This window comes from Choloepus didactylus, chromosome 1 (assembly GCF_015220235.1).
Source record: "Choloepus didactylus isolate mChoDid1 chromosome 1, mChoDid1.pri, whole genome shotgun sequence".
In the NCBI taxonomy this organism is placed as follows: domain Eukaryota; kingdom Metazoa; phylum Chordata; class Mammalia; order Pilosa; family Megalonychidae; genus Choloepus; species Choloepus didactylus.
Genome location: NC_051307.1, coordinates 113393246 through 113604640, shown reverse-complemented (window position 1 = coordinate 113604640; position 211395 = coordinate 113393246). Strand labels below are relative to the sequence as shown.

At 38.9% G+C, this 211395-nt stretch overlaps 4 protein-coding genes and 3 pseudogenes across 4 annotated transcripts; 3 read left to right on the top strand and 4 right to left on the bottom strand.

Moving 5' to 3' along the window:
* Positions 1-69657: 69657 nt before the first annotated feature.
* On the bottom strand, positions 69658-73205 carry LOC119537574 (sodium/potassium-transporting ATPase subunit alpha-1-like). The gene has a single exon (XM_037840097.1). It carries the CDS (start codon positions 73053-73055, stop codon positions 69984-69986), a length of 3072 nt encoding a protein of 1023 aa, XP_037696025.1. The 5' UTR covers positions 73056-73205; the 3' UTR covers positions 69658-69983.
* On the bottom strand, positions 73101-79305 carry LOC119521589 (annotated as a pseudogene).
* A 23059-nt stretch (positions 79306-102364) lies between these two features.
* ACTL6A (actin like 6A) lies at positions 102365-142360 on the top strand. The gene is made up of 14 exons (XM_037840062.1): positions 102365-102548; positions 111911-111987; positions 112148-112322; positions 114289-114389; positions 115206-115303; positions 131894-131988; positions 132318-132424; positions 132737-132826; positions 133925-133986; positions 134967-135081; positions 135233-135313; positions 138336-138431; positions 140498-140584; positions 141890-142360. The coding sequence occupies exons 1-14, from the start codon at positions 102524-102526 to the stop codon at positions 141968-141970; spliced, it is 1290 nt and encodes a 429-aa protein (XP_037695990.1). The 5' UTR covers positions 102365-102523; the 3' UTR covers positions 141971-142360.
* Positions 115398-117851, top strand: LOC119509899 (annotated as a pseudogene).
* MRPL47 (mitochondrial ribosomal protein L47) lies at positions 141871-170885 on the bottom strand. Its single transcript, XM_037840075.1, has 7 exons — positions 170751-170885; positions 166565-166716; positions 165977-166037; positions 164127-164223; positions 150800-150930; positions 149122-149217; positions 141871-142945 (listed from the first exon to the last, which is right to left on the bottom strand). The coding sequence occupies exons 1-7, from the start codon at positions 170846-170848 to the stop codon at positions 142822-142824; spliced, it is 759 nt and encodes a 252-aa protein (XP_037696003.1). The 5' UTR covers positions 170849-170885; the 3' UTR covers positions 141871-142821.
* Positions 162787-163885, bottom strand: LOC119537566 (annotated as a pseudogene).
* An 81-nt stretch (positions 170886-170966) lies between the features above and the next one.
* Positions 170967-211151, top strand: NDUFB5 (NADH:ubiquinone oxidoreductase subunit B5). The gene is made up of 6 exons (XM_037821737.1): positions 170967-171169; positions 192661-192749; positions 193990-194056; positions 194842-194903; positions 202688-202794; positions 210965-211151. Exons 1-6 carry the CDS (start codon positions 171046-171048, stop codon positions 211083-211085), a joined length of 570 nt encoding a protein of 189 aa, XP_037677665.1. The 5' UTR covers positions 170967-171045; the 3' UTR covers positions 211086-211151.
* The last annotated feature ends 244 nt before the right edge of the window (positions 211152-211395 follow it).

Here is a 211395-nt window from a genome sequence, read left to right as displayed (position 1 = left end):
AATAGTTGATTCAGACATTTACTGCCTGTTTAACAGTTGTTCTGGTGGAGGGAGTGATTCCTGGAGCTTCCTACTCCATCCTCCCATAATGCCAATTGGTTAGTCTATTTTTAACTTTATAAGGAACTGTCAAACTAATTTCCCAGAGATGCTGGTCCATTTTGCATTCGTACCATCAGTATGGGAGTTCCTGTTGCTCCATGTCCCTTCCAGCATTTGGTATTGTCAGTATTTTTAAAGTTCAGCTATTCAAATAGTTGTGTAATAGTATCTCATCACAGTGGTTTATCTTTGTTTCTTTTCAGCATCACACACGTTGCCTCCTGCCTTTCCCTGCCCTGATCCAATCTCTACATTTCTGTCAAATTACTTTTCCTAAAGCACAACAATGATTATACCACTTTTTGGCTCAAAGAAACTAAAAGGAGTTCCAATTACTTACTGAATTGAATAGACCTGCCTTGACCTGGCATGCAAGGCCCTACATAATCTGGCCCCAACCTATCTTTCCAGTTCCACCCTTTACTAGTTTAGTCTATCTTCCTCCCCACCTAGGCCTTTCACTCTTTGATAGGTCCTTTGCCTTCCCATCTTCATCGGTGTTGTTACCAGACTTTCATCTATCCTCTTTTCTGTATCTCTCAAGAACCAAGAACTTGAGAGGACTGTCCTTGCCCCTCTGTTCCTGGAGTACCACTATGCAATACCATACCTCTATCATAGACTCTCTTCCCCAGGCTCTCTTAGAGCATTCTCCTGAGCAGATCAGCAAGTCCTGGGCCAGGCAAGTATACAGCTGGGGAATGAGTCTCCTTTTCTTGTAAAGATCAACAACTTTCCAAATGATTCTATTGGGCCAATCTTCCTTGGAGAGGTGAGGGGAACAAGAGGAGGGAGCTAGCCTCTCTTCAACACATATGCTTCTAAGGGACTTTCTTCCCAAATCTCATGTTCCCTTAACCAGAGTCTGAACACTAGATAGCAAATACAGAATATGTAATAAAGACATTATCTTATGCCTGCCTTAGAAGTTCTCTGAGAAATATTTTGAAACTTTTTTTTTAAATTGAGTTTAATGATATGGTAATTTTCCAAATGACTTTCCAAAAAATGTGAAGAACTCTGATAGCTGTCAACAATCTGTCACTTCCCTGCAGCAGTGAAAGCTGAGAAAGAATAATATAACAATATTAATAGTTTCCTGATGGAAACAGTTGCTTTGGTCTGATACCAAGTCACTTAGCCCAAACCTTAGACTCTACTTATGAGGTAAGAGAATACAAAAGGGAGATGTGTGGATCAACTATCACTCCAAAATTTCTTACTTGGTAGAAACACCATTTTCAGCATCGGAAACAACAAACAATGAGCCTGTTCTTTGGAACAAAATTCTAAGATTAAGGGAATGATTGTAAATGACTCTGCTTGCCCCAGTGAATATTTAAAGAGAGAAAGGAGTCACAAGTTCAGACTTCCTTAGTCGTCTTCCCTAAATGGACTAGAATATCCAAGTCATGTTTCCAAAAGCCCATATAAGTTCCAAGAAAGTGAAGTGAAATTGCAATGATAGCAAACTCAGTTCAGGTCAAGTATATGATATATTAAAATTATTTTCTACATAGCATCCCCCCTTGTATAATTATATCCGTTGTGTAGTACCTAGAGCATAATATACTATTTTGTATGAGCTAGAGGTTTATAACTGCATGAAGATTTTATGTGTCTTATATTCCTGTCACTATATTCACAGTCCGAGCACAGCACCTGCACATTGTAGGCACTCATCAATGTTTGGTCAGTGAATAAATGAATATGAATGAATACAGCATCCAAAGGAGAGGTGTCTGGGAGCAGAGGCAATCACAGAGAGCTCTGTTTATTCATTCATTCATTCATGAGTTCTCATACAAAAGGTATCTTCATAGTTATTTAGTAATGAAAACAAGCTAACAAAATGCCTAATTTGACACACCCTACTGCTTCTGGGAATGGAATCTTCTCCCGGGAGTGAGGTAGTCAAGCTAGGGGTGGAGGTGAGGGGATGCAAGGGCACACGTTTTACATTTAGAATCACTTTTTTTTTTTCACTTTTCCTTCACACTGAGGTGACATTCGAGCCCTGAGCTACCTTGACAGCTTTGCAGTTTCCTTGTGTTGCCACCTTAGTTCTTAATGCGATATGGGAAGGAGAATGGGGGCTGCTCTCACACTTCGCCATTCAACAGCAGTTAATAAGGGTTTCTGGAACAATTCACTCTCCCCAGGGAGCAGGGACGGGAGAAAGCTAACCGGCAGAAGCCAGATTTTGTTCTCATAACGCGTGCTGAGTGCATTACTGGGAGTGATATCATCACCTGTTTTTAAGTGCTCCATTGGAAAGCCCTGAAATTGAGCCCACAGTATTAGCAGACAAATGTTGGTTTAAGCAAGAACTGCTTTTCTCTGCTTTAAAGTGGCTTTAGGAAATAAAAAAAAATCAACATTTAGGACTAAATATATGAAAATAAATATCTAAAATGCTCCAGAAACTGGGCAAAATAGTTTCCTTAACAGAAGAAAAATCTTTTGAACTGATTTCCTAATTTAGCATATTCCTTTTAATATTTTTTATGTTTAATATGACTATGTCAGTAGGTTTATTGAGCACTTAGGAGCCAGAACTTCACATTATTTACCTTATTTAATATCTACAATAGATTTATAAGGTGATATTATGATTCCTATTGTTCAAAGGAGGAGATTCAGGCTCAGAGTAGAGATTCTTGCTCAACGTCCTGAGGCAATGCCAGGGGTTGAGGGTAGGTGGTTCAGATCTCCATCCCTCTCACTCCTTACCTTCCCCCATTTCCAACAGTTCTCCAATCTACCCGCAATTACTACAGAACTTAAGGAAAGGAGTGGGCTTGGTATGCAAATGCAGCTTTGAAACATGTCCCTCCGCCAGCAACACTGCAGCCCCTGAAGCTCTCCTGTGTAAAGTCAAACATCTAATAAACGGTTGAGTTCACATATGGAGCCAGAACATTCTGATCCAATGCCTGGGTGTGTTCCTGCCTCTGCTCTTAGGGCCTACCTTCTAGCAGCAACGCAAGTGCTTTCACTTGGGTTTCATTTTGAATGTTGTATTTCTCTCTAAGTAAATCAGGGCAGAATCTCTGATGAATCTCTTGAATTTGGACTTCATAGATAAAGATCAGGCAGGCGGAGAATTTAACCACTCCATCCTCACCCAACTTGCCCCAACACTTACCCAAATCCCAGGGACTTCACACATTTTTTCGGCCTGGAACATCAACTTCCCTGCTACTTTTTTTTTTTGCCCTCCCTTATCAGGATTAGCTACTTATTGCTCTTCCTGTTTTGCTTTGGCTGAAATGAACTTGAGCTGTTATCCCTTCTATAAGATAGATTTCCTAGTTTAAAAGCTTTGAATCAGTTTGACATTATTCCTACCTTTTCTGCAATGGGGCCTTATCGCTCACTGTAGATATTTGCACTGCTTCATCTTACTTTCTGAGAATTTCACAGACTTTCTCATGCAAATGAGTCAGTGTTGTGGAATTTGCATCCTCTCAAGTAACAATTAGGTTGCCTCCTTTCCTACAATTTTATTTTTGCAAAGAAAATTCTAGTCTACTTCATCAATTTTTATAGAATTACTTTGTTTACAATCAAAAACAGAATTCAATTAGCTAGCATTTACATTATTAATATGGCAGAAAGGTAAGTATATTTTCTGTAGAGACTGTGGGGCAGCTGCACATGTCTCTGCAAGAAGGTTCCTCTTCTTCGGTGACAATGAATCAGGCTTATATTGACTCAGAAATGAACTTGAGGAGAAAAAAAAACTTGTTATGAGTAACTGTTTCATCTTGGTTTAGTTGATAAAGCAAAAGCTCTAAAAATAAAACTCACTGTAGATTTGTTCTTTTTCACATTTAAAAAGGTACTCTTAACTTTGCCTTATTGCATACGTAAATAATATATAATCCTAAAAAGTGACTTCAGATATCAGTATTCAGAAGGAATTGCTTGTTTGGGGGACGGTGTGCTGATTGTTTGGGTCCAAAAATATGCTGAAAAATAAATTTCAAGGAAGTTCAAATGTCCCGATTTACGTATTTTTCATAAAACCAGGCCTATCTTTCTTGGTTTTTGCATTGACAGCTATTGCCTAATAAATCTCTTTCTAGACCAACTATATACATAATAACTTTCCAGATCTCAATCTTGGCATTCACAGTCTTCCATATGTGGTCTCAACCTATCCTTTTCAGCTTTATCTCTCACCACTATGGTATTTTCCACTGAAACTTGGCTTTTTCTACTTCTGAGAGGAGGTCCTGGGATTTCCCATTGTTCCTGTGTTACTTCCACTAACTAGAGTATCTCATGCAGAGACCCATCCCAAAGCAACTTTGCAGAAGAACAGGTGATCCTCTCAAGTGCGTAAATCTCTTCCTTTTTGATCTTTGCAGCATTTGGTTGTACTGCTCTTGTGAATTTACATCACTCCTGCCCACTTTGGCTTGAGTTATAATAATATGTGTGCTTGTTTTATCTCTCAGATTTGAGAGTAAGCATAGCATGATTGAAAGAACATAAGCAAAGGAGTTGGAAAAATCTAGGTGCATATTCTGCTTGTCACTTATGAGCTAGCTATGTGACTTCGGACAAGTAAACCTACCTTTCTGAGCCTCCATTTTCTTCATTCATTAAAACAACAGCAACAGCAACAACAACAACAAAAAAAAACAGTCCACTTTTCCTGTCTTTGAGTTAATCACAAAATCATTTTAAGAAAAAAGATGTTCCTGTTCAGCCTCACTCCCATTTGTGAATACCAAACAGTGATAAAGATAGAAGGGAACAGACAAAGGCTAATGAATGAAAAGAGGCAGAAAGTTTGTACTAAAAATCTAGGAAGCCTTGGCCAAAAATAATAATGCATGTTAAAGGTGTTTAGCTGAGACAAGAAAGAGCAGAATAACACATTTTTTTTTTTTTTTCAATTTATCAAAAGAGTTTAATCACTGGTATGTACTTTCACAAAGTCAGGGAGCAGTATCTGTGGTCACTCAAAGCAACGAGGCTTCTGGGAGTCAATCAGAAGTCAATTCACTTCTCCCTGAATCTGTCCATCTTCTACTATGTCTTTCAGAAATAAGGAATTAAAAGAAACAGTAATATCCAGCAAATGTTGGGAGACTAGCTATCTTGTCTTCCCAAACAGAGGAATTTTACCGTATTGTTCGGGGACAATGGTCTGAAATGAATCTGCTATGGCTTCTGCAGGAGGGGAAAATAATTGATGTACCTATTAGTAATAATAGTGAAACTAATAACCCTAGACATTTGTCAAGTATTTATTATGAGCCAGGCACTTTGCCAAGTTCTTAGGAACATAATTTCATGTAATCTTCTTAACAATCTGTAAGGTACGCTTTATTTTATTCGTGTTACGCATGAAAAAACTGAAGAGGTCAGTTAAGTTATCTCGCCTAAGAGCACAGAGGCTTGTACCCAAAATGTTGAGTCCTAAAACCCCTGATCTTTCTACTCCACCAAATGACCTCTCAGTCAGTATTACCTTACAAAATAGAGAGGAACTGCAGTTAACTATCAAGGCCAAATATGTGGATTTCCATAACCAAAATTACTGAGCAATCAGGCAGACTTTCCTGGAAATTAGTTAAGTCCAACCTGCTAGTTACTTTCATGGTTGCTTTCAGCCCTTCATGGAGCCTATTAAATAATTGGTACTCAAAACTATTGTCTCTTTTGATACTCGAACCCTGCTTAATAGAACCTTTTACTTGATGCTACTCTTTCCTACCTTTGGGGATTCTTGCACTACTCCAAGAATTGAGGTGAAAACTTAGCAGCAAAGGAGGGGTGGGAAAGCTCTGTTTGTCTTTAGGCTTTCTTTACATTAGCTTTATTTTATGCTTGGGAGGATCTTCTGTGAGAGTTTCTCTAGTTTTTTACCAACCAAGAGTCAGCACCATCCCCAGCTTGGCTTTATCCCAACAGGTACTTTAACTTGGGACTTGAAATGGGAAACAAAGGGAACGAAGGTATCTATTCAGTATAAGCCACAATGGTGATCTCAGCTGTCTTGCTGCAAAAATTGGAAAACGTTATCTAGACCTAGATTCTAGTCCTGACGCAAGCTCCAACTGTATTACCACAACTGAGTGTGTTAACGTTGTTGTGTCTCAGTTTCTTTCCTATGAAATGAAGGAACTGTATTAAATCCGTTTTAATCTTGCTACTCAAAATGTGGCCCATGGCATGTGTAAGAAATGCAGAATCACAGGCTTCAACCCAAACTTACAGAAGTAGAATCTACATTTTAAAAATATTCCTCAGGTGATTCATAAGCAAATTAAAGTTTAAGAAGCACTGATGAATAAGGTCCTTTTCATTAGAATTTTAAAATCTCTAACATTAGGAAATTACTCTTTCCTCTCTCTTCCCACCCCAGTCTTACTCATTTGTGATTCTTTACTATCCAGTATGGTCTGGGCTAATATGGCTTTGAAACACACTAAAAAATACTGTTGGAGATGGAATCATGCTCCCCGCAAAAGGCATGTTCAGGTCCGACCACTGGTCCTCAGGGTGTGGACCCATTGTCAATAGGATCTCTTGATGATGTTACTTCAGTTAAGGTGTGGCCTAACTGAATCAGGTTGGGCCCCAATCACTGGAGTTATTCATAAGCAGAATGAAATTCAGATAGAAAGAGAAGCCACAGGGAGCGGGCAGAAGCTGGAAGTCAAGGGAACACAGAAGAGAAGGAGAGGATGCAATGTGCATTGCCATGTGATGGGAAAGCTATTCTCAGGACAAGGAATGGCTGCCTGTAATTAGAAACTCTTGTCTAGTTACCTGTAGCTGACCTTTGGGGATGAGTAGGTATTAGTCTTATAAAAGACCCGAGGGACAGACAGTTGAAATAGACTTTGAGGAGGCAAAATGGAGAGAAGATTGCTAGCAGAATTTCAAATTCAGATGGATATTTGATTAGAATATCCTTTTGCAGGCCAGTTTGGCAATATATACTAAGACAATTAAAACTATTTGACCCAGAACTTATCCCAAATAAATAATCAAAGCTATACACAAAGAATAAGTAATGAAAATTTTGTTTGTGCCATTATTTATCTTAGTGAAAAATTATAAATAACATATTCAACAAAAATGGAATGATTAACTAGATTATGATATATTCACATAATGGAATAATATGCAGCATTTCAACCTTATTTTCAATTTGGGAAAAGCTCACAATATATTAAATGTAAAGGTAAGTGCACCAAACAAAAATGGAGTATGGTCCAAATTTATATACAAAAAATCTTTACTCATAGGAAAAAAAAACAAAAAGAAATATACCAAAATATCAACAGTAGTTATTGCTCAGTTTTAAAATGTGGGCAACTTTATTTCTTTTTGATTTTCAATATTTACCAGCTTTTGTATAATGAACATTAATTACCTATTATTACGGACAAAATTTAAGTAACACCAAAATTCATAGTTGTTACTCCTTGATTACTGCTTCTGATTTCAAGCCTTGAACTGGAAAGGGACATATTTTTAATGAAGCATTCTAACACTTTTTTGTACTTGCTGGCACTGATTTACAAGAAGGAACCCTCCATGGACATCTATTACACTCTGAAAATGACCAAGTTCTGACTACAGATATCTCTTCCCCAGTTCTGATAAATTCAAGAATATAAACAGTTATTTCTTTCCAAGGTTAAAAGTCCATTTCCCATACTGAAGGAATTTAAAAAAAAGCTTTTTATTTTGGAATAATTATAGATTCACAGGAAGTTGCAAGAATAATACAGAGAGGTCCATGTACTTTTACCCAATATCCCCTTGAAGCAACTTATAAATATGAATTATTTCATGGCTTTAAATTCTTTACAGTATTCTTATAATGCGAGATTAGTGCTGGGAAGCAGTGTCAGTTCTAAAAAGTCCACAGTCCCTTCTGTTTTTCTATTTTGAAAACAGGGAAATACATTTTTTTCTAACTTCCCGTGGTTTACCCCGAGTCACAGATGTTTGAAAAGACATCTCAACCTATTATATTGTATAATTTCTTCTGCCATATTAGCCTGTAAATGTAACCACTTATTTGTAGTTTTGTTTCAATAGTGCATTTGTGCTGAGCTTCTCCCATTTATTGGATTACTGGGTACTGGTAATTACTCTTTTCAGGTTAGATATAAGGAGAGAGGAGAAAAGAGGGTGGAAAAGACAGTCTTGACTGATGACAAGTAAGGCTTCTTCCCTGTTATTTTTTTTTAAACACTTTTATTCACACACCATACAGACCACCCAAAGTGTATAATCAATGGCTCTTGGTATAATCACAGAGTTGGGCATTCATCATCACAATCAATTTGAGAACATTCTCATTGCTCCAAAAAGAAAAATCTCATATCCCTTATACCTGCCTATTATTGACACTTAGCATTGGTATAGTACCTTTGTTACAACTGATGAAAGAGTATTACAATATTACTATTAACTATAATTCATAGTTTACATTAGCTGTATTTTTCCATCATACCACCCCATTATTAACATCTTGTAACAGTGACATATATTTGTTCTAGTTCATGTAAGAACATTCCTACATTTGTACAATTAACCACAGTCATCATCCGCAACAGTGTTCACTATGTTATACAGTCCTGTTTTATCCTCTAGTTTTCCTTCTAGTTACATACACAGCCCTAAACTTCCCCTTTCAACTGTAATTGCGTCCATTATTCAATCTGTTGTAGACAGCATACAGATGGCTCATATATTTTTATCCATTCTGCCAGTCTGTCTTTTGATTGGGGAGTTTAATCCACTAACATTCAATGTTATTACTGTGAAGGCAGTACTGCAACAATTTTGTCCTTTGGCTTTCATATATCATATCTTATTTTTGTCTCTCTTTTTATGCTTTTAGTTACCCTTACTGATAATCTTCATTTCTATACTACTCTCCAAACTCTGTTTCCTATCTTTTCCTTTCAGCCTGCAGAACTCCCTTTAGTTTTTCTTGCAGGGTACATCTCTTGCTAATGAACTCTTTCAGTTTCTGTTTATCTGTGAACAATTTAAATTCGTCCTCATTTTTAAAAGACAGTTTTGCCAGAAAAAAATTCTTGGCTGGTGGTTTTTCTCTTTCAGTATCTTAAATATATGATACCACTACCTTTTAGTCTCCATGGCCTCTGATGAGAAATTGGGACACTTTTTGAGTGTCCCTCTTATGTGATAAATTACTTTTCTCTTGCTGCTTTCAGATTTCTCTCTTTATCTTTGGCATTTGGCATTCTGATTAGCATGTATCTTAGAGTAGGTCAATTTGGATTTATTCTATTTGAAATACATTGTGCTTCTTGGACATGGATATCTATGTCTTTCATAAGAGTTGGGAAATTTTCAGCCATTTATTTCCTCAACTATTCTTTCCGCCCCTTTTCTCTTCTCTTTTCCTCCTAGGCCATCCATGACGCATATGTTTGTGTACTTCATGCTGTCATTAAATTCCCTGAGACCTTGCTCAGGTTTTACCACCCTTTCCTCATCTGTTCTTTCGTCTGTTCCATTTCAGATGCCATGTCTTCTAACTCGCTGATCTTTTCTTCTGCTGTTCAAATCTGCTGTTGTATGCCCTTAATATATTGTTAATCGCATCTATTATGTCTTTCATTGCCATAAGTTCTGTTATTTCTCTTTGAATGCTTTCAAATTCTTCTTTATGCTCATCCAGTGTCTTCTTAATATCTTTTATCTCTTTAGCCATATTTCTGTTCATCTCCTTGAATTGATTTAGGAGATTGCTATGAATATCACTATTAGTTGTTTCAAATCCTGTGTTTCATCTGAAGTTTTAACTTGTTCTTTTAACTGATCCATATTTTCCTGTTTCTTAGTATGGCGTGTAATTTTTTTGCTCGGGTCTAGATATCTAATTATCTTATGAGTTTTCTCTGATGTTCAGTTTCTATCTCTTGCCTAGGGTTTTATGATTGATTGCCTTTGTGTTATGGCTCTTCTTTGACTCTTGGTTCAATTTATTTTAGATCTTTAGAACTGCCCATGTTTAACTGGTTAAAACGGGGCTAGGGACCCATGAATGGGGTGCAGACCAGTTCCAAAGTGCCAGTTTCTGCTGCAGCTTCTCAGTCTCTTAATCCTGCTCTTTCCTCAGTGCTGTATGGTGCTCACCAGCCTCTGAATCCCCAAAACCATTGATTCAGACAGATTCTGCCTGGCCACTAGCTGTTTTCTGTAAGAGAAATGTGCACTGTCTCCTCCTACATGCCTATCTTTGTGCTCTTATTATTCTCTCCCTCATTTTTGATTCAATTTTATTGAGATATATTCACATACCATACAATCATCCACAGTGCACAATCAATTGTTCACAGTACCATTCTATACTTGTGCTTCATTACCAGAAGCAATTTTTGAACATTTCATTATTGCCCAAAAAAATAATAATAAATTAAAAATAAGAATAAAAATGAAAGTAGAAAAAAACACCCAAAACATCCTATTCCTCCATCCCACCCTATTTTTCAATTAATTTTTGTCCCAATTTTTCTACTCATCTGTCCATATACTGGATAAAGGGAATATTCTAGTTTGCTAATGCTGCTGGAATGCAAAACACCAGAGATGGATTGGCTTTTATAAAAGGGGGTTTATTTGGTTACACAATTACAGTCTTAAGGCCATAAAGTGTCCAAGGTAATGCATCAATAATCGGGTACCTTCACTGGAGGATGGCCAATAGTGTCCAGAAAACCTCTGTTAGCTGGGAAGACACGTGGCTGGTGTCTGCTCCGGAGTTCTGGTTTCAAAATGGCTTTCTCCCAGGACATTCCTCTCTAGACTTCAGCTTCTCTCCAAACTGTCACTTTCATTTGCTCTTGGGGCATTTGTCCTCTCTTAGCTTCTCTGGAGCAAAAGTCGGCTTTCAAAGGCCATCTCCAAAATGTCTCTGTAAGCTGAAGCTCCTCTCAGTTCCAGTGCGTTCTTCAAAGTGTCCCTCTTGGCTGTAGCTCCTCTTCAAGATGTCACTCTCAGCTGCAGCTGCACTTCAAAATGTCACTCACAGCTGCACTCAGTTCCTTCTGTTTGTCAGCTCATTTATATGGCTCCACTGATCAAGGCCCACCCTGAATGGGTAGGGGCATGCCTCCATGGAAATATCTCATCACAATATCACAAAAACCTAAATCATTTCAGTAACAATAGTTAAGTACAAGATCCCATTAAATCACAGGTGTGGTCTGTCCAAAAGCAAAATTCCCCTCTGACTGTGGACCTGTAAACTTAGAACAAGTTATGTGCTTCCAATATACAAAGGAGGGGCATTCATAGGATAAACATTCCCATTGTCATAAGGAAAACCTGAAAGGAAAACAGGGTTCACAGGACCAAAACAGTTCCTAAAACCTGCAGGACAAACTCCATTAGATTTCAAAGTCTGAAAGTCATTAACAGAACAACATTGCATCCTTGGGGCTTGAGAGAGTGGGAGACTAACCCTTCCTAAGGGCCTTTTTAGCATCCCTTTTCTCTCCCTTTTGGCAGCTCTTTCCTCTCCAAACACTGGGTTGAGTGCTCCAACATATCCACACACTGGGGAGACCACCTTCTTGGCTCCACCCTCCTCAAACATTGGGGCAGCACCTGGATTCCCTTCCATCTCCAGGGCACACACTCAACCCCTTCAGAACAGTGGAATGGCAGCCAGGCTCTCCCTAATTCCCTGGGAATGTGCTCCACCCTCTTTGGGACCTGGGGTGGCAAAACTCTGCCATAGCATCGAGGCGGAATGCTCACTCTTGACCTCCAGGACAAACTCACCCTTTCCATGCATGTGGGCCACTCTGCTCTCTCAAGCCCCAAGGATGCAATGTTCTTCTGTTAATGACTCTCAGACTTTGAAATCTAATGGAGTTTGTCCTGCAGGTTTTAGGAACTGTTTTCGTCCTGTTAACCCTGTTTTTCTTACTGTTTCTCCTTACGGCAATGGGAATGTTTATCCTATGGATGTCCCTCCTTTGTATATTGGAAGCACATAACTTGTTCTAAGTTCACAGATCCACAGCTAAAGTAGAATTATGCCCTAGGACCGACCACGCCTATAATTGATTTTGATGGGATCTTACTGTTACTGAAATGATTTAAGCTTCTGTGATATTGTTGTGGGATGAATATTTTGTATATGGAAAGATAATGTCATTTTGGGGTCCAGGGGGTAGAATGTGCCAGTTTGAATGTATTATGTCCCCCCAAATGCCATTATCTTTGATGTAATCTTATGTGGGCAGATGTATCAGTGTTAATTAGATTGTAATTCTTTGAGTGTTTCCATGGAGATGTGCCCCACCCAACTGTGGGTGATGACTCTGATTGGATAATTTCCATGGAGTTGTTGGCTGGCCCATTCAGGGTGGGTCTGAATTAAATTACTGGAGCATTATATACGATCAGACAGAAGGAGCAAGCTGCTACAGCCAAGAGGGACACTTTGAAGAACGCACTGGAACTGAGAAAGAAGCTTCAGCTTACAGAGACATTTTGGAGACGGCCTTTGAAAGCAGACTTTTGCTCCAAAGAAGCTAAGAGAGGACAAATGCCCCAAGAGCAACTAAGAGTGACATTTTTGAGAAATGATAGCCTAGAGAGGAACATCCTGGGAGAAAGCCATTTTGAAACCAGAACTTGGAGCAGATGCTGGCCACGTGCCTTCCCAGCTAACAGAGGTTTTCCAGATGCCATTGGTCATCCTCCAGTGAAGGTTCCTGACTGTTGATGCATTACCTTGGACTCCTTATGGACTTAAGACTGCAACTGTGAAACCAAATAAACCCTCTTTTATAAAAGCCAATCCATTTCTGGTGTTTTGCATTCTGGCAGCATTAGCAACCTAGAACAGGGAGTGTGAGCCATAAGGTTTTCACAATCACATGGTCACACCATATAAGCTATATAGTTATACAATCATCTTCAAGAAATAAGGCTACTGGGTTGCAATTTGAGACTTTCAGGTATTTCCTTCTAGCTATTCCAATACACTGAAAACTACCAAGGTATATCTATAAAGCACATAAGGATACCCTCAAGAATGACCTCTCGATTCCATTTGAAATCTCTCAGCCACTGAAACTTTATTTTGTTTCATTTTGCTCCCCTTTTAGTCAAGAAGCCTTTCTCAATCCTATGATGCTGAGTCCAGGCTCATCCCCAGTTGTCATGTCCTGAATTGCCAGGGAGATTTACACTCCCAGGAGTCGTGTCCCATATAGTGGGGAGGGCAGTGAGTTTACCTGCCGAGTTGGCTTATGGAGAGAGAGGCCACATTTGAGCAACAAAAAAGGTTCTCTGAGGGAGATGCTTAAACACTATTAAAAGTAGGCTTAGCCTCACCTTTGCAGTAACAAATTTCATAAGGGCAAACCCCAAGATCAAGGGCTTGGCGTACTAAATTGGAAGTCCTCAATGCTTGTGAGAATATCAGTAATTCTCTAGGTGGGGAAGTTTAGTATTTCTTCATTTTTCCCCAGTTCCTCAGGGGGGCTCTGCAAATACATTTTTATTCCCTGTGCAAATTACTTTGGGATCTATTTTCTCCCTCATTTTTGAAAGACCGTTTTCCCAGATATAGAATTCTTGGTTGGCAGTTTTTTGCTTTCAGCACTTCAAATACATCATCTCACTGCTTTCTTCCTCCAAGGTTTCTGATGAGAAATAGGCACTGTTTCAGTTTGCTAAAGTTGCTAAAATGCAATATAACAGATACGGGTTGACTTTTACAATGGGGATTTATTAACTTACAATTTACAGTTCTTAGGCCATGAAAATGTCCCAATTAGGGTATCAACAGGATGATAACTGGACTTTGAAGAAAGGCTAGTGGTATCCAGGACACCTCTGTCACATGGGAATTTGCATGGTCAGCATCTGCTGGTCCTTCACTCATGGGTTGCATTGCTTTCAGGTTCTGGCTTCAGTGGCTCTTTTAGCTTCTGTGGATTCTCTCTTAGCTCCTCTGGGACTTTTCTCTCTCAGCTCTCTCCAAACTTCTCTAGGTGTTTCTCTCTGTGAGCTCGCTCAGTCCTTTCTGCCTTTTATCCTCTCATAAAGGCCTTAAGTAAAGGATTAAGACCCACATTGAATGGAGTGGGTCACATTGAAATAACCTAACCAAAAGGTACCACCCACAGCAGATCTGCACCCACAGGAATGGGTTAAAAGAACATAGCCTTTTCAGGTACATAACAGCTTCAAAAAAGCACAATCCACCATCTGGACCCCCAAAAGACATGTTCTTTCCATATGCAAAATATATTTCATTCCATCACAATATCACAAAAGACAAATAATTTCAGTGACAATATTAAGTACAAAGTCTCATCAAAATCAGTTACAGGCACTTATGTTATTGGTGCTCACTTGTACATAACTCTTTGTTTTCTCTTGCAGCTCCCAGAACCCTCTCCTTGTCCTTAGCATTTTCCAGTTTGACTACTATGTGTCTGGGAATGGTTCTCTCTGAATTTATTCTGTTTGGAGTTTGTTGGGCTTCTTGAATATGTATATTCACATCTTTTATTAAATTTGGGAATTTTCTGCCATTATTTCTCTGTATAGTCCTTCTGCCTCTTTCTCTCTTTTGTCTCCTTCTGGCATTCCCATAACATGTATAATTGGTACACTTGATGTTGTCACAAATCTCTTAGTCTCTGTTCACTTGTTTTCATTTTCTTTTATTCTTCTCCACCTGAATCATTTCATATATCATGCCTTCAAGTTCACTAATTCTTCTACCAGTTCCAATCTGCAATGAACCCTCTATGTAATTTTTATTTCAGTTACTGTAGTCTCAACTCCAGTATTTCTGTTTAGTTTCTTTAAAAAATATCTCATATTAAGGTTCTCATATTGATCATTTTTCACTTTTCTGATATCATTTAGTTCTTTCTCCATGTTTTACTTTATCTCCCTGAGCATATTGAAGACCTTTTTTCTTTTTTAAGTCTTTGTCTGGTATGTACAAAGTCTGGTCATCATCATTGATGGTTTCTGAATTTTTATCTTGTTCCTTTGGATGTGTCTTCAATTCCTGTTTCTTTGCTTGCCTTGTAATCTTTTGTTGCACACCATACATTGTAACATTTAATATGTTAACTCTGGGGTTTAATCTCTGAGCTCTCTGTTCCTTAATTTTGTACCCATCTAGTGATATGACAGATATTTCCTTGGCAACCAGGAGCTAAAAAAACACAAATGCATAAAACGCCTTTCACAGTTTAGCAATTGGCTTTGCATTGACTGGTTTTCTTCTTCAGAGTTTACCAATCCTATTAAGTAGATCAGCCAAAGGCAAAAGTTAAGTACCAGGTCCTCTCCATTTCCTGGGCTTGTTCTCACTGGTGGCCTTATGAATTCCCCTGTTCCAGTTTGCTAATGCTGCTGGGAGGCAAAATACCAGAAACGGATCTGCTTTTATAAAGGGGGTTTATTTGGTTACAAAGTTACAGTCTAAAGGCCATAAAGTGTCCAAGGCAGCACATCAACAATTGGGTACCTTCACTGGAGGATGGCCAATGATGCCCAGAATACCTCTGTTAGCTTGGAAGGCATGTGGCTGGCATCTGCTTTGGAGTTCTGATTTCAAAATGGCTTTCTCCCAGGACGTTCCTCTCTAGGCTATCATTCCTCAAAAATGTCACTCTTAGTTGCTCTTGAAGCATTTGTCCTCTCTTAGCTTCTCTGGTGCAAAAGTCTGCTTTCAAAGGCCATCTCCAAAATGTCTCCATAAACTGAAGCTCCTCTCTCAGCTCCTGTGCATTCTTCAACTGTCCCTTTTGGCTGTAGCAAGCTTGCTCCTTCTATCTGTGCTTATATAGTGCTCTAGTAAACTAATCAAGGCCCATGCTGAATGTCTGGGGCCATGCCTTCATGGAAATTATCCAATCAGAATTATCACCCACAGTTGGGTGGGTTGCATCTCCATGGAAACAATCAAAGAATTATAATCAACACTAATACAAATGCCCACATAAGATTGCATCAAAGGATAATGGCATTTCGGGGGACATAATACATCCAAACCAGCACATCTCCCATTTACAAGTGTATGACTATCTCCTGTACTCCCTATGAAATAGACTCCTCCCCCTCCCAGGTGCTTTACTGTATATCTTGAAATCAGAAATTGTTTGTTCCAGGCCACTTTGAATTAATTGTTTCTTATACTGCTTCATATGTCAGCAAGCTGCTTCTGCCTGCAGTGCAAGTTCTGGGAGGGGGAACTAGAGACAAGAGTTTTGGTTCAGTCTTTCAGGATGTCACCCAATAGATTGGCATTAACATGCAGGCACCCTACTATGTGCATAGGGGTTACTCTGCTTTCATTAGAACAGAGCCAGGACCCACAAATGGGAGCACAGGCTGACTCTACACCACACCAAGGAGGGGTGGGGGAAAGGCCCACAAGAGTGCCATGAGCTTCTCCTACTGTTTCTAAAGTTTCTACTTCATGATTTAGCACTGGCTCAGTTACTGCAGTCCTTTAACTGTTTTCTAGAGTTTTGAGGAAGATGGCTTCACCAGTTTTTTCCCCCATGAGTTTTTGCCAGTTGTTCAAATATTCTGTGGGGGAATGGCACCCTGGATCATCTTTTTTTTTTTTTCCTTTTCCTGCATTGGCTGCTTTACTTAAGGGCTTTTGACTGTCAGCTGTCCCCAGCCCAGCCCCTGTCCCTTTGACAACAGCAGCTCCACATGCAGCGAGGCCTCCAGTTAACATGGGTGCATCAGCCCATCTGCCATGGCCCAGCCAAGAGGCATGTGGGCCTGCAGCTTCAATTCCTGGGCCACAGACATTGGAAGGCAGGGAAGGAGGGCAGAGAGTCCAGTTAAAATGGGCAAGATGCTGGTAAGGAGAAGCTGGGCCTGCTCTTGCCCAGGGGTGTCACATGGATCATCTTACACCCCATCTTGGCCAACCAGAAGTCTTCAAAATGATCTTAAAAGTGATGATGTGTAAAGCACATGGCACAGCGTTTCATATATATTAGAAGAGAATGCAATTCTGAAGTTGAAAGGGGGATAAATGTATTTCATTTAGCACTAGTCAAAACACTAGCAGAGAATTATATTCATATTTTGGTTTCACAACTTGAGGAGAGAGCAGGAACTTTAGTTGGTTCAAAGAGGTCTGCAAAGCTAATTAAATATTTCCAGGGATAGTATATGAAACTTGAAGACAGGCAAAATAGGTACTAGCTATTGTTTCAGTGCTGTGCTAGGCTCGACTTTTGTTTACAAGGCTGTTTGATAACTCCATGTGGGCAGAGATTAATTCATAGGTATTTTCCAGTAGATATGTAGTTTCAGTCTAGTGGAGTAGAAACCCCAAAGACTATGTTGCACTACAATGTTAGATCTTATTAATTATAGACTTAATGTTTAACTCTATATTTCCTATATAAACCTAGTTTCTCAAAGGCTCATTAAATTGGTTTTGATATCCTACTGGTTGCCTCATGAATTACGTGAATTGACAAATCTTTGGTACATATTCATTTTATATTTGAATGGTAGCTATGATTTTTAAAATTGGAAAATTTTACTATATAAATATCAGACACTAAGAAAATATATCCATAGCTACTAAAAGAGATATAATTAGAAGAGTTCTAAAATCCTTTCTTTCTTCTCTAAATTCTGCAATTTTGAGAGCCTAAACAGTTCTGAGAAGCAATGGGTGCAGGGTAATTTAAAATTATTTTAAGTATATTGATTGCTATAAATTTTGTTACTGTTCTAGTTTGCTAATGGTGCCAGGATGTGAAACACCAGATATGGATTGGCTTTTATAAAGAGGGTTTATTTGGTTACAAAGTTACAGTCTTAAGGCCATAAAGTGTCCAAAGTAACACATCAACAATCAGGTACCTTCACTGGAGGATGGCCAATGGTATCTGGAAAACCTCTGTTAGCTGGGAAGGCACATGGCTGGTGTCTGCTCTGGAGTTCTGGTTTCAAAATGGCTTTCTCCCAAGACATTCCTTTCTAGGCTTCAGCTTCTCTCCAAAATGTCACTCTCAGTTGCTCTTGGGGTGTTTGTCCTCTCTTAGCTTCTCCGGAACAAAAGTCTGCTTTCAAAGGCCATCTCCAAAATGTCTCTAAGCTGGAGCTCCTCTCTCAGGTCCTGCACATTCTTCAAAGTGTCCCTCATGACTGTGGAAAGCTCGCTCCTTCTGTCTGAGCTCATATAGTGCTCCAGTAAACCAATCAAGGCCCATGCTGAATGGGCAGGGCCACACCTCCATGGAAATTATCCAATGAAAGATCTCACCCATGGTTGAGTGATCACATCTCCACAGAAACATCCAATCAAAAGTCTCCAACCCAATCAACAACAATAGTCTCCTGTTCACACATGCCTGAATCAAAGATAAGGGCATTTTGGGAGACATAAAACATCCAAACTAGCACAGTTACATATTAAGACTTTAGTTAACATTTTCTGATCTTAATCTCTTAAAATCAAAATGGAAATAAACCATCTAAATAATCCACAGAAAGTGCCAAAAGATTATTTAAAACACTATCTGGTTTAATTTATTCAGTCTTAATAACAGTGGTTATATTTACTATCATGAAAAAAATTGCCTATTTGTCACATTTTCTCTCACGTGTGATTTCAGGAATTGTTTCAAGTAAATCCACTATATAGTCCACCACTAAATTAATGAAGGAAAATGAAATTATGTTGATTATTTCTTTTAGCTCTAATTGTCAGGCAATTTAGAGGAAAATTTGAGGCTCAATTATAACAACTATATAGTTTTGTGAGACCTGTGTCTTTATAAGCTTTTCCCTTTCCTAATCTTATTTATAATTTTACCATTTATTTATAGAATATTGACTAATCTAAATTTATTATAGTACAGTATATGTATTAGTTGTTATTTTATTACTACTTATGCATAGTTTTCTCAATCCTGATTTAACTCCTATTTCATTTTACCCTTTTATTGTACATGATTTTTGTTGTCAGCCATATAATTTTGGACTTAGAGGGGAAAAAATATTCCACTCCTTTGTGGAATGAGGCAGAGTAATAAACAAATAAACAAATAAAGGAAAAAAATTAATAAAGCAAAAGATTATATGTCCATTGGACAAAAAAGTAATGAGCACCCGTCTCAATCAAAATGGCACAGTGAAAAACTTCAGGGCTCCATCCACCAACAGAAGCTTTGAGCAATCAGAAGCAACTGGAAGGAATGTCATTTTCAAAGTTCCAGAAAACAGTTAAAAAGTTGTAGTAACAGAGCAAGAGCCAAATCAAACACCCCCTTCTCCACCACCCCTCAGATACTTGGAGAAAAGCTGGCCCATCCTTCCAATGCAGATTTTTGTCCCAGTTCCAGAGGGAGCAGCATCCTCATGCACATACTGGGAGTATGTGTGTCTGTCCTAATCTGGTAGTGGCCTGAGGGACTCACTGTACCAGAAGTTGCCCTGTGCACAGGACGGCTGCTTACAGAACTCTGTGACAGAGCAGTCAAGTGGCTGCCTGGGGCAGTGAATTGTTGGCTATAGGATATAAAGTACAGTACCTGGACTGTAAGGAAAAAGGGGACATTCATATCCATGTAAACAGAGGAATTCCAAGGACCAAATGTGTTTACCCAAGACAAGACTGATAAGCAGAAAGGACCAGGGAAACCTTTATGCCCTGACCTCAAGCTATTCTTTAAACTCATTGTATGGATAATCTATGAAGGAGAATTATCTTACAGGTCAATCGGCACTTCTTGGGAAAGGTGTTTTCTATTTTCCCTTCTTTTTATTTTGTTACCTCCTGGCATTCAAGGAAAGCTCTGTCATATAACACCAGCTGGATGCAGACTTAAAGAACAGATGCCACAGAGTCTATATTCCAGTGATAACATAATAAAATATAAAAATATCCAGGATTCAACAAAAGATTGCAAAACATAGAAGGAAATAGGAAGTGATGGCTTAGGCAAAGGAGAATATTAAAGCATGAGAAACCATCAGTGAGGGGGGTCAGACCTGGGACACACCAACAAAGATTTTTTTTAATGGTCCTAAATATGCTCAAAGACCTAAAGGAGAACATGCACACACAAAACACTACAGGAGATCAGGAAAATGATAGATGGACACAGAGAGAATATCAATATAGAGATGGGAAATATGAAAAGGAACCAAAGAGATCTGAAGACCCCAAGTTACATAAATTTAAAATTCCCTAGAGGCAATCAACACCAGATCAGAGACGGCAGAAGAAGGAACCAGTGAACTTGAAGGTAAGACATTTTGGAATTATCCAGTCAGGTGAATAGAAAGAAGAAAGAAGAAAGAAGAAAGAAGAAAGAAAAGTGAATAGAACCTGAGTAACCTGTGGAACACCATCAAGCAAACTGATAATAGGCCTTGTTTGAGTCCCAGAGGAAGAAGAAAGAGAGAAAGAGGCAGTCAGAATATTTAAAGAAATAATGGCTGGAAACTTCTCAAATTTAATGAAATATATAACTATACATATTTAAGATGATGATCAATGAACTCCAAATAGGATAAACTCAAATTGGTCCTTAACATATCATATTATAATCAACTTCTAAAATTCAAAAGATAGAGGATTCTGAAAACCACAAGAGAAAAGGAATACATCACATAGGGAGACTGAATAAGATTATGTGCCAGTTTCTTACTGGAAACCACAGAAGGAAGAGTCAGTGGGAACACAATATTTAAAGGGTTTACAGGAAAAAACTTCCAACCAAGAATTCTATATCTGGCAAAACTGCCAAAAATGAGGGAGGGATTAATATATTCCCAGATAAATAAAAGCTGAGGGAATTCATCACCACTAGACTAGCCTTATAAGAAATACTATAAAGGGAGTTCTGTAGGTTGGAAGGAAAGGGCACTAAACAACTGACTGATCCCACACGAAGAAATAAAGAGCTCCAGTAAAGTTAATGACATGGGTAAATATTAATAGCAGAAATGTTGTATTTTTATTTATAACTCCACTTTTTACTTTCTAATGATACATCAGTGATTTTGGACTCATAATATATAAACATGAAATTTGTGAGAAGAATTACTTAAAGGTAGGGGGACTGAGGAGTATAGAAACATAGTTCACAGATGCTATTAATGTTAAGTTTTATCAAAGCAAATGAGATTTGTACAGAATTTGGACATTTAATTTAAGCCCCATGGTAACTCTGAAGTAAATATCAGAGAGCATGAAAACAGAGAAGACAGAAAGTAGAGGAAAGGTGTGCGAGTTTGAATGTATTGTGTTCCCCAAAATGCCATTATCTTTGATGCAATATGTGTGGGCAGATGTATTAGTGTTGATTAGATTGTGATTCTTCGAATATTTCTGTGGAGATGCGACCCACCCAACTGTAGGTGATAACTCTGATTGGATAATTTCCACGGAGGTGTGGCCCCACCCATTCAGCATGGGCCTTGATTGGTTTACTGGGGCACTATATAAGCTCAGACAGAAGGAGTGAGCTTGCTACAGCCAAGAGGGACACTTTGAAGAATGTACAGGAGCTGAGGGAGGAGCTTCAGCTTACAGAGACATTTTGGAGATGGCCTTTCAAAGCAGACTTTTGCTCCGGAGAAGCTAAGAGAGGACAACACCCCAAGAGCAACTAAGAGTGACATTTTGGAGGGAAGCTGAAGCCTAGAGAGGAACGTCCTGGGAGAAAGCCATTTTGAAACCAGAACTCCAGAGCAGACACCAGCCATGTGCCTTCCCAGCTAACAGAGGTTTTCCAGACGCCATTGGCCATCCTCCAGTGAATGTACCTGATAGTTGATGACTTACGTTGGACACTTTATGGCCTTAAGACTGTAACTTTGTAACCAAATAAACCCCCTTTATAAAAGCAGATCCATTTCTGGTATTTTGCCTCCCGGCAGCATTAGCAAACTGGAACAACAGGTTACCAGGGATGGGGGGCAGGGTCAATGGGGAGTTAATACAAAATGAGTGTAGGGTTTCTTTTTGTTGTAAAGGGAAACTTCTTGCAATGATGGTGGTGAGCGTAATGGGACAAGGTGAATGTGACAAATCCCATTCAATGATATGCTTGGGAAGTATTGGGATGAGGAGTTTTAGGTTTAAATGTTTCTACAATTAAAAAAGAAAGAAAGAGAAACTAAAGAAATAATGGCAATTAAATAAAGTACATGCAACTGGATGGTACTGATGAATGGAAAAGGCTCAGAAGGATATTATTGTGATATAGGAAAAAATTTGAATATAGAATGTAAGCTTTAAATAAACATTAAATCTCTTGAACGTCATAGTTGCTCTTAAGGCAATTACATAAATGCATATCCTTGTTTGTAGGAAATGTACATGGAAATATTATGTGTTCAAGGAGTATGATGTGTACAACCTGCTGTCAAATGTTCAGAAGATAGATAGAAAGTAAGATGTAGCAAATGTGGCAAGATGTTAAAAATGGTGGATCTGGGTAACTGGGGGTACAGGTGGGGGTACATTGGAGTTCCATGTATGGATTAGTATTGTTTTTACAACTGTCCTGTAAGTTTGAAAGTATTTCAAAATAAAAAGTTATAAAAAAAATTGAAAATGAAGGGAATGAGCTATTGTTTTCCTGCAGCCAGAACTAAGTGTTTAATGGCTTCTTATTCCATATATGTTAGCATTGTGGTTTTATTATCATGAGACAGAGGTTGCCTTAATAGATAACTGGCCTAGCTACCTGATTATTGGTAGAAGGGATTCAGGTCAAGGATTTTGTATATCAGACAGGATGAAGAATAAAAATCATAAAAGAGCTCACTGTCTTTCAGGGAGAGGAAAGTAATATACTTTATTTCTCAGGGCTAACTTCACATCATTAGGCCAGAAAAACAATAGAAAAACAATTAAGAGTGCTTGACTTGTCATATATAATGATTCTTATCAACTTTTTTTTTCTTTAAGTAGTTTTATTTTGTCAGTTCCTCATTACCAGTGATTGTGACTCTCTTTGAGAAATTAGGGGGAGGGAGGAAAGATACTTTATTTCTCAGGATTCAATTTACACCCATGGCCCCATGGAATTCTAGCATTTTACACAAAATTTACAACTTTAGTTTGCAGCGAGTTTGCATTGTATTCTCATTATGTTAGCAGATGTTTACTTTATCTGAAAACTGGGTAGAAACTGATCGTCCAAGATGAAGATGCCATGGGCCAAGAAAGACCAGTGTTAAATGTTTGGGAGCTTGTCATCACTTCATTAGTGAATATTTTCATGCAAGAATAAATTTTGTTTATTTATGCAATATCTTATATGACTTAGATAATAAACACACAGCTCTCTGTACTGGATGGCAGTTAACAAGTAGTGGGTGAGGGTGGGATGTTAGGAGATAGCTGTGCAGGAGTTAAATTGTTTCCCAGGCTCCTTCTGGAGGAAGCCTGGACCTTGGAGAATAGTTTCCCAGGCTGCTTAAAGCAAATACCATGAAATGGTTCAGCTTGAACAATGGGAATTCATTAGCTTACAGATTTGAGGTGGGGAAAATGACCAAATCAAGGTATCATCAAAGTGAGGCTTTCTTCCCCAAAACTGGCTGCCAGTGATCCTTGACTTTTCTGGCACATGGCAGCATCTCCTGATTTCTCCTTTCTCTTCCGGATTTTGTTGATTTCAGCTTCTTGCTTCCATGGTTTTATCTCTCTCTCTTTCTATTCATGCTGTTTATAAAGGCCTTCAGTAATAGGATTAAGATCCATCCTGAATGAGGTGGGCCACACCTTAACTGAGGTAGCCTCATCAAAGTCCTACTTAGAATGGGTTTATACCCACAGGAATGGAGTAGATTTAAGAACATGTTCTTCTGCTCTTATTACAGGAGGTCAGACTATCTGGGTTCTGCTACCAGCTGAATGTAAGCAAAACATTTCCGTTGGGGGCACTGATTTTTCCTTTGGAAAATGAAAGGTTGTTCTACATGATCCTTATGATTCCTTATGTTTCTAAAATTATATAATTCTATGACCTGAGAATATGCAATACTTCCAAGAGATACTGAAGCACTTAAAAATATTTAAAAACTGTAATAATCCTAATATTCATTATTTAAGAGAAGTTTGTACCTATTTATTTTGAATACTTTTTCTAATATGTTTTTACACATTTTGCACATAAGTGTTTCTTCTATGTATAATTGAACAAATCATTTAGCTCATAGGGTGCCTTTGTGTGGCTTTGTGTGGCTTTGGAAAAAGCTCCTCCATTAACTTGGCAAAAGGACAATGATTTCTTTGCAATTTAGGCCCTTTATCCATTGGATTGACAAAGCCAAAATCTCCCTGTTCTGGGATCTCAGACTGAAAAGTGGAGAAAGGACTGGTTTCCAGTTACCTCAGCTGGGTATTTTTGTGTAGGATAAAAACCTATGCTCCCATATTTGGTAGCCCAATAATTTGTTTGATATTTTTCCCAAATAACTTTTCAACATCTACATGAAGTGAACATAAAAATGTTTGGCTATCTGAATGGCTGTGGAAGACAAATACAAGTATGCTGAAAAGTAGATTTCAGGGGCAAACAGGAAATTTGGTCAGTTGGGCACCTGGAGATAAGTGTTGGGAGAAGAGCATTAGAACCATTTAAAAACAAGTGGACCCCAGCAATTTTATAGAATCATTTGTTAGAGTGTAAAATTGAGGTGTGCCTTGGTATCTTACAATCAATATTATCGTAGTATATACAACATAAATACTGTGGTTGGGAATCTCAAAGGATGTGAATTAACTATTCATAATTTCTACAGCAATAATGAAAGCTAATACTTCTTGAGTTCTTACTGTGGGCTAGGCAAATGAGAAAATTGAGGAATAGAAAGTTTTCCAGGGACACACAGCTCGTAAGTGGTGGAACCATGGTTTAAATTCGGGCTATTTGGCTCCAGAGCATGATCCCTAACCTTCTCTGTGGGGCTTTTATCCTTAGCAACTTGTCAAGAGAAGCAGTCAGTTTTGTTTTTGTTTTTTTTTTTAAACTCATCAAGGAGATGTCATTTAATAAAGCATTATTTTTTTCAGTCCCCTCAATGTTGCAAGTTTATGAAGCCTCAACAAATAAAAAAATGACAGTGAAAAAGCCTTAGTTTATATCAATCAAGATTATCATAGTGACATAATTCACAATTTCCAAAAGATGGAAACACCCAAGTGTCCATCAACTGATGAATGGATAAACAGAATATAGTCTATATATACACAAGGAATATTATTCAACCAGAAAAAGGCATTAAGTTCTGATACATGCGACAACATTGATGAACTTGAAGACATTATGATAAGCGAAATAAGCCAGACACTAAAGGATAAATATCGTATGATCTCACTGATAGGAAATAGTTTAGAATAAGCAAACTCAGAAAGTAGGAAATTAGAATACAGCTTACCAGGGACCAGGGTGGTGGTAGGGTAAATGGAGTTAATGCTTGGTTGGTACATAGTTTCTGTTTGGGTAATGGAAAAGTTTGGTAATGGATGGTGGTGATAGTAGCAGATATTTTGAATGTGATTAACATGACATATATTTGAATGAGGTTAAAAGGGGAAATGTTATGTTGGGTGTATATATTACTGGAAAAAAAATGTTTTAAAGAGATGGTAGGAGTGTACAACACAAACTGTGAACAGTGTAAACTATGGAATATAGTTAACAATATAATTACAATAATATTGCTTTATCAACTGTAACAAAGATACCACACTAATGTAAATTGTTAATAATAGGGAAAAGTGTGTGTGTGTGTGTAGTGTATACGGGACTCTACTTTAGGCATGATTTTTCTATAAACCTGAAATTTCTCTACTTAAAAAAAAAGTTCACCTAAGAGGGGGAAAAATCGCGTTTAAGCTGTTAACCACTGACTTAAGTTCTTGTCTGTTATTCCTGTTCTTTGGAAAATTTATATTTCTGTTATTCAGTAATGATATCACATTTTGCCCCTATCCCAAATGTAAAATTGTCCCTCAAACGATTACAATCCCTTTCAATTTGTTTTGAGAAATTTAGAGGACCTTCCTTAAGAAGTTTTCTTAAGGATGAGAGCCATTGGCTAATTTAAAATTCCCATGCATTAGTAACGTCAGAAGATGCTTCCTCAAACTCTGTCCCGGTTTGTGCGATCTCGGTTAAATCAGCGACTTCGAGTTTCTTTCTTTCTCTCTCATATTGAAAATGAGGTTGATATCCAGCTAGCTTGTTTACCTCGCGTTATTGTTATAGTGGCCAACCAGAAGCCATAAGGCAAAAAAGGTCTACCTAGTCTCAGGGATCAAGAAATGAAATTTAAGCCAAAACTTGAAGAAAATACGGGAAAGAGAAAGACTGGCTTGTGAGGCGACTTGTCGGGGAGACGGATTGTGACAGGCTGGAGAAACTGCAAACCCAGTGTGCCTGGAAGGCTGAGGGAGCAGAAGGGGTGGTGGGATTAAATTGTGGGGTCCCGTAACCTACCTTGTTTCCTCTAATTGAAAATATTTTGTTAGCTATTCTTCCCTTAAGAGTTTTACAAGAATCATGTGTTTATTTATTTAACCAATTATGTATTGTGTAGACTCTTCTCTGCTTGTTTTTCATTTGTCCCGTCTTAAAATTGTGATACTGATTTGAGCAACTCAAATTAGCTTTTCCAATTCCCAGTACCACTATTAACCTTTGTCTAAAGTTGAAGAGTCTCTGTGTATCTTTCAGCTAAACAATAATTAGAAAGGTAAAGAGAAAACATGACTATCTCTGACATCTGCTGCAAGGAGCCAATGAACCATCATAAGATTTCAACGGAAATTCAAGAGGGGTTCATGGTGAGATAGAACAGGTTTTGGTCCTATTTCATTCAGTGGGACAAAGTATAATAACAATCAACTTTGAAGGAAAACTGGGCAGGCTGACACTGGCTAATACATTTTATAAAGCAAAGTTTTGCCTCAAATTTGGTAAGCTGGGTACACAAGCAAACTGCTGCACTGCAGTGGACTGAATTACTAGGGAAAATCTAAAGCTTCAGAAACAACTCTCATTCAATAATCAGGAAGTTGTCTTACCCTGTAAAAGGTGAGCTTATTCCTGCAAATAAAAAAATAACCTGTTTAAATATCATACAAATATTTTAAAAACATATTGGCATAAATCAAGTTTGCAGAATTTGGGGCTGTGGTTAGAAAACACTCCTATTTAAAATGGCTGTTTCTAAGAGAAATTTGAAAGAAAGAAAAAAGAAGCTTTCATCAGGAGCATGAGAGACTTCATTATTTCAAAATCTAAACCGAATCCATTTTAAATAAGAGTCATTCATGTCACATGTGCTCTCTGTGAATTTCTGTAGACTTGGAAAGTAAAATGTAGAACATTGAATAAGCCAATTCCTGCAGTGTTCAACAATGAATTTCATTTATGAGATATGACTATTCATCCTCTAAAATAACAATCTCTATTTTACTTCAAATTTATTTGTTTTATCAGAAAGGAACTGTAAACAAAAGGAATATAAAACATTTAGTAATACCATATATATTAAAAAGCACACTATACATTAGGTTTTTTTTTAGCTTTTTATTTTGAAATACCTTTAAACTTCCAGGACAGTTAAAAAAAAATGCAAACCCCACACAAAGAACTCCAACATATCCCTATTGTCCTAGTTTGCTAATGCTGCAGAATGCAAAACACCAGAGATGGATAGGCTTTTATAAAACGGGGGTTTATTTCACTACACAATTACAGTCTTAAGGCCACAAAGCATCCAAGGTAACACATCAGCAATTGGGTACCCTCACCGGAGGATGGCCAACGGCCTCCGGAAAACCTCTGTTAGCTAGGAAGGCAGCTGGCATCTGCTCCAAAGCTCCGGCCTCAAAACGGCTGTCTCCCAGGACGTTCCTCTCTAGCAAGCTTGCTCCTCTTCAAAACATCACTCCCAGCTGCACTCTCTTTCTTCTCTTTGAGTCAGCTCATTTATATAGCTCCACCGATCAAGGCCCACCCCGAATGGGTGGGGCCATGCCTCCATGGGAACATCTCATCAAAATTATCTCCCACAGCTGGGTGGGGCACACTCCAAGCAAATCTAACCAGCACCAAAACTTCTGCCCCACACAAGACTACAAAGATAATGGCATTTGGGGGACACAATACACTCAAACCGGCACACCTATCCTCTCAATACCCAGATCCACCAGTTTTAACATTTTGCCACATTTCCCATATCATTCTATTTATCTACCTATCAGCAATCTATCAATCCATATATCTATTATCCACCTATCTATCTATTGATCTATTTTCTAAACACCTGAGCATAAGTTACATACATTAAACTTCTTAGCATTTAATACTGCCATGTACATTTCCTAAGAACAAGCATATTCATTTACATATCCACAATATTATTATCAAGTTCAAGATATTTAACATTTATATAAAGCTTACAGTCTACATTTAAGTTTTTTCATTTGTCTCCATAATGTCCCTTTAAGCCTTCTCTCATTCCTTGTTAGATCCCATCCAGGATCAGGTATTGTGTTTATGTGTCATTATCTCTTTAGTTGCTCTTTCTTTATTTTCTAAATTGTGGGAATATATATACAACATAAACTTTCCCATTTCTACTTTTCCCAAGTCCACCACTCAGTGGGATTAATCACATTCAGAATGCCCCCACCACATTCCATTACTAAACTTTCCCATCTTCCCAAACAGGCACCATTCACGTATTTTGCATGAATTCTCATTCTCCCTGCAACCTGTATTCAAGTTTCTGTCTCTATGAGCTTGCATATTCCCAATATTTTCTTTGTAGTTACCATGGTGCTTAAATTTAACATCCTAAATTCGTAAGTCTTGTTTGCATTCATATCAACTTCACTTCAATAGTATACATCTCTTCATCTTTATGTAGTTCTACTCACTGATTGCTTGTTTATACATTGTAAGTTCAAAACCAGTGACTTATCATTACATTTTATGCTTTTGTTTTTTAGATCCTGTAGGAAGTAAAAAGTGGAGTTACAAACCAAAACTACAACAGTACTGGCATTTGTATTTTCTCAACTCATTACCCTCACTGGAGAAACTCATTTCTTCATGGGACTTTGATCTATTGTCTATGGTCCTTTGCTTTAAACTTGCAGAACTCTCTTTAGCATCTCTTGTAGGGCTAGTCAAGTGGAGACAAATTCCCTTGGCTTTTGTTTTTCTGAGAATGTCTTAATCTCTCCCTCACTTTTAAAAGAGAGTTTTACCAGATATAGAATTCTTGGTTGGCAGTTTTTTGCTTTCAGCACTTTAAATGTGTCATCCCACTGTCTACTTGCCTGCATGGTTTCTGATGAGAAATCAGCACTAAATCTTATTGAGGGTCCCTTGGACATGACACATGGCTTCTATCTTACAGCTTTCAGAATTTTCTATCTTTGGCCTTTGACAATTTGATTACAATCTGCTGAGGTATGGGTCTATTTGGGTTTATCTTGTTTGGAGTTTGTTTAAAATCTTGGATGTGTGCACTCATATCTTTTGTTAAATTGGGAAGTTCTTAAATTCTTTTGACTATTCTGTCTGTCCCTTTCTTTTGTCTTCTGAGACACCCACAATGCCTATATTGACAACCTGGATGGTGTCCCATGGTTTCCTCAAGCTCTGTTCATTTTTCTTCTGCTCCTCAGACTGCATGATTTCAATTCTCTTATATTCAAGTTCACTGATTCTTCTGTCAGCTCCAAACTCCTTTTGAATGCCTCTATGGAATTTTTAATTTCTGTTACTTGTGGTCTTCAGCTATGTTTGGTTCCTTTTCATATTTTCCATCTCACTATTGATATTCTGTGTCTAACTATCATTTTCCTGATTTTCTTTTGTTTTCCTTCATCTCTTTGAGCATATTAGGGACCAGTTTTTAGACTTCTTTGTTATGTCCCAGGTTTGGTCCTCATCATTGATGGTTTCTAATACTTTAATCTTCTCCTTTGCCCAGGACATCACTTCCTGTTTCTTTGTATGTTTGGCAATCTTTTGTTGAAACATGGCCATTTTTATATTTTAATGTGTTATTGCTGGAATTTAGACTTTGAGGCATCTATTCCTTAAGCTTGTATCCAGGCAGTGTTATCACAGAGCTTTCCTTGAATGCTAGGAGCTAAGAAGGAGAAAGAGAAAGAGAAAGAGAAGGAGAAGAAGTTGGAGGAGGAGAAGAAGGAGGAGGGAAAGAAGAAGAAGGAGGAGGAAAGAAAGAAACCACCTTTCCCAGTCTTTGCATATGGACCCATGCAAGCATTTTCCTTCAGAACTTATCCATACCATTATGTCATATTTTTGGGGGACAGTCCAATTGTTATTGGATGGTTCTGGTTTGCTAATGCTTCTGGAATGCAAAATACCAGAAGTGGATTGGCTTTTATGAAGGGGGTTTATTCAGTTACAAAGTTACAGCCTTAAGGCCATAGAGTTTCCAAGGTAAGGCATCAAAAATAGGGTACCTTCACTGGAGAATGGCCAATGGCATCTGGAAAATGTTTGTTAGCTGGGAAGGCATGTGGCTGGTGTCTGCTTGCTCCCAGGTTGTGTTTCAAAATGGCATTCTCTGACTGGGGGCAAAATGGTGGCATAGAGAGGAGTGGAAGTTAGTGAGTCCCCTGGAACGACTAATAAACAACCAAGAACTACTAGTAAATAATCTGGAATAACTGCTGGGGAACAACCATGACTATCCACACATGTACTCCAACCTGTAAGTGAAAGCTGTGGAACCGTGCCTGGAGCCCCCTCCCCCCTTGGCAAGACAGAGAGCAAAACTTCGCTGTGATAGACAGCAGCACTCTCTGAGCAAGCAAATATATCTCAGTCCAGCTCCAACTGGGATTTTAATTAACAAATGTGGACTACTCAATACAAGCTACAAATATCCAACAAGCAGAAAGAGGCTTTTACTGATGACTGACCTTAAAGAACCAGAGACTCTACTGTCCCGGGAGGGGGAGCCCAGAAGACCAGGTGATACCTATGGCTGACGAGTGAAATTGGGAGTCCATGGACTGGCTCTGAAAGGGGGTTTTCAGTCCCTTTTTCTCTCCCTCAACCTGAGTGGCTCAGTGGAGAAAACCTCAGCCATTTTCAGTTTGCAGTGCTCTGACACAGACAAGGGTGGAGATAGCAGATTCAGAGAGACAAAGAACCTATTTAAATGCAGATGATAACTCCCTAGGGGGTGTATCTTCCCTAAAAGGAAGGAGGTGGTGCCCAGCTCTACTACTGGCCTTCCATTCATAACCAGATCCCAGAGCCTGGGGGAAAACAGCCAAAACAGAAGCTAGGGGCCACACCTCCTTACACCAGTCAGGAGTGACAGGCTGACAGGTGCCACCTGCTGGACAGGTTAGGAAAAATACAGCAGCTAGGGGCCTCACAGGGTGTGTCAATCTTCTAAGACACACCCTCAGATACTGAATTTTGCCTCCTTTTGAGATCTGAGCCCATTCTGGTCTGGGAAAACCTGATTGGTCTAACCAAGGAAACCAGATGCCTAGGCAACAGAAAACTACAATCTACACTCAGAAAAATGAAGTTATGGCCCAGTCAAAGGAAAAAACTTACACTTCAATTGAGATACAGGAGTTGAAACAACTAACGCTAAATCAATTAAAAAAGTTTAGGGAAATATGGCAAAAAGAGATGAAAGGTATAATGAAAACACTGGGTGAACATAAGGTAGAAATCAAAAGTTTGAAAAAAACAACAGGCAGAATCTATGGAAATGAAAGGCACAGCACATGAGATGAAAGATATAATGTAGACATACCAGCAGATCTCAAGAGGCAGAAGAAAACACTCAGGAACTGGAAAACAAGACACCTGAAATCCTACACACAAAAGAACAGATAGAGAAAAGAATGGAAAAATATGAGCAACAGCTCAGGGAATTGAATGACAACATGAAGTGCATGAATGTACATGTCATGGATGTCCCAGAAGAAGAAGAGAAGGGAAAAGGGGCAGAAGCAATAATAGAGGAAATAATCAATGAAAATTTCCCATCTCTTATGAAAGACATAAAGTTACAGATCCAAGAAGAACAGCATACCCCAAACAGAAGAGATCTGAATAGACCTATGCCAAGACACTTAATAATCAGATTATCAAACGTCAAAGACAAAGAGAGAATCCTGAGAGCAGCAAGAGAAAAGCAATCCATCACATACAAAGGAAGCTTGACAAGACTATATGCGGATTTCTCAGTAGAAACCATGGAGGCAAGAAGGAAGTGGTTTGATATATTTAAGATACTGAAAGAGAAAAACCGCCAACCAAAAATCCTATATCTGGCAAAACTGTCCTTCAAATATGTGGGAGAGTTTAAAATATTCTCTGACAAACAGACAATGACAGAGTTTGTGAACAGGATACCTGATCTACAGGAAATACTAAATGGGAGCACTACAGACAGATAAGAAAAGACAGGAGTGAGAGGTTTGGAACACAATTTTGGGTGATGGTAGCACAGCAATGTAAGTACACTGAAAAAGATGACTGTGCATATGGTTGAAAGAGGAAGGTTAGGAGCATGTGGGACACCAGAAGGAAAAAGGAAAGATAAAGACTGGAACTGTATAACTCAGTGAAACCTAGAGTCCTCAACAATTGTGATAAAATGTATAAATATGTTTTTAATTCATTTTTATTGAGATATATTCACATACCATGCAGTCATGCAAAGCATACATTCAGTTGTTCACAGTACCATTACATAGTTGTGTATTCATCACCAAAATTAATTTTTGAACATTTTCATTACCACATACACAAAAATAATAAGAATAAAAATTACAGTGAAAAAGAACAATTAAAGTAAAAAAGAACACTGGGTGCTTTTTCCCTCCCCCCATTTTTCTACTCATTCATGCATGCACTGGACAAATGGGAGTGTGGTCCATATGACTTTCCCAATCACATTGTCACCCCTACAAATATGTTTTCACATGAGGGAGAATAAATGAATGTCAACCCTGCAAAATGTTAAAAATAGGGTGCTATTGGGGGAAAATGCAATCAATGCAAACTAGAGACTGTAGTTAACAGAAACATTGTATTATGCTTCCTTTAATGTAACAAATGGGTATGGGACTGTTGGCATTGGTGATGTTGTCTGACTCTATTCTACTTCAGTTTAATGCTATCTTTCCTTTTGTTGCTTCTTAGCTGTCATGGTTTTTTTTTCTCTCTCTCTTTTTTCTTTTTCTTTTGACTCTTCCTCCTTCTTTGTGGAAGAAATGGAGATGTCCTTATATAGATAGTGGTGATGGTGGTGAATACATAAATACGTGACTATACAGGAAACCAATGATTGTTTACTTAGGATGGAATGTATGGTGTGTGAACAAAACCATCTTAAAAAAAATGGGTTGAAGAAATCGTGAGGGCACTATCTTGAGTGAAATAAGTCACACACATAAGGACAAATATTGCATGGTCTCACTGATATGAACTAAATATAATATGTAAACTCATAGACATGAAATATAAGTTACCAGGATATAGAACAAGGCTAAAGAATGGGGAGCAGCTGCCTGTTATGAGAAAAATATTCAACTAGGTTGAATTTAAGGGTTTGGAAATGGACAGAGGTGATGGTAGCACATTGTGAGAATAACTAACACTGCTGAATGGTGTGTGAATGTGGTAGAAAGGGTGAGTTCAGGGTCACATATGTCACCAGATGGAAAGTTGGAGGTTAAAAGATGGGAATGTATAAAACACTGAATCTTGTGGTGAGCAATGTCCATGATTAACTGTACAAATATTAGAAGTCTCTCTGATGAACTAGAGCAAATGTATGACACTATAACTAGAAGTTAATAATAGAGGGGTGTATAGGAAAAAAGTATATATCTATTGCAAACTATATGCTACAGTTAGTATTTTTTTCTTTTTCTTTTTTCATTTTTTTAAATATTCATTTTATTGAGATATATTCACATACCATGCAGTCATACAAAACAAATCATATATTCGATTGTTCACAGTACCCCATCACATAGTTGTGCATTCATCATCAAAATCAATCCCTGACATTCGTTATCACACACACAAAAATAACAGGAATAATAATTAAAGTGAAAAACAGCAATTAAAGTAAAAAGGAACACTGGGTGCCTTTGTTTGTTTGTTTTTTTCCTTCCCCCATTTTCTACTCATCCACCCATAAACTAGACAAAAGGGAGTGTGAGTTAGTAGTATTTTAACATTCTTTCATCAACAGTAACAAATATGCTATACCAATACTCTAAGTCAACAATGGGGGCTGGTGGTTAGAGGTATGGGAGGATGTGAGTTTCCTTTTTTGTGTGTCTTTTTTTCTTTTCTGGAGTAATGAAAATGTTCTAAAAATTGAAAAAAAATGTGGTAATGGATGAACAGCTGTATGATGGTACCATGGGCAATTGATTGTAGACTTTGGATCCATGGATAATTGTATGGTATGTGAACAATCTCAATAAAATTTTTTAAAAAATGGCATTCTCCAAAATATCAGCTTTCAGCAGCCATCTTCAAAATATTTCTCAGTTGAAGCAGCTTGTGGGCCTGTGTGGCTCTTTTTAAAGTACTCCAGTAGCCAATCAAGATCCACGCTGTATGGGCAGAGCCACACCTCCATGGAAATAATCCAAACAAAGGTATTACCCACAGATGGGTGGTCCACATCTCCATGGAAACAATCCAATCCAGAGGTTCCAACCTAATCAACACTAATATGTCTGCCCCCACAAGACTGCATTAAAGAACAAGTTTCTTTCTGGGGGACATAATATATCCAAACTGCCACAATGACTCATTGATATTTCAATTGAACTTCTCTTAAGCATATAAACTAATTTGGGTAGAATTGATACCATTACATTGTGTGCCAGTCTGAATGTATTAGGTCTCCCAAAATACCATTATCTTTGATGTAATCTTGTGTGGGCAGATGTATCAATGTTGATTGGATTGTAATTCTTTGAGTGTTTCCATGGAGATGCATCTCACTCAACTGTGGGTGATGGCTCTGACTGGATAATTTCCATGGAGGTGTTACCCCACCCATTTAGGGTGGGTCTAAATTAAATCACTGGAGCCATATAAATCAGCTGAAAAACAGAAGGAACTCAGTGCAGCTGAGAGTGACATTTTGAAGAGGAGCTATAACCAAGAGCGACACTTTGAATAATGCACAGAAGATGAGAGAGTAGCTGCAGATGAGAGACAGTTTGAAGACAGCTGTTGAAAGCAGACTTTTGCTTCAGAGAAGCTAAGAGAGGATAAACACCCCAAAAGCAACTAAGAGTGATATTTTTGAGGAGCTGAAGACTAGAGAGGAACATCCTGGGAAAAAGCCATTTTGAAACCAGAACTTGGAGCAGACGCCAGCTACGTGCCTTCTCAGCTAACAGAAGTTTTCCGGACACCATTGGCCATCCTCCAGTGAAGGTACCCGGTTGTTGATGCATTACCTTGGACACTTTATGGCCTTAAGACTGTAACTGTGTAGCCAAATAAACCCCCTTTTATAAAAGCCAATCCATTTCTGGTGTTTTGCATTCTGGCAGCATTAGCAAACTAGAACACATTGCTTAATCTCTCCACTCAGGAATATGGTATTTTTTTGTATTGTTAGTCTTCTTTTAACTTTTAATAAAGATATATCATTAATTTATGTCACATGTTTCTCTTTTAAACATATTCTGAAGTATTTTTGTATTTTGGATGTCGTGAATCTCATCGTCATCATCGTATTTTCTAGTTTGCTATTGCTGGTATATGGTATATTTGTTTAATGAATGAATGAATGGAGGAATAATTGAATAGTGGGTAGCTGGTAAACAGTTGTTTCTCCTGCTGGTGGTCTTTGAAATTCAAACTTTTGGGAAAAAATTTATCTACAGCAAAATCTCTCATGAGGTGGCATATGCAAGTCTTCAAAGTAAAAGATAATTATTTTAACCAGAGATTAAAACCCAGTGCTCCAGGTGTATGCATTTGTTAAAACTTGTCAAATGGCACATTTAAGACTTGTGCAATTCACTGTATATAAACTTTATCTTTAAAAAATCCATAAACAAATACTGAACTCTAGTTATGATAAGCATGCTGAAATGTTTAGAGGTGAGGTGTACTGATGTTTGCAACTTACTTTGAAGTGCATTAAAAAAATGGATTGATGGATTGGTAGAAAGATGAATCAATGGATATACATCTATCTAATAAAGCAAATACAGCAAAATGTTAGTCATAGAATCCAAGTGGTAGATACATTGTAGCTATTATACAGTTTTAAAAAAATTTCTATATCTTTGAAAATCTTCATAATAAAAGGTTGGGAAAAAATTCTTATTATCTTATGCACAGTCCCTTCAAGTATCCTGGGATTCAGTAACTGGCCAATATCTTGATGGCTTTATCTCTAAGCAAAAAGATGGTCTGCCATAGTCAGACTTTGCCTGCCATTTGTTCACTAGTAGTGAATTAAAGAACATATTTGATTCTCTGTTCTGTGTTTATTTCTATTTTAAGACCCTCATAATTACCACTGTTGGAAGCATGCTGTGTTAATACCCAGTGTTATCTAAGACCAGTGAGCAGCCCCACACACAGACTCCAGCTTTCATGGTGGGTTAGCTCATTATCCAAATACAAGGATGCAAATCTACCATAGTTGCATTTAAAGGATTAAATTAAAGGGCAGCGGCTTTAAATTGCAGAATGAATCACAAGTTAAACTTCTTCCATCTGTTTTTCATTTGCTCACAGTCAAACGAAATATTACTTCCCAGTGTCTATGCTGCTTTCTTTCACTTGTAAGGTTAACAAGATAATGCTAAATTCAGACCACCAGCAGGAGTGTCTTAGATCTTTCCAAGTGTACTTTTTCCCCAATTGATCACAACAATTTCTAGGGATGGGTGGGACAAGAAAGTTTTCAAGACTGATTTCTTTTGATATTATAATTCCTTTTATTCATTTTAATCAAATTCAACTTTCTAGTTTTGTTTGGTTTTTTGCATGTCTGGGCTTTTTTTTTTTTTAATAAAGGTAAGATTCTTTTATGCAACTATCACAGATATGAGAAAGAGGTAAACAAAATGGAGAAGTCCAACTTGATCAAAGATTTATAGTGGGTGGTAGTTAGGAGAGTTGAAGCACAGAAACAGGGAAGTTTGGAGGCAGAGTTAGTTCAAGGACAGGCTGATGCATTGGTTTAATACATAATGAATTTGAACTGACAGTATCCAAATAGAAAAGACAAATAGGTAGTTATAGAGAGGGATTGGAACTGGAGGGAGTAGTCAGTGGCTCAGCTGAGATTTGAAAGTTGTCCATTGTAAACATTATTGTACGGTGAAAAAGAAGGTTTATAGTGTTCTTTCTTTGGGGTATGAGTCTTGGGGAAGGTCAGCTGGTCTAGTGGGCAGATTATTTTTTTTTAATTTAATGAAAATGTTCCAATATAATAGTAGATAGAGCAATGAGTCTCATAAACCCACCACTCGGCGTCAACAATTATCAAAATCTTTATGTCCTTGCTTTTACTCTTCCTTGTTTTTTTCTTCTCACACTTTTTTTTCCCTGAAGTATTTTAAAGGAATTCTCAGACATCAGGCCAACTCTTTTATGCTTCAGTATGTTTATTTTTAAAATATGGTTATTTTCTTATATAATCACAATGCCATTTTCATACCTAATAAAATTAATTTCCTTATACCATCCAATAGCAATTTGTATTCAAATTTCCCTGATTATCTAAAAAAATGTTTCAGTTGGTTTATTCAAGGATCCAAATAAGGTCCACAGAGAACCCTTGGTTGTTATGTCTTCTAAATTTCTGTTAATCTAGAGTAGGCCTGTGTTCTAGGTTGTTAATGCTGCCAGAATGCAAAACACCAGAAATGGATTGGCTTTTATAAGAGGGGGTTTATTTGGTTACACAGTTACAGTCTTAAGGCCATAAAGTGTCCAAGGTAATGCATCAACAACCGGGTACCTTCACTGGAGGATGGCCAATGGTGTCCGGAAAACCTCTGTTAGCTGGGAAGGCACGTGGCTGGCGTCTGCTCCAAGTTCTGGTTTCAAAATGGCTTTTTCCCAGGATGTTCCTCTCTAGTCTTCAGCTCCTCAAAAATATCACTCTTAGTTGCTTCTGGGATGTTTATCCTCTCTTAGCTTCTCTGAAGCAAAAGTCTGCTTTCAACAGCTGTCTTCAAACTGTCTCTCATCTGCAGCTACTCTCTCATCTTCTGTGCATTATTCAAAGTGTCGCTCTTGGTTATAGCTCCTCTTCAAAATGTCACTCTCAGCTGCACTGAGTTCCTTCTGTTTTTCAGCTGATTTATATGGCTCCAGTGATTTAATTTAGACCCACCCTAAATGGGTGGGGTAACACCTCCATGGAAATTATCCAGTCAGAGCCATCACCTACAGTTGAGTGAGATGCATCTCCAAGGAAACACTCAAAGAATTACAATCCAATCAACACTGATACATCTGCCCACACAAGATTACATCAAAGATAATGGTGTTTTGGAAAATGTTTCAATTGGTTTATTCAAGAATCCAAACAAGGTCCACAGAGAACCCTTGGTTGTTAAGTCTTCTGAATCTGTTAATCCAGAGTAGGCCTGCCTCCCTGTTTCTCTCCATTTTTTTCTCATGCTATTGATTTGTTGAAGAAACTAGGTCAGTATATTTGAGAATGTCCACCTTCTAGGATTTAACAGTTTTATTCCTCCTCTTTGTATTGATGAATTTAATCCTCTATACCCTATTTCCTATAAAAGGGAAGTAGGCTCTAAAAATTTAGCAAGGTATATGTTCAACATTTCGGCAAGAAGACTTCCTAGGTAGAATGTATCCTGCATGCTGCATAACTTCAGGTGGCCCATAATTTTTGTTGTCCCACTTTTAGTGATGCTAAGATTGTTAGTGGGTTCAGATATGGCAGCCTGACCCCTTCTTGATGTTGTTTTCAATCAACATTTAGCCTTATGGTTTTTATCTATTCATGGTTGTTGCATTTCATTAGAGGATGCAAAATGGTTACTTTCTAATTCAGTCATTTCTTCCACATTTATTACAAAATTCTGTAGTAAAGAAACATTTTCCCACATCAAGTTGATCCCTTTGGTTTCTCAGAAATACAGTTCATACAGGACATGCAAGATAAATACTTAATTTTTTTGGTGTAATTAATTTCTGGAATAAGGAGTCAGTGCTTTAGGTAACTCCAGTGGTGACCAAAAAGTTGGGTATTTGGGGATGAGGATAGTCTTTCTCTTTTTCAAGTTTCATAACGAACTCCTGGGTTTTTATACAATGAGTGAGTTTCAATCAATTTCAATTATTCTTTTTGAAATGCAAATTATTGCATTGTAATCAGAGAGAGCCTCTTCATGTTGGCTTCTGTGTCATTTTGACACAATCTTGGTAGGCTATATGGCTTCCTTGCGTTCTGGCACAAGTTGTCTTGAGCTCATCTTGTACTATATTTTTTTGTCCCAGACCTGAAATCACTCATTCCTCCAGGGACCTTTGTTTCTTTGAGTGGGAAATGGTATTTAAAGGCCACAATCTGTGCTGCCATTACTTTGAGGACTTTTCACTGGACAGAGCTAAGAAATAGATATTTCTGGGAAAAAAAAATCACAGGTTCGTGCTGATATTTCAAATTCAAATTTAACATTACAGTGGATTTCTAAATATATAACTACTTTGATAAAATATACTTGCATTTCTTATGTTCTTGGCTCCCAACAACATTAACATAGTTACTTTTGTGCTTTATCCTACAATGTATAAAATAGTTTCAGAGTAATACTAATATTACTGTTAATAAACAACTATTTAATGCATGAAATTTATGATTTCTTTGCAACTCTATTTGTCCTTAGAATATACTACTGAAGATGTATAATCAAAATACTGTACTAATAACTTGAAGTAATTATTTTCTCTGTGCAGTTATATCAGCACCTTGATAAGCAGTTGAAAACATTCATTTCAACTTTTAAAGTTTTTTAACTTTTTAGGTTTAATTTTATATTTTGAATATGTAAAATATTTACAAGATACCAAATCTAAAACTATATAACAAGGAATATACCAGGAAGAATCACTTCCATTTGCATTTTTATTCATTTTGGGGTTATCTTTTCAGTGTTTCTTTTTTTTTTTTTGCAAATATAAGCAGATAAGTTTCTATCCCTTTCTTACATCTTGCTGCACCTTCCTTTTCTCCCTGGGAAGATGATTTTGATAATCTCATCTCATAGAAACTCCATTGATTTAGAAATTTTATTATCAAGTATGTTTTAGGTAAGAGGGTCATGGTGGATAAACTTGGTTTAACCAAAAGAGATTAATTTGTAAAAATCAGAATGGCAATTTATTGTTTAAGATGAAATGAAACTACCAAATAAACTAGATATTCACCTTTGCATTCTCTATTTGTGGACATATCTTGGGAAACCAAATTATAAGCTAAAGTAGGTTGGTGAACACCAAGCCTGAGTGAGGAGCATTAGCTGGGTCATCCTAGTGGTTGTGTAAAAAAAAAAATAAATCAAAATAGAGTCACTATGCAATGGGATTGGGAAAGCCATAAGGACCACACTCCACTTTGTCTAGTTTATGGATGGATGAGTAGAAAAATAGGGGAAGGAAACAAACAAACAAACAGACAAAGGTACCCAGTGTTCTTTTTTACTTCAATTGCTCTTTTTCACTTTAATTATTATTCTTATTATTATTGTGTGTGTGCTAATGAAGGTGTCAGGGATTGATTTAGGTGATGAATGTACAACTATGTAATGGTACTGTGAACAATCAAATGTATGATTTGTTTTGTATGACTGCATGATATGTGAATATATCTCAATAAAATGAAGATAAAAAAAAAAAAATAGAGTCACTATGACTAAGACATTTAAAATGGAGCCAGGACATTATTCTGGAAGTTACTCTTAGCAAATCTCAGCCAGATATTATAAACTGCCGAAGTATGCAAAGCCTTAAGCAACCATGTTCCTCAAAGCCCTAAAGATACCCGGACAACATAAACAAACCACAAGATAAAGAACTCAGTAAACTATTGATATCAGACAAAGGCAGTGGATTCTCTGCCCAATGCACTCAATTCCTAAAACACTGGGGTTTCAAAGAGAGAGTTTATTGCTATGTGCAAAGCAGGAGATCAGATGGCTTATTGGCCTAAAAATCTGTCTCCCCAAACTGCAGTAACTCTGATAGCTTTGTAGTATTAAAGACAGGCAGGTTTTGGGATAATGAACACAGTGCCTCTAGATGATGTAATAAGAGGTGATCTATTTATTGTGCATGTGCAGATTGATTACATCCTTCGTCATAGAATGTATATAAGAAAATGGCAGCCTTAATATGACAATGGATATGACTTTAAGTATTATAATGAGGTATCGGTCACTTATAGGTTAAAGTCTAAGCTACTGTGCATGTCAGGCAGGCCCATTTTGGTTAGATCCAGCTTTGGTTATCAAGATAACTCTGGAATTGGGGTGGGTTAGTTCTGGGCTGACCCAATAGGGGCTGTCTTTAGTGATCGTAAGACTCTAAAGTTGAAAAACTGGATAAAATGTGTACAAATAAGGGTCAGCCACAAGGTTTTTACAATAATAAGGGCACAAGATAAAGGCTATATAGTCATTACCAGAGATCAAGGCAACTGGATAACAGTTCAGAGATTTCAGGTATTTCCCTCTGTCTACTCTAATGTACCAGAAAGTAATAGGGAATATCTATATAATGGTTCAGTAATCATAAGCATCACTTAAATCCTAACTTCTCAGTTATGATTCCTCCCTCTCATTCAATAATTCTCTCAATCTTGATGGATATCTGGGTGATAACACTTCTAACTTCATTCTGAAAAGAGGTGTCAACATTATGGGGCAGAGGGATGAAACTGGTTGCTCTTGGAGAGACCAGTACTTCTGGGTTTCAGGGTTTATCTGGCATAGGAACAACCCAGAGGCTTTAAGTCTCTGAAAAGCAAACTTAATAAGTAAAACTTTTATAGAGCCCAGGGTATCCTTTAGGGTTTCCAGGAACACTGTTGGTTGGGGCTTGTCATACTGTGGCAGTTTGCAATATCTGGCTGAAACTTGCATAAGAGTAACCTCCAGAATGACCTCTTGACTTGATTTGAAATCTCTTAGCCACTGAAACTTTATTTCTTTTCCCCCTTTTGGTCAATCAATCTCATGATGCCAGGGCCCGGCTCCTCCTTGGGAGTCATGTCCCACATTGCCAGGGAGATTTATACCCCTGGAAGTCATGTCCCATGTAGGGGGGAAGGTAGTGAGTTTATTTGCAATGTTTGGTTTAGAGAGAGAAGCCACATCTGAGCAACAAAAGAGGTTCTCTGGGGATAACTCTTAGGTATTAATTATACATAGGCTTAGCTTTGCCATTACAGAACTAAGTTTCATAAGGGCATGCCTCAAGATCGAGGGCTTGGCTTATAAAGTTGGGAGCCCCTATTGCTTAAGAGATTAGCAAGAATTCCCCAGGTAGGGAAGTTTATTCTCTGCCCAAATTACTCTGGGATGAATTGGGGCACCACACTAACCTGTACAATTCAACAAGATCTCACTCACTATTTAAGGTTCCATGTAATTATGGTGTTCAAATAAACTGATCATACAAATTAAATCACTGTGCCACAGAAGATATAAATTTTGCACAAAATAAATTTCTCTTCCTTTTGGTCTCAAACAGAAGTTGAGGTTTTAAAACACCATCAGTATTGTCCTTTACCCTTTATTCTGATTTGCCTTAGTCCTAATCAGATAAGCTTCATTCATATCTTTAATTTAAGTCTGATCTCTTTTTCAGCTCTTTCAACAGTTGCCATATGAGGTAATACCGACATTCATAGCTGCCAATTTCTACCTCTGAGTCTCAAGTGTCACACAAATATCCAAAGTTCCAGAGACTGGCCAGGTTATACAAAAGGAGCTCAGCATCTCAGAATTTAGAGATAACCATTACAACTCAGGAATAGATGTAACTGCTTTAAGAGCTTACAGTCTAGGAATTTTTACCATAAACCTTCCCCTGATAACCTATGCTCTTGAATTCAATTCTCAGAGTTTGCACATTATAGTTAGCCCATATTAGTTAGGTGTTATAATATTAGTCTTTTCATTTCTGGCTTATTTCACTCAATATACTGTCCTCAAAGTCCATTCACCTAGTTGCATGCCTCACTTCATTCCTTCTTGCAGCCAGTCAATATTCCATTTTATACATACACCACAGTTCACCCTTCCATTCATCAGGTGATGTACCCTTAGGCACTGTTCTAGTTTGCTAATGCTGCCAGAATGTAAAATATCAGAAATGGATTGGCTTTTACAAAAGGGGTTTATTTGGTTACACAGTTACAGTCTTAAGGTTATAAAGTGTCCATCAACAAAGGGTACCTTCACTGGAGAAAGACCATTGGCATCTGGAAAACCTCTGTTAGCTGGGAAGGCACGTGGCTGGCATCTGCTGCCTCCTAGGTTGCATTTCAAAATGGTTTTCTCCAAAATGTCTGCATCAGCTTCCAACAGGCATCTTCAAAATGTCTGTCTCAGCTCCAGCTAGCTATGAGCTCCTTCTGTCTGAGCTTATATAGTGCTCCAGTAAACTAAATAAGGTCCACATTGAATGGATGGGGCCACACCTCCATGGAAATTATCCAATCAGAGTTATCACCTACAGTTGGGTGGGTCACATCTCCATGGACACTGAACCAATAGGTTCCAACTGAATCCACACTAATATGTCTGCCCCCACAAGAATGAACTAAAGGATATGGCTTTTTCTGGGGGACATAAATATACAAACTGGTACAGGCCCCCTCCACTTTCACAAACTTTTTTTTTTTTTAATTAAATTCAGTTTTATTGAAATACATTCACACACCATACAATCATCCATGATATACAATCCACTGTCCACAGTATGATAACATAGTTATGCGTTCATCACCACAGTCTATCTCTGAACATTTTCCTTACATCAGAAAGAACCAGAACAAGAATAAAAAATAAAAGTGAAAAAAGAACACCCAAATCATCCCCCCATCCCACCCCATTTGTCCTTTAGTTTTTATCCCCATTCCTCCACTCATCCATACACTAGATAAAGGGGGTGTGATCCACAAGGTCTTCACAATCACACTGTCACCCCTTGTAATCTACATTATTATATAATTGTCTTCAGGAGTCCAGATTGTTGGGTTGGAGTTTGGTAGTTTCAGGTATTTACTTCTAGCTATTCCAATACATTAAAGCCTAAGAGGTGTTATCTATATAGTGCATAAGAATGTCCACCAGAGTGACCTCTCGACTCCATTTGAAATCTCTCAGCCACTGAAACTGTTTCATCTCATTTTGCATCCCCCTTTTGGTCAAGAAGATACTCTCAGTCCCACGATGCCGGGTCCACACTCATCCCCGGGAGTCATACTCTGTGTTGCCAGGGAGATCCACAACCCTGGGAGTCGGGTCCCACGTAGGGGGGAGGGCAGCGAGTCCACCTGTCGAGATGGCTCAGTTAGAGAGAGAGGACCACATCTGAGCAACAAAGAGGCACTCAGGGGGAGACTCTCAGGCACCATTATATACAACTTTAGACTTTCCTTTGTGGTAATGAGCTTCATAAGGGCAAGTCCCATGCTTGAGGGCTCAGCACATCAAACCGCCAGTCCCAATGTCTGCACTTTCACAAACTTTTAACAACAATAAACAAAATTCACTTGAATCAGAAAATATGATCATCTTAGTATGGAACATAAGAAAAATACCATCCCACCTATATTCTTTATTTATTCAGAATACAATTAGAAATAAATACAATTAGAAATAAATTTGATAACAAATTTACAAAGCTCTTTGAAAATGCATACTACCTTCCAATAACAGTATTCATGAAGGGGAGAAGAGAGAGAGATACTATAACATAATGGAAGAAGAAAAAATTTGTGCCTGGGTTTGGAATGCAGCCAGGTATTTATATACTTTACACTCACAACACACAAATGATTACTTCACTATATGCCTAAAATCTCTCCGTCCATTCCAGCACTACCTTCAATGTCAGAAGAGTCCAAGTTTGAAACATAATCAGCTGTTCAATAATTAAGAATTCAAATTTTTCTAATTGTTATTCCCAAGTACTAAATAATAGCAGGAATATGTTAGTTTGCAAAATCATGTTATGGCTTCTAAAAAAAAAAAAAAAAAAACTAGTTCAGAGCTCTACTTATTCAAATGCTTTCTTATTCAAAGGTCCTACAAGTGTCATCTCTTCTATGAGGATGTCCTAGGTCATTATCTATCTGCTTTAAAAAAATTCCTCCAGCTCTTTTATTCCTTTATTAAGATAATTGGCAGGTACTTTAAATGCTACTGTTTTATAGTATGCCCTGGTACAAGTATTGTTCCAACCCAGCTTAGCTGGAGGAGGGGTGGGGCCCTGGCCCTGAGTCCTCACGGTACACCCCCATGCAGCAGACTACACTGACCATAGGGCAGACATTGCAGATCCTGTAACAGAACACTAGGAGTCCCTCCACATAGAATTAACACCCCCACAAAGAGATGCCACTGACAATTGATAAAATCTGTGGTTTTCAGTCTTATTTTCCAATGTGTTGAATTCTGCCCCAGTGTGGTGTCCCACACAGTCCAATTTGCAGGAGTTATAGTCCAAGAAAGGCTGGTAGCACCTAAAGGTGGCAAGTCCATGCAAACCCAACATTGGGTTCAATTGTGGGCATGAGTTACTGCTGAGGCCCACTGAAGGAAGGTGTTTGTTAGGGTGCTGTGAGTGAAAAGAGAATTGTTTATGGGGCACAATAAGGGGTAATTCCTGCTTATCTAACAATAAACATGCTAGAGTCTCATCAGTTGACAACAAGGTGCCAGGCAGAGGAACATTATGGTGAGGTTTTAAATACCAGATATATTTCCCCTGCAAATCTTGAGAGCTCTCTACCATTAGATCAATTGCTAATCTGGACATAAGAAGGGTTCACATAGTCATGCATAAAGTTCCCATGGGAATAGGAGGCTGCAGATTGGTGATAAAGATTTTAACAGGCATTTAGGTCTCCTATTAATGCCTATTCCCCAGGGACTGAGGATTCATAACCCATGTGGCTGCCTAGTCCAGCACCAAGGCCAAAGGACCTCATTTTGTATGGTCTGGGGCACAGGCAACAAGAAGTTATTACCACCCCCCTTTTGGGCTATAAAGCGGCTGGACTTTTAACTTGGATTCTCAATGCTTGCATTTGTCCCACAGTTAGATTTCAACAGGGGCTAGTACAGCAGCCTGTGGCATTGTATTTAAGTGAGTTGAGGCCTGACTGAGCTTTTTAGTCCATTGTTGTAGAGAATTTATAGTCCGTTGCCCAGATTTGGGTCATTTGTCCAGTGAAAGGGGTTCCTTGGTCATTGTCTATTTGTGTAAGTACACCATACAGCGCACACACTCTTGAACAATGAATGGTGGTCCGCTGGTTAGTCTTCCCCACTAGGAAAGCTAACAAAAGTCCTGTAGCCATGTTCATGGCAGTAAAAGCATACCTTGAGAGTGCAAGGGGACCAAGGTAGTCCATGTGTCCCATTTGGTGTGGCACCCTATGTGGTTGATGCAGGGAGCATGACGGGCACTCTCTAGTGATGTCCACTAGCTGCTGGCGACAGTTACCTTTCATCATTGGCAGTTGTCCCAGATGTCTTTCCACACCTCTTGTCCCCAGAAGGGGTGACCTATGATTGTCAATTCTTCCTACTCCCAGGTTGCCATCTAGGTCATAAGGACTTTACAAACAGCCTAGCTGTCAGTACAGATGGTTAGTATGTCTCCTGGTTCATGCACTATCATCCACACTGCTCTTAACTTAGCCCATCAATGGATTTACATAGCACTAGTCTCCCACCATATAGTGTCAGTACTGGGTTGCACTGTCACTGCTATCTATGTGGGAGACTACCCGCTAGTGGACCCATCAGTGTTCTAAGGGCCTGTCAACAGCTACATCAGCTGCAGCAACTTTAGCTGTTGAATCCTCTACATAGGACACTGAGCCAAGAATCTCATGCATTTTTGCACTCAGAGGACTGGTATTGAAAATGCTGCATTGTAGCAGGTATACTTTCCGTTTGGTTAGTGTGCTCAGCTGGGCACTGCCAGAGTGTGGCTTAAAAGCTGTGTCAGTTATCCACCCCTAAATAGGGATAGCCATTTTCAAGGTGACTGGGCATCTTTGCATCAGTCCCTCCACTTGCAATAAGGCATTACATGCAGCACACAATTGCTGTTTTAGGGGGGCTGTATCTCAGTTCTGCCCCTTTCCATAATGGTGACCAAAAGCTAAGGGGCATTCATTTAGAATGTTGCCTCTGCCACAGACCACACCCAAAGCCAATATTAGTGCTGGCTACATCCAATTCGCAGGGCAGTTCTGGATCTGTGCCCCCCAGTGCTTGTGCCTGCACTATTGCTCTTTTTTCCTTTTTAAATGCCACCTGTTGGGAGGTGTCCCATTCCCAGGGATAGCCTTTCCTAAGTAAGACATAAAAGGTTATAACATTTGGGCCAAGTGAGGAACAAAGGGTCTCTAATATTCCAACAACACCAAGAAAACTATTAGTTGCTTTGGCATTTGTGGCACAGAGAAACATTGTACTTTATCAACTACAGCAGAAGGTATAGGTTTTATTTTACCTGATCATGCAACACTTAAGTCTGAGTTACTGGTCAGCATATTATTATACAGTGAAATAGAGTTACACTACTGGGATTTTTCACTTAACTAAATCTTTTTGCCACGAGACCAAGGCAGATGGCTGGACTATGTACATAGCCTTGGGGAAGCACAGTACCCCAGAAGACGAATGCAGTCTGGCTTGATTTTCTTAGGGAGATACTAAAGAAGGCATTAACAAGATGCAATCACTTTATACCAGAGGTGGAATTTCCCTATTGTGGTTTGCAATATGGCATTCTATAGAAGATCAATTCCTAAAATGTATGCTGGTATAGGGGAAAAAACATGGCTTATCCCACAGCTTTTATTTATTTTCTCTGCTGACCATTTTTAATCTCCAGGCTCAGTGAAAAAAAGAAAAGGAATTTCAAACCATACCTCCCCATCTTTCTGCACCCATAGCTGCCTTAGGTGCTTAGGCCTTGGGGGCAGGGATAGGTGAGACAGAAAGAAAGAGGTTTGGCCTGCCTTACTTGGATTTTAAAGTTTTAAATCAGGGTGATGGGATTTAGGGAGTTTCTACACCTTTCTTTTAATTATTCCCAATTGTTAGATTTATTTCACTTAAAGCTGTGACCAGAACCATTGGAAAAGGTCTTTGTTTTTTCCAGAGGCCGTCCTCTGGCAGCTTTTTGCTGCCTTAGGGAAATTCTGGGGGTGATTTCTTTTTAATGTCCAGGTTTGTTTATAATTATTATAAAACTAAGGCTTTGAACCCTGCTGCCTGGGGACGGTTGTTGTTTTTGTTGTTTTTAACATGTGGGTTGCTGTATTTTTCAGGACAGCTAGCTGTACCGCACACAGCAAGAGCTAGCTGACTGCAGTGTAGTCAAGCAAGTGGGTGACAAGTCCCCATGTCAAGGAAGTAGCCACCCCAGGATTACCCCCACAGAATTGTTGATTTCTGTCTTTCTTGAGATAGTCTGCTGTATCTGACCATACTGCACCTAAAGGCCAGCCAACTACAGTGCAGTCAAGCAAGTGGGCAACCCCTCCCCACATGGAGGAAGCAGGGCATCCCAATCCCTTCCCAGGACTCAAGGCCATTACGGCCGGTGGCTCTTTGGTCCTCCAGGTGGCACACCACAAGTTCCAACCCAGCTTAGCCCTAAGGCTGAAGACTACACCAGGCACAGAAGTGGACATGGGTTTAATTGGGACTTAGTGACAGGAGAAGATGGTCTCATGGTTGCAGCTGACCCTGGAAAGTGAATCATGCAAAAAGAGACAGAGGAGTGCCAAGGGGGGAGACTTATATAAAGATTTGTTTACAACAGGATCTCACAAGATTTGGTTACAGCAAGGTCTTGTGATTAGGGGATAGAAGTGTTAATGTTTTCCTCCATGGGGGAGCCTGTTGCCTGGTCATGTAGGCGGCTGCTTGTATCTCATAATGGAGGAGGGGGTGGGGACCCAGGCCCTGGGTCCTCACAAGTGTATTCTAACTAGAATATAAACTCTTTGATGCGGTCGGGGTTACTGCTTCTAGGGGGAGTGGCGGCCGGTAGCCGAGCCCTCAGCTCTAGGGGCTGCTTAAAGGGTACCAGCGGCGGGGGCTCTTTCCCGGAGGCGAGGGCGAGGCGGAGGACGTGGCCAAGGTCCTCGGCGAGAGGCGTGCAAGGCGTGGAGGGCGGCGATAAGGACAAAAAACACTCTTCATCCAGTAGGAGTAGGCGCCAAAGAGATTTATTCAGGGGTGATTACAGGTTATATAGGCTGGTAAGAGGGGCAGGGCTGGAAAGGAGGTGAAGTAGCCTAAAATGGCAATATTGAAGGGAGAGGGGCTAGGATTGGTTCTGAGAGGACGCAGGAGCCGTTGCAGCGGGCGGGGGTTGTTCTGGCCACGGTGCATGCGCACTGGCGGTGGCAGGAGTGGCCTTGGCACAAGGGAGTATGTGGGTAAGATAAGGAAGTGGGGAAAGGGCAGTTGGGAGAAAGGCGGTTTCCTCCGGCAAGCCTCCCCTGCCAGTGGCATTTTGGGTGAGGAAAAGGGAGCTGCCTTGACCTCGCTCCTCAGGCTCGGGGGGGCTGCAGAGGGCACTCACGCCCGTACCTACTACCCTCCCCAGGGGGTGATATCAAGTCCCCTGGCCCAGGCCTGGTAAGCCGAGGCACAAGCTCAGCTACCCGCAATTCCCCTTTCTTTTCTAATTAGAGGAAGAGGCTTTACCGGAGAGGCCCGCTAAGGGTGAGGGAAGGGGGAGGTCAGGGAAGGGAAAAAGGGGTTGACGGTGGCTCAGCGAGGCTGGAGCTCAGTGTTGGTGTGGTGCCCGGGCGCTTGACAATGGCTTCGCTGCAGCGGGCTGGGCGAAGGTGAGGGGTTTAAAGTTCAGGGGTTTAAAGTTCAGGGGTTTAAAGTTCAGGGGTTCAGAGAAGCTGGAACTCGAGGTGAGAGCGATGTTCAGGTGATTGAGAAGGGTCTCGCGGTCGGCGGGTCGACCGGTGGCGTTGAGGTCGCGGAGGGTTGGCTGTCATCTTGGAGTGGGGGGCGTCAGAGGTGGCGAGTCGCTGATACTGGATTTGCACGAACGAGGAAAAAATGGCATCTGTTTGTTTTCTTACAAGCTGGACAATTTTGCGTATGATGCAGGGTCCTAAGATGAGAGCTAGAATAATTATTAATAGGGGGCCAAGAAAAGGAAGGATGTACGGGAGGATGGGAGTGAAAAAACTGGACCAATAACTGGTGGCTTTACGATCTCTTTTACGCTTTTCCAGTCCCTCTCGGACCTTTTTTAGGCTGTCCTCGACGAGACCTGTGGAATTGGCATAAACACAGCACTCTTCTCCTAGGGCGGCGCAGAGGCCTCCTTCTTTGAGGAGGAGAAGGTCAAGACCTCGGCGGTTTTGGAGCACTACCTCAGAGAGGGAATTGACAGAATTTTTTAGATGGTAAATAGCGTTTTGTAGGTGGCGAATGTCCTCGTCAACAGCCGCCCTGAGGTGAGTTAGGGCGGAGCCTTGACTGGCTAGTGCAGCGATTCCGGTGCCAGCGCCGGCAAGACCTAGGAGGGAGGCAATTGTGAGGACGGTGATGGGCTCTCGCTTTTGCAGTGGGGCTGGAGCTGCAGTTTTTTCCAGACGGAGGAAGAAGTCTTCTTCGCTGTGGTATAAGACCCTAGGGATAAGGACAATTAGGAGGCAAGTTTCTTTATATTCGCTGATGATATTTGTGCTGAGACAGGGGGTAAGTCCTGTAGAGGAGCAGAGCCATTGGGAGGAGTTATGAGGAATGAGAAATTTTGCCAAGCTGCTGGGAGATGAGTAGCTGGCACAAGCAGTGAGGTCGGGAGAGTTACTGGAGCGAGGGCGGACGCACTTTCCTGTATAGGAGACTGAATGAAAGGTCAGGGGGACGGCAGAGGTATTCCAATTGCATTCCAAGGGGCTGTTTTCTGTGCTTTCTGAAAAGGAGAGGTTGGAGGCAACGGGCTCGTACAGGGAGGAAGAGGTGGAGAGGCAGAGCCAGCAGGAGGAGGTAAAATTGGGGTTGGAGGAGTTCACTGAGGCAAAGGCGGCTTGGATGAGGCTGAGGAGGGGAGAGGAGTAACGAGAGGGGGGCAGAGGAAGCTGGGGTGGTGGGGTTGACGATGCGTTGTTTGTAGCTGAGGTGTGGCCTCCGGATGCGCTGCTTGTACTTGAAGTGCGGCTGGAGGGCTGTGGAAAAAGGGGGTTAATGACTTGGTTGGGACCTATGCCAGAGGGTGTTCTTAATGCAGTATTTTGGTATGGTTGGTTTACAGCCTCCTTTTTTATAAGAATAAGTGATTCTCGGTCGGCTCCTTTCTCATAGATTCTGAAGCCCCAAGTTTGACCGAGTAACCAGGAGGGATTAGTGGGGAGCTGCACTGTAAGATTAAGATGTGTGCAGGATCCCTTACTTTCTTGGCCGAGCCAGTTAACAGTAGGGAGTTTGCACCCTGTAGGGGTCCATTTTAAGGTAAGGTAATGATTAGAAACAGGAGGCTTCCAATTAGTGGCTAATGTTTCACACCCCCAGTATGCACAGTAGTACTCGTTGGGGGAATTACAGTACGATTTTCCAGGATTTGAGGATGGGCACATGTAATATTGGGCCTGGGGATCACTTACCTTTTGAGTGCAGGTTTCTTCGACTCTGGAGACAAAGGTGGCGAAAGGCTTACTCGGCTCCTGGAAGAGCTTGGTGAATTTATTAGGCCGACAGGCAGAGCAGTTGGCAAACGCGCGTAAGGCGATGCCTCTGAGGATAGTCCAGAAGGTGGCAGGGACATTAATATAAGCAGACGCATTTAGAAATGCTCCAGTGCCCAAATAGGCTTCGGGGGGATGATAGACTCCAATGGCTGCATCTTGCTCACTTTGCTTAGCTGCTTCTGCCTGGAAGTGAGCACGCCAGTCAACAAACTGACCGGGGTTAAAAATTGAACGGGCAAGCGAGGCCCAGTCTTGGGGGATGCAATAGTTCATGGCGAGATCCTGTAGTATTTGGGAAGCATATGGGCTACCTAACCCGTCCTCCTTGACGGCCTTGCGAAGCTGCTTGATAGTATCTAAGTCAATGGGATATCAGTTATGCGGCCTCTGTGGGGTGGGGGCAAGGTTAAGAGGAAAACAGCGAAAAGCACGAGAGAAAGGAGAACACGCTTGCAGAGGGCTTGGCGCGGGAGTGAGGGTAGGGGGAGCGTTGCCCCAAGGATTGCCTTGAGGTGCAGAAGGCAGCCAGGGGTTGTTAGTCGGCAGGGTGGAAGGAGTGGCAGCAGCTGCCGGTAGCGGCTCCGAAGGGGAGCTCGCCGGAGGGGGAGGCGGGAGTGGGAGGCCCCAAGCGTAGCAAGATGGCGGCGCGGTGGGCGTGGCTAAGACACAAGATGGTGGATCAGTCCCGCCCTGTGAAAGGGTGGGGTTCAAGGCATAAGATGGTGGACTAGCTCCGCCCTGTGAAAGGGCGGGGTAAAGCATAGGCGGTTTCCGGCCCAGCTTAGGGCTGATGTCATCACCGGAGCATTTCCTCCCCTCGATGGAAGAAGAAGGAGGAAGTTCGCCATCTTGGCGTGGCGCAGTGTTATCTTGCTTTTTGGGAGTCACCTCGAGCGCGTTGTTAATCTGCTCGACTAAGGACTCCGTGTCCGAGTCATGATTTGAATTAGTATCGCTATCTGAGTCTGTTGGCTGGGTTGATAGGGCCTCTTTGGATTTAACGGGGCCTCTATCAGGGGGGAGGGAGCCTTGAAGGCAGGAGCGGATGGTTATCAAGGTGGGGAGCAAGCCGGGAGGGAAGCGCTTGCTCTCATGTTCCATGGCGTTAGTGACTCGATCAATAAGACGATCATAAGTAACAGGGTCCCAAAGATGGCAAGTGGTGAGCCATGGGTTAAAGGGCAGCAGGAGATCCCAGTATATCTGCAGCTGCCGGACAGACACTTTACAGCGATGCGTGTCTAGGAGACCCGCTAGAGCACGAACTTGAGGTGCCTGACATGTAGATATACGATTACCCATAGCTGAGGGGAGAGGAGGGGGAGTAGTTCCCGAGCCGGGCCGGCCGGCTGGCGGGGAGGAGAAGGAGGAGTAGTTTACTGAGCAGAGAGAATGAGATAAACTGTGGCTGCAAGGCCGAAGGAGACGGCGAGAGCAGAAAGCAGTGCCCTTTGGCAACGAGAGCAGTCAGGGGGGGGCGGTTGCAAAGAGGCACACGGTGCCAAATGAGGAAAGAAAGATACAAAGAACTACAGCAAAGTAATGGAGGGGAAGAGGGAGAGCGTTAGGAGGAACGGGGGTCATAGAAGTGCGCATACAAGAGGACGAAGAGAGCGTGGGGGAAGGGAGGAGTTCCTACTGGATGAAGAGAGCGTGGGGGAAGGGAGGAGCGGCTTCGGAGCAAGGAACCTCCCACGGCTCTGGAAGCGGCGAGGGAGAGGCGGCCCTTACCTTGCAGGCGAGGAAATGGGAAGCTGGAGGGGCGTCCGGGCGAGCGGGTGACCTGCCAAACTGTCGTGTGGAGACGTTCCTCACACGGGGCACCAGTTGCGGTCGGGGTTACTGCTTCTAGGGGGAGTGGCGGCCGGTAGCCGAGCCCTCAGCTCTCGGGGCTGCTTAAAGGGTACCGGCGGCGGGGGCTCTTTCCCGGAGGCGAGGGCGAGGCGGAGGACGTGGCCAAAGTCCTCGGCGAGAGGCGTGCAAGGTGTGGAGGGCGGCGATAAGGACAAAAAACACTCTTCATCCAGTAGGAGTATGCGCCAAAGAGATTTATTCAGGGGTGATTACAGGTTATATAGGCTGGTAAGAGGGGCAGGGCTGGAAAGGAGGTGAAGTAGCCTAAAATGGCAATATTGAAGGGAGAGGGGCTAGGATTGGTTCTGAGAGGACGCAGGAGCCGTTGCAGCGGGCGGGGGTTGTTCTGGCCACGGTGCATGCGCACTGGCGGTGGCAGGAGTGGCCTTGGCACAAGGGAGTATGTGGGTAAGATAAGGAAGTGGGGAAAGGGCAGTTGGGAGAAAGGCGGTTTCCTCCGGCAAGCCTCCCCTGCCAGTGGCATTTTGGGTGAGGAAAAGGGAGCTGCCTTGACCTCGCTCCTCAGGCTCGGGGGGGCTGCAGAGGGCACTCACGCCCGTACCTACTACCCTCCCCAGGGGGTGATATCAAGTCCCCTGGCCCAGGCCTGGTAAGCCGAGGCACAAGCTCAGCTACCCGCACTTTGAAGCTAAGAATTATATTTCTTCCATTCATGACAGCACTTACTAAATTGATTATGTAACATACTCATCAAAATATACTGCCTGACATTAACAAAGCCATTACAAATCCAAATTCTTCCACATACTGGGGTAACAAATGGCAAAGTAATTAAGAATCCAGATTCTTTGAAATCCAGGTAATTAAGGTTACAAAAACCTCATTTATATTTTTTAGTAAACCCAACTGAATCATTGAATAGGATATATTTGAAGCATCAGCTTATCCTCATTTTATTATATTATATAAATGTCATTATTACCAGGTACATTGCTCAGTTCATACAACCTGTCTAGTTAGGCTACTTTTTAAGAGGAATTTTGAGAATATACTTATAATACTACCTGTCATGGCCCAAGAGTGCTTTTGCAGCTGAAGGACTAGAGAAAGCACTGGACACGTTCTGAGACATGAGCTTTTATTTTGGGGCTTACCTACAGGATGGGAAGCCAGTCACATTGCTCTGAATTCAGGAGCTGCTTTGCATGGTGGTGGGTTGAGAGCTCAACGTGAAGATACTTCGCAAAAGCAGGGAGTGCCAGGGAGTGGTTTATAAGGGTTAGGACAAAGATATTCAAATGGGTATGAGAGGAGTGGGGGTCTTGTAGGGAGAGGATTGATTACAGTCAACAGGGAAGAGGGGAGGATTATAGAATTTCAGGGAGGAGGTAGTTTCAGGGAGGCAACCTATAGATTACATTTAGCACCAGTGGCCTGATTTTACAAGGAGAGTAGGTCACACCTTAACTGTCTCAGGTCAAGCAAGCTGCTGTGTGCAGTCTTCAAGGCACTTGGGGAAAACCCTGGGCCTGGGGCTCTCACACTAGCTTATTTTATCAGTCAGCTTCTATAAATTTAAGGAGACCATACCTAAATAGGATAAAATTGTGTTTTTTTTGATGCAAAAAGTTATCATAAAAATAGGATTTGGATTAGACTTTGTCACTGCATCTTTTGCAGCTGTATTTGCTTTTTTTTTCCTTCAATTGAGGTTAAAAAAAAACCTTTGTTTTTATCATATCCTAAAATTACAAACAACCTTAAAAATACATTGACTCTCAAGCTCTGGAAAATATACTGCAATTGTTTAATTTGTTCCATACCTAAATCCCGGAAAACTTTCCCATAGTTCTCAAAGGCTTTTTGATTTACTTACTGAAATTCAGCAATTAGATCTTATTCAGTTACTCTTATTCCAAGGCTATTTATATTTTAATGATGATCTGTTTACTATGGTTACCATTGCAAAAGTATAATTGCAAAAAAATTTTTTAACTAACATGGCCTATCTCATAGCATTTCTTCTATGCCTACCATTTCCACTTTCCAGGCCCAGTAGAAAGAATTCTAAACCACACCTCCCTCATCTTTCTGCACCCAGCCCTTCCCTTATAGCTGCCTTAGGTGCTTAGGCCCTGGGGGCAGGGATAGGTGAGACAAAAAGAATGAGGCTTCACCTGTTGAACTGGGTTTTAAAGGTTTAAATTAGGGTCATGGGGAGTCCTATGCCCTTTTTTTAAATGTTTCCAATTATTAGATTTATTTCACTTATAGCTGTGACCTGGAGAATTGGAAAAGGTCTTTGCCTTTTCCCTGAGCCAGTCCTCTGCTGCTTAGGGAAACACCAGGGACAGCTTCTTTCTAATGTCCAGGTTTGTTTATGGTAATTGCAAAAACTAAGGCTTTTAAACCTGCTGCCCAGAGGGTTTTTTTTTGTTGCTGTTGTTTTGTTTTTTTTTTCTTTTTCTCTGGGACTTCAGGAGTACTTAAGTATATATTTATATAAAAGCACTTATTTATCTTTATGCAATTTGAATAGAGTTCTTTAAGAATTTTTTGTTGATTTGCTATTACCGTCTGGAGGTACGAGAATATACATTGAACAGGCAGACAGATACAAATAGAAAATTAATCACAGAAGAAACAGAAACACAGAAATAGTTTTGACAGGGACAAATAAAGGACTGAATATATATCATTTCATCCCATTTCTGCTCTTTTGTAGAACAACTCTAACTATAATATAGTATCCATTTCTATAGAACCATTTTGAAGTCATTTCTTTCCAGATTCGAAATCATATTGAGGTCAGACTGTGTTATAGAAATAAACTTTTTTTTTCTCATAGGCTCATAACTAAAATCTTTCCAATGTTTCAAAATAAATTCCAACATTTTATTTTAATGAATTTCAGTAATCAGTAACTAATTAGGAATACTTGAATACTATAAATGCAGTAACATACCCACTGACAATTTTAACAGACACTTAACACTTACTATATATTTAAGTAACACACCAATTAATAACTGGACTGAACACACCGATTAACAATTAAACAGGCATTAAACACTATACCTAAGTAACACACCAGGTAACAGTTAAACAGGCATCATGTACTTACTCAATTTCATTAAATACCAATTAATTGTTGGATTACTTATTTTTCTAGTGTACTCACTACGCAACCTCAGGTCAGAGCCTTGAACCCTGTGCAGAATGGTACCCCCCAAAAAACATAAAAGTGTAGAGGCCAAAGCCAAAGGGGATCATTTTGGAAGTGGGATGGGGCCTCAAAGCCAGTTCGGGGGAATCAAAGCACCGTATTAGCTTCCCGATCCACTTCTGCCTGATGATCCACTCACCCAGCCAGATGTCTGGACTTGGAACTGGAAATGGTTTCTCTCTTTGAAGCTCTTTTAAGGCAGCAAAAGGGTCTGGAGTGATGGCAGAACAGAAAAAAAACTGATTGCCAAGGCTCTAGACTTTAGAATGTCCAGCGGCCTCAGAAGTTTAGGTTACCACATTTACCTGTCCTCCAAGGGCTCCAGAACTTCAGGCAATTGGTGTCCTTGCTTCTTAGGACATTTTATCCCATCTGGGGCTTGTGAAATTGATACCAAACAAAGGCAATGGATTCTCTGCCTAATGCACTCAGATGACCAATTTCTGAGACACCAGGGTTTCAAAGAAAGAAAGAGTTTATCGCTAGATTCAGAGCAGGAGGTCAGATGACCTGTTGGCCTAAAAATATGTCTCCCCAAACTGCAGTATTTCTGACAGTTTTATAGTATCAAAAAATGGGCAGGTTTTAGGATAATGAGCATAATGGTTACAGATGATGTAATAATAGGTGATCTTATTATTAAGCACGCACAGATTGATTACACTCTTAGTCACAGAATGTATGTAAAAAAATGGGAGCCTTAATATGATGATGGGCATGATTTTTAGAATTATAATGGGGTATAGGTTACTTATAGGTTAAAGTCTAAGCTACTGTGCATGTCAGGCAGGCCCATTTTGGTTAGATCCGGTTTTGGTTACCAAGATAACTCTGGAATTGGGGTGGGTTAGTTCTGGGCTGACCCAAGGCCCTTTATTAATAAACATTAGGAGCTGTCCTTAGTGATCATAAGACTCTAAAGTTGAAACACCAGATAAAATAGGTACAAGTGAAGGTCAGTGTGCCAGTTTGGATATATTATATCCCCTAGAAAAGCCATGCTCTTTAGTGCAGTATTGTGGGGCCAGACTTATTAGTCTTGATTGGGGTGTGACTTTTGATTAAGTTGTTTCTATGGAGATGTGACTCACCCAACTGTAGGTGAGACATTTTTTTTAAAATTCAGTTTTATTGAGATATATTCACATACCCTACAATCATCCATGGTGTACAATCAACTGTTCACAATACCATCTTATAGTTGTGCATTCATTATCCCAATCTATTTTTGAACATTTTCCTTACACCAGAAAGAATCAGAATAAGAATAAAAAATAAAAATAAAATAAGAACACCCAAATCACCCCCACCCCTATCCCACCCTATTTTTCATTTAGGTTTTGTCCCCATTTTTCTACTCATCCATCCATACACTAGATAAAGGGAGTGTGATCCACAGGGTTTTCACAATTGTACTGTCACCCCTTGTAAGCTACATTGTTATACAATTGTCTTCAAGAGTCAAGGCTACTGGGTTGGAGTTTGGTAGTTTCAGATTTTTACTTCTAGCTATTCCAATATATTAAAACCTAAAAAGTGTTATCTACATAGTGCGTAAGAATGTCCACCAGAGTGACTTCTCAACTCCATTTGAAATCTCTCAGCCAATGAAGCTTTATTTCATTCCATTTCACATCCCCCTTTTGGTCAAGAAGATGTTCTCAATCCCATGATACTGGATCCAGATTCATCCCCAGGAGTCATATACTGCATTACCAGGGAGATTTACACTCCTGGGAGTCAGGTCCCACATAGCAGGGAGGGCAGCGATATAGGTGAGACATTTTGATTAGATATTTCTGCTCTGGGCGGGGCAAGTTAGTGGATTGGTGAGCTGTATGTTTTAGTTACTTCTCCAGGAAAATAGGTAGAAAGCCAGAAACTGTGTGGACTGGACACCACAGAGCAATTTGACTTTGGCACACTTCATACAACACTCGTGAAAACGTCGAACTGCTGAGATCAATGAAATCTGTAAGTTTTTGCGGCCAGGGGACCCGCGCCCCTCCCTGCCAGGCTCAGTCCTGTGGGAGGAGGGGCTGTCAGCACTGGGAAGGAGAAGGGAGAACTGCAGTGGCAGCTCTTATCGGAAACTCATTCTACTGAACAAAACTCCAACCATAGATAGACTGAGACCAGACACCAGAGAATCTGAGAGCAGCCAGCCCAACAGAGAGGAGATAGGCATAGAAAAAAACGGTAAGAAAAACTCAAAAATAAAAGCAGAGGCTTTTTGGAGTTCTGGTGAACATAGAAAGGGGAAGGGCAGAGCTCAGGCCCTGAGGCTCATATGCAAATCCCGAAGAAAAACTGATCTCTCTGCCCCCTGGATCTTTCCTTAATGGCCCTAATTGCTTTGTCTCTTAGCATACCAATAACCCATTAGATCTGCGAGGAGGGCTTTTTTTTTTTTTTTTTTTATATTTTTTTTTCTGTTTCTAAAACAGTTACTCTAAGATGCCCAATACAGAAAGCTTCAAAGACTTGCAATTTGGGCAGGTCAAGACAAGAGCAGAACTAAGAGAGCTCTGAGACAAAAGGCAATAATCCAGTGGCTGAGAAAATTCACTAACCACCACAACTTCCCAAGAAAAGGGGGGTGTCCGCTCACAGCCATCATACTGGTGGACAGGAAACACTCCTGCCTGTCACCAGCCCCATAGCTCAGAGCTGCCCCAGACAACCCAGTGTGACGGAAGTGCTTCGAATAACAGGCACACACCACAAAACTGGGCGTGGACATTAGCCTTCCCTGCAACCTCAGCTGATTGTCCCAGAGTTGGGAAGGTGGAGCAGTGTGAATTAACAAAGCCCCATTCAGCCATCATTTCAGCAGACTGGGAGCCTCCCTACACACCCAGCAGCCCAGAACCGCCCTGGGGGGACAGCACTCACCTGTAACATAGCACAGTCATCCCTCAACAGAGGACCAGGGGGTGCACGGCCTGGAAGAGGGACCCACTTGCAAGTCTCAGGAGCCATACACCAATACCAAGGACTTGTGGGTCAGTGGCAGAGACAAACTGTGGCAGGACTGAACTGAAGGACTAGACTATTGCAGCAGCTTTAAAACTCCAGGAACACCAGGGAGATTTGATTGTTAGAGCCACCTCCCCTCCCTGACTGCCCAGACACATGCCCCATATACAGGGTGGGCAACACCAACTACACACGCAAGCTTGGTACACCAATTGGACCCTACAAGACTCACTACCCCACTCACCACAAAGGCAGTGCAGGGGAGAACTGGCTTGTGGAGAACAGGTGGCTCGTGGATGCCACCTGCTGGTTAGTTAGAGAAAGTGTACTCCACGAAGCTGTAGATCTGATAAATTAGAGATAAGGACTTCAATTGGTCTACAAATCCTAAAAGAACCCTATCAAGTTAGCAAATGCCAAGAGGCCAAAAACAACAGAAAATTCTAAAGCATATGAAAAAACCAGACGATATGGATAACCCAAGCCCAAACACCCAAATCAAAAGATCAGAAGAGACACAGTTCCTAGAGCAACTAATCAAAGAACTAAAGATGACCAATGAAACCATAGTACAGGATACAAAGGATATCAGGAAGACCCTAGAAGAGATATTTCCCTGGAGGTGTGGCCCTGCCCATTCAGGGTGAGTCTTAATTAGATCACTGGAGTCCTTTAAAAGGAATAGGAGCAGACAGAGATGTTAGAGATGCTTGAAGATGCAGACAGATGGACATTTGGAGATGCTAAATTAAGAGATGAAGCCCAGAGTTTGCCCCAGAGAAGCCAAGAGAAGACTCCCAGATACTTAGAGAGAATGCCCTAGGGGAACCAAGCAGAAAGCTGAGAGAAGCTAAGAGAGACAGAAGGCCAGAGACATTTTGGAGAAAGCTATTTTCAAACCAGAACCTGGGCGCACAGGACCAGCAAACACCAGCCACGTGCCTCCCCAGCTAACAGAGGTGTTCTGGACACTATCGGCCTTTCCTCAGTGAAGGTATCCTCTTGTTGATGCCTTAGTTTGGACACTTCTATGACCTTAGAGCTTAGAAATTTGTAACCTAATAAACCCTCTTTATAAAAGCCAATCCATTTCTGGTGTTTTGCATAATGGCAGCAGTAACAAACCAGAACAATTAGTCACAAGGTTTTTATAATCACACAATCAAAAGATAAAGGCTACATAGTTATTCAATCATTATCAGAGATCAAGGCAGCTGAATTACAGTTCAGAGATTTCAGTTATTTTCCTCTGTCTACTCTAATATACCAGAAAATGAAAAGGAGTATCTATATAATGATTCAGTAATCATAATCATCACTTAAATCCTAACTTCTCAGTTACATTATCTAATCTGAATGACAACAGGAGTACTCCAAATACCTAACCACAAACAATTGATCTAGTCTTCTCTTTCTTAAAAAACCCTTGCCTGGAAGTACCAAGATGGAACATGATTTGGGCTGCTACCTGAATCTGTGCTCCCCAAATTATAATTCTAAAACCCCAAATAAACACTTTCGTTGCCTTGCAGCTCAGTTTGCTATTTCTTGGTTGACAGCTGATATTATCAAGCCTTGATCATCATCTATGTGGAGATACATCTCCACATAGATGATTCAGTATGTGCCTGCTACGTGGATGGCTTCTTTTGCCATTATCACCTGATACTGCCATATTGCAGACCATGGCCCCTGTTCATGCTCAGTCCCTCCTTCATTATGCATTACTTCTGACCACACCTCTCCCCTTAGGCAATCTTGTTCTTTTGATATAATGGGACTATCAAGTCTTAGCAAAGAAAAGTCTACCTCTGTACTTGCACACAGTTTTTTGTACCACTTAGCATGCAATGAGTTGCTCACATTTCACATGAAAATATGGAAATCTGACTTCTTTTAAAAGGAAGAAGAAGGAAAAAATAGAAATAGGAATCTGGCAACAATTACTGGAGTGGTAGAAATGGCACACAATCTCCAGGTCACCATGGACCCCACCCAAGATTTGTTCACTCATTTCTGTTATTTGTGTTCCCTGTCTTGTCACTGTAGGTGTCTGGGTTTGCAACCCCATTTTAAGTGCCTCTGTAGGATCACTCTCTGAGCCATTTTATTTAGTGGTAGTGAACACTCAGAAGGCAGTCTTTCTTCCTAGAGTGGCTCAAGGCTGGAGTAGGGTACCTTCCTGTTGGCCTCATGTCTGCACCACCTACCAATGCACTGGTTAAAGTCATGAAATAGAAGAGACAGAAACTGAGGCCTGAGCCTTGGGGAAAGCCCACAGCTGGGACGTGAGAGCAGGAAAAGGAGCCCCTTCAGGAAGGGTTTCCTATTTGCTCTTTTTTCCCTTTTCTCTTTATTGTTATTCCTTTTTTTTTTTTTTTTTTTTTACATTTCTCACTCTCAGATTTGAGTATCAGTCCCCCTTTCTGGAGGAAAACCTCTGTCTTGAAGCAAATCTCAAACACAAAGCTTCAAGCTCCAGTCCACTAGCTGAGTCCTTGCCCACATTCGCCTTGTCACATGCTGACGTTACTGACATATGCGTGTGTGCAAACGTCCCCCGTATGTAAGTTGTGTAGAGGCTGAAACCCAAACTGTTTTTGATCCCCTTTACAGATGTTAGCCTTGTTCCATTTTTAACTCTGACGTAGGCAAATACACTAGTTGCCCAGGATACATGAGCCTGGGCAAACCAGGGAGAAGAATGCCTTGAAGAGATGACAACTTGTGTTTCTCTGGGATCCTGCTCGCAGACAGCTTCCAACCCTACTCTCTTACTCCTGCCCCCACCAACACAGACCCAGGGCAAACACATCACCACTGGGGGTGGGGGATAGATGGGGACACAGATGGACTGTTACTGGGGACACAGCAGCCGGGGCAGCATGAGGATCCCATGGTCACGTCTCCCCTCAGTCCTGGCTGCACTGCTCAGGTCTGTCTGTTTCAAGGAGCTGTGGCTGTTCTCCCTGCCTGGGTCAAAATCTCCTTATTAAACGCCCTTGAAGCACCCAGAGGCTGTCCTTTGTCACATTGCTCCCAGTTGCAATATTGCATGTAGTTATGTGTTTGATTAATGTCTATTTCTTTCATTATATTCGCAGTGGAAAGGAACTTAGAGGACATTTGGTCTACTTTCCTCATTTGATAGACGAGTACAGTGGTGAAGCAATTTCCTCAAATCACATGGATTTCAAGAGAGGCAGCATTAAGTTTAGTGGTTAAGACCGTAGTTTCTGAAGCCAGAATGCCTGGGTTCATATCTTGGCTCTACCACTTACAGGCTTCATAAATTACCTAACATCTTTGTGCCTCAGTGTCCTCATCTGGAAAATGGAAATAATCATACCAGCTAATAGGGTTGTTATGAAGATAAAATATTTATAAGATGCTTAAAATAATATTTAGTGCATATAAGCACAGTACTAAATAAGTGATGGCAAAGTGTTTGTTAAAAACAAACAAAATAGAAGCTGAAAATAAGCACGGTACTAAATAAGTGATGGCAAAGTGTTTGTTAAAAACAAACAAACAAACAAACAAGAGGCTGAAATAGGAACAAAATTTTAGTTCTCTTGATTCCCTATCTAGTGTTTTTCACAAAAGGAGCTAATACTTTTTCGTCATTGGTGTAGACAAGCCCTGTCCAATTGAACTCTCTTGTGATGATGGAAGGCTTCTGTGCTAACCACATGTGGCTATTGAGGAAATTAATTTTTACTTAAATTTATTTAATTAATTTTAATTTCAATTTAAACTCTCTTCATGGGATTCAGGGGCAGAGATCTTTGCAGTAGCCAAGTCGTCCCAGCTGATAGAATAGGTGTCCTACTGCTCTCCATCCCAGGGAGGTTCTTTGGAGCAGGAGCAGCACATTTTTCTGGAAGCCCAAAAACTCCGCACATCTTTATCTCTATCGGGCCTCCCAGACCAGACGCTAGGCAGTGAGATGAGGCTGCTGTTGTATCAGGTAGCTGTGCAGGTTGGCATATCCCCCACCACACTGTGGTTAAATAAATCAATTAAGAGCATCTCTTTTTTTTAGGACTATGTATCAAGAACTTTTAAAAAATGACACAGATAAACAAAAATTTTCAAAACTGTAATATGAACATATTTTTCAACCAGCTTTGGAATTATATATTCTTCAAGAACCATTAAAATGCTACTTTTGGAGAATTCCTTTTCCATATGTATCCATAGATATCTACTGCCATTAAAAAAAATACAATCCAAGAAAAGGCAAGACTTTAACCGCTTGGTTTCTAAATTAAGCTGCAGCTTGAGCTAAAAATAGCTTTCCAGCATTGAGAATCTGTGTTCTCTGAATTTAAATGCTTTGCCTTTCTCCCAAAAGACAGCATTCACTGTGTTCTATGGCAAGATTGGACTCTGGGGGAGAACACATCATGTTTTCTCTGGACTCATTTCTATTTGGTGCTCAAAGCAAAGAAAAATAAACCAACCATAGTTTTAGGTTCTACACATATGCACAAATGTGTTAAGTGTAATGAGCATAAATATCTACAGCTATTTTTGGTAGGAAGGTGTGTATGTGTAAATTCAGTTTTGTGTAGATAATCCTAAAGGCATCCGTAATAGCCTGAAGGCACTTTCTGAAACAGATTTTCCGTTGCTTTTCTTTTTGATTTTCCAACCAGATTACCATTTACTCTACTAAAATCTATCTTCTCACAATTGTGCTAAAAGACTTTTGGCTTTTTAATTCCAGAAACAATCCCTATTATATATATATGTGTGTGGGCATATGTGACTGTGTGTATACATATACATTCATATATGTGAAATATATATACACAAAGCTTAGCATTTGGTTTAGAATATTCCTTGGTTCTTACTTAAAAAATAGGTTTTAGAATTGCTCCATCTTAAAATTATGCTGTTTGTTTCTCCATTTAAACAAGTGAGACTGACTCCATTGCCTTGTTTTTTATTATTTAGCATGACAGACTGGTATTGAATATCCATTCAAATTTACAGTATGCCAACTTCTATTCAAATATAAGTCACAATTGTAAAACCCTGAGTGATTTCAGGTAAATGACTTAATACTAAAAAAAAAAACAGAGGAATTAATACAGCTGCTAACACTGAGTGCTTACACCGTATCAGACACTATTCTAGGTGTTCTACATTATGTTGATCCTTATAATACTCATAACAATCCTATAAAGTAGTTACTATTATTATCCTTTTTATCCCATTCTCTTAGATGAAGAAACTAAGCATAGGGAGGTTAAATAACTTTCCCCAGCTTTCACAGCTAGAAATGGAGAACTGGGATTTAAACAACTGGAAATTACCTAATTTACCTAGGCATTTGTCCACATGGTTAACATCCTAATAGGATACATTAGCATTTGACAATGTGTCCAGATCAATTTGCTTTCAGATGCAACTTAAAATTTAAATAGAATGTGTGTTGGGTCATCAAACTATGAGCTAACAGTGATGTTGTGAATCAAAGAAAGGATATGAGCATTGGGCTTCAAATTGAATTCAGTCCCTCTGCCTCCTCCGTCTCACTATACTGAAGTTGACTAAATATTAAAACATGTCACACTCCAGTTTGCAGGTCCTGATGTCTAAACCAGAAACAGTTTCTGGGCCCACAAAACTGAGGACTACCCATTGTAAAGCTCTGTTTCAGAGGCCTGCTGTCCTTCCTCCTGGATGTCTCTATTTGATTCTCTCTAATGCAACACTGACTTTATTATCTTTATTGCGAAGGTCTGAACTGTGCTTTCTGTGCCAGAACTCTGCCAAGTTATACTCTAGATTGAGTTTTCTTAGTCTGCTTGTATAAACGATGGAAAACAGAGAACAAAATTTTCCTCTCTCTTTCTTTTGGGTAGTTCCTTAAATGGTAGATAAATTACAGAGTTATACACATAGAAGATACTCGACAAGCAGTTCTGAACTATAGAAAAATTATTTTTGGCACCTTTCCCAGAATTCAAAACAACAAAAATCCTGATTTTATATATGAACAGTACAAATGGACTTCGTAGAATGTGTAAGGAGGCTTAAGGAAAAGGAGGAAAAAATCTGTGAACAATGCTCCAATCTAGAGGAAAAGAATGTTCTACGTATGTGCATTTTTCTGGGGAGAGGGTCCCTAGCAGTTAAATAGTTAAGGCTTAAGTGAACACAGGCAGCAGCTGGGCAGAGTGTTTATAGTGCGAGGCAGGAAGTGTGGAGTCAATGACTTTAGCTGGCAGGAAGGGGAAGAGGGGAAGGAGGGGCGATTCTCCTAAGTTGGTCTCTGTCTGGAAGACTCTCTCTTACAACTTGAAGCCAGATATTGGCCAGAAAACTTCTCTCACTGCTGCAGAAAGGATGAGAAGTTGCTGAGTACAGATAGAGGGAAGCCAAAGTTAGGAGAGAAAGGCATTATGCCCAGAATCCTTTTGGAGCATCCAGCATTCTCACGGAGCTATATACAGAGTAGGAATTGAGATGCTTTGACTTCTAGAAATACAGTCTTAAATAACAATGATAACAAATGCCTAACATTTATTTAGCAAATTTTCTTGCCAAGAACTGTGCTAAATGCTTTGTATTCATTATGCCATCTGATTCTCAAGAACCCCATGAGGAAAAGTCTCTGTTTTAGAAATTAGTCCTCACTTTACAAATGAGCAAACTGAGGCTTTGCTGGCTAAATAGTTTGCTCAAGGTATTATTTGAAATAGTTTGCCCCTGACAAATATACAAATTTCAAAAAGTTAGAAACATGATTTTCAACAAATATATAGTGAGCCAATGTCCAAGATTTATTCACCTCATTTATGAGGAAACCAGCTGCTTCAAAGGGAAGCGTAGATTGTCAATAAATCATCAGGAGAAGAAAAGAATGTTGGATAAGATTGCAAATTAGATGGAAAACTGGCTAATGTCCTTTAGGGTTCTTTGCTATTGGAAATAAATCCTTTTCATCTATATGGGACAAAGATAATTTGCAAATTATCAATCTACATGTTAACATTAGTTCTAAAGTGTTAGGACCTTAATCAAGAATGCATAGTAGACCAAACAAAATTACATCCCACAAAGAATCAGATGATCTCAGGTGCACTTCTTAGCCAGTGCTCTATACAATAGAACTTTCTGTGAAGATGGAAATGTGCTACAACTGCACTGTCCAGTAAGGTAGCCACTGGCAAGATGTGCCTATCGAGCCCTTGAAATGTGACTGATGAGCTGGATTTCAATTTTATGGAATTTAAATTAATTTAAATACCTATGATGAGTGACTACTGTGTTGGACTGTACTGGATGATGAAGCTCTATGACTTTGAAAGAGTACAGTCTATGGAATACCCAGATGATTCTCATGCATGTTAAAATTTGAGAAGCACTGTTCTAGGTGATACTGACAAAGGTCATCTGTGGACTACATTTTGAGAAGTGTTGCTCCAATCTATGTTCCTTCAGAATCCACTTACAAAGGTGGTATTATTAATCCCATTTAGCAGACAGGTAACAAAGGGTCAACTTCTGAAGGTGATACAATTAGTCATCAGTAAAGTGAGACTGGAACCAGGTCTCCCTGGTTGAAAAGTTGAAGACTCAAATATCTACAGAGACTAGGTAGGTCAAGCAGATGAGTCCGGGGTTGAGTTTAAAGCAAACTGAAAACAGCTAATACAGATCCAGTTGGTTGTGGTTCAGAATTGCTAGATTTTGTAATTTTTCAGGAAAATCCATAAATCTGGATATCTCTATTCTTGATTTTTTAAAACCCTGTGTTGACAAAACAGAACACGATACAGACTTGGATGGGCCATAGGCCACTAGTTTTCAACCTCTGGCCAGCTCAAGTCTCCAAGCTTTCCTCATTGCCTTGCCATCTCTTCAAGGAACTGGGACTTCCCAGACCTTTCTAGGCAGAGTCAAAATATTCTCAGTGATTTTCAATATGACCCTTTCAATGCTTACATTTTTGTTTTCTTGACTAGATTGCAAGTCTCTGGAGGAAAGGAACATCTTCTACTCAGCTATCTATTGCCAACATAACAACTGGAAATAGAAATTACCTATTAGATGTTAGTTGAATGACTGTACATAAGATTCAGAAACTTAAATAGAGTGGACATGGGCCATTTTTTCATTTTTACTTAAAATGTTATGACCATATGGATTTATTTCCTTGTTGCTGCTGTTTTTAAATGTAGGATCAGATTTCCTCATGGTTATGCAGAACATTATATATTACACACAATAATTCAGAAAAAAATCTCAAAGTAATGACTACTATGTTTTTAAAAGCCAGATATGAGTAAGTTCTTTGTGTACATTATCTTATTTAACCTCTTCTATAATCCAGAGAAAGCAACATCATTATCTCTTTTTTACTGAGGAGAAAATAGGTTCAGAATGATTAAGTAATTTGTCCAAGGTCACACATCTCTCAACTCTATTGCCTCCCAGTATTAATTCTCTGTGAGCTCTGCTCTGTAACTTCCCCCTGTACCTTTTAAGCCTGTCTGGAAAAGGTAAATGTGTCTAATCCTTTCCTTTGGTAAGGCTGAGGGTGAAGGAGGAAAGTGAGTCAGGGCAGTTCTCTTGGGCTGGGGCTAGCGGGGAGAAGCTCTGTCCATGGGAGGAGAGTCTGCCAGAATCAAGCAAACAAGACAGGCAAAAGTGAGGTGAGCTGTGAAGGTGCAGAGCTGGTGTTGGTTAAGCCAAATAGGAGGTCTGAGCAGGTCACTACAAGAAGGACAGACAGAACAGGTACACAGAACCAGAGAATCCACGAGGGAGAGGAGCTTAGGGAGGGACAGACTGTGTCTGTGTCAGACTGTCACATCAGTCCTCTGGTTTTTCCACGTGGTCTCTGAAGCTTTGTATTTGGTAGAGTCACAGGAAGGGATGGATACTGTAATATATCAGTACAGTACCAAGCACCAAACCAGGTTCTCAATCAATAGTCAATAACTGATTACTTGTCATAAAGTTGCTCATAAGGGATCCATCAATAGATGTCTCTTACCCTTAAAATTAAAACAAAACAAAGGTTCAGAAAATTTAAAAAGCTGACACAACCCAGTGGGTATTTCTAATTTTTATTTCCTCCTCCTCTGTCCATGTTCCACCTCAACCCTTTATTCACCCTATGAAAATGTTCCCCTTACATGTATATTAATCCTTTCCAAGAATCAAATTAAAATCCATTTGCATGCTTGCATGCCCAGCTGTTTATTCTTAGATATAATGGAGTTGGAGAAGTTCCAAAGTAGAACATCTGGAACAATCAAGGGAAAGAAAACGGCTGCATGGGTTTGGACAGCTCTGGGCCTATGGTGGAGACTTAGGATGATGACATGATTGAATACCATGAGGTCAGGAAAGGAGTGGACTGGGTGAATGAACACAGAATTTCCCATCAAACTGCAGACCAGAAGAGCTCGTGATTTGAAGCTCAAACACAATAGTTTTGTTTTTTTTTTTTTTTTCCATTATAATAGCCATCTTTATTTGTAAAAATCCAGATATAAAATGTATTCTTTCAATCTTTCCAGGTTTTCCTTTTTTACAAAAACAAAAAGGCACATAAAAACCTTCCCCACAGTCATTCCCACAGACAGGTGTTTTTCAGGCAGCCCTCCCCCCTCCCCCCATAGAGCTACATGCTTCATTCCAGGACATGTCTCTTCCCCCACATGCTTCGGTGCTTTCCTACCAGGGTAGAGTTCCGAGTTCCAAGACTGAAGTACACAAAGAGGGGGCAGGTGACGGATGCAGAATGCGTGGCATGATGTTCCACGGCGTGCAGGACAGGGGGTTAGTAGTAGGTTTCCTTCTCCACCCAGCCGCCAGGGCGTCGCCTGATGATGAGTTTTCTGACTTCATCATACACGAAGATGAGAAGAGAGTAGGGGAAGGCACAGAACCACCAGGTGGGTTTGAGGGGATACATCCTCAGGGCAACACCCATTCCAGGGCAGTAGGAAAGGAAAGCAGCAAGGGCAGTCTCTTCGAAGAGGCCAAATATTAAGATCTTGTTCTTCATCCCCTGCTGGAAGACAGAATTCCTCCTGGTCTTACAAATGATCAAGTCAGCCCATTGCACCACTACGATACTGACAAAGAAGGCTGTGTGGCAGGTGAACTCCACAATTTTCCTCTGCTCGTAGGTCCACTGCTGCCCGTAGCTGTCTTCCACGTCGTTGATCCAGCGGTCATCCCAGTTCACTCGGAGGCCCAGCAGGTGAATCGAGAGGAAGCCATTCTCAGCCAGAATCACAAAGTAAGTGAAGAAGCCCCCCAGCGCCTGGATCATACCAATCTGTCCATAGGCCATGCTGATCAGCCGCTCATTCACAAGTTTGTCCGTTTTGGGGTTTCTGGGCTGTCTCTTCATGATGTCACTTTCTGCTTGCTCATAAGCCAAAGAGATTGCAGGAACCATGTCGGTGCCCAGGTCAATGCAGAGGATGGTGACGGTCCCCAGGGGAAGTGGAATGTTTGCAATAATAAATATCAGGAAGGGGGTGATCTCTGGAATGTTACTGGTTAGGGTGTAGGCAATGGATTTCTTCAAGTTATCAAAGATCAGACGACCTTCCTCCACTCCAGTTACAATTGAGGCAAAGTTGTCATCCAAAAGAATCATGTCAGCTGCTTGCTTAGACACATCTGAGCCGGCAATCCCCATAGCAACCCCAATGTCTGCTTTCTTCAGAGCTGGAGAGTCATTTACACCATCTCCAGTTACAGCCACGATAGCACCCTGTCGCTGGCAGCCCTCCACGATGATAAGCTTCTGCTGAGGGGACGTCCTGGCAAACACAATCTCAGTGTGGTACTTCAGAATGTCATCCAGCTGCTCAGAGGTCATGTCCTTCAGATCACTTCCATGTACCACGCAGGCCTTGGCATCTCTGGGGTTCACCTGGCTCACTGGAATGTTCAGGCGGGCAGCAATGTCCTCCACGGTCTCATTGCCTTCCGAGATGATGCCCACACCTTTGGCAATGGCTTTAGCTGTAATGGGATGGTCTCCTGTCACCATGATGACCTTAATCCCAGCACTTCGACATTTGCCCACGGCATCAGGAACAGCAGCCCGCGGAGGGTCAATCATGGAGATGAGTCCCACAAAGCAGAGATTATCAATAGGGAAATTCACATCATCGGTGTCAAACTGGAACCCTTCAGGGAACTGCTCATCCGGCAGGAGGAGGTGACAGAATCCCAGCACCCGCTCCCCGAGGCCACCCAGCTCCAGGTAGGCATTCTGAAAGGCATCTTTCAGCTCCTCATCCAGTGGCTGCTCCTTCCCGTGGAGGAGGATGGAGTTGCAGCGGTCCAGGATCCTTTCTGGGGCACCCTTCATCACCAACAAGTGCCGGGACTCGGACGGGTTGAGATTCTTATGAATGGACAGCTGGTATTTGTTGGTGGAATTGAAGGGTATCTCAACAATCTTGGCATATCTTTCTCTCATTTCTTTCACAGAACCACAGCACAGTTCGATGCATTTTAAGAGTGCTGACTCAGAGGCATCTCCTGCAACCGCCCGCTTGAGAATAGGTAGGTTTTCCTGGTTAGCCTGAAACACTGCCCTGTTACAAAGACCCGCAATTCTGGACAGAGCAAGCCAGGTGGCTGAGGTCTTGTCGAATGAGACACCACTCTGATTCTCTGTAGTATCAGCTTCATGGATTTGATTGTCAAACCACATGTGGGCAACCGTCATCCGATTCTGAGTCAGAGTTCCAGTTTTATCAGAGCAGATGGTAGAAGTGGACCCCAAGGTCTCCACAGCTTCTAAGTTCTTCACTAAGCAGTTTTTCCTTGCCATGCGTTTGGCAGTAAGTGTCAAACATACCGTGACGGTGGCCAGCAAACCTTCCGGCACGTTGGCTACGATGATGCCGATGAGAAAGATGACAGCCTCAAGCCAGGTGTACTCAAGGATCAGAGACAGGATGAAGAAGGACACTCCCAGGAAGACAGCCACGCCCGTAATGATGTGGATGAAATGCTCAATTTCTGCAGCAATGGGAGTCTGGCCTCCCTCCAGCCCAGAAGCAAGGGTCGCAATTCTTCCCATCACAGTGCGGTCTCCAGTGTATATGACAATGCCACGTGCGGTGCCTTCAACACAGTTGGTTGAAAAAAAAGCAATGTTCCTCGTCTCCAGGGGGTTTTCATTTGTGAAATCTGGAGACCTGGTCTGGGGTTCGGATTCACCAGTGAGTGAAGAATTATCCACCTTGCAGCCGTTTGCAGATATGATTCTGAGATCAGCAGGGATTCGGTCTCCACCTTTCACTTCCACCAGATCCCCAACTACAACATCTTCTGCGTTTATGCTCATTTTCTCACCATTTCGAATCACAAGGGCTTGCTGAGGAACCATGTTTTTGAAGGATTCCATGATCTTTGAACTTTTAGCTTCTTGATAATAGGAGAAACAACCAGTTATGATGACAACAGCTGACAGCACCACACCAAGGTACAGATTATCGTTCTGAGGTTCTTCTTCCGTGGCAGCTTGGATGCCAAAAGCCAAGAAACAAAGAATTGCTCCAATCCACAGTAACATGGAGAAGCCCCCGAACAGCTGCCGACAGAATTTGACCCATTCTGGGGTAGTGGGAGGGGGGGTGAGGGCATTGGGACCGTCTCGGGCAAGGATCTCAGCAGCTCGTGCAGGTGTTAAACCTCGGCTCAAGTCTGTTCCGTATTTACGATGAAGTTCATCAAGGCTAAGTTTATGGTCATCCATAGAAACTTCCTTCTTCAGTTCATCCATGTCCTTCTCTTTCTTGGTCTTTTTGTTGGCCTTGTTGCCCTGCTCTGAAACAGCTGCAGGTTCATATTTATCACGTCCAACCCCTTTTCCCATTGTGGCGGTGATCTGTGCCCGGCGCCGGGTCCTGGAGCTTGAGAATCAGAGAAAAGAAAAGAGCAGCTCCCGGCCGAGCGAGCGGGGCCGGGGGAGCCGAGAGGAGGGCGCTAGGGCTGCCGCGGGGCGGGAGAGCGGAGGGCGGCCGGCGGCCCGGGCCGATGCCGCCGCCGCTGCTGCCGCCGGGGCTGCTAACGCTGCTGCTCTCAAACACAATAGTTTTAAGTTGCATAAAAAGAGGTATGCTATAGTTTTGCACATCGAGTAGTAAGATATGGATCATTTGCCCAAGAAGCAGTTCAGGCTGAAAAGAGAAATTGTCTCAAAAAAGGTTAGATCTATTATTCAATTATCAAATTCATAATGGATTATTAAGAGAATCTAAGGGTGTTTGATGACAGACCTATTCCTGATCCCCTGTAGTTGGCATTCTAGAGAGCAAACATGCTCAAGAACAAAATTTTCCTGAATCTTATATAAAATATTTTTAAATGTTCATCCAAACATAAAAAGATTTCTCCATCCTGCAAATATTTTTCCCTAGAAAACAACTTTTGTTTAATACTTTGAAATTCATTTTAAAAGTAAATAAAAGAATTTTGTTGGTGCTGAAACACACATGCTTAAGAGTATCCAATAGTAAGAACTAATTTTGAAATTAAAAAGCCATCAACAGAAATAAAATATCTGAAGTGCATGCCAGAATTTCTTTTTTAAATACTAGGTTGAGTTCATTTTCAAAGCACGATGAAATCCAACTTAACTGAGGTGGGGTTCTTCCTCAACCTGCAAGGACATATTTATTGCTGCCACCAAAAAATACATATTTATGTTAAATGTTTAAAGTTGTTAATCTTACTTTTTATTGATATGAAACTACAATTAGTGTAATGTGACAGAGATGTCCAATTATAGACATATCCATTGACCATGTTGATTGATAACCCCAAATATTATTTCTTAATTAATTTTTAAAAAAATTGCATACTTTCCAAAACATGAAATAGTCATTTTTAACAGATCAGGATTTTGCCCGTGCTTGCCACTGAGGTAAACTAGGTCTTTCTGTTGACTTTACCAAAATCATTTGATGAAATATCTCCAGCTCCTCCTATTTTTCCCCAGGTAAATACTATGGCATATATAAAAATCTATACACAGTTCTTAAATAAATCCAGTCATTAAAAGCAGAGCTGCAAAGACAAGACTGGGGAGTTCTTTTCTGTTCTGTGAAGTTTGGCTCTCTGTGAAGTAAAATTTCATCAAACAGAATGTGCTATGAATTTTAAATATATTTTATGCTAAAAGGAAAAAACCAAATATGCTGTCCTTTCTTGTAGCTTCTCTTTAGATGTGTGTGGTCATTACCTTGGTAACCTTTACAAATGGCAACTGACATCAAAAAAAGAGGAAAAACACTGCTGAGAGCATAAACTTCATGCATTATAGATAATTCTGAGAGCTCAGACTCAAGCAGGCAATAAATAGTTTTAGGATGAACACAAGAAATCTTCCACTTCACAAAGATTCTTAATATACTTTTTAAGGACTTGAAAGATCTGAAAAAAAAATCTTTAGATTTTTCATTTAAGCAAAATAATCTCCAGCCATTTAAAATAATAGTTCAGCTATTTTTGCATTTATCTCACCATAACTGCCAATCCCATTAAAATGTATGGCATTAGTAAATCTGCAAAACAAGTGGAAGACAATCAACAGAGGGGAGAAAATATTTGGGAACCATATATCTGGTAAGGGGTCAATATCCAGAATATATAAAAAATCCTACAACTCAACAGCAAAAGAACAAAAAACCCAATTTAAAAATGGGCAAAATACTTGAATACACATTTCTCCAAAGAAGATAAAAAAATGGCAACCAAACACATGAAAAGATGCTCCATATCATTAACCATTAGAGAAATACAAATCAAAACCACAATGAAATACCATCTCACAATTACTAGAATGGGTATTATTTTAAAAATGGAAAATAACAATGCTGGCAAGGATGTGGAAAAACAGGAACTATACCTTAAAATCCCTTGAATTTCCTTCAAATTAAATACAATTGTACATGTTCCCTTCAATGTAGTAGTAAAATACAGTGTTAGTTTGTCCACAATCTACTTCTCCATTGGTATACATTTTTCCTTATGTCACCCATGTAATCACAGTGCCCTAACTCCAGGAAGAATGATAGTCAAAATCTGGGAAGGCTCTCTAATTTGAAGGGTCCAGTGCAAAACGAAACTACAAGGTACCTTGTTTAAAATTTATTAAGAATTTGAAGACTTTGACAGCCAAGCATTAATCTAAGCAGAGGCCATTTTAAGCATGGAGCCTGTGAGACTGCACAGGTTGCATACATATGAGGCCAGCCCTGGTCAAAATATCTAACTGTGATGGTATGGTATCAACTGATTATGGTGGGAATGTAAAATGGTACAGCCACTGTGGAAAACAAGTTGGCAGTTTCTCCAAAAGTTAATCATAGAACTACCATATGACCTGGAAATCCCACTTCTAGGTATAAACCCAAAAGAATTGAAGGCAGGGACTCAGACAGATATTTATCTTAATGTTCAATAGCAGTATTATTCATAGCAACCAAAAGGTGGAAGCAACCTAAATGCCCAGCAGCAGATGAATGGATAATTGAAACGTGGTATATGCATACAAAGGAATAATACTCAACCTTAAAAAGAAATGAAGTTCTGATACATGCCATCACATGGATGAAACTTGAAGACATCATGTTGAAGGAAATAAGTCAGACATAAAGGAATAGATACTATATGATTCCACTTATATGAAATAGCCAGATTATGCAAATCCAAAGAGACAGAAAGTAGAGTACAGGTTATGGGGGGTGGGGGTGGGGGGTTAGGGAGGTGGGGTGACAGGGGCAATGCAAAGTTAATGCCTAATGAGTATGGATTTTTGTCTGGGGAGATGGGAAAGTTCTGGTTATGGGAAGGTGGTGAGGATAGGCAACATTGAGAATGTGATTAACCCCACTGAATGATATGCTTGGGAGTGACTGAGATGGAAAAGTTTATGTTGCACATGTTTCCACAAATTTAAAAAGAAAGCGACCAAAGAGACAGTGATAATTCAATTCAATTCATGATCCTGGACTGGTTGTAACAGTGGAAGAAAAAAGGCCCTAAAGGATACTATTGGAACATATGCAAAAATTGGAATATAGACTGAAGTTTTATATCAATGTTAAATTTCTTGAACCTGATAATTATATGTAAGGTATTTACATAAGTGAATATCCTTGTTCTTAGGAAATGTACATGGAAGTATGAAGTGATCAAGGAGCACAATATATACAACCTGCTCTCAAATGTTGGGAAAATAGATAAAAGGATAGATAGATAGACGATAGACAGATAGATAGATGGATAGATAATATGATACAGCCAATGTGGCAAAAGTACATCTGGATATCTGGGTGGAAGATACATTGCAATTCTCCTTATGGGTTTTGTATTATTTTTGCAACTGTCCTGTAAGTTTAAAATTATTTCAAAATAAAAAGTTTTTAAAAATCTAGTGAGATAATATATTCATTTTTTAAAAAGCGGAAGTTGCCTTTTTCTTTTGAAAGTAATTTTCCCAAAATTTTATCATGAAAAAATTCAAACATATAGCAAGTTGAAAGAATTTTATATAAAGTAAACACATGTATATTTGCCACCCAGATTCTTCCATTTTACTCTACCTACTCTTCTCAAATTATCTATCTATTCACCCTCCTATCCATCCTTTAATTCATCTAATATTTGATGCATGTTAAAGTAAATTTCAGACATTAGTATGCTTCCCCCTAAATATTTCAGCATGCATATCATTAACTAGAATTCAATATCTGTATATAGGCTTCCTTTTGATATAGCAGTTACATACAATGAAATGCACAAATCTTAAATGCACACTTTCTGAGTTTTAACAAATCCATACCTGTGTGAAATACAAACTCCTATCAAGATACAGAACATTATCTTTACTCCGGACAGTTCTTATTTGCCTCTTTCCACTCCATTCCCACCCCAACCATCCTCCTTGGCTTGTTTTAGTTTCCTTGGCTGCTCAAGCAAATAGCACAAAATGGTTTGGTTTAAATGGTGAGAATTTATTAGCTTATAATTTTGGGGGTAAAAGAAAGCCCAAATCAAGGCATCAGCAAGACAATGGTCTCTCCCTGAAGACTGTGGCATTCTTGGGCTGGCTGCCAGCAATCCTTGGCTCCTCTGTCACATGGCAAGATACATGGCAGCATCTCTTGGTTTCTCCCTTCTCTTCCAGTTTCCGTCGATGTCCAGCTTCTTGCTTCTTGTGGCTTTCTCTCTCTGTCTGAAATTTCCTTCTGTTTATAAAGGACTCCTGTAATAAGATTAAGACCCATCCTGACTGGGCTAGCCCCCACGTACCTTATCTGAAGTAGCCTCATCAAAAGTTCTACTTACAATGGCTTCACACCCATGGGAATGGATTAGATTTTAGAACATGCTTTTGTAGGGTACACACAGCTTCAAAACACACCACTCTTCTGATTTCTGAAAATATTTTTAAAGTCCACTCTTAGGGCTTATGATATCTAAGGTTTTGCCCCTCCTTGAACTATACCTTAAAATCCCTTGAATTTCCTTCAAATTAAATACAACTGTACATGTTCCCTTCAATGTAGTAGTAAAATACAGTGTTAGTTTGTCCACAATCTAATTCTCCATTGGTATACATTTTCCCTTATGTCAACCACGTAATCACAGTGCACTAACTCCAGGAGGAATGACAGTCAAAATCTGGGAAGGCTCTATAATTTGAAGGGCCCAGTGCAAAACGAAACTACAAGGTACCTTGTTTAAAATTTATTAAGAATTTGAAGACTTTGACAGCCAAGCATTAATCTAAGCAGAGGCCATTTTAAGCATGGGGCCTGTGAGACTGCACAGGTTGCATATGTATGCAGCCAGCCCTGGTCAAAATATTTAACTGTGATGGTGTGGTATCAACTGATCAAACTGCATACCAGTCAGCAGAAAAGCAGAGTTATGAAACCTCCTGCTGGACTAGTTATTACCCATTTAGTAGCTGGATGATGGTAGGAAGGTCCTTAGGGGATTCCAGCAATAATAAACATGGATGCGCCAATATTTCAGCCATGGGTGTGGACCCTATTGGTGTCTATTGGTCGAAGCTCAGCCCAGTCCTTAGCAAGCAAACCAGGTCCAACCTACCTTAGTACCTCATTTCCCTGAGTACTAAGGGGTTAAGAATTAGGCCTGCTACCCAAGCTAACCTAATCAGAGAATGTCCCAGTGATGTTTCTATTTGGAGCCATAGAAGCAGTGCCTTTCCCTGCTGTCTTTTTTTTTTTTTGTCCTTTAAGCAGATTTTTCTTTATTAAAATTACAGCTGTAGAACAACTGAATTTCTATCATTTTCATTTACATTTTCTTTGGTCTCCTTTCTGGGTCCCCTGAGTTTCCCTGTACTCATCCTCCTCCTTTTTTGCTCAAATGAGGAAGAACACACATTGCAGCTTTTCCTCCTTTGATGGCTTGTGGCCTGGTTCAGAAGGTGGCCACTCCAAGCATGGTCTGGAGGATCTGATTAAATAGCTCTTCCACTTTATTTTCTGGCTCTTCTACACTCTTCCCTTTCTTTATAGTAGTTTGAACTCGATATTTTTTGTCAATCCATTTCTGAATCTGTTTACTCCTTGTGTCCAAATCATGTTGTCCAATATTTGAAGAAAATATCCGTTCCTTTATCTGTGTCAGTCCAGTTTTGGGTTTAGCTTTTTCCCTTTCTCGGAGCCTGAGCAGTTCTTCGTGGGTCTGGAGTCTCCTCAAGAGCCGGTATTCTGGAGGCTCGGAGCTGCTGCTCCTTTTCACCAGCACAGGTCTCGCGTGTCCAGGAGCTTAATCACGTCTGCTCGGTGCGTGCTGCCTAATCGGTGCTCATCGATTATGCGAATAATTCGCTCACTAATTTTTCTTCCGGTGTTACTAAAAGCTGTTTCACTTTTTACTTTCTTTTTTCTTTCATCCTGGCTTTCTTCTACAGTACTATAAAATTTTGCATGGGTTAGGGAGGAGAGTCTGGGGGCGGAAGCAATAACGGACAGTGGTGCTGGTGCTGTGTTTTGCACGTGTTTACCAAAACATCTTCCAAAGCAGTTCATTTCAGTCTTCACGGTTTGCAGGATTAATTTCTTTAGAAAAAGTGCAGCCATGCTTTTTAGGGAGAACTGCAATCATCCCCAGTTGACAAGGAAAGGCTCTTTTTTAGAGGAGAATGCCAGCTTCCGGGGACATGGCCGACGCAGTGCCACTTCCTCCGCAGGCACGGCTCCTAAGACCACGTCTTCCCCAGGCAGGTTCCTTCATTCACTCCTTGCTCCTCGCCTTTAGCTTTACCGTACCCCGGCCGGCATTTGCTAAGCCCTGCTGTGTCTTATAGAAGAGTACCAAACCAGGGTTTTTTCGGGATTCTGATCAGTTTCAGAGTTTAGTGGAACATATACCTAGTTTTTCTAGATACATGGTCAGACCCAGAGGACAAAACATTGTTCCATAGATGACTCTCAGACCTTGAAATCTAATGAGGTACGCCCTGCATGGTTTTGGAATTGTTTGGGGCCCATGACCCCTGTTTTCCTTCCAATTTCTACCTATGGGAATGGAAATGTTTAACCTATGCCTGTCCCTCCTTTGTATATTGGAAGCAGATAACTTGTTCCCCAGGTTTCACAAGTCTACAGACAGAGGGGAATTGTGCCCATGGCATACCATATGCATAACTGATTATGATGAGACTGTACTAAGCATTATTTCTGAAATGGCTTAAGGCTTTTGAGACATTGTGATGGAATGAATGTATTCTGCATGTAGAAAGAAGATGTCTTTTTGGAGTTCAGAGGGTGGAATGTGGTGGTTTGAAGCTGTACATACCCCCAACAAACATGTTCTTAAATTCAATCCATTCCTGTGCATGTAAACCCATTGTAAGTAGACCGTTTGGTGAGGTTAATTCAGTTATGATGTAGGGTCTTAATCTTATTACTGGGGTCATTTATAAGTGAATGAAATTCAGAGAGAGAGAAAGCCACAAAAGGAGCAGCCAGATGCTGAAACCAGTGGAATAGAAGGGAGAGACCAGGAGATGCCACCATGTACCTTGCCATGTGACGGAGGAGCCAAGGAACACTGACACTCAGCCCCAGAACACCAGTCTTTGGGAAGACAGCATTGTCTCGATGATACTTTGATGTGGACTTTTTTTAGCCTCAAAACCATAAGCTAATAAATTCCCATTGTTTAAGCCAACCGATTTCCTGATATTTGCTTGAGCAGCCAAGGAAACTAAAAACAGCTGCCCTCCCAGCTGGGCCCCAGTGATCTGAAGTAGCTAATTCAGACCATGATCAGTGCTTTGACCGTTTACCACAGGATCTTGGGGGACTGGGTCTTTATGTCCCACTCTGTCACCAGTAAGTTGAGCCAGTACCTTACTGCTGGCTGCCACAATGTTGGGGGATAGGCAATGGTTGCTGCTTGTGATGGTTAGCTTTATGTGTCAGCTTGGCAAGGTGATGATGTCCAGGTGTCTGGTCAAGCAAGCACTTGCCTAACCACTACTGCAAGGACTGGCTTATTAAATCATCAGTCAATTGACTGCACCTGTGACTGATTACATCAACAAAGGGCATCTTCCCCAATGAGAGAATTCAATCAGCTGGCTTTAATCCAAAAAGTTGAAAATTTTTAAGGAAGAGAGGGCCTTCACTTCTTCTTTGGCTAGCCAGTGAAGTGTCTCTTGAAGCATTCATCAAACACCTACATCAGAGTTGCCAGTTTGCTGCCTGTCCTATGGAATTTGGACTCGTGCATCCTGCCTTATGGAATTTGGACTTGTGCATCCCCACAGTTGCATGAGATACTCTTTTTTTAAAATTCAGTTTTATTGAGATATATTCACATACCATACAGTCATCCATGGTGTACTATCAGCTGTTCACAGTACCATCATATAGCTGTGCGTGCAATTATCACCCCAATCTATTTTTGAACATTTTCCTTACACCAGAAAGAATCAGAATCAGAATAAAAAATAAAAACCAAAAAGAACACTCAAGTCACCCCCCCCATTCCACCCTATTTTTCGTTTAGGTTTTGTCCACATTTTTCTACTTATCTATTCATACACTAGATAAAGGGAGTGAGATCCACAAGGTTTTCACAATCATACTGTCACCCCTTGTAAGCTACATTGTTTTACAATCGTCTTCAAGAGTCAAGGCTACTGGGTTGGAGTTTGGTAATTTCCAGTATTTACTTCTAGCTATTCCAATATATTAAAACCTAAAAAGTGTTATCTATATAGTGCATAAGAATGTCCACCAGAGTGACCTCTTGACTCCATTTGAAATCTCTCAGCCACTGAAGCTTTATTTAGTTTCATTTCGCATCCCCCTTTTGGTCAAGAAGATGTTCTCAATCCCATGATGCTGGGTCCAGATTCATCCCCGGGAGTCATATCCTGTGTTTCCAGGGAGATTTACACCCCTGGGAATCAGGTCCCACGTAGGGGGGAGGGCAGTGATTTCACCCACCAAGGTGACTTAATTAGAGAGAGAGGGTCACATTTGAGCAACAAAGAGGCACTCAGGGGGAGACTTCTAGGCACAATTATAAGCAGGTTTAGCCTCTCCTTGCAGCAACCAGCTTCATAGGGGCCAGCCCCAAGACAGAGGGCTCAGCACATCAAGCCTTCAGTCCCCAGTGTTTGTGAGAACAGCATGAGATATTTTTATAAAATTTTATATTTATAGATATCTCTCATTGGTCTGTTTCCCTAGAGAATCCTAACTAATACACTGCTGCACAGAGAGGGCAAATCATTGGTATTTACTATAATTTTCCAGCCTCTTCCTCCTGCTCTCCCCTGGATGCACAGTGTTTTACTGGACTCTGGAATTTCTAAATAGTTTATTCAGACAGTGTCTGCCTGTTTAACAGTGTTCTGGTGGAGGCACTGATTCCTGGAGCTTCCTACTCTGCTATTTACCATAATCATTTCCCCCAATCCTACCACTTTTAAGTAGACTTTCTCTTGATTTGGCACTCACCCTGCCACTGAAGTCCTTTAACTGTTTTCTGGAACTTTGAGAAAGATGTTTCTGCCAGTTCTTGCTGGTTGTTCCAAGCTTTTGTGGGGGGTGGAGCCCTGCAGCATCTCATGCTGCCATCTTGGTTGGGGTGGGGCTCTGCACATACTCTAAAAGTGGAACTGACATAACTTGCTCATGGATTGGGTATAAGAGAAGCAAAGGGTTCAGGGATGAAAACTAGGTGTGGCTTAAGCAACTGAGTGAATGATGGTGAAACTGGGAAGGGAAGAGGAGGAAAGGAAGGGGATAGACATAGGACCAGGCTGGGGGATGGGAAAATCAAGTGAAAATTCACGTGGACATATCCAATTAGACCATCATACATTCAGCTTGGAAGGTTAGGGCCAGAGGTAGGCAAATTTGCTCTCTACTTTCATACTGACTGGTTTGTATGGATTAACTCAATGGACTCAAACCTTCTGGTTTCCATTTGGAAGCAGCTAGCCTGTTAGCAGATCAGAAAAAGGGACAAGAGTGAGATTATATGTTTTATTACCCCAGTCCCTCCCTGCAGTGTCCCCTTGGAGTTGCCTGAGTCCTGGATCAAAAGTCATGGCTCTGTCAGGCAGTTCTCCCTGCAAGGGCAGTAATTGCTCTCTCCCTTCACCCTTCAGGTCCATGAGTGGCAACAGCTCTCTGCTCTTTCTAGTCCCAGAGTACTCATTATCCTAAGCCCTACCCACCTGTTCCAGTTTGCTAATTCAGCCTTTTTGCAAAATACCAGAAATGGATTGGCTTTTATAAAGGGGGTTTATTTGGTTACACAGTTACAGTCTTAAAGCCATAAAGTGTCCAAGGTAAGGCATCAACAAGTGGGTACCTTCACTGGAGGATGGCCAATGGTGTCCAGAAACCTCTGTTAGCTGGGAAGGCACGTGGCTGGCATCTGTTTCAAGTTCTGGTTTCCAAAATGGCTTTCTCTCTAGGCCACAGCTCCCCCTCAAAATGTCACTCTGAGTTGCTCTTGGGGCGTTTGTCCTCTCTTAGCTTCTCTGAAGCAAGGGTCTGCTTTCAATGGCCATCTTCAAACTGTCTCTCATTTGCAGCTCCTCTCTCAGCTTCTGTACATTCTTCAAAGTGTCCCTCTTGGCTGTAGCAAGCTTGCTCCTTCTGTCTGAGCTTATATACTGCTCCAGTAAACTAATCAAGGCTCACACTGAATGGGTGGGGCCACATCAACATGAAAATTTATCTAATCAGTGTTATCACCTACAGTGGGTGGGTCACATCTCCAAGGAAACACTCAATCAAAGACTTACAATTTAATCAATACTAGTATGTCTCCCCACACAAGATTGCAGCAAAGAATATAGCTTTTTTTCTGGGGGACATAATATATACAAACCAGCACAACACCCTTTAAAAATAGTTCCTTTAGTAAACTTTGCCTGAATTATCCAAACTTGGGTGCATCACCTGTTTCCTCTTGGGTCTTGACTGAATTTAAAACCCTAGGATTGGATGAGATAACTTAGGGAATGAGGACAGAAAAGAAATCAGTGGATCAACCCTAGGATGCTCTAATATTTAGAGGCCAGAAAGAGGAGGTGGATTCATTCAAGCGGGGGCCAGCAAGGCAGAAAAACCGGGAGCATGTGGTATCTGGTGTCTGGGTGGTTCAGTGAAGAGAGGTTCAAGAAACAACCCTTCTAATGTGCCCCAAGCTACCGTTTACCTCCAGCTCACCCCAGACTCCTTCTTATCTCAGGTGAATTATCTCTTAGGGATCTTGAAAGTCGTTTGCAATTTGGCTTCTGACTCCCCCCACCCCCCATCAGCAGATATGTTGCATATGTCTGAACCCTAAGGGAATTCTCTGAGGCTTCTGGCCCCTGTGCAAATCTATGAATGTATCAGGTATGGGAGGGAGAAGGAAGCAGAGAGGAACTCCCAAGAAACACACAGACAAGCACAATTATTTTTTCTGTTCCTTTTTAAACAGTTTTTTTTTTTTCACACACCATACTATCCATCCTAAGTGTGCAATCAATGGGATAATCACATAGTTATGCATTCATCACCACAATCTGTATGAGAACGTTCCCATTTCTTCTGAAAAACAAGAAAGAAAAAACCCCTTGTTTTATATCTCCCATTATTGACATTTAGCTTTGGTAAAGTCACTTTGTTACAATTAATGAAAGGATATAAAAAGGTTACTGTTAACTATAGACATTAGTTTGCATTTAAGTGTATTTTTTCCTCAACCACCACCCCTTTATTAACAACTTATAATAATGACATACATTTGTTCTAGTTCACGTAAAAACTTTTTTATATTTGGACAATTAACCACCATCATCATCCACTCTAGGTTTTGCTAAGTTATACAGTCTCAGTTTTTATCCTCTAGCTTTGCTTCTGGTGACATACATGACCCTAGTCTTCCTCTTTCAGTCATACTCACACTCAGCTTTGTTCATTACACTTTCAATATTGTGTTACCTTCACATAGTACACCATTATTTTTAAACCTCTCACAGGCATTGTACTGTGAATATTATAAAAGGAGGAACTATTTCATAATCACCATTGTATGTTTAGTATCTACCATGACACCTGGTACACAGTGGTGGCTAAAGAGATTTGGAGGGGGCGCTGAATAAATAAAATAAAGACTTTTTAAAAATGTCTGTGCTTTTGGTGCATAAAGGTTTTACAGACTTGACAACTAATTTCTTGAATTGCTCTATTATTATACATCCTTGATTATGCTTTTGTATATTTTGTAATGCCTGGGCTTGAATCACTTTTTAAAACATTTTTAACAGAATTGCATTGAGAAGATAACAACATAAATTCTGCAGAAACAAAGCCTGTGGATTTAGGTCACTTGGGCTTTGGGACCATTGGATAAATATATTAGTACTGTACTTCCAACAACAATCCTCTTTGTTGTAAAATGTGAAACTGCTATTCACTAATATCTTGGTGCCATTCCCAGAAAGCATGCTTCATTTAATTGGCAAGTTTTTGCAAAGGCTCTTCTCTATTATGCAGCCTCCATATTAATGTGCTTGATTGATTTCCTTAACTGTTTCTTTCTCCTATCCTAACTCAGTATAGGTGAAAAGACTCTCCCTCTTCTACAAAGCCTTTAGACTTAAAAAAAAAATTAATATAATGGAATTTCACTTTCAGCATAACATATGCCCCCCCACCCTACCCCGCCACCACTGGGCAACAACAAAAGTAACCATCACATTCGCATAGCAGAGACGTTCTGTGTTGGACAGGGGTGAGAATATGGATAACTATGGTTTTAGAGTCCCAGCCCCAGCATCACAAAGTGGAATGTAGAAGGGTGGATTTGAGTAGAGAGACAACAGCTGAATAAACAGCCAAATGAAGTAACGATCTTTGACAGTCTTGTTAGGCTCCAGATAGTGGGGGTGGGAGCAAGGTGGTTCTAGAACATTCCACAAGATAAGACATGTTGTATTAATCAGGTCTCTTTCGGTTGCAAGTAACAGAAGCCTATCCCAAAATAGCATAAACAAAAAGGGAAAATTTTGATTCTTATTAACTGAGCAAAGGGCATGGGACAACTTGGTTTCGAGGATACTTGGAATCAAGTCAAATGCCAACAAACAAAATTCCATGTCTTTGCCTCTTCCTCAAACCCCACTGACAGCTCTAAAGTTCCCTTAAGCTCTTCTCTCCCAACTTCACCACAGAAGGGGAAGCCTATAATCTTGTTCCAATTTTTTTTAAATCCTGGGGAAGAATGCTGATGGGCCCAGATTGGGTCACTTGCCAAACTCCGATCAATGTTTATCAGTCCCCCCTGGAACCAAATGGTTGGAGTGAGAGCAGAAGTGGTTCCCCAAGAGAAGGGAAGAAATGCTGGATGGAGGATAATGGATGACCTCTGCCGTGATTAAACTCTTGAACTGAACCAACAAACCTCCTAGAATTGCCCTGATTTTAAGTGACGTGGATCATGGCTGGCCCCAATTCTGAGTTGCTGAGTTTCCTATATACAACACTTAAATGGATGGATATTGGCCTTTTGGAAGTTTTGAGAGATGGGGAAAGATATTACAAGATAAGTTTTACTGAGACATTTGCTCTTTAGTGTTTGAGTTGTTAAACTTGCTTTTCCAAAATGTCATTCACATGCATTCAACGACTTCCACCAAAATAGAGAATGTGGGCATGTTATCAGAAGAGCAAAGGAAGTCTACAGAAAAATGATCTACCCTGATGTAATATGCTGCCATGATACTGATAATTAAGGCAAAGGTGGAGTATGGGTGATGGGAAGGGAACAAATATCTAGATACCTTCCCAAACCAAGATCCTGGGGAAATGCAGATTTTATCAAGACGACTAGATCTATCACATTCCACCCTCTCCTTGTCTATTGTTTTTAGAGCCCTGAGCAAGAGCTCACACCAAACCCATCCACAGAGGAAAAGTCTTAGAAGATTTTTCCTACCACCTCTGGCTTTGATGCTCTGTGACCACTGCTCTTGCCTGCCTTTGTGATATTGTACCAAAGCCAACACTAATCAGGAGACATGGATGGAAGTGATGATGAAATGGAGAAGCTCCCTGTAGACATGGTAAGCTGGGAAAGCAACTGAGAAAGTATTGAAGAATAAAAACTTGTATGTTAACATTGGTTTTGAGAGGTGAAGTCTGGATTAGAGGGCCAAGATAAAAAGAAAGAAAAAAACCAAAAGACTTCCCTGGGAAAACCCAATACATTTGTGATCACATTTGTATACTTATGTAAAATTACAAATATGTATATTTATAAAGAAGTTAAAAATTAAAAAAGAGAAACAGAAGAGGAAAAATATCTTCCCTACATTTTCAGTCAAGTAGAGATTCATTCAGTTGGATTAACAGGCCTCTCTTTTAAAATGCAAAGATCCTCTGAGAATGTTAACTGGAATAGCTACTTCAATTTAATATGAAGTGGTGTAATTAGCTAATCAAAGTACTTTCCTCAATGCTCAGCAGGTATCAGTACAGGAGAACTCAAAATGTTTGGTTAGGAAGATTGGAAGGATTGTAGTATTTCAGTATAACTAACTTAACCATGATGCCAATATTTTCTAGAACCATCCTTACTTTAAAATTTTCCCTTGCTATTTGTCTCATTATAAATTCTATCATACTCATTTGACAATGTGACATGACCTTTGGTTTGCAGAATGTAGCTAAGTTCAGAGACTGGAAACCTAGATAAGGGCGCTTTAGACAAGAAGGGGCAGGGGAAGGAAAAGTGTCCCTGATGGGATGGTGAGGGTGGTGGTGGTGGTGACAGTAGTGAGGTGATGGTAGTGCTGGCAATGGTGGTGGTGGTGGCAGCAGGAGGAGGAAGGTAGATGAGAAAATAAGGTGAGATAAAATTTTTGGTGAGTTCCATCATTGTGAAAAGTACCTCTTGGTATCTTTAAATATCATTTTGCTGTCTTTTTTTTCCTCACTTACCTGCCTGGTGGTTCCTGGTCTCTTTATTATATAATAAATTGTTGCAAAAATGCAACTACCAATATAATAGATTCTGCATTCTAATTCTCTGGCCCAGGAATGAATTTTTAGTTTGGTACTATTTTGGTTTGCTAAAGCTGATGAAATGCAATATATCAGGAATGGGTTGGCTTTAACAATGGGGATTTATTAAATTACAAGTTTACAGTTCTGAGGCCACGAAAAATGTCCAAATTAAGGCACCAACAGGACAATACCTGGACTCTGAAGACTGGCTATCGGTGATCCTCAGTTCCTCTGTCACGTGACCAGGTACTTGGTGACGTCCACTGGTCTCTCCCTTTTCTCCAGGGTTTCGTTGCTTCCAGCCTCTGTCTTCAGTGACCTTCTCTCAGCCTCTGTGTGTCTCCTTGTCTCTTGGCTTCTCTGGGTCTCTTGGCTTCTCTGGGGCTTTTTCTGTGAGCTTCTCTGTGTGCTTCTCTGAATTTCATCTCTTATATAGGACTCCAGTAAGAAGATTAAGACACACTTTGAATGAGGTGGGTCACATCTCAAATGAAATAACTTAATCAAAATTTCCCACCTAGAATAAGTATATACCCACAGGAATGGCTTAGCTGACCTTTTCTGAATGTGATCTTTTCTGGGGTACGTAACAGCTTCCAGCTACCACCAGTACCATTCTTGGATACACTGTATCCTTATTTTTTTAGTTTATTAAACTAGCAACATTTTTCAAACCTTTGGAGCAAAGCACATTCCTCTCCCCTCTCCTCAAACCAGAAATGTGAGTGGGATGTGTCTGGCAGTGGGAGTTAAGAGATGGTCAGCATAGGAGGACAAAGTTTGAAATGACTTGCTGCAAACAAAAAGTTTCCTTTTTTTCCTAAATGTTTATTTGAACTTTGCATTCTATTTAGCACTATATCAGTGTTTGTTTTGACATTAAGGTTTATTTTAAATTACTTCTCCATTAGTGTTTTGGTTTGCTAAAACTGCTGGAATGCAATATACGGAAATAGGTTGGCTTTCTCAATGGAATTTTATTAGGTTACAAATTTACAGCTCTAAGGCCATGAAAATGTCCAAAATTAAGGCATCAAGAGGAAGATACCTTCTCCAAGGAAAGGCTGCTGGCATCTGAGGTTCCTCTGTCACATGGGAAGGCACATGGTGAAGTTTGCTGGTCCTTCTTTCCTAGATTCTAGTTTCAATGGCTCTCTCTCAACTCCTGTGGGTCTTTCTTGCTCCTCTGGACATTTCACATCTCTCTGCCCTCTCTGTGATTCTGCCTTTTATCCTCTCATAAAGGGCTCCAGTAAAGGATAAAGACCAACCTTGAATTGGGTGGGTCACATCCCAATTGAAACAATCTGACAAACAGTCCCAACTATAATAGGTCTGCAACGACAAGAAAGGATTAAAAGAACATGGCATTTTCTGGGGTACGTAACAGTTCCAAATCAGCACAATTAGTTTACTTGATTCCCTCTCTCTGCATGTCCATGTCTCCTGTATTATTAAGAGAAAAATAGAACCCTGAAGAAGATACGCCATGTATTTGCTAAGGCTGGGAACCCCTCCTCTCCTTGGCCGCCTGCTCTATGGTATCCCCAGGAGTGCGTCTACCCCAATTTGAGTGGCATGGAACCAGTATCTGATGTAGGCGCTCCAACCCCAGGAGCAGCTTAAGGAGTATAGGTAATGGGAGTGGGTAAGTCAATACTCAGCACATTCCAGTTTTCTGTGGCTGATGTTTCAGTCCTCTTAAGAGTTTCTTAAGGAACTCTCAGAAGTGGGGACTTCATAAGGCAAGGGTTAATCTCAGCTTCTAGCCCAGTCAAGATGTAGGAATGGTTTTCGACAGAACTGTGAAGAAGGCAGAGTGTGGCTTTGATTCCCTTCTTCTCCCTGCTATTGATTTCTGGAACTGGCTTTGGTTATTGATCCTGCCACCTTGCCCAAGACTGCTCTTCTTCAAAGGGCTCATTCTTCAGATATTTCTCCTTTTCCCAGTTCATATCACCTCCTAACTACTATCCTTGAAATTTCTCTCTCTTGTTTACCATTTCCAAGCAATACTTGCCAATGAATTTATGATCACATGAATCTGCTGTGGTCTGCTGAGATATACAACTCAAATGTTAGGATTTTAGAAGAGGCTACACTTTAAGCCTCATATAGATGGATAAAGACAACATTTAGAGACAGGTCAGCTTTCAGAAATCTTCAAATTGAGGGAAATGGCAGCCTATTTCACACACACAGGGCCCTCTCAGGAGGAAGAGAGCTTTGAATTGGAGCTTGAATTCTGGTTGTGCCACTTTCACAAGCTTCAACCTCATCAAATATTTTATCTACTTTGGGTCTTAGTTTCCTTACTGTAAAATGGGATCCAAAGCACCTCTCTTTCAAGGGTTCTGTAGGAGGAAAGGTTTTCTTTTCCTCCCACACCCTTCCTTGAGTCTGACAGATCTAAAAGGAAGAGAGTCTTTTAGGGCAGGATAGAGATATCCTCTTTTTGTATAAAAATATAAATAGAAAATATGTAATATATTATATGTAAAATAAATGTATAATATACAATATAAAAAGTCTGATTGCCACCATGAGCACTATTGACCCTTCTCTCCTCCCCACTCAGCACTGAAACACTCCCCACCTACCCTCCTTGTATCAGTAGAACCAGAAGGGAGAGCAGAGATTGCCTGGCTACCCATATTGGAGATAGGGAGAGAAGAGATAGAAAGAGGTAGTGGTGGGTGGGGAGGGTGGCTCAAATGTAAGCACCCTGAGGGGGTACTCTCAGCCAACCATGGCATGACCATGTAGTGTGGTCCCAGTGTCTGGGGTAAAAGGCTTCATGGACAGATCTAGGGATAAATTGAAGGGACTAGAGAAGCTATTTCCAAATTTCTGATAACCTATGGATTCTGTGAGAGTTGGAATATAATGCTTGAACCTTAAGTAAAAGTCCTAAATGAATATTTCCCAGGATTTGGTGGGTGTGTTTTACAGGCTAACAGTAAAATCATTTTGAAACTGACTTACACCTTCCCATGCACAGTAAGTGACATAAGATTGGGTTTATATAAGTAGGACATATGACATCATACCTGACATACGATAAGTATTCAGAACATGAAAAATATTATTATTATTATTATTATTCTTTCAAGGCCATATGTGCATGTCAAACTTGAAAATGGGAATTTTAAAGTATGTATGGAGCACCTGTGCTGGACAAGGCGTGTCGCTAGGCCCTGAGTGCATGTGTGTGTGTATGTGTGCGGGAGGCAGTGTTGGTGTTCAAATAGGTATAATAGGTAGGTGCTGCCCTAAAAGAACTTATATTCTAGTATGAGAGATAAAATAAGCACAGAAATATTCTAGTATGAGAGATAAAGTAAGCACAGAAATAACTGTACATGAGGTCAAAGAGAAGTGCTATAAAAGACATCAAGAATGCTTTTTGAATTCTGAGGAGGGAACCATCATATCTGTTTGGGAGATCAGAGAGGTAGGTGGTGCTTAAAACTGTTTTTGAAAGGTGGATTTGATTTAGACATGTAGAGAAAGGGAGTGCTGTAAGGATGCAGTGTTATGATCGAAGTCCAGTGACAAGGAGACCATCAGAGAATGACCAAACAAAGTCAGTTTGACTGGCTAGAGAATCAGGTGTGGGAGAAGAGGATGGATAAGTGGGTTGGAGCTGAATTGCAGGGGTTCTTCAATTCCAGGCAAAAGAGTTTAAGCTGGATTCTCTATTTAGTGAGAGCAATTGAAATTTTTAAAGATGGGGTAACATGACCCAAGCTGAGCTTCGGAAGAACTGGAACCATCTTCTGAAGAGAATGAGCTGAAAAGGGGAGAGGCAGGAGGCTAGGTAGATTATTGCTGTTGGGACTAATTCTTACAGGGTTATACTTCTGTAGCTGAAGCTTATATAATGCTGTGCATTGTTAGACCCTGGTATAAAAGCCTGTTTTCAGGATAGTAGTGGAACAAGAAGATCAATCAGTCTGGGCCAAGGCTGGGAAAACACTAACTAAACGGTGATACAAGTATGAGTTCTGGAAACCTTTTGCAATAACATTGTTTGAAATTTTCAGTAGGGCCATGAGGACCACAAAAGAATTTTGCAGTGACATTCTCTGAGCATAAGCTGTACTATTTCCAAGGGTGGGGAAGATAGCATTGTGAATAATAAGTCTTGAGCAGGCCACGAGTCCTGAGCAGATAAATGTGCCCAGATGAGGCAGTAACTTAAAGCATGCTTCAACACATGCCTTTAGACTTCAGTTTGTCTTTGGCTTCCTCAAGTTTAATCATTCAAGGGAAACTGAGGCAATGATTATATGGGTATACATAGCAGGTAATCAAAGCAAGCACTAGTAACTGTGTAAGTAGTAAGGAGGATATAGGTTGGAGAGGCATTGTTGGGGGATATTGATAGGACATAGACACAAATTGGATATGAGGAGAGTAACTGAGATTTACCAAGTTCAGAACCTGAATAATTCAGAATTTGAATTTTAGAAAGGCAAAATAATTTTACTTTTGGATATTTGAGTTTGAGGTATATCTCCACATGGGGGATGCAACTGCAAAGGTCTAGCAGGCCCAGAGTGGAATATATAGATTTGAGAACTATTTGCCCAGAGGTGACAAATACAGTCACAGTAGTGGATAAGATATTCAGAGATAAGCAGTGAAAGGAGAAGAAGGGTAGAGGCTATTAATAGCTATCCCCAGGCTGTGGTAGGATGATGGGAAGACTGAGGAGTGGTCAGAGATGTAAGAAATCAGGACACAAAAGCCATGGGAAAGGTCAAGTCAAAGAACAAGTCATGTGGTTAAATTTGGAAAGAGATGGCTAGATGGAAATACATAGGAATGGAGTTAAAGCTAAGGAAGCTTAAGTCAGATGAATTTGATTTCCAGGGAAGTGAAAGGCTAGCTCATCTTAGAGAATGAGAAAGGGATTAAGGAGAATACAAAATGTTTGGAATAGGCACCATGAGGAATATAATAGGAGGTAAATACAGTTGAACCAAAAGACTGCTGATCCCATTGAGAATTCAGTTTACATTCCATAACACAAAAGTGTAAGGGAAAATTCTCTAGTTTCCTGATGTTTCCTTTAAACCTCGGTAGCTGTTTTAGTCGGCACTTTTTCAGGTGGAAGTGATAGAAACCCCATTTCAGATTTGCTTAAAGAAGAAAGGAAATTTATTGGCTTATATCATAGGAAATTCTAAAGAGTATAACCACTTCAGGCATGGCTAAATCCAGGGCCTCAAACATCAGCAAAAATATGTTTCTCTCCATTATTTGGCTGTACTTTCCTAAATGTTTGCTTCACATCAAGATGGATTTTCTCTTGTGGTTGAAATGATAGCCACTGAATTCCACTAGCTATAACCAAAAGAATTGAAAACGGGGGCTCAAATAGATATTTGTACACTTTCTAACTGAAAAGGAGACTTTTCATGATGACTTGCGTTTTGTTGACCAAAGCAGAGGATGCAGAGAAGTAAAACCCTACGTGTGTCTGGAGGGAAGAAAACTAGAATTTTTGTAAATGGTTGCAGAGATCGCCACAGGGACTAACCAGCTTGGAGACTAGTAGAGAAAATGTGGCAGAAAAGCTAGGATGAAAGAAAATGATTGGGATGCTCTGAAGAGAGGAGAACAAGTGATGCAAGAAAGAAGTAGAGACTGAAAGGCAAGGAAAAGATTAGGGGACTGGAGAATAAAGGGAGAAGGAAAATCTAATTTAATGGGAGTAAGAGTGGTAGAAAGCTAGGGGGATGTTAGCACATCTCATTTCATAGGTAGGCATAGAAAAGTTCATTTTCTATGAACTTTCTATGCAGCTTGGTGGGGTAGATTGGGTTGAAGCTGGATATCTCTACTTGGGTGAGGAGGCTCCCAGGATATAGACTCAACTGCTGGTACTGGGAGAATGTCCATCAAGCAGCAGATCATAGTATCAAGGAAGCAGGGTGAACTATAAAAGCCAGGTCCAGGTGCATGGTCAGCATCAGGGAGTGTGAAGTTGAACTTACAGGGTGGATGAAAATTCTAGAATCCAGATGCAGGCAATATTCAGAGAATTGGGATGATGCAGAGGTAGGCTTTGGGTAAAACACTGGGAAATTTTGCCACAGATAAAGCCCCAGTTTTGGGGCTGAAGTTCTGGATGACAGAGGGAAGGATTTGTAGAGGTCTACAGGCACAGGACATTGTCACAGGGACTTAAACACAAGGGAATAAGATGAAAATCACTTTTACTTCTTGGTAACTTCTTTTTTTTTTAAATTAAATTCAGTTTTATTGAAATATATTCACATATCATACAATCATCCATGGTGCACAATCAACCGCTCACAGTACCATCATATAGTTATGCATCCATCACCCCAATCTATTTTTGAACATTTTCCTTACATCAGAAAGAATCAGAATAAGAATAAAAATAAAAGTAAAAAAGAACATTCTTGGTAGCTTCTTGATATCCAGGTTGAAACTTAATTTCTAGACCAGAGAAACAAGGTAAAATTTCAATTGCAAGAAGGTCTATTTGATTTTGAGCTCTCTGAGTGGTGAAGCAAAGATTCCCAAAGACTTTTGACAGTGGAATGCCAGGGTTGAATGGATGAGTCAGGACTGACAGGCTGAGTCAGGACCCAGGTCTCATAGAATGAATGTGAAGATCAGGGGATTATGCTGGTCTTAATAGGAATCGTGTAGTCAGACTATTGAAAAGGTCATATTTGGTTGTTGAAGCTGATGGCAGTGGATGGAAGGGAGAGAAAAACTGAGATCCTGAAATGATCAAAGAATGTGGACAGTATCTTGAAGTTCAAAGATGATGACAGAGAAGATGAGAGAGGAAAAGTATAAGTGAATGGCATGGGTTTCCTTCCAAAAAGGATGGGGAGTTGAGAGGAGTGGTAGAAAAAAGTAGGAAAGTAGCAATAAAATCAAACAGGTCAATGTCTCATTGTTCTGTGAGAAAGGAAAACATGAGAAGGGGCTTTCATTGGAGGTGACAGTGGTGATGGCGGAAAGCCAAATTTTAGTCATAGTGAGGCATGAATTGTATTCAGAATAGTGTGTTCAAGGATGTCAGAGGCTTGTTTGTTGAAACTAGAACAGGGGGTTCCTATTGCACAAAAGTAAATATTAAAGGCCAGGCACGGGAGGTATGAGGATGGATGGGCCCAAGGTATGGAAAAAGGAACTACCAGGGAGGACATGTGGTTATATAATCACAGACATATATTTGCCCTGATATTCTCTTCATCCTCTTTTCATGAGCATAGCTATTGTCTCTATAATTTAGCCCTAAAGGCAGAAAATATTAATGATGTTTTCCTGTTATTGTGTAAATCTAAGGCAAAATTATAAAGCAGATGAAGTATATGCTAAGACTTTATCTGTGGTAGATAGAATAATGGCCTCCTACAGACATTCTCATCTTAATCCCTGGGACCTAGAATAGGTTACCTTACATGGTAAAAGAGACTTGGAAGATGTGATTAAGGTTAAGGACCTTGAGATGGGGAGGTTATCCTGGATTATCTGAGTGGATCTGAGGTAATCACAAGAGTCCTTATAAGAGGGAGGGAGGAGGGTGAGCGTCAGAGTAGAGGTGATGATGGAAGCAAAGGCTGGAGTGATATGGGGCCACAAACCAAGGAATGTGGCAGCCTCTCGGAGCTGCAAAGGGCAAGAAGCAGATTCTGTCCTTGAGCCTCCAGAAAAAATGCAGTTCAGCCAACACTTTGATTTTAGCTCTGTAAGACCCAATTGTGGATTTCTGACCGTCAGAACTGTAAAAGAAAAAATTTGTGTTGTTTTGAACTATTGAACTATTCAGTTTGTGGTAATTTGTTACAATAGCAACAGGAAACTAAGGAGATGATAAAGGTGAACCCAGGCTCTGACTTCTTAATGTCAGGTAAAGGCAGGAAAACCAGGGCTGCAGTTAGGTGGGAAAAGTAGTGATTGTCATTTGCTACTCCCCATTTTAAAATTTAATAGGAATAATAAATAAATCCTTTCATAATAATATGGTCTATGCTTACACAGAGATTCCAGAGTGTTTTGAAGTTATGTTTTGTCATCTATAAAGAGAATTGTAAATTCTCTTTGGAAAGAGACAGAAAGGTATGAATGACAAAAAAGAGGGAAGAGGAAAGAAAAGAAATACTGCATTTGACAAATAGCTATTCCATGGATTTACTTTTTGCAAGACATGTTCTGTAGAGTTATGAGCAAATGAATTCCCAGGAGAGCAAAACAATTTGTGACAATAAATTCTCAGAAAACTTCAAGAAAGAGTATTTGTGTAAGAGTACTGAAAACTCCATAGTGTCACATGATTTATTAAGCTGTGATGCCATCCTATAAGTCCTCTGAATCGCTTTACTTTTTATTAAAAATAGCTAATTGTAAGAGTTAATTTCATTACATATTGCCCCCATCCCTGCCAAGTCTGTTCTTGGATGGCATTTGGAGTACGCTGTGATTTAATTCAGGCATTTGAAAGTACGTGTGAGGCAGTATCTTCAGAGGGCTAACTGAATTAGTCTTACTTAGTGGATCATTTTTCTTTCCTTTAGTAACAAACACACATGTATTCAAACACCATACACAGAGAACTATTTAGAGTGGCATTCAAGTTCACAGTGGTTCTGTTAACCTTTCAGGTCTGGTGACTATACAACAGCAGGGCAAGCCATAAGTTAAAAAGTTGCAGCCAGGGTGTGAGATCAGCTTGGAGAGCCTGGGCAAGGTGTGGAGTCCAGGCAACTGGGGCGAGCTTGGTACTCTGAGAATCAAGCTGTGCCAGGTTAGGCAGGGGGCACAGGCAGAGTCCTGGGAAGGCTGTGTGGGGACAGCCATGTCAGGCAGAGGACCACTCAGTGTCCATAATGCCGGAGTCAGAATTGGGAGTTTGGCCCAGTTCAGGGGAAGATCAGCTCTGTCACAGGCAGCTGGAGCACACCAAGGAAGGGCGGCTGAGTCCCAGGTAGCAGCTACCCCTCCTCTGCTTTGTTTTTTGTTTGTTTGTTTGTTTTTTAAATTCAGTTTTATTGAGATATATTCACATATCATACAATCATCCAAAGTGCACAATCAACTGTTCACAGTACCATCATATAGTTCTGCATTCATCACCCCAATCTATTTTTTGAACATTTTCCTTATACCAGATAAAGTAAAAATAAGAATAAAAAATAAAAGTAAAAAAGAACACCCAAATCATCCCCCCCTATTTTTCATTTGGTTTTTGTCCCCATTTTTCTACTCATCCATCCATACAAAAGATAAAGAGAGTGTGATCCACAAGGCTTTCACAATCACACTGTCACCCCTTGTAAGCTACATTGTTATACAATCATCTTCAAGAGTCCAGATTACTGGGTTGGAGTTTGACAGTTTCAGGTATTTACCTCTTCTGCTTCAGTTTTGAGCAGCTTTCCTGATGTAGAGGGTGAAAAGGATGAGCAGGCCATTCAGGTAGCAGAGAATTCTGCGAGAGCTGGATGTTCTGGGAAGAAAAAAACAAAACAGTTTTTGGAAGCTCTGGGATATTTTAACAAATGTGAACTATCCTCCTTTCTATGCATGTTACTAAAGGCAAAAATCATAAAGGAAAAGATTGATATATTAACATAAATTTTTTAAACTTATATATGTCAGTAGTCACAAATATGCAGACATAGAAACTCAAGATATTATAATGAATGCTAAACTATGATTTAATCTATATGAATGTTAATAACGTCAGAAATAATTGAAATGTCAGTCAATAGGAGATTGCTTAAATAAATTATGAAATATCCCTACAGTGGAATTCAAAGGTTTCTTTTTCTTGAAATTTAAGAGAGTAAATATTTTAGGCTCATGGGCTATAAATTCTCTTTTGCAACTACTCAACTCTGGTTTTCACACAAAAACAGCCATAGATGATAAAGAAACAAATAAGTGTGACTGAGTTCCAATAAAATTTTATAAAAATAGGCAGGTGGCCCACAGGTTGTTGTTTCCCTATCTCTGTTCTGAGCAATAATTTTAAAAATTAGGTAAATCTATTCATAATGCAGAGAACTGTCTAAATTATATTAAGTGAAAAATATCTACCAAAGTGTAAACCATGGGTGAGGTAGTTTTTGAGGGAGAGTTTCATTTCCTATTTTATACTTTCCTCTCTTTTGTTTTCAGTTTTTAGAAATAAATGTATCCTTCTCCTTTGCCCATTTTATTGATTATTTTATATTTTTAAAATTATTAAAGTAATACATGCTCATTGTTTAAAATCTAGAAAATAGTAATAAAAATGGGGGTGGGGAAGGGTATAAACTGATAACATTGCTTATCATTGGGGTTTTGGATTATCAGAGATAATTCTGTAGTTGTTTAAATATTGCTTACACTAACCAGGTGTTACTTTCATAAACAGGAAATAAAGATATTTTCAAAATATATTTTAAATAAAGATATTTAAAATACCAAGCATAAAATTCAAATGCAAATGGCAAAGTTAGAGTAATACTTGTAAACAATGGGACAAAGATTGCTGTAATAGCCTTACTTTATCTTTCTAGAAGGCATTTTCCAATAGGTAACAAAAAACCTTGAAACTGCATATGTCCTTTGATTCAACAGTTTTACTTCTTGGAAATAAAGATATCTATAAAGATTTAGTTGCAAGGATGTTAGCTGCAAGGATGTTCACTGAAGTGTTGTTCAAAGCAGAGAAAAATTGGAAATAATCTGAACTTACATTAGAAATTGATTAAGTATATATAGTACATGTCTTAGTTTCCCAGTCTAGTAAGACAAACAGGACAGCAGGAATTTATTGGCTTAACAGCAGGCATTTATTGGCTCACTGTTTCAGAGGCTGGAAGACTTGCTTCTCCTGGGGCCAAGAGGGTTCTGGCTGACTGGGTAATCCTTGTGTTCCTCGGCTTTCCCATCACACTTGGAAGAATTAGAAACTATGCAAGCACCTTCCCTATGTAGAACATAATAGAGCTCATTAATTTGTAGACATTATTGTCATATAGCAGATATATGAGATCCTTCCTATTCCAAAACAGTTTCAAGGGTTCTGAAGAAGGAATACAGAGCAAGAATGTTAGACTCAGTTCAGTGTTTCTTCCTGGGCTGTGTAACAGCCCCAAAACATGGTGCTGGCACCGACCCAGATCAGTGGGAAACCCATGACTTGTCCCAAAGTGACCCAAGGTGGGCTGGTGCCATTTTATACCACCAGTTGATTAAATGTTCACATTGCTTATGCATATTGATTTCTCGCAAGAGCCATATTGAATGAACAAAGAGGAGATTTTGTTAAGTGATAATGAAATAACAGTGAAGACTTGCAAAATTCACAGAGCATCTAGCACTTCATCTCTGCCCGCCCCCGACCACAACGTTAATATTATAGCAAACCTATTGGCGTGTTATAAAGGCACCAGATATGACCAAATATACTTTCATTTGCTTCTTTATAAATTTAGAACATATTATTGAAATGGTTAGCAGATCTCTTACTATTCTAATGGCAAATGGATGTATGAACTCTGACTGATCATATTTCTATGGTTGAAACACTCTAGAGTCCAGATATTTACTTATCCTGGAATGCAGTAGTGCATGCCTAAGTGTTATATTTTTGGAACTTCAGTAAACAGAGGATGGTACTTATAATTAGTCTTTGCACATACACATATCTACACAAAATTGTCTATATAAAATTTGCTTTTCATAATTGCTAATGCCATATATTTTGCAGCATGACATAAAATAATTCTAGATGTACATAAATTTTGGGATCCTTTCTCCCAAAACCTTAGTATGACAATACTCTGAATTAGTTTCCTAGCTTGTATTAATGACAGTTTCAAAATTAAATCACAGGAAAGCTTTGTTTTCTACAACTCTGAGTTAATAAAGGACAAAGACCACAAAGGACAAGATCAGTAACATTTTGAAATGAGTGCTGTGATTCCATTATCTTAGTGTTGACAGAGCTGGTGAAAAAAGGAATGAGGGTTCATGCAGCATCACATGGTTGTGGTGCAACATTACAAGAATGGAAGATGAGCGTCCCAGTGAGGCAAAATCAAGTATTGCAGGTACATAGGAAATTCTTGATGATTGGATTTTATAAAGGAGTTTTAAGAAGGGCACTCATTTTTAAAGATCTGGATATAGAATCAACCACTGAGCACCTACTGTGGGCTAGGTAAGCTTACATACAGGTTATTTAAAGGTTTGCTTTCAGGTTGGCATACCTGAAATGGTGGTTTAGAGGGGAAACTGTAAGCACTGATTGTTTTGATATGTTTTGCCCACAAGGATTAGAGTACCAGACAATAACCTTGAGTTGTTGTTGTTTAATCTGTTATCTGTAATATTAACATAGGCTGAGCCAAGATTTTAGAAAAAACATATTAGGTTGCAGAAAAGAAAAATTAATGCAAAGAGACCTCTGATGTTTTATTTTTTGTGGATTCTGCTGGGTCTCTGCTATATTTTTCCTTTAACATATTTTCTTTTAGTTTTTCTAGTTGTGAAGAATGGAAGAAAACAAGCTTCCATACGATGCCTTGCCTCAAAGGACACAATGTCATTATTACTGAGAATGTGCAGTCCCCAGCATTGTTCTCTTGGGCTGCTAAATAAGTTTCCTTTCTCAATTATCCTTTCTTCCAGCAATTCAATATTTAAGGCCAATCATCTTCATGCCTTATTACATTTTTTACTGATTAAAATTTATGAAAGGCTTAAGTGTGCACTTTTATCTGAGTTGACATGTGATCAGTCCTGACACATCAGATGTACTGTGGAGAAGTTCATTTCATTTGAAGTTCATTTCAATGGTTTATTATTGAATAGAAGCAATGAGTCCAATGACACATGAAGGAACAAGTTGACCTGAAATGAATGATCTGTTTTTTTTAAAAATCTCTCCAAATTATCTAATGGGGAAAAATTCTTACTTTTAAAGCAAAACTATCCAAGACTCAAGCTGTCTTCTTTGTGCTATCAGATTTAAGGTTGCCCTGCATTCTGGTGTGGTCGTGGTGGCAGGAAACAGTCACAGCATTTCTAGCTTCCTCTCAGAGCACTGTGCATCAAGCCATGGTGTGGGATTCATTAACACTGCAGAACTGTTTCCTTTTGGATAAATTCTGAACTAGTAGGACAGATATTTTACTCTTTTCCATCCCAGATAGGCATCTTTATTTCTAGAATATATTCTCCTACATTCACGGAGATAGCCTTGATGAGCAATATTGATATATAAAGTCAAATTTAAGTTACTGTATATTAATTCACATATATTTACATGTTAAATTTAAATGGATTACTGTGTCTTATAAATTCACATATATTATCTCCTCAACATTTAATTATTCAGGACCAACTTATCACAATGTTTTAGAGGTTGTCAACTCTATTAGTCTGATATAAAAACAGAAAGTGGAAGTAGCAATGTTTTTGGTACTTGATATGCACTACATTGAGAGTTGTAAATATGGGACAACAGTTAACCTAGGTGCACTGTGCTAGGTTTGTTACATGCATCATCTTAGGGGTCAACAAACTTTTTCTTAAATGTCAAGTAGTAAATATTTTAGGTTTAAGGGACCACATGATCTTTGTTGCAACTACTCAACTCTGCCTTTATAGACTGAATGCAGCCATAAAGGGATGAGTTTGGCTGTGTTCCAATAAAACTTCATTTATGGTCACTAAAATTTGAATGTCATATAATTTGCATGTCATAAAATATTATTCTTAATTTTTTTTAAACATTTAAGAGGGCTTAGCTCACAGGCAATGCAAAGACAGATGACAGCCTGGATTTGGCCTGCAGGCCATAGATTGCTAACCCCTGCATTATCTCATTGGGTCAGTGGGAGTTTCTTAAATGATGAAATATACTGTTATTTCATATTTACTTGGATAAAGTGAATAGACCTGGGTTTTCTCACTAGCTTTGTTTCCCACCTCACTCTCCATCACTTTCTGTCACCCTACTGGCACCGTGACTGATGGGGCTTTATTTCAATTTTTCATACGTTTAATAGCCCCTGTATGTCTAGATTCTAGACCTACCAATTTCAGAACTATCAGTTAAAAGGACATGCAGCCATCTCACAGGTTTGAGCAGTAGCGTGACATGACCAGATATGGGCGTTTTTAAAGATAAAGCTGTTTTCAGTCTGGCGAAGAAGCAGAACGACAAGCTGTTGTAGTAATCCAGGGAAGAGAAAACTTTTTCTCAATATCCAGACCTGGGTTCCAGAGGTCTGTTTTCCTCCACGCGGGTTCCTACCGCCACTCTGCTCCCAGCCACACCCCTGGTCCCGCCCCTGACAGTTCCCTCCAACCTTCCTCCTCCTTCTCCCGCTTCCTCCGTCCAACTCTCCCGCCCACCCCGGTAAGTCCCGCCTCCTTCAGCTCTGCAACCCAACTCCTACTCTCTTTCCGTCTCTTTCCTCTCGCCCCGCCCCCCAGGGCTGCCTTCGATTGGCTCAACTAGCAGAGCTACGACAGGGACGTAGCATAGCCTCGTTCTGATTGGCCAGAGGATAGGCTGGCCCTCTCGCGATTGGGTGATAAGAAGAGGCAGCAAGTGTAGTTGTGCTTCGGGGTGTGTGGATACCGCTTTGTTGCCTGAGGGGGTGGCTGTGGAAGTTAAGGAGGCTGGGGGATAGTGCCTCGCTTGGACCTGCAGTCGCGGCCTTTGCAGTCAATTCGTCTGGTAGCCTTTAGCGTAGGATCCGCGCCGACAACAACCATGAGCGGCGGCGTGTACGGGGGAGGTGAGTGAGTGCGGCCGGACGAGAGAGCGCGCCTTTTTGGCGTGTGGGGTTTGTAACTTGCGCCCCCGGCCCTCCTCCCCCAGCAGCCCCCTCTGGTCTCCCCCTCTCGGGACCCCGGCTTCCCCGCCCCATCCCCGCCCCTTGCCCGTCCGGGCTCAGCGAGCGCCCCCGACGCCCCCTTTCTGACTCGGTCCCCATAGGAGCGGGGTTTGGGGGCGAGCGCCGGCCTCGGGGCTGGCCCGCCAAGCTCCGGCTTAAGTGACCCATCCTGGGTCATATCTCTTCGAGGGTCTCCATAACTTGGCCGTGTCGGCGTGTGTGTATGTAGGTCCCAGTAGTTTGAAAGCGTGGACCGAAGGTTTTCTCAGTGCCCCACGGAATGTACGGCGAATCGCGAGGGGTAGAAACGAGGGAGAAGTGGCGGCCACTCAGGACGCAGCCTTCTCTCAGTCTGCGCGGAGACCTGGCGCTGCCTCACATCTTCGAGTTTGGGATTAATTTAGGAACACGTGTAACTTAAGGGTGCCCAGAGAGTTTGCCAGGGGTTCTAGACGTCTGTTCGCTCATTTTCTTAGGTAGTCCTTGGTGGAGTGGAAAGATTACCATGGGCCTGGGATTTACAGAGACCCTAGGCTGTAGTGTCAACCTCACCATTCATTTAGCGCTTTGGCCTTGGGCAAGTTAAATAACTTCTCCCAACGTCGGGCTCCTTATTTGTGGAATGATGATAGTTACCCGATGGGCTTAAATGAGGTAAAATATATCCTTGCCGCTCAAAGTGTGGTTTGTAGACCAGCAGCCAGCATCACCTGGGAGCTACTTAGAAATGTAGAATCTCAGGTCCCACGCTAAATCTTCTGAATCAGAGCCTGTGTTTTTAGAAGAGCGCCGGTTGATTTGAAGCTCTGTCTGCGATTCATGTTTTGCGTTGCCTTTGATGAGTTAGGGAACAAGGAGACAAATCTCAAGTCTTGCTGTTATTGTTCCTAGTCAGGATGCTGTTTCTGAAAAGGATGGAATTTTATAAGTAGGGGATAACAGAAAAAATGTTTTCACAGTTCTTAGTAGTTTGGAATGTAGTTCCAGAATCTCTTCTGAGGAGGTATATGGACCCTTGCTCTTGCCGAATTTATGTGCTTGGTTTTGATTTCTGAATGTGGAAGTCAGGAGTTCGGAGAAGGCATAGTGGATCTTCATGATTTACCTCTTCCCAGCCTGAAGGTGCAGTCTTGACAGAAACACAGGGTCTATGTGCTCATTGCCTCATGGAGATTATTGTGATTTAGGCTATTTTGGTAGATTTCCCTGTGAAGCCATGTGGCCCTGGGCATTTATTTGTGGGAAGATTTTTGATGACTGATTGGATCTCTTTGCTTGTGATGGGTTGGTTGAGGTCTTCTATTTCTTCTCTGGTCAGTCTAGGTTGTTCATATGTTTCCAGGAAATTGTCCATTTCTTCTACATTATCCAGTTTGTTGCCATACAGTTGTTCATAATATCCTCTTATAATTTTTTTAATTTCTTCAGGATCTGCAGTTATGTCACCTTTTTCATTCATTATTTTGTTTATATGGGTCTTCTCTCTTTTTGATTTTGTCAGTCTAGCTAAGGGCTTGTCAATCTTGTTGATCTTCTCAAAGAACCAACTTTTGGTGATATTTATCCTCTCTATTGTTTTTTTGTTCTCTATGTCATTTATTTCTGCTTTAATCCTTGTTATTTCTTTTCTTGTACTTGGTTTAGGATTGGTTTGCTGTTCATTTTCTAGCTTCTTCAGTTGATCCATTAGTTCTTTGATTTTGGCTCTTTCTTCCTTTTTAATATATGCGTTTAGTGCTATAAATTTCCCCCTTAGCACTGCTTTTGCTGCATCCCATAGGTTTTGGTATGTTGTGTTCTCATTTTCATTCGTCTCTATATATTTAGCAATTTCTCTTGCTATTTCTTCTTTAACCCACTGATTGTTTAGGAGTGTGTTGTTTAACCTCCAGGTATTTGTGAATTTTCTAAGTCTCTGATGGTTATTGACTTCTAATTGTATTCCATTGTGGTCAGAGAATGTGCTTTGAATAATTTCAATCTTTTTAAATTTATTGAGGCTTGTTTTATGTCCCAGCATATGATCTATTCTGGAGAAAGTTCCATGAGCACTAGAAAAGTATGTGTATCCTGGTGATTTGGGATGTAATGTCCTGTAGATGTCTGTTAAATCTAATTCATTTATCAGATTGTTTAGGTTTTCAATTTCCTTATTGGTCTTCTGTCTGGTTGATCTATCTATAGGAGAGAGTGATGTGTTGAAGTCTCCCACAATTATTGTGGAAACATCCATTGCTTCCTTTAGTTTTGCCAGTGTTTCTCTCATGTATTTTGTGGCACCTTGATTGGGTGCATAGACATTTACGATTGTTAATTCTTCTTGCTGAATTGCCCCTTTTATTAGTATGTAGTGGCCTTCTTTGTCTCTCAAAACATCCCTGCATTTGAAGTCTATTTTATCTGAGATTAATATTGCTACACCTGCTTTCTTTTGGCTGTAGCTTGCATGAAATATTTTTTTCCATCCTTTCACTTTCAGTTTCTTTGTGTCCCTGTGTCTAAGATGAGTCTCTTGTATGCAACATATTGATGGTTCATTTTTTTTGATCCATTCTGCGAATCTATCTTTTAATTGGGGAGTTTAATCCATTTACATTCAACGTTAAAACCGTGAAGGCATTTCTTGAATCGGCCATCTTATCCTTTGGATTATGTTTGCCATATTTTTCCCTCTCTCTATTAATATCCTTTATTGTACCCATACCGAATCTCTTTAGTACTGAACCTTTCTCCAAGTCTCTCTGTCCTGTCTTTGTTTCTCTGTCTGTAGGGCTCCCTTGAGTATCTCCAGTAGGGCAGGTCTCTTGTTAGCAAATTCTCTCAGCATTTCTTTGTCTGTGAAAAATTTAAGCTCTCCCTCAAATTTGAAGGAGAGCTTTGCTGGATAAAGTATTCTTGGCTGGAAATTCCTCTCACTCAGAATTTTAAATATATCGTGCCACTGCCTTCTTGCCTCCATGGTAGCTGCTGAGTAGTCACTACTTAGTCTTATGCTGTTTCCTTTGTATGTGGTGAATTGCTTTTCTCTTGCTGCTTTCAGAACTTGCTCCTTCTCTTCTATGTTTGACAGTGTGATCAGTATATGTCTCGGAGTGGGTTTTTTTGGATTTATTCTATTTGGAGTTCGCTGAGCATTTATGATTTGTGTATTTATGTTGTTTAGAAGATTTGGGAAGTTTTCCCCAACAATTTCTTTGAATACTCTTCCTAGACCTTTACCCTTTTCTTCCCCTTCTGGGACACCAATGAGTCTTATATTCGGATGTTTCATATTATCTATCATATCCCTGAGGTCCATTTCGAGTTTTTCAATTTTTTTCCCCATTCTTTCTTTTATGCTTTCATTTTCCATTCTGTCATCTTCCAGGTCACTGATTCGTTGTTCAACTTCCTCTAGTCTTGTACTATGAGTGTCCAGAATCTTTTTAATTTGGTCAACAGTTTCTTTAATTTCCATCATAAGATCATCCATTTTTTTATTTAGTCTTGCAATGTCTTCTTTATGCTCTTCTAGGGTCTTCTTGATTTCCTTCATATCCCGTACTATGGTCTCATTGTTCATCTTTAGTTCTTTGAGTAGCTGCTCTAGGTGCTGTGTCTCTTCTGGTCTTTTGATTTGGGTGCTTGGGCTTGGGTTATCCATATCGTCTGGTTTTTTCATATGCTTTATAATTTTCTGTTGTTTTTGGCCTCGTGGCATTTGCTGAACTTGATAGGGTTCTTTTAGGGTTTGTAGACCTATTGAAGTCCTTATCTCTAATTTATCAGATCTACAGCTTCGTGGAGTACACTTTCTCTAACTAACCAGCAGGTGGCGTCCACGAGCCAGCTGTTCTCCACAAGCCAGATCTCCCCTGCTTAGCCTTTTTGGTGAGTGGGGGAGTGAGTCTTGTGGGGCCCAATTGGTGTACCAAGCTTGCGTGTGTAGTTGGTGTTGCCTGCCCTGTATGTGGGGCGTGTTTCTGGGCAGTCGGGGAGGGGGGGTGGCCCTAACAATCAAATCTCCCTGATGATCCTAGAGTTTTAACGCTGCTGCAACAGTCTAATCCTTCAGTTCAGTCCTGCCACAGTTTGTCTCTGCCACTGACCCACAAGTCTTTGGTATTGGCGTATGGCTCCTGAGACTTGCAAGTGGGCCCCTCTTCCAGGCCGTGCACCCTGGGTCCTCTGTTGAGGGATGACTGTGCTATGTCACAGGTGAGTGCCCTCCCCCCAGGGCAGTTCTGGGCTGCTGGGCTGTGTAGGGAGGCTCCCAGTCTGCTGAAATGATGGCTGAATGGGGCTTTGTTAATTCACACTGCTCCACCTTCCCAGCTCTGGGACATTCAGCTGAGGTTGCAGGGAAGGCTAATGTCCACGCCCAGTTTTGTGGTGTGTGCCTGTTATTTGAAGCACTTCCGTCACACTGGGTTGTCTGGGGCAGCTCTGGGCTATGGGGCTGGCGATGGGCAGGAGTGTTTCCTGTCCACCAGGATGGTGGCTGTGAGCGGACACCCCCCTTTTCTTGGGAAGTTGTGTTGTTTAGTGAATTTTCTCAGCCACTGGATTATTGCCTTTTGTCTCAGAGCTCTCTTAGTTCTGCTCTTGACTTGACGTGCCCAAATTGCAATTCTTTGAAGCTTTCTGTATTGAGCTTCTTAGAGTAATTGTTTTAGAAAAAGCAAAAAGGATTTAAAAAAAAAAAAAGAAAAACGGCCCTCCTCAGAGATCTAATGGGTTATTGAAATGCTAATAGACAAAGCAACCAGGGCCATTAAGGAAAGGTGCACAGGGCAGAGAGATCAGCTTTGCTTCGGGATTTGCATATGCGCCTCAAGGCCTGAGCTCCTCCCTTCCCCTTTCTGTGTTCACCAGAACTCCAAAAATCCTCTGCTTTTATTTTGGAGTTTTTCGTGTTGTTTTTTTTTCTATGCCTGTCTCCTCTCTGCTGGGCTGGCTGCTCTCAGAGTCTCTGGTGTCTGGTCTCAGTCTATCTATGGTTAGAGTTTGAATCAGTAGAATGAGTTTTCGCTAAGAGCAGCCACTGCAGTTCTCCCTTCTCCTTCCCGGAGCTGACAGCCCCTCCTCCCCCGGGACTGAGCCTGGCAGGGAGGGGCGCGGGTCCCCTGGCCGCAAAAACTTACAGATTTCGCTGATCTCAGCAGTTCCACGTTTTCATGAGTGTTGTATGAAGTATGCCCAAAGTCAGATTGCTCTGTGGTGTCCAGTCCACGCAGTTCCTGGCTTTTTACCTACTTTCCTGGAGGAGTAACTAAAACTTACAGCTCACCAGTCTGCCATCTTGCCCCCGATTTAGGCTATTTTAAGTATTTCTTTACAAGAGGTTGTTTAATATGACTAAGGTGGAAATGGATGATAATGATAGCAGTGGTCATTTATTGAGTGCATACTATGTGCAAGAATGGTTCCAAAGGCTTTTTTCTTTTAATCCATGCATTAACTCATTTAATCCAAAACAAACGTATGAGAAGGTGTACTACTAGTCCCCATTTTTATTGAAGAAAATAATGAGTTATAGAAAAGGCTGGATAACCAGCCCAAAGTCACATTACTTCCCAGTAAGTAGGGAACAGGCATCTCTGGGTCTCCCCATTTAAAAAGAATAAAACATGAATTTTGTTTCTCTGTAAGTCATGTAATCATATATGGTTTAGGTATTTGAAATAAACATCCTGCCTCTTGTTAACTTACGTAGAGGAATACATAATAAGGCCTGTCTCGTGTTTAAGTGTTTAAAACTCACAAAAATAATTGCATGATTTTATGGTTGAGCTACCACTGTATATCCTGCATTCATAGTGGGTCCTGCTTTTACATGGGTTATCCATGTGAAAGTAATCAAACCTCTCACCCGAATTTTTGTGTAATTAACTTACTAGACTCTGTATTTTTAACCTGCTTGCTTATTAAAAAGCTCTTTGTATTTTAAATTATAAGATTTATGGTTGTCTTATTGTAATAATTATTTCCAGACAGATTTGTTGCTCTCTTTAGCTTTAGGAGTACTATGTAATTCATTAGGATTTCCTTACTTCCTAACTGGTTTCTGGGCCTATTCATTGCTGTTACAGTTATCTTTCATGGTATTCCTCTACTTCAGACTCCTTTGCATGACAAAAATAAACAGGTATACTACAAGACCAACTTTGATAAATTGTTAGTTTCATTACTCTTGCCCCCCTCCCCTGCCCTGAATCTCTAACCTTAAAAATTTCTCAAAATTATCTTCCCCAGGAGTTGGAATTACCAATTCTGGCTGCACCTTCATCCAAACAAAAAAATAACCACCTCCCATCCCCTTTCGGAGTATTAATCTTCAGCATCCCTTTGGAATGTTTTAAGGTCAGGTTAGAAAATTGCCATCAATTTCTTGTTTCCTCAGAAAATCACATCACCCCTAAAACTGGAAGACATTTAGTCTGGGGTAGAACCTTAAAATCCTCAAAGAAGTGAAAACAGCAGCATTTTTAGTGGAAGAGGGATCCAGTCCTTGAGGATTTTTTTTTTTTTTTTTTTTTTAATCCATTGGAAATGTCATCCTAGGCTTTAAGCACCTAGACCTCTGTGGTTGTGATGTTAAACTTCCTGTCACTCTCCTACTTTGGGTTCATTGGTGTTTGAATCAAGGGAATTTGAGAAATATTTAGGAGCTACTGCTCCAAATTTGACAGAATTTGATTAGAGGTATGAAAAAGACATTCAGAATGCTTCTTGGGTGTTTGATGATTGGGGCCACCAACTGTGATAGGGAATGCTGAGAGACTAAGTTAGGCAGGGTGGGAAGACAATGCTTTGGATATGTTGAACTTGAGATACCCATGGGACATCAGGTGGAATTGATGTTGATGTATGGTAAGAAGTTCAGGATATAGCTCTAGACTGAGGTTAGGGTTTGAGAGAGAGAACTTTGAGATTAGAATTATCAGTGTTTAGATACAAATTGAGATTTTTAAGAGTGGTGGCGATTACCTAGGAAAGGGTAAATTAGGGGAGGGGCTCTTAACATGGGGTCCCTGGCTTTCCCAGGGAATACTTGGATCGAATTATGTTTTATAATAATTGATTTCTTTTGTAATCTATTTTAAAACATTCAGAGAAAGGATTCATAAGAAGTTGAAATTTTTGGCTAACCAAGTAATTCATTTAGTGAGGATATTCCTTCACCCAGCATTCTGGTTACAATTTTGTAACCAATTCATGTTTACTGATGTACTTGAGTTATGTGATATGGTGAAAACAAATGCAGTATTCTGTTCTTAAGGACCCCTAGACAAAATAATTAGGGCTAGAGCGTTTTACAGAGAAGCGTTAATTACCTTGGAAAGTGTAACAAACACAGAAATTTCCTTTCAAATGATAAATAAAACTAGGTATCTCTTCATTTTGTTTACATAAAAATGGCTTCAGTACTCTGCAGTCACCATCTCTCAGCTGTGAATATTTGCAGTGTAAAAATTAAATATACTAAAAAATAAAATGCATATACGTATGCATGTATATGATACTTCTCTACTGACCACTGAGATTAAATAGACATAGTATTTTGCCATATCTGCCTCATAAAATGTTATTGATATAGATTCTTCCTCTCTCCTCCTTGGAGATAACAACTGAACTCAAACTCATGTTGGTGTATAACATTCCCATACCCCAGGCATATTTTTATATTTTTACTACATGTGTGTGCATCCATAATACGTTAAATAGTATCATTACACACACATACACACATAAATATTTTTCTTGTAACTTGCTTTATTACAGTAAGCATTTTCTTGAGATATGTTCATGTTGATAGATGTAATATCTGGGTTATTTACTTTTAACTACTGTATAGTATTCCATAGTAAGAATAGACTAATTTATCTAATTTCTCCACTGAGAGACGACTAGGTTATTTCTTCCTCTTCCCATGATAAGCAATGTGGCAATAATCTTCAGCTTTAGTAGCTACGACTAAAGTGATCATTGTAGCGGTTATACTGATTTACAGCTTTTACTAACAAATGTATGAGTTCCTTTCCCTACATCCTTGACAGCACTCAGTCTTATCAAACTTACTAATTTTTGCTAATTTGATGGAAGTAAGTGGTATTTCCTTTTTAATGATTGGTTTTAGAAAATTCTTTGAAAAGTCAGTATCTGGAAAACCAAAGTGATTTGTTTTAGGAGGCCTGATGTTTTAGGTGAGATATTTTAAAAGTATAATTACAGGCTTTTTTCTGAATTTGAATGTGAAAAAGAAATTAACAGCCTTTTCCCTCAGCATTGAATCTTATCTGCTAAATCTTTGAAGTGGGCAAACTTTGATGATAATCTTTATTTTAATGATTTTTACTTTGCCTGTATAATTATAACTTAAAGCCTTATTCTTCAGGGTCCTTATTTTTCTAGGGGTTTGGTTAAGTTTCTTCCATAATTGATTAGGGTATAATTTCCCTTAATGTGAAATTAAACTGTATCTAAGCACACTGGCTATTTTTCCTTTATCCCTCTACATCCACTTTCCATACATTTTCACCTCTGATCCCTTGAGGACTGACCCTTATGGATTACATCAGTGGGCTCTCTTGCCCCTGGCTTTTGGTTGGATGTGGTCGATGGTAGGGTAACCATACATCCTGGGTTGTATCTCTTGGCCCAATATAATTATTTTTAGGGCCTCCTTTCACAGTTCTGAAGTGGCCCAATTTGGGTGATAAATGACATGCTCACCCTGGCCAATAGGGAGGGGTAAGAGAAAGGTTAGAAATTTATTTCCCTGGTTCCTTCCCCTCAGTGTCTGTCGAGGCAGACTACAGCCCTCAACTGAAGGTCACAGATCCTGTCAGGTAGCACTCCCCATACAACTTTATTTCAGGGTTCTGGTAACAGTTCTTTCTACTTGTTTCTTCACTTCTAAGGTAGTAACAGATCCCTGTTATTGTTAGCTCTGAGGTACAGTACTCTTCCATTTGGTTTTCATATATCTTTGTAAATAGTCTCTTTACTAAATAAACTCTATTCAAGTTATCCTATTTTAGTGTACCATTTCTTTCCTGACTGGATCCCAACTGATACACAGTATATGACTTTTTATATTTTAATTGAATGAATCTTTAATTTAAGGTGTATTTCAAGCTCATAATAATATAGATGTAATGTATATTTCAAGTTTTATATAGCTTTCACATGCTATTTCATTTAAATCACATTAAGCACTCCTTTAATTTTCATATGGTACTTGCAAGTCATTAAAGTTAATTATCTTTTCATGTTTTTAGATGAAGTTGGAGCCCTTGTTTTTGACATTGGGTCCTATACTGTTAGAGCTGGTTATGCTGGTGAGGACTGCCCCAAGGTAAGTGTAATGTTAGAGTTAATTGAATACGTAAGGGGCAGTATATGTAGAACTAAATTCATACAGTTCAAATAAGGTAAAAGACATTAGTTGGGGAGAAAAAAAAGACTCCTTGATAAAAGTAGCTGAAATTTGTATGCCATATTCTTTATTCTTACAGGTGGATTTCCCCACAGCTATTGGTATGGTGCTAGAAAGAGATGATGGAAGCACATTGATGGAAATAGATGGTGATAAAGGCAAACAAGGCGGTCCCACTTACTACATAGACACTAATGCCCTGCGTGTTCCAAGGGAGAATATGGAGGCTATTTCACCTTTAAAAAATGGAATGGGTATGGTGTTTTTCCCAGATTTGATTATACATGTAGAATGTGCATGATACATTTATTTATAAAGCAGTGGCTTCTTACATAATTTTTGTTTTTATTTTACAAATTGATGTGTCAGGCACTGAGAATACAAAGATGCATAAGACATGGTCCTTGTCTTCGAGGAACTTGGGTAGGGGAGATAGATGTGTACATACAAATCTGGTGCTGTGGGATAAGTACTTTGCGATTGTTTGATATGCAATGATATTAGAGAAGAGAAATATTTATTTTATCATTAGGGGTCTGGGATAGTTTTCACAAAGAAGGTAACTTTTGTTTTGAAGCCTGATCAATGAATAAGAATTGGCTAAAGCGAAGGGATGAATTTGTGGAAGAAACTTAGGTGTTTAGAAGTGTCATACAATTAAGTATGGCTGCAGCCTTGGGGACGTTAGAGGAGTGGCAGGAAAGGTAGGCAGAGAGCAATCACAAAGGGTTTACAGACCATCCCAGGGGTTTTTTAAGCTGGTAACTGAAGGGTAGCCCCAAAGGAGTTTGATACAGTTGTGATATGCTCATATTTGCCAGCTGTAAAGATTATTTTAACAGCAATATGTAGGATTGTTTAGAGGGAGATAAGAGACAATTAAATCAGTTAGGAGGCAAGGGTTCAGGTGATAAATGAATAGCGTTCAAACTAAGACGTTTATGGTAGGGATGCTGAGGTGACTATCCACGAGAAAAAATGGAACTGTGATTGAAGTGTTGAAAGATAGAGAAGAGTTAGCAAACTTTTCTAGATTTTTGGTTTGGGTGACTGAAGGGAGGATGCCATGTACTGAGATAGGAATAGAAAGGGAAGGAACAAGTTTAGGAACAAGTCTTAAAAGGCAAATGTGTTAGTGATACCCACAATCACCCCTAGGTTCTCATTCACTAGAAGAGCTCACAGGACTCAGCATATAGTTGTGCTCATTGCTACCGATACCCTGAAAGGGTACAAAGCAAAAATGGCAGAGGGAAATGGGACATGAGGCAGAGTCCAGAGGAAATCATATGCAAACTTCCAAGGGTATTGTCACAGTGGAGTCATACAGGATGTGCTTAATGCCTTCAACAATGATTTGTAACAACACGTGTTGTCTGCTAGGAAAGCTGATTAGAGTCTCGTACCCAAGGTTTTTACTGGGGGCTGGTTATGTAGGTACCTTCTGCTTAGTGTGTATCAAACTTCCAAAATTCCAGGAGGAAAGCAGGTATTCAGCATAAATCACATTGTACAAACAATTTAGGCACAGTAAACTACTCTTTTCATTTAGGGAGAGTTTTGTATCGATTTAGGGAATTGTTTACCAGTTGTGTTTCCAGATGCCAGCCAAGGTTCACCCTTGCAATTTGGCCTTTCTAGGAATAGTAGTCTCAGAGCTAGGGTGTTAACTCTTTTTGCACAGTAAGTTAATGTGTTCCTTAGTGAATTTGTATTTGGGACATCCAGGTGGGTTATTCAATAAGTAAGTGAATAAAAAGTCTTGAGATCAAGACTTTAAGACATAGAATTGTATTACAGTACCCAGAAAGAGTTGAGAATTTGAAAAGATTGAGGATGGGATTGCTAGTGAAAACTTGTATTCTAGTTAACAAATAGAGAAGAGGAGCCTGTGAAGGAGAGTGAAGAGGAATAGTTAGGCACGTAGAAGAAAATTCAGGAGAAGGCCAAGAGAAGAAAAATTCTGGAAGCATAGAATGGTCCAGTGGTTCTTGCCATTCTCAGCTGTGACACTGAGATTTACACTTAGAAGGAGAGAAAGAAATTAAAGCTTCTATTTGTAGAAAATAAAGATGACCTCTATATAGTTAAGTATTTTATTACAAAGTAGATTCTGTGTGTTAAAGTATGAATTGCTAAATCATAGAAACTGTCTCTCAAAAGATGCCATATTCCTCTTCAATTAAGCATTGTTTTCAGGTTATTAATCTTATATTCTAGTTGAAGATTGGGATAGTTTCCAGGCTATTTTGGATCATACCTACAAAATGCATGTCAAATCAGAAGCTAGCCTGCATCCTGTTCTCATGTCAGAAGCTCCGGTGAGACAGACTTGGGTTTTTTTCCTTTTAGTTTTCTAGTCATGAAAAGAATGTTTCATTATTCTTTAAAGAAGCGTAGGATTTCACACTTTGAATTTTGAAAATTAGGGGAAAGGAAATTTTAAATATTATCACAACTTTTATTTTTTTTCCCAATAAAATATAAAATTCAAAGAACAACAACAAAAGACCCTAATGGTTGTTATTTTTTTTTTTCCCGGGGATTTGTTTAATATTTGAATTCCTTTTTGTGTAGACTGCTTCCCATTTTGGTTTATGAATTGTCCCTTTTGCTTCAAAAGCAATATATATCAACTTTTAAACTCAAGTTTCCAAGAGAGAAGTCTAATATTGAACTAGGGCCAGAAATTGCTGGACTGAGTTGTCTTGTGAAATACATTTGGTGCAATGTTAAAAAGGGCCCAGAAGACTAGACAATGATTATAAATTATCAATATTTTCTTACTGTTTCAAATGTCTTATTTCTTTTATGACTACCAACTCGTAAGTGGGAGAAATCTGTGGTTTAAAATTCTTATTTAATATTTTCATTGTCAAATACTTTGGCTCACTTGTAAGATTTAGTAACACTGTGTTTATAAGAATCCTGATTCTCCTGTACTTTGAAAAACCTGTGATTTCCAAAGTTCTTAAATATTATAAAAATTTATTACTAGGAAAGACTATTTGTTGACTTTTTTCTAATTTTTAATGTTTTACATCTTTGTTAATATACTACCACAATGAATGTTGATATGTTAACGTTTTAATTTTTAAACAATAAGTAACTTGCATTTCTTTTTCCCTCTTCTCAAGTGGAATACTAGAGCAAAGAGAGAGAAACTGACAGAGTTAATGTTTGAACACTACAACATCCCTGCGTTCTTCCTTTGCAAAACTGCAGTTCTGACAGCGTATCCTTAATACTCAGCTTTTCTCTAGAAGTAGATAAGGTGCAACTAAATATGGTACCCCTGGCAGGAAGACATGCGCTTTTTCTTGCTCTTTCTTATCTTTCTTGCTTTTTAGCTATCCGTCTTTTAGTATTTCTTATTGGAATGAACACACTAGAAGATATGAGAGGAAAATAGGAAAGTAACACTCAAATCTTCCTTAACATGTTTTGATTTTTTTTAGAAGAGAAACATAGTAGAGGGCAATGTTTAGCCAGTTGGCTTAAATGATTTCAAAGATTGCCATTTCTCCCTCCTCTCCAGTACCATAGAAAATCAGAAATTGGCTGTAAATTCGTTTAAGATTCAGTCATCACATATTTATTGCATGGACATTAGGGAACAGACAAGGAAATATTATGTCCTAACCTCAAAGAATTTTTAATGTGATATTCTTAGTAAAAGCTAAATAGTAATGATTTAAATAATACTTCAGAATAACATTGGTAGAGTATCTCTTGGTGGAGGTGCTGTGCTCTGGAGTGGCCTGGCCTGTCAGGTGGCATTGGCTCACTAGGGGTAGAGTGGAGCTGAAGCTGAAGTGGGACCTGGAACCCAAGCAACTGCCACCATGGTGATCAAGTTTCTGAAAATCAGCAAACACTACAGCATCACCCTGATGGAAATTTAGAAGCCAGAGGGGAAGATTCAATTTAAGGTGAAAGTGCTATGGACCACTGTCACCCTTTTATCACCCTTTTTTATCATCTTAGTATGCTGCCAAATCCCCCTATTGAGTATCTTGTCTTCAGATTTGGCCGACCCTTTCTGTTTGATAAGAGTTATTCTAGCTTCTAACAGAGTCACATTGATGGAGCTGGGTATCTTTCCCATTGTCACCTCCAGCTTTATCAGGTAGCTCTTGGCGGTGCAAAAATAATTGAAGTTGGTGACACCCCAAAAGATCAGGCTCTCTTTAATGGAGCCCCAAAATGATGTGGCATGATCATTACTATTGTACGGTCTGTCATGTTTGTGAAAACCAGAATGGATGGGGACCCTTCTGAAATAGGTGCTAGAATCTGCCCATTAATCACCATTAAGCTCTTTGATGCTGGATTAGTTGTTCTAGTTTGCTAATACTGTGGTATTGCAAAACACCAGAAATGGATTGGCTTTTATAAATGGGGTTTATTTAGTTACAAAGTTATAGTCTTAAGGCCATTAAGTGTCCAAGGTAAGACATCAACAATAGGGTACCTTCAATGGAGAAAGACCATGGGCATCCAAAAAACCTCTGTTAGCTGGGAAGGCATGTGGCTGGTGTCTGATTTAAAAATGGCCTTCTCCAAAATGTTAGAGTCAGCTTTCAACCCCCATCTTGAAAATGTCTGTCTCATCTGCAGCTCTAAGTTCCTTCTGTTTGTCAACTCTTTTATGTGGCTCCAGTGATTTAATTAAGACCCATGCTGAATGGGTGGGGTAATACCTGCATGGAAATTATCCAATCAAAGGTCTTGCCCACAGGTGATTGAGTCACGTCTCCAGGGAAACAATCAAAAGGTTCCAACCTAATCAACACTAATACGTCTGCCCCCACAAGATTTCATTTAAGAACATGGCATTTTGGGGGACATAATACATTTAAACCAGCACAGTTGACTGACTTTTGGATGAACTCTTGCAGAGTTATGGCCTGGGCTATGGTAGTTCTCTTCATTGCGAGACATCAGTGGAAGGCATCCAGCAATGGCTGAGGAATGTAATTTGAGGGTGCCATCATTGCACTTTTCCAACTGCTGGCCATGTGCATGGACAAAGTCTGGGCCTCTGAACCTTTCAGGAGGCATCCTGCTGCCAGAATCTCCCCAACCTCATGAATCTGGTTGCTACTGTCTTTGTCTTTTGAGTTGTTATCTACTTTCAGGGTTTCTGAGTGGGCCTGCCAGTTATGTCAGCCCTTTCCTTAGTGAGGCCAGTACAGAACCTTCCCTGTCAAGCTCTTCTACACTTCCAACATACCCATCATCCTGCAGTATGCTCTGATGTCCAGTCTGTATTTCATCTCCCACATTTTGTTGGCTTGCTTCAGTGGGAACTTGCTGGTGAGCCTGCTGAGCACTTGGTCTGATACTTCTTTGAGTGTGTGCCTATCCAGTGGGTAGCCTTTGCTCTATTACCTATCTTCTTCAGAATCTTTTTGTTCAGTGTTGGAAAATCCTGTCCATGCAGTTATGTACCAAATAATCATGCTGGGCTCCTGCACATTCTCTTCCAAAATGTGGATTGAGGTCTCAAGTTCCTCTACCAATGATGTTATGAAGTAGCTGAAGGAGCAGCATATGGTGATGAAAGGTCATGAAGAAACTTCCATGGTCCATAAACTCTTCCAAAACATCCCACTGGAGCAGCCTTTGGTGGGCTATGCATATGTTCTCTCTCAATCTTGACTGACTTCCTGGGTGCCATTGGGTCTATAATCAGAATCCTGCTTGCCATTGCAATCATTTATCAGTTGTTTGAAATCTTTACGTAGGAACAAAGTGCAATTGGCATCATGGGGTGCTGAACTATATGCCCTCATGAACCAAGAAGAAGAAACACATTCCTGAATTGTCTAGCGAGGGGAGAAAAACAAAATCTTTCTAGGAGAACTCTCATCACAGGAGAGTGCTGCTATGGCAAATGGATTTTATCATTATTTTGAATTTCGTATTCTTTCATTCTACTATATAAAGTGCTAGAAATGTTCTGCTTTGAAATTTTGCTTTTTATCCTGGCATTTACAAGAAAGAACTATTAGAAATGTGGTTTTTATTCATCTGACTGCCAGAGAAGTGAAAATGGTAAATGATTGTTCTCAAGTATCCATTTAACTTCTTTTTAAACCTTATTTGCACTATCTCAGAGTTGAATGTTGCTGCAATGGTCTTAGCATTTTCCCCACAAAGAGAATTTCTTATTCTGCTTGAGAACACAGAAACACTATTGAAATGCCCACGTTTCATTTTTGTATTAGGGTGTGAAGTGGGAGTGAATCGTGTTTTCTGGTGGTCTTGGGGACCAGTGTGTTGAAACTTTCCTAGAGCGCCTCCTTCATAATCAGGTTTGAGAAGAGCTGGATTAAGACAGCTTCTCTATGAGATGATATCATTTTCCCTTTTAAAAGTAGCTTTTTTTTTAGCACAGAGCTTTTTCCAAAAGAGAGGAATGGATTGCCCAGAAGACACTATTGGGCCATCCGTTAATTTTTCTACATGTGTCTGTTGGCTATTCTATTTGGGCCTTGAGGTAAACAAAACAAAACAAAACAAAAAAACAGTCTGTCTTCTCCACGTTTAGTTAACCTGTGTTCTTTGATTGAGCAAGATTGGGGTTCATTAGCTTTACAAAGTTGAGTCTGGCCAAGCTCAGGTAGTTGTTTGTGTGGGAAAACCTTTGAAGTGATGTCTGTCTGCCTAGATTATTCTAGTCCTCTCTCCTCATGGTCCATACTTTCTTTTCTCCACTCTCCCCTAGAATGAGGAGGCATTTTAGCAGATAATGAGACATGGAAAGAAAGTGTCTTTAATATTCAAAACCCACTTCTACAGTCAAGGCTGGAAACTTCCCACTTGTGTATTTTATTTATCCTCTCAACCTCAGCCAGTCTTGTACAGCAGAAAGAGGAGTACATAGGCTCCAGATCACTAGTGAAATCAGATTCAGATAGCTTTTTTGGCAAGTTGCTCTAACGTATAATTATAAAAAGACTCAAGATTATGTCTAAAATAAGTTCCATTTGTGACTGTGACAGGCTACCTATAGCTCATGAATTAGAGCCTTTCAGGAGTTCCCTTTTAGAGAACAGGCACTCCCTGGCAGTGCAGTGTCAAATGGGTACTGACTGGCAGATGTTGATGGGACCAGGGGTGTTTTCATTGGAGAATAACGAGTCTTAAGAAGGGACTACCAGAAGGGACTGCAGTCATGTGGGAAGAGAAGCCCCCCCGGCGACACATACATGATGGCCCCAAAGCAGAGTTAGGTCGTAATTCAGTGCTGTCTTGGCAGTGGAGGAGGCAGACTTTGTGGCCTGTCTGGGTCAGGTTAGGGCTCCCTGGGAACCCTGGTTAGTGGTGTTAACAGGAAACTGAGACTGACTGAGGGAGGAGAAGTGGCTTGCCACAGGCAAGTAAGCAGCAGAAACAGGACAGCCTCAGGAAGCCTGTGACGAGAAGTGCTATTGGCAGCTTGAAACTGTTAATTCTGGCTCTGTGTGGCTCAGGCTAACATTCTGCCATTGATCAGAGTGAGTGGGGGCAGACTCCAGCTTCCAGGGGACTGTTACTGTGGACATCGAAATGGCATAACTGAGATAAGGTGTATAAGTAACAAAGTGAACTTTTTAATAGAATGCAACGTTGGCAAAAGTCATAAAGAAGTATGTGATTAATTTGTTTGGATAATGATCATGGTAGTTCAGAGGAGGAATATAGTAGCCTGGCAAACCATTATAAAAAAAATAGAATTTAGTAGGATTATATAAGAGAAAGAGCTCTGCATTTGAAATTCAGCTAGCATACTGTGTGATCATTTATTAAGTACTTAAAATCTGAGCTTCACTTTACCCATCTATCCTGTATACTTTCCTGAATTGCTGTGATATTCAAATAAGTTTTTTGTATATTGGATAAATCATTGTGATAACCATTACTAACATTTTTCTCTAGTGCCCTGGAGAGGCACTTTATCAAAAGTGTGGAGGTGGGAAGTTTTAAGCATTTCTTACAATTACTTAGTTTAAAGTTGAAGATTTATGTTAGACTTTAGCGGGAGTTGTAAAAATAGATGTAGGCCAAAGAGTCTCCCCCTGAGTACCTCTTTGTTGCGCAGATGTGCCCCTCTCTGTCTAGCTAAGCCAACTCAGCAGGTGAACTCACTGCCCTCCCCCCTACATGGGATCTGACTCCCAGGGGTGTAAATCTCCCTGGCAACGCAGTATGTGACTCCTGGGGATGAATCTGGACCCGGCATCGTGGGATTGAGAACATTTTCTTGACCAAAAGGGGGAGGCGAAATGAAATGAAATAAAGTTTCACTGGCTTAGAGATTTCAAATGGAGTTGAGAGGTCAGTCTGGTAGACATTCTTACACACTATATAGATAATCCATTTTAGGTTTTAATGTATTGGAATAGCTAGAAGTAAATACCTGAAACTGTCAAACTCCAATCCAGTAGCCTAGCTTACAAGGGGTGACAGTGTGATTGTGAAAACCTTGTGGATCACATCCCTTTATCCAGTGTATGGATGGATGAGTAGAAAAATGGGGACAAAAATTAAATGAAAAATAGGGTGGGATGGGGGCAGGGATGATTGGGGTCTTCTTTTTTACCTTTATTTTTTATTCTTATTCTTTCTGGTGTAAGTAAAATGTTCAAAAATAGATTGCAGTGATGAATGCATAACTATTTGATGGTACTGTGAACAGTTGTACACCATGGGTAATTGTATGGTATGTGAATATATCTCTATAAAATTGAGTTTAGTTAAAAAAAGATAGGTGTAGGCCAGACTGTAGAGGCCTTGCATATTAGACTTTTAAAAAATTAAACTTTAGATTCTAGAGAACTGTTGAAGGTTTTTGAGTTGAGAAAGGAGAGAGAACAAGCATTCTCATTTATGCATTATCTCATTTGATTTTCATAATAGTCCTGTTAGGAAGCTGAGTAATAAGGAAACTGGTCCAAATCTATCACTTGAGAATGGGAGTCCTGAGTTTCAATGTAGGTCTGTTTGGCTGCTTCCTCAACAGGGAGTGTGTAACCAGAAGTGAACGTTGTTGTTGTTGTTTTTAACTTTTTTTTATAGACACTTTAAAACTAACACAAAAGAAAATAGAATAGCAAAACAAAGCTCCATCTTCCTATCACCTAGCTTCAGCAATTTTCAACACATAGTTAAGATTTATCAACTAGAAGCCTTTCCATTCTCAGAACTCTCCTCTGATAACCCCTACCCATTTCTTGGATTTCTATCCTTAGCCCTTCCTCTGTCTTGACAGACTCTTCCTGGTTTAATTCATCCATTTCTTTGGTTTCCATCCATATCTATATCCTAGGTCTTTCTTGTGAGCCCCAGGCCCACATTCAACTGCCTACTAAACTCTGGATAACAGCACCTCAAGATCAGCGTGTCCAAAACCGAATTTATCTTCTCCCTTCAAATGTATTCTCTCATCTGTGTGTTTTAAATCTATCATGGCATCATTTTCCACCCAGTTGCCCAGATCAGAAATCTTCTCTAAGGCTTCTAATTTAGTCAGTCACCAAGACCTAGCTCTTTTCCCTGCTGTCTCTCTCTCTCTTTTTTTTTTTTTTTCATTTGATTTCTTTTTTCACCAATTTAAAATTGTTTCATATTCCTTGTGTATTAAGGTTTTCTTTACAAATTTTAAATTTATGTTTAGAAAATGTCAGTTTCTTTAATTATCTTGTAGTATTTCACATAATAACAGAGACATTCTCTTACATATTCAAAAGAATACTACCAAAATCATATTAACCTGGTTGTAGTAAATATATCTCATCTAGGGGCCTGGTCCCCACCTGAACAATTACCAAATCATGTCCTATTGAGCAAGCAAAATGTTAACAGTAACAATAATGATAGAAGTGTCCCTGCTGTCTCTTAAATCCATTTGCTTCTTCACTGCCACTGCTTTAAGTGTAAGCTATTTCTGGGATTACTGCAACCCTTCCTCTTGTCCATGCTTCACACTGCAGTCCTGACAGTCTTTATAAAGTAACAGTCTGCCTTAAGCCAGAATCATCATCATCTACATCCCTTCCTTTATTCTGCTTTCAGGCTGTACAGCACTACTTACAGTTCCTTGACCTCAACATTCTCTCTTGTCTCCTGGCCTTTCCACATACTCCCACTCTTCCCCCTGCCTCCCTCCTCAGTTTACATTTGGATTTCCCAGGGGTAGGTTTTATGGTCTCTCCTTTATGCCCCTAGGGTATCCTGAGCTTTTCTTTTTTGCAGCTTCATTGGTCTCCACTAGATAGGATATCCTTCAGGGCAGTGACAGCATTGGTTCACCTTTATATGTTTTCTGTGCCTAAGGAATGCTACTGCCAGGCATTCCTTGTTTCCCTCTGTCCAACAGCTATGTTAAGATATGTTGGGGAGACAGGGGAAGGGGGAGTGTTGTAAAATTTTTTTAAAAGTTAGTTTTAATTAAAACAGCAAAAAGAACAAGTGAGAGTTTGGAAGACCTGAAAGGAAAATTAGAGCAAGAGTGAGAGAGAACCAAGAAATGGGTGGGGGTGGGGAGGTATTGCAGGATCAGAGTCTCTTTGCCAAAAAGTCAGAAACTTTTGAGAAGAGCAGCAAATAAGATTAGAGAGGAGTCTGATTTATTTCATGAAATAAAGTAGAAAATCCCTCCCCTCTGGAGGGGATTAATAAGTATTAATATGCTTAATAATAATTTATATCCTCATGTAACAAAATACAGAGCTAGTGTTAAAAAAAAAAAAGATGTTGTTAACGTCAGGCTCCATACTAGGCAAATAATAGATGCTCAGTAATAATATTTGATGAACTAGTGAGTGGCCCTATGAGTTTCTCCTTTTGTAAAATAGAAGAACATTACTTTCCCTTGTCTCTTTTGCATGGTTGCTTGGAGGAGAAGCTCCTGTAAACTGTAGGACAGTACATGAATGTAAAATTCAGGATTACTGCTTGTTATTAGGAATGTGAACCCATGGAATGATTTTCTAAAAACCGTTATTTTTTTTTTCTAAAATCCTACTTTCACAATAATGTATTTCTAATCATTGATTCAGAACTATATAGTAGCTCTGTAGATCTGTAAGGATTATACTATGGTTCACTGGAAGCATCTTTATGTCTGCTGATTTGTTTTTACTATCTTATATTTTAGTCATTTTTTGAGCAGCTTTATTGCTCTAATTCACATACTATACAATTTACCCATTTAAAGTGTACAATTCAGTGGTTTTTATTATAATCACAGTTTGGAGCTGTCACCGCAATCTAATTTTAGAACATTTCTATCACCTCTGCTCCTCCAAAAAATCCCATACCCATCAGCAGTCACTCTCCATTCCACCCTCCCTCCATCCCCACTAGTCTACCTTCTGTCTCTATAGATTTGCCTATTTTGGAGTTTCCATATGAGTGGAATCTTTTATGTAGTCTTTTATAACTAGCTTCTTTCAGTTGGCATTATATTTTTAATGGTCATTCATGTTGTAACATACCTGTAATTCATTCCTTTTTATTGCCAAATAATATTCAATTGTATGGACATACCTCATTTTATCCAATCATGGACATTTGGGTTTCTATTTTTGAGCTTTTATGAAAGATAATTCTATGAATATTCATGTACAAGGTTTTTAGTATTTTTTTTTAAAATTCAATTTTATTGAGATTGTTCACATACCATACAATCATCCAAAGTGCACAATCAGTTGCCCATGGTACCGTCACACAGCTCTGCATCCATCACCACAATTATTTTTTCAATTTTTAGAACATTTTCATTACTCCAGAAAAGAAATGAAAACAAAAAAGAAAACTCAAATCTTCCATACCCCTAACCACCCCCCTCCATTTTGACTCATAGTATGGGTATAGTACCTTTGTTACTGTTGAGGAAAGAATGTTAAAACACAGTACTAACTGTAGTACATAGTTTTCAATAGGTATATTTTTTCCCTATATACCCCTTTATTATTAACTTCTAGTTATAGTGTCATACTTCACACATAGTTCATAAAAGAGATTTCTAATATTTGTACTGTTAATCATGGACATTGTCCTTCTCAAGGTTCACTGTTTTATACATTCCCACATTTTAACCTTCAACTTTCCTTCTGGTGACATACATGACTCTCAAGCTTCCCCTTTCCACCACATTCGCACATCATTCAACACTGTTAGTTATTCTCACAATAATGTGCTACCATCACTTCTGTCCATTTCCAAATACTTGAGTTCAACCTAGTTAAACATTCTGCTCATAGTAAGTAACCACTCCCCATTCTTTAGCCTTGTTCTATAGTGCATGTCTGTGAGTTTATATAATTAGTTCATATCAGTGAGGCCATACAGTATTTGTCCTTTTGTGTGTTCACTCAGTATAGTGCCCTCAAGGTTTCTTCATCAACTTGTTTACATTCTGTCCTAAGTAAATAGTCAGTGGTTCCCTATATAATCATGTATTTATGCATTCACCACCATCATCACTATCTATATAAGGACATCTCCGCTTCTTCCACAAAGAAGGAGGAAGAGTCAAAGAAGGTAGAGAGACAAAAGAAAAAGAAAAAAAAATGACAGCTAAAAAGCAACAAAAAAAGATAGAATTAAACTAAAGTACAATAAAAGTCAGACAACATCACCAATGCCAAGAGTCCCATACCCCTCCTTATATTCCCCTCTTATAGGCATTTTGCTTTGGTATATTGCCTTTGTTACATTACAGGAAGCATAATACAATGTTTCTGTTAATTATAGTCTCTAGTTTGCATTGATCGTATTTTTCCCCACAAAACCACCCTTTTTTTTGTCCCCTTTTTAATTTTTATTGGGATTGTTCAGATACCATATAATTATCCAAAGATCCAAAGTGTACAATCATTTGCCCCTGATCCTCATACAGCTGCGCATCCATCACCACACTTAATTTTTGTTCAGTTTTTAGAACCTTTTCATTACTCCAGATAAGAAATAAAGTGAAAGATGAAAAACGAAGAAAAGAAAAGGAAACTCGAATCCTCCCATATCCCTAACCAACCCCCCTCAATTGTTGACTTGTAGTGTTGCTATAGTACATTTGTTACTGTTTATGAAAAAATGTTGAAATACTACTAACTGTAGTATATAGTTTGTAATAGGTATATAGTTCTTCCCTATATGCCCCTCTATTATTAACTTCTAATTGTATTGTCGTACATTTGTTCTGGTTCATGGAAGCGATTTCTAGTATTTGTGCAGTTGATCATGGACATTGCCCACCATAGGATTCAGTTTTATACAGTCCCATCTTTTGATCTCCAACTTTCCTTCTGATGACATATATTACTCTGAGCTTCCCCTTTCCACCTCATTCACGCACCATTCGGCACTGTTAGTTATTCTCACATCTTGCTACCAACACCTCTGTTCATTTCCAAACATTTAAGTTCATCCTAGTTGAACATTCTGCTCATACTAAGCAACCGCTCCCCATTCTTAAGCCTTGTCCTATATCTTGGTACCTTATATTTCATGTCTATGAGTTTACATATTATAGTTAGTTCCTATCAGTGAGACCCTGCAATATTTATCCTTATGTGTCTGGCTTATTTCACTCAGTATATTGCCCTTGAGGTTTTGTCATCAACCCATTTTTTTTTTTTTAATATGGTTTTGTTCACCGTGCATTCCATCCTAAGTAAGTAATCGATGGTTCTCTGTATGGTCATATATTTGTGTGTTCACCACCTTCACCACTATCTATATAAGGGCATCTACATTTCTTCAGCAAGGCAGGAGGGAGAGTCAAAGAAGGTAGAGAGGCAAAAGAAAGAGGAAAAAAAATGACAGCTAGGAAGCAGCAAAAGGAAAAATAACCTTAAATCAAAGTAGAGTAAAGAGTCAGATAACACCACCAATGTCAAGTGTCTAATATGCCTCCCCTTTCCCCTCCTCTTATCTGCATTTACCTTGGTATACAGCCTTTGTTACATTAAAGGAAGCATAATACAATGATTCTGTTAGTTAGTCTCTAGTTTACGTTGATTGTATCCCTCCCCAGTGCCTCCCCATTTGTAACACCTTGCAAGGTTGATATTTGCTTGTTCTCCCTCGTAAAAGAACGTTTGTACATTTTATCACAATTGTTGAATACTCTAGATTTCACCAAGTTACACAGTCCCAGTCTTTATCTTTTCTCCTTTCTTCTGGTGTGTCACATGCTCCCAACCTTCCTCTCTCAACCGTATTCATAGTTATCTTTGTTCAGTGTACTTATGTTGCTGTGCTACCATCTCCCAAAATTGTGTTCCAAACCACTCACTCCTGTCTTCTCCTGTCACTCTGTAGTGCTCTCTTTAGTATTTCCTGTAGGGCGGGTGTCTTGTTCACAAAGTCTCTCATTGTCTGTTTGTCAGAAAATACTTTGAGCTCTCCCTCATATTTGAAGGACAGTTTTGCTGGATATAGGGTTCTTGGTTGGTGGTTTTCCTCTTTCAGTATCTTAAATATATCACACCACTTCCTTCTTGCCTCCATGGTTTCTGCTGAGAGATCCACACATAGTCTTATTAAGCTTCCTTTGTATGTGATGGATTGCTTTTCTCTTGCTGCTTTCAGGATTCTCTCTTTGTCTTTGACATTTGATAATCTTCTTATTAATTGTCTTTGCGTAGGCCTATTCAGATCTAGTCTGTTTGGAGTACGCTGCACTTCCTGGATCTATAATTTTATGTCTTTCATCAGAGATGGGAAATTTTCATTGACTGTTTCCTCTATTATTGCTTCTGCCCCTTTTCCCTTCTCTTCTCCTTCTGGGACACCAGTGATAACGTACATTCTTGTACTTTGTTTCATCCTTAATTTCCTGGAGATGTTGCTCATATTTTTTCATTCTTTTCTCCATCTGTTCCTTTGTGTGTAGGCTTTCAGGTGTTTTTTTCTCCAGTTCTTGAGTGTTTTCTTCTGCCTCTTGAGATCTGCTGTTGTATATTTCCATTGTGTCTTTTGTCTCTTGTGTTGTGCCTTTCATTTCCATAGATTCTACTAGTTGTTTTTTTGAACCTTCGATTTCTGCCTTATGTATATCCAGTGTTTTCTGTACAGCCTCTATCTCTTTTGCGAAATATTCTCTAAAGTTTTTGAATTGATTTAGCATTAGTTGTTTAAATTCCTGTATCTCAGTTGAAGTTATGTTTGTTCCTTTGACTGGACCATAACTTCGTTTTTCTTAGTGTAGGTTGTAATTTTCTGTTGTCTAGGCATGGTTCCCTTGGTTACCCCAATCAGGTTTTCCCAGACCAGAACAAGCTCAGGTCCCAGAGGGAAGAAATATTCAGTATCTGGTTTCCCTGAGGGTGTGTCTTAGAAAATTGGTACACCCTGTGATGCCTCAGGTCACTGTACTTTTCTGCCCAGCAGGTGGCGCCTGTTAGCCTATAATTCTTGACTGGTGTGAGGAGGTGTGGCCGTGTTCCCCCAGGCTCTGGGGTCTGGTTCTGAATGGAAAGGGCCCCACCCCTTTCCTCTTAGAGAAGGTAGACCCCCTCGGGGGAGGTCATTAGCATTTCAATGGTCTCTCTCTCTCTGCTTGTGCTATCTCCACCCTTCTCTGAGTCACAGCACTGGGAACTGAAAATGGCTGGGGCTTTCTCCACTGAGCGGAAGGAGAAATAGATAGTCCCCTTCAGACCTAGTCCAAGGTGACCGACCCTCCGGCTCTCCAAGGTCATTCGTTACCCAAAGCCTCTGTCTGTTTTTTGGGGATTCGTACCTGTAGTGAGCAGTTGACACTCGCTACTTAAAACCTCAGTTGGAGCTCAGCTGAGCTATATTCACTTGCTGGGAGAAAGCTTCTCTCTGGCACCACGAGGCTTTGCAGCTCGGGCTATGGGGGAAGGGGTCTCACGACTTGGATCCGCAGGTTTTACTTACAGATCTTATGCGGTGATCTCGGGCATTCCTCCCAATTCAGGTTGGTGTATGATGAGTGGATGGTCTTGTTTGTCCCCCTGCAATTATTCTGGATTATTTACTAGTTGTTTCTCGTTTTTTTTTTAGTTGTTCCAGGGGGACTACTTAGCTTCTACTCCTCTCTATGCCGCCATCTTCCCTCTCTCCTCCAAAACCACCCATTTTTAACACCTTGCAGGGTTGACATTCATTTGTTCTCATGTAAAAACATATTTGTACATGTTATCACAGTTGTTGAGCACTCTAGGTTTCACTGAGTTATACAGTCCCAGTCTTAATCTTTCCTCTTTCCTTCTGATGTCCCACATGCTCCTAACCTTCCTCTTTCAACCATACTCACAATCATCTTTGTTCAGTGTACTTAGATTGTTGTGCTACTGTCACCCAAAATTGTGTTCCAAACCTCTTACTCCTGTCTTTTCATATCTGTCTGTGGTGCTCCCTTTAGTATTTCCTGTAGAGCAAGTATCTTGTTCACAAACTCTGTCATTGTCTGTTTGTCAGAGAATATTTTAAACTCCTCCTCATATTTGAAGGACAGTTTTGCCAGGTAGAGGGTTTTTGGTTGGTGGTTTTTCTCTTTTGGTACCTTAAATATATTGCACCACTTCCTTCTTGCCTCCATGGTTTCTACTGAGAAATCTGCACATAGTCTTATCAAGCTTCCTTTGTATGTGATGGCTTGCTTTTCTCTTTCTGCTTTCAGGATTCTCTCTTTGTCTTTGACATTTGATAATCTGATTATTACATGTCTTGGAGTAGGTCTATTCAGATCTATTCTGTTTGGGTTTTGCTGCACTTCTTGGGTCTGTAATTTTATGTCTCTTAAGAGATGGGAAATTTTCAGTGATTAGTTCCTATTATTGCTTCTGCCCCTTTTCCCTTCCTTTTCTCCTTCTGGGACACCCATGACACATACATTCAAGTGCTTCATATTGTCGTTCAGTTCCCTGAGATGTTGCTCATATTTTTCCTTTTTTTTTTCTGTTTTTTTTTGTGTGTAGGATTTCAGATGTCTTGTTCTCCAGTTCCTGAAAGTTTTCTTCTGCCTCTTGAAATCTGCTGTTGTATGTCTCCATTGTTTTTCATCTGTTGTGTTGTGCCTTTCATGTCCATAGATTCTATCAGTTGTTTTTTCAAACTTTCAATTTCTTCCTTATGTTCACCCAGTATTTCTTCAATCCTTCATCTATTTTACCATATCTTCCCTGAACTCGTTGACTTGGGTTTTGATTGATTTAGCATATTTATTTGAAAAACTTTGATTGTTTCCTTAAAGTGAAACAATATCTCATCTGTTTCTCAATTGAGATGTAAGTTTGTTTCTTTGACTGGGCCATATCTTCATTTCTCGTAGTTTAGTTGTAGGTTTTTGTTGTTTAGGCATCTGTTTTCCTTGATTACCCCAGTCAGATTTTCCCAGACCAGGCGGGCTTGGCTCTCAGAATGGGACCATATTCAGTGTCAGGTTCCCCTGGGGGTATTCTTACAAGATTGACAGATTTTCCTGTGGGTCGTCTACCTGCTGTGCTTATCCTAACCTGCCCAGCAGGTGGCACCTTTCAGCCTGTTGCTCCTGACTGGTGAAAATAGGTGTTGCCCCTTTGATTCTCAGCTTAGGTTGTTTCTGTTTTGACTGTTTTCCCCCAGGCCCTGGGGTCTGAGTTCTGAAGGGAGCGCAAACACTAGAGCTGGGCCCCACCTCCTTCCTCTTAGAGAAGATACACCCCCTAGGGAGTTTTCTTCTGCATTTGAATTACTCCATTGTTTCTCTAACTCTGTTAACTCCACCTCTTGTCTGGGTCAGAGCACTGTGAACTGAAAATGGCTGAGGCTTTCTTCACTGAGCCACTCAGGTTGAGAGAGAGAAAAATGGAAAGAAAGCCCCTTTTCAAAGCCAGTCTGCAGCCCCCCATTTTCGCCCATTGGTCAGAGAGAGCACCCGGTCTTCTGGGCTCCCTTTCTGGCTCTCTAAGGTCAGTCATCTCTAAAACCCTCTGTATTTTTTTTGTTAATTAATTTTTTTTTTCTCTCAGCCCCGCCTCCTCTCCACTGGGAGCAACCTCGGTATTTTGCTGCTTGCTGGGGGTTTATCTGTGTTTGCAGCTTGTATTCAGCAGTCCACATTTGTTAATTAAAACCCCAGTTGGAGCTAGGTTGTGCTATATTCACTGGCTCCAGAAATGCTGTTTTCTCCCACATTGAGGTCTTGAAGCTCTACTTGCCTTGGGGGAAGGGGGCTCCAGGCACAGTCCTGTGATCTCAGCCATTCTACCCAATCCAGGTTGGTGTACTATGTGTGGACAGTCACAGTTGTCCCCCAGCAGTTGTTCCAGATTATTTACTAGTTGTTCCTGTTGTTTATTAGCTGCTTCAGGGGACTAACTAAATTCCACACCTCTCTATGCTGCCATCTTGCCCCTCCTCCATGTACAAGGTTTTGAGTAGATGCATGTTTCCATTTCTGTTGGGTATATACCTAGGAGTGCAATTAGTGGGTCATATGGTAACTCTATGCTTAACTTTTTGAGGAACTGTCAAACTGTTTTACAAAGTGGCTGCACTATTCCTTTTCTGTCAGCAATTTATGGGGGTTCTGGTTTCTCTGCATCTTCAACAGTCCTTTTATCTTATCACTTTGGTGATATCCTTTGCTGCTCTCTGGAGCCTCCTTATGCATTAGGAGGAGCTGGAGGGAGGGGGATAGGAACTAATGATGCTGTCACTACTCCGCATGCATTTCCATAGCCCAGAGCTAGGGAGAGTGGGGATCTGCTGATTTTCACTGCTGCTGAATGTACCAGAATAGTTCTTCTTGCCCAGGAAGCTAGGAGAGATGGGACCTGCCAGTTAGCTGTCTGTCCTGCTGGAGCAGCTCTCCTGCAATACAGAACTATACAGGAATAGGGGACTGCCTTCTTCAGCTGCCCTGCCTGGATCTTCCCTACACAGAGAGTCGGGGATGGAAAACAAGCAGTATAGACTTTTGGTAGTACAGAACTGTGGAATATGGGATTTGCTGATATTTACCAGACGTCCAATCCACCAGGAATAGCTCTTCTACCCCATTGGGGGTATGGGAGCTGATACTTGGCCATTAAACCCCTGAAATGGTTCTTAAGTGTATAGCTTGGGAGAACAGTTGTAGTCTCTAGCTCAAATGCCATGGCCATCCACTGTTCTTACTAAGTTCCCATGGATTTTATTAAATAAAAGCTTCTCAGTTTGTAGTGAGCACTTTGATTAATCTCCGGAGACTGAATGTTTGTCTTCGCTAATTTTGACCAACTTAATAGTTGTCTCTCTGGGAGAAAAGTTTCCCTGAGCTCCTCATACCATCATTCTAGAAGTCCTGCCTCTTGTCTTTTTTTTTTTTTTTTTAACTTTTTATTTTGGAATAATTTCAAACTTAGAGGACTGTTACAAAAACAATACAGAACAAATACAGAGAACTCCAATAGATCCACTATCCAGATACCAGATTCACCGACTTCAGATATTTTGCCATGTTTGTTATATCTGTCTGTCTGTTTTCTAAAAATTTGAGAGTGAGTTATATACATCATGCCCTTTGAACACTTAATACTTCCATGTATACTAAGAACAATGATATTCGCTTATGTAACCTCATTAAGTACATTTATCAAGTTAAAGAAATTTAACATTGATATAAGGCATAATCTGTATTCTCTTAAGATTGGTTTTTAAACTAGAATTACTATTTGATACCAGTTTTCAGCCCTCGGTTTACTTTAACACATTTTAATAAAAACGATAATATATATGTTTAACAAATGGCTTGAGAAACATCGAAACAGCCTACCTTTTACAGTGAACATTATTTTAGGAGCCTCGAAACTTTCTTTTCCTTAATCCTTTAAACTAGATTTGCTAATGGTCGTTCTACTGGGCTGATTTTGGACAGTGGAGCCACTCATACCACTGCAATTCCAGTCCACGATGGCTATGTCCTTCAACAAGGTAAATGCATTTAACCAGAGTATAATGAGATGATTTTAAATGTCATGAAACACAGATAATGTAATAAAACATTAGACTGTGGAAGCATAGATAGCTGCCAAATAGTGTCTTGTGTGTGTGTGAGTGTGTAGTATGTATATGTATATTAAAATCTTTAGATATAAGGATTTGGTATATAAAGTCATACTGAGAAGTATGACTTCATTCATACTTTGAGGGATAGTTCAGTTAATTCTACTTAAAATATATATATATGTAAACACACAGGAAATTTGTCCCAAGGAATTTGGACTTAATGCTCTCTTAGCCTTGTTTAATTTGTTTCATAGGCATTGTGAAATCCCCTCTTGCTGGAGACTTCATTACTATGCAGTGCAGAGAACTCTTCCAAGAAATGAATATAGAATTGATTCCTCCATATATGATTGCATCAAAAGTAAGTAAGGATTGAATTTTGTTTGTGGAATTTATCTCCAACTCCCTATCCCCAGGTTGTAAACTCTTAACCCATTAGTGCTTTTTTTTTTTTTTTTAATGCAAGTTTATTGAGATATATTCACAAACCATACAAACCATCCTAAGTATACAGTCCATGGCTCATAGTATCATCACATAGTTGTGCATACATCCCCGTCATCAATTTTAGAACATTTTCATTACTCCAGAAAATAAAAATAAAAAAACCCCCAAATCCTCCCATACTCTGTAAAGCCCCTCTATTATTAGCACATGCTTTTTGTACTCTCAGGAAGCTGTTCGTGAAGGATCTCCAGCAAACTGGAAAAGGAAAGAGAAGTTGCCACAGGTTACAAGGTCATGGCACAATTATATGTGTAATGTAAGTAACATTTATTCTTTTCAGTAGAATGGTATAGGCTTTCAGTCCTTGAATAGAATATGGGCACTTTCTATTTTTGAGCTCTATGTTTTTAATGATATTTTACAAACAAAAATTTAAAAAGAGCTTACTCAGGATACTTTTATACTCACCAAGAAAGTATATTTACAAATTGATACAGATATTCGATTTGTATACTCTGGTGAGTATACAACCTGGAAGGAATTTTGGTTTTGGGGTGGAAACAAGCATTATTCTGTTCTCTAATAACCTTTACATCTTTTGACTAAGAACATAGTGTTAGTCTGTGTTTGTGACTTGTTAGTATGGCTCAGTTATATTCTCTTTCCTAGTATTAGTTAGTTAGTTTCCTAGTATTAGTATACTCTTTCCTAGTATATGTTATTGTTTGTAGGGGGGATCTGATGAGGTATTTTCTTTACTAGAAATCTGTCTCTGAACATGTGACTAACATGGGGAGAAGTTAGTAAAACAACCTCACATACCACACATCCATGTTAATTTCTAATAATAAAAGGATACAGAAATCATTTATTATGGCAAGGATACAACCTGTTTGATAGTTGGCAAAATTCTTAGGATTCCTAAAAATTTTTTCTAGATAATTAGACATGTTTTTCCTTGGCAGCCACAGGTCATAGGTGTGTTTCACAGCAAACATTTTTGACTTTTACACTATATGCAATGATGAAAAGTTATATAAGATGGGCTATAAATGTGCTTGGGTGTCTATTCAGGTAATGAAGTCTTATAAAATTAAGCTCATTTTTAAGGAAAAAATTGTGTTCTGAAACTGGATTTATTATGCAGGACTGTGGTACAAAGGTACCCAGTTGTTTTTATCTCATGTCATTGTTCCGTACCTGTTGTAATTTAAATGTTGTATCATTTGGTTTCTAACACTTGGGTTTCTTGATACAGAGTCCTTGCTGGGTAGATTTATATCCTTGAAGTGACTTACTTTTCCAGAAACTTGGTCCAGTTTCATTCAGAAAAGTATTTTAAATATGTTACTTAAGTATAGATTGCAAAGACAAATCTCAGTAGCCTTATTTATTAAACTTTTTTTATCCATAGTGTGTTATCCAGGATTTTCAAGCTTCAGTACTTCAAGTATCTGATTCAACTTATGATGAACAGTATGTTTTCTTATATTGTCTACAAGACTTATAATTAAATAGCTAATTAAAACCTTCGTACCAATCCTTTTGAAAACTATATACAGTTGATCCTCGTTATTCATAGATTATGTATTTGTGAATTTGCCTACACTCTAAAATTTATTTGTAAACCTCGAATCAGTATTCAACACTTGTGCAATTATTCACAGACATATGCAGTACCTGTGAAAAATTTGAGTCACCCAACATGACATGCACATTCTCTGCTGAGGTTGAACTAGGTAATGCTCCGCCTTGTTTAGGCCCTTGTACTGGAAACAAGTATCCTTTTTGTGGTATATTTAGTGCCATTTGTTTTGTATTTTTTTGCTTTTTGTTGGTGATTTTGTGTTTTAAAATGGTCTCCATGTATAGTGCTGAAGTGCTTTCCAGTGTTCCTGAGTACAAAAAGGCTGTGTTTTGCCTCAGAGAGAAAATATAAGCCTCTTTTGGGCATGAGTGAGAGAGTTATAGTGCTGTTGGCCATGAGTTCCATGTTAATGAATCAACAAGATAAATAAGTTGTCTTTAAAGAGAAACACACATAAAACAAGGTTAGATCAGTTGATGAACATGTTATTGCCATAGGCTCACAATAACCTAAACTTGTATTTCCCCTAGGAATAATAGTTCAGTGTTCATGGCAACTTTATAGAACATAATTACCATGAATAACGAGAATTGATTGTACTTAATAAATGAGCTTATTTTTCATTTATGTTAAAAGATGTAATCATGATTTTTGAATGGGGAGGAAAGGATATGTTTGTTTAGTTAAAAATAAATTTGTAGAATATGCTTACTGGCCTAAAGGTATAAAGTTATGCTAAGATATACTGAGTAATGTTTTAAAATAAAATATTCTCACTCTGATTTCTTACAATTTGATGATTCCTTAGTAGTTTATAGTTTTGAAGAGAATTGTTTTTGTCTTTTAAGATTGATTAATATATTTTCAGAGTAGCTGCACAGATGCCAACTGTTCACTATGAATTCCCCAATGGCTATAATTGTGATTTTGGTGCAGAACGGCTAAAGATTCCTGAGGGACTGTTTGACCCTTCTAATGTAAAGGTATGAAAGCTTATTTCATAATTAGTCCAGATTTTCCTATTTATGTAAAGATCTTGTGTAATTTATAAAGCCTGAATAAGACTGACTAAATTTTTTTGGATATGCTTTATTGTATCAGCTTCTTATGTGTGACTCATTTTATTTGTTGTAGGGTTTATCAGGAAATACAATGCTGGGAGTCAGTCATGTTGTCACCACAAGTGTTGGAATGTGCGATATTGATATCAGACCAGTAAGTGCCATAGTCCTATAAAGGTATCTTTTAGGTCAGTAAAATGTGCCCAGATCATGTTTGGGTTAGCAACTTTGATTTTTGAATTTGAGGTCTGTATTATAACAGTATATGTAAAAAGATCAAGTGCTAGAAAAGGAAAAGCAAAATTAGAGCTGTGCTGTCTTGTCTGGTTTTAGTGGCTACTATCCGCTTGTGACTTTTTTTTTTTTTTTTTTAATTCAGTTTTATTGAAATATATTCACAAACCATACAGTCATCCATGGTATACAATCAACTGTTCACAGTATGATCATATAGTTATGCGTTCATCACCACAATCTATTTCTGAACATTTTCCTTACATCAGAAAGAATCAGAATAAGAATAAAAAATAAAAGTGAAAAGAGAATACCCAAACCATCCCCCCATCCCACCCTATTTGTCATTTAGTTTTTACTCCCATTTTTCTACTGATTTTTTTTCAATTTTTTAACTTTGTTTATCAAAAAATTAAAAACAAACAGGCAAACAACAACCAAAAAACCCCACAACATTTCAAACAAAGCAATGGATTAAGGAAAACAAATAACCTAAAATAACTACTTTGCTTCCAATATGTTCCTACCATACCCCAAGAAAATTAATAAACCATGTCCAAACAGAGGAGTAAGAAAAACAAATAATCTAAAATAACTACATTGCTTCCAACATGTTCCTACCATACCCCAAGAAAATTAACAACCCCTAAGAAAACAAAGGAATAAGAGAAAAAAAAACCTAAAATAACTCTATTGCTTCCAACATGATCTTACTATATCCAAGAAAGTTTACAAACCATAATCATTCCTGAGCATTCCCATAACATTGAGATTACCCTCCATAGTTTATCTGTTCTTATTAGATTATCATTCCCCCTCCACTAATTGGTATCTCTAGGTCCCCTACATTCTACAGTATAAAACATTGTACATTTTTCACAGAATTCACATTAGTGGTAACATACAATATGTCTCTTTTTGTGCCTGGCTTATTTTGCTCAGCATTATGTCTTTTTTTTTTTTTTTTTTTGTAATCTTCATTTTATTGAGATATATTCATATACCACACAGTCATACAAAACAAATCGTACTTTCGATTGTTCACAGTACCATTACATAGTTGTACATTCATCACCCAAATCAATCCCTGACACCTTCATTAGCACACACACAAGAATAACAAGAATAATAATTAGAGTGAAAAAGAGCAATTGAAGTAAAAAAGAACACTGGGTACCTTTGTCTGTTTGTTTCCTTCCCCTATTTTTCTACTCATCCATCCATAAACTAGACAAAGTGGAGTGTGGTCCTTATGGCTTTCCCAATCCCCTTGTCACCCCTCATAAGCTACATTTTTATACAACTGTCTTCGAGATTCATGGGTTCTGGGTTGTAGTTTGATAGTTTCAGGTATCCACCACCAGCTACCCCAATTCTTTAGAACCTAAAAAGGGTTGTCTAAAGTGTGCGTAAGAGTGCCCACCAGAGTGACCTCTCGGCTCCTTTTGGACGCTTGTGACTTTTTAAATTTAAAGTAATTAAAATAAATAAACTTCAGTGGCTAGCATCTACTGTCTTAGGTAGCACAGATGTAGAACATTTCCATTATCACAGAAAGTCTGTTTAGACAGTGCTGCTCTAGAGATTTCCTAAAACATGACAAACCAAAATATGTATTGTTGGTGATTTTTGTTGTATAGAGAACAGCTTTACTTCTACTTCTGTTTTTCACGAAGGTGTGGTTTAAACTATGTGTATGACTTCTACGTGGAATCTATTTTAGATGATTTTACCTTCATATATTTTGTGCTTTGACAAGTTTTATATTATGTATTATATTCATTATTAGATTGATGATATCTTATTTAAATCCTAGATTCAGCTTGTGGCCCGCATATATTGCCCTTAATTTTTTTTGAGTTCATTTATTTGCTTAGAGCATGGTGCCAACAGCTAAGGGTGGTCAAAAACTATGTTATTCACGAAAGACATGTAAGTGGCTGTATATAGTGATCTTTATTTTAGCCAATAACCTAGCAGGCATGTGCTCCTTCTAGGAGGATCATGGTACAAGTATAGGATTTTTCAGTGCAAATCCGAGGCCACTTTTGGAGGAAGGCAATTGAAGTACTTTTACTGTAAAAGAGTGATAACTTTTTGTAGATGCAATTTCTCCTTTTAACTAATGTTGATTGCAGAGGAGATGCTTTTATATTTCATTTTCTCTTTCAGAATTGAGATGATTCTGACATTTCGAATAAGTTTGTTAAATAATATGAACTTAGCCCCTAAAAAAGCAGGCTGACATTTAACTTTCTGAGGCATACATGCAAATTAGAAGTAAATATTAGTAATTTAATTTTTATTTGGGAAGGCTTCAGCATGTGTATTTTGAAAAAGCACCCATGTGGTTCTGATGTATACCCTTGCCAAAGAGCAAGGTAGCAGTTTTGGCTAGGAATATCTTAGAGTATGTGCTATGACATTATCTGTCATAATCATAAAACAATCTCATTGTATAATTTGAAATACCATAACTTCCAGATAAGCATTCTAAGATGAAGTCATTATAAAATGTACCTCTAACTAACTAAATATTGGCAGCTCTCTGCCAAAAAACTATGACTGGGTTTTAGAATAATTGTTTTAAGTTAATGGTTCTTAAATATTCATGGACGTTGGAATCATCTAGAGAGCCTTAAATAAACTAATGAAAACTTTGCCTGGATCCCATCTCCAGAGATTTTTATTTAATTGGCTACAGGCATTGGTGTTTTAACAGTTTCCCAGAGGAAATTGTGCAGCCAGGTTTGAGAACCACTGCATTAATTTACTATACAGAGTTTACTTCTGTATAATCACTTCTATAGAAGTAAAAAGTTTTCTAGAAAAGAATGAAAGGGAAAACTAAAGTAGAGGTCATGGTTTTGATTTCTTTGTAGTTGTATTTAAAACTGTGGAAACATTTCAAACTAATTTATTTTTCTTATTTTTTGTCCTAGGGTCTCTATGGCAGTGTGATAGTGGCAGGAGGAAACACACTAATACAGAGCTTTACTGATAGGTTGAACCGAGAGCTGTCTCAGAAAACTCCCCCTGTAAGTTTTGTGTTTCAGTAGTAATTTTCAGTTATATGTGTTCCCATTGACGGTATAATTTTATAGGTAAGTGTTTATTTTTCACTAGATTGATTATATTTTGTGCCTGGCAATATTACTTTTATTTATCAGATTTTCCTAGATGACATTTGTTGGTTCCTCTTGCACTATTTCAGTCTTACTTTATTTATTGATTCCATACTTAAGTGCCTATAGTTTCATGCTAGGCACTAGGGATACAAGATATAGTCCCTGCCTACCGAGGGCTCAGTCTACTAGGATGAATAGATGTGCAAACATGACTGTAATGTGCTACATACTTCAGTATCCCATGAACTGGGTGCTTTTGGAAATATTATGAAGCAAACACTCAACTCCCTAGGAGTATCTCAGGACAGCTTCATGAAGAAGCTGTTGTTTGAAAGAATAAATAGTAGGGTAAGTGGTTAGCAATTCATAAAGGGTCATTCAGGTAGAGGGAATAGTTTATGCAAAAGTATGAAGGGAAGATTGTATGTTCAAAGTAGTTGGCTTATAGTCTGTGCAAGGGAAGGAGTGAGAATAGTATGTATGTCTGGGCAAGTTGGATGGGTGCCAGGTCATGTTTTATAATAAGGAGTAGTTTGGATTTATCCAAAGATGATAATAAACTTACAGGATAAAATTTGGCAGAGGACTGATGAGCTCATACATTTGTTTTAAGAAGATTATTGGGAACACTGTAATAACTTCTAATCTGAAAGAATAGAAGAACCTGGTTTGGAGAGAAGGTAATTTATGTGGTAACCTCAGAAACAAAGTAGCAGATATAATCATTAAATTTTGAAACTTGTATCAGATGGTTATTTGTAAGTTGTTCTGCACTAAATACTAAGTTAAAAAAAAAACCTTAGAAATTACATGGGCCCAAACAGGATAGAATTTGTATATTTCTTAGTCTTGGTTTCCCATATAAAGGAATGTTTTATATATGCCATATTTGGTAGCTACCTTGTATCATAATCAAAAGTGATATTTAAATATAGATATAAGTACAAGATTGACATCTACTTTACCATATTCTTGGAGATATATTCTGGTCTAGAACTAATCACTAGATTTCATAGAATCTCTGAATAATGAATACAGTCATGGGCTTTGTCCAGGGTGCTGGTCAAGACAAGTTAGATACTGTCCTTGTCCTTTAGGAGGCAATTTAAAAAACAACAATAAAATAATAGAAAAAAGAAAAATTCCATTGTTAGAGATATTGATTAGTTCCTCAATTACAAAAATCCATGTTCACCCTTCCTGCGCCCGGCATCCCCTCCATCTTCATTACCATACTCTGCTCCAACACACACACACACATTTATTTCACTGTGAATAAAGACACAACCTGTGTTCATATACAGAAATTGTAAAGTACCAATAACTTGAGAACTGTCCCCGGGGTTGATTCCTAGGTGGGGAGGGGAAAAAATCTCTTGGTACAGGAAGTGTGATAAGGGACAGTACTGAGCCATAAAATAATGTTTACCAAAAGAGAGTGTGAGTTCAAAACAAAAACACTAATTTGGAAGGAAAGCAGTGTGAATAACTTACCAAAGATCTGATGACTAGACTGAGTTTTGATTTGGAAAGGAGTGGGGTGTGACCCAAGAGATGAGGGATTAGGATAGCATGAAGACCTAAAGAGGCAGTTAGGGGAGGACAACAGAAAGGGAGGCAGGTTCCAACAATTATACTTACAAAGGGTTGGGGTGAAGATGAAAAGAAATGTATGACAAACCTACCGGTTTCCTGAAGTGTTGAGTACATGTTGCTCTTATAAGATATAAATTGTGAGTGCCACACTTTTTAGTATGCAGTTTTCTTAAGTTTATATAATTTATTTTCTTTTCTCATGTTATAAAGGCTGTAAAGTACTTTAAAAAAGTAACTCTAACCTATGCCTCCTCCTACCCAGTTTTTGTAAAATTAACATGTTTAGTCAGAGTTTGAACTACAGTAAACCATTAAGAAGTCATCAAAATGGAATTACCCAAGTTGTATCCCTTACTAGTGCTTATTTTTCTTTATTTTAGAGTATGCGGTTGAAACTGATTGCAAATAATACAACAGTGGAACGAAGGTTTAGTTCATGGATTGGTGGCTCCATTTTAGCTTCTTTGGTCAGTGAACTACTTTGTTGAAGATTCTTACTGAATGGTTTAACTTACTTAAACATACCATTAAAAATACTAAATTTATTAAAAATCCTGTAATTCCAGCATATATCAATGGTTGTATTTATAGTTTATATATCACATGAATGGAGGGCCTAATAAGAATCCTAGTTTTACATGTTCTAATATAACAGAATTCCTCACTGCCTTATTCGTGGATAGAGGTGGAAATCTGTTAACTTATTCATGCTTCTAATAATGCTACTCCCATTGGCACTGGTCAGGATTTGTCTGCAACACGTTAAAAATCAAATTGTTCCTTCTTGGGTCCTGGTTGCTCCCTGGCCTGTTAGTGAGGTAATTGCCAGGAATTGCTTCTTGGTGCAAATGGTGAAGTCATGGTGATGGGTCTTAGATGTTGCTTAGACTGGTGCCTGCATTGATAAGGAGAAAAAGTCTTTGTATTTATCTGCACCCCAGACTCGGAGCATTATCCCTTTCCCCTCAGAGCAGCCAAAGTGTATGTCTCTTAAGTTCTCAGGCTTAGTATTAGGCTAGTAAATGCCTGTAACTTTTTGCTTAGCAGTCTTATTTGTTGTCCATTTATGCATTTTTTTGTCTATGTTCTATTTCCATCTCTTAATAGATCTGAGAATCAAAACTGGATACGATATATGGACCCATTTGAATACAGTTAATCATAGTGAATGTCTCCTACTTACATGTCCTATTAATGTAGTCCAGCTTCCTTCTTCCTTTGGCCATTTTCTTCCTTTCTTCACCTTATTTTATATATATATGTGTGTGTGTGTGTGTGTATATATATATATATATATATATTATAATGCTTGTGTACTATCCCTTGTGGACTTGCAAAACTGCATCCTGATTCTCATGAGTACTTTTGAGTTCTAAATGTAACCATTAATCCAGTACTGGAACATTTTTAAAATTCTCTACTAGGATCAAGCTGTCCCACAATTTCTGTTGTTACCTTAGGTTAACAAGCCATTATAGCTAAACCCTCGTCTTCCTTGACAGCCATTTTCTAAATCTTCATGACAGTGCCACAGGTATAGAAGGATCTAATTTTGTTTCTGACCTTTTAAAGGCAAGTTAAATAGTGTCTTTGGATGCTCTGGAGGAGGGTATATATAAGAAGGGATTAATGAAGTACTATTTTGTGGGGAGGAGGGTTAGTTTAAGAGTTCTTCAAGATCCTTCTTTAGGGACCGTGAAAATAAAGACATTAAAAGAAAAAAGTATTTTCTAATAAAAAGGCATAACTATATATAATTTCTTTTTTTATAGGGTACATTTCAGCAGATGTGGATTTCCAAACAAGAATATGAAGAAGGAGGGAAGCAGTGTGTAGAAAGGAAATGCCCTTGAAAAGAATTCCCAGACCGCTACCTTCCTATGTCACCTTATGTTTCATAGCTTTAGTAAACTCAGGAAAAGAATGACCATCTTTTGTAGAATGTTTATACATTTTTGCATATTTCAATTTCCACTTAAATTTTTTAAGGCTTTAACTGGCTCTATAAATTAAAATGAGTTTGTGCTTTCTTTGAAATGCACTTATTCTTATTATAAGCATTTTATAATTTTGTATAAATATCTATTTTCTCTAAAATATTTTGCTTTCAGTAAAATGCTTTCCAACTCTGTTTATTATATTAATTACCAGTGGATTGGTAGAATTGCTTTTTATGGACTAGTAAAACTTACTGCCTATGCTTTTTACCTCAGGCTTGTAAAATTAAATAAAAATTGCCATTCCAGAAATATTTTTGGACTGTCATGCGTTGTTACTCACTACTTGCAGATGCTCAATGTATTTATCATTATTTTGAATTAAAGTACTCACTGCTTACACTAAGAGTAGTACCCACATCCTCTTCATATCCCACTACAATAGTAGTAATAAAAATGTAACACGAATTCCAAAAATCACCTTAATGTGTTTCCATGGCAGTTGACATCACTTTGATATTTACAGATAGCAGGTGATAGTAAAACTGCTTAGAAATAAGAATTTATAAAATAGGAATTTAATCTGAATGTTATACTTGATTTTTTAAAATTAATGATCAGTTCCAGAATTATGCTATATTCACATTTACAATAATTTATAATAGTTATTTGACTGATAATCCAATTTCTTTAATAAACCACATAATGTATTTACTTTCAAATACAGACTTATTGAAGAAAAAAATGGTAAGAAAAGAGTTCAGATATTAGACAAGACTTGACTTCTGGACTTCAGAAAGATGTGGAAATTTTTCCTGAAGAAATTTTTCTTTCTTTTTCTTTAAATTTTTCTTTCTTGCTTCGATGCGGGCTTGTTTCTCAAGTCTCAATCTAGAATTAAAAAAAAGCATAACAGCAATTTATATAAAACTGTTATCAAAATATGTATAGTTACTTAAAAACCTCAACTGTGCCTTTCTAATTGGTATTTCATGTGTATTATTAAACTTGAATAATAATCACTATAAACCTATAAGTCAAAAGATTCAAAATCAAAATCTAACTATCCTTCCTGTTTCCTGGCTGGAAAGAATGTACAAACCTTGTAAACCTGTAACAGTCATGTTCAATTCTGACATGACTAAGGCTATCTTTCTACCTTATTTTGGGAAATGCTGTAATTTTACTGAATACATTAGGTTGACATCCTGAGATGTATCCTGAGACCTTTGGGTATATCTTAATTTCAAAAAGCACTCTAGCATATCATTTTCTCTGCAACAGAGAAAATAAAGCCATGCCAAGAGATGATGCACAGCAGTTGAGGAGACTCACCACTTCCTGAGTGAGACTGCTTCCACGCATCAGTGTCCCAGGGCATAAGGCATTTGTACCTCAGCTAAATTATGTCAAGGACCTCTGGGATCACTTGGAAATCATCCAGATTGCACATGATAAATTCCTGGATGCCAGACCTTAACTGAACTTTGGTTATTTTACTGATCAGTAGGCATAAATTTATATAAAATATAAGAATACAAATTAAGAGACATACTGAGTAGCTACAGTATGCCAGTGCTGTGAAGAAGTCAGAAATGTGAGATAACTTCAGCAAGTGTTACATTTGGGTGAAGACAAAAATATGCACATATACAGAAAACAAATGAGCTGCTCTAAAATGAGTTCACAAGGTCAGACTAAACAAAATCAAAATGAGATTATCCATGCTATTCATCAATCTGCTCCAATTAAATTTTGTCTATTTACCAAAAAACTCATCTGAAAGAATAAGGGTTTGCTATTCTTAAGAATATTCAGAAGATATGCCCTGTACTCTGAAGGTAAGGCTAAAAGGGGTAGTTTCAAACAGAAAAATGAGCATATACATAGAACTTACAAAGGTGACACTAGGTTGATAAGTTCTTACATATTTTAAAAGTCACATTTGTAGCTTCACCTTACATGACTAAGGGACAAAGGTTAAAATGGTACATTAGTCTTGGAGAAAGTGTGGAAAGAACAGTGTAGTTAGATATCTTCAATTGTTTGGCATATGAACTGGGTCTTAAATGTGAATAGGAGAGATTCTGAAGCTGTAGAAACAAAAGGGGGAAAATGAATAAGCTAGGTTTAGGAAATTAGAAAGGTCTGGCTTTGATGAAAGGTGAATAAGTAGTGAAGACTAAATTAGTGGGAACAGTGGGTCTAGAAGGACCAAAGCCAATGCAGTAACACCAGGCTCTACTTTGGCCAGCTGGTACCACTTTATCTGGGTACTTGCAGTTCATGGCAATGGTGTAGGGGGTGAGAGAGAGGATGATTAAGAGCATCCTCAAAGCTCTTGCTTGGGCTCATCATTCTTGGCCTCCTTCTGAGCCAGATCTGAGCTGAATGTCACCTTCACCACTAGGCAACACCGGGTGCTCTGGGAGGGCGTTGGCAGCTTGAGGTGTGGGCCTTAGGCTGCAGCTCAAGACTTCTAGGCCGGGGGTGGGGAAAATTTAGAAGGTAGCTGAGGTGGCTACTGCAGTGCCTAAATTGTTTTCTAAAACAGATACAAGTACATAGAAGTAAATACCTGAAACTATCAAATTGCAATCCAGTAGCCTTGACTCTTGAAGACGATTGTATAGCAATGTAGCTTACAAGAGGTAACAGTGTGGTTGTGAAAGCCTCACACTCCCTTTATCAAGTGTATGTATGGATGAGTAGAAAAATGGGGACAAAAAACTAAATGGGTGGGGGTGTTTTGGGTGTTATTTTTTATTCTTATTTTCACTTTTTCTGGTACAAGGAAAATGCTCAAAAAATAGATTGGGGTGATGAATACACAACTCTATGATACTGTGAACAACTGATTGTACACTTTGGATGATTGTATGGTATGTGAGTATATCTCAAAATTGAATTAAACAGAAAACAAAACAAAAAACATACAAGGAAGACGGCAGAAAAGGAGAGGCAGAGCAAATGTAACAACTAGAGAAAAGGCAGAAAACGACTGGGACAGCAGCTCCAGGATATGAGTGGAGAGTATGTTGGGCAGATAATAAAACAGTTTTTGCAAAGTCAATTGAGGACTGAATAAAAAATACAGAACTATTAAACTTCCTCACCTGGGGAATTCCTAATACTCTCTCAAGCACTATGGACTCCCATTTAATAAGCCAAGTCCCTCAATCTTGAGGCCTGCTCTTATGAAATTTATTTCTGTAAGGGGAAGCTAAGCATACCTATAATTATGCCTAAGATTCACTTCCATAGGAACTCTTTTGTTGCTCAGATGTGGTCTATCTCTATGCCCAACTCGGCAAATCAAGTCATTACACTCCCTTCTATGTGGGATATGACTTCCAGGGGTGTAAGTCTCCTTAGCAATGTGGGACATGACTCTCAGGGATGACCCTGGTCCTGGCATCATGGGATTGACAATGCCTTCTTGACCAAAAGGGGGAAAAGAAACGTTAACAAATATGGTTTCAGTGCCAAAGAGATTTCAAATAGAGTCAAGGCGCTATTCTGGAGGTTACCCTATGTAAGCTTCAGCTAAATATTGCAGAGTGCCATAGTATGCCAAGCCCCAACCAACAGTATCATCCCTGCAAACCCTAAAGAATACTCAAGGCTCTATCTGAGACTCTATAAAAGTTTCAATAAGTGTATTCTTCAGAAATTTAAAACCTCTAGATTGTTCCTATGCCAGTTAAGCCGGAAAACCCAAAGGTACCAGTCTCTCCAAGAACATCACCGGATGGATCTCCCTACCCCATAATGTCGACACCTATTTTAAACATGAAGTTAGAATGGCCATTGCCCAAATATCACTGAGGACTGAAAGAATGATGAAATGAGAGGTAGGAGTTGTAACAGAGAAGACAGGATTTAACAACTGATTCTGACAACTGAATCATTATATAGATACTTTTTTTTAAGTCTCTAATATATTGGAACAGCTAGAAGGAAACACCTGAAACTGTGGAACTGTAACTCATACCATACTGTGAAATTTCTCTATAACTATTTGTTAAACTGTACTTTGAAATTTATCACTTTTCTGCATATACACATTTCACAATAAAAAAAAGTTTAAATAAATAAGCAGGGTGGGGTGGAGTGGATATAAGCTCTTGGGGAAGAGGTAACATTTTTTGAGGAACTCTTGCTAAAAATACAGTGTATTGAAGGAAGTTGTTAAAAGCTGTGGTTCTTGTGCTGCTAGGATTTCCCTCTTAAAAAAAATTTCCAGAGGCTTTCCCAGCCTGGAATTCCTATCTCTAGCAACTTTACAAAGTATCTCTGTGGTTCCCCCAACATCTGTCATTTTCTGCAGACACAGTAATGAGATTGAGCAGCATCCTTGGTTCAACAAACCACAAACTTGGAATTCTTTTCCTTTCCAGTTGCAGTTCTGGGGATTATATTCTCCTCTGGTTTCTGTCTGCTTTCCAGTGTTTTAAAACAGTTCCTTTAAAAGTTTTTATTCAGTTTTTGTAATTATTAGCTGGAAGTTCAGAGGGGACCCCTTCGCTCCTCTGCCATACCAGAAACCCTATGTTCTTCCTATTCAATAATAAACTTAACCCAGAAAAAATTTGCTCTACAAAATATTTTGAGATCAATATTCTCAAATTCTAATGGAATGGAAAAAAAAATATGTGAGTTTAATAGTCTAAAAGTTGCAGAGCAAAGTCTAAGCAAAGCCTTAGGAAGAGCTTAAAAAAAACCCATGATCAGAGCAATTTAAAAATACATTTTGGGTTATTCTCAAATAAAGACTTAGAAGATAGATGCAGCATGCAGGTAGGAGAAAAGGAAAGGCTGTTTAAGCAAAATATGTGGGCTGTTTCAAAGTAAAGTTTAATGCAAAAGAGGAGAAAAATGTAAAGTAACTGGATACTAGCAATAGATAATATGAGAGAGTCAAAGGGTAAGAAAAACTGAGGCATGTTTATAGCAGCCCCGAACTGGAAACAGCCCAAATGTTCATCAATAGAAGAGTGGAAAAACTGTGGTATATTCATACAATGATAATACTTTCTTATTAATAACAAAAATATACTGTACAAAAGAACAAATATCACAGACACACTGAGCAAACTAAGGCTGAACATATAAAAGAGCATACACCGTAGGAGTCTATTTATATGCAAGGAAAACTGATCTGAAAAAGAAATAATAACAATGGTGGTCTCTGAGGGATGGAGAAAATGAGGGGGAAGGATTGCTAGAAATATTCTGGGGTGATGGGAATGTCATATATTTTGATACGGGTGGGTTACTCAGCTGTATACATTTATCAAACTTATCAAATTGACTGCATTTCACTGTATGCAAATTTTATCTAAGAAAATGAACGCCCCCCTCCAAAATACTTGATTACTTGGAAAAACAAAGTTGAGGCCCTCTCCCCTTTTTTTAAGGATTTAAAAAAGATTTTGTTTCCTGATTGAAATATGTGTAGCTCTGAAATGTTCTCCATAATCTCTACCAACTAGAAGAAAGATATTCTTAAAAATATTTCTTTTCTACATACATAGTATTTTATATATGTAATTCCCACTCTTACTTTTGATCTGTACATATTAGCTCACTCACTGAGTTCCATCCACTCTTCTCCTGGGATTAAGAATTCTCACCTAAAACTCAGAGGATTCCAAAAGGATTCCAGATGATACTCTAGGAAGCATCTCTAAAGTCTTTTGTCTTCTAGATGCTATATAGGATACATTAAATAATGAAAAATTATACTCCTGAAAGGGCCAAAGACCACATCAAATCCTTTTTAAAAGGAGGTAAGATATACCTACAAAGTATTGTTGATACTTCTGAAAGACTGGAAATCATCTACATCCAATAATAGTGGACTGATTCAAAAAAATTATGAAGCACATAATGGACTAAATCTATGCATTAGAACAAGACTATGATAGACTATTGATAAAGATTTTTAGGATCTAGTGAATGAAGAAAAGCTGATTCAAAAACAGTATAACCAGTTTGTTTGAAATATACTCAAGCCCTCCAAAAATGTCTCCAAGATAACATGAATTCAGATATGCAACAGGCTCCTTTACTCTCCCTAGCTCTTTTTCCATTTCATTAACTTTGCAACATCAGTTCACGTTTTGTGCAACTGAATTACTCGAACCTTCATTTTAGCAATACAGTAGGATTTTACCATTATCTACATATAAACAGATGAACAGAAAGACAACAAAACTTTTGAAAGGGTATACATTAGAAGGTTAACAGTAGCTATTTCTGAAATGTGAGATTTAGAAAAGCCACATTCTTTTAATCCACTCATGTTGGGGCAGACCTACTGTGTTTGATTAGGTAGTTTCCATTGAGATGTGACCCACCCAATTGTGGGTGGGACCTTCTGATTAGATTATTTCCATGGTGGTGTGACCCTGGCTATTCAAGGTGGTTCTTTATTTTTTTACTGGAGTCTTTAAGAGAGCTCAGAGAGAAAGAGAGTGCTCAGAGCCAACACAGACTCAGGCACGCAGAGATGCAGACAGAAAGACATTCATTTGGAGATACTAAGCTAAGAGATGAAGCCTGGACTTTGCCCTGGAGAAGCTAAGAGAGGATCCCCAGATGCTTAGAGAGAAATGCCCTGGGAGAAACAAGTAAGGACGCACAGGAGCTGAGAGGGAGAAGCTAAGAGAGAAAACCATAGACATTTTGGAGAAAGCAACGGAAACGAGAAGCTAACCCTGGGAGAGGGTCAGCAGACTTTGGCCATGTGTCTTTCCATGTGACAGAGGAACCCCAGATGCCATTGGTCTTTCCTCAGTGAAGGTATCCTCTTGTTGATGCCTTAGTTTGGACACTTTTATGGCCTTAGAACTGTAAATCTGTAATCTAATAAATCCCCATTGAAAAAGCCAATCCATTTCTGATATATATTTTGACCGCTTTAGCAAACTAGAACACCTGATTTTTCTGATCTTTCTATAATAAACTGTATCACTTACGTAATAATAGAAATTATAGTTTAAAGAAAAGTTTTATTTCATCTGACGTAAAGATGTTTCATTATTAAGGGTCATTGTGCTCACCTGACAAAATGGTCTACATAAGGCATTGCAAAGAATCGTTTCCTATTGTATCTTTTATTTAGGTGCCAAGGTATAGGCCATTGCTTGAATTTGTGCCTGTCAAGAAAGCAAAACACAGTGAAAACAACACATTTTCACTTTTTACAAACATAGTCTTAACTTTCTTTGAACCAAATGTTTTCAATAAAAGAGATGGACTTGGCTTTTAAAGATTTAAAAATTTTTAGTTTTAAATTATAAAATATTGAAAACTTACAGAAAAGTACAGATAATGTAACAGACACTCTAACCCACCAAAGCACTGCAGACACAGCTAAAGTTCCCACTTCCACAATAACTCTAGTCATAAGCTGGTGTACCATTACCAGGTATTTTTTTTTTTTTTTGGTAATTTTACTACATATATATATATATAAAATTTGATGTTTATATATGATTGACACACACACACACACACACACACACACACACACACACACACACACACATATATATCTATAACTTGATATCTAAACATATGTTTGTGTTTTGAGCTTTAAAAATGTAAATAAATTTACCAAACTAACTTTGAGAGGTGACTGACACAGTCATATATACAGTGGGGTCTCAAATGGAATTCCAAACAGCATTTAAAATGAACTATTTATCTCTATCTCTAACTATCTCTTTGTAGCAACATAAAGAAACCTAAAAAAAAAAAACCATAATATTCAATGGAGGAAAAGAAATTGGAAAATCATAACATAACATTAATTTGAAAATATTTCAATTAAAAAGTTAAAGGAGACAATTTCAGGTCTTTTAACCAATCATTTCTAAACACTTTAGGCTTATAAAATTCCCATGTCTTTGTAATTTTGGCTTTTAATATGTAATTTGACAGACAGTGCCATAAAAGGTACAGACTACTGCCTTAAGCAGAATAGGTATGGTATTATATTTCCCTCTGTTCATTCCCCATTAAGCTGACAGTCTGCTCCTATTTTCCAATAGCTAAGGACATGACATATCAAAAAGTAGTATCTTACATTATCATCACATGATCTTTTTGACATAAAAAAAGTTGGATGTATATTTTAAGACGGAGCTCTGCATTTAAAAGGCTATTTTAAATATTTTAACATACAATTAAGGAATTAGGGAAAAAGGCAATGGAATTATGTTTGCATTAATAAGCAATTGATATAATTGCTATGTTCGTTACTTTGCACTTTGGGGAGTGTTAAAAAACACAGTTTCACATTTTGGCCCAGGGTTTATCCTGATGGCAATATGCAAACTGTGACTGGTTGGTGGGATCTTATTCCTTTAGAACTTCTTCTTCAATATCCCAGGATTTTAATGGGTGAAGAAGGCAGGTGTGTGCTGAAGCTTCATGGGATTTATATCCCTCTGAAATTGTATGTATAATGTACATTTCTCTGGAAAAAGAATTCAGAACTTTCATTAAATTCTCAAAAGGTCATATGACTCTCTTTAAGATTCTGAACTACTGTTAAAAGGCTACACTCATTCATATCTGGAATTCCAAAGGGGTTCTGGATCTTCGCTTATAAATGAGATACATCTCTAATGTATCTGATATGTTGTGAATGTTTTCTTAAAATGTATCAGGTAGGGGAATAAGGCATAGGAAGTCCACTCTCATCTTAGAAGAGTCACAACGTAATTTTTGTACCAGATGATTCTTCCAAAGATGTCTCTTCTCCAAGCACCAGGTCTGGCTTTTTCTTGACCAGTCTGAAGAAGCCTTAGGGCATCTTCTCTTTCCTGGACAACCTTATCTAATGCATCCATGGAATCTATCACCTGAGAAGGGAATAGAAATATGCAGTTTCAACAATTACCTACAACAGAATTCCAAAGAGAACAAATAAGACTTACACTACAGAAAACCTATGGTGAATATTTTTTTTTTCCAGAGAACTATTATGTCAAATTAAAAATCTTTCTGGCATAGGTAGGCATACATGGGAGTCTGTAATATCACTTTCTGTAATTTTTAAAAAGTTTATATAGTTTCATTTAAATGAAAATTTATTTAGCTCAGATTTCCATATATTACTTTTGCTTGGAGAGGGATACAATTTTATAGACTCCTTTTCGAGACCCACTGTGACTTCTATTTCAGGACTCAATGAGCCAATAAGTGATAATTTGTTACTTTTGCTATATTAAAAAACATGTTCTGGCCTCAAATAATCACTGTCCTCCCAATATGCAGATATTTTGGCCTGCTTGGCAGCAGTTGCTATTATAGGCAAAGGAGTAGTTTACCATGATTCCAATCTGTAAAGATCCATCAAGATGAAAGAAGATAATATGGGAACTTCTATTATTTTTCAACTCTTCCTTTTATGATTCCTATTGTGTAGGTGTTTTATAATTTACTTACTTGTAATTGTGGTAAAATAGACATAACAAAAATTATTTCAACCATTTTATGGGGACAATTCTTTGATACTGAATACACTGACAATACCATGTACCTTTCACCACTATTTCCAGACTATTTTCATCATCCCAAACTCAAACTCACTCATTTAACTCCCCATATCCCCCTCTGCCAACTCCTGATTAACCCCCATTCTTATTTGTCTCTATGAATTTATTTTTCTAAGTATTGCATATGAGAGAAATCATAAAATATTTGTCCTTTTGTGTCAGGCTTATTTCACATTCAACATGATGTCTTCAAGGTTCATCCATGTTGTCGCATGCACCAGCATTTCACTTTTTTTAAATGCTAAATGATATTCAATTGTATGGACAGACCACATTTTGTTTACCCATTCATCTGTTGATGGACGCTTAGGTTGCTTCCACCTTATGGCTATTGTGAATAATGCTGTGATGAATACTAGTGTAAAAATACCTGTCTGAGTCCCTACTTTCAATTCTTTTCGGTATATACTCAGGATTGGGATTGCTGGGTCATATGGTCAATACAGAATATCTTTTTTGTCTCTTGTAATCTTTTGACTTAAAGTCTATTTTGTATGACTGTTAATATATTCATTCCAGCTCTCTTTTGTTTACTGCTTGCATAGAATATCTTTTTCTACCCTTTTACTTTCAACCTCTTTGTGTCTTTGTACCTAAAGTCAGCCTCTTGTAGACAGCATACAGATGGATCATGCTTTTTCATACAATCTACCAATCTCTGCCTTTTAATAGGAGTTTAATCCACTGAAATTAAAAGCAATAACTGAGAAGAATTTACATCTGCCATTTAGTTGTTTTCTAAACAAGTCCACTATCATCTTAGAAGAGTCACACAGCTGTGCATCCATCACCAAAATTATTTTTTTTTCAATTTTTAGAACATTTTCACTACTCCAGAAAAGAAATAGACAAAAATAGGAAACTCAAATCTGCCCATATCCCTAACAATCTCCCTCCATTACTGACTCATAGTATTGCTATAGTACATTTCTTAGTGTTGATGAAAGAATGTTAAAATGCTACTAACTGTAATATACAGTTTGCAATAGGCACATATTTTTCCCTATATGCCCCTTTATTATTAACTTCTAGTTATAGGGTCATACATTTGTTTTCGTTTTGTTGTTTTTAATTTTTTTTATATTTTATTTTATTTTGAAATAAATTCAAAGTTACATGAATAGTTGCAAAAACAATACTAGCCCCATACACAGAATTCCATCATACCCTGACCCCCTCCCCCAATAGCTTAATCCACCAACTTTAACATGCTGTCACATCATTATTTCTTTCCCTCCCTCCCTCCCTCCCTATCATTCATCATATATTTCTCTGTCTTCTGAATATATGAGAGTTAGCTGCACACATCCTTGAACATCCACTATAATTCACGTATGTACTCCCCATGAACAAGAACATTCTTTTACGTAATTCCATTAAGCCCAGCTAAGAAGTACAAGAGATTCAACAATGATTCAATGCTTACATTCTATATTTCCTTTTCCTTATGTCTAAACTGTGTCCCTTTGAGCCACCTGTCCTCCACCCTCCAATCCCATCCAAGTTCATCCTTAGCATTCAATTGTCGTCAAGTTAGACTTTTTTTTTTTTTTTTCTTTTTTCAATTGTGGAAACATATATACAGCCTAAATCTTCCCATTCCGCCCCTTTCCTAGCCTTCCATTAGTGGGATTAATCACATTTAGAATGATGTTATGCTCTTTCCCACCATCCATTACTAGAAATTTCCCTTCACCTCAAACAGCAACCCTACACTCCTTTCTTAACTTCCCATTGCCCCTTTCCCCATTTCTCTTAATACAGACTCTACTTTTCATCTCTATGGTTATATTCTCTGATAATTTCTTTGTGTTTGCTGTGGGGGTTAAAATTAACCTCTTAAATCCCTATCAATCTTGTTTTTCTTTGATACCACCTTCACTTCAATAGGACACATAAACTATGTTCCTATACTCCTTCATTCCCTCACCTTTATATAGTTGTCTAAAATTACGTATTTTACATTGAGTTAAAAAACCATTGATTTGTCCTTAGAGTTTGTGTATTTTTTATCATGTAGGAAGTAAATAGTGGAGTTATAGTTCAAAAATTATTGACTTCTATTTGTATTCCACTGTGTTTGGAGAATGTTCTTTGAGTATATTCAAATTTTTTTTTTTTTTTTTTACAAATTTCTTGAGGCTTGTTTTATGTCTCAGCTTATGGTCCCTTCTGGGGAAAGATCTGTGATCACTAGAAAAAAATGAGTGTCCTGGTGATCTGGGATGTAAGGTACTATATATGTCTGTTAAAATTCTCTATATCTCTTTCTCCTTTCTTTGTTTCTCTGTTGGTAGGGCTTCCTTTAGAATCTGAAGTAGGGCAGGTCTTTTATTGGCAAAGTCTCTCAGCATTTGTTAATCTGTGAAAAATTTAAGCTCTCCCTCAAATTTGAAGGAGAGTTTTGCTGGATAAAGTATTCTTGGCTGGAAATTTTTCTCTCTCAGAATTTTAAGTATGTCATGCCACTGCCTTCTTGCCTCCATAGTGGCCACTGAGTAGTCACTACTTAGTCTTATATTGTTTCCTTTGTATGTGGTGAATTGCTTTTCTCTTGCTCTTTTCAGAACTTGCTCCTTCTCTTCAGTATTTGAGTCTGATCAGAATGTGTCTTGGGGTGGGTTTATTTGGATTTATTCTATTCGGAGTTCGCTGGGCATTTATGCTTTGTGTGTTTATATTGTGTAGAAGGTTGGGGAAGTTTTCCCCAACAATTTCTTTGAATACTCTTTCTAGACCTTTACCATTCTCCTTCCTTTCTGGGACACCAATGAGTCTTAAGTTTGGACGTTTTATTTTATCTATCGTATCCCTGAGATCCATTGTGATTTTTTCAATTTTTTTCTCCATTCTTTCTTTTGTTCTTTCATTTTCTGTTCTGTGGATTTCTAGGACACTGAGATGTTGTTCAGTTTCCTCTAGTCTTGAATTGTGAGTATCCAGAGACTTTTTGATTTGGCCAACAGTTTCTTTTATTTCCATAAGATCTTCTATTTTTTTATTTACTCTTGCAATGTCTTCTTTATGCTCTTCTAGGGCCTTTCTTATGGCATTTATATCCTGGGCCATGGTTCTCTTGATGTCCTTTAAATCCTTTGCCATGTTTTCGTTCTTTGATTGTACCTGTTTAATTAATTTTGCGAGGAATAACGTTTCTTCCGAAATCCTGATTTGTGTGTTTGGAGCTGGATTCTCCATATCTGGTTTTAACATAAGCATTAAGATTTTCTGTTGTTTTGGCCTCTTGGCATTTGTTTTGCTTGATAGGGTTCTTAAAGGATATCGATCTAATTTTTCAGAGGCACAGCTTGGTGACGTACACTTTCTCTAGATAACCAGCAGATGGCGTCTGTGAGCTACTTATATCCCTCCAGTCTGTAGTGTGGGGAAATGATTCTTGTACGTTCAGTTGGAGCTCAGCCTGGGCACGCTGCTGGAGTCACCCGCCCTGAATGTGGGGTGCGCACACGGGTGGTCAGGGAGGAAGGGCAGCTCTCTCTCGGTGTCCCATAAACCACCAGACTTGGCATAGTGCCTCTCGGTTCTCTGAGCGTATCCCCCCTCCCAGCTGCGATCCTCCCTCGGCCGAGAGAAAATGCTGTGCTATGTCATCAGTGTGCACCGTCCCTCTAGGGAAGCCCTGGGCCACTTGGCTGTGCCACGGGGCTCTCAGCTCACCTCAGGATGCAGATTGTGTGAGGCTGTCTCCACTGCAACTCCTTGTGGGCTGAGAGCAGCCGAGGTTTTCTCCACAGAGAGAGAGCGAGAGACAGAATATTTCCCCCGATTCTCCCAAGGTCAGCCGTCACCAAAAGTCTCTATCTGCTTGTTGAGGATTTGCTGTCTGTATTGAACTGTTATCACTAAAACCTCACTTGGGGCTGGGCTGAGAAAGTGCACGGCGCGGCTTCCGTGAGGGAGGGGCTCCCAGCTCTAGGTTCTTGGCTCTCAGCGCGGGTCCGCAGTTTTACTTACAGATTTTATGCTGTGATCTCGGGCATTCCTCCCAATTCATGTTGGTGGATGTTGAGTGTTCTGTCATGTTTGTCTCCCCACTACCATTCCAGGTTATTTACTGGTTTTTTGTTCATTTATGAATTGTTCTGGAGGAGACTAGGTCTTCCACCTCTTTCTATGCTGCAGTCTTCCCAGAATCTCCCATACATTTGTTTTAGTTAATGAAAGAGATTAATAATATTTGTACAGTTAATCACAGACACTGCCCACCACAGGATTCACTGTTTTATACATTCCCATCTTTTAACCTCCAATTTTCCTTCTGGTGACATATGTGACTCTGAATTTCCCCTTTCCACTACATTCACACACCATTCAGCACTGTTACTCTCACAATAACATGCTACCATCACCTCTGTCTATTTTCAAACACTTAAGTTCAACCTAGTTGAACATTCTGTTCATAATAAGCAATTGCTCCCCATTCTTTAGCCTTGTTCTATATCCTGGTAACTTCTGTTTCATGTTAATGAGCTTACATATTATAATTAGTTCATATCAGTGAGACCATAGTATATTTGACTTTTTGTGTCTGACTTATTTCACTCAATATAGTGCCCTCAAGGTTTCTTCATCAACTCATTTTTTTAAAAGACAGTTTTGTTCACCCACCATACATTCTGTCCTAAGTAAACAATCGATGGTTCCCTACATAATCATGCATTTATGCCCCTTTTCCCCTCTCTTCTCCTTATCTATATAAGGACATCTCCACTTCTTCTACAAAGGAGGAGGAAGAGTCAAAGAAGGTAGAGAGACAAAAGACAAAGAAAGAAAGAAAGAAAGAAAAAAGACAGCTAAAAAGCAACAAAAGGAAAGACAGAATTAAATTAAAGTAAAATAAAAGTCAGACAACATCACCAATGCCAAGAGTCCAATACCCCTCCCTTAATGTGCCCCTCTTATAAGCATTTTGCTTTGGTATATTGCCTTTGTTACATTAAAGGAAGCATAATACAATGTTTCTGTTAATTATAGTCTCTAGTTTGCATTGATTGTATTTTTCCCCCAAATGCCACCCCATTTTTAATACCTTGCAACGTTGACATTCATTTGTTCTCCCTCGTGTAAAAACATTATTTGTATATGTTATCACAATTGTTGAGCACTCTAGGTTTCACTGAATTATACAGTCCCAGTCTTAATCTTTCCTTTTTCCTTCTGGTGTCTCACATACTAAGCTTCTTCTTTCAACCATACTCACAGTCATCTTTGTTCAGCGTACTTACATTGTTGTGCTACTGTCACCCAAAATTGTATTCCAAATCTCTCACTCCTGTCTTTTCCTGTCTGTCTGTAGTGCTTCCTTTACTATTTCCTGTAATAGCAGGTATCTTAGTCACAAACTCTGTCACTGTCTGTCTGTCAGATAACATTTTAAACTCTCCCTCATATTTGAAGGACAGTTTTGCCAGATATAGGATTTTTGGTTGGAGGTTTTTCTCTTTTAGTATCGTAAATATATCACACCACTTCCTTCCTGCCTCCATGGTTTCTACTGAGAAATCCACACATAGCCTTACCAAGTTTCCTTTGTATGTGATGGATCGCTTTTCTCTTGCTGCTTTCAGGATTCGCTTTGTCTTTGACATTTGATAAACTGACTAGTAAGTGTCTTGGTGATCTATTCTGTTTGGGGTCGCTGCGCTTCTTGGATCTGTAATTTTACCTCTTTATAAGACATGGGAAATTTTCAATGGTTATTTTCTCTATTATTGCTTCTGCCTGCTTTCCCCTCTCTTCTCCTTCTGGGACACCCATGACACATACATTCATGTGTTTCATGTTGTCACTCAATTCCCTGAGACATTGCTCCTATTTTTCCATTCTTTTCCCTATGTGTTCTACTGTGTGTAGGATTTCCGGTGTCTTGTTCTCCAGTTCCTGAGTGTTTTCTTCTGCCTCTTGAGATCTGCTAATTGTATGTCTCCATTGTGTCTTTCATCTCTTCTGTTGTGCCTTTCATTTCCATATATTCTGCCAGTTGTTTTTTTCAAGCTTTTGATTTCTACCTTTTGTTCACCTAGTGTTTATTTATATCCTTCATCTCTTTTGCCATATCTTCCCTGAACTCACTGATTTGGTTTTTGATTTGATTTAGCATATTTCTTTGAAAATCTTTAATTGATTATTTCATAAAAGTGAAACAATATCTCAACTGCATCTTAACTGAGGTGAAAGTTTGGTCCTTTGGGCCATATCTCCATTTTTCCTAATATAATTTGTAGTTTTCTGTTGTCTAGGCATCTGTTTTCCTTGATTATCCTAGTCAGATTTTCCCAGACCAGCCAGGGTTCATGTCTTAGAGTTGGGCTATATTCAGAGTCAAGTTTCCCTGAGGATGTGTGTTAGAAGGTTGACCCTTTCTTGTGAGGCCTCTAGCTGCTGTGCTTTTCCTAACCTGCCCAGCAGGTGGCGCCTGTCAGCCTGTAGCTCCCGACTGGTGTAAGGAAGTGTGGCCCCTTTAAATCTTAGCTTAGGTTGTTTCTGTTATGACTGTTTTCCCCCAGGCTCTGGGGTCTGAGTTCTGAAGGGAGGGCAGGCCCTTGAGCTGGGCCCCACCTCCTTCCTCTTACCCCCCCACCCAGAGAGTTATCTTCTGCATTTGAATAGCTCCTCTGTCTCTCTGACTCTGTTAACTCCACCCCTGTCTGGGTCAGAGTGCTGGAAATGGAAAATAGCTGAGGCTCTCTCCACTGAGCCACTCAGATTGAGAGAGAAAAAGGGAAAGCCCCCTTTTAGAGCCAGTACATGGCCCCCCAGTTTCACCATCTGTCAGATAGTGCAGCTGGACACACAGGCTCTCTTTCCCAGGGAACAGGTGTTTTCTGGCTAAGGGCAGTCTCTAAAAGCCTCTGTATTTTTCCTTCTTTTCTCTTTTAATTAATTTTTTTTCTCTGTGAAACCCACCTCCTCTACACTGGGAGCAACCTCAGGGCACTTTGCTGCTTGTTAGGGGTTTATCTATGTTTGTAGCTTGTCTTCAACAGTCCACATTTGTTAATTAAAACCCCAAATTGACCTGGGCTGAGCTATATTCATCTGCTCCAAGAATGCTACTTTCTCCTACAGCGAGGCCCTGCCACTCTGCCTGCCATGGGGCAAGGGGGCTCCCAGCATGGTTCTGCAGTTTTTATGTCACGGTTCTGCAGATTTTATGCTGCAATCTCAGCCATTCCACCCAATTCAGGTTGGTGTACGACGTGTGAATAGTCACAATTGTCCCCCAGCAGTTGTTATAGATTATTTACTAGTTGTTCCTGGTTATTTATTAGTTGCTCCAGGAGACTGACTAAATTCCACACCTCTCCATGCTGCCACCTCAGCTCCTCCCTTCTTTGATTTCTTTTTGCAATGTTTTGTAGTTTTCCTTTACATCCTTGTGTAGGTTTACTACTAGATATTTGATTCTTTTAGTTGCTATTGTAAATGGAATTTAAAAAATTGATTTCCTCCTCAGATTGCTCATTTCCAGCATATAAAAACACTACTGTTTCTGGGTGTTGATCTGGTATCCTGCCACTTTGCTGAACTCTTTTATTAGCCCTGGTGGCTCTGTTGTAGATTTTTTGGAACTTTTGAAATATAGGATCATGTCATCTGCAAATAGGGAAAGTTTTACTTCCTTTCCAATTTGGATGTTTTTCATTCCTTTTTCTTCCCTAATTCCTCTAGCTAGAACTTCTAGCACAACACTGAATAACAGTTGTGACAGTGGGCATCCTTGTCTTGTTCCTGATCTTAGAGGGAAAGCTCTCAGTTTCTCACCACTGAATACAATGTTAGCTGTGGGGTTTTCATATACAACCTTTGTTAGTTTGAGGAAATTTCCTTCTATTCCTCTTTCGAAGTGTTTTTAATATGAAAGGATGATGTATTTTTCAACTGCTTTTTCTGCATCATTCGAAATGATCATGTGGTTTTTCCCTTCAATCTGTTAATGCGGTATATTACATTAACTGATTTTCTTGTGTTGAATCACCTGGATACCTGGAATAAAACCCACTTGATCATGGTGTATAGCTCATTTAATGTGCTGCTGGATTTGATTTGCAAGTATTTTGTTGAGGATTTTTGTATCTATATTCATTAGAGAATCTGGTCCTGCAATTTCTTTTTCTTGTAGTGTCTTTATCTGGCTTTGGTATTAGGGTGATGTTGGCTTCATAAAAGAGGTAGTGTTCCTTCCTCTTCAATTTTTTGGAAGAGTATGAGCAAGATTGGTACTGATTCTTCTTGGAATGATCAGTGGAATTCATTTGTGAAGCCATCTGGTCCTGGGCTTTTCTTTGTTAGGAGGTTTTTGATGACTGATTCAATCGCTTTACTCTTTACTTGTCATTGGTTTGTTGAAGTCTCCTATTTCTTCTTGAGTCAGTGAATGTTCTTTGCATGTTTCTAGAAAATTATCCATTTCATCTAGGCTGTCTAATTTGTTGGCATACAGTTGTTCATCAGTTGTGGGGTCAGCAGTAATATGCCTCCACTCATTTCTGATTTTATTTATTTACAACTTCTCTTTGTTAGTCTAGCTAAGGGTTCAATTTCATTGATATTCTCAAAGCAAAAACTTTGGTTTTGTTGATTCTATTCTCTCCCCCTCCACCCCCCAATTTCATTCATTTTTGCTCTAAGATAAAGTTACTTCTTTCTTTTTGCTTGCTTTGGGATTAGCAAACTTGTTGCTTCTTTTTCTAGTTCCTCCAGGTATGCAGTCAGGTTTTTGATTTTAGCTCTTCCTTCCTTTTTAATGTAGGCATTTAGGGCTATACATTTCCCTCTCAGCACTGCCTTCACTGCATCCCACAAGTTTTGATATGTTGTGTTCTTGTTTTCATTCATCTAGAGATATTTACTGATGTGTCTTGCAATTTCTTCTTTGACCAACTGCTTGTTTAAGAATATGTTGTTTAACCTCCATATATTTGTGAACTTTCCTGTTCTCTGCCTGTTATTGATTTTCAGCTTCATCTCATTATGATCAGAGAAAGTGCTTTGTATAACTTCAATCTTTTAAAATTTATTGTGATCTGTTTTGTGAACCAACATGAAGTCTATCCTTGAGAAATGATCCATGAGTACTTGAGAAGAATGCATATCCTGCTGTTTTGGGGTACAATGTCTGTTAGATTTAGTTCACTTATATTATTCAAGTTCTCTGTTTCTTTATTGATCCTCTGTTTAGATGTTCTATCAATTGATGACAGTGGTGTACTGAAGTCCCCAACTATTACTGACCACACCTTTGGATTTTGGAGAACTAGGTTTTTATTATGCACTCTGGCACTAGCAAACTCTACCAGGAAGCCAGGCTGTAGTCCTCTCCTTGGAATTTCAAAAAGAACCCCTTAGATATCAATGTGTTAACAATTCCTTGGGAATTTATAAACAAAACATACCTAAACTAAAAGTAGACTTACTTAATGACTCTCTGGAAACAAAGCATAACTTTCTCACTGTTCTCAGATAAATGGCTACATAAAATAAGGTTATTTAACCTGAATTAATGAAGGCTTCTGTTCCGATTTGCTAATGCTGCCAGAATGTAAAACACCATAGACGGATTGGCTTTTATAAAGGGGTTTATTTGGTTCCAAAGTTACAGTCTTAAGGCCATGAAGAGTCCAAGGTAAGGCATCAACAGTCGGGTACCTTCACTGAAGGATGATTGATGGTGTCCAAAAACCTCTGTTAGCTAGAAGGCACGTGGCTGGCATCTGCTTGCTCCCAGGTTGCGTTTCAAAATGGTGTTCTCCAAAATGTCAGTGTCAGCTTCCAACGGCCATCTTCAAAATGTGTCTCAGCTACAGCTAGCTGTGAGTTCCTTCTGTCTGAGTTTTTATAGGGCTCCAGTGAACTAATCAAGGTCCATGTTGAATGGGCAGGGCCACACCTCCATGGGAATTATCCCATCAAGATTTTGCCCACAGTTGACTGAGTCACATCTCCATGGAAACAATCAATAGATTCCAAAATCTAATCAACACTAATATGACTGGTCCCACAAGATTGCATCAAAGAACATAGCAGAAACATGCACTTTTGTTAAAATAAATACTTTCATAAAGAACCCCTGTCATATGGTCAGCTGGGTATGTACTTCCCTACCATTCTTGCTGCACTCCTAATTACAGTCAAGTAGTCCTTCAGAACTGAGGTTCTGGTAGTCTTTCTTTAATCAATATCCCTGTTCTACATTATATAAAAACCAGCTTTAATTTATAAAAGGGAGAAGGAAAAGAAGAGTGAAAGGGAAGGAAAAAAGGAGAGGGGGGAAAGAAGGGGAAAAAAGGGAAAACAAAAGAAGGGAGGAATATAAAGAATGATAGTCACAAAGTTCCTGAGTCCTTAACCTAGTAAACCTCCTAACTAACAATCAAGAGAAAAACAGCTGTTCCCACCATTTCCCCTCACCCGCCCCCTTTTTTAACCCCCAAACCCACCTTGGGAAAAACTACAACTTAATGGGAGCTAACAAATGGTCATAACTTCTTTGAAACTTCTCCAGCTACCCAGAGTAGCTACATTAATCAGACCTTCCATCCCACAAGGGAAAAGTCAGGGGGCAAGTAGCTCACCCTGAGAAGTCAGTTCCAGCTTCCTTATGCCAGATTCTCCTTATCAGTTCCAGAGTTGATGAGCTCCTCCTTCAGGTTTAGATATGTTCCCACATTCTATGCATTAAGAAATTAAACAATCCTAAAATGGATTCAACAACTCAAAACTGAATGTTTTAACTTGTTTACAAGCAAATACACTACTCTCCTCTACATAAATTTATCACACAAACCATGTGCTCCTGTCCCCAGAGTTCTCTATCTCAACTCAGTCTTCTTCCAAACTTGCTCTTTACTTTTGCTATCAAATTCCTACAAAATCCTTCACAAAGTCCTCAGAGTTCCTAGCTTCCTGTGCCTTTCAATTCAAATGGCTTATTTCCTTTGACATAAAAAACAACACAAAACATTAAAACAGGTAGTTTCAACATACAGCAAGTAGTCAAATAGATTCCTTGTTAAGCTTTTAAAAATCATTTGCATATTCTAAACTTAACATCATCATACCATCCTCACACAATTAAAATAACTTAAAAAGAGGTTGGGGGGGTGGGATTCATGCTTCAAAGCATACTAGAATATGGCTTAACAATGACCACAGATTCATAGCTTGCTGAGCAGTAACACCACTGGGCTATAATATTACAAGCTTGCAGAGTCCCATACATAGGCGACTTAAGATGCAGAATGCTGTGTGACCTGGTTTTGGGAACTAAATCTAGGTATAGATGAGAAGCTCCTTGTATCCTGGGGCAAGAAAACAGCCGTCCAATGAAAGAGATGCTTGCTGCTATTGTGTACATAGGTTGAGCATGTTCCACACACTCCAAAAAGCCTGCACAGTTCCTGAGTGGCTGTGAGCCCCATGCTTTAATCAGACTTCCACACCTTGCTGAGAGCTTCTTCAAGATAGTATTTGTAGGCCATATAGCACCTCTTCAGGTACTGTGGCTGCTCAGAATTTATATGCAACAAATTCTGTAGTTCTGGAAGGCTGAAAACTTCCCACTCTCCAATGACACGTTCACAAAGAACAAAACTAAGTGTATCTGTCCTGGGCCCTGCTACCAAACGAGTGGATGTTTTTGGTCTGAGAGCTTGCAGATATAGACCCAATCTTTCCTGTGGCAGTGCAAACTTGGCAGGCTATCAGTCACGACGAACTTTTTTGAGCAGGGCTTTGATCAATTCCCTGACAGTGCTTGTGCTGCTATGAAGGGTATGCATATAGCCACTGCCACTGTGAGAGAGTTTTCCAGGGTTCTGAGAAGTCTGTGGAGGTTTGCAGAGTTCCAACCCAATTTGTCTGTGACTGCTAAATTGTATTCATGAACTTTCTCTTTGATTTCCTCTTTGGTGGGGTAATTGTGGGTTTCCTTCTTTTCCCACATCCGAATGTCAAATTTCAAGTGCGCACTGATACACTGAAGTAATACTGTTAACGAATTTCTTTTTCACACAGCTTCTCAGTCGTGGTCTTGCTGGCCAGTGCAGGGCTTGCCCTGGGGGCTCTCCTGAAAAAGGAGGTTCTGGCAGTGAAGAAGTAGTCCTTGGCATCCTCCTCCAGGCTGCTATAACCGCTGCTCATGCTGCTGGTCCCGTCGCACACAGGCAGCCTCCCTGTGAGGTTCACAGCATACAGCCCCAAGCCATCAGTGGGCCTTCCTGCTGCAGCTGTGGCTCTACCTGGCTGTCCTAGTCCTCCCATCAAAACAAATGAATTTTATGATACATTCATTATACCTCCTATAAAGCTTTTTGTTTTTTTAAATAACTGGCCTAACCTGTCTAAAACTTAAAGACAAATTTTTAAAAAAAAAGAAAGAAAGAAAAAAGAAATCTACTTGACGAGAAATATAGTAACCATACACTCACTGTTTTTACTTTCATCCCACATAATAGTCTCCAGTCTCCCACAAGTCTTACCTTTTCTAACCGCTCTGGACTCGGCATTGGCCATCTCTGCCTCTTGGCCTCCTGCTCCAGAGTTAGGAGCATGTTTCTTTCTTTCAACAGGACATACCTATATCAAGAACACAAAGTGTGTGATGCTATTACGTGGTTATATTAATAAAGATGTGATTTCTGACATTAAAATCAATGATCTGTACTTGAAAGCCTTTAGAAATCTTGATAATATGGAATATCATTACAAAGACTAATTCAGAGCTATTATTTGTGCTTATTTGTTTAATTAACTTTCATTTACTACACACTGTATTAAGTGCTAGGAGAGTTAGAGAAGAGCATAAAACATAGTCCCTACATTCCGAGAGAAGAGAAGAGATGGTAGAAAAATACCGTTTATTGAGTACGCTTTATATGCCAAGTAGTGTGCTAAGCACTTTATATATGTTCTTTCATGTAATTCTCACAACAAGCCTTTGAAGTAGATACTCTTTCCACTTTTTAAATGAAGAAACTAAGGCTGAGAGAAATCAGGCATTCTGGGTCACAAAGACCTCAGAATTCAAAACTTGGACTGCCCATTCTATTTTTACTCTACCATATTGTATGATGTGGTATATTAAGTGGAGAAGACAACAAGTACCAGAAGAAATAAGTGGGAAAAATGAAACATCTCTTCTGGCTAAGATGACCAGGAGGACATGGGATTTGTTAGGATGGGAGAGTAAACCAGGCATAATCAAAGGTACTGAAGCAGCAAAGTTGAAGTGGAGGTAGCATTTTTAAATAATTCTGTTTGAGAATCAGAGCTGGAGGGATGGAAAGGAAATAAGTGTGGAGGGGACTGAAAAGGAGACAAAGCAATTGTGGTACTTTAGCTTTTAAAGAAGATAGATTTGGGGAAGGAATGGCAGAACATAAATTGTTTGGTTTTAGCCTTGATGAATACTGAAACAGTTCTAACTATCCCTTCACTGGTAATCTGCAAAATCAGGGATTTAATACAACTTATTTTCCAATAATGAATAAACCTGTAACATTAGTTTTTACAAGCATTTCATAATTCTTTAATCTACCATGTAGGTTAAAGGGTAAATGTCCCTTTAAATCAGGGGATAACAATCACAAGTGAACAACAGGATAGGTAAGGAAAAGTGGTGTGGACTGCTCCACTTAACAACTAACCAGTAGTTAGCAGGTAGGAATGCAGGTCCAGTGTTGCCAGATCATTAGTTTGATGATTAAAAAGAAGCCTAAAATCCATGCTTTTGTTTGAAATTTCCCAACTTAAAAAACACAGTACAGACCAAACAAAACATATCTTTGGGCTAAACAGTCAATTAAAAATGCAACCTTGTCTTAAATCCCCTCAACCTTCTCTAATTCATCATGAGAACCTGCCAGAAAAATTTTCCTAAACTCCAGTTTAAATGCACCTTCCAACACACACCCCCAAAACAAATATGCAAACAATCTGAGACTATGCAAAATGTAATGAAAAGAAGGGAGGTCTGAAGGTGACCAACTACTTCCCCCATTTCATTTTACTAGTTAAATGCTACTATAACTGGTAGAAGTTATAGTAAAATTTCTAGACCCCCAACTACTCGAGAACTCTGAAACATCTGTCTCAATGGAATCTAACTTGTCAAATTTTAAAAATCTTCAGTGTATATAGTATACACACATAGGTATGTATGTGTATATATATATATAGATATATGTATATCACAGTTATCATCTATTGTACTATAAAACAAATCATCTTATTTAATTTTTTACATCACAGGTATATGCAAGGCTTCTAACTCATGGTTATACAACAAATACTTCAAACATCTAGATGCTAGTGTACTTAGTATACTTACCAGAGTTTATGTAAATCTTCATTACTTTTGTTCCTTAATTGCTGACAGGTCCAAGAAGCACCTATTAAAATGATAAGTTCAGAACATGAAATAACGTTTCTAGCTATGTGCCCTTTGGCAAATTATTCTTTAACTTCTCTCAACCTCAGTTTCCTTATCTGTAAAATGTATAATGATAGCTAATAATTTTATAAGGTTCTGTGAGGATTAAATTAGATAACACATACGAAAATATTAGTGAAGTGACTGACATCAGCACTGAAAAAATGTTAGCATTAGTATAGGATATATTTTCACACCCTAATGTTAAAATAGTTATAAAAATTTTTAATCTTTAAAAAATGAAAACTAAAACAAACCTCCAAACTTAACTTTAGTTAACAATTTCAACCTATTCTTCTTCTAAACCTTAATTGCCAAGAATATTAACTCTACTATTACATTGCCCTTTTCATTTTCTCCAGTATGTGTTCCCAAAGGAAATCAGAAAAAGGAAACACCTAAATAATTCCCAAGCTATAAAAATAATTCCAGAATGACAGCAGGTTCAACAAATATATTTAATATTGACCAACCCAAATATCTCACCAGATTTCACTTTTTCTTCCCCCCAATTCTTTGGGTCATCAAAAAATTCTTCTAGTCCTTTCCTTGACAACGTGGTATGAAGTAATCTACACTGGTGAAAAGATGTGGCATTTGGTGTATCCTTAGGCAACAAACTAAGAACAAACCTGAAACTGAACACATGTAAAGAAGTCATTAAAGTTTTACATTTGGATTTTATAGCTAGGATCTGAATCATTTCCTCATTTACAATGTTAAAAACCTATTCAGGGTCTCTGCACAATAAAAAATAAAATTTCAAAATGCTTTAAAAAAAGAATTTTTAATACTGCATTGTAGGAGGTTGCCGGGCTATAATTTCTGAGGTAGTATATTTACATAATTACATTTTTTTTTTCCTGTGGCCAGAAGCCATTGGCTTCTTTACTGAGATAAATGTTTTTAACAGCTTCATTGAGATATAATTCAAATACTATACAATTCACCCATTGAAAGTGTACAGTTCGGTGGCTCTTTGTATGCTTCTCGAATTGTGTATTCCTCACACAATGATTTTAGAACAGCTTTATTATCCCAAAAAGAAATCCTACACCCCTTAGGCATCACTCCCAATCCCTCCACTTACCCCAGTCCCTGCAACCACTGATTATTTGCTGTCTCTATGAATTTGCCTACACTGGATATTCCGTATTAATGGAATCATACATGTAGCCCTTGCGTCTGGCTTCTTTCACTCAGCTTCATGTTTTCAAGCTTCATCCATGTTGTTCATGTATCAGAACTTTATTCCTTTTGATGGCTGAATAATATTCCAGCGTACATGCCACATTTTGTTTCTCCATTCACCAGGTGATGGACAATAGGGTTGTTTCCACTTTTTGGCCATTATGAATAGTGCTGCTCCAAACAACTGTGTACAAGTTTTTGCATGCACATGTGTTGTCATTTCTCTTGGGTGCATACCCAGGAGTGGAATTGCCAGGTCCCATGGTAATTCCATGTGTAACGTTTTGAGGAATTGCCAGACTGTTTTCCAAAGAGGCTGTACCATTTGATATTCCTGCCAGCATCACGTGAGGGTTCTAATTTTCCTTGGAGTGTTTTAAACAGGAGAGAGATGTGATCTGATTTTAAAAGTTCCCTCTGCCTTCTATGGGGAGGACAGATTGGGGGGAGGCAGGAGGGAGAGTAGGGAGGCCTGCGAGGAAGCCGCGGGTGGCCCAGGGATGCTGGTGGTGGTTTAGACAGTGCCTCAGTGTCCGAGGACTGCTGCAGCAAAGTGGCTTCACACCACAGTAAGTCAGGGTCTCGTAGTCCTGGAGGCCAGACGTCTGAAATCCGGATGGCAGCGTCAGGCTCCTCTGAAACCTGCAGAGGAGAGCTGCTCCTGGCCTCCTCCTGCCTTCTTCCTTGGCATCCCTTGGTGGGTGGCAGCGCCATTCCAAACTGTGCCTCAGTGGTCACCAGGCCTTCTCCCCCTGTCTGTCTATCTGTCCATGTCAAATTCTCTCCTCTTATAAAGACATCAGTTGCCTTGGATTTGGCCCCAACCTAATCCCGTTTGGTCCCATCTTAACTAATCACATCTTCAGACTCTGCTTCCAAATAAGGCCTCACTCTCAGGATGGGGGTTACCACCTGAAGGTGACTTTCGGGAGACATGTTCAACCCATAACAGTCATGGAAGGTGGTAGGTGGGTGGTAACAGGACAATTAGGGGATATATCTGGAGATGTCTGGAGCTGCAGGAGAAAGGAGTCTTTTCTTAGCTTTGGGGTGCAGAAGCCCCTATGGATATGCCAAGGTCATCCCCCATCCCCCACCCATGTCAGGCTAGAGGGCACAGCCTCCCCTGGCTGAACCCCCTACTTCCTTCTAGGAGCTGAAAATCCTGGTGGACTATGACAAGAAAGGACACCTCCTGCAGATCTTCACCAAGCCCCTTCAGGAATGGCCCATGCTCTTCCTGGAAGTCATTCAGTGCCACAACTACCAGGCACGGCCTGTCCCCAGAGAGGCCCGAGGGTACCTATGGGGTGGCCCGGGAGGCTTTCTGGGCCCACAGCTCACCTCTCCTCTCCCTCTCCAGGGTTTCGGTGCCGGCAACTTCAACTCACTGTTCAAGGCCTTTGAGGGGGAGCAGAACCTGCGAGGAAACCTCACCGACCTGGGCACCAACAGTGTTCCATCCATAATTACATTTTAAGATAAAATTTTCAGGTACTTCATACACTACTAGTAAGTATATGAGCAGGTAAAAACATTCTGAAGGTCAATTTTGCAATACATACCAAAGTCTAAAAATTTTACTTCCTTTAACTCAGTAATTCCTCACCTAGACACTGCAACTACAGAAATTATCATAGATGGGGATTTATAAATTATGATGTCTATTAAAGCATTATTTGTGATATAAAAAAGTTGATTATAACAAACATGCAACAACTGGAGAATGGCTAAATAAATTATAACGTACCCACCTGATAAAGCTATTATGCACTAATTTAAAAATGTTTTAAAATAATATATAATGACCTGGGGGAGTGATTTAAAACAAAATAATGAAGTGTATCATACATGTTGTATTCCTGCAAAAATATTTAACCTGAATCTAATCATGAGGAAACAATCAGACAAATCCAAATGGAGGAATATTCTGTAAAGACTGATCTTGTCAAAAATGTCAATGTCAAGAAAGAGAAAAAAAGGAACCATTCTAGATTAAAGGACTCTAAAGAGACATGACAACTAAATGCAATAAATGGTCCTTGATTATTATGATCCTGAATCAAAGAAAAAAGGGAATTACCTGGACAATTGAGGACATTTGATTTGGACTGACTGCATGCCACATACAGTAATTAATATTACACCAGTGTAAGAGTATCACATTAGTGGTATAGTAGTGTATTCACAATCAATTCCCTGAACATTATCATTGAACTAATAGAATGTCCTTGTTCTTAGGAGATACATGCTGAAGCATGATGACTTCTGCAACTTTGACCTGTTTCAAATAGTTTGGAAAAAAAAATCATAAATATAAAGGGATAAAGAAAATGCGACATATGTTACTGACTAATCTAGGTGTAGAGCAAGCATATGGTTAATCTTTACACTACACTTGGAATATTTCTGTTGGGTTTGAAATCTTTAAAAGTAAACTGTTGTGTAAACAATGGTAGAACACAAAAATGCATGTTTATTTTTTTATATGTATGCAAAGTTAAAAGAATGGAAGGAAATCTCTTTTTCTCTGAGTGGTGGGAATATAGTTGATTTTTAAATTTTTCTTTAAAATGCTTCACTCCATTTTCCAAATGGCCTGCAAATGAACAGCTATTCTTTTTATAATATTTTTTTTAAAACTTGGGTTAGTTTTTAAAGAAAAAAGATGAGGTTTAAGAGACCATTCATCCAGGCTTGCCACCTTGATCAGGTCACAACGTCTGAGTCTCTGCAAAATGAAAGAAAAATTGCTTATCTCCTAGAAGGAGCAGCATATAATACTCAGAAATTGTCTGTGAATTCATGAGCAGATGCATTACTTCCTTTAAAAAAGAAAAAACAAAAAACAAAAAACAAAACTGATATACTCTACTTTATAAAAAATCTACTCCTTACTGACAAATGCCAATAAAAAGAATGAAAACATACACCCTAAAGTAAAAAAACCATCGGTCTGTCCAGAAAACAAGCTGCTTTTTTCACATCGAAATAATCAATACCATACGTGAAACATTCCTTTCTCACATTTATGGGGCGACTTTCCATTCATTTGGCTATTTTCATTTATTCTTGCAACATTTACTGAAACAATCTCCTTGTGACAGGCCCTGGAAATACAAAGGGCCCATCTTTTTTATACATCCAAACCTGACAAATCCTTCAGTTCCACAGCAAAGTTCATCCCATCTCACCTAGCCCAACACGATGCTTCTGGACCCTTCGGTTTAATTAAAAAAATACTGGGCATTTTACAAACCCCAAGTTCTGCCTGGTCCACAGAAGGCGGCAATAAAATGTTTGAGGAAGGGACGGAAATGTCGGAGGCGGGTGAACTTCTCCAAGGTCAGTCCTCACGGAGGTGAGTTCAGGCTCAGCCATCCAGGCGGTCTTTACATCCCTGAGCCGTTCTCAGCATCTCGACAACCAAGGACGGCCCAAAGCCGGAGACGTGGACAAAACCACTCCTCACACCACTTACCCTGGACTAACAGGGGTCTGAGAAGTTAATAACGCTCTGGAAGCCTTCAGGGTTTCTGAGACCACTCGGCAAACTACAGCCAAACGAGGCACCGCCATTTTTTCGCATAATTAAGCAAATTGCGTTTCTGCCAGCATAGCGTCACTTCCGGTGTCCACGCCGATAGGATGGAGGGAACGGGAAGAAGCTCTTGCCCTCAGTCAACATGGCCGCCTTCTGCCTTCGCCTTCACTGGTGAATTGGCCCCCTCCGCTCCCACTACTCTCTCCGCTTCTGCCGATTTCCCGCAGTAGCTATGGCGGTCATGAGTTTGTTGCAGCGGGCTTCGGTCACTGCGGTGGCAGCTCTGTCTGGCCGCCAGCTCGGTACTCGGCTCGGATTTGGGGGCTTCCTCACACGTACCTTTCCGAAGACTGTCGGTGGGTGCTGCCCTTGGGAGAAAGCGCGCGCAGGGTTAGAGGATAAGAGAAGGAGAGGACTCTCTACGGTGACCTTGGTGGGGTGCGGAGGGAACTAGGAGAAATTGAGGGCTTGGGGCTTGAGAGCAGTAGCTGGTGAAGAGATTGAAGGTTTTTCGGACGTAATTAGATCGATCGCACTTAAATGAGCACTTTTAAAACACTTTTGCCATTCATCATCCGGATTGGTGCTAATTTGCAAATGAACCTGAGGCTAGAAAGGTACAGAGCTGAGACCCACGTCTCTCAGACACCAAATTTTTTGTACGTTCCACCTGCAGTAAATTCTAGTCCCACAAGGTGGGAAGTCATGTTGCTGAGGAGCCCACTCATGCTAAATACTGTGTAGAAAAGTAGAGAGGCACAGTAGGCACAGTTCCTTTAGGGGCCGTGATGATTTTAGGGAGCTACGGAAATATTTTAAAGTTAATTTCTTTTAAAATCAGAAGAAAATGGACATGTGATCCTGAATCCAGCCTAAAGAGTATTCGTTTTATACCACCACAGTCATAAAATACAGATTTTGATATCTTTTTATGGAGGAAGGCACGAAGGCAAAAGTACTTTGGTCCCAGTAAAGTCACAGAGTGGCTCTAGGAGGGCTATTTGCAGCCTCCTGGAGACTATGGTTGCATGAATATGGGATATGAATAATTATAATAGTGGTGCATCAAACACTTTGTATTCAATCTATATTATTTTATTAAAAACTGCAAAGTAGGTACAGTGTTCTTTGCACATTTTATAGATGGGGAAACTGAGACTCAATTATTACAAAAATAATGCACCACTGTATAAATTTAATAATAATAATAATACTATAGCACCCAACAGATTTACTTAATGAGCACTTACAATGTGCCAGGCACCTTCTAGGACTTTAAATGAATTGATTGATTTAATCCTCTTGATGAAGGATATGCTGTAAGCTGCTTAACCCTGTGTGATTCATGTAGGTAGAGAGGTGTTGAAACTTTTACCCTGAAGCCCAAAATTTCTGTCCAACCTCAAGATACCTTTTTCTATCTTATCCCTCATCTCTTCTTCCAATTTAATTTGAGTTATGCTGTTTCACATGATGAAGCAGTATGCATAAGAAATTGTTGGAAAAGATGGAAAGGACCAGTGGTATTCAACAAATTTCCAGCAGGAAATTGAACATGTTACAAAATTACCTGAACTAACATTTCTTGATAAAATACCTTTGTAATCTATTTCTGATTACAAACCACCTCTCCCTGGCTAATATTTATAATCAAGTCTAACTGGAGATAAACTGAGGCAAAATTTCATTCCCACTTCCACTTTCTACACTCTTCCCCATTCTTACAATTTTATGAAGATTGCTAACAGGTACTCTAAGCCCTTTCTACTGGGAGCAGGAAGGGATCTAATAGCTATTTATACTGAGGATTACTGTTTCAGCTATGTGTGTCTGCTTTCAAAGGTATTTTTTGGATGTGAAGCCTTAGCTTTCACTGTGGAATGAAAGGTTTTAATCTATTATATTGTTTGTCTGCCCCTAATAGAATGTAACCTCCAGTAGAGTAGGGAATCTTGGCTTTCTTGTTTTGTTTTCTTTGGAGCTAGACTGCCTAGGTTCAAATCCTGGCTCCAGAACTTAGTGGCTGTGTGACTTGGGTCTTCACATCTTGAAAGTTAAGTGAAAGGAATTTGGTTAATCATTAGGAATGTATATTTCCTCACCTATTAAAAAAAGAGGGTAGTAATTGGAACCTGCCTCAAGGTGAAGAATGGATGGGCTAATGCCCGTAAAGTGGGAAAGGTTTACAGCACCTGGTATTAGCCTTCTTTAGGCCCCTATGGCCATACCTTTTAAAAATGTGTAATGCTGTGGTGCTATCTTCATTCATCCTTGGTGAAAACGTTTTTCAGAAAATAAGCAGATAAAGATACTCTATTTGATTAAATTATTTATTAAATATCAGATATCAAGAGATTCCAAAGATAAGTTTAAGTTCTCCCTTCAGCTGCAAGGAACTCTAATTTAATGGGGAACACTGATGTGTGCAAATTATGGTTTAAAAAAAAAGTGTTAAAATGGATATATAAACAAAGTGTTGTGGAGTTGTTGGGAATTGAACTATGTGACTGCAGAAAGCCTCAGAACCACAGTTTTTGGGGAGAAATCATCACCTTGCTGATGCTTCAGTTTTGGATTTCTCTCCTAGCCTCAAAACTGTAAGCCAATAAATTTTCACTGTTTAAGCCAACCCATCATATAGTATTTCTTTTAGCAGTTGGAAAACTAAGCCAGGAGTTAATTCATACATGGTAGATACGGCATTTGCACTGGATTATGGGAATAGTTTTAACAGATGAAAAATAAAGAGAAAAGTAAAGGAAGAGTTTTTTGATATGTTTGGTTATGAGGTTCAGGGGATAAGTAGGTGTTGAGGAAAGACTAAAAATGGGAGGATACGACCAAATTGGAAGTGAAGAGGGGCTGAATATGAAGCCAAAGTATCTTAACTTTATTTTGTAGGCATCACAGATGGTGTTTTAGCAGAGCAGCAACATTAGTTGTGTGTTTTAGGAAGATACTTCTGAATACTGGATAGCTTATAAAGGATGTTAATTACTTAAGCCAATGGGGTAATGAGGGCATGGGAGAAAAATGGATAGTATAAATTTTAGAATCAACAGGCCTTTACAACTGATGAATGAGGGGTAGGTGCAAGGAAGATGACTGAGATTTTTAGCCTGAATAATTGAAGTGGTAGTGCCATTAACTAGTAGCAGCTTGTGAATGAAGGACAGAAAATGAACAATTTTGAACTGTTGTGCTTGAGACACAAAAAGTTCCTGTCTCGTTTGATTCTCACAAAAATCACAATCAAGGACTCAGTAAATTTCTCAAGGCTATTTGCATTTTAAAAAATTGGTTATTAGAAACAGAAGAAAATGGCGGCATAGAGAGGAGTGGAAGCTAGTTTGTCCCTCTGGAACAACTAATAAACTACCAGGAACAACCAGTAAATAATCTGGAATAACTGTGAGGGGACAAATGTGACTGTCCACTCATCATATACCAACCTGAATTGGGAGGAATGCCCAAGATCACAGCATAAAATCTGTAAGTAAAAACTGCGGACCCAAGCCGGAAGCCCCCTCCCCCCACAGCCTGAACTGCAAAGCCTTGTGGTGCTAGAGAGCAGCATTCTCAGAGCAAGTAGTATAGCTCAGCTGAGCTCCACCTGGAGTTTTAACAAACGTGGACTGCTCAATACAAGACACGAATCCCCAACAAGCAGACAGTAGCTTTTGGTGACGACTGATCTTGGAGAGCCGGGGGGTGGCGGCGCACTGGCCCTGAAGGGGACTCTCTGTCCCTTTTTCGGCTCAGTGGAGAAAGGCTCAGCCATTTTCAGTTCCCAGCGCTCTGACCCAGACAAGGGTGGAGATGCCACAGGCAGAGAGAGTATTGAAATGTAAATGACCTCTCCCTAGAGGGTGCATTTTCCCTAAGAGGAAGAAGGTGGTGCCAAGCTCTACTACCCACCTTCCATTGAGAACCAGTGCCCAGAGCCTGGGGGAAAACAGCCATGGGCCACACCTCCTTACACCAGTCGGGAGCTACAGGCCGACAGGCGCCACATGCTGGGCAGAAAAACACAGTGACTTGAGGCCTCAGAGGGTGTACCAATCTTCTGAGACACACCCTCAGGGAGACGTGATACTATTGCCTCCTGAGACCTGAGCCTGTTCTGGTCTGGGAAACCTGATTGGGGTAACCAAGGAAATCAGATGCCTAGACAACAGAAAACCACAACGTACACTAAGAAAAATGAAGTCATGGCCCAGTCAAAAGAAAAACTTACACTTCAACTGAGACACAGGAATTTAAACAACTAATATTAAATCAATTCAAAAAGTTTAGGGGAGATATGGCGAAAGAGATGAAGCATATAATGGAAACACTGGATGTGCATAAGGTAGAAATCGAAAGTTCAAAAAAATAACTGGCAGAATCTATGGAAATGAAAGGCACAACACAAGAGATGAAAGACACAATGGAAACATACAACAGCAGATCTCAAGAGGTAGAAGAAAACACTCAGGAGCTGAAGAACAATGCACCTGAAAGCCTACACACAAAAAACAGACAGAGAAAAGAATGGGAAAATATGAACAATGTCTCTGGGAACTTAAGGACAAAATGAAATGCAGGAATGTATGTGTCATTGGTGTCCCAGAAGAAGGAGAGAAGGGAAAAGGGGCAGAAGCAATAATAGAGAAAACAATCAACGAAAATTTCCTGTCTCTTATGAAAGACATAAAATTACAGATCCAAGAAGCACAGCATACCCCAAACAGAATAGATCTCAATAGGCCTATGCCAAGACAATAATCAGATGATCAAATATCAAAGGCAAAGAGAGAATCCTCAAAGCAGCAAGAGAAAAGTGATCCATCACAGACAAAGGAAGCTTGATAAGATTATGTGCAGATTTCTCAGTAGAAACCATGGAGGCAAGAAGGAAGTTGTGTGATATATTTAAGATACTAAAAGAGAAAAAACACCAACCAAGAATCCTATATCTGGCAAAACTGTCCTTCAAATATGAGGTAGAGCTTAAAATATTCTCTGACAAACAGACAGTGACCGAGTTTGTGAACAAGACACTGCTCTACAGGAAACTCTAAAGGAAGCACTGCAGATAGAAAGGAAAAGACAGGCATAAGAGGTTTTAGAAAACAATTTTGGGAGACAGTAGCACAGCAATGTGAGTACACTGAACAAAGATAACTATGAGTATGGTTAAAAGAGGAAGGTTAGGAGTATGTGGAACACCAGAACGAAAGATGCAAGATAAAGGCTGTGACTATGTAATTCAGTGAAACCTGTGGTGCTCAACAATTGTAATAAAAGTTACAAATATGTTTTTACTTGAGGTAGAACAAATGAATGTCAACATTGCAAGGTGTTAATAATAGGGTGGGTTAGGGGAGGAAATACAATCAATGCAAACTAGAGACTATAATTAACAGAAATATTGTATTATGCTTCCTTTAATATAACAAAGGCAATATACCAAACCTAAATGCATATGGTGGGGGCATAGGGGAAGGGTATGGGACTCCTGGAATTGGTGATGTTGTCCTACTCTTTATTCTACTTTAATTTAATGCTATCTTTCCTTTTGTTGCTTTCTAGCTGTCATGTTTTTTTCTCTCTTTTTTCTTTTTCTTTTGTTTGTCTACCTTCTTTGACTCTTCTTTCTTCTTTGTGGAAGAAATGGAGATGTTATATAGATAGTGACAATGATGCTGAATACATAAATATGTAACTATACGGGGAACCAACAATTGTTTGTTTAGGACGGAATGTATGGTGTGTTAACAAACCCATCTTAAAAAAATGGGTTGATGAAGAAACCTTGAGTGCACTATATTGAGTGAAATCAGACAGACACATAAGGACAAATATTGCAGGGTCTCACTGATATGAACTAATTATAATACGTGAACTCATAGACACGAAATGTAAGTTAATAGGATATAGAACAAAGCTAAAGAGTTGGGGAGCCGTTGCTTATTATAAGCAGAATGTTCAACTAGGGTGAACTTAAATGTTCAGAAATGGATAAAGGTGATAGTAGCACGTTGTGAGAATAATTAATAGTGCTGAATGGTGTGTGAAGGTGGTGGAAAGGGCGAGTTCAGAGTCATGTATGTCACCAGAAGGAAAGTTCTAGATTAAAAGATGGGAATGTATAAAACAGTGAATCTTTTGGTGGACAATGCCCATGATTAACTGTACAAATATTAGAAATCCCTCTCATGAACTAGAACAAATGTATGACACTATAACTAGAAGGTAATTGCTCTAGTTTGCTAATGCTGTTGGAATGCAAAACACCTGAAATCGATTGGCTTTTATAAAAGGGGATTATTTGGTTACACAGTTACAGTCTTAAGGCCATAAAGTGTCCGAGGTAACACATCAGCAATCGGGTACCTTCACTGGAGGATGGCCAATGGTGTCTGGAAAAACCTCTGTTAGCTGGGAAGGCATGTGGCTGGCATCTGCTCCAAGTTCTGGTTTCAAAATGGCTTTCTCCCAGGATGTTCCTCTCTAGGCTTCAGCTTCTCAAAAATGTCACTCTTAGTTGCTCTTCGAGCATTTGTCCTCTCTTAGCTTCACTGGAGCAAAAGTCTGCTTTCAAAGGCCATCTCCAAAATGTCTCTGTAAGCTGAAGCTCTTCTCTCAGTTCCAGTGTGTTCTTCAAAGTGTCCCTTTTGGCTGTAGCTCGTCTTCAAAATGTCACTCTCAGCTGCACTGAGTTCCTTCTATTTGTCAGCTCATTTATATGGCTCCAGTGATTTAATTTAGACCCACCCTAAATGGGTGGGGTAAAACCTCCATGGAAATTATCCAATCAGAGTCATCACCCGCAGTTGGATGGGGGTGCATCTCCGCAGAAACACTCTAAGAGTTACAATCTAATCAACACTGATACATCTACCCATCCAAGATTATATCAAAGATAATGGCGTTTTGGGGGACATAATACATTCAAACCAGCACAGTAATAATAGAGGGGCATATAGGAAAAAATATATACCTATTGCAAACTATATACTACAGATTGTAGTATTTTAACATTCTTTCATCAACAGTAACAAATGTACTATACCAAAACTATGAATCAGTAATGGAGGGGGGTGGTGTTTAGGGGTATGGGAGGATTTGAGTTTCCTTTTTTTGTCTTTATTTCTTTTCTGGAGTAATGGAAATGTTCTAAAAATTGGAAAAAAAATTAATTTTGGTGATGATGCATAGCTGTGTGATGGTATCATGGGCAACTGATTATACACTTTGGATCTTTGAATAGTTGTATGGTATGTGAAAAATCTCAATAAAAACTGAAAAACAAAATTGGCTATTGAAGCCTTAGGCCTAAGTAATTATTGAATACCTAAATGAGAAATTCCTGGCCTTAGATTGGTGGAAGACCCCAATTTTGGTGGCAGGAGTATCTTTCTGAGTTCTAGAAATCCTGACAGAAATCCTGGTTATAAGCAATTTTTACCACCAGATTTTTAGATTGTAAGTAAGTGGCCCTCCTACATCAGTAACAAATCATGAGAGCTCAGAGCATCTGAACAGAGTTTAGTGTTATGTAATATATATATTTTTTTTACTTTTTAAAGTGTATTTAAATATTTTTTATTAGAGAAGTTGTAGGTTTATAGAACAATCATACATAAAATACAGGATTCTTGTAACCTATATTCTAGCTTCTGACTATGAGTTTTCTTATTCTAATTGTTTCAAATCAGCGAGATCATATAATATTTGTACTTTTGTGTCTGGCTCATTTCACTCAACATCATGTCTTCAGCGTTCATGTCGTAGCCTATATCATGACTTCCTTCTTTTTTATGGCTGAATAATATTCCATTGTATGTATATACCACATTTTATTTATCTGTTCATTGGTTGATAGACACTTGGATAGCTTCCATCTTTTGGCAATTATGTATAATGCTGCTATGAAAACATGAGTGTGCAACTATCTGTTCAGGTCCCTGTATTCAATAATTGAATAAATGAAATTGAATTGTCATTCCCTAGTGGTGGGAATGACAGGTCATGTGATAATTCTATACTTAGCTTTCTGAGGAACTGCCAAACTGTCTTCCAGAGTGGCTGCACTGTTTTACATTGCTACTAGCAATGAATGAGTGTTCCTGTTTCTCCACATCCCCTCCAACGCTTATTTTTCTGTTTTTAATAGCAGCTGTTCTAATGAGTGTGAAATGTTATATCACTGATTTTCATTGTCCTGATGGCTAATGATGTTGAGCATCTTTTCTTGTGCTTTCTGGACATTTGTATATTTTCTTTGGAGATATAGCTATTCAAGTCTTTTGCCCATTTATTAATGGGGTTGTTTACCTTTTTGTTGTTAAGTTGAAGGATTTTGTTATATATTCTGGATATTAGTCCTTTGCAAGATATGTGGTTTCCAAATATTTTCTCTCATTGTATAGGTTATTGGTTTACTTTCAAGATAAAGTCCTTTGAAGAACAAATGTTTTTAATTTTGAGGAGGTCCTATTGATGTACTTTTTCTTTTGTTGCTTGTGCTTTGGGTGTAAAGTCTAAGAAACTATTGCCCAACACAAAGTTCTGAAGATGCTTCCCTATGTTTTCTTCTAGGAGTTTGATAGTTCTAGCTCTTATATTAAAGTCTGAACCATTTTGAGTTGATTTTTATATATGGTGTGACACGGGGGGGGGGGTCCTCCTTTTTTTTTTTTTTTTTTTTTTTTTTGGCAAATGGAGATCCAGTTTTCCCAGCCCCTTTTCTCGAAGAGGCTATTCTTTTCCAGTTGAGTGGTCTTTGCCACCTTGTCAAAAATCAGTTGGCAAGGGGGAAGTGAAAGGAAATGAAATAAGCTTCAGTGCCAGAGATTCCAAAAGGAGCCGAGATGTCACTCTGGTGGGCACTCTTTTTTTTTTTGTTTTTTTTTAATTTTATTTTGAAATAAATTCAAAGTTATAGGAACAGTTGCAAAAACAATACTAACCCCATACAAAGAATTCCATCATACCCTAACCCCTCTCCCCCGATAGCTCATTCCACCAACCTTAACATGCTGTCACATCACTATTTCTTTCCCTCCCTTCCTGTCTATCATCCATCATCTATTGCTGTCTTCTGAACATATGAGAGCTAGCTGCACACTTCCTTGAACATACACTATAATTCACATATACAGTTCCCATGAACAAGAACATTCTTTTATGCAATCCCATTAAGCGCAGCTACGAAGTACAAGAGATTCAACAATGATACAAAGCTTACATTCTATATTTTCTTTACCTTATGTCTCAAATGTGTCCCTTTGAGCCACCTGTCCTCTATCCTCCAATTCCATCCAAGTTCATCCTTGACATTCAATCATCATCTATTTAGACTGTCTTTTTTTTTTTTTTTCAGTTGTGGAAACATATATACAGCCTAAATCTTCCCATTCCATCCCCTCCCTAGCCTTCCATTAGTGGGATTAATCACCTTTAGAATGTTGTAATGCTCTTTCCCACCATCCATTACTAGAAATTTCCCTTCACCTCAAACAGCAACTCCATCCTCATTTCTTAACTCCCCATTGCCCCTTCCCCCATTTCTCTTAACCCAAACTCTACATTTCATTTCTATGGTTGTATTCTCTGATAATTTCTTTGTGTTTGCTGTGGAGGTTAAAATTAACCTCTTAAATCCCTATCAATCTTGTTTTTCTTTGATACCACCTTCACTTCAATAGGACACATAAACTATGTTCCTATACTCCTCCATTCCCCTACCTTTATATAGTTGTCTAAAATTACATATTTTACATTGAGTTCAAAACCACTGATTTGTCATTAGGGTTTGTGTAATTTATATCATGTAGGAAGTAAATAGTGGAGTTACAGTTCAAAAATTATTGAGTTCTATTTGTATTCCATTGTAGTTGGAGAATGTGCTTTGAGTATATTCAATTTTTTTTTTTTTTAATTTCTTGAGGCTTGTTTTATGTCCCAGCTTATGGTCCCTTCTGGAGAAAGATCAGTGATCACTGGAGAAAAATGAGTGTCCTGGTGCTGTGGGATGTAAGGTACTATATATGTCTGTTAAAATTCTCTTTATCTCTTTCTCCTTTCTTTGTTTCTCTGTTGGTAGGGCTCCCTTTAGAATCTTTAGTAGGGCAGGTCTTTTATTGGCAAAGTCTCTCAGCATTTGTTTATCTGTGAAAAATTTAAGCTCTCCCTCAAATTTGAAGGAGAGTTTTGCTGGATAAAGTATTCTTGGTTGGAAATTTTTCTCTCTCAGAATTTTAAATATGTCATGCCACTGCCTTCTTGCCTCCATGGTGGCTGCTGAGTAGTCACAACTTAGTCTTATGTTGTTTCCTTTGTATGTGGTGAATTGCTTTTCTCTTGCTGCTTTCAGAACTTGCTCCTTCTCTTCAGTATTTGAGGGTCTGCTTGGAATATGTCTTGGAGTGGGTTTATTTGGATTTATTCTAAATTCGCTGGGCATTTATTTGGATTTATTCTAAATTCGCTGGGCATTTATGCTTTGTGTATTTATATTGTGTAGAAGGTTGGGAAAGTTTTCCCCAACAATTTCTTTGAATACTCTTTTTAGACCTTTACCCTTCTCTTCCCCTTCTGGGACACCAATGAGTTTTAAGTTTGGGCGTTTTATTTTATCTATCTTATCCCTGAGATTCATTTCGATTTTTTCAATTTTTTTCTCCATTCTTTCTTTTGTTCTTTCATTTTCTGTTCTGTGGACTTCTAGGACACTGAGATGTTGTTCAACTTCCTCTAATCTTGTATTGTGAATATCCAGAGTCTTTTTAATTTGGCCAACAGTTCCTTTAATTTCCATAAGATCTTTTATTTTTTTATTTACTTTTGCAATGTCTTCTTTATGCTCTTCTAGGGTCTTCTTTATGTTGCTTATATCCTGGACCATGGTCTTCTTGATGTACTTTAAATCCTTTGCCATGTTTTCATTCCTTGATTGTAGTTCTTTGATTAATTCTGCGAGGAACTTTGTTTCTTCTTATAACTTTATTTGTGTGTTTGGAGTTGGATTCTCCATATCATCTGGTTTTATCGTATGCATTGAGATTTTCTGTTGTTTTTGGCCTCTTGGTATTTGCTCTGCTCGACAGGGTTCTTTTAATTTGTAAAAAAAACCTATCTAATTTTTCAGAAACACTAGTGACATACACTTTCTCTAACCAGCAGATGGCGTCTGTGAGTCACCTATACCTCTCAAGTCAGTTCTCCACCTTGTCCCTGTGGTGTGTGGGGAAATGATTCTTGTGGGGTCCAGCCAGAGAACTCAGCCTGGGTGTGTTGCTGGAGCTGTCCGCCCTGAATGCGGGGCGCTTGTACGGGTGGCCAGGGAGGAAGGACAGCGTCATTATTCAAATCCCCCCAGTTCCCGGAGATTCAAGGCCGCCACAAGAGTCCAAGCCTTCATTTCATTTCAGCCCCAGCCCGTCTCTCTTGCTGTCCCACAAACCACCGGACTTGGCATAGTGTCCCTGGGATCTCTGAGCGGGTCCCCCCACCCAGCCACGATCCTCCAGGACCTCTGCTGAGGGAATGCCGTGCTATGTCACCAGTGTGCGCCGTCCCTCAGGGGAAGCCCTGGGCCGCCGGGCCTAGTTGGCTCGCTTTCAGCCTGATGCAGAAATGGTCGAACAGGGCATCTCCACACGCCCTCCTCGCACAGTTCCTCCTTCCCAGCTCCGGGACAACTGGCGGGGCTCTGGGCTATGGGCATGGCCCCAGGCAGAAGTTTATCCAGCCCTCCCAGGAGTGAGCTGCTAGCCGCGGGGTTTCATTCAACTTCTGGCTCTTCCTCCATTCCCCCGGCCCCAGGGATATCTACAGCGGACTATCCTCCAGGCCAGACACCAAGAGGCCAGCCCAGCCCCCTCTTGCTATGTTTTACTGTGTGGTTCCCATGATCACACCTGCAGCCGCTCCTGGGTTTTTCCCTTTTTTTTATTAAAAGAGTCTGTCGTTCTCCAGACGCCAAACCCTGGCTTCCCCAGATTGCTGCGCGGCTGCGGGACTTCTGGCCAGCTTACTCACTCGTTTCAGAATGCAGACTCCCAGTTTCACCAAATATACAGCCCCTGGGAACTAGCAGATCTCGTCCAGCTGGCACATCACTGTAACCGGTATTCTGGGTCACTATCTGGTCCTTAACTAGTGTTTTCCATGGAGGTGTTCCTTAGCTCTGTCTCTCCTAGCCGCCATCTTGGTTTCTCTCCTGGTGGGCACTCTTATGCACAATATAGACAACCCTTTTTAGGCTCTAATGAATTGAGGTAGCTGGCAGTAGATACCTGAAACTATCAAACGACAACCCATGAATCTTGAAGACGATTGTATAAAAATGTAGCTTATGAGGGGTGACAATGGATTGGGAAAGCCATATGGACCACACTCCCCTTTGTCTAGTTTATGGATGGATGAGTACAAAAATGGGGGAAGGAAAAAAACAAACAAAGGCACCCAGTGTTCATTTTTACTTTAGTTGCTCTTTTTCACTTTAATTATTATTCTTGTTCTTTTTGTGTGTGTGGTAATGAAGGTGTCAACACGGGATTGATTTTGGGGATGAATGCACAACTATGTAATGGTACTGTGAACAATCGAATGTATGATTTGTTTTGTATGACTGCATGGTATGTGAATATATCTCAATAAAATGAATTAAAAAAAAATCGGTTGTACCTTGGTGGGTGATGTTGCTGCCCTGCCCGCTACGAGGGACCTGACTCCTGAGGTGTAAATCTCCCTGGCAACGCAGGGTATGCCTCCCGGGGATGAATCTGGACTTGGCATCATGGGTTTGAGAACATCTTCTTGACCAAAAGGGGGATGCTAAATGAAACGATATAAAGCTTCAGTGGCTGAGAGATTTCAAATTGGAGTCAAGAGGTCACTCTGGTGGACATTCTTATATATTGTATAGATAATACTTTTTAGGTTTTAATATATTGGAATAGCTAGAAGTAAATACCTGAAACTATCAAACTCCAACCCAATAGCCTGGACTCTTGAAGACGATTGTATAACAATGTAGCTTACAAGGGGTGACAGTGTGATTGTAAAAACCTTGTGGATTGCAGTCCCTTTATCCAGTGTATGGATGGATGAGTAGAAAAATGGGGACAAAAACGAGATGAAAAATAGAATGGGATGGGGGGGATGATTTAGGTGTTCTTTTTTACTTTTTTTTAAATTCAATTTTATTGATATATATTCACATGCCATGCAGTCATACAAAGCATACAATCAATTGTTCACAGTACTACTTTTATATTTTATTCTTATTCTGATTCTTTCTGGTGTAAGGAAAGTGTTCAAAAATAGATAGGGGTGATGATTGCACAACTATATGATGGTACTGTGAACAGTTGATTGTACACCATGAATGATTGTATGGTATGCAAATATATCTCAATAAAACTGAATTTTAAAAAAATCCGTTGGCTGTGAATGTGAGAGTTGATTCCTGAGCGCTCAGTTCTATTCCACTGGTCTCTATGTCTGTCCTTGTGCCAGTACCATGCTATTTTGATTACTGTGGCTTTGTAATAAATTTTAGGATCAGGAAATCTGAGTCTTCCGACTCCATTCTTTTTTTTCAAGATGGCTCTAGTTATTTGGGGCCCCTTTCCCTTCCATATAAATTTGATGATTGGATCTTCCATTTCTGCAAAGAAAATTGTTGGAATTTTGATTGGGATTGCATTGAGTCTATAAATTGCTTTGGGTATTATTGACATCTTAATGATATTTAGTCTTCCAAACCATGAACACAGAATATCCTTCCATTTATTTAGGTCTTCTCTGATTTCTTTTAATAATGTTTTGTAGTGTTCTGTGTGCAAGTCCTTTACATCCTAGATATTTGATTTATTCCTAGATACTTGATTCTTTTAGTTGCTATTGTGAATGGATTTTTTTTTTTTTCTTGATTTCCTTCTTCTGGTTGTTCATTGCTTGTGTATAGAAACACTACTGATTTTGGGGTGTTGATCTTGCATCCTGTCATTTTGCTGAATTCATCTGTTAGCTCTAAGAGTTTTGTTGTGGATTTTTCAGGATTTTTCCTATATAGGATCATATCATCTGCAAATAGGGAAAGTTTTACTTCTTCCTTTCCAATTTGGATACCTTTTATTTCTTTTACTAGCCTAATTGCTCTGGCAAGAAATTCTAGTACAATGTTGAATAACAGTGATGACAGTGGGCTTCTCTTGTTCCTGATCTTAGAGGGAAAGCTTTCAGTCTTTCACCATTAAGTAGGATTAAGAGGGAAAGCTTTCAGTCTTTCACCATGAAGTAGAATTTTATGGGCTTTTCATATATGCCCTTTCTCATGTTGAGGAAATTACCTCCTATTTCTGGTGTCCTAAGTGTTTTTATTAAGAGAGGTTGCTATATTTTGTCAAATGCCTTTTCTGTCTCAGTTTTTTTTTCTCTTCATTCTGTTAATGTGGGGTATTACATTAATTTATTTTCTTACGTTAAACCAACCTTGCATACCAGGAATAAATAACACTTGATCATGCTGTTTAATTCTTTTAATATGCTGTTGGACTTGGTTTGCAATATTCTGTTAAGTATCTCATATTCATGAGAGATATTGGTCTGTAGTTTTCTTTTCCTATGGTACCTTTGGCTTTGGTATGAGGATAGTGTTGGCCTCATAGAATGCGTGAAGTGTTCCATGCTCTTCTATTTTTTGGACATATTTATCAGAACTAGAATTAAGTTTTCTTGGAATGATGGTAGAATCCCCCTGTAAAACCATCTCGTCCTGGACCTTTCTGTCTTGGAAGGTTTTATTACTGATTCCATCTCTTTACTAGTAATTGGTTTGTTAAGATATTGTGTTTCTTCTTCAGTCAATGTAGGTATTTTGTTACTAAGAATTTTTGTCCATTTCATCTAGGTTATCTAATTTATTGGCATGCAATTGTTCATAGCATCCTCATAGTCATTTTTTATTTCAATGGAGTTAGTAGTACCATCCCCCTTTTCATTTCTGATTTTTGTTATTTGTATCCTTTTTTTCATTGTCAGTCTAGCTAAAGTTTTGTTGATTTTATTGACCTTTTCAAAGAAACCAACTTTTGATTTTGTTCATCCTATTTTTTTTCCTATTTTATCTCTGTTCTGATCTTTGTTATTTCCTTCCTTCTGCTTACTTTGGGTTTGGTTTACTCTTTTTTTTCTAGTTCTTCTAGTTTTGTGGTTAGGTCTCCGATATGAATCATTTCTTCTTTTTTAATGTAAGTGATTAGAGCTATAAATTTCCCTCTTAGCACTGCCTTCACTCCATCCCATAAGTTTTGGTATGTTGTATTTTCATTTTCATTTGCTTCAAGATAATTTCCTAATTTCACTTCTGATTTTCTCCTTAATCCGTTACTTATTTAAGAGTATGTTGTTTAATTTCCACATCTTTGTGAATTTTCCATTTCTCCCTCTTACTGATTTTTAGTTTTATTCTGTTTGGTTGGAGAATATACATTGTATGATTTCAATATTTTTTAATTTATTGAGACTTGTTTTGTAACCCTATCCTGGAGAAAGGATCCATGTGCACTTGAGAAGAATGTATATTGTTTTTGTTGGGTGCAGTGTTTCATATATGTCTCTAAGGTATCATTGGTTTAGTGTATCATTCAAGTCCTGTACTTCCTTATTGATATTCTGACTAGTTGTTCTATCCATTATTGAGAGTGATGTGTTAAAGTCTCCTACTATTAATGTAGAACTGTCAATTCTCCCTTCAAATCCATCATCTTTGCTTCATATATTTTGGTGCATATGTGTTTATAGTTGTTACATCTTGCTGTTGAACTGTTCCCTTTATTAATATATAATGACCTTCTTTGTCCCTAGTAACTGTTTTTGACTTAAAGTGTATTTTATCTGATATTGGTGTAGCCACTCCAACTGTCTTCTGGCTCCTACTTGTATGGTATATTTTTTCCATCTTTTACTACTGATAACTCAGGACTTTTTTTCTGCCATTTTGCTATTTAGCCTTTGTAAGAATTACACCATCTTTGTCCCTCACTTCCATTAAAGCCTACTTTTTTATTTATTTGCTTTTGTGTTGTACCATACTGCATGCCTTCTCATTTCTATCTGTTTTCATCTGTATTCTTTGTGGTTACCATAGGGTTAAAATTTACCATCCTAAATACATAATGATCATATTTGGTTTGATAGCAGCTTAACTTCAATAGCATGCACGTATACTTTTCCTATACCCCTCTGTCCCCCTGCCATTTTTGAGTGCTTGTTACCACTTTTACCTTTGTGCACTGTATGTCCAAAAACCTAGATTTATCATTACTTTTTATTTTACACTTAGGAAGTACACTACAAAAAAGGAACTATACCAAAAAAAAAAAAAAAAAAAAAAAAAAAAAGCAGTAATGGAGTAACTAAGAGACAAAAACATACAAGACATCCAGAAAACAAATGGCTAAATGGCAGAAGTAAATCCTTCCTTCTCAGTTATCTTAAATGTCAGTGAATTAAAGTCCCCTATTAGAAGATAGAGATTAGCAGATTGGATGAAAAAAGTTTGACCCATCTATGTGCCATGACAGGAAATTCACTTTAGGTATAAAGACAGAAAGAGATTGAATGTAAAAGGGTGGAAAAAGATACTCCAAGCAAACATTAATACAAAGAGAGCCCAGTGGCTGTATCATTGTCAAATAAAATAGACTTTGAGTCAAAAAGATTGCAAGAGACAAAGAAGGATATTATATATTGATAAAACATTCAGTCCAACAACAAGATGTAATGATTGTAAACATATTTGTATCTCACAACAGATCCCCAAAATATGTAAAGTAAAAATTGACAGAATTAAAGGGAGAAATAGATAGTTCTGCAATTATAGTTGGAGACTTCAGTACACCACTTTAAATAATTGACAGATCAATAAGGAAATAGAGGACTTGAACAACACTATTAACCAATTAGACTTAATGGACGTATGTAGAATACCTGAAAATAGCAGAATACACAGTCTTCTCAAGTGCTCATGGAACATTTTCCAGGATAGACCACTGTTAGGCCAAAAATAAAACCTTAATAAATTTAAAAACATTGAAATCATACAGTGTATCTTATTGGACCATAAGGAATAAAGCTAGAAATCGATAACAAAGGAAAACTGGAAATTTTACAATTATGTGAAATAAACAACACATAGTAAACAACCATTGGGTCAAAGAAGAAATCACAAGGAAAATCAGGAAATATTCTGAGACAAATGAAAACAAAAACACAGTATACCAAAACTTGCAGGATTCAGCAAAGGCTGTGCTCAGAGGGAGATTTATAGCTACATTAAATACCTACGTTAAAAAAGAATGATCACAAATCAATAATCTAACTCCACACCTAAGGAAACTAGAACAAGAAAAAAAACCTAAACCTAAAGTTAGTAGAAGAAGGGAATAGTAAAGATTAGGTCAGAGATAAATGAAATACAGAACAGAAAAACAATAGAGGCAATAGACAAAACCAAAAGCTGGTTTTTGGACATGATCAATAAAACTGACAAATCTTTAGCCAGACTGACAACGAAAAAGATAGGATGCAGTAACCAAAATCGAGAATGAACATTGGGCCATTACTACTGACCTTAGAGAAATAAAAAGGATTGTAAGAGGGTAATATGAACAATATTTGCCAAAAAATTAGGAAACCTAGATGAAGTGGACAAATTCTTAGAAATATACAAATTATCTAATCTGATACAAGAAGAAATAGAAAATCTGAAGAGACCTGTAATAAGTAAAGATATTGAAGTGGTAACCAAAACCTTTGAACAAAGAAAAGTCCAGGACTTGATGGTTTCACTGCTGAATTTTCCCAAACATTTAAAGATTTAACACCAATCCTTCTCCAACTCTTCCAAAAAATGGGAGAGAAGGGGTTACTTCCTCACTCGTTCTTTGAGGCCAACATTACGTTGATACCAAAGCCAGATAAAGACAGCACAAGAACAGGAAATTATAGACGAATATCCCTTATGAATATAGATGCAAACTCCTCAGCAAAATATTGGCAAACAGAATCCAAGAGTTTATTAAAAGGATTATACATCATGACAAAGTTGAATATATTTCAGGAATGCAAGGATGATTCAACATAGGGAAATCAACCAATGTAATACACCACATTAATAGAAGAAGAAAAAAATCCCATATGATCATCTCAATTGATGCAAAAAAGGCATTTGACAAAATACAGCATCCTTTCTTGATAAAAACACTTCAACCACCAGGAATAGAAGGGAACTTTCTCAACATGATAAAAGGCATTTTTGCTAAAACCCACAGCTAACATTATACTCAATGGTGAAAGACAGAAAGCTTTCCCTCTAAGGTTAGGAACAAGGCATAGATATCCACAGTCACCACTGTTATTCAATGTTATACCGGAAGTTTTAGCCAAAGCAGGCAAAAGAAAGAAATAAAAGGCATCTAGATTGGAAAGGAAGAAGTTAAAATTATCCCTACTTGCAGAATGACATGATCTTATATGTTGAAAATCCCAAAGAATCCCCAAGAAACCTACTAGAGCTAATGAACAGATTCAGCAAAGTTTCAGGGTATAAAATAAACATGCAGAAGTCAGTTGGGTTGTGTACACCAGTAACGAGCAATCTGAAAAAGAAATGAAGAAAACAATAACATTTACAATAGCTTTTAAAAGAATAAAATGCCTGGGAATAAATTTAACCAAGAGGTGAAAGAATTGTACACTGAAAACTACAAAACACTGCAGAAAGAAATTAGAAGACCTAAGTAAATGGAAAGACACCCCGTGTTCATGGATTGGATGCTATATGGACATTCATAGATAATATTGTTAAGATGTCAATACTGCCTGAATTGATTTACAAATCCAATGCAATCCTTATCAAAATTCCAGGAGACTTTTTTGCAGAAATGGAAAAGCGGATCCTCAAATTCATGTGAACTTGCAAAGGGTCCTGAATATCCAAAACAGACTTGAGGAAGAACCAAGTTGGAGGACTCATACTTCCTGACTTCAAAACTTAATACAAAGCTACAGCAATTAAAACAGTGTGGTACTGGCATAAAGGTAATCAGATAAACTTAGAGACCAGTGGAATGAAATTGAGAATCTAAAGAAAAATCCACACATCTACAGCCAGTTGATTTTCAACAAGGGTGTCAAGTTCATTCAATGGGGAAAAAGTAGTTTCCTCAACAAATAGTGCTGGGACTTCCAGAAATCCACATGCAAAGAATTATTGAGGAAGGAATGAGCCTTGTCTTGGCATCGAGTGATTGAAAATGCCTTCTTGACCAAAAGGCAAGAAAAGAAACATAACAAAATAAGGCTAAGAGATTTCAAATAGAGTCGAGAGGCTATCCTGGAGGTTACTCTTATGTGAGCTCCAGCCAGGTATCCCAAATGGCCACAGGATGCCAAGCCCTAACCAAAGTAGTCCCAAAATGCCTAGGTTCCTATCTGAGACCCTATAAAAGTTTCACTCACTAAGTATATTTTTCGGAAACTTAAATCCACCAGAGTGTTCCTATGCCAGTCAAGTCCTAAAACCCAGAAGCAATAGCCTCTTTAAGAACATCAACCTGATGCAGCCCCCTTCCCCATACTGTCAACACCCCTTTTCAATATGAACAAGTTGAGGGGGAGGGTCACTGCTTAGACATGCCTGAAGATTGAGAAAGTGATTGAAAGCGAGGAGAGAGGAAGGGTTAGCAACAAGACTAGATAGGATTTAACAAAGGATTATGAATACCAAATCTTTATGTATTTATCTATGTATCTAGATAGAGACAAATTTTTTTTTTTTTTTTTTTGGATGCTAGGGTAGTACCTAGAGAGAAATGACTGAGATGGTGGATCTGTGGCCCATGACATTCTTTGAAATTTGCTCTATGGCTACTCATTGAACTGTGCTTTGAAAGTTATCACCTTTCTGTATATATATCTTGTATTTCACAGTAGGGAAGTAACTGAAACTGTGGAAATGTAGCCTATAACATTCTTTGAAATTATTTATATGGCCACTTGTTGAATTGTGCTTTGAAAATTGTCACCTTTTTGTGTATATGTTATATATCACAATGAGGAAATAACTGAAATTGTGGAGCTATAACCCATAACATTCTTTGAAATTTGCTCTCTGACTGTTGCTGAATTGTGCTTTGAAACTTGTCACTGTTCTGTGTATTTGTTGAATTTCATAATAAAAAATGTCTTAAACCACAAAAGAACAACTAAATTTGATCTCATCAAAATTTAAAACTTTTGTGCATCAGAGGACATTATCAAAAAGTGAAAAGAACCAACAGAATGGGAGAAAATAGTTTCAAATCATATATTAGATAAGGGTTTAATATCCAGAAGATATAAAGGAGTCCTACAACTGAACAATAAAAAAGGCAACCAAATTTTAAAAATGGGCATAAGATTCAAATAGATATTTCCCCAAAGAATGTATTCAAATGGCCAATAAGTGTATGAAAAGATGGTCAACATTTATTAGTTAATAAAGAAATGCAAATTAAAACTACAGTGCGATACCACTTCGCACTCACTAGGATGGTTATTATTTTTTTAAAAAATGAAAATAAGTGTTGGCAAGGCTGCAGAGAAATTAGGAATCCTTGTACATTGTTGGTGAAAATGTAAAATGGTGTACTCACTTGGAAAACAGTTTGGAGTTTCCTTGGGACATTGAATATAGAATTACTATATGAGCCGGCAATTCCACTCCTAGGTATATACCAAAGAATTGAAAGCAGGAACTTGGGTGGATATTTTTACACCAATTTTCATTGCTGCATTATTCACAATAGCCCAAAGGTGAATGTAATCCAAGTGTCCATCAACAGATGAATGGATAAACAAAATGTGGTATACAAATACATTGGAATATTATTCAGCCATAAAAAGAAATGAAGTGGTGGTACATGCTATAGCATGGATGAACCTTGCAGACATGATGTTCAGTGAAATGAGCCATACACAAAAGGACAAATACTGTATGATATCTCTTATATGAAACACTTAAAGTGTTAATAGAGACAGAAAGCAGAAGAGTGGTTACCAGGGGTAGGGGGAGGCTAGAATGGAGAGTTATTACTAAACGAGTTGAGTTTTGATTTGGAATGATGAACATAGTCTGTGAAAGCTACACAATATTGTCAGTGTACTTAATGTCAAAGAATTGTCCACTTAAAATGGTTAAAATGGTTTTTATAATATGTATATTTTATCACAATTAAAAATAAATATTTTTTAAAATGAAAAAAAACTTGCCTAAGTGATTAAGAGCTATATATACATAAAAAAGCTCACACATATAGCTAAAGGAGCAAACAAATGTAAAAATTAAAAAGGATATAAAAGAAAAGGAAAAAAAGCCTGAATTGACCTTTGTCTTTTTTTGTTACATTCCCAACAATGGTTCTTCTTAAGTTTGTGGGAAAGTAAATTTTGAGGGGGGTGGTGGGGATGGTGGTGGTTTCTGGACAGAATTTTTACATTTACTTTATTACATTTAATCCTTTTAGAGTCAGCCTTTTGTAAATGTATATGAAGACTTTTTTGGGATTCCAATTTTATCATCACTGTCTTTAGCCAGTCTCATAGCAGCAGCTTTGTGTCCACCACTGGGCTTGTCAAGAATGCATCTTTACTTCATCCAGGCCATTCATAAAGATCTTGACACTGTGGGGCTATGCAGAGAGCCCTTTATGCATGTATATTTTCTTATATTGTGATCTGACTTATCTCAGAATATCACAGTATTCTTATATGAACAAACATCTGAAACATGTTTCTTTCTTTCCAGCTCCTGTTCGACACAGTGGAGACCATGGGAAAAGAATGTTTATCATCAAACCTTCTGGATTCTATGATGCACGTTTTTTGAAATTAGTAGTGAGTTTAAAAATTTTGTTGAACTAAACTCTTTGCATAAACATAGGAATTTTTTTACCTATTTATAAAACATCTTTCATTTCATGAAAGACTTTATTTTGTAAATTCATACTTCTTTCCTCAGAAGATACTGAGATAGTGTAGTAAGGTCTGATTTGTTACTGAATCTCTTTAAACTACTTAACCTTTCCTTCTTCAAAAAAAAATGATTCATGATAACTGGAGATAACATTTGAGCCATTGTTTTCTTCCCAAGATAATGGGGTTTTAATATATAATCTGCGCTCCATGCTCTAAGGAAAACAAGGTTTATAAAGTATGATGCTTTGAAGACTGATTAATTTGGGGACGATTATTTGTTTCCTAAACTATTCTTTAAATTACGAAAGAACTCATTGAAATACTTCTCAAAACAAGAACATTGATTTTGGAGAGTGAAGCATACCTACAGTACAATCTTAATTTAGGAGTAAAATATTATTTATTGAGGGTTCCGATGGTATCTTTGTGTCTCAAGGTTCTGTAAGAGCAAAGTAGGACCTAGAAGACAGAAGATTGTCTAGACACTCTGCCACTTTTCTAAAGCTGTGCATCACTGTGAGCTCTCCATATCCTCCAGACTTTCTCTTGCCCTCCTATTTTGCTTATTGTTCCCCTTCATCACCTTGGTTGAACTCCCAGTTTTCTTGCTATGACCAACTCAAATCCTCTACATTGGTTGAGATGACTGATGTTTTTATACTTCTTAATATAAAAATTTCTAACCTTCGTTACTTTGCTTTAACCAAAAAATAAGAAAACACTGTCAAATACATATTATATTATACTTGTACAAATGAGAAATTAGAATAAAAACATTATGCTTTGCTGAACATATTTTTGGTCATTGGTCAATCACCGTAATTAAGTTGGCAACATTTGAAATAGGGCCAAACCCTAAGGGAAATGAACTGTTTGAGTATGTGTCACCAATGTCACTGATTACTTTGTTTCCTCTTGCATACATCAAAATGCTGACTTTCCTTAATCTTTCCTTTTTAATTTCATTTTTGGTACATCTAAAAACTAGAGTAAAAGAAAAATCACAGAAATCAATAATTTGCTACTGCATCCCAATTTCATCTGTTTTATAAGAAATATGAGGAAATCATATAATGAAGACAATTCTAAGAGGAGAAAGGAGAGAGAGTTATGAAATGGTCATGTGAAAAGTTTTTATTTTTATTTTTTATTTTAACAGAAATTCTACATTTTGTTGACTGGGATTCCGGTAGTAATTGGCATAACTCTGATAAATGTATTTATTGGTAAGTCCTCCCCTTGCTCTAAATTGGTAAATTTTAAAAACATATGTATGTTAATTAAAAAAAGAAATTATAGATTTTATAATTTAAGTCTCTTTAAATAATAAAATAAACATAATCATGAGAATTTATTTTAAAATAACTAAACCTTAATCTGCAATCGTGTGCAGAATTTTTTTTTTAAACACTTTTTTTCTCCAAAAACTTTTAAGGGTCATCTATTCTGTATAGGCCACATAGAAGGCTCCAGAAAGCCTCATCTTCTCCTCTTCCTCATTTTCTAAAACCAGCTTTAACAAGTCTGCATAAAGAAAGTATAGAGAGACAGAAAGAAGAAAGGCTGGAATATATGAAATTGTAATTCTCTAAAAAAGAATGGAATTTTAAGTGGCAGTAAACAGATTTTCATGGGGAATTCTGCTTAAAGTACTTCTAATACCTTGAATCCTGAAAAGTTGCCTAGTAAGTATAGGGAAAACCAGATGGAATACTATGTCTTTTGTTGTATCTTGTAACATTATATAAAAACAAAATGGGAAACCCATATAATGCCAATCTATACACAATGCCATATACACAGAAGACACCTAAAAATGTTTAATGAATAAATATTTTGGTGATTTTTAACCAGATTGAAGTGAATTTAAAATAGTAGATATTTTCATTGGTTATAAATAAAAGAAAGGGTTCTATAAGACTACAAGAAGTTGGTTTTTTACTTTAATGGTGAAGAATGAATGTTACATGCTCCTGATGCTCAAGTTGAACACCGCTATTTTCTCTTACAGGTGAAGCTGAATTAGCAGAAATTCCAGAAGGCTATATCCCAGAACACTGGGAATATTATAAGGTTAATATAAGACATTAAGTTACTTCTGTTAGGTGTCTTGTCTATACACTGGTTAATATCTTAATTCAGCAAAATAGTTTTGTTTTGTTTTGTTTTTTAAATTCAGTTTTATTGAGATATATTCACATACCATACAGTCATCCATGGTGTACAATCAGCTGTTCACAGTACCACCATATAGTTGTACATTCATCACCCCAATCTATTTTTGAACATTTTCCTTATACCAGAAAGAATCAGAATAAGAATAAAAAATAAAAATAAAAAAGAACGACCAAATCATCCCCCCCATCCCACCCTATTTTTCATTTAGTTTTTGTCCCCATTTATCTACTCATCCATCCATACACTGTATAAAGGGGGTGCGATCCACAAGGTTTGCACAATCGCACTGTCACACCTTGTAGCTTGTTATAGATAGTTTTATATTCATTTTTTTAATTTAACTTTATTGAGATGGTTCACATACCATACAAATATCCAAAGATCCAAAGTGCACAATTTCCCATGGTACCATCATACAGCTGTGCATCCATCACCACAATTATTTTTTTCCAATTTTTAGAACATTTTCATTACTCCAGAAAAGAAATAAAGGCAAAAAAGAAAATAATTCCTCACCTACCCCTAACCACCCCCCCTCCATTATTGACTCATGGTATTGATATAGTACATTTGTTACTACTGATGAAAGAATGTTAAAATACTGTTAACTGTAGTACATAGTTTGCAATAAGTATATTTTTTCCCTATATGCCCATCTGTTATTAGCTTCTGGTTATAGTGTCATATATTTGTTCTGGTTCATGAAAGAGATTTCTAATATTTGTACAGTTAATCATGGACATTGTCCATCACAAGATTCACTGTTTTATACATTCCCATCTTTTAGCCTCCAACTTTCCTTCTGGTGACATACGTGACTCTAAGCTTCCCCTTTCTACCACATTCACACACCATTCAGCACTGTTAGTTATTCCCACAATAATGTGCTGCTGTCACCTCTGTCCCATTCCAAACACTTAGGTTCAACCTAGTTGAACATTCCGCTCATCTGCTCGTAATAAGCAACTGCTCCCCATTCTTGACCCTCGTTCTATATCCTGGTAACTTATATTTCATGTCTATGAGTTTACATATTATAATTAGTTCATATCAGTGAGACCATGCAAAATTTGTCCTTATGTGTCTGACTTATTTCACTCAGTGTGGTGCCCTCAGGGTTTCTTCATCAATCCATTTTTTTGTTTTTTTTTTAAAGATGGTTTTGTTCACCTACCATACTTTCCATTCTAAGTAAATAATCAGTGTTTCCCTGTATAGTCATATATTTATGTATTCACCACCATCACCACTATCCGTATCAGGGCATCTCCATTTCTTCCACAAAGAAGGAGGAAGAATCAAAGAAGGTAGAGAGACAAAAGAAAAAGAAAAAGAAAGGAAAAAGAAAAAAACACAACAGCTAAAAAGCAACAAAAGGAAGGATAGAGTTAACCTAAAGTAGAAGAGTCAGACAACATCACCAATGCCAGGAGTCCCATACCCCTCCCTTATGTCCCTCTCTTAAAGGCATTTAGCTTTGGTATATTGCCTTTGTTACATTAAAGAAAGCATAATACAATGTGTCTGTTAATTATAGTCTCTAGTTTGCATTGATTGTTATTTTTTCCCCAATACCACTCTATTTTTAACACCTTGCAAAGTTGACATTCATTTGTTCTCCCTCATGTAAAAACATATTTGTACATTTTATCACAATTGTTGAGCACTCTAGGTTTCACTGAGTTATACAGTCCCAGTCTTTATCTTTCCTCTTTCCTTCTGGTGTCCCACATGCTCCTAACCTTCCTCTTTCAACTATACGTACAGTCATCTTTGTTCAGTGTACTTACATTGCTGTGCTACCATCACCCAACATTGTGTTCCAAACCTCTCACTCCTGTCTTTTGCTATCTGTCTGTAGTGCTCCCTTTAGTATTTCCTGTAGTTCAGGTATCTTGTTCACAAACTCTCTCATTGTCTGTTTGTCAGAGACTGTTTTAAGCTCACCTTCATATTTCAAGGACGATTTTGCCAGATATAGGATTTTTGGTTGGCGGTTTTTCTCTTTATGTATCTTAAATATATCACACTTCCTTCTTGCCTCCATGGTTTCTACTGAGAAATCTGCATATAGTCTTATCAGGTTTCCTTTGTATGTGATGGATTGCTTTTCTCTTGCTGCTTTCAGGGTCTCTCTTTGTCTTTGATGTTTGATAATCTGATTATTAAGTGTCTTGGCGTAGGTCTATTCAGATCTGTTCTGTTTGGGGTATGCTGCACTTCTTGGATCTGTAATTTTATGTCTTTCAAAAGAGATGGGAAATTTTCATTGATCATGCCCTTTTTTAATCACTTCTGCCTCTTTTTCCTTCTCCTTCTGGGACACCCATGACACGTACATTTATGTACTTCATGTTGTCATTCAATTCCCTGAGATGTTGCTCATATTTTTCCTTTTTTTTTCCCTATCTGTTCTTTTGTGTATAGGATTTCAGGTGTCCTGTTCTCCAGTTCCTGAGTCTTTTCTTCTGCCTCTTGAGATCTGCTGTTGTATGTCTCCATTGTGTCTTTCATCTCTTGTGTTATGCCTTTCATTTCCATAGATTCTGCCAGTCGTTTTTTTGAACTTTTGATTTCTACCTTATGTTTGCCCAGTGTTTTATTTATAGCCTTTGTCTCTTGTTATATCTTCCCTGAACTCATTGATTTGGTTTTTGATTTGATTTAGCATATTTCTTTGAAAATCTTCAATAATTGTTTCATTGAAGTGAAACAATGTCTTAACTATCTTGATTGAGGTGTAAGTTTTTTCATTTGACTGGGCCGTATCTTCGTTTTTCCTAGTATAGATTGTAGTTTTCTATTGTCTAGGCACCTGGTTTCCTTGGTTACCCAGTCATATTTTCCTAGAACAGAACATGTTCAGGTCTCAGAGTGGGGTTATATTCAGGGTGTATCTTAGAGGAATGACAGACTTTCCTGAGAGATTTCCGGTCACTGTGCTTTTCCTATCCTGCCCAGCAGGTGGTGCCTGTCAGATGGTTGCTCCTGACTGGTGTAAGGAGTTGTGGCCTCCTTAGTGTCTGTTTTGGCTGTTTTCCCCCAGGCTCTGGGGTCTGTTTCTGAAGGGGAAACTGGGCCCCACCTCCTTACTCTTGGGGAAGATATACCCCCTAGAGAGTTATCTGCATTTGAATAGTCTCTCTGACTGTGTTATCTACACCCCTGTCTGGATCAGAGCGCTGCGAACTGAAAATGGCTGCAGCTCTCTCTTCTGAGTCCCTATGAGTCTTCTGGTTCCTTAAGGTCAGTCATCACTAAAAGCCTCTGTGCGCTTGTTGGGCGTTTGTAGCTTGTATTCAGCAGTCTGCATTTGTTAATTAAATCCCCAGTTGGAGCTCAGCTGAGCTATATTCGCTCTCTTAGACAGTGCTGCTAGTTCCTAGCACAGCAAGATTTTGCAGCTTATCCTGCTGTGGGGGGAGGGGTTCTTGGCACGGTTCCGCAGCTTTTACTTATAGATTCTATGCTGCAATCTCAGGTGTTCTTCCCAATCCAGGTTGGTGTATGATGTGTGGACAGTCATGGTTGTCCTCCAGCTGTTATTCCAAATTATTTGCTAGTTGTTCCTGGTTGTTTATTGGTTGTTCCAGGGGACTGAATAAATTCAACTCCTCTCTATGCCACCATCTTCTTACCCCTCTCTATACTCATTTTTTGACAGCAAGTAGAAGATACACTTTGCTCACTTTTTGCAAGAAATTTCCTTTGATACTTTTTTTTTTAACTTTTTATTTTGAAATACTTTCAAACTTAGAGGGCAGTTACAAAAATAACACAAGTCCTGTACAGAGAACTCTAACATACCCTTATCCCCTCAAGTACCCAGATCAACCAATTTTAACTTTTTGCCACATTTGCTGTATTTTCTCTCTCCATCAGCCTATTCGTCTATCTATCCATTTACCTATCTATCAATCTAGTTTCTGAACACTTGAGTAGAAGTTGTATACATCATGCTTCTTGAACACTTAATACTGCCATGTACATTTCCGAAGAACAAGGATATTCACTTATGTAACTACCTTAAAGTGCACTTATCAAGTTCAAGAAATTTAATATTGATTAAAGCTTACAATCTATGTTCCATTTTTTTTCATGTGTCTGGGAAATGTCCTTTCGGATCTTTTCTCCTCCATTGTTAGATCCTATCCAGGATCACCTATAGGATTTAATTATCATTGTCTCTTTAGTTGTTCATTCTTTTTCTTTAATTGTGGGAACATATATACACATAAACTTTCCCATCTCAACCACTCCCAAGTATAACATTCAGTGGGATTAATCATATTCACAATGTTGTGGTACCTCACCACTTTTCGTTACTGAAATTTTCCCGTCTTCCCCAAGCAGAAACTCCACACACATTATGCATTAACTGCCCATTCCCCCTGTGCCCGTCATCTGCCCTGCCCCCTACCCCTGGCATATTCTCTGATATTTTCTTTGTAGTTACCATGGGGCTTAAATTTAACATCCTACTCTAATAGGATTTGGATGTGTTTGCTTAGATACCAACTTAACTTCAATGGTACACACAAACTATATTCTTATACCTCTCTGTCCCTTCACCTTTATGTAGTTCTTGTCACAAATTGTGTATTTATACAATATGAGTCCAAAACCACTGATTTTTCATTGCATTTTATGCGTTTGCCTTTTAGATCCTATGGGAAGTAGAAAGTGGAATTAAAAACCAAAAATACAATAGTACTGGCATTCATATTTATCCATGTCATTACTCTTACTGGAGATCCTTATTTCTTCATGTGGCTTTGATCTTTATTTCTTCTAGTGTCCTCTGCTTTCAACATGAAGAACTCTCTTTAGCATCTCTAATAGGGCTGGTCTACTGGCAACTAAGTCCCTCAGCTTTTGTTTATCTGGGAATGTCTTAATTCCTCCCTCATTTTTTTTTTTCTTTTTTTTGTTGGAGAAGCTGTGGGTTTAGAGAACAATCATGCATAAAATACAGGATTCCCATATACCATCCTAGTAATAACTTGCATTGGTGGGATTATCAATAACTTGAATTGGTGTGGAACATTTGTTACAATTGATGACAGCACATTTTTACAGTTGTACTATTAACTATAGACCATGTTTTAACTTAGGGTTCATTGTCTAGTGTAGTTCCATGGATTTAAAAAAAAAAATTGTATTCTGTTCCTCCATTTTTGAAAGACAATTTTGACAGTCACAGAATTCTTGGTTTGCAATTTTTTACTTTTAGCACTTTAAATATGCCATCCCACTGCCTTCTTGCCTCCGTGGTTTCTGATGAGAAATCAGTACTTAATCTTACGGAGGCTCCTTTATGTGACATTTTACTTCTCTCTTATGACTTTCAGAATTTTTTCTTTGTCTTTGGCATTTGACAGTTTGATTGTGTGTTGCAGTGTGGGTCTATTTGGGCTTAGCCTCTTTGGAGGTTGTTGAGTATCTTGGAAGTGTACATTCATGTCTTTCATTAAATTTGGGAAGTTTTCAGCCATTATTTCTTTGGATATTTTCTCTGCTCAGTTCTCTTCTTTCTTCTCCTTCTGGGACTCCAACAATGTGTGTATTGATACACTTGATGGTGCCCCACAGGTTCCTCAGGCTCTGTTCACTTTTTTTCATTCTTTCTGATCCTCAGACTGGATGATTTCAATTGTCTTATCTTCAGGTTCACTGATTCTTTCTTCTGCCAGTGTCTATGTACTGTTGAAACCCTCAAAGGAATTATTCATTTCTCTTACCTGTAGTCTTCAGCTCTGTATCGTTCCTTTTCATAATTTCCATCCCCATTGATATTCTCTTTGTGTTCATGTATCATTTTCCTGGCTTCCTTTAGTTCTTTGTCCATGTTTTCTTTAGCTCTTTGAGCGTATTTAGGATAGTTTTTTTTCCTTCCAGGGTCTACTGGGAAAGAACCATTTTTTAAGAGTCTTTGTCAGCTATGTCCCAGGTCTCACTGATGGATTCTGATACTTTAATTTTCTCCTTTGGCTGGGCCATCCCTTCCTATTTCTTTGTGTATTTTTTAATCTTTTACAGTTGAAATCTGGACATTTTGATATCACAGTGTCATCACTGGAATTTAGACTCTGTGGTATCTGTTTCTTAAGCTTTTATCCAGCTAGTGTTATGACAGAGCTTCCCTTGACTGCCCAGAGCTAACAGGAAAATAAAGAAGGGAAAAAAGCCCTTCTTGCCCAGTATTTGCTGATTGACCTGTGTGACTGCTGTCCTTCAGAGCTCATCCATACAGTGAGTTTAGAAAATAGCCCCAGGTCAAAGCATGGGGCCACCCTGATCCTTTCTGCTCATGTGTCTTTTCTTGGGCACCATGTGTGGCCCTTAGAATTCTCCCATTTACACAGTCATGAATATTCCCTCTTTCCTAGGAAACAGTTTCCTCACAATCCCAGGCACTGCACTGTATGTCCTACAGCCAGGTTTCCCTTGCCCCAGCGTTCTATAGGAGAGCTCTGTGAATTGTCTTCTATATGCAGGCAAGTTTTGGAGCAGCCATTCCCTCAGGCCACCACAAAAGAGATTGAGCTAGACATACATGCTGTCAATATATACACAAGGATTACTGTCCTCCCTCCAGAACCAGGATCAGGGATCCTCACTGGGAGGGTGGGCCGGCTCCATGCCAAGATGGTGAGGTGAGAGGAAGGGAACATCCAGGGCGCCATGAGATCCTACCACATTTAAGTAGCCTTTTTCTTGACTTGACGTTTGACCTGTTACTGCATTTTTTGAACTATTTTTCCAAGCTTTGAGAAAGATGTTTCTGCAGTTCTTGCTGGTTGTTCTTTTGGTACTTTTTTGCATTGTTTACATTATTTTAAATTTTACAGATTTTTAAAGAATGACTCTGAAATGTGGTATCAACCTTGTAGAGTGATGATCAGAATTAATTGATTTTATGCCATGAAAGATTTTACCAATATTAATTCTAGCTGTCATTTATTGAGCACCTACTGTTTCGCTGGCACTGTGTTAAATGTTTTACAAATATTATCCCATGTTAAAGGTGGTATTATTTTTCCCACTTTAGAGATGAGGAAATTGAGGCTTAAAAGAGGTTAGTGACTTATCCAGGAGATAAGGCCAGTATTTGAACCCAGGTAGTCTTGACTCCAGAGTGTGCACTTAGTCATTACACCATACTGTCATGACTACCAAAACCCAAAATTAACTGCTACTTGTCTTTGCAAGTGTTGTAGTGAGGTGGCCCTAAGTACAGTATAACCCATCGTGTTTTACGTTCTGAATGAAAAGAAACACTTCACATTAAATCTTAAGATAAGCTGTACAATTAGTTTATCTTTACTAACCAATGGAAAGAGCTCCATTTTTGAGTCATCAAAACCTGTGTTTGGATCCTGAATCTGCCACTTAAGATAGTGTGGTGTAATTGGAAAGAGAACTGACTTTCGAGTAAGACCTTGTTTGAGGCCAGACTTTGTCACTTTATAGCTGTTTATAACTTTGTACAATTTGCTCATCTATTATAGGATAAAAATAGTATCCACCTAATGCATTAAAATTCTTTAAAATATATGTAAAGTAGTTGGCACTTGGTAGGTGCCATAACTGAGATGGTCATTCCAAAGAACAAGTAAACTAGGAAAGCATAGTATTGTTCAAACACTGACTAACTTTAAACAAATTTTCTCTTGCAGCATCCTATATCAAGATGGATTGCCCGCACTTTCTTTGATGGGCCCGAAAAGAATTATGAGAGAACAATGGCTATCCTTCAAATTGAAGCCGAAAAAGCTGACTTACGGTAAAAAGAAAAAAAAGGGCAGAGAAAGGTCTTTCCTAGGGTTGCAAACTATAAGAAAAAAATTAATAAGACTATTTCAACTCTGTAGGATTCTTTTTGTTAAAGGATGGAAGTAGGGACGAGAGTTAGCCTGCTTAGAGTCGAGATTAGGAATTGAGACTAAGAAACTATTAGCAGAGTCTATGTCAGATTTTAAAAAATTCTTTTTAAAATATCCTACTGTTTTATGTATAAGCCACTTCAATTTTTTCCCTCCCACACCCAGTCTCATCCTTAAAGGTGGCCATCATTTAACAATTTTTTACATATGTTCCTAGGAAAAATTTTATACATTTAAAATATATTTTATATAAAATTTTAAAAATATGTTAAAACAAATGGAATCATCTTATAAACACTGTTCTGCACCTGTCTTTATTTCACTTGCTATACCTTGGTGATCTTTCTGTAATAGTGTGTACCCCATTCTTTTTAATAGCTGCATCATGTATCTCATCAGATGGATGCACCTTAATTTTTTTAACCAGTCTATCATTGGTATTTAGATTCTGTCTTAGTTTGCCAGGCTGCCAGGACAAATGTCATTGAATGGATTGGCTTAAACAAGAATTTTTCAGTTCATGGTTTTCAGGCTGCAAGTCCAAAATCAAGATGTTGGCAAGGCTTGCTTTCTTCAGGAATTTGGACCATTCTGGTACTGGCTGCTGGCAATCCTTGGGGATCCTTGGCTTGTATCTCTGCCTCCTGTCACAGGGCAGTGTCTTCTCCTTTCTAGCTTCTGTGACTTCCATGTTCTCTTTTTAAGGTCTTAGTAGTATGGATTAAGATTCACCTTGACTCAGTTGGCCACCCCTTAACTAAAAATAACATCTTCCAAAGGTCTTATTTACCTACCCACAGGGACGTAGATTAAGATTAAGAACATGTGTTTGTTGGGGCACATAATTCAACCTACCACAGATTCTTTCCATGTATTTTGCTATTATACATAATGCTCTGGTTATTATCCTGATAATATATTTTTGCATACTTATACAATATAATATCTGGAATATGAATTCCTAGCAATGGCACTGATAAGTCAATATATGCTTTCACATTTTGGATGGCTGTTGATAAACTCGTCTCCAGAAAGTTGCACCAGTTTTCCTTTCCACTACCGATGTATAATAAGTCCTATATTTCCATACACTTCCCAGTAATGAAATTTATCAAGCTTAAGCATTTTTACTGATAAGGTAGTTTTAAAAATATTATCTCATCATTTCAGTTTCTTTGTAAGGTTGAGTATTTTTCCATATGTCTATTGATTGTATTTCTTTCTTGGTATATTGCCCATTTTTCTGCTGATTTGTACATTAATTAAATTGGCCCCCTTTGTTTTTGTTGTAAATGTTTTCCCAGATTGTCATTTAACTTTTAATAATGTTGAATTTTTTGCAACATTGAAGTGTTTTTATGTTACAGACGATAAAAGTATAGTAGTAGCTAAAATTTAAAAAAATTTTTTTCATTATTTAAAAAAATTTTATTGTGGTAACATATAATACATTTTTGAACACTTACTATGTGCCAGTGTTCAGTCACTTTATGTGTATTTACTCATTTAATTTTTGTCAGGTTTGTCAGTCTTTATCTCCGCTTCTGGAATTTTGTCATGCATAGTTTTCTGACATTGATTAAATAGGTAAATATGTAACTCAGAATTATTTTTGAAAGTGTTTACTCATGTTTTCTTTTGCAACTTTTAAATTTGATCCAATTTGAGGTGTATTTTGGAGTTAGGAATGCGATATAATTTATCTACAATAAAATGTACCTATTAAGTCCAGTGAGTAATTGACAGTAGTGTATACCTGTTTAACCACCACTCCAATTAAGATCATTTTGATAACTCCAAAATGTTCCTGTGTGCCTCTTTCCCATCCCTTCCAGTCATTCCCCTCCCCTACTCTTGGCCCCAGACTACCATTGTGATCTGCTTTCTATTCATTCTTTTTTGGACTTTGTAGTTTATAAAAAACAGCTATGATCTTAAAAAAAAAAAATTTAAATGATGAAAATATGATTTACTGTGTTTCTTAGATATTGAGGTACATGCATATGTAGTTACCATTATAGAACTTCATTAAGTAATTGAAAGCATGGAACAGTATTATGGTTCAGACTTAGTAACATAGGACTTTTTTGAACTTCAGACACATGCTTTTGAGTTCTAATTAAAGGACCAGCTCCTAGAATTTCTCAGAGATGTAGATATGCTAAAGAGTTAAAAATAAAAAGAAATTTTAAAGATCCTAACTTTTACTCCCAAAGGAAGGATACCAGTATTAGCATGGAAAGGAGTATCTGCAGTTTAAATATATATATTTGCTTAGGTATTTGGAAAACTGAAGCATTAAAGAAATAGAAAAAAGACTATCTCCCGTTATTGACTCTTCCAGAGATAACTGTTATTTTTGGTCCTCCAGACTTTCTTAATATCCTGTGCGTGTATACATTCACAAAGGATTACTTACTGCTTTTTAATGAAATGGAATGTGCTACAAATACTCATTTTGTATATTGCTTTTTTAACCTAACACTTTATCTATCGTCTCCTTCCATGTTATAAAATATAGGCTCTTCTTCTTTTTTTTAATTCATATTTATTGAGATATATTCATATACAATGCAGTCATACAAAACAAAGCATACATTCAATTATTTACCGTACCATTATATAGTTGTGCATTCATCACCAAAATTAATTTTTGACATTTTCATTACTACATACACAAAAATAATAAGAATAAAAATTAAAGTGAAAAAGAACAATTAAAGTAAAAAAGAACACTGGGTGTCTTTTTTTTTTCTTCCCCCATTTTTCTACTCATCCATCCGTAAATGAGACAAAGGGGAGTGTGGTCCATACGGCTTTCCCAATCACATTGTCATCCCTCATAAGCTGCATTTTTATACAATGGTCTTCAAGATTCATGGGTTCTGGGTTGTGATTTGATAGTTTCAGGTATTTACTGCTAGCTATTCCAATTCATTAGAATCTAAAAAGGGTTATCTATATTACGCGTAAGAGTGCCCACCAGAGTGACCTCTCGGCTCCTTTTGGACTCTCTCTGCCACTGAAGCTTATTTCATTTCCTTTCACATCCCCCTTTTGGTCAAGAAGATGTTCTCCATTCCACGATGCCGGGTCTAGATTCCTCTCCAGGAGTCATATACCACGTTACCAGGGGGATTCACTCCCCTAGGTGTCAGATCCCACGTAGCGGGGAGGGCAGTGATTTCACCTACCAAGTTGGCTTAGCTAGAGACAGAGGGCCACATCTGAGCAACAAAGAGGCACTCGGTAGCAGGCTCCCAGGCACAATTATAGGGAGGCCTAGCCTCTCCTTTGCAGCAACAGTCTTCTCAAGGGCAAGTCCTGTGGTAGAGGGCTCAGCCCATCAAACCACGAGTCCCCTATGTCTGTGAGCACATTAGCAACCATCGAGGTGAGGGAGTCCAACATCCTTGCATTCTCCACCAGCTCCTCAAGGGGGCTCTGCATATTTTTTCATTTTTTTTTTTAATTAACTTTGTCTTTTAAAATCAACTATATAAAAAAATTTTCTAAAAAACATACAATAAAAAAACATTTCAAACAAACTGTAGCAAGGGAGTCCAAGATGTTCCTCCTCTACCCCAAGAAAATAACCTAATATAGCAACATTTCTGTGAACTTGTTCTTACCTTACCCACCAGCAATTAACAAACCATAGTCATTCCTGGGCATTCCCAGCACATTAAATTTACCCATGATAGCTTATCTGTTCTTATTGGGTTATCATTCCCCCTTCATTAATTGCTCTCTATCTCTAGTTCCCCTACATTCTACATTATAAACCATTTATTTTAGGAGTGTGTTGTTTAATCTCCAGGTGTTTGTGAATTTTCTTAGTCTCTGATGGTTATTGACTTGTATTCCATTGTGGTCAGAGAATGTGCTTTGAATAATTGCAATTTTCTTAAATTTATTGAGGCTTGTTTTATGTCCCAGCATATGGTCTATTCTGGAGAAAGTTCTGTGATCACTAGAGAAGAATGTGTATCCTGGTGATTTGGGATGTAATGTTCTATATATATCTGTTAAATCAAATGCATTTATCCGATTGTTTAGGTTTTCATTTTCCTTATTGGTCTTCTCTCTGATTGATCTATCTATAGGAGAGAGTGTGTTGAGGTCTCCCACAATTATTGTGGAAACATCCATTGCTTCCTTTAGTTTTGCCAGTGTTTGTCTCATGTATTTTTGTGGCACCATGATTGGGTGCATAAACATTTATGATTGCTATTTCTTCTTGTTGAATTGCCCCTTTTATTAGTATGTAGTGGCTGTCTTTGTCTCTCATAACATCCTTGCATTTAAAGTCTTATTTTATCTGAGATTAGTATTGCTACTCTTGCTTTCTTTTGGCTGTGTCTTGCATGAAATATTTTTTCCATCCTTTCACTTTCAATTTCTTTGTGTCCCTGTGTCTAAGATGAGTCTCTTGTATGCAACATATTGATGGTTTATATTTTTTTATCCATTCTGCCAATCTATATCTTTTAATTGGGGAATTTATCCATTTACATTCAACATTATTACTTTGAAGGCATTTCTTGAATTGGCCATCCTATTCTTTGGTTTATGTTTGTCAGATATGTTTTTTTCCCTCTCTCTCTTATTGTCCTTTAATGAACCAATATTGAATCTCTTTAGTACTGAACCTTTCTTCTTATCTCTTTCTCCTTTCTTTGTTTCTCTGTCAATAGGTCTCCCTTTAGTATCTGAAGTAGGGCAGGTCTTTTATTAGCAAAATCTCTCAGCATTTGTTTATCTGTGAAAAATTTAAGTAGTATCTGAAGTAGGGCAGGTCTTTTATTAGCAAAATCTCTCAGCATTTGTTTATCTGTGAAAAATTTAAGTTCTCCCTCAAATGTGAAGGAGAGCTTTGCTGGATAAAGTATTCTTGGTTGGAAGTTTTTCTCTCTCAGAATTTTAACTATGTCATGCCACTGCCTTCTCACCTCCATGGTGGCTGCTGAGTAGTCACTACATAGTCTTATGTTGTTTCCTTTGTATGTGGTGAATTGCTTTTCTCTTGCTGCTTTCAGAACTTGCTCCTTCTCTTAAATATTTGACAGTCTGATCAGAATATGTCTTGGAGTGGGTTTATTTGGATTTATTCTATTTGGAGTTTGCTGGGCATTTATGCTTTGTGTATTTATATTGTGTAGACGGTTTGAGAAGTTTTCCCCACTAATTTCTTTGAATACTCTTTTTAGACCTTTACCCTTCTCTTCCCCTTCTGGGACACCAATGAGTCTTAAGTTTGGACGTTTTATTTTATCTGTCATATCCCTGAGGGTCCATTTTGATTTTTTCAATTTTTTTCTCCATTCTTTCTTTTGTTTTTTCATTTTATGTTCTGTGGCCCTTAAGGTCACTGATTCATTGTTCAGCTTCCTCTAGTCTTGTACTGTGAGTATCCAGAGTCTTTTTAATTTGGTCAACAGTTTCTTTTATTTCCATAAGATGATCTATTTTTTTATTTACTTTTGCAATTTCTTCTTTATGCTCTTCTAGGGTCTTATTCATGTCATTTATATCCTGTGCCATGCTCTTCTTCATGTCTTTTATATCCTGTGCTATGCTCTCGTTGTTTGTCCTTAGTTCTTTGATTAATTGCTCCAAGTACTGTGTCTTCTCTGATCTTTTGATTTTGGTGTTTGGGTTTGGGTTATCCATGTCATCTGGTTTTTTCATATGCTTGAAAATTTTCTGTTGTTTTTGGCCTCTTGGCATTTGCTTTACTTGATAGGGTTCTTTTAGGATATGTAGGATTTTTCAAAGTCTAATCTCTAATTTGTCAGATCTACAACTTGGTGGCATTCACTTATCTCTAACCAGCAGATGGCATCTGCTAGTCACCTGTTCCCCTCAGGTCGTTTCTCCCCAACTTTGTCTCTGTGGTGTGTGGCGGTCTGAGTCTTGTGGGGGTCCAATTGGTGCACCAAGTTTGGGTGTGTTGTTGGTGCTGTCTGCCCTGAATGTGGGGCATGTGTCTGAGCAGTTAGGGAAGGAGGGCAGCTTTAATAATCACACCTCCCAGGTGTTCCTGGAGATTTAAGGCTGTTGCAAGAGTCTAAACCTTCATTTCAGTCTCGCCACAGATTGTCTTTGCCGCTGACCCACAAGTCCTTGGTATTGGTGTATGGTCCCTGAGATTTCCAAGTGGGTCCCTCTTCCAAGCCGTGCCCTTCTAGGGCCTCTGCTGAGGGAAGGTTGTGCTACATCACAAGTGTGTGCCATCTGTCAAGGGAAGTTCTGGGCCACTGGGCCATGTAGGGGCGTTCCCAGCCTGCTGTAAGGATGGCTGTATGGGGCGTGTTAATTTCCCCCTTTTTGCACAGCTCCATCTTCCCAGCTCCAGGACAATTAGCTGTGGGTGCACGAAAGGCTGCTGGCCATGCTCAATATTGTGACGTGTGCGCATGATGCTGGAAACACTTCCTGTCACACTGGGTTTTTTTTTTCTTTTTTTGGCGTGGCTCTGGGCTGTGACACCGGCACTGGGCAGGAGCGTTCCCAGCCCACCGGGAAGATGGCTGCAAGAGCCATGGTTATTTTCCCCTTTTGGCTCACCTCTGCCTTCCTCACTCTGAGACAGTTAGCAGTGGGTGTGCAAAAGGCTATCTTCCACACCAAATATTGAGGCATACCCACAGCCTGTTCCTGCTGCCCTTCACTGTGCGGTTCTCGCTGCCATATTTGCAGCCACTTTTGGGTTTTTTAAAAAAGAACTAGTTCACCTCCAAATGCCAACCCACAGTTTCCCCACACCCCAGCATGGCTGTCGGATATTCAGCAGGCTCACTCACTCGTTTCAGAACGCAGACTCCCGGTTTCACCAAGTGCAGGGTCCCTGTGCATTTAGCAGACCTGGACAACAGCTGGTGCATCACTGGAACTGGTGTTCTGGGTCACTTTCTGGCTTTTATCTAGTATTTTTCATGGAGGTGTTTTTTTGCTCTGTCTCTCCTAGTCACCATCTTAGGTTTTCCCTCTTATTCTTTTTAACAGCTGCATAGTAGTCCATTATATAGGCGAGCCATAATTTTACCTTAACAGTCCTCATTGAGAGATATTTTAATTACTTTCCTTTTGGATAGTTATATTCTAAAGAGTAGAAAAGAAAGAAGATGATCTTTAATCTTAAATAAACAAACATACTGTCTTGAATATACAATCACCAATCTCTTACAGAAAGGGTCAGTGAAGTGGCTAAGGTTAATAAAGTGAATTAATTAACTATGATAAATTTCTAGTCATATGAAAAGTTAATATGTGTTCTTAAAAATGGGAAACAAAAGGGTTGATGCAAAGGGACCATTTCAGAATGTGTAGTAGTTTCTGCAAAGGCTTAGATGTGGAAGAGTGAAAGTATCTCCATAGAATAGAGGTTATTCAGTTTGTGAAGAACATGAGGGCAAGTAAGTGGATATTAGAGTTTGAGAATGCTTTTCTTAATCTTGATTTTCTTTCTCTTTTTTTCTTTAGAAATATTGATTAGATGCTTGATGTTAGGCACAGTGTGATACTGGTGACTGGTGTATTAGATTCCATTCCTGTTCTTGAGGCATTCTCTGTCCTAATAGTGATGGTTAGCCAGTATACAGGGGGTGTGTGAGCACCTCCAAGAAGACTTGTTCATTTTTTAATTCATAGCATTTGGCATAGCATCAGCCATAACATAGTAAGCATTCTGAAAATGTCTCTCCAAGCATCCCAAAAGCAAGAATACAGGAAAAGCATTTTCACAGTTCAAGTGAGAATGGTCTGCCAGACAAAGAGCAGGGAAAATAAAGCAAGGAATTGATTATCAAGTCAAGTGATATTTTGGTGATAAAAACAAGATTCGTTGGCTAGTTACATAAGCCAGATAATAAAAGTCAAAACTAAGTCCCAAATTTCACTTACAGGTATATACCAGATATATACCTACACATGGATCTGTGGAGGGAAATAATACTTTACATAAAGGCAAAAGACTGTTGTGGCTGTTCTTCATGGGGATAATTCAATCAAACTAAAATTGTATTTGGAAGTGCTGGAATCACAATATTGCTTTTCCATTTCTTGCAGGTTAAAGGAGCTAGAAGTACGAACATTAATGCGAGCGAGAGGTGATGGACCCTGGTATCAATATCCAACCATTGATAAGGAACTTATTGATCATTCTCCAAAAGCAACTCCTGACAACTAATCTTATTTTTCCAACTATGAAGTATATTCTCTATAGTGGAAAATAAAACATTAAATATATTCTGTATTTTTTCTCTCTGTGATGAATTAAAGAGCATTTTCCATTCCTCTATTTCTCAGAAAATGTTGGTTCATAATAAGGCTTCTGATTTTGGGGTTTCAGTTTCCTCTTTTAAGAAGGTTTAAAATGTGAAAAATAAAAACAGAGAAATAGGAGTTTGTGAACTTCTAAAGTTGAAGTAACTTTGAAAGAGTGTTTTATTTCTCTGACAAATGGAAGTTAGAGAAGCTAAATATCAGAAAGTATAGTA

Coding starts and splice junctions, on each gene's coding strand:
- LOC119537574 (XM_037840097.1), bottom strand. CDS start 73,055: ATGGGAAAAGGGGTTGGACGTGATAAATATGAACCTGCAGCTGTTTCA.
- ACTL6A (XM_037840062.1), top strand. CDS start 102,524: ATGAGCGGCGGCGTGTACGGGGGAG. Junction 115,304..131,893: donor AAAACTGCAGTTCTGACAGC/GTATCCTTAATA, acceptor CCTTTAAACTAG/ATTTGCTAATGGTCGTTCTA. Junction 138,432..140,497: donor TGTCTCAGAAAACTCCCCCT/GTAAGTTTTGTG, acceptor TCTTTATTTTAG/AGTATGCGGTTGAAACTGAT.
- MRPL47 (XM_037840075.1), bottom strand. CDS start 170,848: ATGGCGGTGCCTCGTTTGGCTGTAGTTTGCCGAGTGGTCTCAGAAACC. Junction 166,038..166,564: donor GGAAGAAAAAGTGAAATCTG/GTGAGATATTTG, acceptor TCATTTTAATAG/GTGCTTCTTGGACCTGTCAG. Junction 142,946..149,121: donor TATGTAGACCATTTTGTCAG/GTGAGCACAATG, acceptor TTTTAATTCTAG/ATTGAGACTTGAGAAACAAG.
- NDUFB5 (XM_037821737.1), top strand. CDS start 171,046: ATGGCGGTCATGAGTTTGTTGCAGCGGGCTTCGGTCACTGCGGTGGCA. Junction 192,750..193,989: donor CACGTTTTTTGAAATTAGTA/GTGAGTTTAAAA, acceptor TTATTTTAACAG/AAATTCTACATTTTGTTGAC. Junction 194,904..202,687: donor AACACTGGGAATATTATAAG/GTTAATATAAGA, acceptor TTTCTCTTGCAG/CATCCTATATCAAGATGGAT.